Source organism: Uranotaenia lowii, chromosome 2 (genome assembly GCF_029784155.1).
Source record: "Uranotaenia lowii strain MFRU-FL chromosome 2, ASM2978415v1, whole genome shotgun sequence".
NCBI lineage: Eukaryota > Metazoa > Arthropoda > Insecta > Diptera > Culicidae > Uranotaenia > Uranotaenia lowii.
In genome coordinates this window covers 151,186,024-151,474,381 of record NC_073692.1, presented here as the reverse complement: position 1 = coordinate 151,474,381, position 288,358 = coordinate 151,186,024, and the positions used below count along the sequence as shown (strand labels likewise).

The 288,358-nt window shown below is 35.9% G+C and overlaps 2 protein-coding genes across 8 annotated transcripts; one reads left to right on the top strand and one right to left on the bottom strand.

The window, feature by feature from the left end:
* Positions 1–5,354: 5,354 nt before the first annotated feature.
* Positions 5,355–37,383, bottom strand: LOC129741965 (medium-chain acyl-CoA ligase ACSF2, mitochondrial-like). The gene is made up of 9 exons (XM_055733798.1): positions 37,122–37,383; positions 16,445–16,661; positions 16,252–16,380; positions 15,748–15,977; positions 15,328–15,690; positions 14,488–15,268; positions 6,832–7,058; positions 6,412–6,774; positions 5,355–6,159 (listed from the first exon to the last, which is right to left on the bottom strand). Exons 1-9 carry the CDS (start codon positions 37,166–37,168, stop codon positions 5,355–5,357), a joined length of 3,162 nt encoding a protein of 1,053 aa, XP_055589773.1. The 5' UTR covers positions 37,169–37,383.
* Positions 37,384–82,225: 44,842 nt separating this feature from the next.
* On the top strand, positions 82,226–287,982 carry LOC129748982 (serine/threonine-protein phosphatase 6 regulatory ankyrin repeat subunit B). 7 transcript variants are annotated; one of them, XM_055743795.1, is made up of 18 exons: positions 82,226–82,327; positions 82,407–83,970; positions 124,029–124,130; positions 141,267–141,368; positions 181,450–181,566; positions 204,326–204,418; positions 219,512–219,725; positions 227,097–227,392; positions 227,489–227,791; positions 227,943–229,370; positions 237,483–238,019; positions 238,168–238,374; positions 246,691–247,384; positions 256,375–256,494; positions 264,941–265,152; positions 273,189–273,317; positions 277,887–277,971; positions 287,134–287,982. In XM_055743795.1, exons 2-18 carry the CDS (start codon positions 83,491–83,493, stop codon positions 287,394–287,396), a joined length of 5,382 nt encoding a protein of 1,793 aa, XP_055599770.1. In that variant the 5' UTR covers positions 82,226–82,327; positions 82,407–83,490; the 3' UTR covers positions 287,397–287,982. The 7 variants fall into 7 exon arrangements, with proteins under 7 accessions (XP_055599770.1, XP_055599769.1, XP_055599771.1 ...); XM_055743794.1 differs by having other exon boundaries at positions 82,227–82,327; positions 277,887–278,019; XM_055743796.1 differs by lacking the exons at positions 256,375–256,494; positions 264,941–265,152 and adding an exon at positions 265,519–265,748 and having other exon boundaries at positions 82,228–82,327; positions 277,887–278,019.
* Positions 287,983–288,358: the final 376 nt, after the last annotated feature.

The window sequence follows — 288,358 nt, the reverse complement described above, 5'->3', positions numbered from 1 at the left end:
CGGCGATGAACCTTCCCCCACCGTCTTGGTCCCCTGCATATGCTCCGTTCAGGTGTTCATCACACTGCTGCTTCCACCTGTGTATTATGGAACATTTTTTATTTAATTTTGCATACTTGAAGATTTCCTAACCTTCTTACTAGACAGACTACTCATTTAAAATCGGTAACAAAACATTTCATCTCTAAAAACACTCCTAGTAATTTGAAAGACTCAAGAAAATGTACTACTGGACATCAAAGTTGACGTCTGAAACCCATATACTTATTGAGGGGTGCAGAATAAGTTGATTTTGGAGAGCAGAGTAAATTTTCATCCAGTTTTAAACATTTCAAAACACTTTTTCCGATTTATTGACGGGGCATCCTTTTCCACGTCTATATAGGTGAACTTCGAATGAAAAATTATTGTCTTAGTTAAATATAATTTTTTGTTTTCAACCATAATTATCGGGACAAAACAGAGGGAATGTTTTATTCACCGAAAAGAAGTACTAAAACCAGGCATCAGCGGGGTAAGATGGCCCATGCCATTATTTCTTAATAATACCCCAAGCAACCAGAATTCTCTTTAAACTGGTTCAAAGAAGCTTAATCAGCTCCCGTCTGAGTTCCTAGAGAAATCTAATCAGCCCAAAATTTGAGTTTTTATTTATACTTTAAAGTTCGTTTTAGTGGTTGAAGAGAATTCCATGCAGCTTCCAAGGGAATGTCCAAGAATCTTCTAAGCACCGAAAATATTATCCAGATGCGACATATTATTCTCAACAATTTAAATCATTTTTTTTAAATAATCAAAAAATCAAATGAAATGCCTAACAAATCAATTTTCCAAAAGCTTTTTCCAGATCTACGAAATTGCAGAAATTTGAAAACCAAGATATTCTAGAAATCAGAATGTTTAGCAATCCTCTACAAAGCTATTAGGAAAATTAAAAATTTTAATATTCAAATCTTTGAACGCTCTTTTCTGATTTCGGGGCTAACACGAAATTACTGCGACACAACAACCAGGGCATAATTTTTTTATCATTGGGTAAAAATCAACCAAATTTTGCATACTTTCTCAATGATACGTATTGTTTACATGCTGCCGAACTCGAAGTCGTATTTTTCGATTCAATGAAAATGGAGGTGAACCAAAGCGAGTCGAGTGAACAAATTTGTTCCAAACACCTGAATATTCCAGACCTGCCGCACCGGCATCAAACAGGGGAAAACGATGTCAAAAAGTGATCAAAGTTGTTAACGCCAAAACGCAGCGTTTTAGACCCATAGTGTCTTCGGGACATTTTATCTACATTTCAAGCACTTCAAAATGAGCTTCTGATAAAAATGATTAAATCAACTAGCAGTGAGATAGAAAAATTATTTTTTGTAATTTCCATTTTAAAGCAACTATGTCTTTGTCAAGTTTTTAGATTGTAAAAAATTTAGCAATTTTGATGCAGACGTCAACATTGTAGAAGCTAACCCAAAAAAGTTAGAAGGGTTAAAAATAAAAAAAAAATTTATTCAAGATTTTCAGCTTTTTAACGATTCCTTTTCAGGTCGAGCATATTCAAGCAAAATATGTTTGAAAGAGTTTTGAGTCACTCAAAATCGAACAGTTTTGTGTAACATACTTAATAAAAAATTTTCAGAATGATACGAGTTATATTGGAAAAACTAAGAAAAAATAGCGGTTTTCGAACACCTGTTTCATTTTAGTTCGGATGAGTTCGGTTCATTTTTTGGTTGCACAAGATTCAGACAGGTTTCGCCGTTATAAAAACATGGAATTTACAACGTTAAGTTGTTTATTTTATAGCTTTAGAAATTATTAAAGTTAGCTATTTTCAAGGAATCTAGAGGACATGATGTTGATGTTGAGCGATATTGATGAGGGCTTATTAATTGAAGTCAATGCTTTGCACAGGCAGCTCTCATCACCCTGATGCCAATACCTACTTTCCACCATTCCCCATACTGATTATGCTCAGATTACTTGGCGTCCTCAAAATGGTGTGGGCATCGCTCGGAAGATTTAGATGTAAGTCAGAGTTCAGAATTCCTACAAGGGATTTCAAAGCAGCGTGGGTAATATGGAATTCGGTAGACCAGTTTCGAATTTTATCAACTAGTCTTGTCCTGCCATCCAAAAAAATAAGATTGTAATTTAAGCATATAGGTGAATAACAACAGTATCTTACAGTTTTCGGAGGCTTCCTGATCCCTATCGGAAATTTCCTGTGAAATTTTATTTTCATTGACCGGTACGATATTGGATACAGCATCGGCCTGGATTTCGGGTAGACATGTTTCGCCGCCGCGCTCAATGTGAACACTCTGGGAAGAACTTTTATTACCAGCAGATACCTTAGTATTTTGTATCGCTGAACTGTAGGTACCTCTCTTCCGACATTTTAATTTTTTTCTATTAAAAAAAGAATCTCTCATTTTAGCTATCTTGTTTGATAGAAAAACGTACTTTCTGCTAAGATCTAATACCTGGTTGTTATGATAATATAAATCGTATTTCATGTTAAAAAAACCTAGTTCATACCCAAGCAACCAAAAGTCGCGCTTTTACTTAAAGCTGGAACGCCGAAGTTCACATTTGGCAGAAAAAATGTTTTACGGGAGCTTCAGGTGACTCTTGTCACCTTAAAAATTACTCAGAAACTTCCATCGCCCGTTGAAAGGTTAAATTATCCATAACGGAACTTCTAAGCGCTTTTAATGCAACTTCTTTCAAGAAGGTTGATAACGTTCACTTTAAACTTTCTAACGCACCGTTAAGATACTTCTAGGTGTTTTAAAGAACCTTTATGGGAATTCTAAGCGACATGTCAAAAATATCTGTCAATTTATTGATATGGTATTTGTTTTGTTAATATCAGCACTGATATTTACAAATGGAATTCAAGATTTTTTCGATTTTTTAACATTGGTTAAGATATTCGAATAAAGTTTAGATGATGAGAATTTTTTATTTTATTTTTTAAATGTACTGAAAGTCCTTTAAACGAAAGAAGGTACAATCTATTGACCAACCCACCCAACCAGCCCGATAGTCGTGCAAACCAAGCGAGCCTCGAGTTACGAGTAAAGGCTGGACTTTGAGTCGTCAGAGGAGAGGTCAGAGGAGTTTTGAATCATAACAAGAGGCAGGGTATATATGCTGGAGTTTTGACTTGAAATTGAGTTAGCCGATGAGCGCTCAACCTTCCCATGCCGTTTGCAAAATTTAAAACAAATTGTTTTTCGCAAGTTTTGACTAGTAAATTGATTTCGTTCCCCTGTTTACAAATCTCGACCGATATTTATGATTTTAGATTCATTGTTTAGTTAATTTATTCAAAATTTTGAATGTATAAAATTTAAATCTATTTGACTTAGCAGATGACCTATAGAATGCATTGAACAGAAAATCTCTGAAAAAAGACATAATTTAAAAATTTATCTGCAAACTATTTTGGCGTATTAAAATTATTTTATAAGTTTAAAAATTGTGAAAAATACATCTTCTCAATTATATATTAAAATTTTGGGAACTTTGGCCGCACTTTTTTGAAGAGGTGTGTCTCATTCTAAATTGAACCGTTTTTCAAAATTCAAATTTGAGTTTAATTTTGGTAATATGATCATCATTTTCACTGAATACTGTAAGCGTTGCTAGTCAGTCGAAGGAGGCCGCGGTGATCTTGCTGTAGTTTTAAATTAAATAAATGTTGCAGTGTTGTTTGTGGGGGTTAAGGGATTCTCCTTGGTGAAGCAGTTCACCAAGCCACGCTAACCAGACGAACGACCGGGCGAAAGATGGTCGTTCAACAACCCACCACCAGAGCGCAGTGCAGAGATGTGAGCCGTAGTCTTCAAGCGAAGAGGCGAAGCGAGCGATAGGGCGAAGCGAAAATGAGCGCGGGACGGGGGCAATGAACGGCAATGAGATCAAAACTGGGAAAAAAGAAAGCGACCATTGACTCTGCTTTCAGTTCGCGAACTAACCAAACCGATCCCAAAAATATTCTGAAGGATCATAAATATTTGATTAAATTTTAACTGTGGTGATTTGTTCAACAAGATTCCTAAAGGAACAGGAATCATCACCAGCAGAAGGAAAAGCCAATCTCGAGTCGCTTTTGATTGGAACTCCAGGTAACCCCACGCCATTTTGCCCCTGCCCAAAAATACCCTTTTAATCTGATCCTGAACTTCACCAGGACCCCGCTGTTTCGGATTGATTTTTAATCAACCGAGCCCTGAGAGCGCCACAGCGCTCTACCACCTCAACCGACCGCCGTCGGTGTTACTCAATTCCGTACCTGGTTCAGCACCCAAGGTGGGGCCAGGTACGACGTCGCCACGCGCTCCGTTAATCGTCGAAGGACCTCGTGCGCCACCGATAACATCGACCGACCGCCGCCGGTGCTACTTACCATCGTACCTGATTCAGCACCTAAGGTGGGGTCAGGTACTCAGCATCCACGCCGCTTGCTTGCCGTCCAAGGACCATCAGTGCCCGGTTCAGCACCCAAGGTGGGACCGGGTACAACAACACGACCCGCTAGAGCCAGCCAGCTTCCAAGCCGACCTCACCGAACCCGAGCTCGACGTCAAGGAAGGAATCAGTACACGGAATAAGGTTAGCTAGCTAAGTTAAGAAAGTGGTGGGTGATCAAAACTGCAAAATATTAAACGGTACCGAATTTTATCCGAGGAGTTTTCTTTAGCTCTCCCGAATTTCCCTGCAACTTAGTTAGTGTAAACTTTCCGACCCTGGGATTAAAAGGGGTTCACCGCAAATCTACCGATTGGCTAATAGCCAGTCTTACAATACACATAATATCTCAAATAATACTGTTATTCGTAATACGGGAATGAAAACAAGAAAAAATCGTAGTTTTAAACCCGGCTGTTATGATGCGCACATTTTTCATATTGTTATCGTGATTTCTTAAAACTGTTCATCAAACATGCCCACTTTTTATATACCCAATGATAGATATTAATCTCTACAATCGATTGATATGCTTTTTATGTGGTTAATACTTATAAGGATAACAAAAAGTGTATTCCAAAAAGCGAAATTTTCTATGAGTTTATCAATAACAAAAGATTCTTTTTAGGTACCAAAGTTGTTCACTAGTATAAGCGCTCTACCCCACGGTGTGTTTTCTAGCTATAAATACCATCAACATCAATCTTTAATATTATTTCTATTGAGTAAGACGTTAATGATGATTCATGAATCGTCGTAAACGTTCGATTCTGTTTAAAAATAAATATTACATATCTACAGTGAATAGTTGACAAGCTCCTATATCATTTGAAGGAATGGTTCACAATTAAACATTCAGATAACATCTCAATTCACGATTGTTTTGATTCTTTATTAAACATTTCGAGCAGTTTAAACTTTTGAATTTTCCCGGAAGTAGTTTTCGGATACTCTTTTATCACCCTGATGTACTTCGGTACCTTGAAATGTGCCAAATTTCCTTTGCAATATTCACTTATCTCAGCTCGTTCGATCAAAGCCGAAGGGTCCTTCATCCGGATGTAGGCACAAATTTCCTCGCCCATCCGCTCGTCCGGCACTCCGATGCAGTGCGTTTCCAAAATGGCGGGGTGGGTGTTGAGGAAATTTTCTATTTCTTTCGGGAAAACATTTTCCCCTCCTCGAATAATAACTTCCTTGATACGACCCACGATTCTTCCGTACCCATCTGGATTAAAAATAAATTGATCTCCGGTCCGAAGCCACTTGTCCACGTCGATGGTTTCCTTCGATTTCAGATCGTCCGCCCAGTATCGGAGCATGGTTCCGTAACCACGTACCCAAAGTTCACCAGGAGTACCGAAGGGGACGATGTTTCCATCTTTGTCAACGACCTTCGCTTCGTAATGATCGGTCATGTGGCCTACGGTGTTGAGTATGTTGTCCCGAGAGTCCCCAGGCAGGGATTGGAACAGAACGGCCGAGGCTTCGGTCATTCCGAATACCGTTTTCACTTTGCGGACTCCTAGCACCTCCAGGATATCTTTGAAGAGCTGAGGTGAACAGGTTGCGCCCCCGGTTACGGCCTGATCTATTTTAGGCAGCTCGAAGTTGGTTTCCCGAACCTTGTTGATAAAATCTACGTACATGGTGGGAGTTCCGTAGATGGTGGAACATCTGTGAAATTCGAAAAAATTGTATAAGATCAACTGAATAGTTAAAACAGAACGAGCTTGCGTGTTAGTTTAAACAAGCAATTGCATATCTTCGTGAGTGTTGTCAGAATGGTGCATTCGTGCGGGAAAGCTTGATAACAATGTATTATTTTCTGTAACCCACCTTAAAATTTCAAACGTTTAGAATTATCAAGAAACCAATTTTTCCTGAACACAAAGAAGATGACTTGGAATAATTTGAGCTAGTCCATACTTCTCTCTGACGATGGTTTTCAATCCCTCCAAGGGACTGTATCGGCCACTCGGTACTACCAGGGTCGTTCCGTGAGTTAGGGCGGCCATCAAACCAATGACCATTGCGTAGGCATGAAACAGAGGCACCTGGAGGCAAACACGATGATCCTTCTGGTCGAACTCGTTCCTCTTGGCAACGTGAATACCGTTATTCACAAAACCATAGTGGGAAACTAAGGCGGCCTTAGGATTTCCGGTGGTTCCCGATGTGAACTGAAGATTTACTCCCGTGTCGGGAGAAATTAAGCTCTGCAGAGAGTCAATACGGGATACGTCTTGTTCGGATGGCAGTTTGAGGAGATTGGAGAATGAAATGGTTCCCCTAAAATGAAAACATAAATTTATAAATTGAAAACTAGGATTTAAGATAAAAACCTACGGCAGTTGAGAACCGGATTCATTTTCCATGATCACCATCTTGAGGGATGGAAATTTCTGAGAGTTGAGCGTCTCGCCGACAGTGGTTTTCATTTCCGGAATTATCTGGCTCAGCATGTCGTAGTAGTTTTGGGCGTGGTTCCGTTCCGCTGCGATGAGAGCTTTAACGCCAACTTTTGCTAAGGAGTATTCCACTTCCGGTACTTGGAATGCCGGGTTAATACCGACCTGGAAAATTTTAGATATTAACTTGATTTAACAAATAACTTCTCACAAGAAAGTTTGTGCAAAGAACGGACATTTGAAATTGATCTGAAAATTGACAAGAAATATGAAGCATAGCTATCTTAGCCAATTTGTTCAAAATCCAAAGATGCCAAAATGTGTCAAATTACATCAACTCCCCAATCCACCATAGTAATTTGTTTCTGATACAATTTTGACGGTTCCTTATTTGAAAAGTACGGTTTTTTCAACACTTTTTTTCATTGTTTTTGGTCATCATCTTAAAAAATTTCTAAAAAAATATCCTCGTGTGCACAACGAATAACTTCTAGCTGCAGCTTTCTTAGAACCTATGTGAAAAGTTTTTAGAGCATTTTGTAGCTGGTCTACGATCTACGTCTTTTTTACAAAGCATGTTTTTGATTTTGTTCTTAGACTTTGAATAACGTAAAACATTTCTTTTTGTACCTGAATATTTCTGAAAATAATATTTGAGTTACATTACAGGTTTCTAAAACTCAAAATTTTGAGCAAATCGCTCGGAAAACAATAGAAATATATCTGTTTTGGTTAGGAATGTCAAATTAACACCCCAGAAGCTCTAACGGGTAGTAATTTTTGAGACAGATGAGAGTTAACAGGTTCGTTGCCATAGGACCCATATTCGGGTGACGGATGTATTTCCTGGGTGGCACCGTCACATCAAAAATGGGTGACGCACTCTGACTCTAACTCAAGCCAGACGCTCAGTTTCATCATGCGTTTTAAATCTTGGAGTTCTCTCTCCCTCTACTTTCACGCTTCGAGAAATGAGCGTGGCGACGAACGTGTCAAAACAGAATCATTTTCCATATTTGTGAGATCTAAAATAGAACAGCATTACTAGTTGTAACAAGTCCTAATTTATGCGAATTTTCAAACTACATTTTTAGGCTCCACATTTCTTTCTCTTTCTGCGGTTTTGAATCTATTGAGTTTATTCATACTGGAATGTAGCCCAACTGATCTGATTGCTAGCTATATAGATATTAAGGAGGTCAGTTGTGCTAGTGATTGCTAAGCTTCGTTGGTTTGGTTTGCTCATACTCATGCTTTTCCTGGCGAGAGAGCAAGGATTGCCATAAAAGCCAATAGATAACGGATAAATAAAATAATGGAGGATTTGTGTTTTACGCAGAGTGGCCACAAAACCGGAAAAAGCTGGAAAACCGTGAAAATACCAGGAATTCAAAATTGCACCGGGAAAACCGGAAAAACGTGAAATCAGAATAAAACCCGGAAAAATGAACAAAAGGAAACCAAAATTCAGTGTTGGTCCCAAGTCTTCAGTATGCTTTAAAAAAAACTCAATTTTCAAAGGAACCCAGATTTTAAAACTGTATCGAAGAATGATTTAAGAAATAAAAAAAGTCAATTAAAATTTGTTTAATTGTCGCATCTCATTATAATTATAAAAAAAAACTATTAATCACTTTAAAACAAGTGAATGAAAGCTACATTTTAAATTCGGAAAAAATTTACAGAAAATCAATTTTTGTGACGTGAATTCACTCACCCAGCTGGATTCTAACCGATTTCTAAAAAAATCTAAAGTCGACTCATCATTTTCAAAGAAGATTTTATTTTTTATTGATATACAATGTTGAAGTTTCTTCATAAAATTTAAAATTTTCCTTTTTAGTGACGTGAATTCACTCGTTTGCGATTGTTGTCGTTCGTTTTTTCAAAACAGTACCATGGGATATAAAAAAAATCTTTTTTCTACACAATGAAGCAGAATTTGTTGGCTTCAAAACGTTTAAAAAATTAAAAAAAAAAAACTAACCATATTTTAATTTAATTATTTTTTAAAAGTTGTCCACGTTTACACGTTATCCAACAAGAAATTGATTTTCAAATTAATATGAAAAATGTAGATTTTTTTTCCTTTTTCGTTGCTTTATTTGAATTATCAAAATTATTGGAAGATTGAGATTTTTTTTATACGAGAAGGGATAAAAATCACTTATGAGCGGTACAAGTGCGTGGAATGTGTCTAAAGGTTTAGAATAAGGTTGCCAGATTTTTTTCAGCCTGTATCTTGGTTATTTTATATAAAAACCTGGTAAAATCTGGGCATTTGATTTCTTATTGTCGACCAAAATCCGGACAAATTTGGCCAAGACCCAGAAAATTCTAAACAAAAAAACTTGTAAAATATTTTTTTATCAAAATCTGTACAAACATTTAGGCTTCCAAAGAACCTTTCATGATTATTTTTAGAGAACTTGTTAGAAAAAAATGTTTTGGACGCATAAATTGACAAATTTTACAACATAGTTTGATTTATGAGTTTGAATTGAGAAAGAAAATAAGAATAAAGCCGGGAAAAATCACTGATTGAAGAAACTGATCACAAATTTCTGAAATTATATATGGATTCTGAATTCAGTGTAAAGAGTTAAGAAACAGTATTGCTAAATTCGAGATTCATCCGATTGTGTATCGCAACTTTATTTCGCTATGAAATTAAACAGAAATTTTATTCTATTTTTTGTTGGTCTACGAATTTTGATTTTACTACCATAAATTTAATAACTATTATTTTGAGTACCTTTTCCATATCTTTTTTCTATTAAACATTCATTTCAAAATTAAAATTCCTTAGCTAAAACATCACACTGAGTGAATATGAATTTCAACCAATGTATCATAAAACTGAGTCGATTTGGGGTCATTTTTTATTTTCTCAAACTCAGGGGTCTCAAAAGTTTCGTTTTGATTCAAAACTCATTCATGATTTTAAGCAGAATTTTGTAGAAACGTTCACATGAACAATTTAGAACTAGGTTTCTATGGGAAAATTGAATTTTGTTCTAAAAGTGTTTAGAATCCTCTAGAAATATTGCCAACACTCGAAGCTATTACCTTACAAGAAGTCAAAGTAATTTTGATCATAATTATCTGAGGTGATCGTTAAAATAGTTTTTAAAGAAACGATTCATCAATCATTGTTTTTGCATTATAACTCCAAAGTTCTCATGGCAGGACTTGAAAATCAAGATCCCAATTTAGAATTGTCATTGCGAAAATTTGAAGTTAAAAAAAATTGGTCAACGATTTAAACAGTCTAGAATTTACAGTTTTGGTAACTATTAAACAGCATATCAAAATTTGAGATGAAAAATAAGAACGTTATAAGTCAAAACACTTCCATAATTTTATGCAGAATATTTAAGTTTACAACTTATAGGTCTGTGTGCAAAATAGAATATTTTGTGTAGCGGATTAAAAATAATAATTACGAAATAATAACATCTCTGTCAAAGGTTCAAAATTTTAAAGAAAAAACAGAAGACAAATTCTTTGAGTGTAAAAAATCCAACCGTACCTCTCTAACAAAGAAAAGAAAGCCGCATTGAGAGACATCATGAATGTGTGTGAGAGAAAGCGAAAATCGAGCGGCTGTAAACTAAGAAGAGCATTCTCTGCAATGATCTAACACGTTCGTCGCCACGGCACCCATATTCGGGTGACGGGTGTATTTCCTGGGGGGCCCCGTCACATCAAAAAGCGTGTGACGCTCTCTTACTTAAGTTCACCGCTCAGCTTCGCCACACGTTTCAAATATGGGAGTTCTCCCTCTTTGCTTTCTCTCTCTGAAAATTTCTTTGGGCCCGGCTAGTAGAACTACCAAAATGAGCGTGGCGACGAACGTGCTAAATCGTATATGGCATCCCAGTAAGCGCGTCCTTTTAAAAATCGACAGTGCATGCAAAAAATTGAGAGTTGAGTCACCGAACTTAGAATAAAACGGTTAATTTCGGCGACACTCCAAAGAACGCTATTATTCTCATTCGGTTTGTCCTGCCGAGATACCTAGAGGCAACGAAGACGAATGCGTACATGCGAAATCAGTTTGAATCGTACACTCGTATGGTGCAGTCGTAGCAGTCGACTTCTCAAGCAGGCAAACACGCGTCTCGAAGGGAAACATACAAACACGATTCGGATTGTTTTCGTGTGTTTTTCTGGAGGGCGTGCCTTAGATATTTCGTGGCACTCACTCAAGGCACGCGTATGGTGTGTTCCTCTCTGCCGATTAGATGATGCAAAATCGTTAGAGAGATCGTTACGATTCCTCTGTCAATTTGAGTTACCTCTCTGCCGATTCATGTTTACTGGGAATATTCTCATTCGGTTTGTCCTGCCGAGATACCTAGAGGCAACGAATACGAATGCGTACATGCGAAATCAGTTTGAATCGTACACTCGGACCCGGACTGTGTGCTCGCGCTTTATCCCCGTCTTTTTTATATGCGTGCTTTCAATCGTAGCAGTCGACTTCTCAGGCAGGCAAACACGCGTCTCGAGAGGAAACATACGATTCGGATTGTGTTCGTGTGTTTCTCTGGAAGGCGTGTCTTAGATTATTTTGTGGCGCTCGTGGTGTGCTTCTCTCTGTCGATAAGATGATGCAAAATCGTAAGAGAGATCGATACGATCCCTCTGTCGATTTGAGAGACCTCTCTGTCGATTCACGTTTACTGGGATAGAGAGCGTACAAAAAAAAACGAATGAGCATCCCGTTAACGATTGTTGAGACGAACGGTCGCAGCCGCGGTCTTGCATTCGAGAATCCAGAATATGGCTGAAAAACGACACGACATTTTGTTCTGAAAAATCAACATAATTTTAGTTTCTTATGGTTTTTGTGCCAGTTTCAGTTGATTGATTGGTTTGCAATGCCATGCCATACCGCTACTCAATTGCTTACAACTTTTAAGCCTAATAACATACAAAGTTACAGTCTTTGACTAAATTGTTCAGCGGAAAATAACCATTAAAGAATTTATAAATTGGTACAAAACCGTGAGCAGGCTTGGTTCTACAGAAAAAAAAATTGGGGTTGATAATTCTAAATTGAGATCTTGATTTTCAAGTCATGCCATGGGAACTTGGGAATTATGATGCAAAAACAATGATTGATGAATCGTTTCTTTAAAAACTATTTTAACAATCACTTCAAGTGTTGGCAATATTTCTAGAGGATTCTAAACACTTCTAAACAAAGGATTTGTGATCTTTCAAAAATAACCATCCATTAGTTATGGGGTATTTTCATTTTAACGTTTCATAAGACGGGTTATTTTCAAGATCTTGATGGTTACTGGTATTTTCATCATAAAAGGTAAGTATAAATAATCAAACCATGCCTTAAAACAAGTGTTCATTACTACTATAATTTTACTACAATTTTACTATGATTTTGAAAAAATAAAGGGTGATACGGTCTAAATTTGGTCAATATCGACTTTATGTATTTCTTTCAATTTTGCATTTAAAAAACCTTAACACCCCTCATTTAGAAGGTGTGTGTATAGAATATTGCTCCTATTTTGATTTGGGAATTTACTCTTCAGTTATCAAAATGCCGTCCAATGAAGAAGAGCACTCGCACGCGAAGCTGGCAAAATCGCTAAAAGTTGCCAAATCAACCGTTACAAATGTAATTAAAGTGTTTGGGGAACGTTTGTCGACAGCCAGGAAATCTGGATCGGGAGGAAATCGAAAACCGGAAGCCGCTGAGACGAGAAAGAGAGTTGTCGGAAGTTTCATGCGAAACCCTAACCTCTCTCTCCGAGATGCCGCAAGTAAGCTCGTCTCAACCGTGCATCGAGCCAAAAAACGAGCCGGACTATCGATTTACAAGAAGGTAGTGACTCCAAATCGCGATGATAAACAAAATACTACGTTCAAAGCGTGATCCCGGAGGCTGTACACGACGATGCTGACGAAGTTTGACTGCATGGTAATGGACGACGAAACCTACGTCAAAGCCGACTACAAGCAGCTTCCAGGACAGAAGTTTTAGACCGGAGTAGCAGATATTTTCAACCACAGGAAACTGTCAAAGTTCGCGAAGAATTATCTGGTTTGGTAAGCCATCTGTACCTGTTGCTTGAAAAGCAGCATTTTCATAGCTTCCGGGACTGTCAACCAAGAAATTTACGTGAAGGATTGTTTGAATAAACGTCTGCTGCCTTTCCTGAAGAAACACGGTTGTTCCGTACTGTTTTGGCCGGATTTGGCATCTTTCCATTACGGTAAAAAGGCCATGGAGTGGTACGCCGCCAACAACGTGCAGGTGGTTCCCAAGGACAAGAACCCTCCCAACACGCCAGAGCTCCGCCCAATTGAGAAATACTGGGCTATTGTCAAGCGAAACCTAAAGAAGATAAAAAAACTGCTAAGGACGAGCAGCAGTTCGAGGCAAACTGGCTTTCTGCGGCGAAGAAGGTGGACAAGGTGGCTGTACAAAATCTGATGGCAGGGGTTAAGCGTAAGGCCCGGCAATTCGGATTTGGAAAAGCGGAAGTCTAACTGAATATTTTTCCTGAATTTTATACTAATTAAACTTGAAAAAGAAATTTAATTTGATTTTTTATATAAACGATTTCACCGATTCAAACGCGTTTTTCCTTGACCAAATTTTGACCGTATCACCCTTTAAATATGATGCATTTATGAACAATCCTCTGAGAATATTGAATTGATTGAACGCACTTCAGAATGATTTTGAATTCCCAGAGACATGAATTCTGTGAACTGTAATGTAATGACCCACTTCGTATTTGAAACTTATCAAGAAACGATCAAATATAACATTTGGTTCATTTGAATACTTTCGGTTCTTGAAATGGCCATTATGAGGACTGAAGATTTTTTTTTATTTATTTGTGACACTTGTGACACAACTGATAAATAGAAAACATTATTTAACACACCGTTTTTAAATTTTTGGTAAACATAATTTTAAAACATCCATCAACAATTTTTTCTATCATTTTGAGAAAAGGTGATAAAATCCTTGAATAGAATCAAGTTCGTCTTAATGTTCAATTATATGAATGTGATGAAACAAACAGTTTTATGCCAAACAGTGATAAACAATAATGTGTTATTTTTGCATTTCCCCTGAATAGCCGGGATTTCGAAATGAATACCTAGATTTTCCCGGCTCGTATACATGCCGGAGAAATTCTGAAATGCTTAGTTCACAAGACTGATTTGATACTTTTAACCAATACACAAAAATTGAAAAACCTGTTTTGATAAGGATAAAGTAGGGATTCTTACAGATTCTTTATTCTGATTTTTGGGCTATACAGCTTTGACTAAATCGGCAATGAAAGAGGGTACGATTTCTTCCAAATATTTTAGGATTGCATAAAGTTCAATTTATACCTATTTTATTTGTACATAATAGTTGAAAACATGTTACAACTTACTCCGTTTGATGGTACCGTTTGAAAAGCTTTTGTTTTTAGACAGTGAACATAAAAAAAAAATTAAAAATAAAGGATCATCGTATATTTGTAATCTCCACACACAATATTTAACTTTAAGAAGTCACCTAAACTAAAATATTAACATTGCGTCATTCAGTCTTAAACCGCTGCAGCAGTTTAAATTTTTGTACTTTTCCGGACGTCGTCTTTGGGAATTCCTGAACGATTCGTAGGTACTTTGGAACTTTGAAGTGGGAAATTTTTCCCACACTGAACTCTTTCATTTCCGATCGTTCAAATGTCTCAGTTGGATCCTTCAGTCGAACGAAGGCACAAATTTCCTCTCCCATGCGCTCATCGGGAACTCCAATGCAATGGGTTTCTAAGACTTTAGGATGCGTATTGAGGAAGTCTTCTATCTCTTTGGGATAAATATTCTCTCCTCCCCGGATAACCATCTCCTTGATGCGGCCAACAATTTTTCCGTAGCCATCGTCTCTCAGTTGGAATTGATCCCCAGTTTTGAGCCATTTATCGGCACCGATCGTTTCTGTGGTTTTTTGTTCATCATCCCAGTACCCCAACATGGTTCCATATCCTCGAACCCAAAGCTCACCGGAAGTTCCCATGGGGACTACAGACCCTTCTTGGTTGACAACTTTGACTTCGTAGTGATCCATCACGTGACCTACAGTCTGAAGTACGTTCTCCTTCGATTCATTGAACAGTGATTGGAACATCACACAAGTGGTCTCTGTCAAGCCGTAGATGGTCTTTACTTGTCGTACTCCTAGAGTTTGCTGAATGTCTACGAAAAGTTGAGGAGAGCAAACGGCACCTCCAGTTACTGCGAGATCAATTGGCGGCAGTTTGACTCCACTATTTTTCACTTTGTGTACCAAGTCAACGTACATGGTTGGGGTTCCGTATATAACCGAACATCTGAAACGCATTGATTAAAGCTTATCAAATTTGTGTTCAAAACAGTGGTTCGATCTTACTTTTCCTTAACGATTGCCTCCACAGATTCCTCGGCCTTGAAGCCTGGTCCCGGAAGTACCAGCGTCGTTCCGTAGCTCAAAGCTCCCATAATTCCGGCTACCAATCCGAAGACGTGAAAAAATGGCGTCTGTACGCACACCCGATGCTGCTTAAGGTTGAGCTCGTTCCGAAATCCAACAGCAATGGCGTTATTAACAAAACCATAGTGCGATACCAAAGCACCCTTCGGTTGACCCGTTGTTCCGGATGTGAATTGAATATTAACCCCACTGTCTGGAGATATTTGACTCTGGAGGGAGTCGATGCGAGTCAGATCAGCTTCCGAGTGTGCCTTCAGCAAATCATCGAATTTTATTGTTCCTCTAACGAAATGATAATTCTTCAAGTGTATACTAAAATCGATTTGACCAATTTCTTACGGAGGTGGTGAACTACTAGGTTCACTAGCGATGATAACCGACAAGAGATCGGGAACATTGGAACTCTTAAGTTCTCCTGGACGACAATCGGCTAATTCGGGGGCACATTTTGTTAGCATCTCGTAGAACCTTTGCGTTTTGTACTGTTCGTAGGCAATGATCGCCTTGACGCCAACCTTTTTCAATGCGTAATCAATTTCCGGTACCTGATAGGCTGGATTAATTGCCACCTGTATACACGAAAGATATAGTTAGATTCTTGGTAGATTCAAGGTTAGTGGAATACGTACATGCGGAGGATTATCAAATATTTACACAAAAACACATCACATTTAACACGTAAAACATCAAACGCGTTTTTTTGGTATATGAAGTACTACTATGTGTGCCTAGAATTTATTTATGGGTAAAGAAAAATTTAAATGTTCTATATTGTACCATTAGTTTATCCAATTGTGAAGCCCATGCAACAAAAGTATGATAAAGCAGTTTTCTTGAACTTACCGAAATCATCCCGGCACGAGCTGCCGCTAACGTTGACAGATAGAAAAGCATTCCATTAGGGGCCCAAATACCGACACGATCACCTTTCTCAAGCCCTAGCTGATAAAATGATGCAGCTATTCGATCCACCTGAAAGTACGAACGGTTTATGATCAAATCATTTCAACGTTGAACTTCTAATTCTCCAATTTACCTTTTCCAGAACTTGCGAATAGGTGAGCCGGCGGTTTTCGTGGCACGATACGATGGCTTCATTGTTGGGATACTTTTCGACCGCCAGCTTCAGGTGCTGACCGACGTTTCGATAAACCAGCGGTTCTTTTCCAATGTGATGAATGTAGCTTTGGCCCCGTTCCGAGGCGAGTATTGAAGAGCTTCCGGAAGCGGTCCGGGCTGATAGGTGGATAAATCTGAAATATAAAGTCAATATATATGTATGTTTACCTCAACTGATAGGTAATAAGATAAAAACAAAAAAAAATGGACGGATGACTAGTTTTTCTAGCATTCAACTCCACAAATCCAGAACTATTTTGTAACGACAAAAGAAGAAATTGATATTTGTTCCGGCCTCAACAGAGCATAAACTTTTTACCATTATTGGGTAAAAATCAATCAAATTTTGCACAATTTCTCATTGATGTGTATTGATTACATGCTGTCAAACTCGAAGTCGTGTTTTTAGATTCAACGAAAATGGAAGTGAACCAATGCGAGTCGAGAGAACAAATTCTTTCCAAACACCTAGAATTTCCTAACCTGTCGCACCGGCAGTTAGGAAAAATGTTGAACATTCACCATTCAACAGTCTCCAGAGTGTTGAAACGGTTCCAGGAGCAGTTGACGTTGGACCACGGCAAAGGAGCTGGAAGAAAATCGGAACCGGAGAACAAAAAGACGGAGAGAAAGGTGAAGCGGATGATTAAAGCAAATCCCAACGTCAAAAGCCGTGATTTGGCTAAAAAGATCGGTATTTCACAGAGCTACGTTCAGAATTAGAAGAAAAGAGCTGGAATACATACATTTAAGGTACAGAACTTCCCAAACCGCGATGAGCGGCAACAATCGACGGATTAAACTCGGGCACGGAAGCACTTTTTTTTTCTTTTTGATAGGAGTTTAACCCGTTAAGGTCATTCTTCCTCGCCTCACGGAAGCACTAAGAGAAGCGGCAAGACCAAGTTCGATGTGGATGATAAATCTAAGAAGAAGAAAATGTCGAAGTTCGTCTCAAAATACACCTAGGTCTTTTTTACACTGATATACGTACCGCGTAAAAAAAAACCGTGTAAAAAAAACCGTGCTAATTGCGGAAAACCGTGTAAAAAAAGACCTTTAAATTTATGCAGCTTTGAAACTTGAAACATGAGACATGAGACATTGAGACATGGGACATTAGACATTAGTCATTGAGACATGATACATGAGACATGAGACATGAGACATGAGACATTAGACATTAGACATTAGACATTAGACATTAGACATTAGACATAAGACATGAGACATGAGACATGAGACATGAGACATGAGACATGAGACCTGAGAAATTAGACATGAGACTTGAGACTTCAGACCTGAGACATGAGACATTAGACATTAGACATTAGACATTAGACATTAGACATTAGACATTAGACATTAGACATAAGACATTAGACATTAGACATGAGACATGTGAGATGAGACATAAGACCTGAGACATTAGACATGAGACTTGAGACATGAGACATTAGACATTAGACATGAGACATGAGACATTAAACATCAGCCATTAGGCATTAGACATGAGACATGCGATATGCGACATGAGACATGAGAAATGAGACTTGAGACAAGAGACATGAGACATTAGACATCAGACATTAGACATGAGACATGAGACATGAGACATGAGACATTAGACCTGAGACATTAGACATGAGACTTGAGACCTGAGACATGAGACATTAGACATTAGACATTAGACATTAGACATTAGACATTAGACATTACACATTAGACATTAGACATTAGACATTAGACATTAGACTCTAGACATTAGACATTAGACATTAGACACTAGACATTAGACATTAGACATTAGACATTAGACATTAGACATTAGACATTAGACATTAGACACTAGACATTAGACATTAGACATTAGACATTAGACATTAGACATTAGACATTAGACATTACACATTAGACATTAGACATTAGACATTAGACATTAGACTCTAGACATTAGACATTAGACATTAGACACTAGACATTAGACATTAGACATTAGACATTAGACATTAGACATTAGACATTAGACATTAGACATTAGACATTAGACATTAGACACTAGACATTAGACATTAGACATTAGACATTAGACATTAGACATTAGACATTAGACATTAGACATTAGACATTAGACATTAGACATTAGACATTAGACATTAGACATTCGACATTAGACATTAGACATTAGACATTCGACATTAGACATTAGACATAAGACATTAGACATTAGACATTAGACATTAGACATTAGACATTAGACATTAGACATTAGACATTAGACATTAGACATTAGACATTAGACATTTGACATTAGACATTTGACATTAGACATTAGACATTAGACATTAGACACTAGACATTAGACATTAGACATTAGACATTAGACATTAGGCATTAGACATTAGACATAAGACATTAGACATTAGACATTAGACATTAGACATTAGACATTAGACATTAGACATTAGACATTAGACATTAGACATTAGACACTAGACATTAGACATTAGACATTAGACATTCGACATTAGACATTAGACATTAGACATTAGACATTAGACATTAGACATTAGACATTAGACATTAGACACTAGACATTAGACATTAGACATTAGACATTAGACATTAGACATTAGACATTAGACATTAGACATTAGACATTTGACATTAGACATTTGACATTAGACATTAGACATTAGACATTAGACACTAGACATTAGACATTAGACATTAGACATTAGACATTAGGCATTAGACATTAGACATTAGACATTAGACATTAGACATTAGACATTAGACATTAGACATTAGACATTAGACATTAGACATTAGACATTAGACATTAGACACTAGACATTAGACATTAGACATTAGACATTAGACATTAGACATTAGACATTAGACATTAGACATTAGACATTAGACATTAGACATTAGACATTAGACATTAGACATTAGACATTAGACATTAGACATTAGACATTAGACATTAGACATTAGACATTAGACATTAGACATTAGACATTAGACATTAGACATTAGACACTAGACATTAGACATTAGACATTAGACATTAGACATTAGACATTAGACATTAGACATTAGACATTAGACATTAGACATTAGACATTAGACATTAGACATTAGACATTAGACATTAGACATTAGACATTAGACATTAGACATTAGACATTAGACATAAGACATTAGACATTAGACATTAGACATGAGACATGTGAGATGAGACATAAGACCTGAGACATTAGACATGAGACTTGAGACATGAGACATTAGACATTAGACATGAGACATGAGACATCTCAGGTCTCATGTCTCAGGTCTCATGTATCATGTCTAATGTCTTAGGTCTCATGTCTAATGTCTAATGTCTAATGTCTCATGTATCACGTCTCAGGTCTAATTTCTCATGTCTCAAGTCTCATGTCTAATGTCTCATGTCTAATGTCTAATGTCACATGTCTCATGACTCATGTCTCATGTCTCATGTCTCATGTCTCATGTCTCATGTCTCATGTCTCATGTCTCATGTCTCATGTCTCATGTCTCAGGTCTCATGTCTCAAGTCTCAGGTCATATGTCTCATGTCTCATGTCTCAGGTCTCATGTCTCAGGTCTCAGGTCTCAGGTCTCAGGTCTCAGGTCTCAAGTCTCAGGTCTCAGGTCTCAGGTTTACTGTCTCATGTCTCAGGTCTAATGTCTCATGTCTCATGCCTAATGTCTTGGGTCTCATGTCTCATGTTTAATGTCTCAGGTCTCATGTCTCAGGTCTAATGTCTCATGTCTCATGTCTCATGTCTCAAGTCTCAGGTCTAATGTCTCATGTCTCAGGTCTCATGTCTCAGGTCTCATGTCTCAGGTCTCATGTCTCAGGTCTCATGTCTCAGGTCTCATGTCTCAGGTCTCATGTCTCAGGTCTCATGTCTCATGTCTCATGTCTAATGTCTCAGATCTCATGTCTCAGGTCTCATGTCTCATGTCTCATGTCTCATGTCTCAGGTCTCATGTCTCAGGTCTTATGTCTCATGTCTCGTGTCTCATGTCTCAGGTCACATGTCTCAGGTCTCAGGTCTCAGGTCTCAGGTCTCAGGTCTCATGTCTCATGTCTAATGTCTCAGGTCTAATGTCTCATGTCTCTTGTCTAATGTCTCAGGTCTCAGGTCTCATGTCTCATGTCTCATGTCTAATGTCTCTGGTCTAATGTCTCATGTCTCAGGTCTCAGGTCTCAGGTCTCAGGTCTCAGGTCTCAGGTCTCAGGTCTCAGGTCTCAAGTCTCATGTCTCAGGTCTAAAGTCTCATGTCTCATGTCTAATGTCTCAGATCTAATGTCTCATGTCTCATGTCTCATGTCTCAGGTCTTAGGTCTCGTGTCTCGTGTCTCGTGTCTCGTGTCTGAGATCTCAGGTCTCATATTTCAGGTCTCAAGTCTCAGGTCTAATGTCTCTGGTCTCAGGTCTCAGGTCTCAGGTCTCAGGTCTCAGGTCTCAGGTCTCAGGTCTCAAGTCCCAAGTCTCATGTCTCAGGTCTCAGGGGTCTCATGTTCCACTTTCTTAGTCTCAGAGCTAAGATTTTCCCAACTTCAAAAAGATTCTAAGTGTTTTCCTTTGAAAAGGACTTAGAATATTTGCTCTCAAAAACCGTGTTAATTCGCGAAAACCGTGTAAAAAAAACCGTGTTAATTCCCGAAAACCGTGTAAAAAAAGCCGTGTAAAAAAAAACCGTGTAAAAAAAACCGCGTAAAAAAAAACCTAGGTGTATCTCGTTTGGCAGGCCATCTGCTCTTGCGGACTGCCTTTCGTGACAAAGGGCACAGTAAATAGCGAGATCTACAAATCTGAGTGCCTTGAGAAGCGCCTTTTGCTGCAGCAGCACGACGAAGCTTCGCTTTTTTCCAGATTTGGCATCATGCCACTATAATAAAAGTGTCCTGGAGTGGTTTGAGGCCAATTCTGTCCATTTTGTTCCACATGACCCGACATGACCCGCAAACCTGTCTGGAGCTACGCCCGGTGGAGCAGTACTGGGCAATAATGAAGTGGGAACTTCGAAAGAGCAAGAGGATAGTCAAAGACGAGAAGGACATGTTGAGAAAATGAAAAAAAAAAAACTGAGAAACTGGTACCGGATGACACTGCAAAGATCAAGCGAAAATGCGTTCAATTTTACACTCAAGGCTCCATCGATCAACATTTCTTTTGATATTTGAAGTAAATGTATGTATGAAGCTACCCCAAAATTTTGGTTTGATTCTTAAATTTATAAGAAAACTGGCATAACATTTTCGGTGTCGCAATAATTTCGTGTTCGCCTTTTGAAGAATATAATCACTGTTTAGAAACGGAACTTAACAAGCTGAACGTTATTGCCTAACGAGAGACTTTTTTAACTTTCACTTTTGTGATTGATTATGTTCAAGAATTGTTGAAAAGGGGTCAATAACAATTTTAGTTTAAGAAAAAAATTTCATTTTAAAGTAAGGATTTATCCAATAATTCGAGAGTTCTGTCAAAGGTTGCCTAAAAAAATCTGTGTTGGACGAAGAAAAAATTTGACTTTCTGTGATATTACCCAAAAAATCTGTGACGGTTTTCTGTGATACTTTTTCCCTTAATTTCATTCAAAAGACATGTAAAATTGAGTTTTTCATTGAGTTTTCCTCAATAAACAATCAAATTTATGATATTTTTCCAATTAAAAATTAATAATCCAATATTTATATTAATGAAAATTTGCTCAAAATTCTGTGAAACTCTGTGATTTTAGCAACCTTGGTTCGGTCTGATCCAGATGTCCAGATTTGGTGGAAACTGCCCTGATCTTGCCCGGACATTGTAGAATATTAATCAAAAAATAATAAAATCGAGTTCCGATAAATTATGATTGTCTAAAACTGAGTTATTGTAATCTTAATAAACGTCCAACAAATTTTGCAAGCATTATATATTTTTGAACACTGCTGATGTGTTTCGATGAAAAATTGAAGTTTTTTGTGTCATTTTTCTCTTAATGGCTATTCCCAGCATAGGAGATTGGGGGGTATCATGGGCCACTTTTTTTCTTTGCTTCATAACTTCTCTTTTATAAAAGATAAAAAGAAAAAAAAATAAATGGAAAGGATTTCTACATTTTTGAGGTATCATTAGGAAATTTGTTTTTTTAATAAATTAATGTCCCCGAGTTCTGACTGTTTCAGAAAAAGTATTTTTTTTCTTTAGATTTGAAAAATGGTCAGGAATCGTGAGCCACCTAATCCAAATTGACTAGATAACGTACAAAGTTTATGAGTTGACTCAAAACTGAAATTTCATATTTCATTTAGATATTTTAAAGAAATTTCAGATGAGAAAATAAAAAAGAGAGTTGTGTATGATCGAATAGTTTCAAAAAGCTGTCTCGCGAACGTTTCGGCAAAATTCCTTATATAGGATTTATGTTTGTCTCTATCGCCTAGGAAAAAATGGACAAATATTTTTCATAACTCTTCATTTGGCATAAGAAAATTTTACAGATGGGAATAACGTATCATAAGTTCTGAATATGTTTAAAAACATATAGGTGGCCTAAGATACTCCACAAAATGTGGCCCACGATTCCCCACAAGCTATGATTTGCAAATTTGTTTCGTTAAAAATTCCTTTTCCACGTAAAAGAACATGATAAAAGCATATTTTTGTTATGAACTGTAGGTTTCCCATCGATGCAATTTGCGGGTGCTTATTTAATTATTTAAGTAATTTGTTTAAGCATGATAAATAAAAGAAGCGTATATAAGTCAAAAATATATAGAAAAATATGCTTACGTAAAGCGATGACGATGACAGTTGGATTGAGATTTTTATTTGAACGCAAATCTGAGATATTCAGAGTGGTCCACGTTACTCCACTTTCCACAACATTTCTACACTCAGGCAAATTCTTATTATAATTTTCATAAGATACGTCTTATGAACCGCTTTTTAGAATGCAAAATTGTTCTCCATAAGAGTCTTATGAAATTCTTTTAATTTTCATACGAAATTCTTATGAGAAATAGAAAAAACAGCATTGTGAAAAATATTGAACACATTCATTCCGTTAGTCATCTGTTTCATCGTTGTTAAACAAAAGCACTTGAAAATTACCAGTTGTAAAGTTACTGCTTTTTTTCAACAATTCATGCGATTTTGATCTTCTAAATAAATGGTAAGTTTTAATTGCAGTTTATTTATTGTAGACGTTCAATATACTTGTGAACTCAAAAACATTTTTCGTTTACTTTTCAGTATGTTGACAAAACGGGAAAAAGCACCAAATTGAAGTACTGGATGCGGCGAAAAAAACCTCAAATTTCAAAGATTTTTCTTATGGCGCCAGTTCATAGGAGAATCTTATGGCATACATAATAATATTTTTCTGAGTGTATGATTTTTGAGACCCTTCCCTCTTGAAAGTAGGGAAGTAGAAATGAGGAAAGGGGGCTCTCTTACAATTTTTTTACATAAATCGAAAATAAGCAATTATTTTATTTTTATTTATTTACATAGTATTCCGTCTTACGACATAACTTGACGAACATAATTCCTAAAATTCACTCGGTCCATGGCAACCGTTCTCCAATTTCTCGGGCACCCCACGTTCATCAGATCACGCTCCACTTGGTCTAACCACCTCGCTCGTTGCGCCCCCGCTCGTCTTGTTCCTACCGGATTCGTGGCGAACACCTGTTTTGCAGGACAGTCATCCGGCATTCTCGCAACAAGTCCCGCCCAGCGTATCCGGCCAGCCTTCACCACCTTCTGGATACTGGGTTCGCCGTAGAGTCGCGCGAGCTCGTGATGCATCATCGAAAATAAGCAAATGGAACCAAATTTGGGATGGGATGGTATTAGGGTACACGAAATGTATTCATATTTGGCATCCCTTCCTCTATCCAGTTGGCTGATTAGAAGAGAGAAGGGAGGCTTTCACACAATTGTTTGTATAGTTGAAGAACACATCGAGCAAATGGAACCAAATTTTGTTTGGGAGTGTATAAAGGGTTATACGGTCAAAATTTGGTCAAGGGAATACGCGTGTAAATCGGTGAAATCGTTTATTAAAATCAAATTAAATTTATTTTTCAAGTTTAATTAGTAAAAAATTTAGGAAAAATATTCAGTTAGGCTTCCACTTTTCCAAATCCGAATTGCCGGGCCTTACGCTTAACCCCTGCCATCAGATTTTGTACAGCCACCTTGTCCACCTTCTTCGCCGCAGAAAGCCAGTTTGCCTTGAACTGCTGCTCGTCCTTAGCAGTGTTTTGATCTTCTTTAGGTTCCGCTTGACAATAGCCCAGTATTTCTCAAATGGGCGGAGCTCTGGCGTAATGGGAGGGTTCTTGTCCTTGGGAACCACCTTCACGTTGTTGGCGGCGTACCACTCCGTGCCCTTTTTACCGTAATGGCAAGATGCCAAATCCGGCCAAAACAGTACGGAAAAACCGTGTTTCTTCAGGAAAGGCAGCAGACGTTTATTCAAACACTCTTTCTCGTAAATTTCTCGGTTGACAGTCCTGGAAGCTATGAAAATGCTGCTTTTTAAGCCACAGGTACAGATGGCTTGCCAAATCAGATATTTCTTCACGAACTTTGACAGTTTCATGTGCTTGAAAATATCTGCTACCTTAGCCCTTCCTTGTGCCGTATAAATAAAACTCCTGTCCCGGAAGATGCTTGTAGTCGGCTTTGACGTAGGTTTCGTCGTCCTTTACCACGCAGTCAAACTTCGTCAGCATCGTCGTGTACAGCCTCTGGAATCGCGCTTTGGCCGTAGTATTTTGTTTATCATGGCGATTAGGAGTCACGACCCCTTTGCCGGCCTCTTACAAAGAATTTAATACCTTAAATCCACTGCTCGTCCCTCAAACTCTCGTATACCAATTTTCATCTGAATCCCATGTATAATAACGACAATATCGCGTCTTTTAAAATTCTCATGTGCAATAATGTGCAATGTGCAATAACGTCAATATCGCGAAAACATTATTTGTCTTGTATGGACGACCCCCTTCAGAAGGGGTTATCCGAAAATCTGAAAACATTTTTCATCCTTCCTGGTCCTAATGAGCATCCATGCCAAATTTCAGACCTCTAGCTCTTAAGACGGCTGAGTCTATAGAGGAAAAACAAACAAACAAACATACAGAAATTGCTTTTTATATATATAGATTTTAAACCCCTCTGTTTTTTCATCGAGGATATGAGAAGAAAGGAGGGAGGCTCCTATATAATTTTTGCACAACTAGAGAACTTATATAAGAAATGGAACCAAATATCTTTTGAAAAGGATAAGGCTCGAGACATGGTTATATTATTAATTAAGACACCACTCTTCTTCTATTGAGTAAGTAGGAAGGTGATAAATACTTATAAAAACACAGTAAAAAATTCAGATCTTGAAAAACAAAATTGAATGATAAAGTTTTTCACTTAATGAGATGAAAATATCTTTGTTTTGCTTTTCAAAACTCAAGCTTCAGTTCCCATTTAAAAATACTTTCTTGGATTTGATAATGCCTACAAAAAACGAAATTTTAATAATTTTTCTTAATTTAATTTATTTTTAAAAGTTGCAAAGCACACCGGGTCAGCTAGTTTTTTTTATAAAAAACCATCAATTTTTTCGAATTTTGTCTTGATTTATCATAAAATTATCTTTATTTCCTTCTTAGAAAGTATTTCGATCAAACGAATGGTTTTAGAGATACACGTATTCTTTCACTGTCTCATTTCTAGTTCATTCCATTTCGACAAAGCACTTTTTATTGTAGCAAAAAGGAAAAATTTTCCGTTGGTTTGATAAACGTGCCGTTTCTAAACCTTTTCCATTTCGAATGGCCAGAAAAATTTTGTTTTCTGAACTGAATCAAAGCAATCGAAAGATTCCTTTTAATTCAACCACGGTAAATGATAAGTTCATATACCAGTATTCAGGGATGCCATTCTCTACCGAGAAAAACGGAGAACGGAGAATAAAACACCCCCGTGCGATAACCGCAATTCACCCGGGTGAGATTTTTTGTTCCTCTCCACAGATTATTCGCACCTCGGTTTCGAAAGCCACACACACCTAATTCCAATAGCTACGGCGTGCGACAATTTGTCACTGTAGAGCACCCCGGTGACAACACACGACCGACTGGTTTAAGCCACGAAAAAGCAAAGACAAAAACAAACACGATGGTGTGCATAATAATAGCATCAACAAACGAAGAATGTTTCGGGCGAGTGGTTCAGCTTCGAATGTATTGGTAAACGCAACAAGCCAAGCTAGCTGCCGTCGCTGTCGCTCTCCGTGGTGAAAACATTTTTTCACTATAGTGTGTGTTCGCTCTGTCGTGTTGATTAACAGATTCTCTACAGAGGTTTGGCTAAAAATCTCTGCGGTGCGTTTCTGTGAATCTCTACCGAGAATCGAAAACCGAGCACGTCGGTGATTCTCGTTAGAGAAATTGCAAGCCTGCCAGTATTTCGATAGCAACTTACTACCTTCTTCAGTGAACGTTTTCGATTGATGAATGTGTATCGTTTCCCTCCCTTATATTGTCCGGGTTAGGTAAGCTACTACTACTAGGTAGCAAAAACCTCCGAATGCTCGGCAATTGTGCCGTTGTCTGTTTTTTGGGTCTACCTACCCTATTCTGGGTGTTTTCTGGTAGTGCTAAATTGTTTTCTACCCGTTTTTGGGCATTGTCAGGTAAATTATTGTATTTCTTTTTACCTAAGAATTTGAACAACCAAGTGTGCCCTGGTCCGGTGTCTCCGTTTAAGAGATGAACTGATTTTTCATTGAAGATTTCAATGCTTTCAGCAACATCCAATTTAAGCGAATTACTATTCAAAGACCGGATCAGCGAGATATTTCCTCGATCAATAGAGTGACCAGATTCACACATGTGTAAAGCTACTGCAGATCTAGGATTCTGTGAAGGAAGAATTTTCTTCTTTGAGTCAGATCTAGCTATAGCCATGTGTTCCTCGAATCTATCAATCAACTTCCTTTTGGTTTGTCCAATGTACACCTTATCACAGTCGGAACAACTTATTTTGTACACACCAGATCTATGAAGGAGCTCCACTGGATCTTTTGTCGATCCTAAGATGGATTTCAGTTGATTATTAGAGCTAGTGAACACTAGTTCAATATCGAACTTTGTCAACTTCTGTCGCAATTCGACTGCGTTGACACTGTTGAACTCCATGGACCTTCGTTGAAACTCCTTCTGAATAGGATTTAAAGTAGTGAAAGATTTCCGTTGAAGCAATCTTTCTTTCTTCCTTATAATGGCTTGAATGGATCTACTTTGGTATCCATTTTTATTAGCCGTTTGGAAAATATATTGAAGTTCCTTTTCTCTTCCTTCAGTTGATAGGGGAATGGAGTTCATCCGATGGATCATGTGGTGGAACGCCGCCATCTTATGCTGGAACGAGTGGTTCGAGGTGCTCGGTATTACCCTCATGGTGTTTGTCGGCTTTCTGTAGATTTCGAATTGGAATAGGCCATCATCTCTCCTTACCAGAACATCCAGAAAAGGTAATTTCCTGTCTTCTTCTATTTCGCAAGTGAACTTAATATTCTTATGCAAACCGTTTATGGATGTTAGAAGTTCTTCTAGAAAATCTTTGTTTACTACACAAAAAATGTCATCGACGTATCTCCACCATTTTTCGGGTAATAAATCTTGATCTTCTAGAGTCTCCTCCAAATGAGCCATAAACAGTTCACACAAGAATGGAGACAGAGGATTTCCCATTGGTGCCCCCTTTGTTTGTCTATAGAACAAATCTCTAAATTTAAAGAAGGTTTGTCCCATACACAAGTCCACCAATTTCTTGTAGTTTCTAACTTTGAGTTTCCAAGTGCTCCCATTGTGTTGTTGAAGCAACCAATCTTCTAACAGATTAGAAGCTTCTTTAACGGGAACACTTGGAAACAAAGCTGAAACATCAAAGGAAACCATGACCTCGTCCTCTTCTATGCCTCCCGACGCCTGCAGTCTGTTCACGAACTCTAAGGTGTTGGTCACCGATCTCGTTTTAAAGGGTTTTGCCATCCTTTGTAACTCGTTCAGTAACCACTTCGCCACTTTTTCAGTGGGCGCGTTCACTCCCAAAATGATCTCCCTCATCTCATTCCCTGGTTTGTGAATCTTCGGTAGACCTTTGATTCTAGGGACGATTGGGGCAGACACTTTCAGGGCGCCCGGCGCAAACCCTAAGATCGGTCCACAGTCCTTCAGCGTTTTTTCCACCTCCTTAACCATCTCCGGTGTCTGCCCCAATCGTCCCTAGAATCAAAGGTCTACCGAAGATTCACAAACCAGGGAATGAGATGAGGGAGATCATTTCGGGAGTGAACGCGCCCACTGAAAAAGTGGCGAAGTGGTTACTGAACGAGTTTAAAAGGATGCCAAAACCCTTTAAAACGAGATCGGTGACCAACACCTTAGAGTTCGTGAACAGACTGCAGGCGTCGGGAGGCATAGAAGAGGACGAGGTCATGGTTTCCTTTGATGTTTCAGCTTTGTTTCCAAGTGTTCCCGTTAAAGAAGCTTCTAATCTGTTAGAAGATTGGTTGCTTCAACAACACAATGGGAGCACTTGGAAACTCAAAGTTAGAAACTACAAGAAATTGGTGGACTTGTGTATGGGACAAACCTTCTTTAAATTTAGAGATTTGTTCTATAGACAAACAAAGGGGGCACCAATGGGAAATCCTCTGTCTCCATTCTTGTGTGAACTGTTTATGGCTCATTTGGAGGAGACTCTAGAAGATCAAGATTTATTACCCGAAAAATGGTGGAGATACGTCGATGACATTTTTTGTGTAGTAAACAAAGATTTTCTAGAAGAACTTCTAACATCCATAAACGGTTTGCATAAGAATATTAAGTTCACTTGCGAAATAGAAGAAGACAGGAAATTACCTTTTCTGGATGTTCTGGTAAGGAGAGATGATGGCCTATTCCAATTCGAAATCTACAGAAAGCCGACAAACACCATGAGGGTAATACCGAGCACCTCGAACCACTCGTTCCAGCATAAGATGGCGGCGTTCCACCACATGATCCATCGGATGAACTCCATTCCCCTATCAATTGAAGGAAGAGAAAAGGAACTTCAATATATTTTCCAAACGGCTAATAAAAATGGATACCAAAGTAGATCCATTCAAGCCATTATAAGGAAGAAAGAAAGATTGCTTCAACGGAAATCTTTCACTACTTTAAATCCTATTCAGAAGGAGTTTCAACGAAGGTCCATGGAGTTCAACAGTGTCAACGCAGTCGAATTGCGACAGAAGTTGACAAAGTTCGATATTGAACTAGTGTTCACTAGCTCTAATAATCAACTGAAATCCATCTTAGGATCGACAAAAGATCCAGTGGAGCTCCTTCATAGATCTGGTGTGTACAAAATAAGTTGTTCCGACTGTGATAAGGTGTACATTGGACAAACCAAAAGGAAGTTGATTGATAGATTCGAGGAACACATGGCTATAGCTAGATCTGACTCAAAGAAGAAAATTCTTCCTTCACAGAATCCTAGATCTGCAGTAGCTTTACACATGTGTGAATCTGGTCACTCTATTGATCGAGGAAATATCTCGCTGATCCGGTCTTTGAATAGTAATTCGCTTAAATTGGATGTTGCTGAAAGCATTGAAATCTTCAATGAAAAATCAGTTCATCTCTTAAACGGAGACACCGGACCAGGGCACACTTGGTTGTTCAAATTCTTAGGTAAAAAGAAATACAATAATTTACCTGACAATGCCCAAAAACGGGTAGAAACAATTTAGCACTACCAGAAAACACCCAGAATAGGGTAGGTAGACCCAAAAAACAGACAACGGCACAATTGCCGAGCATTCGAAGGTTTTTGCTACCTAGTAGTAGTAGCTTACCTAACCCGGACAATATAAGGGAGGGAAACGATACACATTCATCAATCGAAAACGTTCACTGAAGAAGGTAGTAAGTTGCTATCGAAATACTGGTATATGAACTTATCATTTACCGTGGTTGAATTAAAAGGAATCTTTCGATTGCTTTGATTCAGTTGAATCATTCAACCAAGTAGGCTCATACCACAACAGAGTGTTTTCTGAAACTAACTTTCAAACAAGTCCTGAGAAAACGGTTATTGAGAGTTGCAGAGAGATACCGATGTATCTCCACTAGACTGGCCCATAACAAAAAAATCTTTATATTCCACGTGGCACCCCCTAGGTTGGTGCATTTAGGTGAAAAAATGACTTTCTGAAAGTTTCAGGTCATTTGGAAGAAGCACGAGCTGGCCCAAAGGAATTGAAATTTGTATGGAAATTTTCGGCAAAATTTATGAAAAATCGACATACTTTCACTCTTTGTGCTCTAAAATATGTTTCCAGTATGCTAGAAAGCTGAGAATTTCAGGAATTGTAGTTCAAACAATAACAAACAAGTTGTAGAAAACTGTGATGCGATACGAGGTGACTGTGATGAGTTATACGCAGTTGAATGTGTGATTTTTTTTTTGCATTTCATCGATATATCGTGAACGGTGTATAGGTGGATTTTAGTACTAACTTGATCGCTTTGTCACACAATGAGAATTACAGATAGAAAGTTTGAGTCTTCGGCAAAGTTGTAGCTTATTTTATAACAAATATCTTTGCAAAAAGTTGAAAAAAAGGTTTGAAAAACTTTAAACTGCTGCATTGTGCGACGACGCGATCAAGCTAGTGCGATTATTAGCCCATACACCGTTCACAATATATCAATGAAATGCGAAAAAAAATCCCACATTTAATTGTGGATAACTCATCACAGTCAAATCGTATCGCGTCACAATCTTGTACAAACGTGTTTGTCATTGTTTGAACTACAATTCCTGAAATTCTGAGCTTTCTAGCATACTGGAAACATATTTTAGAGCACAAAGAGTGAAAGTATGTCGATTTTTCATATATTTTGCCGAAAATCTCCATACAAATTTTAAGTCCTTTGCGCCAGCTCGTGCTTCTTCCAAATGACCTGAAACTTTCAGAAAGTCATTTTTTCACCTAAATGCACCAATCTAAGGTTGAAAAAAATGTTGTAAAAATCATCCCATATAAAGTTGGGCCAGTCTAATCTCCACCTTAAAGGCAAAATAAGTAAAAAGTACTCACAACAGCCTAAAACCGGTGTAGGTATGTATGTTCGCCTACGGTGGAATTTCATAAAAGCCTTAACCGTCTATTTTTTTTTTTAAATATGTCTTTATTTGTATCAAATCATGATTACACTAATATTACAGTATTGCATTAAACTAGGTGTTCAGCTCAATAATGAACTGTTCATAGTCCTATAAGTAACTAGATTATAAAAATTTACTTATAAGATTTAAATTTGCTGAGCGCAATCAAGTTTTTAATGTAGGAGAACATCCTGTAATAGCAAAAATATTTTATACTTAAAACTAAACACTATCTTAAAATTAAACTAAACATAAAGAGAACGAATTCCTGCGATGGAAGACTGCATCGATTTGCCTCTGAAGTTGGAGATGATTTTGTTGGCCATCTCTTCGATAGATTCAATGCCTGCAATCCGATGAAGATCTTCGGTGCTGTGCCAAGGTGGAAGCCGCAAAATCATTTTCAGAACTTTGTTCTGAATCCTCTGGATGACTTTCTTCCTCGTCGCGCAGCAGCTAGACCAAATCGGAACTGCATACATGATCGCTGGTCGGAAAACTTGTTTGTAGATGAGCATCTTATTTCGCAGACACAACCGGGATTTCCTGTTGATGAGAGAATAAAGAGATTTAGTGTATTTATTACATTTAGATTGAATATCTTCAATGTGATTTTTAAAAGTAAGATTCCGATCAAGTGTAAGTCCCAAGTACTTCACGTGATCAGACCATTCTAATGAAACCCCATTAAAAGTTATGGAATGATTTTCATTAGGTTTTAAAAAATTTGCTCTTGGCTTATGGGGAAATAAAATAAGTTGAGTTTTGGAAGCGTTAGGAGAAATTTTCCACATTTTCAAGTAATTCAAAAAGGAATTTAAATTTTGTTGCAATCTACTGCGTACCACCCGTAAATTTCGACCTTTTGCTGAAAGCAAAGTATCATCAGCAAATAATCTTCTACCTTTTCCTTCTGGTACATCAGGAAGATCAGAAGTAAAAATATTGTATAAAATTGGCCCAAGTATACTGCCTTGAGGGACACCAGCTCTAATGGGTGTCCTTTCAGAGCATGAATTTTGATAGCTTACTTGTAAGGTTCGGCTAGTCAAATAATTTTGAATAATTTTGGTGAGATATACAGGAAAATCAAATCGAGCTAATTTAGCTACTAAACCTTTGTGCCAAACACTGTCAAAAGCTTTTTCAATATCAAGAAGAGCAACACCAGTTGAATAACCTTCAGATTTGCTAGCGTTAATCATATTAGTTACACTCAAAAGTTGATGTGTAGTAGAATGTCCATGACGAAAACCAAATTGTTCATCAGGGAAAATAGAATTCTGATTAATGTGAATCATCATTATATTCAAAATAACTCTCTCAAATAGTTTACTTAAAGATGGAAGCAAACTAATTGGTCGATAACTTGAAGGCTCTGAAGCACTTTTTCCAGGTTTCAAAATTGGAGTTACTTTGACATTTTTCCATTTATTGGGAAAATAGGCCAAGTGAAAACATTTGTTGAAAATTTTAACTAAAAAATTTAAAGTGTCTCACAAGAACTTTCAAACACATTTTGCTTAGAAAAAATATCATCAAATTCTAGGGAAATTTGAGCATCAATTGGACTTACAACGTTTAAATTAAAATCATGAGCAGACTCAAATTGTTGGGCTAATTTTTGAGCCTTTTCTGAATTAGTTAAAAGAAGTTTATCCCCATCTTTCAAAGTAGGAATTGGCTTCTGGGGCTTTTTCAAAATTTGAGTTAATTTCCAAAATGGCTTTGAGTAGGGTTTTATGTCCTCTACTGCTTTAGCAAAATTTTCATTACGAATGAAATTTAAACGACGTTTGATCTCTTTTTGAAGGTCGCAATAAATTAATTTCAAATAAGGATCTCTAGTACGTTGATATTGGCGTCGACGAATGTTTTTCAGTCGTATCAAAAACTGAAGATCATCATCAATTAAAGGTTGATTGAATTTATGTTTAACTTTAGGTATTGAAGCGGCTTTAGCATTGACTATTGCGGTTGTCAAATTTTCTACAGCCAAATCAATATCTTCTATTGAATTCAGTGGAACGTTTACATCCAAATTACGTTCAATAAAATTCATATATCGCTCCCAGTTAGCCTTTTGAAAGTTAAAAGTTGATTTTAAAGGGTTTTCAATGGGACTTTGGGATAAAGAAAATGTTACTGGAAGGTGTTCTGAATCGAGGTCCGCATGAGTAACTAATTGACTACAATGCTCGCCTAAATCCGTTAGAACCAAATTAATTGTGGAGGGATTTCTAATTGAAGAAAAACAAGTATGCCCATTAGGATATTCAACAGTATAATAACCTGCAGAGCAGTCATTAAACAAAATATTCCCATTTGAATTTGATGAAATATTATTCCAAGATCGGTGTTTTGCATTAAAGTCACCAATAATAAAAAATTTAGATTTATTTCTGGTGAGTTTTTGTAAATCTCCCTTCAAAAAATTTTTCTGTTCACCGCTACATTGAAAAGGCAAATATGCGGCAACAATTATAATTTTCCCCATAGAAGTTTCTAATTCAATTCCAATTGTTTCTAAGACTTTTGTATTGAAAAAAGGAAGAAGTCTAAATTTGAGACGACTATTGATGACAATAGCTACACCCCCACCTTGTCGATCAAGTCGATCATTTCGTAAAATTTTAAAGAAAGCATTGCTTTTCATGTTATTGTCTGGCTTTAAAAAAGTTTCAGTGATGGCAGCAATATGTATGTTTTGAGTTTTCAAAAATAAAAAGAACTCGTCTTGGTTAGCCAGCAAAGATCTAGCGTTCCAATTCATAATATTTAAACATCTATTTGGATCCATGAGGGAATCGTAAAGTCATAATAATTTTGTTAGCATAATTAAAAGAAGTTTGGAAAGCTTCAAACATTGAATTTGCTTTCAACATAAGTTGCATCATTTCCATTAGATTTTGATGCAAAAATTTTAATTTTTCCTCAGTAATCTCACCCAAATCAACAAAATTGTTAGAATCAGAAGAGGAAGGAGAAGAAAAAGTATTTGAATTTCGGGGATTTTCCCAAGCCTTCGCATGAACGTTGAGACTTGGTTTTTTCCCATTTTTATTAGTTAAACCTGAAGAGGGCAACCCATTTTCAACCACCTCTGAGAACGATAAACAACGAGTCTGGGGCGCAGAATCAGCCCAGGTAACATTAAAATCACTTCGGGTATTACCCAGCCGTGATTCCAATGTAGACCGAGGCTGAATGCGAACAGGCAGGTTGTTTGCCGGCCCGATGTGTGAAGACGAAAAAGAGGAAGGAGGAGAAGAAACTTTTCTGGAAACTTTTCTGGAAACTTTGGGATTTTTCCTAGAAGCAATAATTTTTGCCCTGATGGGACAGTCTAGCGAATTCGAGGAATGATTACCTGCGCAATTTGCACACTTAAAAAATTCTGTTTTTGGCTTATCACCACCAAAAAGGCATTTAGATTTTTCATGATCGAATGAGCCGCAAAACATGCATCTGGCATTCATTCTACAATTTTTAGTGCCATGACAAAAAGCTTGACAACGACGACATTGCGTAATATTTTGAAGAAAATTGGTAGAAGATTTACGAAAAGGTTCGAATTTGACTCGACAATGAAACATAAGACGAGCCTTTTCAAGAATTTGCAAATTATTAACCTGATCCTTTTTAAAATGGATCAAATAAAGTTCAGGAGCAAAACTAACACTACTGATATTATTCGTGTTGGTTCTTTTCCTCATTTGAACTACTTGAATTGGAGAAAAACCTAACAAAGAATTTAATTCAGCTGTGATCTCATCCGGTGTCTGATCGCCAGTGAGACCACGAAGTACAACTTTAAATGGACGATCACTTCTAGTGTCGTACGTAAAAAAATGGTGTTTTTTATTATTCAAATAATTTAAAACCTTTTGAAAATCATTAAAAGATTCCGCCAATATACGAGCAGTTCCCCTTCGACCGATCTGAAAAGAAATCTTCACATCCTTGACGGAAGTGACGATTTCTTTTCGAAAGGCATTGAAGTCAGGAATCGTGACCGTTATTGGTGGAATCTTTTCGTTTTTAAGAGTATAAGAAGAAGAAGAAGGTTTCTTAGTACTCTTATCAGAATTAAATATGAATATTTCCTCATCACCGATGTTATGAAGGACATCGAATGAATTGGAAATTTCAACTTTTTTGGCAGATGGCCCTGGATTAGGTTCAGCAATCCGTTTTCTTCCGGCCCTTGAGCCGGCCGAAGACTTCCCCATGCTGGAAAGAAAAGAGAAAATATGAATAAAAGAAAATAAAAATAATTTTAGCACTGAAAAGTGCTGATTGAAATACAGGTAAGGAAAAAATAAATAATGTAAAATGTTCCTGCAGGTACACAGCAACGATACGATGCTCCGGCGTACGTGTTGACGGTTCAACGGTACAGATGGAAGTGACTTAACCGTCTATGTTTGCATTAATCTAAGGACTTAGCACGCTCTGTTTGCTATTATTCCAAGCATCAGTATAGGTAAGTCTTCTTCATATTTTCTCTTGATTTGTCAATTCTTATGTAGGAATTTTAAATTTTCACAACAATATTTGAGATTGATTGGTATCCTCTCTCTTCATCAGTGCAGCGCGACCTTGATACCTGAGGTCAGAAATCACCAAGAAGTTTGGGTGAATAAACATCGGTTTTCGAATTACTATAATCAGCAAATAGCAGCCATCAAATATTCGTCGAAACTTGAAGATACTTTGACCAATCAAAATGCTTAATGGAAATGTGTCAAAAACACTTTTTTTAAAAGTTTTTTACCTACCGAAGTTTTATATAGAAAAATTCCATAATTTGTATCACTTCACAACACACATTTAGTGAAGTTGATGAATGTGTACAAATTCGATCGATTTCATATGTAATTGACTATCCTCTAACCACATTCTACAACATTTGGTTTTAGGTCAACTAGATCAATTATCTCGGATCCGTAGACGCTTAAATAACCTTATTATTTCACTCAACAAATACTCTGGCTTTAGCACTCAATTGGGAATTAAATGACATTAATTGACGGTAGCAATTATAAAGTATACACTCCGAAAAAAAAACCCTCTGGTATCAATGTCATGTCGGCTGCGTCTTATCAGGAACCATATGGGATAGCTGATACCTGTTCCACTAAACGTTCCACTTTTTAATTACAGACATTTGCCGGTCATGGTTAACAGATTATACAAACAACTCGTTAGAGTTAGTGAACACCTTCTTTTGAATATTCATTCATGTTTGAGTTGTTTTTCATTGAAACTGTCCTTTGCGGTGTACTATTCGATTTGATTCGTGAGTCCGGTGATCCATTTCTCGCTCTTACCTGCGACCGATGGGCAGAATCCGCTGTTTTAGTAAAATTCTCGACATAATTCCGGCCGGCTGATATACCTTCGTTTCCTGAGTGGTGTAAATAAATTATCTTTATTGCTCGCGGCGTCGTTACGGCACAGGACGTCTTGTGGCAATGACAGTGGGATCACTAGCGTCTCGCAACTGAACGACGACGACGACGATGGCGCGTGCAAGTTGCAACGGAAAGTGCAAGAGCGAAACCACCAAACGAGTCCGATTTGATTGACCGACGAACGATAACTGAAATCAAAGCTAGACGCGCTTAGTCTAGACTGGCTTGAGTAGACTGAGCAGTTGAGCTTAATATCTCATCGCCAGGACTTGTGAGCGGTTTGAGGAACCTTCTCTGCGATTACAGCTTTTTTGCACAGTGGGCGAGTGCATTTGGCCCCAAAATTCATAATGAGAATGGTATACAGAAAATTCTGAATACATAATCGAATTTGTGATGAATAATTTTGCTAAAAAAATTAGAACCTTAAAGTCAGAATTAATCAAGTATTCGCTCCTGATGAGGAATAATGTGACAATGAACGTCTGAACGTAAGAATTCTACAGAAAAAAGCTTGCTCGAAACTACTTAATTTTGTTTTTGAGTATCATATAAGAAATAAAAAAGTGATACTGGAAATATTTTGCCTTAAAACTAAAAAAAAATGCTACAAAGACTGAAGACCCACTATGTTCTATCAACTAGTTTTAGGGTGAGCCATGCTGATGATTTCAAAGCGAAGTTCTTAAAATTAGTTACAGATCGTATACGTAACATGAACCTTGATGCATGAATGTCAATGTGAGATCAATGCCATCTCGGTCGAATAATTTGATTGATCACCTATATAAATGCATTTTAATTAAAAAGATAGATTATCGATGGTGGGAAATTCGTTTTCGTTAGGTATGAGTTTTTCAAATAAGAATTTTCTCACCGACCGGCAGGCAACCAGAAGTTTGTTGTGATGCCTTTTTTTTATATCTCTTATCTCGCTATTTTTTTATTACAGTTTGCTCATACTCATCTCTCCCGAATAGACGCTTATCAGTAAATGGGCCGGCACTCAAGAGACTTTATTTCGATTATTTTGGTTAAGCCTCAAACGCGTTCCGATAGCAACATGCCATTAACATATCGCCACTCGGACGGAGAATTACCGGGTGTAAAGATTAGAAACAGGGGAAGAGAGTTTCAGAAATTTTAAAGTTGATAACGAAATTCAATTCACAAATTACCTTTGAAGGTATATCGAATAGATAGACTAAGGTTGCCAGATTGCCCGGTTTTATCTGGGTTTGCCCGGATATTTAATACTTAATTTAAGAAGAGTAGGGCCCCAGTTATAATCAGGGGCCGTCCACATACCACGTGGACAACTTAGGAGGGGAGGGGGGTATGGAAATGTCCACGCTTGTCCACGGAGAGGGGGGTAGGGGTTTGAGTCATGTCCACGTGGACATACTTACTTCCAAAATATTTTCTAAAGGTGAATAAATATTAAGATGTTTGAATCAAAATCTTTAAATTTCAATGCTTTCCAGTTTAAGTTTGAACAATTAGTAGCTACAAGTGGTAAATATGATAATTTGAGAAATTTAAAATTTTTAAAATCCTGTTATATCAGGGAATTATTATTCAGTTTTTTCAAAATCAACCATTTCTATAACCAATAGGCAAAAAGTAGTGTTTTTTAACTGTCTAATTAGGCTGGAACAAATATCAATTTCTTTTTTTGTCACCCCCCCCCCCCCCCCCCCCCCCTTCGAAATTTCCAAAATCCCAAAGGGGGAAGTAAATGAAGTTTGAAGTATTCCAAGAAAATTTCAAATAAAAATTCAAATATCCGAAAGATTACAAGACCAAGAACCTAATTTTGGAAGATTCGAGTGACAAAAGAAGGATTAGAAATTTGTTCCGGCCATTATAGGTATTTAAAAAAAACTATTTCAAATCTGTCCACGTGGACTTCCGGGGAGGGGGGTAGGGGTTTGCCAAATGTCCACGCTTGTCCACGGAGGGGGAGGAGGGGGTCAAAAATCTCATATTTCTGTCCACGTGGTATCTGAACGGCCCCTCATTTCAAAATTAAAAAAAACGAAATCCATAGAAAGCGCGTTAGGCCAATGGACTCAGTCCCAGAATTTCTAGCTTGAAGCGGTTGGCATCTCTAGCACGTTAAGCCAGCTTGCCTTGTTGGGCAAGGTTTAAAACTTTCAAAGTTCCAATTCGTGTCCGTGTTTTCATTGAAAAGTATTGTAAAATTGCAGGCTTTGCTTGCTGGAGCTTTCAATAATTTCATGATATTTTTTTGCGAAAATTATATAAATCAACGGTTAACCAGCTTTCAAATGGGCAGTCTAAAACATCAAAATTAAAACATATTTAATTTGATTTTTTTTATGACATCGAATATCATTTCTGGGGTACAAGTTAGTTTTGATTTTGTTCACATGAAATGTATTGCAAGAACCAAGAAATATTTTCAAAATCCAGAGTGTACAACATTGGGGCAGGAGGAGATTGAGCGAACCAATTCCTGCATGATCCGACATTTTCTCTGGTTATGTATGGATCGTAATTTTTTTTCCGTAACATGATGTTAAAATTGCCCAACAAACGTTTCTTAACGAAAATCGATACGAACAATGTTTTGTTCTGACATGAAACCTTATTTGCCATAGAAGGATTCTTAAGGTTTTGTTCAACAATCAGTTCAAAAACCACGCGAAACAAAACAAAAAAATTAAAACTTTCGTAAGATGCATATTTTACAGCAGAAAAAATTGCAAAAAGCCTTATTTCATCAGTATGTATTCCAATTAACATGAGGTGTTCAGTATTATTTTTAGGAAAAAATTGAAAAACAGCTGAAATATTAAGCTGTAAGCAGCAGTAGGGACAAAAAAAGTTTCAAGATTACTTTAATCATTCTACTTCAATTTCTATAAATATATGAAAAGAAGCCAAAACTAGAAAATCTGAACTTGAACTTGAAATGTAACAACTAGAGGACCCCTCGTGAAATAATATCTGAATGGTTTATCTCTTACATAAGTAAAAAGGGCTCCTTTGGGCAAACAGGGATGGAGTTCTCCCGCATTTTGCGGGCTGAGAATATCAAAATCTTGGTAATGATTTTCAAAATTATCAACTCAAAATCTGTTCCAAGGCAGCAGGTCTCAAAGTCAATGTCGGAAAGACCAAGTCGATGGAGATCAACACAGGAAATCCCTCCAGTTTCATGGTAGCTGGGCAACAAGTTGAGAAAGTGGAGTGCTTCCAGTATCTTGGTAGCCAGATAACGCCTGATGGTGGTACCAGAAAAGACATCGAAACACGGATCAGAAAGGCCCGATTTGCATTTGCGAGTCTCCGAAACATCTGGCGGTCACGCCAGATCTCTCTACGAACAAAAATCCGAATCTTCAACTCAAACGTCAAATCCGTATTGCTGTACGGGTGCGAAACTTGGTGCACATATGCGGTAACGACGCGAAAACTGCAAGTATTTGTAAACCGCTGCCTGCGGAATATCATCCGCGCTTGGTGGCCTGGCAACTGGATCTCGAATGAGGAACTACATCGCCGGTGTCATCAAAGGGCGCTAGAAATAGAGATTCGGGAACGTAAGTGGAGATGGATTGGGCACACGCTGTGAAAAGATGAAAACGAGATTTGCAGAGAGGCGCTAGATTGGAATCCAGAAGGTCATCGAAGAAGAGGCAGACCCAGAAATTCGTGGCGGCGAAGCCTAGCCGCTGAAATTCGAACTGTCGACGAGAATCTTGACTGGGACCAGGTGAAGACGCTGGCTCCGGATCGTCAACAGTGGAGGTCTTTTACCACGGCCCTATGCACCGGAGGATCGGCGCGGGATCATTAAGTAAGTAAAATCTGGACAAAAAATAATGTGAACCGAATTCTAAAAAAAATTAAAAAGAATATGGGGCAAAACATCTTAAATTTTCATTTTTTTTTAATCGAAACATGTCAGTTAGGATATTCTGTACAGAACAGGAAAAATAATGGAAAACATTTCCTCATTTTCATTACATACAAACGTCTTGCACAATAATAATGTTTATTATTACGTTAACTTTCAATGTAATCGTAACTGCACTTAAATAGCAGCTAATTTTGCCAAAACTGGCTCGCAGGGCTAAGAGAGAACAGAGAAGCTTTATGATAAACATTTCAGAATTTTACCTGTGCAGTATTCGGGTTAATACCGGGTATAATTATAACTTTTCATTTTTCAATCATTATTATTGAAATTTTCATTGGTTTATAAACCCTTTTCCCTTACTATTATTGAAAAACAAATTCGTTAAAAAATGTAGTTGCTTAAACTGGAGCCATCGACAGTTTGAGTTTCTTCATTGAATTTTTATCCCAATTTCTGTCTGAGACTTGTAATTCGTATTGAAACATTTTCAACTGATTTCACCAAAATTTTATCATCTACTGAAGTAAATATCCTGAATTCAGCATTTCATTTTCCAAATGATTACTCTCAAATTATCTTAAAAATGATCTCATAATTGAGTTGCCAATATCATTGAGTGATTCTCTTTACATGAATATTCCTATGTTTTCAATCCTATCTTTATCCAGATTCAATACATTGAGATTATCAAGTCTTATGTTGTTTCTTCAGTTTCTTAATTCCGATAAACCATGAAACTGAACATTAGAGTTTCATGGTTTATCGGAATTAAGAAAACTCAGGATCTTCGTTAAAGGTACTAAAATCATTTGTGTTACTTATCTGACTTTTTTGAAGGTACTTAACTCATTTGTATTACTTATCTGACTTTTTTGAATGATAACTGATTCTATGTTTTAAAATTTAATCTTTATTCTTATTTTTTTTTTATCAATTGATCATTTTTGCACTGATACCCTTTGGCTCTGAGGGCATCGAATGAAACTTGAGACACATTTACAATAACAATTTGATAACAATTTTTTATCTGATGAGAATCATATTCATTAACATCTCATGAAAACTTTTTTCAAAAATTTAAAATAGAAATTCACATTTGGTGCGATTTCGGCTTTGGCTCTGATTGTAACTTTGAATTTCATTTTTTCAAATTAAGTTCATATTTTGATTCTCAAAACTTGATTTGAAATCATTATTTAGATTTGAGACACTGAATGGATGTTCTGAATATAACCTGATTTTATGTTTTTCATTCTTAAACTCTTGTATATGTGTTTCTATGGAATTTGAGTTTGATTATTTTGTTATTTTTTGAATTGTGTCGTCTATGTTTCAAAACTTCATGGAAAGTATTCATTATTCAAAGTATTCAGAATCATTAAAAATATATATCCGTTTATTTTTCTAAAACAGAACATTTTAGTTGGTGATAAGGTTGTTAAAAAAATGAGAATGTAATTTTGCATTTTGCATCTCTAATCAGAGCTTTCATTTTTGAGAAATTTCTAAACTCTTCTGCAATGTGTACACGTGATCAATTAACATTTTTTTTTTTAAAATACCGGAAACTGATGATAGCAGACGACATGGCTGTTTGAAGACAGCATACTGAACTCATCTCCATTTTTTTTCACACGTTTAAATGTTTTGCATTTAAAAACTAAACGAATCATAGGGCCCCCCGAAAAAAATGGTCCCGGCCTCTCGATGGTTTAATCCGGCCCTGAGTAAATTGTAAAATTTTAAACACGCCTATGTTTGGATGTGAATCTTCACAATCAAAGTGAAACCTAAGCCGTAGGGGAGGAGCGGGCTATATGCGCCTATTAAGCAGAACACTGATTTAATCAAATATCACATCAAATATGTGTAGGGGAGGAGCGGGCTATATGCGCCCATTAAGCAGAGCACTCATTTAATCAAATACCATATCGAATATGTGTACAAAAACTATATACACGTGTGCAGGCATCTGTTTTTATACATTGGAGAAATTTTTATGTTAAAATTTTCTTCTGTATCCAAGAAAACGATTTTATCATAAATGTTGTCTAAAATGCCGTACCACAAACCGTGCGGACTAAATGCGCCTATTTATGTTTTGAACACAATTTCTGTTTTTGGGCAATATTTCGGTATTATTTCATTGAAATTGCAAGAAAGTAATAATTTCCGTACGACAAACCTGAAGTTTCATAAAAATCTTTGTATATTATTATTTTATGGAATAAAACAACAGTTAGGGTTGCCATACTATGGAGGCAGTTCATCCATGAGAAAAACTTTATCAAATCTGTTTTTAGATCCCCAATTCTCTCTTGAAATGTAATTCAGAGCTTAGATTTGAAGGTTCAATGATAAAAATCATATAATTATTCATTTTAACCTGTTATTATAGGATGGAGGCATTTTACAAACATGATGGGGGCATACAAAAACACTCTATTATTCCACTATATAATCATTATTAAACGTCCACAAAAGCTGAAATATATTTTATTTCTTAAGTTCATTTGAGTAAGAAACAAAAACCATCCTTGTTTTTGTTTTAAGCTTCTTTACGTATGATTTTTAAAAGTCGAAATATTACATCGAAATGTATCAAAACCTTGTATGATTTTTTAAATTTTTTTGAGTTTGTAAATTCATAAAATTCTTTCTTGCCTTATGTTCTAATCGTATCACCCTCAGAATGCATTGGTCAGATAAGCTGTCAAGTCAGCCATTTCATCAAACAGCCGTAGGGTCATTTAACCCGATAGGCCCATTTAGGAAACCTTTCCCCTACAAAAACTACATACACGTGTGCAAGCATCTGTTTTCTATACATTGGAGAAATTTTTATGTTAAAGTTTTCAATGATGATTTTATTATAAATGTTGTCTAAAATGCCGAACCTCAAATCGTGCGGGCTAAATGAACCTATTTATGTTTTGAGCAAAATTTCTAATGTTTGGGCAATATTTCCGTATAACTTCATTGAAACTGCTAGAAAGTAATAATTTTCGTACGACAAAGCTGGAGTTTTATAAAAATCTATGTATATTATAATTTTATGGAATAAAACAAAAGTTAGGGTTGCCATACTATGGAGGCATTTCATCCATGAGAAAACATTATCAAATCTGTTTTTAGATCTTCAATTCTCTCTTAAGATGTCATTCAGAGCTTAGATTTGAAGGTTCAGTGATAAAAATCATTTATTTATTCTATTTAACCTGTTATTTTAGGATGGAGGCATTTTACAAACATGATGGGGGCATACAAAAACACTCTATTATTCCGCTATATAGGGGAGATGAGGGCATAACGAGCACCCGAGGCATAATGAGAACTACGCTTTCCTACGAAAGTGCGTATTTTCTTAAATAAATTTTCATGAGGTTTTGTTTCGTACTTCCTATAGTATTAATTTTTCACAAAAAAAGGAATCTCCTTATCATCTTTACAGAGATATTAAAAAAAAACTAGCTTGGTTCTCAAGTTACGAAAATATTATATATTTTGAGCACCAGGAAATAAGCTTTTATGATCTTAAAATAACCTTGATCTATAATGTACGCACTGCAACATGATGTACACATTGTTTCTCAATTTTTACCATCATAAAATTTTTGATTTTTCACTTTTATCAATTTTAAAACACGTTTTTACTTAAATTTATTGACTAGGGGCATATAGAGCACCATATTATCGAGGCATAATGAGCATTTTCTGCCATAGAATCTAGCAGCAAATTAAAATTGATTTATAGCGCCACACCTTGACAAGTTTTCATCCGACAATTTAGCCTATTGGTAAGGTGTCGGAAAGGTAATCAAAAGACTAGAATGAGATTTCTGTTCAAGGTGATTTTTTTCCATTCACAATTCATGATCGATTTTTTTTATTGTTACATTATACGGCTACCCGCATGGAGCAATATCATACAATAACGATACCCATTATCTTCTTCCCAAGACTCCCAAAAGATTCCCTGTATAGTTTTTGGATTATAAATGCACGATTAGACTAATCGTTTTTTCATCAAATGGAATCGTTTAGACACAAATAACGATACAGGGAACGGGTTGTTTAGTAAATAAACGATTCATTTTTTTGCTTTTTTCTAGAGAGATTTTTTAGAAAATGTAGCAAAACGATAGATGTAATCGTTATTATATCATCCATTTTTACTTTTGAAAACGATACAATGTATCTTTTAAAGATCTTTTTACGATTTGTAGAGCAAAAGAAATCGATTCGTGTTAAAATTCATTAAATATTATTTTATTTCTTGAAGAATGACATTCGATTTTACTGTGACCTAGGCCATAATTTGACGCAGGTTCAAATTCTGCGCATTTTGCTATTTTAACACATTTTTTTTCTATTTAATTTACAAGAAGTACATCAATCAAACAATCAGATTGTTTTACACTGCATTATTTAAATTTTAAGGTAAATTTCTAAATGGTTCACTTTTATTATTATAATAGTATATTGATTTAGATCTCCTAAAACTCTTACGTCTGACAAATCTTGGAATTGATCCCTAAGTAGTGAAGTATAATGAAATAAATATACTTGGCAAAATGAAACTTTCAAATTAAAATGTCTTAATAAATAAAGATATGATTACAAAATTTTCTTAAAATGTGCAAAATTGGGATTGTTAACGGTATCTCTTTTATCACGTTTGGATACAATCCTACAAAAAAAAATACCATAACCGTGATATTCAAGATGGGTTCGTAACCGCCATCCTGTTTTAAGAAATGTTCGATCATAGATTCATTTGGAAGGCCATCAAAATAGCTGCCGTTTGGCTTCTGGAATTACTCGCTGTGTCGACAACTGCAGACCTGACTGGACCAGAATGCGAATTCTGCTTTTTTACCATGTTCGAGTTTTTCGGAACACATCTGCAAAAAAAAAACTTTATGAAATAAACGAATAGTATTCATATTGTGTTTGGAAGCTTACCCTAAAAGCTTTCAACATAGCTACATAACCACATATTTTTTCCGTTGAGTGCTTTTTGGTGCGCCATCAGGCGATGTTAACCGACATCCAACAGTAAAATTTCCGAAACGGTACCGGAATATGCAGCTACATCTGCTACATGATCGGTAACGCTGAACAGCGTAATCCTCAAGCCAGTCGGGATTCAATCGACTAAGAATGCGACCAAACGGCGTCAACCACTCGGGATTCAATCGACTAAGAATGCGACTGAACGGCGTCAACCAGACATTTCATTTCCTTCGGCAACACCTTTGCTTCAATGATGGCATCCAACGGTTGCTTAATTGTTCGGTATTGTGTTGAGGTGGAGACCACAAGTTAACCGAAGCCTGCTGCTTAACGTTCATAGTTTGAGGTTTGCAGTGCACCTTATCACCCGAATGAAACAAACTTATTGAATCAGACCCATTCGACTGTGTTGATAATCATTGTTCGGTTAAATTCCAATTTCCTGCAAACTTTGTATAGTTTTTTCTCAAGCTGTGGCGATACACGAACTTTGAACGTTTTGAGGTGGTTGCTCTTGATTCCTATGTGCAAATCAGAAAATTATTATTGTATTCTGATAAAAAAAAACTGAGGCAACTTGTACTTGGACTTAGCCGTTTTAAGCCTAGTCCACAGTAGGCAGCCTTAACTGAGAATTTTGTTATGAGACGAACTTGGTTGTCTGTTGGTGTTGTTGGAAACCTGAGACAGTCTCTCGAATAAAATGGAGGACGCTGAGACCGTCTCGAGACAAATCGTCTCCTAGTATGGACTATCCTTTAAGACAACCACAAATTTTAAAAAATATATTTAAAAAAAACAGGGACATACCTTGCCGATTTCATGGAACCATTTTTTTGTTTTTCGCATCCGGGTCGAAAACTGTAAGGTGGTGATGGTCTCATCCTCCTGAAAGCGGGCTGTGATGCATGAAACGCTTCCAGCGATTGTCTGCTGTTGCCGCTGGTGGTGGTGATACAATCAGTGACGGATTTTGTCGCAATCGTGGCTGAGGAACTGGACGATTGATATGATTTTCCGCCACACACTGCTGTTAATATTGGTGATGCAGTGGTGGTTGCTGTGGCTACGCCGGCTGACACTGCCCTTATGGCTCGGGAAGAAATATTCCGGAATTCTGCAGCCTATAATATAATGTCTCTTCTGGAAAATTTCCCTTCCGGATCACCACGATTCTACCAATTAGCAGCTGCCTTCAGTTGCTAAATTTTGTCTTAAGAGGCACTGTTTAAAATACAAAAAAATGTGAGGGAATTGAAGAGAAGGTGAAATAAAATTGGATACTTAGGGCTGTCCCAACGGTAGATGTAAAACACGGTTTTCGACCACGCTAAAACATTTCGGCTGGCACCGGTGGCGTAAATTGCTGTTTTAGCACAGTTATCGATTTCGAAATTCCCAACAGTTATACGCCTTTGTTCCAAATTCATGCAAATTTGGAACAGGATTTCAAAATATACGACAGACCGATTTAGTTCACGGTGAGAAAATTTTAGCCAACAATGATTTCTTTCACACATGTTTGGGTAACATTGGGTGTGATAATAATTTCTTTTTGAGATATTATTTGAATGTTTTTTTTTCGCTTCAACCACCCTATACGTAACATAAATTGAGAATAGATGTTAATAAAAACCATATCAAGTATAAATAATAGATGTCACATTATTCTCGATTTTATAAATAAATAAGAAGCTTTTCATTAGGGGTCGACGAATTAGTTAATCCAGCCAGCGTTCTAAAATTTGAAAAAAATAAACGAAAAGAAAATTTTTATACTTTTTCGATGAGGTATAATAAATGTTTATTGTTTGTTCTATAATTTTTGTATTATTTGAGATATTGAGAGATTTTTACTGCCCCTACTCGCATAACAGTCCTATATGAATTTTCGTCAATTTTTATCTAACCTGACAGTTCGTCATTTTGAACATAGGGCTTCAATTTAAAACAATAAAAAAAGAGATTTTGTTCTAGAAATTTCGAAAAAAAATATCAACTTGTGACTGTCCCATGCGAAATATACCCGCATAACAGTCCCATATGTGAAATACCACGAATTAGTTTTCGAAGCCAGGTCAGTTAGAAGGAAGGAATGTATTCCTAAGCGAAAAACTATCAGATGTAATCAAAAATCGTAAAAAGATTCAACTTACAATGCGGAATTCACGATATTTTTCCAAAAGTATGTTTCTTTTAATGAAAATTGTATTGAAAGGTTCAAAAATGATCAAATTTAAGTCTTAGGAAGAAGCTTGGTAAAAAAAAAAATTCTGTATGGGACTGTTATGCGAGTAGATTTAAAAAAGGTTTGAAATATGCTCGCATAACAGTCCCATAACGAAAAAATGGTGCTCCCGACCGTACCAATGACCCAATTTTGAAAATTTCAGGTGTTACGATTTATAATGACAACCTAGAACACATTCCATCTAATGTTTTTCGTTTATGCTGAAAGTTATGGTTACAATTTCAAAATATATTCCAAAACAGAAAAAGCTGATTTTCTCGCTTGCTTGTTTTTGCATATGAGACTGTTATGAAAGTAGGGGCAGTTTAGTTTCGTATGGATTGCTCAGAGTTTTCTTCAATATCACCATATTTTTCTGTATCCATACATAAATTTGCAAATAGTGAAACAAGTTTTTGTCAAACAACAATGTCGACAAATCAAAGGAAAATTTGACTTTGGGATAAACATTTCTCGTTTCCTTATTAATGCCAGCAATAACTTGAAAAAAAAATGGCTATTTCATTTCATTTTAACAAAATTGTATTTCATTGATTCAAAGAAATTTGATTGGATAAATTGAAGAATTGTTTCAATTGACCTTTTTTTCCTCGTTGTGTAGTCTTTTTTGCTTTTAAATTAATGAAATCCTGGTAGAATAGTTGAAATCATTGTTCTGTCAAAAAGAATATTCGTAGAATTAATTTTAAGACAATTAACCGTGAAACTCAAAACTTATGCAATTTTTCTAATAAAATGGGGTTTTCCTTTTCAATTATTGAGTGTCTGCAATGAAAGTGTTTCCGTTTTAAATTTGCTCCTACACCGTAGGGAGTGGGTGTTTTAGCCGATTCTAAAATTTCAAATTTTGCTAAAACTGGTATACTTAAACCCAATATTTACGCCTGAACCGTTGCAGGTGCTCTTACAGCAGGGAAACCGAGCGTCGGAATTCTCTATACAGTGCTCGTTGGATTCCGGTCATTACAGCCACGGGAGCCACCATCATATCCACTCAGTCCCTTTGTGACCACCGCTGTGTCATATCCGCGCCTGGTGTGCTTCCACCGTGGGAGAAAAAAAATTATACTATTGCTGCTGGGGATGATGTGAAAAATAAAAATAAAATAAAATTATTGATTTACAAAACAGTTTTCAACTTACCTTCATCGATTGCGCTGTTGTCGACCAGTGCGCTGAGATCCGGTGAAATCCGTGTTGTCTGCGGCATTTTTTTTCCCGAAGAACATACCTTGATTGATTGTGATACGGAGACAAAAAACAATACAAATTGTCGCTAAACAAAATAATTTCTTTTACTCACCTTCGCTTAAATTGTTGTTGGCCTCGGTGTGATCATTTTTCAGTTCTGTTGAGGACAATTATAGGTTTTCTTCCAAAATTAAGGAGGTTTTCCGAAAGCGTACCGGTCCACATGCCTCGTGTTTTTTTTCTTGACTTGATGACAGCAGCAGCGAAGACACACCACACTCAGATGCGCGAAAAATTATTATTCCTATAGATTATTAAACGTATCTTTCGGACATCGTTTTTAATCATCCCCAGCAAAGAAGCCATAAGCAAAGTCGCAAAATTAACCGTGATTATTCATGTAATCAGAACCAAATAATTCAGACGATTAAGTGTACGGTATTTGATTATGCGGGTAGTAGCATCATCCTCCGAACAAAGCACTTAATGTATGAGCGTGCGTGAATTGTTTGTATTCTACAAACAGACCTAGATTATTTTGTTATTGCTTTGTTTGATGAATCTACGACTCACCTGACTTCATCGAATTGAATTCGCTGCTAGATTCCCCGGCAAAAACGCACATCTTGCTCTGATTAATGGTGCTCATACTGCCTCAGGGGGGGTTCTCATTATGCCTCCACAGTGGCTGGTTTACAGCTTTTGGCAAAATTTTTTAAAATGCATTTTTTAACATTTTTATCTAGTTTTTCACGTTTCAGTCCGTTAGGGAATAGGCTTTTCAAGTGTCTGAACACGAAACAATAATGTAACCTCCATATTATAGCTATTTTCTATGGTTAAATAACTGTTTTCCTTAAGGTGGCCATTATGCCCCCATGTCCCCTAATCATTATTAAACGTCCACAAAAGCTGAAAGATGTCGAATTTCTTAAGTTTATTTGAGTAAGAAACAAAAACCATCCAAGTTTTTGTTTTAAACTTCTTTACATATAATTTTTAAAAGTCGAAATATTACATCAAAATGTATCAAAACCTTGTATGAATTTTTAATTTTTTTTGAGTATGTAAATTCATAAAATTCTTTCTTGCCTTATGTTCTAAGCGTATCACCCTCAAAATGCATTGGTCAGATAAGCTGTCTAGTCAGCCATTTCATCAAACAGCCGTAGGGTCATTTAACCCGATAGGCCCATTTAGGAAACCTTTCCCCTAATATTTATTATTTAACAGCACTGTAGGACTGTGTTCATAATTTAACACGTTCGTCGCCACGCTCATTTTGGTAGTTTTGCTAGTCGGGCCCAAAGAAATTTTCAGAGAGAGAAAGCAAAGAGGGAGAACTCCCATATTTGAAACGTGTGGCGAAGCTGAGCGGTAAACTCCAGTAAGAGAGCGTCACCTGCTTTTTGATGTGACGGGGTCCCCCAGGAAAAACACCCGTCTGCCAAATATGGGTGACGTGGCGACGAACGTGTTAAAAAGGGAAATCAATAATATTCAATAAAAAGAAAAATACCGATGCTACTATACACTTGAGAAAAGTGGTTTGATAAATCCCAGGAATCTGATTCAGCATTTACCTTTCCATTTATTTTCTACTAGCTGAAAAACATTTCAATCTAAGGTTGCCAGGTTGCCCGGATTTATCCGAACATTTGAATTAAAATTAGAGGTAAGTCCGGTCTGGCCCGGTTTCCCGGATTTTCTTGCAAAAGCCCGGATTTTGCCCGGATTTATTCACATCATTTTTAAAACGTTACATAAACTGAGATATTATAATTATTATATTTTTTTATTTTTACGTTCAAAAAGAAGTTTTAAATGGCAAGTTTTAGAAATAATCATGACTCGTGTTTGAAAGCTTGATATACAATTTAAAATCTGCTGATGTGGCTTGTTGAAAAAAATATTGCAATTATATTTTTCGTTATTTTATCAGAATAATTTCGCGGTTTTGACCAAGTTTGCCCGGATATTGCCAGGATGTCGGTTTGAACATTTTGAAATCAAATGCTGGCCAGGTTTTTTGATAAAATTGGCTTGATTTGTCCGGTCCCGATACGGCAATTCAGGCAACCTTATTTTACTATTTTTTAGGAAGCATGAATTGAATTACCATTTTTTTTTATCAAATGATAACATTTTTATTATCTTTTTCATGGGTTATCTAGTGAAAATCCCATGTATTAAGCTTGTATACAAATGTTAACGACTTCTTTTCAAGATCTCCCCGTAGAATGGAATACCCATTTAAGTTTTATTTTGTACTTAGAAATTTCTAAATAGATTTCCGCTGAAACCTCTGCATGTTTTCAATGTGCTTTTTAAGTTTTCTTATAATTAGATGGTAGAATTGAACACATCGATGATCAATAATAACTTTAAATTTAAAAAATTTACAAATGAAATTGAATTGTACAAAACTAAAAACTTCAGATTAAATTACTAAAAATCTCGTGCGTTGGATTTGGTTTTAATTTTTTGCATAAAATGAACGTTTAATTGTCTAGTTCCTATTGTAAATTAAATTCCTACACGGCAATCAAATTGTTGAGATCGAAGCCTTGAACTAACAACCCTCAGTTTTATTAATGGTTTCCCTATGAGGAGTTCCGAAAATATGAAAATGAATGGTTCCTAAAAGCTAGAACATAAGTTTTCAGTCCAAATAGTTATTCAACTGAAGAAGTCAGTTCATAATAAACATGAATTAATGTATCCAAACTTTACACACTGCATATTCTAAAGGGTGATACGGTCAAAATTTGGTCAAGGGAAAACGCGTGAAAATCGGTGAAATCGTGTGTTTAAAAAATCAAATTAAATTTATTTTTAAAGTTTAATTAGTATGAAATTCAGGAAAAATATTCAGTTAGGCTACCGCTTTTCCAAATCCGAATTGCCGGGCCTTACGCTTAACCCCTGCCATCAGAAAAGCCAGTTTGCCTTGAACTGCTGCTCGTCCTTAGCAGTTTTTTTGGTCTTCTTTAGGTTCCGCTTGACAATAGCCCAGTATTTCTCAATTGGGCGGCGCTCTGGCGTGTTGGGAGGGTTCTTGTCCTTGGGAACCACGTGCACGTTGTTGGCGGCGTACCACTCCATGGCCTTTTTACCGTAATGGCAAGATGCCAAATCCGGCTAAAACAGTAGGGGAGAGTGGGGATACTTGATCTCCTTTTCTTATTTTCATCATATCTTTTTGGAAAAATTTAGCAACTCGCCGTCTTTAACATTTTCTGACAGCTTGCAACTTCAAGTTTCTATGCTCCAAAAATTAGAACGATACTTGAACCCGTTGATGAACTAGAAGCATTTTCGTGGGAGTAAAAAAATTGCGATTTTTCTGAAGTTAGGGGAGACTTGATCCCCTATTGAAGGAGACTTGATCTTTTATTCAGAAAGCCCTAATTCTTGTATAAAAATAAAAAAAACCCCAAGATAGAATGTTAATTGACTATTTTGGTCATGTTTGTTCTCATTTCACAATTTATAGCAGACATAAGAAGAAAATTCTATTACTTTGTCTCAACGTCAATAACATTGCATACTTGAAGGCGCTATTTTTTATAATTAAGAGAAAACTTCAGACAATTGTTTGATAAATATTAGTTTTTGGATAAATATTAATAATTTCGTAATCAGCAATTATAACGATCAATTCAGAAGAAGAATATGCCGTTTGGAAGGGGGATCAATTGTACCCAACTCTAGGGGATCAATTGTAGGGGAACTGGGGGTATAATGCCCATTGTGGGCAAAACGCTCCACTGCGATATCTTGCTAGTTATCCACTTATTTCAAAATTTCTTTACGTTATTCCCTTCTTATTAACAGTATAAACCTTTTGTACAAAAAATTAGCATCAAATGTATGATAAATCTCTGCAAAAAACCAAAATATTTTTCAAGCCATATTCCTTGCAAATTTTTCCTTAACTATCGTAAGAAATTACGGCATCTATCGGCGAAAAAAAATTACCTGACATATGTTACAATAATGAAAATTGGTCTTTAAAATCATCACAAAACGAAAAATTTCCTTATTCAATTATTTTTTCTGTTATTTTGAACGATTTTCAATAAACATGTCTAGGTGGGGCAAAACGCGCCATGTCCGTTTATCTTTAAGAATGTTTCATATTTGTATAAATTTATATGCAGTATCATCACAACAATTTTAACGATATTTCCATGTTGTATTGAAAAACATAACTTGAATATAATCGAATATATTTAAAATTCCTAAATTTAATATAGATTTAATAAACAATTCACAAGAATTTCAGTATATCTGGCAGCACTGCGCGTAGCAATATATTTTTCCATCTGTGAAGTAGAATAGAAGTGTTTTTACCTGGCAAACACTTTCGGAAGCATTTGAATCAATAAACACTTATTAAACGTTAAACGGCGCGATTGGGTACACACATATGCGCATTATGCCCCTACTGAAATTGAAATCCTATTTTCAACCTACTCTTCAAACTTCATTAAATTTGAGGCCTTTTTTGACCTTCCAGTTATTCTAACTATCATATTTCGACAAAAAACATTCCAAACTTCCAAACACAATCGAAAAGTAAAGTTAATCTTTTCAAATGTACTCTGAAACAAGGCTTTCTTCTTAACGTGGGCATTATGCCCCCTCTTCCCCTACCCATAATCAACATTTTAGAAAACTTTTTCTGAAAAAAGTTGAGAGTTTTCCATTGCTTTGAAAATATGGCATTATGAAGTTCATTTTACGCTCGAACGATTGATACATTGGAACAAATATTTTTTTTATAATTTTCCCATGTAAGGAACATTTTAAAGTGATGAAAAAAGATCTTCAAGTTACATTTTGTGAAATTTTTCAAACAAAGTTCAATTACTCAAACAATAATTTTGTTAAAATTTTTTAAACTACAAGCATTGTTATTTTGCTCATTTTGGCACATTTTTCTAGAACATTTGATCTTTGTAAGACATTCCAGTTTCGAGATAAAGCTAAGGAATCAAATATCCCCAGGGATCAAGTATCCTCATTCTCCCCTACGGAACAACCGTGTTTCTTCAGAAAAGGCAGCAGACGTTTATTCAAACACTCTTTCACGTAAATTTCTTGGTTGACAGTCCCGGAAGCTATGAAAATGCTGCTTTTCAAGCCACAGGTACAGCTGGCTTGCCAAACCAGATATTTCTTTGCGAACTTTGACAGTTTCATGTGCTTGAAAATATCTGCTACCTTTCCCCTTCCTTTTGCCGTATAAAACTCCTGTCCCGGAAGCTGCTTGTAGTCGGCTTTGACATAGGTTTCGTTGTCCATTACCACGCAGTCAAACTTCGTCAGCGTCGTTGTGTACAGCCTCCGGGATCGCGCTTTGGCCGTCGTATTTTGTTTATCATCGCGATTTGGAATCACTACCTTCTTGTAAGTCGATAGTCCGGCTCGTTTTTTGGCTCGATGCACGGTTGAAGACGATACACCCAGATTATTTGCGGCATCTCGGAGAGAGAGGTTAGGGTTTTGCTTGAAACTACCGGCAACTCTCTTTGTCGTCTCAGCGGCTTCCGGTTTTCGATTTCCCCCCGATCCGGACTTCCTGGCTGTCGACAAACATTCCCCAAACACTTTAATTACATTTGTAACGGTTGATTTGGCAACTTTTAGCGATTTTGTCAGCTTTGCGTGCGAGTAGCTCGGATTTTCGCGATGCGCGAGCAAAATTTTGATACGCTGCTCTTCTTCCTTGGATGGCATTTTGACAACTGAAGAGTGAATTCCAAAATCAAAATAGGAGCAACATTCTACACACACACACACCTTCAAAATGAGGGGTGTTCATGTTTTTTACATGCAAAATTGAAAGAAATACATCAAGTTGATATTGACCAAATTTTGACCGTATCACCCATTAGTACAGGCATGTCAAACTCGTTTAAGTGTGCGGGCCGCATTAAAAATCTTTCATTTCCAAAAATATTTCCTCTCGTAGCAAAAAAAAAAACTTTTTAATATTTTGTGGCAGGAAAGACAGCGTACTTCTGTGTAGTAGGGAATTTTGTGATAATTTAAGACGGGGCTACGCGGGCCGCATTGACCAAGGCCTGGTCTTTCAGAGTTACCAAATTAATTTACTTTTTTTTTTAATTTTTACTTTTTTCATAGAGTCCTCCATACAACTTTGAAGGTCAGTAAGGTCGCATTAGAGTTATACGAATGAGCTATAACTTAGCCAGTATTGTTTTATCATTGATTTAATCAAGATTTTCATTGGAAGGGATTATTCCGCCAACATGGAACTTTAGAAGCATCCGCGTTATTGTTACCATCAATCAAACATTCTGAAGAAGTAGGCAAAATTCAAACTCTCTTTTCGTTTGTAAAAATTTCTTAAGAATTTATCATATAGGAGGTTGTAGGACCAATTTCATGAATTTTCCGTTAATGTACAAATTATGTTTTTCCTTAAGAAAAAAGGCATATATCTAATTGTCGCTTTCTATTTAAAATAAAGTTTGAGGATTACAGCCCATCCCAACTTAGAAACTTCCGGCACCAATGAACCATAACCGTTGATATACTAAGCTCACTGATATTTTCAGACAATAAAACCAATTTTAATATCTTCAAGCTTACCCAATCATCTAAATACGTTCAGGACACTATTCCTGTTTAGAAATTTTCTTTTTGTTTTGAAACTAGGCCACCCGTCAAGTTGGTATCAATAGATGTTTTGATAAACGAGCCTTTCTTTCTACTTTTTCAATCGGGGAACATTTTCCGGTTGAAGCTATCCCATCAACCCTGTCAATGGGATTTCCACCCTTAACATGATTAGGTCCGATTTAAAAGAGAACCCGTGTAATGAGCAATATTGGGAAATCGGAAACCCTTGACAATGATTGTTTGATCGTTTGCCATGGCAAAAGATAGTCCATTATACATATTACTGCACTATTCGACTCTGCAGTTATTAACCCTCATGCAAAGGAAAAAGAAAGAAAAAAACCAGTATCAAACCAAAAACTTTATCAATCACGATTGTCATCCTCACAACAAACTTGAAAGCAAATTGACTGTCTCATACCCCAGAACCAAACCTCAATAAGTCAACCGCCATGCCGCCCCATTCCCAAAACAACCGCCAAAACATTGCTGAAGGATGTCTTGTGGCTTACTTTCGCTATCATCGGTCATGTCTATAAAGTTTTACCTTTATGACTATTTCGCTAGTTGGTCCCGGGTTCCCCTCATTTTGTTCCCTTCTTTTCAGTATTTTTACTCCCAAAGCTATCCAAATCTAAGTGAGTGGGTGGCATATTTTTCGGTGAGGGGGTCTTTGATAAGGATTTCTTGATACAAATTCTCTCACACTCTGGAGGCCACTGGTAGTCGATTGGAGGTGGTTTACATGTCGCTGTTATTGGGAGTAATTTAAATACTTTGCATGTTCTAGCGTGTTGAATGGGAAGTTGTTCGGGGAAATTAATAGATTAGTTGATACAAGTTCGGATGTCGTTGTTTAAGTGCAAATTCCAAGGGATATATTCCGTGTATTGGCATTTAGAGGACTTGAATTGTTTTGGTCATAGATCCAAATTTGTGTATCTACGTAATAATAAAAGTAGAATTCATAAGGCCGGAAAATATTTCAAATTCTTCTTTTGTCACTCGGAGTTGGAACATCGCAAGGGGGGGGGGGGGGGGGGGGATTATAATAAATAATGCAAAACAAACTGATAAATTGGAATAAATTGCAAGAAATCTTGTATGCAACAAAATAACATGTTAAATCGTTGCACAAAATCCTTAAATCAAGTTATTTTTTATCGAAAAATTCAATCAAATCACGAATAAAAGTTATAATTAAAGGGTGATACGGTCAAAATTTGGTCAAGGGAAAACGCGTGTAAATCGGTGAAATGGTTTATATAAAAAAATAAATCAAATTTAAAAAAATAAATCTGTTTGCCTTGAACTGCTGCTCGTCCTTAGCAGTTTTTTTGGTCTTCTTTAGGTTCCGCTTGACAATTGCCCAGTATTTCTCAATTGGGCGGAGCTCTGGCGTGTTGGGAGGGTCCTTAGGAACCACCTGCACGTTGTTGACGGCGTCCATGGTCTTTTTACCGTAATGGCAAGATGCCAAATCCGGCCAAAACAGTACGAACAACCGTGTTTCTTCAGGAAAGGCAGCAGACGATTATTCAAACACTCTTTCACGTAAATTTCTTGATTGACATTCCCGGAAACTATGAAAATGCTGCTTTTCAAGGCACAGGTACAGATGGCTTGCCAAACCAAATATTTTTTCATGTGCTTGAAAATATCTGCTACCTTTGCCCTTCCTTTTGCCGTATAAAACTCCTGTCCCGGAATCTGCATGTAGTCGGCTTTGACGTAGGTTTCGTCGTCCATTACCACGCAGTCAAACTTCGTCAGCATCGTCGTGTACAGCCTCCGGGATCGCGCTTTGGCCGTCGTGTTTTGTTTATCATCGCGATTTGGAGTCACTACCTTCTTGTAAGTCGAACAACAAAAAACAAAAAAAGAAATTGATATTCGTTCCGATCTAATAGAAAGAAAAGAAAATATCAGTACGGATTACAAAGTGACAGATAAATAAAAAATCAATACTAAAAACATCTTGAATGCTCTTCATCACGAAAAAAATAACAATAAGAATAAAATTTTAAATTTAAAAATTCGTTTAATAGCTTCTATTTTTTACGATAATGTTTTCTTAAATGTATGTTATGGGCATTGATCCCTTGAGTCCAAAAAGATGTAAGGGAGAATGAGGATACTTGATTCCTGGGGACTTTTGATTCCTGGGCTATGTCTCGAAACAGGAATCTCTTACAAACATCAACAACAAAATTAAATAATATCTGCCAGTTTGTCAGCCGCTTTTAGCCAATCATCTGAAATAAAAATAAAAATTATTAGTTTCTCTAACGAAATACTTAACCGCTTCAAAAAATTTTCTTTTGGTTTAAATGGTTCATCGCTGGAATATGAAAAGAAATAAAACTCGGTGACCGTTGCAGAAACGAAAAACAAACTAACCCTTAAACGAACACACACATATAGGATCTTAGTGAAACTTCATGTTTCTTTGAAGAGATCTAAATTCTACTTAACACTAAAACGCACATCTTTCAAGGATTCAATGGCTAGCATCCAGAGGTGCAAAGAGATCCCTTCATGTAGCATGCAGCGCACGACTTTAAGCCGATTCTTACAGCCCGACGTCAGCCACAAAAGAATCATCCTGCAAAGTTGCAAACTGATTCTTTCTCCCTTACATACAGAACGTCGAACATGTCTGCAAGTAAAAGTCAACCGCGCGATAAAATCCTTTGACTGCACGTTCCGAAAATTTCAAACGATTCTCCGAAGTTAAGATCACTTGCAAACTTGCAAGCCCGAAGATAAAATCCCTTGAGTCGAACAGAAAGAATCATTTCCGAAGATAGCTACAGTCTGCAAGTTGCTTACTTGCAGCGCCGTGATGCGATGTATACGTTTGCAAGTTTGCAAGTTGCAGAACGCTAGAATCCTCCTTGGGCAGATCAATATGGGGCCGTTCAAATATTACGTAACGCAATTTTTGAGCATTTTCAACCCCCCCTCCCCCCTACGTAACACATTCGTCTCAAAATTTCTAAGCAAAATCCACAAAGCGTAACAACTGCTATACCCCCTCCCCCCCCTAAAAGCGTTACGTAATATTTGAATGGTCCCTATGTATGTTCCCCCAACGACGATGTTTGTTTGCAAATTTGCTTGTTACCAAATCCAAACGTTCGTCGGCTCGTTCTTGTGTGGTTTGGTTCGTTCCACCAATCTGAGCCGAGCACGCGGAGGAAGAAAGTGATACCAAAATGTCAACCATCCTTTCAGTCATCGTTCGGCAAGGAACGCGTGCGGACTCTACCTGCATGACGCTCTGAAGGATATGTTGGTGCTTCGTGCTCGGTTCGTTTCTTACTTATAAGGTTTCGAAAGTGAGTGGTGCCCAAACTAGGGTGATTCCATTGATGATTAATCTTAAGCAACTTGCAGACTGTAGCTATCTTCGGAAATGATTCTTTCTGTTCGGCTCAAGAGATTTTATCTTCGGGCTTGCAAGTTTGCAAGTGATCTTAACTTCGGAGAATCGTTTGAAATTTTCGGAACGTGCAGTCATCGCGCGGTTGACTTTTACTTGCAGACACGTTCGACGTTCTGTACGTAAGGGAGAAAGAATCAGTTTGCAACTTTGCTAGATGATTCTTTCGTGGCTGACGTCGGGCTCTAAGAACCGGCACTGCATGTAGCGTAAAGGGATCTCTTTGCACCCCTGCTAGCATATAACTAATGCTAACACCACCAGCCCACAGAAAAAGTACTATGTATGCCGTGACCGAGAATCGATCTCATGACCTCTGGCTTAGAAGACTTAAACGCTATCCTCTAGGCCACGGTCGGCGGCAAATAGCTGGTTTTTCTGCAACGCAGATCAACTGCTGGGAAAATCAGCAAGACGGAGAATATTTGCTGGTTTTCAGCAAAAATTTAATTGCTGGTGTTTTCCAGCATTTTATTTTGCTGGAAATCGAGGCAAAAATTTACTGTGTACGAAAACAAACAGACTCCAATTTGACTACTCAATTGCTGATTTTCCAGCAAACTAGATCAATTGCTGGAAAGTCTAGCAATTTGCTGATTTTTCAGCAAATATGACAAGAACACAACCGAATGCTGAAAAATCCAGCAATCAGAAAACCGATTACTGATTGCCAGCAAAAATTTGGATTACTGAACGTTTCCAGCAATTTTTTTTTTGCTGGAAATCGAGGCAAAAATTTACTGTGTAGAGTCCAAAAGGATATATTTTTATTCTGAATGGATCGTAATCATTGGTTATCATGAAATTATCATGAAACAGACATGATGAAAATAAGAAAAGGGAATCAAGCATCCCATCCTCACCTACATATATTCTAAAATGTATATACATACATCTGCAATATAGCAATATTGTTTATTACAGCCTTTCGACTTTCTTACAGAAAGGCATAACGAACGGTCAGTTGGGGATATCATTAATTAAGGGTCCAAGACCCCACTTTATAATGTACCAATCGACTCAGCTCGACGAGATACGAAGATGTCCGTGGACTTGTATGTTTCATTGAAACGTTCTTACCACATTAACTCTTATTCTAGGTTTTACGATTTTGATGAATTTAGTACAAAAAAATTGTTTTTTTTTTCCTGTAGATCATATCTTAAAACCAAAAAAAGTAGCAAAATTGTTTAAAATTGTTCTTTTTCCATAGTGTCGACTCCAAAAAAGGTAGTCATTTGCTCAGCGCAGCAGTAGCTAGCAATCGCTAAATTAATTACGGGGGCGATCGAAAATTTTACAAAAAGTTCATCAATCAGCCGAGAATCGATCCCACGATATCTATCATGAGAGTTTAGGAGGCTAACCCATTTACCTCTACGGCGTCTTCCCTGGAACGACCCGATCCAACTACCACCGTATGAGGAAAGGTGTGCACTGATATGCCTAACCTCACTCGAAAAGCGTCGCATCGAGCTGCAGCAAGGTTTTATATTCGACACATTGACCAACCGTATTGACTGTGCTTACATTCTACAACGTGTTAATATTTATGTACCAACGAGAACACTTAGACAACGTCAGTTTCCTTCAATACCTCACCACCGTACTGCTTATGGTCAAAACCATCCTATTGACAAGTGTTGTGAACTTTTTAATTTGTATCATTTGTTTAATTTTAATATGTGCAAACGTCGTTTTAAATTAGGTTTAAGCAGAATTTAGTAGTTTTTAAGTTATCAGTCTGTACGGTAATTTAAACCAAAGACGAAATAAATAAATAACTAGTGAGCGTCGAGAAATGTGGCTCTCAAACTTAAACAGTTTGAAATATGTATTTTGATAGTACATGAACTCCTTGAATATCAGTTCGCTTATCCTCCAAAAAACGTACTGGCCATCTTTTTTTGCCTTTCTAACAGAAAGGTTTGGTTATCGGTCGATTTGAGAGATCATTAATTATGGGTCTTAGACATACCTTTATAGGTACCTATCGACTCAGCTCGACGAGTTCTGTTGATGTCCGTGGATTTGTATGTGCCATTTTAAAAATGTCTAGAACGTTTTTGCGAAACTGGGCTGCACAATTAAAATGATTTTAGTCTCAAAAGAATGCATTTTTTTTTCTACACAACCCTTTCAAAAACGGGAAAAAAACAAAATAGTTGAAACCGTTTTCTTTACCAAATACATATCATACTTATTATGGCATAAAAAAAAGTTGCTAGTGGCGCCTCGAAGCAGCAGCACCAGCAATCATTTATAAATTGAAGATAATCAAAATAAAAAAATAATATTTTTATTAACTCGAGAATTGAACCAAAACCCTTCAGATCCCAAGTTGCAAGCGCTATCCAATAAACCATCGGCACGCTTGATTGAAAGCGGCTCAAACTCAAATAGGTAAAAGGCATTACTAAGACGCACCGTGGTCTGGGCAGTTTCTCAGTCTGCTGGGGCAAATACGGCAACAGTGTTTATATCTTACACTTCTTGCTTTTCAATGCAGCAAATGGCGGATGGGCGTTTCCTTCAGAGTCCGCCATGCCTATAGACATTATAATTTCATTTATGAAATTATAGTGTCTAAAGCCATGCCGGGTGTCAACAAAATGCAGAGCCGTACAGGAAACTGCGTTGGGGAGGGAATTTATATGAAGATCTTATGACCCTCGTTTTTTTTACTCGTGTTGAAGAATGAATTTATGTTTTTTTTTTCATTTCTACATACTCATACATAATTTAGATTCAATTTCAGATGCAGAATTCAGATTCAGTTTTCAAATTCAGGATACAGGTTTAGGAATCAGAATTCAGGATTCAAAATTCAGAATTCAAAATTCAGATTCAGAACTCATATTCAGATTCAGAATTTAGATTCAGAATTCAGATTCAGAATTCAGATTAAGAATTCAGATTCAGAATTCAGATTCAGAATTCAGATTCAGAATTTAGATTCAGAATTCAGATTCAGAATTCAGATTAAGAATTCAGATTCAGAATTCAGATTCAGAATTCAGATTCAGAATTCAGATTCAGAATTCAGATTCAGAATTCAGATTCAGAATTCAGATTCAGAATTCAGATTCAGAATTCAGATTCAGAATTCAGATTCAGAATTCAGATTCAGAATTCAGATTCAGAATTCAGATTCAGAATTCAGATTCAGAATTCAGATTCAGAATTCAGATTCAGAATTCAGATTCAGAATTCAGATTCAGAATTCAGATTCAGAATTCAGATTCAGAATTCAGATTCAGAATTCAGATTCAGAATTCAGATTCAGAATTCAGATTCAGAATTCAGATTCAGAATTCAGATTCAGAATTCAGATTCAGAATTCAGATTCAGAATTCAGATTCAGAATTCAGATTCAGAATTCAGATTCAGAATTCAGATTCAGAATTCAGATTCAGAATTCAGATTCAGAATTCAGATTCAGAATTCAGATTCAGAATTCAGATTCAGAATTCAGATTCAGAATTCAGATTCAGAATTCAGATTCAGAATTCAGATTCAGAATTCAGATTCAGATTCAGAATTCAGATTCAGAATTCAGATTCAGAATTCAGATTCAGAATTCAGATTCAGAATTCAGATTCAGAATTCAGATTCAGAATTCAGATTCAGAATTCAGATTCAGAATTCAGATTCAGAATTCAGATTCAGAATTCAGATTCAGAATTCAGAATCAGAATTCAGATTCAGAATTCAGATTCAGAATTCAGATTCAGAATTCAGATTCAGAATTCAGATTCAGAATTTTTGTAAATTTATTTTCGGCATATCGGTGAAAAATTTAGATTCATGGAGAAAGAATATCAGAATTAAAAATTGATGAAGCTGGATGTTGCGAGGTAAAGTATGGTGTACGTTAATAAATTTTCCTTGCAAAAATGTTCTTTCGCTCTTTTCATCATCCGTAAAATTTCTCCTCACTTTATCAATTTTCAATTCTGGAATTGTTTCTCCAAGAATACCAATTTGCACAGTTTTTGATAAATTTGCGATGACTTAAAGATCATTACGCATGAAAACACGATTTTGTTTTGTGAAAACTTTTTTTCACAATTTTTCTGAAATTAAGTTTGCTGCATACTTTTAGGGGTAAAACCATACTATTAAAAGTTGTAAAATCCGAAATCATAAAAAAAAATTTGGATGAAAGAAATTTCAATGTTGAAAACCGTGTGATGCAAAACAATCAAAATGAGATTTACAAGATTAAGAATTCAGATTCAGAATTCAGATTCAGAATTCAGATTCAGAATTCAGATTCAGAATTCAGATTCAGAATTCAGATTCAGAATTCAGATTCAGAATTCAGATTCAGAATTCAGATTCAGAATTCAGATTCAGAATTCAGATTCAGAATTCAGATTCAGAATTCAGATTCAGAATTCAGATTCAGAATTCAGATTCAGAATTCAGATTCCGAATTCAGATTCAGAATTCAGATTCAGAATTCAGATTCAGAATTCAGATCCAGAATTCAGATTCAGAATTCATATTCAGAATTCAGATTCAGAATTCAGATTCAGAATTCAGATTCAGAATTCCGATTCAGAATTCAGATTCAGAATTCAGATTCAGAATTCAGATTCAGAATTCAGATTCAGAATTCAGATTCAGAATTCAGATTCAGAATTCAGATTCAGAATTCAGATTCAGAATTCAGATTCAGAATTTAGATTCAGAATTCAGATTCAGAATTCAGATTCAGAATTCAGATTCAGAATTCAGATTCAGAATTCAGATTCAGAATTCAGATTCAGAATTCAGATTCAGAATTAAGATTCAGAATTCAGATTCAGAATTCAGAATTCAGATTCAGAATTCAGATTCAGAATTCAGATTCAGAACTCAGATTCAGAATTCAGATTCAGAATTCAGATTCAGAATTCAGATTCAGAATTCAGATTCAGAATTCAGATTCAGAATACAGATTTAGAATTCAAATTCAGAGTTCAGATTCAGAATTCAGATTGAGAATTCAGATTTAGAATTCTGATTAAGAATTTGGATTAAAGATCAACCTGGAATTTGAAATTGGAACTTATATTCAAATATTAGACTAAGTGTTGTAACTCAAAATTCAAACTTTAGAATCAGAATAAGATTTCAGATTTAGTTTACAGAATGAGATTAATCATTTAATAGTCATATTACTTTCCCCTCCTTTTGTGGGAATTTTTCCTCTATGCATGGTTGAGCTCTAAAAAAGGTATCATGCTAGGGCACGCGTCACGGCTATCCATCAATATTGTAGTTGGTTTTACTTATTCAGTAAAAAAAAAGCATAAAAAAACAGTAAGATTCGAACCGTGACCAGCAACGTGAAAGTTCTGGTTGCTACCACGGCACCATTTCAGCGTGTTATAAATCTTGGAAATTCTACTGTTTAAATACCATTCTTTCCATACATAAAATGAGCTCCTTACATACCAGTTCGCTTTTCCCCAAAAAAACGTATCAGGCATCATTTTTTTATATTGAGATTGGAATTTTTCGTGTTTGAATATCTGAAATCATACTTATATGATTCAGAGGGAAGGAATCTATCATGTATATTCTATATTATTTTATATATTTCCAAATATAATTTAAACTCTGTTAGAAAGGCTCCAATCCACTGTTAAGTGTATTAAATCGGGTTTTTTATATTGAGTTTAGTAATGTTTGCTTTCGATTTTCTTATATCATATTCTTTTTTGTAGATTAATCATATATAATTGAGAAATAAGGTATCCATCATTGTGTCATATGTTTCCAAAGATAATTTACACTCTGTGAGAAAGCCTCCAATCCACTGTTATGTGCATTAAATCGGGTTTTTTTTTAATTCCATGTTTTTATCTTGAAACCAGCATAGTGGTTTACAAAATCATTTTTTTTATTAGTTGCATTGACTTCAATTACCATATATTATTAATTGTTATGTTATCAATCGATACAATCAAATCTCGTTTTGATGTTTAATATTTTGAACTTTAAACAAAGCCTTTTTGATACTAAACATTACAAAATTAAAGTCAATGTTCACAAATTTCATGATAATATTCTTCTTTGAACACAAGTCGCACGAGGTTTGACGCTTTCAGTATTGGAAAGTTAAAAAATTTCAATTCTTATCAGGCTTTCGTAAATTAGAGGTTTGAAGTCATTTATTTTGGCGCCCCATTAGTGGAAAGAGTAATTGCATTAATCTATCGATTTAAATAAAAATGGATTTCTGTCTGTCTGTCTGTCTATACCCTCTAGACTCGAAAACTACTGAACCGATTTGCGTGAAACTTGGCAGATGGGGCTAATTAAACCAAATTTTTCATGGGAGGATATTTGGGTACGAGAAATGTTTCTATGAATGTTTGGTACCCCTCCCTCCTTCCAGTGAGGAGATAGGAAGGGGAGAGGGGGGTTACCTTATAATTTTTCACATGACTCGCTTGATTACCGCTAATGGAACCAAAATTGGTATGGGAGAGTATTGGAATACAAGAAATGTTCCTATGATTATTTCAGACCCCTCCCTTCTTCCAGTGGGGAACAAGAAAGAGAGGAGAGGGGCTTTCATACCTTTTTTGTTGCGTAACTTGAGAACAATTTGATCAAATGGAACCAAATTTGGCTTGGAAGGGTATTTGGGTACGAGAAATGTCTCTATGAATATTTTTTACTCCTTCTTTCTTCCATTGGAGAGATAGAAAAGGGGAGGGGGGGGGGGAGCTCCTGTACAACTTTCAGCATAACTGGAGATCTAATGAAGCTAATGGCACCAAATTCGACATGGGAAAGTTTGAATACGATAAATGTTTCTATGATATTTTTTATGATATTTGGGAACCATCTGTCCTTCCAGTGGGAAACTTCAAGAGGGGAGGGTGCTCCCATATAATTTTTTACATTACTCAGACACTTATCCAGCCACTTGAACCAAATTTGGAATGTTAGAGTATTTGAATACGAGGAATGTTTCTATGAATATTTATTACTACCGCTCTTTCCAGTGCGTGGGGTGAAAGGAAAGAGAGGGGAAGGGAGGCTGCTTTAAAATTTTTCGTATGACTCGAGAACTAACGAACACAAACACATACAGGATCTCAATGAAACATGATGTTTCCTCGAAGAGATTCCTTTTTCTTAACTCTAATCGTACCTCTTTGGAGGATATGATGGCTAGCATCTTACAAATGCTAAAACGTGCTAAAACCACCAACCCACCGAAAAGTGTACTATGTATGCCGTGACCGGGATTCGATCTCATACCCCTGGCTTAGAAGACTTGAAGGCTATCCTCTACGCCACGGGCGGCACTTTTGGATACGACAAATGGTTCTCTTTCAATTGGGGATAAAGTTAGAGACGAGGCCAGCATAAACCAAGAACTTATCTAACAAATAGAGCTTAATGTTACATGAGAAATTATTTGGGTACGAAAAATGGTTCTATTGACATAAATCGAGTTCTTATCAGTTAATCAATAGAGACCATATTACGTAAAAGAGGTTGTAGTTTGATACCGTTCCTTTAATCTCGAAAATTTATCAGACAAACGGAGTGAAATGGAAATGAAAAAATATATAGATATCAAAATATACCTATAGTAGTTCGAGAGCCCTTTCCGCATTGAAAGGGGAAAAGGGTGATGATTCCATACCAGTTAAACATACATTTTGGCCTAAAAAAATAATCAATGAAGCTTATAAAACAGAGCAAAAATTCAAGATCTTGGAAAGTTAATTTAAAGTTAAAATCATAATTTTAGTTTAATTCGAAACTCCAGTTATAGCTCTTATTTTAAAGCTGTTGATATTGCATTATGTTGAAATTTGATTCAAAATGATGCCTACAAAATAAACGATACCAAAATAATTTCCATAAATTTAATTTATTTTCAGAGTTTCAGTATCGGCTAGTTATGAATTGTCCGTCTGTCTGTCTGTTTCCTATAGACTTGGAAACTGACTTACAGGAAGGGGAGCTCCCATAACAAATAAATAAAAATATCGAACAATGTTATTTTGATTTATCGGCCTAGCGGTGAAAAGTGATGTCCTTTTTAGTAGGGACATCTAAAGATTATGAAATTTTTATATAGATGGATAGAAGGTTAGAAGAAATGAAAGATGGTGAAAATGAGCGGGTAGAATTTGTCTAGAAGCATTACCATCACATACCAAATTTTTGTTCCTCACGAGCCTACTACTATGAAGTGGTAGATACAGATAGAGTTGCATCTACCACCACACATTAGTAGGCTTAGCGTGGTCCGTGTGGTGGTAGATGCAACTCTATCTGTATCTACCACTTCATAGTAGTAGGCTCGTGAGGAACAAAAATTTGGTATGTGATGGTAATGCTTCTAGACAAATTCTACCCGCTCATTTTCACCATCTTTCATTTCTTCTAACCTTCTATCCATCTATATAAAAATTTCATAATCTTTAGATGTCCCTACTAAAAAGGACATCACTTTTCACCGCTAGGCCGATAAATCAAAGTAACAAATAAAAATTACGGTGGTTAATCTCTTCATAAAAATATCGAACAATTTTCATAACAACTGGACCGCTCAACGTGGAACTTGGTGTGTAGCCGTTTTCCAGATTTGGGATGGTTTTCAAAATACTTTCAAAGTCCTCCGAATCCAAAAAGAGGAGGGGGGGGGTATCCTATACAAAATTAACAAAAAAATTACACAATTAGAACAATTTTCGTTATCTACTGAACCGATAAACATGAAATTTGATGTGTAGCCATTTTCGAGCCCGGGAATGGTTTCTTTAATACATTAAAACCCATTCAAATCCAAAGAAGGGAGCTCTCATCCAAAATTAACAATAATTTGACACTATTCGAAAAATTATCGGAAACTACTGAACCGATCAACGTGAAATTTGGAACCCTTCCGATTCCTAAAAAGAGGGGCTCCCATACTAAATTACAAGAAATTTTACACAATTCGTAAAAATTTCGGAAACTTCTGAACCGATCAACGTAAAATGTTGTGTGTAGCCGTTTTTGAGTTCGAGAATGGTTTTTATAATAGTTTACAAACCCCTTTAAATCCGAAAAGGAGGGGAGGGGGCTCTCATACAAAACTAATAAAAATAAATTGACAAAATTTTAACAATCCTCTAGGATTATTGTTAAAAATTGATAAACGTTAGCGTTTTGTCTTAATGAGACGATCTATTGTATTGAAAATCAAGTTTTAACCAAATTGAATGATATATTGTATCGATATACGCTTCCCATTTTAATAAAAAAGACCCTCATATTTCAATAAATGTAACATACACATTACTAACAAAAACAATGTCTTAGTGTTATTGTATTGTAGATCGCACACACTTAATCTTTTCTCCTGTGATCGGGACAATTTCGTTCTGTATTTTCAACAGCTGAAATTACAGGACGATTTCAGGACAGAAAAACCGCTCAGGAAAACAACTGTCAAACTCACCTGTAGGATCAAAACGGTTTTCTCCTGTAATTTGCAGGAGTTTTGAAATATTCCTGTGGGCTCGATATGTGTTCCTCCTGTGGTTTGTAGTGAATTTTGCTTTCGTTTCCCCCTGGTTCTAAAATCTTTTAATTTTCCCACAAAAACAAAAAAACACAATGATTGTTTTAACTATTTAAATTTATTTTTCACATCATACTTTTTTTTTATTTGCACTACATATTTGGTTAGGTGGTATTATCACTGCACACATAAGACTGTCAATCTGAAAAACAAAAAGAAAAGATTTTTAATTTTCACTAAAACGCCGCATAGCAGCGAAACTTACCTATGCGCCTTGAGATCCATGCAGGTGTTCTAATCCTTGTGATCCGGTCCATGCCAACAAACGAGGTAACAAATCGCGCACCCGGATATACCAACTAGTCAACGAAATCATCTCTATACTCATCAACAGCAACGAACGGATACCGCAAGTAAAAATGGCAAACTGAACTCTTTCGCGGGTTTTTATTTTGTGCACTGGTGAGAAAGAAAAAGAAATTCGGGTTGTTTCTAACAGGATAGAAAGAGATGGGAAATTTGTCACGACATGTGTCTACAGCGATTCAGGAGAACACTGTTCTGAATTCACGGGTTTGGTTAGAGTTCCTGTACTCTCGTATCAAGTTTGTCTCGGATTTCAGGAGAGATGAGACGTCCCGCGATTCGGATGAGTTCTCATTCGAAATTCGTTCAAATTGAGCAGTGTTCCTGTGATACGGAGAATCATGGTCCCGAGCGGGATAAATGCAATCTTAGTGTGCACATTAAACTAAACTTTCAGCACAAATAGTAGGAAAAAAGTGGGGAAAAATTCTTTCATGGGATGACCAAAACAAATCTGCAGTCGTGATGATGTTCAGATGTGATGTTCAGCAAATTTCGTTTGACGTCAATATTATTGAACATCACACCGAACTTCCTTGGTATAAGTAAGATTCTTCTACAACATGGATTAAAACTCTCATTCAAAAGTGGAAATACTTACTGGATTCCATTTCAAGCCCTTCTCCGCAAATCTTGATCTCATCTTTTTGCAGCGTGTGCCCAATACATCTCCACTTAAGTTCCCGGATCTCGACTCCTAGCGCCCTTTGATGACACAATTCTTCATTTGAGATCCAGTTGCCAGGCCTCCAATCGCGGATGATACTCCGCAGGCAGCGATTCACAAATACTTGCAGTTTTCCCGCGGTCACCGCACATGTGCTCCAAAATTTCACACCCGTACAACAATACGGACTCGAGCATTGAGTTGAAGATTCAGATTTTCGTTCGTAGAGACAACGGAACTCTTTCAGTTGTATATAAGTATTTACAAGCGAAATTTGAAGAAATACTTTTATAAATATCCTTTGGGGTTTACGTAATAATTTTTTTTAAACCTGTATCTTTTCATACTCTAGGTGAGCTGTCAATTTTTTTCGGCTTTCAAAGCAACTATTCATAGGTAGTAATTTTTCCCACAAGCTTAAAGAAACTGACCCCAAAAAAGTTCCTACGGTTGTCTTCACCGTCATTATTTCTGCGTATCTAGCGATGTTGTATGGAAATGTGGGAAAGCAACAGGGTGCTCTACTAGGAGGTGTCAATAACTTGAAGTATTGTCTTTTGAAGTTAATAAAATAATTTCAACAAACATTCTTGCCTGTGGAAAATGTCATGGTTTATTATAAAAACTACAAAAATTTGCTACGAACTTATGGTGTAGTCCTAACAATCAATACACACTCGTCGGAATAGAGAGAGTTCACGACCTGGTTTTCAAAGTTGCTGCATAATCTCCGTCCGGCTTTTGTCTCGCAATTCGACGACCCGGCAGGAAACGAACTTTTGCGTATACTTTTCACGCATTGCCGTCGTTTGTTACAGATATGACGAAAGGATAAGTGGAAGAAGAAAAGCATCGCGTGTATCCTCTACCTCAGGGTAGACGACTTAGGACTTGTGCCGCTTGTAATCGGTCTAGCTAGATAGTGGAGGTGGGTAGCTCAACGCATCGCCCAGAGCAATCACTCGGTGTGTCTATAAATATTTCGATTAAACAAAATTCGCATCTAGCAACAGTAAAACTTCTTCATATATCTATGTTTACAACAATGACAGGAGTACAGGGGGATGACAACAGTTGGATGTTCTCCGTTTTCCAGACTTTCGTCAGAAAGTGGTGTGGCGAGCGGGTGAGCAAAACTTTTAGCTCCCCGTTGAAATCCTTAAAGCCATCATTCAAATCAGTCAATCCGTCTGCCTCTTTGGCGAATGGGTTGTGTGTGAGTTGCTTTCTCCTCCGTTCGCTTCGTTGTCTGCGCGTAAATCATGTTCAATTTTTAGACTGAATGAATGCAACATTTTTGGAGCGATACCTACAAACAGCTCTACCGGCGTATAAATAACGCGTGCAATTGCAGGCTGTCCTACATTTGGAAGGAAATGCCTAGTGTGGGGTCTTAGGAAAAGGGAAAAATCCGAAGAAGACGGGTTCATTGAAAAGTTCACGGTATTCAAATTTTGTAGCTTCGTTCCTAGAAAGAAGGGAAGCATATTTGTTGTTCCTTGTTGCACAAGCTTGCATGTTGAAAAGTATAGTAGAAGTGCTATTTTATAGAAGTTTTATGATGCACATATGTACAAAAACGGCCGGAGAGAACCGTGAAGCCTCCACGGAAAGGAAGGATCGATTATGCAAATTAGTGAGAATACTCCTCTGTTAGTAGACTGCGAGCCTAGCTACATAGGTGTGTCCCAGTTTGGCCGAGGAAAATAGTTTTTTCTTCTCTCCTTACCCACATATGAAGAAATAAACCGGGGCTTTCGTAACGATTTGTTGCAACTGGTGTTACTTTTGTGGGTACCACAAACGTTCAATTACTGTTCCCCAATATGGGTTTCCGGTAGTATTTAAGTAACTGGAGGAATGTCAAAAATTGGATGGCTCGACAGGTAAGGGTGTTGAATGCATTTTTAGGTTTGGACTGGAGTAACAGCGTTCTTTATTATTGAATCGAAAGAGAAGTCATGAATATAGGTTTTACATAATAAGGCCGGTCTCAACGGTGCGTGTATGAAAACATGGTTTTCGACCACGCTGAAACAGTCCATCTGGCACACCGGTGGCGTAAATTGCTGTTTTAGCACAGTTATCGATTTCAAAATTCCCAACCGTTATAACCCTTTGTTCCAAATTCCTGCAAATTTGAAACAGTGGGTGGTATGAAAAAAACCTAGTAATTGCTTTTGCTAAACTAAATCGAGCAGTCGAGCAGTCGCTTAAAGCAATTGCTTCGGTTGTTATGAATAACGTTTTTTTGACAGCTGTTTTCTCAGTCAGGAGCTTTTACTTTTAGAACAAGCTAGTTTGGTATGAATAAAGCTCAAATCTGAAGCAATTGCTCGACAAATCTCCTAGCAATTGCTTTATTTTCTAAGCATGCTCGGTAGCAGACTTTTTCAATAAAAAATTCTTTAATAACGTCATGAATTTATCAAATTAGCAATATTTCACTTCAAAACAATTCAAAAAGGCATTTTCAACATGGATTATGAAAATTCGAAGTGATAACTCAACTTTTTTCATATTCCTGTCGTTGTATAAAATCATTCGTCTAAGATAAAATTAAAAAAATCAATTAGTAAATATTTCAAATTAAAAAAATCTGGTTATAGTGGAAGAAGTCCCAATTGGCCCAAAGTAAGAAATAAATTGTAATAATTTAAAATATTATACAGATCTATCATTTTTATACAATTTTGTTATAATCCTAAGATTTAAAAAAATCTAAATTAAAATGCGCGCCTATTGCTATTTTTTTATACATCGGATTATCCCGATCCGAATACATGTGGAAGAGCTTATGATAAATATTAAAGTTAGGAAATTTTTCGTTTGACAATATTTGAATATGTTTTCATTTTGTTTTAAACATCAACATACGAGCACGCATTTACCAAAAAAAAAATTCCGGTCGTTCTTACACCCACCAACCGCTTCGTCGAGTTCAAGGCTACTTTAGCCGAATTTTTTAATTTTCTGATAGTCTTCTTTCATTTTACTTTAGAAAACTTCAGATTCTGCTGGTCGGATAGCTCTATTTTTCGAAGCAAAAGCTATGTTCTAAGACTTTAGTACACATCCGCTAAGAAAATGTTTATTCATACCAAACTTAGCAAATGCTTTGGACTTTTGCTTTGATTGATTTCGAGCTAAGTAAAAGCTATCGAAGCAATTGCTGAACCTTATTCATACCACTAAGTATGTTAAAAAATACAACGGATCGATTTTGACGTTTGGGGTTTACGGGGAGATAATTTTAGCCAACGATGATTATTTTCACACATGTTTGGGTAACATTGGGTGTGATAGTGATTTTTTTGAGATAAATAAATAATATTCAAATGTTTTTTTCCGCTTCAACCAGCCTATACATAACATAACTTGAGTCAACTATAAATAATGAATGTCACACTATTCTTGACTAAGTATTAATAACGAATTATTGAGCCTTGCCAGAAAATAACAGAAGCATCCTAATGAAATAAGCGCAAAACAACAATAAACTTTACAAAACAAATTTGATAAAAAAAACAAGTGAAAGAGCCATATCAAAAGTTAATCACAATTTAATGTACACGAAGCATATAATAAACATAACGGAATTTCACGGTTTTTATTTTGCAACATGGACTACACTGACATGACTCATAGAAAAAAAGGACTTTTTTCGATTTCGTTTAAATTATAAGAAAATCGTGGGTGGCATTTGATTTAAATTTTATTAATTTTAAAAAGCGTTTTCGTTTATTTTTCACTAGCACGTGGGAATATTTTTACCTCATAAATAAACAAAACCGTCACCCGTGACGACGCAGATAATGTAAATGCATCGTCCCGGGTGACGATTTTGTTTGTTTCTGTAGTTTACTACTGCCTTCGTGCCAGAAGAAAATAAACGAAAACGCTTAAAGTCATGTACTCATAATTGATCGATTATATTCGTATTTTCGTCAATTTCGAAAAATAAACGAAAAGAAAACTTAAATAACTTTTTTTAAGAAGTCAAAATTACTTGAAGTCTTGGGGAAAGTTGATCATTGAGTTAAAACTTTTAGTTTCAAAATATTGATAACTAGCTGACCCGGTGTACTTTGCAATAGATAAAAATGCTGCAACTTCAGCTTCAGCTTCAGCTTTAAACTTCAATACTCCAAAGATTAATTCAAATATTCGTGAATGATTTTTTTATGTTACATAACCCTTTTCTTAGGTATGTTTTTAAAATCATTGTAGAAATTCTACAGTTAGAACTCTGCCTTTGTTTGCTTCAACAGCACTTAAGCTATGCAAAAATGTACGTTTCACGTGTATGGAATTCTCCTCCTCTTCCCCGTGAAATATGAAGCAGGTTTCAAATTAACATAGAAGTATTTTTTGTAAATACATAGCATCATATGCATAATTTCGGATAATTTTCTTGATTAGTTTTCAAGTTCTGCGAATAAATATGTTAAAAAGTCTCCCTATTTCTCTCATCTCCCCTGTGAAAGAAGGGATAGATTTCTGGTATGAATATAAGAGAAAGTGTATGAGAGCCTTTTTTCACCTTTCTGTCTCCCCTCTGTATTATCATAGAAATGTTTCTCGTTCCCTATCCTCCCATGAAAAACTTACTTTACTTTGTTGATAAAGTATAGTTATCTTAACAAAAAGGATTGGAGTCTCTCTCCTCCTTTCTCATCTACCCACTATAAGGAATGAGGGTTCTCAAACAATAACCCTCTCCTGCCAAATTTATTTCAAATAAGTAATCCAAATCATAATACAAATATTTCTCCTACTCAAATACCCTCTCATGCAAATTTTGGTTCCATTTGCTAGATCAGCTCTCGAGTTATGTAAAAAAATTGTATGAGAGCCCGCCTCTCCCTTTCCATTTTTCCTATGGAAGAATGAAAAGGGGGAGGGGTGTTAACTAATATGCATTGGATCATTTCTCATTTTTTTAATGAATATCACTCAGATATGTTTCGATAAGTATAATTCTTAATGCTCGAAGTATATGGTAGCCACTCTCATAAAAAATGGGAGGAATCTGTCGCAGCCAGAGCGTGGCGTAGAGGAGAGCCTTCAAGTCTTCTAATCCCGGTCACGGCATACACTGTACACTTTCTGTGTGTTGATGGTTTTAGCATTTGTATGATGCTAGCCATTATATCCTCGAAAGGTGTACACTTCGAGGAAATTCAAGTTTTATTGAGATCCTGTATGTGTTCGTGTTCGTTAAAAAAACAATTTCAAAATAAAATATTTATTACAATCAAACAATACATTATCTGATCAAATGAAAAAGAAGTCGAAGGACTCAGCAAACATTCAAGAAGGTATATCGAAGGAACAGCAGAATCATAGAAACAATTATTACAAATAAAGACATATTTAAAAAAAAAATACAAACAGTTGTACCAGATGAGAAGATTGTATAAAACTTACCAAAATAGCATATAGCTACAAAAGGGGAGGCGTTATATCCACAATGACAAAATTACAATGATTCGATTTACCCTCAAAATGCAAAATAAACGATTTTAAGTAATTTGAGATTTGAGAACTCCAGTTCTCCAAGTTCGCTGTCCGGTATCTTACCACGATGCCAACTCATCAGTTTATATGATTCACGCTATAAATCTATACGTGTAGGCTTACCAGCATAAAATTTCGGGAAGTAGGACATTTTGCTCAACATATTTTGAAAAAGTAGGACGTTTTTAAATCTGAGTTAGGACGAAAAGTAGGACGCTTAATTTTGTGATTTTTATTAAAAAAAAAGTTTTTACACAAATTTTTAATGAGACAAATGATATCATATAAAATTAAAATGAAAAACGCCTTTTCCACATTTTTAATATAATTCTGTTTTTAAATTCAATATTTTATCAATAAAAATTCAATTTTTTTTTTATTCTTTTTCTCGTCTATTTTTTTAGAAATATATGCTTTAAAATCAGCTTCATATTTTGAAGTATACATGATAACGTTATGATAAATATATTTTTTTTAACAATGAAGTTTGACATCAGTCTATACAAACAGCGGATGTTTGAAAATTTAGCTGAAAGGGTTGGCTTCTTATTGTGATTTTTTTCTCGCGCTAGAGTTTGCACACAAAAATTTCGTCAATCTCCAATTTCGCTCTACGATTTCGCTGTTTTCTCTCACCGTCAAATGAGTATGCCTCTTGAACTCAAGAACTACCTAATCCGAGTAGTCGTGCTTTTCTAAATTGTAAACAAACGTTAGAAAAAATCGTCTAAGTTCTTCGCAATTTTAAGGTAATTTTTTAAATATTTTATTGTGAAGCTTTGCTTTAATAATACCATATGGCTTTCTAGTTCAAACAAAAGGTAATCGTACTATCTCTGGGACAGCGACGTATGTATCTCAAGAGTTTTCTGGATCGAAACAAGGCTGTGATTTTGCAAGGGACGAAGTCAAATAGAAAGCCAGAGAGACGTGTTGAAGAGATTGGGCAGAACAACAGGCACGACCCCAATCTCAACCACTTCTAAACCATGTTAATGATTCCTTATAGCTTATCGCAGATTATAGCAACAATAAATTCAAACAGAAAGAAGAATCATTTATTTATTTTCAAAATCAAAATATTAATATCTTTCAGAAATTCCTTACAAACTGTTTATGGCAACAGGTTAAAGAATAGCTTTGAAATGGGCATGGTTTTTTTTTTTCCAAAAATTAATATATTGTGTTGACTTTCAGACGTTTAACTAGGGTTTTGTAACGGACTTAGTTTGTTGCTTGTACCGGTTGTTGACTACTTCACCAGTTGTATGTAATGGTTGATCCGGACTTTTAGATTGGAGGTATTTGACAGTCTAGTGTGGATCACTGAAATTTTGCTAAGGAAACGTCGTCCCATTGCAAACTTGTCAACTGATATAAGTAAACAAATAACTCAAGAGCGTACAAAACAAGGTGTGAAAAAGATTTATGCAAATTTTTGACTGATCGAAAAATTTGCAGGCGAATCTAGTTATTCGAGAAAATTACAATATTTGAACTAAATATTAAATCTGCTGTTGAGTTAAGCTGAAAATGCATATTGCCAATTTTTTTCTCATAAGTAATACAAAGGACATACCTGAGTTTTCGCTGTTAGAACAATTCAAGGTTCGTTTTAGAAGAATCTCACCCTAAAAATAAAAACACCATTGTTCGAGCGTTGAAATTGAAAACGTATTTTTTAATTACCTGATGACAGAGGATTCAAAACAAGAGTTCTCAACAATAGTTGATCCTATTTGTCAATCGTTTTTCAAACTTCACTTTACTGCAAAGCGTTGAATTACCCAGAAAAGCAATCGTACCAAAACATAAACAAAACAAGGGTTTGATGACACGGTAAAAGAAACATACCTTACTTTGGATGAAATATTAAAGTTTTGCATTGAAATGGAAAAGCGCCAGAGTAAGGATTTCGTGAAAAATGGATCGAAATAATAAAAAAATAATAAAAAGTAGGACATTTTGGGTCTAAAGTAGAACGGTAAAAAAGTGTAAAAAACTTAAAAAAAACACAAACAAATTGGTTTTTGTTGATTACATGTGTGTTACATTTATATAATATGAGAGCTTTCTTTAATTGAAATGGGAAGAGTCTTCCAATATAACATATAACCAACCCCCTGGCAACTTGACAGTTAAGTCGAGTTTGCTGTGCCGTCTTCAAAATTGTAGATGTCGCACTAGTCGCGTTTGTTTACATGCATCCTGGGTCGTCCTTAGCAGCGGCAACGTTCATTTTCCATTGAAACCACTTTATTTTGTTTCGGCATTCTTGGATGCAATTCAACTGACGAAATACCATTTTCAAAGGGCACATAATCAAAAGTGATGCAAAAAAGAAAAATGAATAACTTTATGACTAAATTTTAAAATAGTTGTCAATGAAATTAGTAATTTTATTTCAATCTATTTGTGTTCCATTCTCGGTTCCAACTTAATAAAATTTCTGTTTATAGCAAAAATTACAAAATGGCCATCTTTCATCCGAATCCGTTCTGTTTTTATGACAAGGCGTCACCAGCTAGAGTTATGAGTTTCTTTCGTTAAACATAACGCGGTTTGAAATAGTTCCGCTATTTCCTTAAGTTTATTACGGTAAAATTTTATCCAGCTGAATGTTATGAAATATTACTGAGAATGAAAGCGGAAACGTGTTGAGGTGATGGCTTTGCATTTGCACAAGTGACGTACAGTTAAAATTTCGGCAAGTTCGTAGCATCAAATGTGAAGATTGCAGAAATGAACTTTTCAATAGTTTTATTGGCAGATAAGAAGTTAATACCAATGTGTTAAAGGTGTGCAGAATAACACATTGGCGGTTGGAGGTAAAAATTGTAGTACAAAATCATCAAAGTATAAACTTAGCATACTATTCTGATATCATAATGAATCGAACTCTGACACGGGTTTCAAATAATGCACGGGATGGTTTTAGAGGATTAGCCGAACACATTTTGGATCAAGATGCTTAGTTAACCATCGAAACTTGTTGTTGAAATTATGTGTTGATTTTTATTTGAAGTTTCGGATGGAGTCCTTCGCTAAGCAAAATAATGATTCTAAAGAATCTATTCGAAAAAAAAAACTAACAAAGTTAATTTTGTTTAGAAATGAATAAAATGTTGTTTTTAAAATTTACTATGCAATAAACCAATTACAAAGATTTTTGATTTAAAATTTGCTTGTGTATTTTATAAATAAAAGCCATCTGAAACGCTGACTTTTTTGACCATATTATCATGTTTTTCTTTAAACATCAACTCCTTTTCCGCTTAATAGGTGATTTCTAATCATTGTTTTTAAACCTTTTTTTTCAATAAAAAATATATTTTTGAAACCTTAGTTTGTCGAACATTTCATTATCCACCCTTTCGATATGTTTGTTGAATGAAAATGAGATTTTGACAGAACCAGAGAACCAGGAAAACTGGCACACGCGATTAGTATGGGAAACGTCAAGTTGCCAGGGGGTTGCATATAACTTATCTTTCAATTTCAGCAAAACTTGTTTTTTTTGCCATATCAATAAATCATCTCATGAAAACAAAACGCTTATGTTTACAATTTTTAATTATTATTTTTTCTTTAATTGTTCGAATTTATCATATTTCAATGCATTTTGTATAGGAGCTCTCTGAATAAAAACGATAAGATAATACTTTAAATAATGTCATGACACCAAAAACAACATTTTGTGCAAAATTTGATCACAATCGTTCGAAAATCGTTCTAGTTCTGTAACATTTTACAATGAATTTGTAAAGGACTCCGCTCCCCCTTTTTCCAACAAAGGAATGTTTCAATACAATATCTCTTCTAAATGTATCAAAACCTTCCAACCAACATAATGTGTCTTTTATTTGTGTTTAAATTTGTTTGTGCAGAAAATTTGATGAAAATCACTTTTAAATTAATCAAATTGTGTCATGTTTTATATTATTTTTATACGGGAGCCCCCCTCCCTGAAGTCGGATTGGTTTGTAAGTTTCACGATTATTGGTTCAGTAGTTTCCGAGTCTAAAGGGAATAGACAGACAGACAAACATTAATTTTTCTATATACATACCCAAGTAACAATTTTAGCTTTATTATGGTCAGCAAAATTTCGTTTGGAATATAGCATTAATCTTTATAAAAAGCTAAAGCGCATTCTATAACATCACCTGGACTCTGATAAAGCCAAAATTAGGCTATTTGGCCCTACCGTAGAAACGTCATCATGACATATTATTGTTGGTCATCAATGTTGGTCACCAAAGCTTTTTAAAAACTATTATTAAACATATTAGACATTTTTGTATTTTTTCGATTCTGTGAGTTCTCGGAGTTTTATTTTTTATTTTTTCCAGCAACCATAATGGTTGATGAATGATGATTGCATTATTCAGATATGATCTGGTAAAATTAATAGCTAAAAAATTAATGTTTTAACCATATAATGAACATCTTTTCTACTGCCAGTCCAGATTTAAGGTAAAATGTGAATGAAATAGTATCTTAAAATAAATGCGCCTCGTCAAATCTGATGATCAATCATGATGAAATTTATGAAAAAAAGGCCTGAAAAAATATTTTCCAATGCTTGCAAATTTAAAATTGTGCTAAAACCTAAAACCAATATTAACACCTATACCACCGCAGGTGCTCTAGCCTCCAGAACTTACTTTGAATTTCATTCGTTTCTACAACATCTCTTTGACAATTTCAACTTGACCACCTCTAAAAATATACATTTACAGCTATCGGAATAGTTTTATGTCATCAAGCATTAAACAGTTCTCACTTAATTTAAGTTAAAATTGCTAGTAAAGTGGCAAATATATACCATACATTGTTGTAAGCCGTTCAATATCTTCTAATTAGAATGTTAATGTTAATTGTCAATTTATTGATACATGTTGAAAAACATATTGAATTTCAAAAAAAATTTTAAACCAAAATTTAATAGTGCTTCTTATATATCACTAAACATTTTAACAAAGTTCGACCATATTTACAGCTTTCCTACCGTAAAGTCAAATGGAAAGAAACAAATAAACTCATCCCCTATGGCACAGAAACTGCACGTGAATTAGCCGGAACCAGGAATAGTTTTCCCCGGCTTAACCCAACATCTGCCGGTATGCCTACAAAGATGTTGCACAACCCAGAGAAGGCGCCTAAAAGTATGTTCAAACATACAAGTTGTACCCACTGAAATGATGTTCGTGCTACAAAACTTTCCATGTCCGCGCTACATAGCGTCACACATTCCTCCTTCGCACGTTTACGAATAGGTATGTTGCGCTGCACCGTAAAAGTTCCGTTGATATGCTATGGTGGGTGGGTGGTTTTGTTTGTTTATTTGGCAAGGAAGAAAGTCAAAAAGCCAGCCTCGCTTTGTAATACCGCCATCCACCCTCGCCGTTGAATACATTTACATAAAACAACAAATTGCTGAGCTCGGTGTTGCTATCATTTTCGGAAGCCGGCGCTTCAGACGCGTGTTTACGAAAGAACAACTGAAAGAGCTGCTGCTGCTGCTGCGGGAGAGAGCTTTTTGGGTGATAGCATTTTTGGAAGGTAGAACTTTTGGGAGAGCTTTTGTTTGTTGTCGTTCTACGGTTGTTACTTCTTGTGGTTTTGGGAAACCATGCGGTTTTCTCACAGGATTTCGAAGTCACGCGGCTCTAACTGTCCCTACTAATACGTAAGGGGTAAGTGGGAGCTCAGCAGGTGGGGTTTTCAGACTTCTCCCTGGGCAACGACGACGACGACGCGAGGTGGCTCTTTTCTTATTTCCATCAGCTGTATCGCGTGTATGAGGACGCTAAATGACGGTTGGAGTTCTGCTAGCTGCTGCTACTTGCTAGGTCCCTTGGCTAGGTGGTCGTTCCGATGTGCGAATTTGCTTTTGAAGGTTTGGGTCGGTTGTGTTGGTAGGTTTCCGGTTGTTTATGGCCTGGCCTGGAAAACGGATTTGTGTATCAAGGTATTGGGCGCCAGGGAACACGGTGTAATATGTCTCGCGTTTGAACGTGGAAACGCAACGGTCGAGGTTTTCTTCGAGCTGACGACGGGTGCCATCGTTGAGGTTTCGCTCCCGACGTTTTAGACAACTTTGAGACTTTGTGGCAGATGGTTTGAAGTTAGTTTCGGTGCCTTGACTTAGCGGATCCGATAGAAGAATAAGAGTGCTGTGGGACTTAGTTGGATTTCTTGAAATAAGGAATACTTTGGCTGATAAAGGACATCTTTGTGGCCCTTCCACCCTCAAGGAAATCTCCCACCCTTTCATCACTGCCTTTGAAGTCTTCCGAGGTATTAGGATAAAATCTACGAATGCGGTTCAAAGGAAACTGTAGTGAATAACGTACACAGCAAAAAAAAATGTAACGATGGACGATGTAATTTCTGGGGATTACGGATTTCTGTTGCAATAATACATCTAAATGATGTACACAACTCGAATACGTCGTGAAGTGTAATATCACAACCTTCTATGTGATATCGCATCAAGTAGTCAATGTTTTCCTTTGTTGACGTTCAAATTTGATTTCATTTCAAAAATTAAGAAACGGATTACGGACCTCAGCTGTATTTGTTTGGCTTGTAAGTACTACCAAAATTAATCAAAAATATAAGCAAACCCACAGCTTGAAAAATAATTTCATAATTTTTCATTTTTTAGGGAATTTGGCCCATATGGATCAGCGGTACGAAACATATTCTTTGTCTCCAAACAGCCGGGTACATCAAGACAATGTAAAATTAGGTACCTTTTGCGACTCAAGTTATGTGCAGGTATTTGATGTAATATCACACTACTTTTTTTGCTGTGTACAATAAAGATGCCGAAACTACCACGAATATGTTCCATTGACTACGAGTTAGTTGGGTGGAAAATACGAAAACTGATGGGCGGCATATGAAAGGAAAAAAGGAAATCACCGCACATTATACCACCTGGCTACGAGCTGGACGATTGAGGTGGTCGTAGTCTTGGTCTCCTCGACTTGGTCAGTTTCTTAGTCGTGGTCGTGGTCTAGAAAGGAGTTCAAGTAGAGCGAAAGTGTGTTAATTAGATGTTCTGGCCTGCCATGAAAATTCTCCACTGGCTATTTCGGTTTCGATTGTGCTAGAGTAAGGTCGTGGTTTCCTCGCGCTGTTCCGAGATATTCCAGATGCAACCGTCCCGTTTGATATCATCAGTAGTTTAGCGAATAAAAAATTGATTTTTCAAGTTTTGCACACACGAGTAAAGTGAAACAACATCACAGCTTAGCTGAAACAATCTGCACTCCTAAATCACTTTCGCAACCAAGATTATCACCAGCCCCAGATAGTTAGTGAATCGAAATTACTAAACTTTCAAGGATACCACATCGACTTTTCCCCTGGACGGAATCGATTTTCCCGTGGAAGTAAAAAAAAGCTTAATCCCAGCCCAGTGCTTCCCACAGAGAGAAGAAAAAAGTGAAATTACAATTCGCTCGAGTAGTGGAAATTTGCAGTGCGCGAAGTGGAAAAAATCGAACAAGTGCGAAGTGGAGCACCGCACCAAATGGAAGCCGTGAAGATTAAAGATGTGGATAATGTCGACAGAAGTGCCCAGCAAGTGGTCCGTGACTCTTGGCTGTGAGTCGGGCTATGGTGAAATTCGTGTGGAGCAAAATGTGCGGAAAATTGTGAATTGGTAGAAGCAATTACTTGTCGTCGTTCATCACATACATTGGAGTACAGAAAGAGAGATCTACTAGTGTATTGCCGCGATCATGGATAAGTCGAAGAAGCCTCCGGGAACGACCGGAGGAGCAGGAGCTGCCGGTGGGGCGGCTCCAGGAGCTGGTGGCAAAGGGCCGATGGCTTCAAAACCCGGGCCCGGTGGCAAAGGACCTCCCAAAAAGCCCAGTGATAGTGACGCACCGGGAGCCAGCGCCAAAGCAGAGGGAGATTCCGCCGGAGGAGGGCCAGCATCCGGTGGTGGTGGTGCCTCCTCCAAGGAAGAAGCTTCAGCTGCCAACAACGGTGGCGATAAGAAGGCCCAACCGGATAAGGCAGAATCTGAGCAACCATCGCAGCCGAAGCCTGGCAGTGCCGGGGCAACGGTCCGCGACGGTGCCCAGAAGGTACTTAATCTGGCTCTGAAGAGCGAGTGGGCTCCCGTTGAAGCTGTGCTGAAAGGCTTGGAGAAGGCGGTAGCCGCCGGTGGAGACGATGCTAACTTGACCCCGCTCGCCGGGGTGCTGGATCAGGTGAGTTCCGGCAAGATTCAATTCTGTGTAGTTAGGAGCATCTGATTAAATGATGAATATTTGAGTTAGTTAAACCAGAGAGGTTTAAACTGTGGAAAATTCCATTGAAAATCACTCCAAATCTAAAAATCATTCATGTAGAAACAAACCAGCCAAAGGCTGAAAATCTCTTTAAAATGTAATAAATAAAAATAATTCAAAACTATGAATATTTAAATATACACAAAACTTATCAGCGGCTGCATCGCAGACTAGTAAACGTGTTTTGTTTTAAACTTAAACGATTGCCCTTTCACGACACTTGACGATCTAGAGCAGGGGTTTTCAGATCATTTGCTCGGCGGAGCACTTTTCAAAACCAAAAATTTTGGCGGAGCACCTACGTTTTTGAAAAAATGAAAAACACGAGTTTTGAAAACTTGATAGAATTTACGTTTAAATCAGATTTGCCTTGCCATCGTAGTCAATAAAATCGGTGATGAATGGCTACTCTTTGAATAGCCTTGTTTTCATTAACAAAATATTTGTCATCAAAAATTAATGATTTCAATATAACAAATACGCTTTCTTCGATTTTTCAAGCTGTAACAAGTTTGATTGAATTTGTGTCAGTTGTAGCCTGACGTCTGGATCCGCGTTTAGTCGGGATTGGTATTCCGTCTTCGTTGCGATATATGTGGAAAATCCAGACTCACATAGATAAGTTGTGGAAAACGGCAGAAGAATTAGTTTTGATTTATCGGACAAAATTTGGATACGAATCTTTCCTGAACCTTTGTATCCGATGTCATATCTATCAAGCATTCATATTCTTGCGATGTTAATGATTTTGGTTTCTTTAAAATAAAAATAGACTGTTCCACGCATACAAATTGACATAAAAATAGGCTGTTCGATTTTTTAAATTTTTTATGATATTTTTCGGGGATTTTTGCTGGAATCTGTTCAACACATCTTGCGGCAAGACATGTTAATTGTAAGTAAAGTTTACACCAAGGAGTACAAAAATAAATTTATCAACGAAAAGTTTGGTGATTGTCATAATACTTGAAAATTTTCGAATGATTACTTCAAGGTTATTCTTGAATGCTGAATGCTTCTTAAATTCGGAAAGCTTTCCAGGCTGCGCTTTTTGAACGATTCTGCCCAAAATTTGATTCTTCTCTTGAAAGCCATGATTTTGTCGTTTTAATCGAAGATTGTAATTCCTTTACCTTGCATTGAAAGTCTGAAGTCATTCTTAATTCAAACAGGCGAGACAACGTTTTTCTACGAGATAACCAGCAATTCGGTATGAAGTAGTAGCGTGGAATGTTGGCTAACCATTTCTTCGCACAACGCCTTGAATAATCCTGAATTTTTCGGTCGAGCCTTAATAAAAATGATTATTTTTATGCTTTCGTCCAAGACTTCCTTCAAAGACGATGATAGTTTCTTCATAGCGAGTGCATGTCAATAAAGGATGTAATGACTACTACCGCAACTTTTGGTCTTTTCTTTGATCTTGGCAACAACTTTAGCAGTATTTCCAACTATAGCATTCGCACCGTCCATACATACATCAATGAAATTTCTTCATAGAATATTGTTGTTAGTAACATAATCATCAATTATTTAGCTTGAAAATTTCAGCCCCCGACTTGGAAGTTGGCAACGGTTTGCAAAGGAACAAATCTTCTTCGATACATTCAGACCTTGATAGCGAACAAATATTATCAGAATTGCTAGTCCCGCTACTTCTGTTGATTCGTCAAGCTACATGTCGAATTTTGAATTTCTCAATCGCTTTCATCATCTTCAGCCATGTCATAAATTCGCCGAGAAACCGTGTTGTCAGACATGGGAATCGAATTTACCAATTCCACTGTTTTATTACCAACGATATGATACGGACGACTTCTTGAATACAAGATTTGATTAAGTTTTCAGCAATAGTATGCACTTCTCCAGCTTTTCCAATCGGTAGCTCGCCAAGTACGGTGCAAGAACAGCCTTTTCATTGAGTGTTTTGCACACTCAATCCTGCAATTCAACGTTGTTCGATCAAAGCAGTGCATTTTTACAATCCACCATTCTTTGCCAACATCTTTGCAGGGATTCAGCCGCCAGTAAAAACAAAGTAAACAAAATTTATTCGTTCGTACTATATGCCCTGTGAATTTTTTTCTCATGTTTCGATAAAAATGAAACGATAAAAATATCAGAGTTTTTCAAAGTTCGTTTATGATCTTCGTTGCGTACGTCGCGGAGCACTTTCAAAAGCTTCGCGGAGCACCAAGTGCTGACTGTGGAAGACAGTCAGGTCACATTAGTCAAACGATTTAAAAACGTTTAAAAATAATTCACCGAATCACATTCACATCATAATATAAAATATATTTTCACAGTAACTTCAACTATGCGTAATAGGAAGTGGCTTCCGTAAAAAAAAATGAATGCACTCCCATACATGATCAATGTGAAAATGTGAAACACAACACTAATTAAAAAAGCTTTCTTGCATTTTTTTTTATCAAAAATAATATAATGACTTCATGAGGTGAATTCTCTAACTTTCAAAGCGGTGCACACAGGAGTATTTCATCCGAAAAAAATACTTATGCCAGTGTTCATAGGATTCTTGAATAGTACCATGTACCGGTCATTTTTTGACATCTGATTTGTTTATAAGCCGTGGCAGTTGTCGAAACTTAAGTGTTTTAATGAGATAGAATTTTGCTTCAAATCGTCCAATAGACACGCTAAATTGAATCTATGATTAAAACTTGAATAAATGACTAACAAAAATTTTAAATGGGGAACTTCAATAAAGAAATGTACAATAACTTTAACTATAAGTGATAAAAAATCAATGATTATAGAAACAGTATTCGGTGCTTTGAAAATCTATATATTTTACTAGCTGGCCCGGTGTGCTTTGCTACACCTTCCAAAAATATTCAAATCAAATTGATCTCTAGATTTATTTTTCAAGATCTGGAACTTTTTCTCCGTTTTTAAAAGCTTCGTAGAGTTTAAAATGATATCAAAATGCACGTTTCTATGATTTGGATTTCCAGCCCTTTTCCTCTTCCGATGCAAGAATTGCTCACGAACTACTATAAAATCCTTTTTAGTATCTAAATGACGTAACATTTGCCTTCATTTGTCTGATAAATTCTCAAATTATGCCAAATATAATATGAATAAAAAATTCATCTTTCCTACTACACCCAAAAATAAGAAAGGGTTTCAAATTATTCGCACGCAAACAACCTCCCTTCCTTTTGCTCGATAAATTCTCGATTTATGCTAATAAACTTGTAAGAAAGCCCTTGATAAGTGTTGAAGCTATACAACGCAATTTATATGGAACACCCTTTGTCCATCCCTTCTTCATACTGCAATGCTGACAGGTTTGTAACAATCATAGAAACATATCTTGTACCCAAATACCTTCCCATGTTAAAATCATGTTAATATTTTTTTCGCAATATACTAAACTTGTGGGTAATACCTACACATTACAACTCGAAGTGATTCCGAACAGCATTTGTCATGGTATCAAATCTGGAGACTTTTTATACTGCAAATTACTATATTTTTATTTGTTCAAGCGAATTTAATTCATATAGATAAGCTGTAATGTAACCAATGTAACCCAATTAATGGAGGAAAATAGTGGTTTTTAAAGAGAAAAAAATATGTTTAATTTTTGTTATTCGACTGAATCACAGCAATTTTCTCTCTTTTGTGCTGAGGGTCCTTTTAAAGATTTTTCAAGATTTAAACTAACTGACCTTATCTGTTCATTAACAATCGATTGAAAAGTAGATTTTCAAAAATTGAAGTTCCCAAAAGAATAGTTCATGCTTCGACGGTGGTATGAATATTTTCAAAAAAAAAATCATGTAAACATCACACAAAACCTTAAAATGATTTTTGCGCCGAGAAGGGCAACAGTTATCAATGTTTTATTCGCTTCTATTTTTTAATTTCAGTCTTAATTTTCATTTGTTGCATAACTTAGTCAATTCTCAACAAACCCTTCTTCAAAGTAAAATATGTAAAAATGTAAACAAAACGATATTTCTAAGTTAACATTTGTCCCGTTTTTTGAACACTATTTTAAACACAATTTTGTTCTGAGCTTAATTATAGATGCGTAATACAGTGTAAAGGCTTTGAAATAAATTTAATCCGCGTTCCTGTTTGTTTTATCCTATTTCACTAATATATCTGCAGTTTTTCTGCAGTATAAGTTGATTTTTGGTACTCCTCTTTTATTGAATGCTGTTTTAAGCAAAAGACCTTCATTTACAAAGACATTTCATAATTTTGAATATCCACTTCAGATTCAACACACGGGATACTCCTTTCTGACCTTTCTCACATAATGCTGAATCATTTTGGAGAAGAAATTCTTTAAAAGAAGATGTTTCATGGCTAAAAGCCGCGATTGAACTTTTTCCACCGTGTAAAATGACAGGAGTAAATATTATTTTCAACACTTTCAGGTTATATTAAAAATTTATCAACAAAATACTTCTTCCTCGGAAATGTCAGTCTGAAAAAAAAATCAACCAAAAGTCTTTTCTATGTAGCCAAAAAATGTTAAACAAAAATCTCTTTTCATGTTAAGTACTATGCTGCCCCAAATTTGTATGGAAAATTTGAAACCTGTGAAATGTTATACGCTGCAGGCTAGAATTGATCCTAGGCCAAGTACAAGATCTCATGCCAAATTTGGTCCCGATCGGATCACCGGAAAGGGTCGCTCAACGAGTCTGAAGTTTGTATGGGAATTAGAACCATTTTGTTCAGGAGAAACATGAAAACTCAGTTTTTCATCAATTACTTTGGTTCCCTTCGGCCGATTTCTTTAGAAAACGGTTTTTCTTAAAGCCTCAGTTATGGAAAATATTTCAATCGAAGACTGCATTTCGATTCAGTTTTACAAACAGAAATCTTCCATCTCAAGTCTAAGTTGTTCAAGTAGGCCTACTGTTGGGAATCCTACACATTGAATCCTGATAGTAATAGTTACGCTCAAATGAGCATAAAAACTTCTTTTTTGGCTCACTTCTATTGACATTTACACTATAAAGATAATAATTGGCCACTTTGAGTTGTATATTGTTCAAAAGGTGGTACTTTTCTGATTGTTATATGATTTTAATCGCCGTAATTTTTATGACTATAATTTTAATGGCATGTGCGGCGGAATGAAAACTAGAGAGAATTTATTTTATAGTCAATTTTTGAACCGTATTTTCTTGTTGTATTTTGACACTTGGCCAAAAAAGTAAGAACGCGGAATAGATAAAATGTGAAACGCGAAAAATCGACAATTAGCAACTATTCGCAGCGAATCTGAAAAAATGGCAACGTCGCTAGAACTGTTCTCGCATAAGGAAAGCTCAGTAGGCCCATGGGTTGTTACGTTTTTGCTCGTTTGAAGTGTGCGTAAAAACACGCTCTCAAACCACTGGGCTCGCTATACATGGGAATTCTCTTTCTGAGTTTCTCATGTATAGTTAGCTAGTGCAGAGCAAAGGCGGGAGCAATTCATGGGAGCTTTTCATCAACATGCCCCCTAGCCTAAAATTTCAACACCTATCAAGCTTTCTCCTATTGGCGCACTAATGCCTGTCTATCTACCTTTATTTCAAACTAGCTTATTTTACCCGGCCTTGCTCGGGTTCACAAAAAATATAAATCAAAATGAGTCGTTTGATTTTTCGAAATGTTGGAAGCTTTATATTCATCATTTTAGGAAATTTGGGTCATGTTTGGCCACGTATGTTTTGTAAGTCTTTTGAAAGATTTTATTAAGATTATTCACTGTGTTTATCGATTTAATATTTTTTTTTGAAGAAGCATATAGTTTTGAGGATTATCAATATTTTCATTTCAAAATAATTTTCTTTCCCTTTCCCTATCACGAAAAACTTTTTTTGTAACCCACCTTTTTTCTAAGTAGCTCGAATAGATTTGGCCTTTAATTTTTTAAATGCAAATGATAAAATAATTTTCTATCTTTCCCATCCGCCATTCGATGAAAATCTCTTTTGGAGATTATCCCACTTTTCAAGATGGATGATTTACTTGTACAATGGTATATTTAAGTTTTATTCACTCAAAAATTTCCCGAAAACACTTCCGAACCTTGTTGAACTATGTTTAAGACTCATTTTGCATGTTTTTAATTGTATGTGTGCTTTTTTCGCATTTTAATTGAACACTGTTTTATGATTAGTTTTTCTTAAATGTAGAAGGTTTTACTAAAAGTTTCTTGAAGTTATCAAAAATAAATGATCTCTAAACCGAAATTACCATTCAAATGTTATGGAAATGTTCTTATTTGAGTTCTATTTAAGTTTTATTTATCCTCGGACACAATCATTCTATTAATTATTTTGAAGAGTGATCAATGTTAAAATTCTTTGATATCATTAGTTTGAACTCGCATTACCAAACGATTTTTTTTCCAAATTGGATGGTAGAATTGAACACATTGGCCAAAAATAAATCAAAAGTTAAAATTGGTCAATGAAATAAATAAAGTTTCTACTCCCCCGTTTAAATTTCCCGGCGGCTATCAAAGCATTGAAATTGCAGCCTTCAACGTATAACACTGAATCTTATTAATTTTTCTTTCTTTATAAGGAATCCTAAAAATATGAAAATGGTTGGTTTTTAAAAGCTGGGATCTATGAAAACGCTGTTCATTAGTTTTTCAGCCTCCAGTCCAAATAGTTATTCACTGTTCACTTTTCAGTTCACTGTGTATCCTTGTAGACTCTCAAAGCCCTTCGGGCGGCGGTAGGGAACACTTGAAAACCACTGAAATTCTAGTCAATATATTCCTAAAAGGGTAATTTTATTTTTCAATCCTTAATTAAGGCTCATTATTGCAATCAAATACCTCGTACCAGTACCACGTGCTTAGAACAGTAGAAGGAAAAAAAACCCGCCAAAAACTTCGCTATGAATTTTTAAATCGCTAGCAGGCTTTGATTTGCTATCCAGTACACGTGAACTCTGGATGGTCGTTTCTAATGCCCAGCCCATGGAGATGGTGAAAACAACCCCGCCAAAGGAAACGAAAATCGGCTGGCAAAATGGGTGCCATGACTTTTGATTCGCGGGAATAAAAACGAAAGTTGTATGGGAGGGTCCCTTTTCTTAGGTGGGAGAGGCTCAAAACTATTACTAAAACCTTACCCTGGTCCAACTACATCTCTGTACCAAATTACAGGCTGATCGGTTAAGCGGTGTGGATTTGTATAAGGTGCATACAAACAAACAAACATATATAGTCCAACTCATCTTTATATATTAGATTTCTATAAAATAAATTCTCTCTAGTTTTCATTCCGCCGCACATGCCATTAAAATTATAGTCATAGTCATGTAAAATATGTAACCGAACTCATCCAGTTGAAAATGACTATTTTTGTTAAGTATTTTCAAAATATATCATTTAAACTTCAAAATTTGTAAATAGTATATTCAGCAAAAGTGTACAACTTTGCTGTCTTCGAAACTCTCTAGAACATATTTTACATGAAAAATCACTCGCAAAAAAATTATGTTGAAAAAAACTAAAAATTGGTGATATTTTTCTGAAAACTATCATAACTTTGAAACGAGTATTGATAACGTAGTAACTTCTTTGACAAATTGGCTAGAACTGGTACAAGATTAAAACTTTTCTCAGACACTACCCAAGCAACCAAAAGTCGCGTTTTTACTTAAAGATGGAACTCCGAAGTTCACATTTGGCTGAAAAAATGTTTTACGGAAACTTCAGGTGACTCTTGTCGCGTAAAAGTTACTCAGAAACTTCCATCACCCTTTGAAAGGTTAAACTATCGAACACGGAACTTCTTAGCGCTTTTAATGGAACTTCTTCCAAGAAGGTCGATAACGTTCGCGTAACATTCTAAAACGCACCATTAAGATATTTGAAGGTGTTTTAAAGAACCTATATGGGAATTCTAAGCAACATGTCAAAAATCTCTGTCAATTTCTTGTATTTGTTATTTGTTTTGTTTATATCTGTACTGATATTTAATTCAAGATTTTTTCGAATTTTTCTTATAAATGTTAAGATATTCGAATAAATTTTTGAGGATGCGAATTTTTGTTATTGTTCATTTTGTGTACCGAAAGTCCTTTAAACGAAATAAGGTACAATCTATTGACCAACCCATTCAATCATCTCAAATGACATTAAGTTTAAATACAAATTATTACAGTGGCAATGAACAATTGCTGGATTGGTCGAGAGGCTGGTGAGTTTCATTGCAACCAAGAGAGCAGCGGTTCAATTCTCTAGGCATAAGCAGCTTTTGCAATCAAAACAATATAATAAAAACCAATGAGATAGACCATGATAGACCGGCAACCTAGCAATTTGACATCTGGTTGTAATGCAGAGCAATCTGTCAATCGGATTTTTTTTTCGGCGCGTAGAAGTTTCTTGACATTCTCTTAGAAGCTGAATAGCGTTCTCTACAGCCACCCAAACGAACTTGAAAGTAGCTTTAAGAACTTAAATTTTGGGCTGATTAGCATTCTCTTCAGACACAAACGAGAGCTGATTAAGTTTCTATGGAAACTTTTAAAGGGAATTCTGGTTGCTTGGATACAGCTCTAAAATGGATATTAAGAAAGTTATTTTTTTCTAACTGACTGATAGGTGAATTAATCAATTTGTCAAAAAAAGAATTTTTTAGCCCTTGTAATGTTGGTCATTTGTCTCGAAGACACTATAGGTCTAAAACGCATAGTTTTGGCAAAAAATAGGTTTGATCGTCTTTTTCATATATTACCCCTGTGTGCGGCGGCTAGCTTCTCTAGCAAGTTGAGCCAGCTTGCCCTGTTGGCGAGGATTAAAACGTTCCAAGTTCCAAGTTCCAATTTGTGTCCATGTTTTCATGCTAAAAGGCGTCGCCAAAGTTCCAGGTCGATTGGAATAGGCTGTGGTCGTCGATGACGGTTGAGTTTTTTTTTGGCAGAAAAATTTTGAAGACTCTCAAACCATCCATTAAAAAGTTCAATTTGTGCCGTAAATTTTTTAAGACTGCGGTGTCGGAAATGGGATAAGCGAGGAATGGAAATCAAAACAAAACAAAAATCGACGGTAAAACGGGAAAATTGGATATTCGAAAAGTATTCGCATTTCTGCAAATATTCGAAATGTGTATCATTATAAATCCTGATCAAAAGATAAGCATCAGACTTTAATATGTAAAAACCATCTGGAACAATCCCTCACACAATAGACAATCAGAGAAGTCAATCGTAGGTCCAATTAATGCTTTTAACAATTGTGGTTTTTTTATGATTCAGATTTTTTCCTAGTTGATGGCTTCCCGATCAGGAGAGCATATCATAATAATAACTCATACGTATCTCACCAAGATATTTACATCTGATTCAGTTATTATTCAGTATTTTAAATTTTCGATTTTAAGTTTCTCCAATATGAATTATATCTAATTCTGATTGACAGACTTGAATGAAGTTGAGCTCATTTTCAATAAAAAAGATTTTTTTCGGATTGTACTAAAATAAAATGATTATATCATATTTTGATATACGTGCAACTTTTTCTGAAACACGGACATCGAAGTCAACGGCCCAAACCGTGCATCAATGAGTTTCGCTGAACGGATCCATAAAATTGAATCCAATTTTTGGGAAACCAAAAATGGAGCATGGTTTAAGCATTTAATGTGGTTTATTGACATTCCACTAAAAAATTTTCTCGAAGCACTCATATCTTGATAAATTATAATTTTGATAGGTTTTGTTCTGTCCAATATAAAACTATGCTATCTGAATGAGATATAATCTTGAAAGGAGCATATTTAAAATTGATATAATTTAGCTATGATCGCAAAGATTTTTTGATATAATTTGAGATATTTTAACATCCTACGAGTACTGAATTATAACTCATTTGGATAGGAAAAAATTAGTATCAAAATATCTCATCTTGATATAAGGTACACCGGGGCAAGTGCAAACGGTTTTCACAATAGTTCAACTTTCACATGTCCTAGAAAAATACGTAAATCTTCAAAAATTATCAATTATCTTTCGTTGCATCATAAAAATGGTTCTCAACATATTCCCGTTGAAAGTGAAAAATTAAAAAATGTTGGTAAAAAGTAACGGCACTTTTGTGAAAAAATTTCTAAATTTGCACTTGCCCCGTTTATGGGGGCAAGTGCAAACGCAATGCTTTTCCCAAACTTATTCAAAGATGCGTCAGTGTATCGTTACTAAAACGAATTTAATACATGTTCCGGTATGTTTTATCAACTTTTTTTTTGATGTATTTGCTGTTTTTCTGCAATATTAATTACTTTTTGGAACCTCAGTTTTGATGACTGTTGTTTGAAGCAAAAGACCTCATTTGCCAAGGCATTACGGAATTTTCAATATCCGCTGCAGATACAACACTTTGGATACCCTTTCTGACCACTCTAATATAATGCTGAACCATTTTTGAGATGATTTTTTTTTAAATGTCTGATGTTACATGGCTTAAAGGTGTGTTTACACTTACCCCGGTAGTGTCGTTTGCACTTGCCCCGCAGTGTGGGTTGACAGGAGTGAATATTATTTTCACAATTTTCAGGGTATACTGAAAATTTATCATAAATTTTCTGCTTTCGCTTGAATATCAGTCCCAAACACTCACCTTTCAACGAAAAATCGGATTTGAATGCCCTTTTTTGTAGCCAAAAAAAGCAAAACAAAAACACACTTTTCATGTCTAGTACGTACTTGAATTCGTGTGTAATCAAACAGTGCCGTGTTTTTAGTGAATAATTGAAAGAAAGTTTAGTTTATCTATGTCAGATTGTTGGTTTGGACAACAACAACAACTTCTAGAAGAAGACATATTTTTTAATTTTTTTGTAACAGAGGAAAGTTGATCGTTTGCACTTGCCCCGGTGTACCTTAATTTAGTTTTTCCCTTCTGATCGGGCTTGAGCGTATTATTGTTCATAAACATAACTTTTTATAAATAACACACAAATATTTTAATGGAAAATTTTCAATACACATTGTCATAGTATTATTTTCACTAAGAATTAGGTGAATTTGTGAGTGCTCACATAAAAAAATGTAGGCTAAATATAAAGTTAATTTTTTTTTGCATTTATGCAATAATGGTCCAATGATGCAAGTTGTTGTATTCGTGTATCTTACTTTCATATCTCTTATTCTTCTACACGTATATAAAAAACATAGTTTAGTGAACGTAATTTAAAATTAGTTTAAGTATGTTCATTGACACGTGCGGCGAGATGAAACGCTAGGTAGAAGAATTTGAAATGTCATGAAGAATAGACAAATAGGCAAGCATCAGATGAGCTTCGTAGGATAAAGTTTGGACAGGTGTTGAAACTGTAAGTCTAGGGCATTTTTTATTGGAAAGCATGAAAGTGTGGTGGTACGCCTTTGCCGCACAACAGACTACTCTGTATAGGAAGCGTGATTGACTTTTGATCAACAACTTTTGGTGCTACGTTTTTGCCTGATTGTGTATGCACAGTACAGGAGACTTGATTCTTTATTCAGGAAGCCTTAATCCTTGAAAAAAATCAACCAAAACCCAAAGATAAAATGTCAATTGACTATTTTGGTTATGATTGTTCTCATTTCAAAATTTATAACTGACAGGAGAAGAAAATTCTATGACTTGGTATCAACGCTAATTACATTGCATACTTAAAGGCGCTATTTTCTATAATTAAGAGAAAACTCCCCCTGAGCCCTTTTCTTCAGACAATTGTTGGATAAATATTATTTATTGGATAAATATTAGTAATCTCGTAATCAGCAATGATCACGATCAATCCGGAAGAAGAATATACCGTTTTTAACTCTTGGGATCAATTGAACCCAAAATCCCCATTTTAGAAAACTTTTTCTGAAAAAAGTTGAGAGTTTTCCATTGCTTTGAAAATATGGTATTATGAAGTTCACATTACGCTCAAACGATTGATTTATTGGAACAAATATTTTGATTATAATTTTTCCATGTAAGGAACATTTTAAAGTGATGAAAAAAGATCTTGATGTCACATTTCGTGAAATTTTTCAAACAAAGTTCAATTACTCAAACAACTATTTTGTTAAAAATTTTTGAGCATCAAGCATAGTTGTTTTGCTCCAATTTGCACATTTTTCTAGAATACTTGATCTTTGTAGGACACTCCAGTTTCGAGATATAGCTAAGGAATCAAGTATCCCCAGGGATCAAGTATCCCCAGGGATCAAGTATCTTCACTCTCCCCTATAGAAGACAATATTTGTCAAGTTTTATTTTTCGTTTTCAAATTTTTCTTTTTATTAAAACCTAGTTTCAATTAATTAAGTCTAAACAAGAAGTAGTTCTGTTAAAAAGAAAGTCTATCATATTAAAACTGTAACAACATAAAGAGACATTTTCGAAAATCTCTTGAATAATTGGAAACAGACTTTTTAAAAAGCATTTAGAAAAACAAAGAATAGAATTGATAATCTCAATAACACAGTAAGACAAAAAGAACAGGATGTATAATATTAAATCGTACTAGTCAAAAGTGGCTCCTGATCATATCCTACCCTCCATTTCCAAACTAAAATTGTTTTTCTAGGATGCAGAGGTGATTTCGGTCCTACAGCATGAGTTATGAATCCTTCAATCCTTTCTATTTTCCTTCTATCCATTGACTACTAGGACGTGGCCGGCGCCGTTATTGATGTTTAAAGAGAGAGCATCAGTTTTGTTCATTGAGAATGTGCTGTCAATCCCAGACACTATTCATTTGACCTCTGGACAAAATTGATGGCCTCGGTCAATCACGGAGTAGCAACCATTGGCGATGTGGAACTTGTTACGCTTAGCCACGCCAGCGATCATGGAATTCGAAATGTTTATACACTATAACAGTGTTTTAATTACTGTGAGAAAATTTTGAAGCGTTGAATTGAATATTGCTTTACAACTATTTATGATTCATTTCGAGTTCAATGATTTAAGGTGAATGTGAGTAGTCAATCAAGCTAAGCTAAGCTAAGCTAAAAGGCGTCGCCAAAGTTCCAGGTAGGTCATTTATTCCGGATTCCGTTACAATTTAATAAATTGGGAGCAGTAGGTCCATATCCCTCGATAATCCACGAGTGCATCAAATGCTATTTGATAAACTCGTCCTTTGGTCGTGCGTTTAACAAATTTTAAAATAAAATCCCCTAAATATAATTTGTTTCCCATTTCGGGATTTTCGGAAAAATCTAAAGAAGGAGGAGTTGGCAAAAAATACTATATATTTAAATTATTAATAAGATAAATACCGTGATTCAATATGAGATTCTATTTCTTTGATTCAAGGTTTTTTCTACAATAGACGGACCAAGTTCAGTCATCATTCCACTGGAAGTCCTCATTTTCAGAATAGGTGTGCAAGCTGTACGCGTAGCCCAAGCTCTTGAAGCCGAGAGCTTTGAACAGCTGCTGTGACTGCACATTTTCAACGCTTACCATACTCAAACAGTCGTGCCCCATTAGTGCTATTTTTTTCGCTATCAAGCTTACCACCAGAGAACCGAACCCTCGACGACGGTACTTCTCCTCGACATAGAGGCTACCTAGAGTTCCCATTTGAGAGCTGCAATTTGTAAAAAAAGGATTTGAGTATTTTACAAAAGATTTTAATTTTGAACTCTTCACCGAAAACACCAAGCCACTAGTTCGTTGTCAGAGTTGAATAATCCCACATTGGGATTCCAGGAAGCCAAACGTTGAAGGTAGAAGACAGACCCACTGGTCTTATAAGTCCATTCTTTGCAGGCTTTCACAGATTCTTCAGTAGTAACTGATCTTTGGCAAAATCCAACCGGTAAATCTGTTTTAAGTAGCATTGATTGCTCTTTGGGGAGATAGAATAAGTCGGTCTGAACGTCGTACATGGTCTTGAGATTTTTCTTTTTGATAGTGTTGACCACAGCAGGTCGATGACGCTCCAAAAAAGCTGTAACTTTCCATCCTCGACTCCAGTCTAGTAAATCAAGTGCTCTTTCCAAAACACTTCTCTCTTGATCGGCGAGGGTGAACAGGAATAGTTGATATCTGTCCTGTAAGTGTTTATTTTTAAGAATGATTCTTTCAGATTGATATCATAATACTAACCACAAACAGATAGGTTCCATCAACACGCCAACTGTCATTGAGGCTGAAGGCTGTCAAATTTTTAATGTTTGAATCTTTCTGATGCCACCGGATAAAATTATCCACAGTATAAAAAGCTGGCGCATTCTTAGGCCAATCATCCAGGAACTTATCACGAAGATCGGGCCATTCGTTGGGTCCAATGATAGTTAGCGAGTCTGCGTTCTCAAGCGCCATCCTCTAAATCAGCAAGAATACCTCTACGCATCCAACGAAGATGAGCTCTCTTATCAGACTGGCTTAATAAACGAGACTAACTGCTTCCTAGGTGAAGTTAAACATGAAAGCACCGAATAATCAGATTATTTTGGTTTGTTGCTTTTAAACCGGTCTTATGACATCTGTACCCATTTTTGTCGTATGTAGGTCAGTAAGACGGTGTTGAGTCAAAAACAAATTATGAAGTGTTTTAGTTTGATGAAGTTGTTTAAAACGAAAATAAAAACACGCACGCATTAGCGAAAAATTCCAGCATAATATTTATCATATTGTTGTCAAGCATTGCACCGCCAATGTAGTAACATCACTAGAACCGGTAACCGGTGCCTTTCTTGTACATATAATTTGATTGCCCAAATCGTGCGTTCACATTTTCAAAATCCAAAGCAAAGCCGAATTTAGGCGTTAGAATAGTCTCAGAAAATGCAGATTGATAAAAATTTAAAAATACAGCCACAAACCTTCGAATAATCGTCAAAATTCTGTGTTTTTCTATATATGACCCATTCCAAGCGCCCCTCAACTGCAGAACCGATTTTTGTTTTTCATTATTCAAAAGTAATTAGCACAGCATTAGAAACGTTATTTCTTGAGCTTCATTTTTCATCAAAAGATATCGAGTTTCCATTTTTTGAGATTTGAATATGTTGTCGTTGAAATTTAAAAAATAAGTTTGAAAATAAACTGATTTTAACAATTATTTTTGACTTCAAACATTACTTGGTCAAAAATTTAGCTAAAAATATAGCAAAGTATAGCTTAATATAGCTAAAAAATTTATATAAAAAAATTATTGCAAAATGATTGTAAAAAAACATTCCGATTAGAGTTATCATAAAACAGTTATTAAGCTTCAAAAATGAGAATATTAGCGTCGATTAAAGATCATTCATGTGTTTTGTAATTGACCCTTCAGAAGCTTATTTTTGAAACTCAATATCTTTTTTTTTTAAATAACCCTTATCGAAGTGGGACCTTGGGATAGACTATTTATTAAAATGAAGGTTTGTAAATGACTATAATGAAAACAAATCAGCCGATAAGGACTTTAGAAATTGGTGCAAAACTGGGTTTTCATGTTCCTTCCAAACTAAATTTCTCATAATTCTATACAAATTTCAGGTTCCTTGCGCCTTCCCTGGTCGGATCCCCCAAATTTAGCATTGGATTTTGTGCTAGGCCTAGGATCTATCTTAGCTTGCAACTCAATAGATTTTCATAAGTCGGCTGATTTAGGCATTTATTGTCCATTAATTAATTTTTAATAGATCGAAGGTTTTAGAAATTATCATTTATTTTTTCTTTCCTTTGCAATATTTAAATAAAAAAATATCAAAAAGATTCAGGAACAAATTTCAAAGTTTTTACGATTTAATTTTAACATGATTGCACAAATAAATTTCAAATAAAATTTATGTGCGCAGTGTTGCAAACCTTATCTGCTTATATGGGCTTTTCAGATTCAATGCCCATAATTTTTTGGGAATAAATGAATCGATTACATCACCAAATCACATTATTTGTTGATTTTTTAAGCATTTTTTAGTAAATTAAGGTTGAAATTTAAAATTATACTTTGATTTATTTCATGTAACTGACCGTAAAATTTCTTAATGTCAAAACGTTTTGCAAAACCGTGTTTTAAAAAATGGCGCGTTATGACGTCACGAAACAAAAGAAACTCTAGAATAAAAATAAATCAACAGTTGAAAAAAAAAAAACAAAAACAGCGATTTGTTGGTTGTAATGGAACGATACTTTTCTGAAATTATAAAATTTGATCGAATAAAAGAGCAGAAAAATGCGGTTGGTTTTGTAAAAAAAAATGAAAAGTGGAAAAAGAGGCGTGTTGTCACGTCACGATTCCTTTTGCATATATTTTGATAACTATTTGTTCAATAAAAATACTTTTGATTTAAAATTTTAAAGTGTTGAAAACGCAGATTTCAGTGGTGGAATCGAATTATCTTTATTCATGTTTCGTCTGTGAGATCAGTAGAATACAACTATATTAATTAGCGATAGCTAATTGTCACTTTCCACTTCTTATATTCCCTAACCGGGAAAGTACTCATTTCGCAATGAGTACTTTGATATTCTTACCCAGAATATCTGGCAACAGTGTTGTGTTACCACGAACCCAATTTGAGTAGTCTCGCCTAACCGTGTGATGATGTAAACATTTGTACCGCGTTTATCACCATCACCTATTACAGCAATCATTGATCTATTGTTCTCGATTGTGAATTGGAAATCGTAAGTATTAACACCTCCCCTCAATTCGCAGATTGAGAATCCCAATAAACATTTTGGCTGCTTAAGAACGGCAATTCGCTGAACAAAAGCTGAGCTAAAGCGTAATTGCTGCTTCAGCTTAATGGTTGAATAAAGACAAACTATAACCATGTTTCAGCGTTTAAAAAAGTCTCAGTGCAGCCAATGAAAGGAGTTGAAGAGTTGCTTCCATAACACAATTTCAGCCTTTGATCAACCATTCGCTACCATTGGAACTTGACAGACTGTGAACTGTGGTAAAATTGCCCTGCATGATGGCGGCTTGATTGGAATGGGAGGGGAATTTTTGTTTTCTTTATGCAATGAGATTTTTTTTTATGATTTCTCATTCAGCTTAATTTTGAAAGAAAGAATAAATTTCCTCACAAGTTTTATTTTTGGTGCCCAAAACTGAAAAAACCCGATTTAATACACTTATCAGTGGATTGGAGGCTTTCTTACAGAGTGTCAATTATCTTTGGAAATAAATGACACAATAATGGATTCCTTATTTCTGAATTATATATTATTAATCTATAAAAAAGATTATGATTAAAGAAAATCGATAGCAAAAATAACTAAACTCAATATAAAAAAAAGGTGCCTAGTACGTTTTTTGGAGGATAAACGAACTTATATTCAACGAGTTCATTTATAATCCAAATAATTCAAACTGTTAAAGTTTGAGAGCCACATATCTCGATGCTCACTAGTGGTCAAGGGGTTAACCTCCTAAACTCTCATGCTAGATGGCGTGGGATCGATTCTCTGCTGTTTTATGAAATTTTTGTCAAATTTTTGATCGCCTTTGTAATTAATTTAGCGATTGCTGGCTACTGCTGCTGAGCAAATGGCTACCTTTTTTGGAGCCAACGTAAGCATGATATGTTCTATGGAATAGAAAAATTTTAAACAATTTTGTTTTTTTTTGGTTTTGAAATAAGTCCTACAGGAAAAAAAATGCAATTTTTTGATACTAAATTCATCAAAATCGTGAAACCTAGAATAGGAGTTAATGTGTTAAGAACGTTTTTATGGAACATACAAATAAACGGACATCATCGTAACTCGTCGAGCTGGGTCGATTGGTACCTATAAAGTGGGGTCTTGGACCCTTAATTAATGATATCCCCAACTGACCGTTCGCTATGCCTTTCTGTAAGAAAGCCAAAAAGATCATTTCTCTCACACTTATTTTAAAAAAAATATTCGGTTGAGAGGCATGTTGGTCGCTTAAGATCGACAAATTTTCATCACGCCGCAGACTTCATGATTGGTTCTGCGTACTGCGGCATGCGACCAACAAGCCGGAGGTAAAAGTCGGGGCAGTTGAAACGAAAAAAAAAAACAACACAGAGGGGAAAAAGTGGGTGCGAAACATCTGACAGACAGATATTTGACTTTTTTTTTTTTTTTGATGATCCGTCAATTGACGTTTAATGACGTTTGCTGAATAACTTCTCCAGATCAAGATGATTAAAGGCTGAAGACACGTGAATTAGTGAATTTTTGAGACCTTCTTTCAGCCAGATTGCTGGTTAAAAATTGAACCACGATATTTTTTCAGCGTTCATTCAGCAAAAAGTGTTTGTTGGGATACTGAACAGCTTCGCGTGCCTCGCCCTTGGTAACGCCTTCGTGAACGCATCAGCTGGCTGATCCTTAGTAGAGATGTGTCTCAAAGATAGCTGACCACTTCTTATGATGTCTCTGATGAAAGCATACTTTATATCCAGATGCTTCATCCGCTGATGAGTCCGCGCCTCTTCCAGATACTGGATGCAAGGAATGTTGTCCTCCATTAACTTGAAAGGAGTATAACCACACCTAATTCACAAAGGAAGTGTGTTAATCACAAACCTTCCTTGATCGCATGGCACAGAACTCCTGGCTCAGCTTCCGTCGACGACAGACTGACCGTCTGCTGACGTTTCGTTGACCACGAAACTAGATTCTCGAAGATCATGTAAGTATAACCCGATACAGAGTTTCGATCATCGGAGTCGTTGGCAAAATCTGCATCAGCATATCCGATGAGTGGTTCCAATTTCGCGTTATTGCGAAATACCAAGGCCGTATCGGTCGGTATTGCTGAATACGCTTCAGGCCTTGCCAGTGCCTATCCGCCGGGCTGGCCTGGTATTCGCTCAGTGCGCTGACCGCAGCACAGATATCTGGTCTCGAAGATGTCGCAGATATTGTAGGCAACCGATTAATTCTTAGAACGGTTGTTCGGTGATAACCTCACCATCGTTCAGCTTCGTCCAGCGAACGTTTGTGTCAAGCGGTGTGCTTACGGGTTTACAATCAGCCATACCCAATCGTTGCAAAACCTTCTCGACGTATCCTGATTGCGAAATCTTGACTTCCAGGGGATCCTTCATCTGGAATAGCCTTCCAAGCTCGGTCTTGATCCAGATAACCTCTGAAACGTCTTTTCCGGCAATCAGGATGTCATCCACGTACAGGATGAGGGTGAGTCCTCGCTTACAGGGTCGGTAAGCGCAGCAGTCACTCTTCAACGGATAGAAACCAAACTTTCGACGACGAGACGACGAGATACGTCGTCGAATCTCCGGTTCCAAGCACGACCCGCTTGCTTCAAGCCGTACAGGCTTTTCTGTAATCGAACGACCTTCGATTTGCCGACGTGCATGAAGATAACCTCTTCTTAATTTCCATTCAGAAATGCAGTTTTAACGTTCATTTGATGAACGACCATGTCGTATTCGTTCGCCAACGCCAAGACGGTCCGAACGCTCTCCATCTTGGCTACCGGTGCATAGGTTTCCCAGTAGTTCAATCCTGGTCTTTGGGAACATCCTTTCGCGACCAACCGAGCCTTGTAGCGTCCATCGTCCTTCACGGTGAACACCCACTTGGACAGGATTGGTTTCCTGTGACCCGGGGGCAAGCTAACCGCTTCCCAAGTCTTGTTCTCCTTCAGGGCTATCATCTCCTCGTCGATGGCGACCTTCCAGGAATCCCAGTCGTCTCGGCGCTTAAGCTCCGTGATGTTCTGAGGTAGCTCCTCATCAACAACAGCAGCTACGTTAGCCACGTAGCGCTGTGTAGTCCCTCTTGTTCGCTCACTTCGTCTCAGGGCCGGTTCATGGGTGACGGAATCTTGGTCATCATCGTCATCGTCCGGGAATTCAGCGCTGCTCTCGTAGTCGCTCTCGCCGTGATTGTTAACAATCACACTGTTAACCACAGTGTAATCGGGATCAGCAGGCACATCGACTAACGGCTCAGATGTGTTTTCTATTGTTGGCTGACCGCTCGAATGTGTTTTCGGGTGCTTGCACATCGACTGGCTGCTCGGATGTGGGCTGTCGTTCTGGCTCATACACATCGGCTAACCGCTCAAATGTGATGGCCTCTGGTGTGTTTTCGATAGGCTTCTCAATGCCCTCCTCTGGCGCAGCACCGCCACGCACTGGCTCCAGAACACTGGTTTCATCAAAAACCACGTTGCGGTGGATCTCGATGAATCGGCTCGAACCATTCCAAAGCCGATATCCATTATTCGCATAACCCACGAATACCAGATGTTTGGATTTCGAATCAAGCTTCTGCCGCTTTTCTTTGGAAATCTGTGCGTACGCTGGGCAAGCGAAAATGCGCAGGTTACTCAGCTTCCGACCGCACCACATCTCGAAAGGAGTCTTGTTGACCACAAGACCTCTTGTTAGTGATCTGTTTGTGAGGTACGCAGCGCACAAAACAGCTTCGCCCCACATCGTCTTCGACAATCCGCTACCATGGATCATCGCTCTGGCCGCTCCGTCAGTGTACGATTCGCTCTCTCGCTGACGCCGTTCTGCAGCGGAGTATACGGGACCGTGAATATCATCTGAACTCCTTTCTCAGAACAATGTCTTTGAAACTCGTTACTAACGTATTCACGCCCGTTGTCGCATCGCAGCTTGCACAACTTCTGACCGAAGTGTGCAGTTGCCATAGCCTCGTACTGCTTGAAAAGCTCGAACACCTCGCTCTTGTGTTTGAGCAGTCATCCGTCAAACGTCGACACCTCCATATACCCACACACGTCCGAGTGCACAAGCTCCAATGGTCTACTCGACCTAGGCAGCTCGACATTGTGGAAACTATTGGCTGCTTGTCTACCTGCCATTCAGCTTTCGCAGACAGCTTGATTCTCCACCTTGGCTGGAATATGGCAGGCAATACCCTCCACCATATTGTTACGCACCATTCGCTGCAACGCTCCAACTCCAAGATGTCCGAGTCGCATATGCCATTGTTTAACTGCGGGCTGACTTCCAAGCAAGGCTTTCCGCCTGATTTTAGGGCTCCAAAACAATTCCAAGCAGTATAAATCGTTCAGGAGTTTTCCTTGAGAAAAAACCTCCCCTGAATACTCAAATTGGACTTGCTTTCCGAGAAAAGTAACCCTTTTACTGTTCTCGGTGCACTTTCTGACCGAAAGAAGGTTTTCGTCGAGCTCTGGAGTCACAAATACATTGTACAGTATAATTGGAACTTTCCAATTACATTGCTCAGATGCATTGTTCCAGTTCGCTTGGCAGTTGTTTTGCAAACATTGTGTTTGAGACACACGCCAGTTTTAGCTGAGTTGATGACATATGGCTCTTCCAGAGTCTTGACATCAACCAGCAGGCTCTGATCACGCACCATGTGTTGAGTGGCACCAGAGTCGATGACAAATCGAACCTTACGTTGATTCTGATGGCTGATAACCTCAGGTTGCGTGCGGTCCCTCTGGGCTGCGTCGTCTCAACGCTGGCGGGTTCTTCTGGCTGCTGGCTGGTCCACTAGTACCCCTCTCTAACTAACTCGAAAATTTTCAACCCAGACGTATCTGGGCCCATAACCTGTTGAAAACGCCAGTTTTAAAGGTGGAATATCTTTATTCATGTTTCGTCTGTGAGGTCAGTAGAATACAACTACATTAAATAGCGATAGCTAATTGTCACTTTCCACTTCTTGTAATCCCTAATCGGGAAAGTACTTATTTCGCAATGAGTACTTTGATATTCTTACCCAGAATATATGGCAACACTGTTGTGTTACCACGAACCTAATTTGAGTAGTCTCGCCTAACCGTGTGATGATGTAAAAATTGTACCGTGTTTATCATCATCACCTGTCATCAGCAATCATTGATCTATTGTTCTCGATTGCGAATTGTAAATAGCAAGAGGAACCAAAACAAACAATGTTTTGGTTCTGCTGCAATCGGCAGCAATGTGGATCCGCCGAAACCGTAAGTATCAGCAAAAAGAATTAAATTCTTAGGAGTATAATTTTTTTCAATGTGCAGTATGAACTGTAAAATCTACAAACAATATACCAGAAAATTGTTTTGCAAACATTGTAACGTCACGCTGGAATGGGTCATAAAACGTTAAGTTTTGCAAAAGTCAGTTGAGAAACAAGAGAGTTTTAGTGGAAAAAGTGTAAGAATAAAGTTGCCAGATTACCCGGTTCTATCCGGGTTTGCCCGGATATTTGATACAAAATTTGACAAAAGTCCGGTCCGGCCCATTTTCCCAGATTTTTTTAAAAAAACCCTGGAATTTCCTCGGATTTATTCGTTTATTTTTTGCGTTAACAAAAAAAATCTAACTTTTTAAGCAGATTTAATAGAAATAATCAGGAAAAGGGTTTTTGAAAGCTTCAAATACCCTTGAAAAACTCTTGATTAGTTATGACAAAAAAAAAAAAACAAACTTTTTTTCATGTTTTTTTCTGGTTTTGTGTGGAGTGATTCCTAGGTTTTGACCGAATTGGACCAGATATTGCCCGGGTTTTTGTCGACAATTTTGAAATGAAATACCTGGATTTTGCCAGGTTTTAAAATAAAATAGCCCGGATTTGTCCAGCCCAGGTACGTGCTGAGAAAATTTTGGAACCTCTATGTTGGGAGCCATTTCACCACTCGCGGTATAAATAGTTAGACCACATACGTTTTTCGAAATCTACAAACTTAAAAAAAATGATAATAATAAAAAAAATAACGTTCATTTTAAAAATAAAAATAGTCTTGAGTAAAATTTAAAAAAAAAGGAGTAACAGTCACTTATAGGTCAAACAAATGTAATTTGACCCCCTCCGGTACGTAAATATTGAAGTTAATGTTACGTTTTATTCAGAGTTTTTTTTAAAAAAAAAGCTTTTTCATTCAATTCACCAACTCTCTAAGTTTCTGTTTTTGGCCAATAGCTTCAACCTAGATCAGGAAATACAGTATACTGCATTGAGCAGTGTGGAATGGCAAAAAGGAAATCTAGCACAAATGTCAAAGAAAAAAGGTCCCAACCTGACCTGAGGCCAATGACCGACCGTTGGCTAGCTGCATTGCAAATCACTTTGCTAAACGCGACAAACATAGAATAGAAGGAAGCGGAAAATATGCTGAATTAATTCGTTTTAAAGAAATCTGCATTAGTGCAAGGCTAGTGGCAATATTTATTCGACTGTGTTATGCTACCTCTGGCTCTGGATGTCTTGCGAATGTGGAAAACATTGCTTCCTTCTGAAATCAACAAAAAATGTGCAAAACATTCTTGCATAACTATGCAATCCTGGTTGCTTTAAGCATGGTATAGAACAAAATTATGCAAGCGGTCAAACATAGTGCAAATTGTCCTTTTCTTGCTCGGGTCCGGTTGAAATATTACACGTCAAAAATTGATTCATTGTTACCGGTTTTTCAGTGACTAAGAAAACATAGTTCAGTGCTAAGGACACACAATTTTCCGTTTATACCGCAAGTCTAGACCAATCAAAGAAAACAAGCCTCAGAGAAGATTTATGCTCTCCGAATGAGTAGTTTTTCCTACCTTTCTTAGTGGCATAAATTTGAATTTCCTATTTCTGTTCCGAGTGAACTTTGACAAGTGACCACTTTATCAATACACGCATTAGCGGAAACCTTCGAGCAGCGCCATGTTCCATAACACTTTTTGACATTTGAATGGTGCAGCTCCAGGGCCAAGTTGTCCGATTCATAGCACTGAACATCGACCGATTCAAATGCTGTAAAATTTTATAATTGATGCTCACACAATGCGGTGTTCCTAGGAACGGTTAAAAGACTTGCAGACCTAATTTTGTGAAGATTAACGGACTTCTTGACCATTTTGGTTCTTCGCTTCATGAGGCGGTGCACTTCCAGCGTATGTAATTAGTGACCTACTAAACTTCGTGACTGGGTTCCATTTTTAGCACAATACACTAAAAATTTGCATATTTTGCTTCCTCGTGCATCACGTAATCCTTTGTTATGGCAAGTGACTAAGAAATTTAAAGAGCCATCGAATTCGAAGAAAGTTTATATAAATGAAAAAAAAAAAAACGAAACCCCAAAATTTTCGTTTTTGTCAATAAATTTTATCGAGAATCTGTGAGTTCATAATGATAAAATAATAAGTTTTTCTTACCTTCTTGCTGACCGTTAATTTAACTGAAAACACTTATTATTCTAGTCTAGTCTAGTCTTATTTTTCTAGTCTGCGTTTATTGATTGACATGCATAAACATGGAATTTTCATATGATACTTAAAAACAATCGCTCGCTTCATAAATGAAAAATTGAGTCTGTGTCACGAATTTACACAAAAAAAAAACACTGACGTACAGTTTTTTCATCGGGACGAAATGGGTTATTGTGCTATGGTTAATTTGTTTTTTTTTTTAAATAGTAAATGTTCATTGTTTTTGTGTTTAGCTGAATGATTATTTCTTTAAATCTAAATCAACCGCCGTATTCGTCCTTTTCGAATGTACCGCTGAGTGATGGTTGGGATCAAAACAATCACACTTTTGTTTCTACCAAGATGTGTAAAGACACGCGCGAACTTATTTGAGTACCGTAAACTTGGGTAACATTGATCACTTTATGAATTCATTTTCGAATATTTTGGAACGGGTTGCTTTTTTGTAACACTAAACATTTCTTAAAATACTTACTGAGGTAAGGAGTATAAAACATGATTATTGATAGCAGATTATTCAAACGACATTAGTGTTTATAACTAAATGGTTGTTACAAAACCAGGTTTCATGTTTCGGGGTAACATTGATCACTATGGTTTTTACGTATCTCAACATCTTTAAAATTTTTGTTTTGATGCCAAATAGCACAGAAGGTTAAAAACATCGATAAAAGTAATTTTTTTTACTAAATTAAATTTTTCAACGTTTTCTTTCAAAAACAAATATACTCAAAAGATGGACGATGTTGCTGCATACATTTAGGAGCAAAAATTATAAACATTCCTCAATATTTTTTGGCCTCAAAAACAAATGCAATTCTACCTTCATGCAATTTCCCAGGTCCTCCCACTGTTCCTATGTTCTTTTTTTTGAATTGAAACTTAACCATTTGATAGGGTTTTTAGCCATTTAGTAAATGTCCGTTTTTCTTTTAAATATCCAAAAATTATCATACAATATCTTTAAAAATTACTTTAAAACTTTACCTATACCAAGGAAAAAGTTTAACATTCATAAAACAACCCATTTGCTTCTAAATGCTATCATTTTATCAGGATAGATGTTTGTTGTGAGTCATCGAAAAAACAGATATTCTAAAACTTTAAAACTACATTTTATTTTTTTTTTTTATTCTTCAAATATGTATTTATTAAGGCCGTTTACTTTTACAGTATTTTTGTGCCGAGGGTTTCCACTTAATATTAAATGAGGAGTACAAGGAAAGGGTAAGGGGATTGGGGAAGGGTAGGAAGAACAAAATCACTTTTTGATGTCGATTCGTGATCGACTGCGAGTTGCTCGAGCTCCTCCTGGAGGGATAGAATTGGGTTCAGTGTTAAGCTCAACATCAAGTGCACCTTCACGAGTTGAAGGTACATGAGTTGAGGGCTGAGGCAAGGCGGGGTTTCGTTTCCTGGGGGGCGATTCGAGCTCCAAATTTTGAGTTGCCTTTGGAGCTTCGGCTGATGGTCGTTGATGTGATGCGGTGTTTTCTATCCTCGTGCGTTTCTGTTGACTGATCTGCTGTTGGTTTTCTTCTCGTTGTTGCTGCTGTTGGTTCGATTGTTGCGGTGGTAGATTTTCGGTTCGGGGTGTTGTTTTATCATTCGGCTGGACAACGTTCTGTTTAGCTACTTGCGCGTAGCTCGTGCTGCTGCTGTTGGTTTGGATCATTCGTCGGGCTGTGGCAATAGGTACATTTTGGTCGGTGCTTATTTTTATCGCTGCCGTTTCAGCTACCCACAAAGGGCAACATCTGTCGATAGGACCATGATTTCCTTTGCAATTGTGGCAATAGCTTGAAGAAGTACAGTTTTCTTCTTCGTTCTCGTGGATCTTGGAGCATTTTTTACAAGTACGTGTCTTTTGTTGGCATTTATTTTTTGGATGACCATATTTTAAGCATTGACGACAGAGCAGGGGTTGTGAGTAGTATGGACGGGTACGAACTCTTAGTAAACCGAAGTTAATAAACTCTGGAATAATTGTGCTGTTTATTGTTAGTATCAGTGTAGGTGTGTCTACGATCCCTGAAGCTGTTTTTTTGGTGATACGTCTAACGTCTATGATTTTTTGTGGTGCTAATTCGGTTTGTAATTCCTCATTTTTCATACCATCCACTTCTCTACAAGTTACTACAAATTTTCTTTGGTTTAAATGAGGATGACGCCCAATAAAAATCGGGGTACCACTCATATGGGTTAATTTAGCAAGCAGCCTTATTTGGTCCTTATTCCTTACTTTCAACACGTACCAGTTATTCTTGCGCTCAACAAAACCTCCTTCAATAGTCCCAACATGATCCGCGATAAATCGAGATATCACAAAGGGATTTTTGGGCAGCTCGTGTCCTTCCGCAGCTTTCAGGATAAGATAGTACAGTCGACCGTGTAGGTTCTGGCGGTCTAACCATTCCGGAACAGTCCTACCGGGATAATCCCCGGGCGATGGGCTCATCGCGAGCAAATCGGTAGTCTAACACCACTTAGAAAAAAACTTATCATTTGCCTTTAGTCTCAATATCGAGAGAAAGAAAAAACCGTCCGATACCGACGAAGGCGGAAAGCAAACTCAGGACTACATTTTAATTAATATAAAAAAAATGCTACAACTAAAAACCAAATTTAGGCTATTTGAATCTCAATTCAGTAGGGACACAGGAATAGGAATCTCAATTCATAGACTTTCAAACATAGAAACAGTTTTCAGATATTTGAACTTCAGACTTAGTTGATGATGATTATCTGCAAAAATTTCATGCTGATCAAAGTTACCCCGGTGATCAAAGACCCCCCAGTTTACGGTACTTTTTTCAGGTCTATTTTTTTTTTATCAATTAGACGAAATGCATACGTTTGTTTTGATTAAAATCTTGTTATGGATGGATCTTTTGAAAACCTTTGAAAAATCGAATTTTGCCGTATTATGTGTTAAAAATGTTTTTTTTTTATTACTTTGAGAAGATCGTTCGATAATGCGAGAAATATGAACATATCCAGGCAGATCAGAATTTTTTTTTTAACGATACCAGGATATTTTTTTTTATTTTGCTCATAATGTATAATCCTGTAGGTTTTGTTGATGAATTCGATGCATCTGCTCGTAATATCTGTTGTGCTGATTTTGAGTTAATGAACCGAGCGCTATCTGAAATTGACTGGACGATTCTCCAAAGATGTACTGATGTAGATATGGCTGTGAGTACATTCTGCTCCATTATGACTGAAGTTTTCGATAATTCTGTACCGCTGGTTCGGCCTCCGCTCCGACCTCCTTGAACAAATATTCGACTAAAACGGTTAAAACTGCTTTGATTAAAATGGTTACGACAGTTTAGTAGCTACCGCTGTCCGTTTATCAAAATGAAACTAAATGATGCCACCAGAAGATATCGGATCAACAATCGTTTTTGCTACCGTCGTTATTTGGATCTCACGCAATCTAAGCTTCGCCGCAATCCAAAAATGTTCTGGAAGTTTGTTAACAATAAAAGAAAGGAGTCTGGTCTACCAGCGATGCTTCATTTGAAAGACAGAACTGCCAAATCTTCTGCTGAGAAATGTAACCTCTTTGCCAGTCATTTTTCCAGTGTTTTTCCGATGCATTCGTTAAGTACAGATCAAATCAATGCAGCCGTCACTCTTTTACCCAGAGATGTGTTAGACCTCGACATCTTTGCGATTACTGAAGAAATGGTTCTTGATGCTATCAACAATTTGAAGTTTTCTACCTCAGCCGGAAAAGACGGAATACCTTCGTGCGTTTTGAAAAGATGTAGCGCCATACTAGTAAAACCTCTAACTCACATATTTAATCAGTCCTTCGATCAACAAAAATTTCCTGACATCTGGAAAAGATCATTCATGAGCCCTGTGTTTAAAAAAGGTGACAAACAGGATGTGAGTAATTATCGAGGTGTCAAGTCGCTTGCTGCCTGCTCGAAGGTTTTATAGAGGATCGTCAATGATGTAATGTTTACAGCGTGCCGGAATTGGATTTCTGAAAATCAGCATGGATTTTTTCCCAAACGATCAGTAACCTCAAACTTGACAGTTTTTACCTCATTATGTTTATCCAATATCGATGGCGGAAAGCAAATTGATGCTAAATATACGGATATTACAGCCGCGTTTGATTCAGTGAATCACGAAATATTGCTCAGAAAATTACGTCGTTTAGGATTTTCGGAAAGACTGCGTATATGGATCAGGAGCAACCTAACAAACCGTCGTTTAGCTGTCAGAATTGGCTGCACTGAATCAACAGAATTCAATCCGAGTGCAGGGGTACCACAAGGTAGTAATTTGGGACCATTATTGTTCACGCTGTTCTGCAATGATATAAACACGCTTCTTGCTGGATCTGGAGTAATCATGTATGCGGATGATCTGAAAATATTTCTGATCATAAACAGTCTTGCTGATTGCTACAAATTACAACAATACCTTGATACAGTAGTGAACTGATGTGCTGTCAACTCTCTGGTTTTGAGTGTTGCTAAGTGTTGTATCATAACATTTGGACGCAGGAAACAACCTTTCTTGTACGATTATAAGATTGTTGGCGAACAATTACATCGTGTAGACCGAATAAAGGATCTTGATGTTATTTTAGACAGTCATATGCCTTTTAAGCAGCACTACTCTGCTTCTATTGAAAAAGCTAACCGGATGCTGGGATTTATAATTCGTTTGAGCAATGAATTTACTGATCCTGCCAGCCTGCGAGCTCTATACTGCTGTTTGGATCGTTCAACATTAGAATCTGCAAGCCTTGTTTGGTGGCCATTTGAAGCTGTATGGATTGCACGTTTTGAAGCAATTCAAAGAAGATTTGTGCGATATGCTCTTCGGGAGTTGCCTCGGGAGAATCCTCTCAACCTGCCACCGTATGCTCAGCGTTGTGCTTTACTGGGTCTTCACACACTCTCGGATCGTCATGCCATCGACCAATCACTGTTCGTGGCGAAGGTTTTACGAAATGAAATCGACTGTTCATGGTTGCTATCTCGCTGTAATATCTATACTCCAGAAAGAGCTCTTCGAAATCGAGACTGGCTTTCATTAGAATCAAGAAGTACGCGGTATGGTAGTAACGACCCTTTACGGTCTGCAAAAATTAGCTTCCTACGATTTTAAACGCTTTTCGACTTCAATGTATGTACCACAACCTTTAAACGTCGTATTGAAGCTTATCTAAGAAACGAATTGAGAAATAATAGTTGAAAAATCATCGCTCGAGCAATTTATTTATGTAACCTTAAATTAAGTTTTATCATTAAGACAACTATGTCAGATGATTTAAAAGCAACAATAAGCAATAAACAATAAACAATAAACAATAAATAAATAAATTGGTTTTCGTATGGTATAAATCTGGAATGCTTTCTATATACGACGAACTCAATCTGTAATTCTAGGTTGGTATTTTTTTGAAAGTAAAATCATTAGCATCCAGTAATCTTAAAACTTGGTTTCGTTAAAAAAAAATTATGACGATGTGGTGAAATCAGAATCAAAATATACCGTCAACTGGGGCATTATGCTACACTTTTCAACTTAAATGGCTTCTTAAAACTTAATATTCACAGATAATCATGCCGCTTGTACATAAACAGTTTTAAGGACTGATTTGATTGGACATCAAATTGACATAGTCAGAAAAATATTGTTTTCACCAGTTATTTTTTAATTTACAAACCGTACGATTTTCACCGTACTAAGAAAAGTTGCAATAAACTTTTTTTTAATGAAAGATCAAATTAAAACGTTTTAAAATTTATACTTTTTGATATATTTGCGATGTCATAACGCATAAAGCACCAATTGCAGTAATTTTAGCGCGTGTTTCCAGCGGCGAGAGGAGAAACTCGGATGTTGATACAACATCTACCAGTTGGAAAATCCAGAGGTGAAAAGGGCATACGTTGAACAGCTAGAATCCCGAGCCTCGAAACTGCCGAAAACGGAACAGTCGAAGAACAGTGGTGTAGAATCAAGAATGCCTTCATCACGATGAACCACGGTACTCTCGATAAAGTCTGTGGAAGAAAAAGTGAATGGATGTCGGATGAAGCCTGGAGGATGATCGATGATCGGAGAAAGGCGAAAGTCGGAATTGAGCAGGCATGTACCGGGTCAGCCAAAGCAGCCGCCCGCTTACGATATGCGGAGCTGGAAAAGGCAGTTAAACGAGCTTGTAGACGAGACATGAGCGCATGGACAAACTCCCTAGCCGAAGAAGGAGAAAGAGCCGCCGCCAATGGAGATATACGATTACTTTATTACATTTCTCGCCGCCTTAGTGGTGTAAGGACTAATGCAAGAATGCCGCTGAAAGACCGAGCAGGTTAGTTATTGATCGATCGAACAGATCAGCTCAAACGATGGACTGAGCACTTCGAACAACTCTTCCGAGTCACGAATAGCGATGACCAACAGAGCCTGAAGAGCTTGAAGCGCCAACAGTAAGTCGCATAAATGGCGTCAACTCGGAAGCGCCAACGCTGGCTGCAATAGAAGCGGCAATCAAAAACATGAAATCCAACAAAGCACCTAGTATCGATTGCATCCCTGCTGCAATGGTGAATGCCGACCCTGCCTTGTCAGCATAAATGTTGCACCGTCTTTTTGCTGACATCTGGGATACTGCAGTGTATCCCCGTAAAGGTCCCGAAGAAAGAAGACCTTACAGAGTGCGGTAACTGGCGACATAACATAACGTTGATCTGTACAACCCTCGAAGTACTCTGCAAAGTGATCCTGAACAGGATTCAGGAGAAAATCGACGCTACAATCCGACGGCATCAAGTTGGATTCCGATCCGGACGATCATGCGTGGACCACATCAAAACGCTACGAAGCATAGTAAAACAAATCAACGAATTCCAGGACTCTCTTCTTCTGGTGTTCGTTCGACCGACTTAACCATGAAAACATCTGGGCGGCTCTAAGGCGTAGAGGAGTACCAGATAAACTAGTCCATCTCATCGAAGCACAATACGAGGCATTTTCGTGCAAGGTCTTGTACGATGGTGTCTTGTCTGAACCAATCCCGGTAACTGCTGGAGTGAGACAAGGATGTATTTTATCATCACTAATTTTTCTAATAGTAATGGATGAGATTCTGACTGGATCGATTGACTGTGCACCGAACCGAGGATTGCCGTGGAATCCTTCAACAATGGATCAACTGAACGACCTTGACCTGGCAGACGATATTGTTTTGCTCGCCCAAACACAATCGGACATGCAGAGCAAACTCGACGACCTCACCGCAAGTTCCAATGCAGCAGGTCTCAAAGTCAATGTCGGAAAGACCAAGTCGATGGAGATCATCACAGGAAATCCCTCCAGTTTCATGGTAGTTGGTCACAGGTCAACAAGTTGAGAAAGTGGAGTGCTTCCATTATCTTGGTAGCCAGATAACGCCTGATGGTGGTACCAGGAAAGACATCGAAACTTGGATCAGAAAAGTCCGTTTTGCATTTGCGAGTCTCCGAAACATCTGGCGGTCCTGCCAGATCTCTCTACGAACGAAAATTCGAATCTTCAACTCAAACATCAAATTCGTATAACTGTACGGGTGCGAAACTTGGTGCACATATGCAGTGACGTCGCGAAAACTGCAAGTATTTGTAAACCGCTGCCTACGGAATATCATCCGCGCTTGGTGGCCTGGCAACTGGTTCTCGATTAAGGAACTACATCGCCGGTGTCATCAAAATGCGCTAGAAATCGAGATTCGGGAACGTAAGTGGAGATGGATTGGGCACACGCTGTGAAAAGATGAAAACGAGATTTGCAGAGAGGCGCTAGATTGGAATCCAGAAGGTCATCCAAGAAGAGGCAGACCCAGAAACTCGTGGCGGCTAAGCCTAGCCGCTGAAATCCGAACTGTCGACGAGAATCTTGACTGGGACGAAGTGAAGACGACGGCTCCGGATCGTCAACAGTGGAGGTCTTTTACCACGGCCCTATGCGCCGCAGAATCGATGCGGGACTATTAAGTTAGTTAGTAAGTGTGAGCTTGAGCTTGAGCTTAGATAAACCGTACATTTCAGTAGTTGCTTCTCCGTGATTGACAAGAACCATCAAAATTGTACATAGATCCAAATAAATGGGGCTTGGGATTAGCTTACCATTTTCTGTGTACACGTTTCGAAGGTTCCTTATCTTATATGGTCAATAACGGCGCCGGCCACGTCCTTACGGTTCATCGGGGAAAGGGAAGGATTGTTAGTTCGACTTCCGTTGCTACTAGAGACCGAATACACCTCTAAATCTCCACGGTCGTCACAGGAAGGGTGGTTTGTCAGTGGGGAAGGTAAATTAGATCTGGATTCCCTTTGGGAAGGGATGTGATCAAAGCAAAGTTAAATATTTAATGTTCGTCGCGTCGCACACTATCGAGTTCATCGCGTTTTTATTTAGAGCAAATACGTCCTAACGTGGCATTGTCATACACATACAATGTACTTAGCACCGGTGCAACTCACCGAATTTTACCGCGCGTTTATGACGAGGAGAGCAAAACGTCCTAACGCGGCATTGCCATACACTTACAATGCACAATTTTATCGCGCGCTTAATATGAGCAGAGCAAAACGTCCTAACGTGACATTGTCATACACGTATAATGCACTTGGCGCCGGTGCAACTCACCGAAGTTTTTCACGCGTTTAAAACGAGAAGAGCAAGAACGACCTAACGAGCAAAAACGTTCTAACGCATTATGCAAACGGGGAGAGAAAGAGGAAAAGAAAGGAAAGAAAAAACGCATCCGATCGCGCCTCGCTTGCCTGATGTACACTTTTCGCAAGCAACTGAACGGAGGAGGAAATCACCATTGTTGCTCTCTTGCTCCAGCAGCATTAATACACTTTATTTATTAACACCGACGACCGAACGAACCTAATCACGTCAATTTTCACCACGCTAACACACACACACACGCGCGCACAGAATTATGTTAACTTGATTCAGGATAAACGATTTTTGAATTTTGTTTGCGTTTTATGACAAATGTGTTTCAATCTCTTTATCTTGAAAAACAAATAGTTTTATCATTTTTATCACATATCTAACACATTTTAAAAAATCATTCCCTAGATAGCGCTAGCACAAAAACAAAATTACTCACTAGATGTCGGTAGCACAAAGTACGCGAACCTTTTTAAAACTCTACTAGTGACATCTGTATGTCACTAGTGGAATGTTTTAGAACCACCATGCACTGACGCGTCATCACACAACCATTGCAAAATCGAAAAATAAGAATTCTTAAATTACCTGTTATCTGCGACAATTTTACCTATACCTCCATAACCGTCAGTAGCACAAACACTTCAGCAACGCTCCAAATGAAATTATTTATCAAAAGCACATATTTAACACCTGAAAATCGGCTTTATAAAAACTGATACTAAAAAAACACTTTCAGCTTGAGCCAGGGGTGCCAGTTCTCCCTATTAAGTTAGTTAGTAAGTGTGGATCACAAAGTAAATCTTTAATTCCACAGATTCCACAGAACTACAAGGGGAAGATAGAATTTGACACAGGAATTAATTTGTTCCTGTTGGCTTAACCAAAAAAAGTACCCTGCGAAAACTCCACCCGACAGCTTTAAACCGAAGCTTTTTTCTGCCTTTCGGTGGATATTCATAACAAGGCAAGGGTATCAGAGATGTACCGAATAGTAGTATTCGGCGAACGGTCAAATAACTAATATTGATCTATATTACTTTTAATCAGTCTCTACAGCTGGAAAAAATCGTTTATAAGCCCAGTGCACAAAAAAGATGACAAACAAGATGTTGTTAACTATCGAGGCGTCACATTGCTAGCTGCCTGCTCGAAGATATTTGAGAGGATAGTCAACGATGTCATGTTTTCGGCCTGCCGGAACTGGATTTCTGAGAACCACCATGGATTTTTTTCCTAAACTCTCGGTAACTTCAAACCTGATGGTTTTAACATCCTTATGCATATCAAACATGGATGGTGGCAAGCAAATTGACGCGATTTATACCATTATTTCAGCGGCATTTGAATCTGTAAACCATGACATTTTACTGAAAAAATTGGTTAGATTGGGATTTTCCGAACGATTATGTGTGTGGATCAGAAGCTACCTAACGGATCGGCGATTGGCTGTAAACATAGGTTCTGCTGAATCCTCGGACTTTATTTCAAAGTCTGGGGTACCTCAAGGCAGCAATTTGGGTCCTTTATTTTTTGTTACGACATCAACTTGGTGCTGATTGGATGTGGAGTTCTCTTGTACGCAGAAGACCTGAAAATATTTTTTTTCATAAACAGTCAAGCTGATTGTCATGAATTGCAACGCTTCTTGGACGCAGTCGTCAGTTGGTACCGTAATAATTTACTTGTTTTGAACGTTGCGAAGTGCTGTATTATCACGTTTGGGCGTAGGAAAAATCTTTTCATGCATAATTACGATATACGGGGCGAGCAGTTGAGGAGGATCGTGTTGAGGAGATAAAGCATCTTGGCAATTTGTTGGACAGTCATATGACGTCATTACTTTGTGGTATTCGAAAAGGCAAACCGAATGCTGGGATTTATTATACGTTTGAGCAAAGAATTCACTGATCCAGTGTGCTTGCGAGCTCTGTATTGCTGCCTGGTGTGATCGATTTTGGAATCTGCGAACCTAGTATGGTGGCTTTTTGAAGCTTCATGGAAAGCGCGTTTGAAGCCATCTAACGTCGGTTCGTGCGTTACGCTCTTCGTGAGCTACCTTGGGAGAATCCTTTAAATTTACCACCATACGCTCATCGTTGTGCCCTGCTTGGACTTCATACGCTGTCGGATCGTCGTTCCATCGGTCAATCACTGTTTGTGGCTAAGATGCTTCGTAATTGACTGCTCCTGGCTACTTTCTCGCTGTGATATTTATGCTCCAGAAAGAACCTTGCGTAATAGAAACTGGCTCTCTCTGGAATCCAGAAGCACGAGCTATGGCAGCAACGACCCTCTTCGTTCTGCAAAAATATGCTTTTAACGTTATTATACACCCAAAAGCGTCGCTGCTACGTGAAATACTACATAATTTTTATCCAATTGATCTTCACTTTTTTCGACGAAAAAAATAAGTAAACGCTTCCCTAATAGGAATTTTTCTATGAACGTCACGTGCAACTTACGTGAAATTTCAGTGCGTTCTACGTGTTATGAGTATCGAAATGATTTTTGGATCCTGTCTACTATTTTTTTGTTTCGGCTTTTGAAAATAAAATGAAAACAAATTGAATTTCATCATAAATAAAATTTATTTCAAGATCATTCATCACACTGGCACTACACTAACTTCACGATTTGATAAAAACACAATTGTGGAACTTCTTTCCAGTGAGTTGGCTTGTGGAATCCTGTAAGAAATGGAAAATATTTAATAATCAAAAATAGAATCATCAAAATGATAAATAATTTACCTTGTTAGGATCAAACGTCCATCCGGGCCGATGTGGTGCTTAGGTTTCTTCTCATGGCCCTTCCTTGTATTTTCCACGGGTTTCTAGAAGTTTTCTCCGAAGATGGAAATTTCACAAAGAACAGCTTAAGGGGGGAGTAGGGTCTAACGGGTAAAAAAAAACACAATTTTCACGAATTTTTTTAGAGCTATCGTTCAAACAAATGTATTAAAATTTTTTGCATTATACAAAGCATTGTTAAAAGAACATTTAGTAATTTTTTCGTAGAAAAATATTGAAAAATGAGCCGGTGACGGAGCACTTTCGAGGATGCCTTTTAGAAAACAGGATTTGCGGTAGACACTGTATCTCAGCACAGAATCATCTGAAGTAAAAAAATCAGAGCAATATATTTTTAATAGATGTTTTTCTGAACCCCATCGATTTTATTTAACTTTAAATTTTTTTTATGAAATTTTTGTGGCTGTTTGAAGTAAAACTACGATTTTTTACGAAAAAAACTGCCATTTTTTATCTGTATAATCTCCCCAAAGTAAAAAAAAACATAAAAAGAAAATCGTTGGGGTCTGGTATTTTATATGTAGAAAATATGTTCCAAATTTGAAAAGAATCGGTGAAGTAGTTTTCAAATGACGATGTCCACTGACTTTAAAAATGTGCTTTCGATAAAAACGCGTTTGAAGTTTCTGCTCTAGAATTCTTGCAGTATTAGATAAGAGGAGAAAAAGGCCTATAGTTTCTACAGTTATGCTTCGATTGACTTGAAAATTTGACACAACATTCTTGAAATGTTTTACAATAAGAAAATAAAAAAAATAAAAAAATCGATTTTTTTAAAGTGTTAGACCCTACTCCCCCCTTATATTGAATTAAATTCCAACAGGAAGGCAATTCACACTTACCACCTTGCTCCCGAGGCTCGGATTTGTATTTGGGACCCGCAGGATGTCCTGTGTGGTGTACTGTTTGTCTCCCGACGCTGAATGCTCTTGAGCTGCCGCATCCAACCAAAATCAAGTTAGCTAACTGACGAAAATTCCCTTTTCCAATAGAAATTACTACCACAGGCTTGAATTTCAAAAAAAAAATTATTCAAACCTATCCATCTATAATTTACGTAAAATTCATGTGACGGTTATATGGAAGAACAGTAGTAACTACAAAGAACACATAGAATCGATGTGATGCCACAAAAGCTAAGTTTACGTGAAAAATCGCGTATAAATCATTTCTAAATTATTTTGGGTGTAATGTCTTCGACATCAATGTTTCCACTTCAACTTTTAAACGTCGTATTGAATCTTGTTTAAGTGATCAATTGAGAAATTAAGAAAAGTATCATGTAATGTACTAATAATATTAAGTAGATCATCAAGACACCTTTGTCTGATGATTTTAATTCAAATAGACAAATAAACAAACGGTAACATTATCGCTTCTAGTTCGTGTTTCCAGTAAAATTTGGAACAAAACATGTCGAAACAGGGTCTAAGCTGTTTAAAATGTCATATCTGATATCGAAGGTCGAATTTGAGCAAGATAACTTCAAAATAGTTGTTTAACAGAACGATGATCCTTAACCTTAAGCCTCATCAGCAAAAATATTTAAAGCTTAGTTCCTTTAGAAATGGGACACTTTCTTTCGGTAATAGCTCGTTCTCTTGTAATAGGACATTCAAAATTTTGACAGCATTTTGCTGCCTGTAAAAACTACTATAAGAGCTTTTTTGCCAAAATTTACGCGTTTTGAGATATTAACGATGTAAGAGAAAAAGAAAAAAACAATTTTGCACAGTTTCCTTGAAAATCCGTCATTATCAAGTCGATAGTTGACAAAACCGTTGATTATTCAAAGAATTACTGTGTGTGAGTGGTGGAAAAGTATGCAAACACTGTCAAAAGTTTCTACAAAGTTCAAATCAAGCATTAAAGTGAAGCACAAAATCAGCAACTACGGTTCCAAATTTTTATCCCAATAAGCTGAAAATGTTGCCTAGTAATGAGTCATTCAAACCTAACCACAAACAACAAATTTTTGCTAGTTGCAGAGCTCGTGGCAAGGTCCCAAGCATATCAAAGTATGTATTTTGTTGTTGTTTTTCTAAAAATTCAATGATTTGCCAAAATTCTGCTCTTTTGAAAAAAAAACCACAATTTCCAAGCGAAAACTTCAGTTTGAGCTTTTTTATAAGCCCTAAAAGAGTAATCTTCATATACCTTTTGCAACCTACGATCTATACTAATCGATTATTGTTTAAGTTTAACCTCATGATGGTATTAATTCGTTTTTGTCAGATTTTGCCAGCTGAAATTCCATTAAAACACTTTAAAATCCATTAAAAAATAATCAAATTTAGTTAATTTCGAAACAGCTTCAACCACTAAATTGCCCTCAGTTTCTTTCAAAAGAGAAGTATTGTTCCAAAAACTAGCAGAAATGGAAAGAGGAGGATGTAGCCAACTAAAAACAGATTAGACAAAGTATAAGTTTGAAGAACTGATTATTATCATGACTGAAAAAAGTGTGTCCCGGCCGATGGGAGGTACCAAGAAAAAAAAAATAGATTTTTTTCTAACAAAAAACGATGAATTTTTTTTTTTTTCAAATTTTTCCATGAATAATCTTAAGATTATCTTTATTTTCTTCATAGAAAGTATTAAGATCGAACGAATGGTTTTTGAGATACACGCATTCGTAACTGTCCGCATTCTAAAAGAACTAAGTTATATGTTCTTTTCCAATTCAATCTTAAAATCGTTTTTGGGACAAATACTAAAATTTAAAAAAAAATGGGTTTTTTTATACTTAATTTAACAAATCATGTGAATAAGCCTGAATAACCCTTATCACATTTGGCTTATTTCGTCTTTGGTTTTATTTATCGGCAATCCCAAATTGATACAAAAAAAATCTGGAATAAACGATAATCAAAGTATATCTTCAGTACGATTTTCGGTGAAAGGTACATGGTTATACCTAAGATGTTTGACTAAGACGTTTCAAATTATCATTCGACATATTAGACCTATTCGGACGAATACTTGGCTCATCTATTCAGTTAACTGAATATGCGTCTTAAAGGTTTTTTGGTGGTATTCGTCGTCGAATATTCGCTACATTTTTAGTGTTAAAGTTTGTTGTTGTTTATGTGTTAAAAATCCTTCAAATATTGTGTCCTCTTTCCAATTACTCACAAAAACACTTAAATCAAGTCGGATGACTTCATCCGCGATGAGAAATCATCTCAACAGTTTCGACCATGGGAAAACCCCTCGGTTCATGGCTTTTATCGCTTTGTTCATGCATGTTACCCATTTCCTGTGAATTTTCCGCAATTTCAGCAAATGACCAACCTCAAGTCACGTTGATAGTGTGTATTAGCTTTTTTTCTTCTAAGAATAACGTGACACCGCAACGGTATTATTTACCTAAAACATGTTGCTGATTGCTAAGTACAATTTACTTCCAAGGTAAATTGTTTTTGATTAAATCAACAGTTTTCAAGGTTATCCATTATCAATTAAAAGAATTACTTCGATTTACAGCAAAAGTTTAAGTTCAAGTTTAAGGCAGTATATAGATAAACAGGAAATATAAATGTTAATGGTTAAATATTTCAATTTCGAAATTACCTATTTTGATTTTTTTTTTGTATCAAATGTGTCTTAATAGAAGATGAGAGTTTTTCGTATTTCAATTCCTTCAAATTATTTTTTTTTGTTTTCTTTATCTACAGCCGAATGATTCGGCGAAGTTTGCATGACTTGAACATTGCAGTATACTGACTGTTTCCACGCTCTCACTACTGTACACTGTATTACACATAATTTTCCGCCATTAGCAAAATGCTGAGCATGAGAACAACAATCAGCGGAAGGTTCCATGCCATGCTGCCCAGATGTGGGCCATCAAGATACGGCCTCAACTGGACAGAATGGTATCAACATCTTAGAGGGACGGGGAGAAAACCGTCCTTTTGCTTTTGCTTCCTTGAATCAAAGACTTCCCACTTGCCGGACCACCGGCCAATTTACTCGTTAACCCTTAAATGGTTGAGTTATTTTCGGGAAAATCGTTTTTGGTTCTCATTACCTGACATGAGGAGAAAGTATAACATTACCTTCTTGAAGATAATTCACATCTAAATGGTCATGCGTGTTAATAAGGAATTTTTAACCTCTACTGGTCAAGGGTTGACAAACTTGAAAAAGCTGAAAGAAAAGAAACCCCTCACTGAGATTGCCGTTGAGTCACCGGCAGCGACAGGAAATGACTTGTAGCAGTTTTTAAACCTCGTTTAGAAGTACGAAGCTTTTGTCGAAGCCTGTTGACCTAATTTTGATCGAAATCTTGCATCATTATTCTTAATCATGTTCTGTTCTGTTTTTTCTCTCTCTGATTTGCAGGCCACCGGAAACACCCCGCTGATGTTGGCCGTTAAGGATAACCGGACACCAATCATAGATAGGCTTATAGATCTTGGATCGGACGTTGGAGCGAGAAATAACGTAAGTTGGCTGAAATAAGAACTAGGCTATTGTCTATGTTTTTCAGAATAAATACCAATTTCTGTTTATTTTTTATAAAGTGTCATTTGTTAATCGAGAAATACGGCATTGAGTTCTATAGTTTTGATATTCTGTTTTGATGTAGGTATAGAAATTTGATTTCGAATAATCAGTTGCAATATTTTTTCTTCGTTTCGCATTGTCTTTCTGTCGTTTTTGTAAAGCTTTTTCCATTGAATTTGTTTCTATCTATGTATCGGAAATCGTAAAATGGGGTGGTTCAGGACAATTTTTGGACTATTTCAGTAATGTTTCTGTCAAATGCTACTCTTTTAGCACCCGATTTGTTTAAGATAGTATAATTTGTTGGCCTGAGCCAAACTGAGTCAAAGCATTTCAAAATAACACTCCAACCGATTAAATTGGGAATTTAAAAAAACGAACGTTGCACATTAGAAACACTATTTTTTTTATGAATTTGGGCCATTAAGAGTTAATTTGATTATTTTTACTCGTATCAGCATAAATGTCAAATTTTTGTCTTGAATAATAATTTATTTTGAAGTCTATTTTAATTACATTTCAATGATTTGTGAGTTTGATAAAAACAAATTATAATTTGATGATTTAGATGATTAAGTTGTTTCTACTCAATTTTATTCAAATTTTTTGCAAAGGATTTGGCAATTAAGATCTTTTCCTTGTGACGATTTTGTGAATTTGTCATCGTTTTTTGTGATTGGGAATAAAATAGTGTTGAGGTTATATCAGAGTTTATTAGAAACATTTTCGCTCTTGTTTAATAACATTTTTGTTTTGGTTTAGTGTCATGTTGTAGTTATTTCTGATTTGTGAAATATTTTTTAAATAGTTTCGATTTAATATTGAATCATTATTTAATATTTCAAAGCTGTCGTATGCCTAATTATTTCAGTTTTGCTTTCACGCAGTTTAAGAGCTATTCTTCTCGTCAAATAAATTCTGTTAGTTTTATTTTTGATATTTTTGCCGATCGTCATTTTGAAAATCTGTCGTCATTTTTTGTCATTTATTGAGTTGATTTGAGTTTTTGTAGTTTTTTTGCTCATTTTGTCATTTTTGTTATTTTTGTAACTTTTTATATTTTTTTCATGTGTTTTTCAATTTTTTTCATTTTTGTAATATTTTCATGTTACATCATGTTTTATTTTCAGTAATTTTAAGTTATTTTCGCCACTCATTGGTCATTGCTCACTGTCATTGGACTGTCAGTCTTCTTTTGTCATTTTTTTTGCTTTTAATTTTAATTTTTTGTAAATTTTTGTAACTTTTTCACCATTTTTATCATTTTGTAATTTTTTTCATTACACATTTTATTTTTTTTTTATTCATTTTTAAATTTATTTTAAGTTTTGAACTTTTTTTCTGTAAATATTTGTTACCTTTTGTTATTTTTGAAAGTTCTTGTCATTTTTCGCCATTCTTTAAAATGTGTTCAGTTTTTTTAATTTTTTTTGTCAATTTTTTCTCTATTTTTATTTTTCTTCATTTTTTGTCATCTTTTGTCTTCCTTTATATTTTTTTTTTTTGTAATTTTTTGTTATTTCGTGTCACTCTTTAAAATGAGGTCAATAGTTATAATTTGTCAATTTTTGTTATCTTTTTTTTTATTTTTTTTTCATTTTTTGTTATATTTTGTCTTTTTTAATAAATTTTTGTAATTTTTTGTCATTTTTTTTTGTGATTTTTGTAATTTTTCATCATTTATCGTTATTTTCTTTGTGATTTTTGTCATTTTTCTAATTTGTTTGTCAATTTTTGTTAATTTTGTCATTTTTTGCCGTTTTAGTAATTTTAAGTAATTTTTTGTCATTTTTCGACATTTTTTGCGATTTATTTATCATTTTTTGCCATTTATTTATCATTTTTTTATCATTTTTTTGTGGTTTTTTCTGATTTTTAGTCATTTTTTTGTGATTTTTGTCATGTTTTGTAAGGTTTTATCATTTTTTGTAATTTTTTGTCATTTCTTGTAATTTTTTGTCAATTTTTGTCATATTTAAAAGTTTTTGTCATTTTTGTAACTTTTTTGTCATTTTCGTGATTTTTCTGTCAGCTTTTGAAGTTGTTTTTTAAATTTTGGTTGTAAATTTTGTTATTTCATGTTACTTTCGTGATTTTTTGTTATTTTATTTTATTTATTGTTTATATATTTTTTATTTTTTTTTGTAATTTGTAATTTATTTTGTGTAAATTGTTGATTTATTTTTTTGTCATTTTATGACATTTTTGTCTTTTATAATAATTTTCTGTCTGGTTTGGCATTTTTGGCATATTTTGACATTTTCTACCAGTTCATGTCATATATTGTCATTTTTTTTAACTTCGTCATATATTGTCATTTTTTTTTTAATTTTTGGTTACATTTCATTTTTTTATGTTAAATTTTGTGATTGTTTGTGAAATTTTGTCATTTTTTTTGTATTTTTTGTAATTTTCTGCTATTTTATTATTTTGCAATATTTTGTAAACTTTTGTAATTTTTTGTAATATTTTTAAATATTTTGAAATTTCATATAGTGGCTGATAATTTAAGTATTTTTTGTAGTTCTTTGTGATTTTTCGTAATTTTTTGAATTTTTTGTTATTTTCTGTATTTTTTTTGATTTTTTTTGTAATTTTTGTAATTTTTGTAAAGTTTTGTGTTTTTTGTTATATTTTCGTAATTTTTTGAATTTTTTTTTTTGTAATTTTTAACGATTTCTTAATTTGTTAATCATATTTATTTTATTTAATTTTTTTTTTGCCATAATTGGTCTTAATTGTTTATTTTGTCATTTTTTTTTTATTTTTGTTATTTTTTAGAATTTTTTTGTTATTTTTTGTCATTTTTAGTCATTTTTGCAACTATTTTTAATTATTTTCATATATATGTTTGATTTTGTCATTTTTGACATGTCTTGTCCTTTTAGTCATGTTTTGTCATTTTTTGTCTTTCTTGTAGTTTTTTGTCATTTTTATCTTTTTTTTGTCATTTTTTGTCATTTTTGTCATTTTTCGTCATTTTATGTCATTTTTTATAATTTTTTTATCATTTTTTATCATTTAATATCATTTTGTAACATTTGTTATCATTGTTTGGCATTTCTGTAATTTTTTGTTTTGTCAATTTTTTTTCGACTTTGGTTATATTTTGTCATTTTTTGGAGTTTTTTGTCATTATTTGACATTTTTTGTGATTTTTTGTGATCTTTTGTCATTTTTGTCTTTTTTTGTCATGTCATGTTTTTTTTTTGTCATTTTTCGTAATTTTTTTTTGTCATTTTTGTCATTTTATTTTATTTTTATGTCATTTTTAGTAATTTTTGTGTCTTTTTTTGTAATTTTTTTGTCATTTTCTGTCATTTTTTGTCCATTTTGGTCACTTTTTGTCAGTTTTGGCATTTTGTCTTTTTTCAATTTTTTGTCATTTTTGTCATTTTTGTCATTTTTGTCATTTTTGTCATTTTTGTCATTTTTGTCATTTTTGTCATTTTTGTCATTTTTGTCATTTTTGTCATTTTTGTCATTTTTGTCATTTTTGTCATTTTTGTCATTTTTGTCATTTTTGTCATTTTTGTCATTTTTGTCATTTTTGTCATTTTTGTCATTTTTGTCATTTTTGTCATTTTTGTCATTTTTGTCATTTTTGTCATTTTTGTCATTTTTGTCATTTTTGTCATTTTTGTCATTTTTGTCATTTCTGTCATTTTTGTCATTTTTGTCATTTTTGTCATTTTTGTCATTTTTGTCATTTTTGTCATTTTTGTCATTTTTGTCATTTTTGTCATTTTTGTCATTTTTGTCATTTTTGTCATTTTTGTCATTTTTGTCATTTTTGTCATTTTTGTCAATTTTCTCATTTTTGTCATTTTTGTCATTTTGTCATTTTTGTCATTTTTGTCATTTTTGTCATTTTTGTCATTTTTGTCATTTTTGTCATTTTTGTCATTTTTGTCATTTTTGTCATTTTTGTCATTTTTGTCATTTTTGTCATTTTTGTCATTTTTGTCATTTTTGTCATTTTTGTCATTTTTGTCATTTTTGTCATTTTTGTCATTTTTGTCATTTTTGTCATTTTTGTCATTTTTGTCATTTTTGTCATTTTTGTCATTTTTGTCATTTTTGTCATTTTTGTCATTTTTGTCATTTTTGTCATTTTTGTCATTTTTGTCATTTTTGTCATTTTTGTCATTTTTGTCATTTTTGTCATTTTTGTCATTTTTGTCATTTTTGTCATTTTTGTCATTTTTGTCATTTTTGTCATTTTTGTCATTTTTGTCATTTTTGTCATTTTTGTCATTTTTGTCATTTTTGTCATTTTTGTCATTTTTGTCATTTTTGTCATTTTTGTCATTTTTGTCATTTTTGTCATTTTTGTCATTTTTGTCATTTTTGTCATTTTTGTCATTTTTGTCATTTTTGTCATTTTTGTCATTTTTGTCATTTTTGTCATTTTTGTCATTTTTGTCATTTTTGTCATTTTTGTCATTTTTGTCATTTTTGTCATTTTTGTCATTTTTGTCATTTTTGTCATTTTTGTCATTTTTGTAATTTTTGTCATTTTTGTCATTTTTGTCATTTTTGTCATTTTTGTCATTTTTGTCATTTTTGTCATTTTTGTCATTTTTGTCATTTTTGTCATTTTTGTCATTTTTGTCATTTTTGTCATTTTTGTCATTTTTGTCATTTTTGTCATTTTTGTCATTTTTGTCATTTTTGTCATTTTTTGTCATTTTTGTCATTTTTGTCATTTTTGTCATTTTTGTCATTTTTGTCATTTTTGTCATTTTTGTCATTTTTGTCATTTTTGTCATTTTTGTCATTTTTGTCATTTTTGTCATTTTTGTCATTTTTGTCATTTTTGTCATTTTTGTCATTTTTGTCATTTTTGTCATTTTTGTCATTTTTGTCATTTTTGTCATTTTTGTCATTTTTGTCATTTTTGTCATTTTTGTCATTTTTGTCATTTTTGTCATTTTTGTCATTTTTGTCATTTTTGTCATTTTTGTCATTTTTGTCATTTTTGTCATTTTTGTCATTTTTGTCATTTTTGTCATTTTTGTCATTTTTGTCATTTTTGTCATTTTTGTCATTTTTGTCATTTTTGTCATTTTTGTCATTTTTGTCATTTTTGTCATTTTTGTCATTTTTGTCATTTTTGTCATTTTTGTCATTTTTGTCATTTTTGTCATTTTTGTCATTTTTGTCATTTTTGTCATTTTTGTCATTTTTGTCATTTTTGTCATTTTTGTCATTTTTGTCATTTTTGTCATTTTTGTCATTTTTGTCATTTTTGTCATTTTTGTCATTTTTGTCATTTTTGTCATTTTTGTCATTTTTGTCATTTTTGTCATTTTTGTCATTTTTGTCATTTTTGTCATTTTTGTCATTTTTGTCATTTTTGTCATTTTTGTCATTTTTGTCATTTTTGTCATTTTTGTCATTTTTGTCATTTTTGTCATTTTTGTCATTTTTGTCATTTTTGTCATTTTTGTCATTTTTGTCATTTTTGTCATTTTTGTCATTTTTGTCATTTTTGTCATTTTTGTCATTTTTGTCATTTTTGTCATTTTTGTCATTTTTGTCATTTTTGTCATTTTTGTCATTTTTGTCATTTTTGTCATTTTTGTCATTTTTGTCATTTTTGTCATTTTTGTCATTTTTGTCATTTTTGTCATTTTTGTCATTTTTGTCATTTTTGTCATTTTTGTCATTTTTGTCATTTTTGTCATTTCTGTCATTTTTGTCATTTTTGTCATTTTTGTCATTTTTGTCATTTTTGTCATTTTTGTCATTTTTGTCATTTTTGTCATTTTTGTCATTTTTGTCATTTTTGTCATTTTTGTCATTTTTGTCATTTTTGTCATTTTTGTCATTTTTGTCATTTTTGTCATTTTTGTCATTTTTGTCATTTTTGTCATTTTTGTCATTTTTGTCATTTTTGTCATTTTTGTCATTTTTGTCATTTTTGTCATTTTTGTCATTTTTGTCATTTTTGTCATTTTTGTCATTTTTGTCATTTTTGTCATTTTTGTCATTTTTGTCATTTTTGTCATTTTTGTCATTTTTGTCATTTTTGTCATTTTTGTCATTTTTGTCATTTTTGTCATTTTTGTCATTTTTGTCATTTTTGTCAATTTTGTCATTTTTGTCATTTTTGTCATTTTTGTCATTTTTGTCATTTTTGTCATTTTTGTCATTTTTGTCATTTTTGTCATTTTTGTCATTTTTGTCATTTTTGTCATTTTTGTCATTTTTGTCATTTTTGTCATTTTTGTCTTTTTTGTCATTTTTGTCATTTTTGTCATTTTTGTCATTTTTGTCATTTTCGTCATTTTTGTCATTTTTGTCATTTTTGTCATTTTTGTCATTTTTGTCATTTTTGTCATTTTTGTCATTTTTGTCATTTTTGTCATTTTTGTCATTTTTGTCATTTTTGTCATTTTTGTCATGTTTGTTACTTTTATTTAATTTTTGTTTTTCTGCCTGTTTTGTATTTTTTTTTTGTAATTTTTATTTGAAATTTTTTTGGTAATTTTTTGCATTTTTGAGTAATTTTTTTTTTCACGTTTCTTCTTTTTTTTTTTTGAATTTTTGGTGATTTTTGTATTTTTGTTTTGTAATTTCAAGTTTTTTTTGGTTTAGTAGTTTTTTTTGTCACTTTTTTCTCATTTTTGATGTTTCGGCAGGTTTATTGATTTTTGTTGTTTTTTTTCTGTTATGTTTGTTATGTTTTGTCATTTTGTAATATTTTAACGCTTTTGTCGTTTTTTGTAATATTTTTTAAATTTTGTATCATTGTTTGCCATTTTTGTCATTTTTGCCAATTTGATTATTTTTTCAGTATTTTCTTTTTGGTGGTTATGTTCTTAGTTTTTTTTGTTTGTTTAATTTCTGCTTGACATTTTCTTTGTTTTTTTTTTCTGCGGTAGTTATTTCTTAATGCTTATGAATTCTTGTTATAGCTGATGCTTTTTGTAATTTTCTTGAAAGTTTTCATTTGTTCCTTTTTTTAGGTTTTTGAATAGGTATTTGACTTATAATTTAAACGCCTTTGTGTTGCTTGTTGGGAAAAAAAATTCCAAATATTTGCTAACCTGACAATTTTATAAACAAGCTATGTGGCGAAAAAAGTTTTGATGAAATTGATTCAAAACTGATAATTTTTGCTCCTTTCGAACTCTTTTTCAACAAGGATACTCTCAAACATCTTTACGCGTCATGTACCTAAATTCCTGTATTTTATGTGTGATGAGATTCATATTAAACAATGAATTTAAATCAGTTAGCTAGATTTTTCTCATGAACACATCGATTTTATGATATTTCACACTGTTTAGAAGACATTTTCCAGTCAACTCTGAATAGTATTGGGCTAATAAAACAAACTTATATACAACCGTAGATAAAAAAAACCAACCTCTAAAAGCAACACAAAGCGTGTTCTTTATCACGCTTCGTCAAACTTGACCCGGCTTGAAAAATTGTATGATGGAATTGCGATAGTCTGAAGTGTTGGGCTGGAGAAATGAAAAAAGGAATAACTCTATCTTTTCACTGAGAGGCCATGACCCCGTTAGGTGCTTTTTTCTACTTCTTGAAACTTGAACTAGATTCCGACACGAGAGCAACCCAAAATCAAGTTTACCTCAATTATATGAGTTTTTTTCCCTTTTGCGGAGAACTCTCCATAACACCTATACAAACACTCGAACGCAAGTGTAGGTTACAATGTAAGAAACAAATATCAAAACACCTGCAAAGGCAAACTCATACCCGAGTTTTCCGACTGGTCACCACCACCCGGTGTAAGTTAATATCAACAACTCTTCGCACGAATCATAACCTCACACTTTCCCACCCAGACCCGTGCGTGGGTGGGAAAATCTTTCAGGGTTAATTTGTAGTTTTGTTTTGGCTCCCGAAATCTAACTCTGGGAGCCGAATTTTTCTTCTACTCCTTCTTCGTAGAAGCCGGAGTGGAAATTCCGATTACTGACCGGCTGACTGCTGATAACAGGTCGATTTTTCTACTCCTTCGCGCCATTCCATCCGTCATCAGATGGTCATTAGAGATGCTTATTGGCGTCAATGTCAAACGGCGAAGCAGGAGGAATGTTTGTATTTGTAAAAATCGCGTTTTATCGCCTTTAGCAAGCAAGCTAGCCAGGCAGTTGAGCACTTTATTTGGTGAAATATTGAGTCGGTGATTTCGTGTTTTTATACCGTGCCGAGACATTAGGTGGAATGATAAATGCCGAGGGGAATTAACATTTTGTGAACCGATTACGGCTGGCAAATTCTTTCTTGACCTTGGCTGAGATTTCGTGACTTCCCATCCTAGCTACCAAGGAATTGAAATGTTGGGAAATATTCATGATCAATTTTCTATGAGAATTTCTACTCTTTAACCTTGGACTTCAGGCTGAGACACTATACGACCTTCACTTAAAAATGTTGTTAATTTTTTTCTGTTTTGTGCACAAAAAAGATTTATCAAATCACAACATGAATCTCCATTTTTGTAGTGCTTTTGAAACTGGTTAGAAGTAGTTTAACAATTTAAAGGGTGATACGGTCAAAATTTGGTCAATATCAACTTGACGTATTTCTTTCAATTTTGCATTTCAAAATCCGGAACACCCCTCATTTTGATGAAGTGTGTGTGTAAAGAATGTTGCTCCTATTTTGATTTTGGAACTCATTCTTCAGTTGTCAAAATGCCGTCCAAGGAAGAAGAGCAGCGTATCAAAATTTTGCTCGCGCATCGCGAAAATCCGACTAACTCGCATGCAAAGCTGGCAAAATAGCTAAAAGTTGGCAAATCAACCGTTACAAATGTAATTAAAGTTTTTGGGGAACGTTTGTCGACAGCCAGGAAGTCTGGATCGGGGGGAATATCGAAAACCGGAAGCCGCTGAGACGACAAAGAGAGTTGCCGGTAGTTTCAAGTGAAAAACCCTAACCTCTCTCCCGAGATGCCACAAATAATCTGGATGTATCGTCTACAACCGTGCATCGAGCCAAAAAACGAGCCGGACTATCGACTTACTAGAAGATAGTGACTCCAAATCGCGATGATAAACAAAACACGACGGCCAAAGCGCGATCCCGAAGGCTGTACACGACGATGCTGACGAAGTTTGACTGCGTGGTAATGGACGACGAAACCTACGTCAAAGCCGACTACAAGCAGCTTACGGGACAGGAGTTTTATACGGCAAAAGAAAGGGGAAAGGTAGCAGATATTTTCAAGCATATGAAACTGTCAAAGTTCGCGAAGAAATAGCTGGTTTGGCAAGCCATCTGTACCTGTGGCTTGAAAAGCAGCATTTTCATAGCTTCCGGGACTGTCAACCAAGAAATTTACGTGACAGAGTGTTTGAATAAACGTCTGCTGCCTTTCCTGAAGAAACACGGTTGTTCTTACTGTTTAGGCCGGGTTTGACACCTTGCCATTACGGTAAAAAGGCCATGGAGTGGTACGCCGCCAACAACTTGCAGGTGGTTCCCAAGGACAAGAACCCTCCCAACACGCCAGAGCTCCGCCCATTTAAGAAATACTGGGCTATTGTCAAGCGGAACCTAAAGAAGACCAAAAAAACTGCTAAGGACGAGCAGCATTTCAAGGCAAACTGGCTTTCTGCGGCGAAGAAGGTGGACAAGGTTGCTGTACAAAATCTGATGGCAGGGGTTAAGCGTAAGGCCCGGCAATTCGGATTTGGAAAAGCGGAAGCCTAACTGAATATTTTTCCTGAATTTAATACTTATTAAACTTGAAAAAGAAATTTAATTTGATTTTTTAAATAAACGATTTCACCGATTTACACGCGATTTCCTTTGACCAAATTTTGACCGTACCACCCTTTATGCGAACACTTTGTCACTTCAAAATAAGTCTAGCTACTTCAAAATTGAGCTGAAAAGAAGTCATATTACAATACACGACTGAGCTAAAGACTGTGACCTTGTTATTACTGGACAAGCGGGTTCGGTCGGTCTCGGATCCGCAGGCCAGCTTCGTCTTGGACGTATTAATCATCAACCCAATCCTTCCTGCTTCGCGTTTCAGTTTGCGGTAGATCTCCTCCACCGCCGCAGATGATCTGCCGACTATATCAATGTCATCGGAAAAGCAGATAAGTTTACTGGATCTGTTGAAAATCGTGCCCCGCATTTCGCCCACCGCTCGTCGAATAACACCTTCTAGCGCCACGTTGAACATCATGCAGGATAGACCATCACCTTGTCGAAATCCGCACACAGCACTGGGTTCCATCCATCGTCGCCTTGATCAGTCTGATCAGCTCCCCGGAAAAGCCGTTCTCGTCCATGGTTTTCCATAGCTCGTTACGGTCGATCGTGTCGTATGCGACTTTGAAGTCGATGAATAGATGGTGCGTAGAGACTTGGTGTTCACGGCATTTTTGGAGGATTTGCTGTAATGTGAATATTTGATCCGTCATTGACCGTCCCTCCATGAAGCCGGCCTGATGACTTTCCACGAATCTGTTTGCTTGTGGCCTTAGGCAGCGGAGTAGGATTCGGGGCAACACAGTTCTCACAGTCCAGTTTGTGGCCCTTCTTGTAGATGGGGCATATTACCCCCTCTTTCTACTCCTCCGGTAGCTGTTCTATGTCTCAGATCCGGACTATCAACCGGTGTAGGCAATCGGCCAACTTGTCCGGGCCCATTTTGATGAGTTCAGCTGCGAAGCCATCCTTCCCAGCCAACTTGTTTCTATTCAGCTGGCGAATGGCTTCCTTAACTTCACTCATCGTTTGGAGTGGCTCCTCTACGTCGCACAGTGGGCCAGGAACCACTCTTTTGCGGTCAAAATTGACTGCAGGCCGAAGGTTTCTTTGTAGCTTATCGGTGTTTTCGACAAAGTTACTCGACTATATTTGCGATATCCATTGATGGATTTGAATTAGTTCTATGTTTCTCCGCAAGGTGGCGCCAAAATCTAACTTTTTACAGAAGCAAGATACAGGCTAGGTTTTTTCCACAAAGTTGTTATTTTATACCTTTCACATCAACTTTGTAGAACATCGTTAAGCTCTATGTTGTGTACTTACCTTGCAAAAATAATAATTTAAGAAAACCTTGCACAAAAATGGGTTTTTCACCTATTTTTGTTTTTAGCTATACAATATCTCAAGATATCTTATATCTCTTTCCATGTAAAAATGTCGATGGGTTTTCGTAGCATCCTTGCCAAAGGATTTAATAAAGTTGGTTAATTTCAATACCAATTAACATATTTCAAGACCTTTTGTCAAAGAAAACATCAGCTTTTCTCGTAGAACAGTCGAATTTTCATCGTTCAGTTTGTGGATGAGCCTATGGCTTGTTGAGTTGGTGCTTGAATAAATAATGCAGCACATTTTTTGCTTTTTTAATCCAAATCTTTAAAATATAAATTTTCAAAATTAATAAAGAAAAAACAGTTTAAAACTATTATTTTTTATAAATAAGACCAAGTGTGCTTGATCGCTTAATTATGCATCGAAATAAACTAAAGCAATAATAAAACGACAAAAATTTGACTATTCTACGAGAAATGCGGATGTTTTCTTTGAAAAAGGTCTTTGAATATGTGAATTTGTATTGAAAATTAACCAACTTTATTAAATCATTTAGTAAGGAAGCCACGAGAACCCACAGATATTTTTTACATGCATTTAAATCAAAATCAAAACTGTCACTTCTCGAAAAATGAGGCACACCAAACTGCTCGCAAGCAAGTAATTGCAATTTGAAAAATGTATAATTTTAACCAATTTTTCTGCGATTTTGACAGAAAAAATCTGCGAAACGAATAGTTTTCCACTAGAATATCTTATTTGAGTCCAAATCAGCGCCGATGTGGTCTAGCGGATAGGCTGGCGCGAGTCTGGTTTTGGTATGTCAGGCGTACTTGGTTCGATTTCCGGTATCGGCAAGAAAAACTTTTGGGTTTGATTCCCATAAGTGGCCGACAGGTAAGATGTGTTTCCTTATATAACTGACTATATAATAAGAGTGTTCAATCAGTTGCCAGCTGGTCAGGTATATACACGGATGCCGGAATACCTGTAAGTAAACTAGCCCACCTGATTGACTCGTTCTTCCAATATAAACCTACATTAACACAATACATTCACTCCATAACAGTTCATACGAAGCCATGGGGTCCGGGTATGGTGTACGTGTTGCATTGGAGATTTGTAATCAAGATATTAGAACCAAATTTGGCACGGGAAGGTATTTGGATACGAAAAATATTTCTATGATTATTTGAGACCCCTCCCTCTTTCCAGTGGGAAGTTATAAAGGAAGAAGGGGGCCCCTTTTAAATTTTTTACATAACTCAAAATCTATTTAAGCAAATGGAACCAAATTTGGCATGGATGGGTATTTGGGAACGTGACATTTTCTAATGATTGTTTGAGACTTCTTCCTTCTTCCAGCGGGGAGAAAGGAAAGAGGGAGGGGAGTTTCATACAATTTTTAACTGCGTAACTCAAGAACAACAACAGCAAATGGAACCAAATTTGGCATGGAACGATATTTCGGTACGAGAAATGGTTCTATGAATATTTGATATCCCTCACTCCTTCAAAGAGGTGGATAAAAAGGGAGAGGAGAGGTCTCCCTTACAATTTTTAGTTTAACTGGAGAGTTGATCGAGGAAATTGAACCATATTTGGCATGTGAGGGTATTTGGATACGAGAAATGTTTCTATTTTAAATTGAAATCCCACCTTTTTCCAGCGGAAAGATATAAAGGGGGAAAGAGGGGCTCCCATACAATTTCTTTGCCTAACTCGAGAATTAATCGAGCAAATGATTTGGTTTCAAATTTGGTTTGAAACCAAAAAGTATTTGAGTACGAAAAATACTTTCTCTATTCGAAACAATTCCTTTATTGCAGTAGGATGATAGAATTGGGAATATAGGAAGGGAAGAGGAGGCTTAAATTTAACTTTTATTGTACAAAACCCGAGAAATGGACAAAACTTAACATGGAAAATCATTTTGGTATGATTCTATGATTATCTGACACACCATCTCCTCCTTTCAGTGAGTAGGTACATAGAAGGAGGGAGGTGAGCCCAATAAAATTTTGTTCGCATAAGTTCTCAATTTATGCTAACAAAGCCAACAAATGGAAACAAATATGGCATAGAAAGGTACTTGATTACGAGATAGGTTTCTAAGATTGTTATAGACCCTTATGCTTTACAGTGTAGAGAGGGGAAGAAAGGAAGAGGCTCCATATACATTTTGTTGTAAAGCTTAAAAACTTATCAAAGAATGGAATTATATTTTATTTAAGAGCATTTTTAGGCACAAAAAAATGGGTATGATTATTAAAGACCACGACCTCCATTCAGCAAGGGGTGAAGAGAAGGACAGGGGAGGGGGCTGTCTTATCTGTTTTTTTTGCTTAAATCCAGAACATATCAAGCAAAAACAGCCATATTTTTTAAGTTAGATTGATTGCGTACAATTAATTTGAGACCCTCCCTACAGATTAAAATTAGCAGATCTGCAGAACAAATTTATAAAGAAAGATTAAGAATATTATTTTAAGTAATCTTTGTATTGCAAACCGGAACCAGCTGCAGGTCTCATTTTATAGCAATTGCTTATGAGTTATGTTTTAACTTGATTTAAAATAACGTCAATAAAACAATAAACATTTGATTAATTTTTGAAAATATTAGCTGATTTTGAAAGGTGTAGCAAAGCACACCGGTTCAGCTAGTGGTCTTTAAAACTCAAAAGGAATAATTTAAACAATGATTTATAAATGACAACACATCATGATGCACAGAACCAAAGAAATGTCGTAAATGAATCTGTTGTCAGGCTAAGCATTCCTGAATTTGTCGAGCATTCAAGTAAGGAATTTTTCAAAAAAAAAAAAAAAATTAAAAATCTTAGCAACTTTTCCAATATTTGGAAAAATCTATTCGATAAGAAAAGTTCAAAATAAGATATTTCAATTCAACGTTACAATACCACTTTCACAACAACCACGTTCAAGACGTTTATTTTTTAAATAATTCGTTTATTTGACACGGCTCAAACCTTTCAGTATTACTCCCGTTCAAGTCGTATTTGATTTTTATTTTGATGGAATTGTCTCAAAAAACTTCACAAAAATGATAAACTGTAAAATCTTTTTAAAAAATTTCGAGGAATGTGAATCAATCATGGCCGAATATAAATATATTACCTCAATATTCTGGCAGCTGAACCACACCAACTTTTATTTAAAATCCTACGTTGAAAACCTGGGCTAGTCTAGATAAGCCCATGCCATCTGAAATACTTTTCCTAGATTGATTGGCTTTATTCAGATTTTATCAGTGCTTCATAAGTAACTAAATGTATACATATTAGAGAAATTTTTTTAAGTGTTCAATTTAAAAAGTTAAATACCATAATATGTTAGTTAAGATTTCATCAAAGGGATTTAATGTTCATAAAAAAAGAGAAAGCTCAAACCACTCGCGGACTTAATTCGTTTCTGAATCGGTCCCCTTGATGAAGGTTTGGTGGTCATTCATAAACCAATGATTCTTTCTTGTTCATACACAAATATTCTGAAACAACCTGAGGTGTTTTTAATCATCACTTTGTTTAAATGAGTAAAAAGTTTAAAGTTTTAAAAATATAAAAAAAATTGCGGAAATTCTGGACTACCGGCTTTTTTAAATGAAAGCTTATTTTGTGCTTCCCTTCAAACCAAATTTCATCAATGTTTTCGAAAGCCTTATTGTTGAATGAGTAAAGCCCGGTGTTCCATCGTCGCATCGAAATTTACGCTCAGCTGACGTCATTCTGTCAGTGGCCTTATATTCAGAATAGCCAACGATTCTGTTAACCGTCAATTGAGCATTGTTGGTAAAGATCTATTGCACATTGCTGGTGGCCAAGAATCGGATAATCGAAACGGAAAACAATTGGTACGGCGGCCTAGTAATTGAAGCACCACAGTGAGTACTTCGCATGCATTTTACTCAATTTAATGAAAGTTCCATAGAGCAAACATATTTTTGTTGAACTCTAAGCAAGTTAGCAAGTAAATTCTTCAAAGGATGTTCTAGGGTGCACTCAACAGGAACGTTGGAATGTTGAAAAAAGGGGTAAGCCATGCCTTAGCGGCCAAGGTCGGGTACATTTACCCTATGAAACAAAGTTTGTTGCGAGATATGGCTCCCTTATGAATCGGAATGCAATCCAAATGTCGATGTGGTGGCATCTCACTTGCACTTTAGCGATCCTATCGCGATTGATCAATGAGTTCATATGCTCCGTTGTTGTATGAGTGAGGCCCGTTTTTTTTTCAGTAGGCCAATTTTAGGAATACCGAAACAACCAGAATAGCAACCTGGGGGCATAATTGAGAGCATTTCAATCAATAGTTTGGAAAATTTCATTTGAAGTTGACCACAGTTCTAAAGCCGAAACTAATTTTACTGCACTCATGACAAGTAAGCAATCACATTTGTTGAAGAAAATTCAAAGATGCATATTACAGAAAGGTTAAAATCATGGACTACTTCAACCATGCCGTAGGGGCCAAGATTGGGATCATTTACCCTACACTTTTAGTTTATTTAGCAGACATTACCTCAAACGGCCATATCTGCATTTTGCCCAATAGCCACGCATGCATACCTACATGCAGCAACATCAAAATTGAAGACACCAACTGAACGATCACCCTGAGTTCCTTCATATTCTCTGATTTCCCTTAATTCTCTTCTGGATCGCTCATACTGCAACTCGATATAAATTGACATTTTGAAAGGTAGAAAAAAAAATTTCCTTCGTCTTAATATTTTACAAACAGCTATCCCACTGCCTTGAAATCCAGTCATTTAGTTATGTCCATCTGCAACGATAAATCTGAAAGTTCAACCTTCAAGTCGATATGGCTAAGTTTGGCAATCTTTCGTTCGTTTTGCTCGTGTGATAAAATCGCCTAAATGACCGACCATGTTTGCCATAGTTTACGATAACCTGTTGGCTTTTCGTGGCTAAAGGCTGAAAGTCAGTCAGTCAGCCAATCCCTTCTTAGCCAAATGAAGTTGGCAGGTCACGGTCAATCGGTCAGTAAAACATCTACCTACTAGTCCTAGAAGTGAAATTGGAAAGTTCTTGCGCTGCCTATGTAGTTCCGGAAAGCACTGAGAAAACCTGTAGAAGTACCTGAGAGTAGATGCATGTCCTTAATTTATTTTCTTCCACGGAACCGTCGTCTTCGTCGTCTTGATAGCTCTTGCACCACATCATGATTAGTGCCCGGAATAGCCTGACCTGGCTTGACTTGGTATGGTCCGGTAAAGGGCGGGGAAGGCAAATGCTTTTTGGAAAATTGCATGTTTGCTGGTGCTTAGCCACACCCTTTGGCTGTATGTAGGTATGGAGTTGCAAACTAATGGCGACCTGAAGGAGCTGATTGAGGTTAGGTCGAGAAACACGAAAGCCAACGATTTAATCCCATTTTCCAAAGTTTAAAATATTATTGATGGGAGCAAATTTTAAAGGTCCAACAGCCGAAAATAACACCGAACGATGCAGCAGCAGCAGACCTGGACCTGGAAATGAAAGTAATAAATTCATTTAAACTCGATTGAAAATTTGCGAAACATTTGCATTCCCATACAGTTGCTGAATCACTACCGTTGATGTGAAACTACTTAGGGATTGTGGGGCTCTGTTTACAACATGCAAACATGATTTGCATAAAATAACAATCAACATTTCTTGGGACTAGCAGAAGATTGAAAGCGAGGAGTCATGGCTGATGATAGTTTTTATGCCATAATTTCAAGACACGGGTTCGAAGATTTATTACCTGCAAACGTTAATTTACGGAGAATTTAAAGCAAATAGTTGAAAATCTGAATATTTTTGTGCAAGCCGATAGAGGTCATCTATTTTTGTTTTAAGAAATTTTTTGAGAGGTCATCATGATGAACTTTTTATAGTATAATTAACTGACCCCGAAGGGGTCTTTTAAATTTCATCCATTTTGATTTGATTTTGTTCAATTATCAGATACACTTGTTTCAATTGATATTCTAACATTTTTTCTCTCTCTTTCATTCCAGGATAATTACAATGTGATACATATTGCTTCCATGTTCTCTAGAGAAGATGTAGTTAAATTACTTTTAAACAAGAAAGGCGTCGATCCGTACTCGACGGGTGGGGTAAGTATGGCGAATCCTTTTCATTTGATAGTCGCTAATTTTGATTGGCAAAAACCCGTGTTCCGATTCAGCACTCAGCTTGATTACATCCGATATGAGAAAAGGTTGCAGGAAGCGGAACCAATGAGAAGGCCATAGGGGCGCAGTAATTTTTATGCAGATTTAAAACACTGGAAGCGAATTTCACGTGGTAGCTTATAATGATGATGAGTAGTTATTTTCGGTTTATGGTTGGTTATCATTACTAATGAGATATCGAAACCGGAGTAGGCGTTAGCGTTAAAAATAGCTTAGCTTAGCTTAGCTTGATTGACTACTCACATCCACCTTAAATCATTGAACTTGAAATGCAACATTAAAAGTATTTAACTCAATAATTGCTTATAAGCTTCGTCAACCTTTAATTGTATTTTTATCGGCATTAAAACAAACGCATTTCAAATTCCATGATCTCTGGCATGGCTCAGTAGAACGAGTTCCACATCGCCAATGGTTGCTACTCCGTGATTGACCGAGGCCATCAATTTTGTCCAGAGGTCAAATGAATGGTATCTGGGATTGACAGCACATTCACAATGAACAAAACTGATGCTCTCTCTTTAAACATCAATAACGGCGCCGGCCACGTCCTAGTAGTCAATGGATAGAAGGAAAATAGAGAAAAGGGATTGAAAGTATAATAATTCATGCTTTAGGACCGAGGTCACCTCTGCATCCTAGCAAAACAATTTTTTGTGTGGATTGGGTAAAAAGGATATGATCAGGAAACACTTTTGACTAGTGTTATGCAATCCGGGTTGAAATCCTATTCTCCTAAGCTCCTGTGATTTCGTATTGAAACGATTCAATTTAGATGGCATTTTTTAATAACTACATATTTAAAATTTGATTAGCTATCTAAAGGTTACCAATATAAATTGTCGCATAATAAACTCCCTGCCATAAATCAAATTTAGTTTAACTAAAACCCGGAGGATATTTTTATAAATTTAAGTGGATCATCAAATTTCAGAAGATTTGAGATTCGAAACTACAACTGTATGATCTTATTCTTTACGATACTCTATCTAGTAAATGGTTGAAGGTACTTTCTCAAAATTAAAAGAAAACATTTACTGAAGCTAAATTCAATCGGCCTATTCAATAATTATTTACTGGAGCTGAGTTAAAGCCACATTGGAATTCGACAAAATGTAATGCCATCCAATGCCATACTATGATGAATTACGCCATGTTTGTTTTAACGAATTGTATAAAAGCTCAAAATTTTTTTCCTTTTAAAATCAAAAAATCCGAATTTCGCCAGGTTTTTTCGCCTTGCTAATCAGATAACTATTGAAAATTAACTTAATGTGTACTTTGTATTCTGAATCACACTCATTATTATTTTTTCATTTTCCGTCGGTAGCATTTTTTTAGTAAATAAACCCTTACGCCGCATATCTTTTCGTTCGCGTCACAACTCAACCCTAAAAAGGACACACACACGCACACACACACACACACACACACACACACACACACACACACACACCGTTTTTTCGATTGCTATTTTATTTTTATAGAAAATAGGTATATATTTATTAACATAAAAAACACAAAAATATATCTGCAATAAAAACGGTAGCTTTCTTGATGTAATCAGTTTTGTTTCTCATACTTCAATACTAATCTTCATTATCTTTTTCCTTTTTTAACTTTTCGTAAAGTCTGTCGTCGCTTCAGTCATCCGATATCTTCGAATATCGCCTACCTCTCCTTAAGACAAAGAGAGTATGCCGAATATTTTCAAAACTAGTCGATCTATTTCAAGACTCAGTCTTATATCGAAAATGTATCTATATTAAACATGTGTGTATTGAGATTATAGGTATCAAAATCATAAGAAACTACATATATAGATAATTCTTGCATGATGCTTTAAAGGGTCTTCTAGTCTTCGCGTGATTAACTGTCTATAGTGGGAAAAAACCCCTTAGAATCTTCTATTAACATTTTCCAATTGGAAATCTTTCCAATTTGAAAGCAATGCCCCAACATTGAAAATGAATCTTTCTTTTCCATTCCCTTTCCATTTCAAATAGAAATCGTCGATTGAAAATAAATGAAAAGTTATACTTATCTTTCTTATCTTCCATTCTCCTTATCCTTTCTCATGGGGAAATATTTTACAATCCAATAATAATGGTAGCATAACGATGACAGTAGAGGCCTTCGGCAGTCAAAGGTATTACAGCACACCCTGGTGCTGAATTTCAAGTAAGCTTTTCGGAAAGGCTTTTTTTCCGTTTCATCGACCAATCGATTAACACTCGATGAAATTTTAAATTACTCTCACTTGCACTTACACAGCTTTCTGAATTCCATAACCACACCAACTTTTATTATGCCTCCTCCCCCACGCTAATATGCTCATTTTGACAATTCACCAACATAACCAACACACACTTAGCAGGTATAACTGGTAAACACACGGCTTGCTCCTAGCACTGTAACATTTGGCTATATTTTCATAGCAAAGCTTGCCTCTCGGTCGACCAACAATATGGCGAAATGCTCTCGAAGAAACAGCTAGAAGGAAAAAAAAACACCAAAAAACACCTCCGACACGCGCGATTTAAAAAATTTTCAGCCAAATCTTGTCTCCCGCTCCTTATAACGAAACAGAAACAATTCCGGCGGAACTGGGCCCAAAAAAACACGACTTTTTTAAAAGAAATATGCGACCGAAAATCAAAACGCCTTCCACTTGGCCGTGTTGCCAACCTTCATCAGTAGGCGTTAGCGTTAAAAATAAACGTATAAACTAAAGAGCCTATAGTACCTACTATAGTCTCTTTAGTATAAACATAGCTATATTTTTTGTGAAGAAATAGTATCATCCAAACTAAGTTTTTTAAAACCGTGGATTTCAAATGATGTAAATGCAAACCGGCACAGCGAGACCATTCAGCAAGTGGCTAAATCTTGAACCGGACAGGACTGGGACCGGAATAGAAATCGCGTCACCCGAACCGAATCCAGGGAAACTTTCACATTTCCATTTGCTGAAATGGTTCTAAAGCAGGGGTGAGCAACCTTTTGAAGCAACGGGCCACTTTGAATTTTAAATTCTTTCTGCGGGCCGCATTAAAATAAAATTGAAGTAAAATTAGTTTGCAGAGCTTATCGCAATTTTTATAACAGCAAATTTTTGACAAAAACAAAACTGAAGAAGGATGAATAAAACGAATTCATGTATATGCATAAACAGTTTTTTTCATAAGGTGATTTAACCAGCCGAAATTGAATAGGTTCATCACTTAACCTTGATCATTTTTCAATCATTTAAATTTTTAATTGATTTGGAGTGTTTAGCAAATATTCCTTTTTACAAAAAGGAAACATCATTTGCTCCTTTTATGAACTAAAAACGAAAATTTTTAAAAGTCTTCTGTGGTTCGTAGAAAGATTTGAACCGTTTTCTAAGAAAACCCCGTTTTCGTTCGAACCGATGTAATAGAATTTTCCGTCATCACTTCCATTTAAAAATTTTCTTGGAGCTTAACTACAGCAATTATTTCTGTGCCCATTTTTGAAAAAAAAAATTACAATTTATTTAAATTCTTTCGTGAAGTTCCGTATAAAATCATTGCATTAGCAAGGTTCTTGAAAAATCCATAATTTCACAGATTTTTAACCAGATATGTCAATGTTACAGTTCAGATTTTTGACTCTAGCAAATTTTCAAACGTTTCATGAATTTTCAGATTTTAATTTAGATACAACAGGGATAGGCTTTCTTAGGATGAATCATGTAAATTTTATGAATTTGGTAATGTAGATTGCCAATTTTGAGGTAAAATGACTCTATTTAATAAATTTTTGGCAAATTGCCAATGAAATTTCTAGACAATAAGACAACATAAGACAACAAAATTCACATTTTTCCGAGCTGCAAGGAATCAAGTTATGAAAGATCGGTTTTACCCAAAATTGATCGAATTAAAAATTTCCACGCATATTTATCACCGAAACTAGAAGTTGTAGACAAAATCTGTGATATGTTTTGAATTCAGGACGTCAAAATCTAACAAAATCCGTTATGGGAACACAGGCACCAAAAATGCTGTTTCCCCGTGTAATCGTTACAAACTTTTTGGGTTGAATTATTCTGAGTACAGATATTGTTTTTGTCGAGATATTAGAATTTTTCTGAGTCATGTCGGTGAGAAATTTATAATCGTTCACCCAGTCTTTATTATAAAACTTTCCTTATTTCCGTCATCTACCAAGATCAAAAATATTTCACCTCATCATACAGTTCAATTTGAGAGAAGCTTCGCGGGCCGCACAAACACGTCTCGAGGGGCGCGGGTTGCTCATCCCTGTTCTAAAGTATAAATTGAAACAATTTATTAATAAAAATCTGAATTTATTCAAGGATAAAAGGATTTCCGAGAAAAGGGTAAATGTTTAAACTTTACAGGATTTCTTTTAGAAATCAAAAAATGTAATTTTTCAAAAAATGCATATAAAATTAAAAAAGTTATCACGTATCTAAATTGAGTGTTTTTAATTTTTCTGATTAAAATAGTAAAATAGTCTTAAAGTATTTGGAAATGGTAGATTTTCGCAATTTTTTAATACCGTAAACTGGGGAAACTTTGATCAACACGATTTTTTTGCAGATAATCATGATTAACTTAGTAAAAAGTTAAAATGTCTTAAAGCTGTTTACAACGTTTGAAAGCCTATAAATTGAGTTACAAAAGAGCTTAATATGGTTTTTAATAGAATATTTTTGATATTACTTAAAATGTTATTTTAAAATCTTAAAATGTCTGGTTTTTCGAAGGCTCACAAACAAACATTTCTCCTGATGGAATTTAAGCATCTAGGAGCAAATGACTTATTTTATGTGAAAGTTCATCTTTTTTCTTTGTTAAGGTTTGGATCAAGTATTATTTTCAAGATTATTTGGTGATAATTTTTGGATATTGAAAAAAAAAAACGGTGATTTTCCATGAGAAAGCCCGTATAGTAAAAATGACTAAAACCCTATGAAATGGTTTGATTTGAAGAAAAAAAGAACATGAGAATAGTGCGAGGACCTGAGTAATTGCATGAAGGCAAAATTTCATTTGTTTTTGAGACCAAAAATAGTTGAGAAATGATTATTATTTTTACCCCTAGAGGTATGCAGCAACATTGTCCATATTTTGATTATAAACGTTTTTGAAACAAAAACTTCGAAAAATTAGTTTAGTCCTAATAAAGATTACTGATTATAATGTTTATGCCTTCTGACTTCTGTGCTAAAAAAAATCAAAAGTTTTGAAGATGTTGAGGTACGTAAAAACCATAGTGATCAAAGTAACCCCGAAACTCGAAATCTGGTTTTGTAACAAACATTTAGTTATAACCACCAATGTCGTTTGAGATTACTGCAATCAATGATCATGTTTTATACTCCTCACCTCAGTAAATGTTTTAAAACTTTAAGGTATTACGAAAAAGCAACCCCTTCCAAAATATTCAAAAATGAATGAAAAAAGTGAACAAAGTTCCCCCAGTTTACGGTAATGTAATAGTAGAATAATTTTATTCTTTGTTTGTATGGCTAGAGAGCAAAAAACGTTTTATTTTCCAACACGATTGTATTAAATGATAATAAACAACACTTAAAGAATAAGATATGCATAATTCATAGATTTCTTCAGTAAGAATCGTAACGCAATCGAATAAAAATGTTATGAGTAACGTTTCAATATCAAGGGTTGTCACTGATTTAAAAAAGAAATCCTTAATCCACTTTTTGAGAGTGAATATATCACATGTTATGTACAGAGCCAACCATTTTAGGAGTTTTTTTTTGTGGAATCGCGATATAAATATAAGGCAAAAGTTGAATTGAACTGATGAGTTTCCAAAAATGCACTTATTCATTTATCACAACCTACATAAACAATAAAAAAATCAGAAGGTCAGAAAAGGAAAATTAATCCATCCATTAATAAAACTTTAATATTTTTTAAACCTCTATTATTATTCTACGAAGTTTTATCATTACTCTGAACGGTCGTTTTTAAAAATTCAAACAAATGAAAAATAATAATGAAAATTATTTCGAGGAATAATCATGAGGAAAACAAGTTTGTGTGAATAAAATTTAAACACACTTTTTACTCTTTTTTTAAACTTCTTATTACTGCCTCAAAGATAGAAATAGGAGTTTCCTTTCCAGTGTCATTTCAATCGAACAAAAGATGTGTTGAATTAGTTTGTTCATATATTTTTGGAACAAATATGGAACGAAAATGACAGCACAGACTAACAGATACGACACATAGAAGAAAATCAGTTTAAACTTTCGCAAACTGATGCCTTTCATAAAATATAAAAAATACCTCACTCCCAAAAAATGGAAGATGCGCTATGCGCGCCATCATGTGAGCAAAGTTCGTAGAAACATTATCGAAAATGACCAAAGTTGCCTATATGACCCAATAGAAAACATAATATATCACAGTAACCATAACTTTGAAAAAGAATGTAGAAACGATGCAAGACGAATCAAAACAAATGATATTTGCGAAAAATGAATTTATATTGCGACTATGTGGAGACTATGTGCAGTTCTCGACTGTCTCAATGTAAAACACGCTTGAACACATTTTTTGCTTTTTACAACATATTTGCAAAAATAGGCAAGATAGTTATAACTTTTTCCATCTATCTATGATCCAACCAGCGATATTTTTTTTCATTTTTGTAAGGAAAAATTTTTGAAGCTGGTCAATTAAAAAAATCAACTGTCGCAGTTAAAAAACTATAATATGGCTTTACTCTAATCAGGATTAAGTCGCCGATACCCTTTGTACATCCTGCGCAAGATTGGTTGCCAAGGGAGGACATCAATATGTTAAGCCAAGCAAAGCTTCAGATCTTGAACATGGATCACAAATGCAACGAACAGAGTAAACAAAAAGCAAAAAATAAATCAAAAATTTCCACAAAGCGCAAGAAGTTGAAAAATGGTTTAGTTTTTTTTAACACAATAATTTGTAATGGTCACATCTGATGTGTTATTTCCTATTTATTTTATTTTCAAAATATTTTAAACTGTTGGTAAACTAATGTTCATAACAATTAAAAACTCCCTCTTCAAGTTTCTTGAGGCCTTATAAAAAAAAATGAACACTTTTTTTTATGGAAAACTGTTCAAATGTCCTACTTTTTTCCGAAATCATAGCAATTTAAACAATATGTTTAATTTATTGTGGAACAATCAGTTTTTCCCCCTCGCATCTGTTATAGATGCATTTAAAAAAATTTATTAACTTTTAATATTCCTGATTTTGATCTTCGATTGATTGTAAGTAAACAGTTTGGTTTCCTTTTCGAATGCTTGGTAGAAAATCTTGAAAATTAACTCTCTGGAGTAACGATTATGAATGTGAAAAATTAAATTCCAATTTCTTCAGATTTACATGAGATAGTTCTGGTTAAGCTGCCTAACACATCCAGTGGGTGATTATGAGAACGCAAATGGAAAACAACTTTCATTGCCTGCTTCAATTACTCTCTGGAGCCACGTTTTTCGCTCTTAATGGTTTCAAGCAATTTTTTTCGCATTAATTATCACAGAGCTTAACCATTGAAAGTTGACAATCACGTTAGTAGTCAAACGACACGAGCGCCAAAACTAAGCCCAACCTCACAACTGGAATGCAAAAAGAACTTCATCTCCTCTTGATGTGTGTAAGGCGATTGAAGTTAAGCCATTGTTGGTAGTTTTACTGCGTTCGAAGTCAGGTATCTGAATGGGGGTAGGCTTTATAGCGGCACGTTATCCAGAATATTGTTATTAAAAAAATGAGAATCTTAAGTGTGAATTTTCAAAAAATCCATTAATTTCAGGTAAATTTTTTATGATTATCACATTAAAATATAATTTTTGTATGAATTTATGAAAAAACAACAATTTCTTAGCTTCCAAATGAACCCTCCAGATCTGCCATACGATGTTATATGAGAAAGATATGGTTGAGATAAATTGGCATGTTTTTGAAAGAATGATCCCAAACTTTTGGCCAATACATCACACTAAGGGGTGATCCCAAACTTTTGGACGATAACTTAAATGTGTTTTTTACCAATAAAAAGTACATTTTTAAATTTTTGCACAAAATTTTTAGATTGGGTTTGGAGAAGTAAAAAATAAGGATTCTAATGCAACTCAAATTTAGAAATTTGGTCCACCCTATCCCGAGATAATCGGCTTTAAATTTTTAGTGCGATTTTTTGAAAATGTTCTTACTTTAGGTTAAGTTTAAGGTACATAAGTAAAACACTATTTCTGGGCAAAATACCTCCGAAATAACAATTGCTTATAATCTTTCAAATGAGATCAGAATAATTGCAATATGTCCTTAGACGGCTGAGATATAAACGATCAAAATTCGCATGTTTTTAGCGGGTGATCCCAAACTTTTGGCCGGCAGTGTACATGTCTTTGCTGGAGTGTAAGCATGCTGCGAGCTACCAATGTTGATTATAATATCTTCGCTACCATGATTGAAATTTTTCTTTTCAAATTTGTAATGCACAGCTATCTGGTAGCGATATTGTCTAGCTCTGAAGTGTCCTTTCTTTTTGTCTGTGGTGACAGTGTTACTTGTATCCAGGGACGGGATTTTGGTAATGAAGCAAAAATTGCGACTAGTGACCAATTCTTCTCCTTACAAGTCGTTATTTTAAGATTTTTCTACATGAAAGTATGCTATGAAATGATTGTTTTTGTATTGAAAAAGTTTTCTATATGCCATTGATCATTGAGATCTCGAACATTTCGGTCATGACATGATGGTTTAAATGGGTCATTAAAAAATCACTAGCACAATGTTTGCCAAGCTTATTTTCAATCCACAATATTATCAAACACGTTAGCTAGCAATAGTTAAAAATTGATGAAAACAAAGATAAAGTCTGGACACAATGTTTTAGCTTCTATTTGGTTTCCATCTTTCATTCAATGTCCATACTTCTCATTCGTGAATTTTATTTCCATCAAGTGAATACCCGAGGCATTCACATTCACGTTATTGGAATATTTCTGTCATGACATGATCCATGACTGATCATTTTTCTGTTGGATAGTGATCCAAAATAAAATTTCGCCATCCTTATTAATGAATGAATATTTTCAAGCGGTTCAAAACGGTTAAGTTGGCGCCTTTTTATGTTTACTTCAGTCTCTTTAGAAGCAACATCCAGAAGAGTTCATGTGTACTGGAGCAAATCAGAGCCTTCTAATCATTGAAAAGTTTTAGATGAAATAATGAGACTACATTTCGCATGAATAACTACTTCTAGTTTGTGGATAGTTATTAAAGAATAGAAAAATAACAGCTTTTCCATTTCATTATAAAATGGGTGTTTTCGGTTTCAAGATAATGTGTGTTTTTTGATAATTTTTGAAAACTTTCAAGTTGTAAAAAAAAACAATCATAAAACAGTGTAAAACTTAAAAGCGAATAAATACACACATAAAATTGAGGCCCTCGGAGCCAAAGGGTATACCCCTGTTTTAAAGCATATTTCGAGAAAACAAGCTTTTAAATTGGCGTATTTGGTCATTTTCCATTTATTTTTGGATTTATGTATTTGTAGTTTATCGAATGTAAAAGCATGCAAATATAATTCTAAAATCTTAAAAAAAAATTATCAAATACAGTTTTAAATCGTTTTGCATCATTAACTCAAAATCGACCATTTTGTCACTTCTTCTTCTTCGGCTCTTAGAGCCTCAATTGATAACCTCCATAGTGAGTCTATAATAACGTTTTAGCGCAAATCTTTATAGAAATTGCTAAGTATATAAAAAATAAAAACAAAACAAAAAAATGTTACCATTTGAAGATTGAAAATCTATGGTTGAGCTAAATCGATTCAAGCTTCCTAAAAAATGGTATGCTTTTCGTGATAGGATGAAAAACTATTAGTTTTGCAATAATATGAAATCGTTAAACACAATAAGTGATCCCAATCAAAACTTAACAAAGACTTACCAATCTTACAAAGCTTACATGGACAATGATGGGGGCCAAATTTCTCAAAATGATAAATACAAAGCTTCCAAAATTTCGAAAAATCAAACGCCTCATTTTTATTTATGTTTTATATGAACCCGAACAAGGCCGGAAAAAATAAGCTAGTACATCATATTGCAGAACAAAAACTCATGGTTTAAAGACGACTGCGAGATCAAGTTTTAGTTTTATAAGAGGCTTGGAAACCCTTATATAACAATCGCTGTTTTTGGGAACATAACATTACATTATATTACATTACAAAACATTACATTTTAAAGCAATACATAACATTACATTTCATTACATTACATTACTATACATTACATTACATTACATTTTATTACATTACATTATTTTACATTACATTACATTATATTACATTGCATTACATTATATTACATTACAATAAATGACATGACATTACATTAAATTATATTATATTACATTAATTTAAATTATATTACATTCAATTACATTACATTACATAACATTACATTACATTACATTACATAACATTACATTACATTACATTACATTACATTACATTACATTACATTACATTACATTACATTACATTACATTACATTACATTACATTACATTACATTACATTACATTACATTACATTACATTACATTACATTACATTACATTACATTACATTACGTTACATTACATTACATTACATTACATTACATTACAATTCATCACATTTTTTTTAGCGGCCCACACTAGTTTACAGCATTTTTGAACTTAGTAAACTGAAGGTCATTGCTTATGTGAAATCGGGCGCTGAATCCGAAAATGAATTTCAAAAAAATCTCAGTAGAACCGTTTTTAAGTTATGCTCCAAATATGAAATTTCGGAAAAATTAAAAAAGTTCTTGTTCGTTATTCGTTGCTTATGTTTTTTTAGTAGTCACAGGCTCGCAAGGCCCGCAGCTAACCCCACTATCTCGCAGGAGGACCGTCGTGATGTTGCTGTTTTGGGTCCCGAACACCACCAGGACGTTGTTGCACTCCGCACGCCGCCCCTAACATGGAGAACAGACGCGTACGAAGCCCCCTAACTCATTCTGCATGCGACCAAAGCATCCACCGGGGTTGGGTACCCGATCTCCGCTAAGGTTGCTCGCACCCCAGCTAGTACCACGGGGAGGTAGAGAATCGGAGTTGCAGACAAGAGGTGATATGACCACTACCCGAGGATTGGGTGTATGGGGTCTCGAGTTGCACATTGTCTACTTCACTAGCCAAAAAAGTTCTTGTACTTAGATTAAAATATCTCGGACGACACAATAGTAATTTGATATTCCTCTTCTGCATATTGAAGGTGAATAAATTTTCTATCGATCATCTGAACACTGTTTTTGCGGTTGACCAACAGTATTGTTGATATTAGTGACTTAATGAGAAAAAAATTTATAAAAAAACGCATTTTTTTAGAGAAAATTTTGTTTCAACGAAAGTTTTAGACTCGATGGTAGCATTTAAAAAATCTGATTTTCTTTTGCGCTTCAATGCCAATTTAAAATAAAGATTTCAAGTAGTTATTAATCAAAATCGGTTGAAAATTGAAGAAGTTATTACTACTTTACCAAAACAGTATTTTTTGTAGTTTTTCATAATTTAACAAACCGCAGTACACTTATAATAGTATAGGAAGAATGAAACATGATAAATCTCACTCGCTCCAAGTCAAAATTATTTATAAGCTTACCAGAAGGTCACATGCCAAGTTTCAGGAAGATCTGACCATGAGGAGGGGTTGCTTGAGTCTCAAACGAGAATAAAATTTTGAGGTATTTTGCCCGGAAGGAACGAAAAATAGTGGTTTTTCATCAATAACTTCTCTAATCACTAGCTGATTGTTTTATATGGTTAATTTTCTTAAAGCCCAAGTTGAGACAAATATTTCACCCGAAGACTGTAACTCAATTGGGTTTGAAACAGGAAAGTTATTGTGGTTCCAAGATTGTATTTTGGTCGAAAATTCTCGTGTAAAACGCAATGCGTAAAAAGTACTCATTGAGTATTGGACAAAATTTGCGGCCTTTGAATTGCAATAACTTTTTTACTTCAAGTCCAATCGTGTTGCAGTCTTCGGGTGAAATATTTATCTCAACTTAAGATTTAAGAAAATCAACCATCAAAAACAATCGGCTTGTGATGAAAAAAGTTATATGTTGTATGTATGTTGGTAATCCACCATGGGTGCACGGATTCACCGCAGTTTCTGCCAAAGTATGGGTTCACATACATTCATTAGATTATTAGGTTCGACAAATCTCCAATGCAGCGCGCCACCATACCCGGACCCCATGGCTTCGTATGAACGGTTATGTGGTGAATGTATTGCGTGTGTTGATGTAGGTATATTTTGGAAGAACGAATCAATCAGGTGGGCTAGTTTATTTACAGGTATTCCGGCATCCGTGTATATACCTGGCCAGCTGGCAACTGATTGAACATTCCAATTATATAGTCAGTTATATAATGAAACACATCTTACCTGTAAGCCCGCTTATGGGATTCGAACCCAAAAGTTTTTCTTGCCGATACCGGGAATCGAACCCAGTACGCCTGGCGTACCAATACCAGACTCGCGCCAGCCTATCCACTAGACCATATTGGCGCTTGGCTTGTGATGAAAAAAGTTATTGATGAAAAACCAGTATTTTTCATTCTTCCCGGGCAAAATACCTTAAAATTTTATTCACGTTTAAGACTCAAGCAACCCCTCCCTATGGTCAGATCTTCCTGAAATTTGCTTGTGACCTTTTGGTAAACTAGTAAATAATTTTGACTTGGAGTGAGTGAGATTGATCATGTTTCATTCTTCCTATACTATGATAAGTGTACTGCGGTTCGTTAAATGATTAAAAACTACAAAAAATACTGTTATGGTAAAGTAGCCATAACTTCTTCAATTTTCAACCGATTTTGATAAATAACTACTTGAAATCTTTATTTTAAATTGACATTGAAGCGCAAAAGAAAATCAGATTTTTTAAATGCTACCATCGAGTCTAAAACTTTCGCTGAAACAAAATATTCTCTAAAAGAAATGCGTTTTTTATAACTTTTTCTATGATAAAGTCACTAATATCAACAATACTGTTGATCATACGCAAAAACAGTGCAGTGTATGCAGAAGAGGTATTTCCAATTACTGTTATGCCGTCCGAGATATTTTCATCTAAGTACAAGAACTTTTTTAATTTTTCCAAAATTGCATTTTTGGAGCATAACTCAAAAACGGTTCTACTGAGTTTTTTTTTTAAATTTCATTTTCGGATTCAGCGCCCGATTTTACATTAAAAATATTGATCAGTCAATCAAGTTCACGATTTTTTTTAAATTTTGTAAACTAGTGCCCACCATACTCCCCCTTACCAAAAAGCTCATTTGAGCCCCCTGGTAATGGACGCTAACTGTTCTCAGCATGGCTGGTAGCAAACAAGAAAATAACATTAAAAACTAAAACGCGGACAAACTTTAATCATGCTGAGAACGTAAAAAAAATTATTTACTACGAGGAAGTATGAAAAAATAAAAGAGAACTTTACTCAATGAATCTCAGTGGAAGAATATGCCTTTGAAGAGATCCATTTTAATTATAAACAAATTAATTATAAATTTATAAGAATTGAGAAGAAAAACTAAAACTAAATTATTAGGACTAAATTTACTGCTTTAGAATATTATCAAAATAAAAACATTACATTAAAATACAAAACATCGAATCGAAGTACAGACCTCGTTGGTTTTTGGCAATTTTTTCAACATCCGATTTTGGCACATGTACCAAAATTGAACGGTTTTTTGGAACGAAATTACCATATAGTTTTTGAAATAACAATCCTAATATAATTTAGGCAAACATCATGAATAGGTTTTTACGTTCTTGAATGTTGATAAAATATAACAACAATAACAAAAAATTCAAAAAAAATTATAATGCACTCGAAAATGACGAATAACATAAAAATTTGAAAAAACTCAAAAACAAATATATACAAACAAAAACATAAATGGGACAAATAATATCTAAAAAAAAAAAGATGTTAAATGATAAAAATCATAAATACGATAAAAATAACATTTTAAACAACACAAAAAAAGTTCTAAATGTGTATAAAACATAGTGAAAAACAACAAAAAATTACTAAAAATAAACAAAGTGTTGCCAAAAACGATATGAGCCTGTACATTACTCTTGATATATTTTGCTGTCCAAAATAAACAAATTTGTTCACCGCAAAATTAAAAAAAAGTTTTCAATATTATAAAAAGGCTTTTCTACTGAAGAGTATATGTGAAAAGTTGATAAATCAAGTAATTTAATCTTTTTTACAGTTAGGAACGTTTTTTTTTGCCGACAAACAAAAAAAAAACTGAAAAATTGATTTTATTTTTCAATTAGTGAATTAGAAAAAATCATTAATGCATTAATGCATTGTCCAAACTGATGTTTTAAAGTGATTTGGCACGTGAACTGAAGAAAACCCATGATTGGTTTTTTTTAAGTATTTATATTAGACAATTTCCAATTTTAAATTCAACGTGATTTAAGGGAGTGGCAGAGCAAGCTTCAGTTTTGCTTACTAAACATAAACAAAGTTAATATTTTAAAACTTCTTTTAAATTCTCAACTTGGAGGAACTTAGTTGAATTATGATATTGAGAATATTTTCATCTTAAAATTGTTGAAAAGATAAGAATCCATCACTCCAGTATAGATTTTTTTTTCGATATTTTCATTTCTTGTAGATAACGATACGTTGTATAATTGTTTGGAGTAAAGAATTAAAAAAACGGTGCATTTAAAAAAAAAAATTTTTGCTTAATATGTTTTGAAAGTTTTTTTTCATATCAGCTGAATAAAAGGTCTGATAAAACATAAAACGAACTCCGATAATTAAAGATTATAGTACAATAAAAAATTGAATTTCGCGGACTTGAGAATTAGACTTTTTCCAGCTTTTTAGGGATTGGAACCACTAATCCCCACTGACACCTCTGATTTCATCGTGCTAATGCCGGCTTGCCCGTGATGATAGAATTGGAACACTTTGTGCTGTTTCCTGATGATGCCACGGTAGAAAGGTGGCTACTAACAACCGTGGATACCTACTGTGCTGCAGAAATCTTGCAGAAATGTAGGATCTGGATACCTTTACTGAGTTCTTTTTTTTCGATTCGGAGGCCCATTCATTGGTAGGGCGGCGCAAGATGGTGCAAAAATATGATTTCCATTTGATGGGTTTGATGTTTTTCTATATGCACGTCTGGGGGCTTAGAAACATAAATATAGGAACACGTATCATCGCATGGTGAGAGTTAGTTCTGTTGCTTTGGATTTGTTATGGTTGGGGTGCAGAGAATGGGGACACTGCTTGGAGGGAAAGTTGGATTTGTATGCGATTTTTGCTACCATGTCGCGGAATAATGTTATTTATATTTCTTTCGCCGGCAATGCTCAGGCTCGACTGGGTCTGGTGTCTCTTGCATTGATGGAGAATGCTGAAATTGAATTTAGTTGGAGTTTGGCTTTTACCAATTGAAGACGTATTGACGAAAATCGATTCGATAGAGTATTGGCACTGATTTATCAGACCGGAATCGTGGAATGCAACAAACAATCACAAGGATGCAGCCATAGGGGTGTTACAGAAGTGGGTTATATAATATGTGTTGATTCAGGGCAATGGGAAGTATCAACAGATACCCTAAGGGCATGTAAACAACAAGTGAATATTAGGGAAAGTGATAACTTTTTTGGGTCGCGTGCATGATTACTTCCTGGTTACAGTAGTAAATAAACGTTACAACAGCAGCGTAGCCTATCGTCAGTTTTGAGAAGCTTTAGTAGTTTCTACCGCTTTTCCAAAAGATGGCAGTGATGAAGGAAAACTGTTTGCCGTGTTACTATACGCATTCCATCGGAGAAGAATAGTGTTTTCGTGCAAAGTGTTGTTTGAGGAGTACGGGCACACATACATCCCTGAGTCAACAACCTACCCCCCGAATAGTGAACGTACGAGAAAAGGAAAATATCCCATACATTCCGGTGCACCTCGCGATTCGTTGGTTGAATGGTCTTCTCAATTGGGCCACCCACCCATGTTGGATCACCTTGGATGGTTGCTGGCGCAGGTGTTTTTGCACATCCGAGTTTCCCATTGCCGTTGCTGTTCGGGTGAGGAGAGCTGTTGGCACTGTTTGTGTTATCAACGCCAATCGCCAGAAAAGGCACGTTCCCTTGCCAGTAGTGGATTTGTGGGTGGGGATGCACTTCTGCTGGAATTCTGCTGCTACTGTCGTCGGTTGCTAACAACCAAGAAACTAGGGGGCATGTCGCTCACCAAGCAATGGAAGATCAAGGTGATGTTATGTGAAGTTCGCTTAGGATGATGAATCCTTTCGAAAAGAAAGATCGTGTTGGGGTGTAATCATTGATTGGCTGTTCTATGAATTGTGTTGAAGTATCTTCAATTATCGATCAGTCATGCAACACATAGATTTAAATAAAAACTTTATGCATCCTATTTTAAGTAGATACTTCTTTTAAAATCATCATATCTTATTTAAAAAAAACTTACCGTTGATGATTTCTCTTTTGGTTAAGGTTCGCGTTAAAAAAATCTTATTCAGTTTTACTGTTTTGTTGATATTTATTTCAAACAGTTTTTTTCTCAAGTCTTCCGATACCATTTTTTTTTAACATTTCAATCAATTCAATTTTACGTATGGAAAATCGTGGCTCGCTTTTGTTGTATCCATGTTTGAAAGATGGATTTAAAATGTGGTACAAACACCTTGTACTAAATTAAAAACACTTGTTTTTAATTAGTTTTTTGACTGCTCTCAAAACAAATACCATTTACATACAGCAAACTTCCGGTTTTTTTCTGCTGCCATTGTTAACGAGCACGAATCTATCTGTTCGTGCTAAATAGCATAAATACAGCTTTTCTGACACGAATTTAATGACGTTGAGATGTAGCGCTGAAAAGGAGAATTCACATTATGACAAAAGATAGTTGTGATGATTTTATGTTTTGCATAAAAATATTAAATTAAAATGTTGATAGGTTTTAAAGGATTTTATAACCTTCAGACCGCTTTTTAGATGAAATTTTAATAAATTTATCCTTTGTGGGTAACTTTATCTTTTCATGTTTTTCAAACCTTTGAAGTCATCCACAAATTTTTTTAGTAGTTAATTTGTCAATTAACAGGCGGTAGGCCTGAAGACAGTTTTTAAAAGAAATTACAGGGCGCATTCTTGAAAGCAAATTTGACAAACGTCCTTTCTCAGTATCTCGTATGCAGTTTTATTTACAAGGGAACTTCAAAACATTAAGAACTTGACTTATTAGGATGTGTCAAAAGTCTTTCGGGAGACACTAAGCCATGTTTGATCATTTTTTTTATACAGTTGCGTTCAAAAAAGAATGAAATCGCGTGAAGCTGCGCACCCACTTCCAACTTTGACAAGCTGCCATTTCTCTCACGGTTGATATTTTTTCATGAAAATTTCACACAATCTAGTTCAACTATTTTAAATTTTGGTTTTGTGAAAGAAAATACCAAGAATACATAGATTTTTTCCATATAAACATCAGTCCAAAAAAGAATGAAACCTTTTCCTGGCGATAATGAACCTCATTTTCTACACGGCACCATTTTTGATCACGTTCATCGATTTTGACGAAACTTGGCTTGGTATTAGATCAAACATTTTTGCATCTTTGGACCAAATTTCAAGATTTTTCAATGAAAACTGTCAAAGATACAACAAATTCAGTGAAGCAACTCCAAATTTCTCTTTTTTACGGGAATAGCTGTATCTTTGTTTTCCGTCATTGTGAAAACTTCAAATTTTGTGGAGTGTTAGTTGAATAGTTGAATTAAAACGTATGAAATTTTCATGAAAAAATATCAACCGAGAGAGAAATGGCAGCTTGTCAAAGTTGGAAGTGGATGAGCAGCTTCACGCGATTTCATTCTTTTTTGAACGCAACTGTAGGTCTGAGCATGGCTTAGGAACGGGGGGTGTTGAGGGTTAAACCCCCCTAATGAGGGTCCAGAAAAACAAGCGAGGTATTCTACTCTAACTCAAAATTCTAAATTCTTAATCAAATTTTGATTATTGAGTTAGGTTATTCCTTTGTAACATTCTTAGACAATGCCAAACCTCGAAAACTAATAAATGACTTTTTCAACGGGGAATGTATCATGTAAGTGATCGAATACTTATAAGTTTGATAGTTAGTTTAATTCAAAATATCAAATTCTTCATCAAGCATTTTGAAAATATAATTCAGCTAAAAACTACAAATTAAATGTAAAATTCAAGTTAGTTTTGTCATTTGTTAAGGAAAAAGCAAATTTTATTTTTGTTAAAATCATCTACAGGGTTTTAATTTTGGAATTGATTTTCGATGAAAACTATTTTCTGTTATCATCCTGTAAACAAATTGCAGGGAATTCCATATTTTTGTGTACTGTTTGACATTGCAGTTGCAGTTATTTTCAAAAGCCAAACTTCAAACTAAAATCTAAAGCTTGGAATGAGTTTACAAGAATCAGACTTGTACCACAAATTTTAATGTATTGCTTTAACTTTTGAAAATTTAAATTATTTTTAACGGCTTCTTTAAAAAAAATTCCAAAGCCAATTCAAAGATTTCTTTTTTTTACTAAAAAGTTCCTTAAACTTATATCCAGCTTATCATTTAAAAAATTTAAGGATGTATTTTTAAAAGATTCTCTGTTTATGTAAACAACTTTAATTTGAATAATCAAATAGTATAAAACATTCTTTTTAATTTTTATTATGCATTAAGCCAAAATATCGTAGTAATAAAATGGTCACCATGGCCAAGGGTCTGAGTAAATAACTCTTCTACGCTTTACTACTCAACTCTATTCAACTGTACTCTGCTATTTACTGCCCTGAAGTTGCAAAGAGCATAGAGTAGAGTAGTACAGAGCCCTGCCCAATGCTTTTCTACGCTCTCTTGCTCTATCCTAGTAGCATTCCTGGACTCTACTCTAATCTACTCAACTCCCCTTTATTTAACTTTACTCTTATCTTTTCTGCTCTATCCTTCTCTACTCCACTCTACTCAACTTTACTCTTCTCTACTCAAATCTTCTCTATTCGACTCTACTCTATTCTTTTCTTCTCTACTGCACTCCACTCTACTTCACTCATCTCTACTATAATCGATCTACTATTCTGAATAATCTCTACTTTACTCTTCTCTACTCTACTCTACTCTATCTTCTCTACTCTACTATACTCTACTCTACTCTACTCTACTCTACTCTACTCTACTATACTCTACTCTACTCTACTCTTCTCTACTGTAATCTATTTTATTTTACTTTCAAAAATTTCACTATATTGCTCTACTGTACACCCTTTACTTGTCTTCTCCACTTAGTTTCTTATTTATTTTACTCCACTAGGTTGTTCTGAACTATTCTTTAAACTACTCTATTTTTCTATATGCCACTTCACTATTCTATACTCGACTCTACTCTACACTACTCTACTCTTCTCTACTCTTCTCTTCTCATCTCTTTTTTTCTATACTATGCTATTCTCTATTCGACTCTACTCTTCTCCACTCTGTTTTGATCTACTCTGCTCTATTCTACTCTACTATACTCTTCTCTACCCTACTCTACTTTACTATACTCTAATCTTTTCTACTCTAACTGACTCTATTTGTGTTACGCATCTGCACTACTTTACACTCTACACTGCACTTTACCTTACTGCTGTGTTAAAAACAGCTCTACTAGTTTCTTATTTATTTTCCTACATTGGACTCTTCTGTACTTAGATTTAAACTACTCTAATCTTTTTTTATGCTTCTTAACTAGACTCTTCTCGACTCTTCTCTACTCTACTTTACTCTACTTCACTCTACTCTTTATCATTTTATCTATCCAAGAAGTTTAAAGGGATTCCATGCTTGGTTTGATTCTGTACAACAATACAGCAGTAGGCATAAAATGGGGAAATAGTTCTCAATCGTTATTTGTTGTTCAACTTTGTAATGTCCCGCATTTAGGCGGGGATTCCTATAATCGTAATAAAACCGCATCGAATCGTTATTTTTACTTTTATTTTCGCTTGATGATCGTTGCTCGTTGTTTGGGATTTCTACTTCTTGGATTTTTCATGCATCATTATTAATTTGTAGCTTTAAAAACATAAGTAAGCCTTTTTAAAAATTTTGTTATTTCTGTCATTTTTGTAATTTTTGTACTTTTTGTAATTTTTGTAATTTTTGAAATTTTTGAAATTTTTGTAATTTTTGTAAATTTTGTAAACTTTGTAATTTTTGTAATTTTTGTAATTTTTGTAATTTTTGTAATTTTGTTATTTTGTAATTTTTGTAATTTTTGTAATTTTTGTAATTTTTGTAATTTTTATATTTTTTGTAATTTTTGTAATTTTTGTAATTTTTGTAATTTTTGTAATTTTTGTAATTTTTGTAATTTTTGTAATTTTTGTATTTTTTGTAATTTTTGTAATTTTTGTAATTTTTGTAATTTTTGTAATTTTTGTAATTTTTGTAATTTTTGTAATTTTTGTAATTTTTGTAATTTTTGTAATTTTTGTAATTTTTGTAAGTTTTGTAATTTTTGTAATTTTTGTCATTTTTGTAATTTTTGTAATTTTTGTAATTTTTGTAATTTTTGTAATTTTTGTAATTTTTGTAATTTTTGTAATTTTTGTAATTTTTGTAATTTGTTGTAATTTTTCCCATTTTTATAATTTTTGTAATTTTTGTAATTTTTGTAATTTTTGTAATTTTTGTAATTTTTGTCATTTTTGTAATTTTTGTAATTTTTGTAATTTTTGTAATTTTTGTAATTTTTGTAATTTTTGTATTTTTGTAATTTTTGTAATTTTTGTAATTTTTGTAATTTTTGTAATTTTTGTAATTTTTGTCATTTTTGACATTTTTTTTCATTTTTGTCATTTTCATCATTTTTGTCATTTTTGTCATTTTTGTAATTTTTGTAATTTTGTCATTTTTGTCATTTTTGCCATTTTTGTCATTTTTGTCATTTTTGTCATTTTTGTCATTTTTGTCATTTTTGTCATTTTTGTCATTTTTGTCATTTTTGTCATTTTTGTCATTTTTGTCATTTTTGTCATTTTTGTCATTTTTGTCATTTTTGTCATTTTTGGCATTTTTGGAATTTTTGGCATTTTTGTCATTTTTGGAATTTTTGTCATTTTTGTCATTTTTGTCATTTTTGTCATTTTTGTCATTTTTGTCATTTTTTCGAGATAAACGAGATAGAAGTAGTCATCGACTGAAGAAAGACGTGTTTTCCAAGCTCTTAATTTTCTTTTATTTCAAAAGTGAAATTTTAATACAAAGATATCAAGAGTTATCATATCCGAGCCGGTATAAACGACCCTTTATGGAAGAAGTAATGTGTGTCGGAAGGTTCTCCAGAGTCATCAGGTACGGCCAACCGCTCCGAGGGTGCAGTCAATCAAAGGGCAGCAGAATTTAGTCTTGCGGTACATCCGTTTGTTACTCAACAGCAGAAATCTCAAAGCTAAGTATTCGATTTAATTTTAACTTCTTCGTCTAAAAAAGGCACAAATAACTTGCAACAATGTCTTTTGTCATCTCAATTTCAAGTTCTTGACTAACGAACAGTTACATATTTTTGGTTTTAGCACTTCTTGATAACAGCGTTTGTGATGAAATGAGAATCGTGCCCCCGCTGCAGACAAATATGAAGCTTTTTCTAAGTTTAGTGCCCTAAATAGTGCAATTATAAACTCCCTAAAATTGAAACCGAGTACATAATTGGTCTTGCAGCCAAACTTTCAGAATATGTCACTTCAATCTTAAAAAATCGTTGCTTTCGAGTCGGTAACACCAAGTTTCTTTTTGTTGTCAATTGTATTGATATTTATATTGAAAAATAAATAAACTGAATAGATTTACAGAACAGAAATTTAATATGAAAGACAAGTGTAGAGCATGATTCTTAGAGTTAGAATTTGTACTTCGAAATACTGAAGCATTTTTAGGGTTCTGAAAGTAAAAATATTTATTTTATTATTTGCTTGAATATATGAAATAATTTGAATTTTTGACTGCCAAGTTAGGAATTCGATTTCCGTAATTATTTAATATATATTACAACCTATATGAGGATTTTTTCGTTCATTTACACTATTTTCTTTTAAGGCTGTTTTACGTTCAGTGCAGAATTTGCTCAAACCTTCACATAAGTCAAAAGTGTCTCCTAATCAAATCCTTTATACCATTCCTCAAACAAAATTCTTTGCTAAGGTGCAGAGGTGACCTCGGCCCTAAAGCGCGATATTGATCTTTCATCCTTTTCTACCTTAGGGGGCATCCATAAATTACGTAACGCTCCTAGGGGGGGGGGAGGGGGTTAGCTCTAACGTTACGAATTGTGACATAGGGGAGGGGGAGAGGTATGCTCATCGTTACGTAACGATTTTTTTCCATAACTATTTCAATCTAATCAAAGCTTTTTTATGTCATGCAATTTTAGCAGAATGATATGCAAACCAAAATCAGTTTAAAATTTGTAAACTTCAACATGATTGAAACTGGCTAGTTATCTTTCCTCTTTAAAGATTCTGAAATAAACTTCTTGAAATGTGTATTGAATATCCGTGAAATAACCGTTGGAAAACCAAATAATAGGTACATTTATCCCCTAGAACTCAATTCAACCTTCAGACGAAAATTTTACTATTTTTTAATTTGTTCAAAAAATGCAATTTTGATTCTTGCGACGAAAATTGCTAAGTGGAATATATTTCGCATAACAAGTCAGGCTCCATGAACAAATTAATGTTAACAAGGTAGATCATCAGTTTAAAAGCAAAGAGCAACTCATAATAAGACAATCAATTTATTTTATGAGAGAGTTGAGTACTTAGAAGCGATTTGGATAGATCGATATTCATTCCGTTTCGAAAAACGTTGAAAAATTTATGTTAAAATATTTTTCGAAAATCAGTATCAGTAACCATGAGAAGATGACTAGGGGGGGGGGGGGGGGGGGGGTAATTATCAACGTTACATAATTTTCATAGGGGGGTACGTCGAAGCGTTACAATTTGTGACATACGGGGGGGAGGGGGTCAAAAAAGTGCATTTTTTGCGTTACGTAATTTATGGATGCCGCCTTATCCAATCTATCTATTGACTACTAAGAAGTGGCCGGCGCCGTTATTGATGTTAGATGAGAGAGCATCAGGTTTGAGCGTTGTGAATGTGCTGCCAATCCCAGTCTACATTCATTTGGCCTTCGAACAAAACTAATGACCTCGGTCAATCACGGAGTTGCAACCATTGGCGATGTTTAACTAGTTCTACTGAGCCACACCGCGATCATGGAACTCGAAATGTGTTGCTCGTTACTGAATTTTATTCAAGAACCAATGTAAAAACATCTTTAATTTCACAGTTAAAAAATGTATGAAGCATTTCGGATTCAATGATTCAAGGTGGATGTGAGTAGTCAATCAAGCTAAGCTAAGGTTGCCAGAATTTTTTCCACTCCCATCCGGGCCTAGTAATTCCGGGCATTTTTTCAAAAAAACTTGGCAAAATCCGGGCATGGATTTTTCAAATCCAAAAACCGGGCAATAACCGGGCAAAATTTAGGTGTTATTATATATAAAAACAAAGAAAAAATGCAAAAAAATTAAATTAATATATTATTAATGTAATTGCAGACTTCCAAAAACTTTTTCGAACACTTAAATATTTGAAGGTATAAAAAAGTAAATCAGCGAGATTATTTGAAAGAACCGTTGAAAATGTCCATACCGTTAATTGATTTTGCTGAAACTTACTCAAAAACTTTGATTTTGAGTTTCTTTGTGAAAATTGTAAAAAAATCCGGGCAAATCCGGATAAAACCGGGCAATCTGGCAAGCTTAAGGAGGGGGGGGGTAGGGTCTAACACTTTAAAAAATCGATTTTTTTATTTTTTTATTTTCTTATTGTATAACATTTCAAGAACGTTGTGTCAAATTTTCAAGTCAATTGAAGCAAAACTGTAGAAGTTATAGGCCTTTATCTCCTCCTATCTAATACTGCAAGAAAGCAAGAGCAGAAACTTCAAACGCGTTTTTCTCGAAAGCACATTTTTAAAGTCCGTGGACATCGTCATTTGAAAACTACTTATCCGATTCTTTTCAAATTTGGAACATATTTTCTACGTATAAAATACCAGACCCCAACGTTTTTCTTTTTTGTTTTTTTTTTACTTTGGGGAGATTTTACAGGTGAAAAATGGCGGATTTTTTCGTGAAAAATCGTAGTTTTTACTTCAAACAGCCACAAAAATTTCATAAAAAACTTTTTAAGTTAAATAAAAACGTTGGGGTCCAGAAAAACATCTATTAAAAATATTTTGCTTTGATTTTTTGACTTCAGATGATTCTGTGCTGAGATACAGTGTCCACCGCAAATTCTGTTTTCTAAAAGGCTTCCTCGAAAGTGCTCCGTCACCGGCTCATTTTTCAATATTTGTCTACGAAAAAAATACTAAATGTTCTTTTAACAATGCTTTGTAAAATGCAAAAAATTTGAATACATTTGTTTGAACGATAGCTCTAGAAAAAATCGTGAAAATGGTGTTTTTTTTATACCCGTTAGACCCTACCCCCCCCCTAAAGCTAAGCTAAGCTAAGCTAATAACATTCGTCGAGAAAAACATCAATCCACCAAATTGTCCTGATCTCCGACCGATTGAACGAAACTGAGCGACTGTTAAGAGGATCTTTAGAACATTTTTTCAAAGCATGGAAGAATTCGAGAAAAATTGGAAGGCAGTATCCAGGAAATGCACAAAAGCTACTGTGCAGAACCTGATGGAAGGCATTTCATCAAAATTGCGATCATTCTTTAGAACATTTTTTTTAAATTATGACACAGTTTCTAATCGTACTGATCTTCAATAAACCGCATAAGAAAAATTAAAATTTCACAGAAAGATGTTACTAAAGCGTTTTCGGTACAGTCCTCATGTCAATAAGGCATCCTCAAACTCGAATGGTGTTATGCTTATTCAACCTACTAGTCACATATTCGTCTGAATGATTTTAGTCATACGACCCACGGGTTTAACGTGGTCCCTCGCCATTTCCGCTAAAATTAGGAACACCAATTTCGCCAGGCCACTTTACACATGTGATTTCTCATCTTTATGCTGTGGGAAACGGTGAAAGTGATACATGTGATTTCGGTATGTAGTACATACATGTATGTAGTTGTTAAACCAAGGGTAAGCGTCTTCGACGGAGGACTTGCTTACCCTGGAATTGGGCTCCGGTTCCTTAGATTGCCTTATAATTGGTGCAGTAACTGTAACGTCCCAGAAGTGTCTATCCCTTTCGGGCTGGTTCTGATAGAGAAATGGCACTCAAAGTCGGTCGCTGGGATGGGGTTGCGTTTCGATGCTTGTTCGAAGCAGTTTTTAAGGGAATCGTTTTATGGCCTATTCGAAATGGTCGGATCATCAATCGGTACGGAATCAGGGAAAGGCCTTGGAACCGTAAGCCCAGTATAACCAGTTGAAGTGTATGCGACGTCGATGTTGCTTCGAAGATTAAACGTTGAAGTTGAACGTCGCCTAAGGGTAGCTGGATGGCGAAAATCTCCGGCATCAGTTGTTTGTTTCGGGAATCCAGGAGCTGACACGAACGTTCTGCTTGTGGGGACCTCTAAAGTTTTATTTACACCGGTAATTTGCGCTCCTGGAAGCCACCAGTTTCCGCACACCCGGCATGGAGCTGTTTGCCAAACTTTTCGATTTAAATGAACCAGAAACCTGGGTAAGCTAGGAGAAAGCTCGTACATTGGAGTTCAGTCTTGAGCGAATCGTGTTAATGAACGTGTTCAAATTTTTGCGTCAGATGATGTAAGGTGCATTTTTTCCAGTTTGTTCAAGTAGTTGGTCTCTCTGATATCCTACTTCGCGATACATTTTTGGGAATTTGGAGTGCTCTCAAAAATCAATGTTTGCAGTTTTATTCTGTTCATGCGTGATTGTTTTCCAAGTCGTGCTGCACCGTTGAAACTCCAGTAAGTCAATAACTGTCTGTCGGGTTGGGCAAGGGAGAAAAATATATGTATTTATGTACCTCTATAGAATATCTTAAATGGCAACCATAAACAGGTCGAATGTTGCTCCAGTTGCTTCCAGTGTAAATCGATTGCTACTCGAGCTTTACGGCGGCATCATCGCTGCAAATAATATATCAATTCGATAGGCCTCATTTGCGGGTTGCTAGGGTGGTCCTGGAAAGGTTCCTGCAGTTTCAATTGATTTCCTGCAGACATAAACCGAGGCTCCAGCAGGATGGCTGACAGTCAATCGTCGTCCTCCCATAATTCCCAGCGTGCCATAAATACATTTCCAAACAAACGGATCGGGGGAATGTAGAGTACCCATCCAAGTCTTCCCTACGCCACCCTTCTTCTTTCTCCTGCTTCAACCGATTCACCAATCGATGTCCCAATTTGGGCGCGAAACGCAAAATAGAACGAAATAATAGAAAAATACCCGGCTTAAAAGCCCCAAATTCGAAACCGGAAGGAGTACTCAAGCAATTTCTCTGTTTGTTGGTTCCAAAACAAAAGGAGAAGGGGAAGTTCGGGCGTCAAACCATGCAAGCGCCAAAATCGCGGAAGTTCCCTCATACGGATAGTTGAACTTTGGCAATGGATGGATCTTAATCGCAGTTGCTGGTGTCGTGTGCACTGTGGAATCGGCAGAATTTCAAAACAAAGCACCGAGCCCCAAATCACGGGCCAGAAGAACGATCGGAACCGGAACCAGCAGTTGTTGTTACTCGCAGGGTTCAATTGAAGCCGAACTATTGAGTGTTAGTGTAGTTGTTGGTGTTGTTTATGTTATTGTTGTTTCAGTTGTGAGTGCGCGACTCGCAAATCTGCCTGTGCAGTGTGTAGCCATGGATAAGCTCAAAGGAAAAGGCGGCATGAAGGATGCAATCCAGAAAGTGATGGATAATGTAAATATCAACTTCGATGTGTTTAGGAACTGCTTGGAGATTTCTTTTTTCCGTTTTTTTCCTGCAGAGGATTGTCACCAATGCTTGGTGGAGTATAACACTTGAGAGTACAATGTATTTGTTGGTTGACAGTGTTGATAATACGTTCTTCTAAAATTACATAGTTTAAGTAATTTGAGATTTCCTATCAAACACCCAAACAAAAATAATATCATGACATCTGTACCACAGAAGTTATTACTTACCTAGTTACCCTATTAAGAATTATCAAAGTTCATTTTTAATAATCAAATTAAAATGTTAAAGCTCAACTAATGCCAAGAATTTTTAATTTTACTTTCTATAGTTAATGTCAAGAATTGTGGAACAATCTTTTAATCTAAAATATGATCGTATATTGTGACCTATTTCTTTGAACTGTTTGTGAAAAAAATTCAATAGAGAAATCGTATTGAAGGGAAAATGAGCGAAAATTTAGCATGCCGCTTTTCTTGGCATGCCAAAATGCATTTGGTATGAAAAGAAATTTGCATTTGCCTTTCAAAATATAGGCTTAAATTTATACAAAATTCGGACTTTAAAAAAATGTCAACATTCTGCATATCATTTACATACAATTGAATCATAATGACTGTGTAAAAATTGTTTTTCATGTTACAGTAATGCAATTAAAATTATTGTCTGTGGGATAATGCCATAACGAACTGACATTGCTAGTGCATCTAGCATCTTTGGGATTGATTTTTAACATCTACTTTCTTCTAGGAAAATCACTAAAAGTACCAACAGTTGCAGGATAACATGGCAAAAAATTTAAAATTCTTACCTTTGCCAAACAACGGACACGTTCTTTCAAGTTTAAAAAAAATCAACTCTTTCAATGACTGATCTTGACCTGCAATTTCACCACCTGAATGTACCAGTGATGGCATTTTAGTATAGTATTTTTAGTATGTATTTTTCTTAAACATACAATTTGATGCTTCTGTATGCTTCAAATTCAAGGCTTAATCAGGCTTTAAATTTTATAGAAATCTAGTATATTTTCTCAATTTTTTGAATTTTTTCATATTTTTTCAGGCATCATTGAATCAGATTTCAACAAAATTCGTCTTAATTATGCCAAAAAGTATGTTTTCTGGTATGAACTACCATCTCCCTGCTACAATGCTAGAAGGGTTCACGAACTACTAAACGAATATAAACAAACAACGAAACAATCTTAATAACGCAACCTTCCGCTCCATTTGGCTGAAAATTTTAAGAGTTACCGTAAATTGGGGGAACTTTGATCACTTTGTTCATACATTTTTTAAATATTTTGTAAGGGGTTGCTTTTTCGTAATACCTAAAAACTTTAAAACACTTACTGAGGTGACAGGTATTAAACATGATCATTAGGGGAGATGAGGGCATAATGGCCACCTTAAGGAAAACGCTTATTTAACCATAGAGAACAGCTGTAATATGTGAATTACATCATTGTTTCGTGTTCAGACACTCAAATAGTCTATGGCTTAATTGGATGAAACTTGAAAAAGTAGATAAAAACGTTCAAAAATGCATTTTAAAATTTTTTGCCGAATGCTGAAAACCAGTCACTGTAGAGGCATAATGAGAAACCCCCCGAGGCAGTATAAGCACCATTAATGAAGGCATAATGAGCGTTTTCTGCCGGGGAATCTAGCAGCGAATTCGACTCGATGAAGTCAACTGAGCAATAGAGCTACAGCTTGACTTGTATCGTCTAACGATTTGGCCTATTGGTTAGATGTCGGAGAGGTAATCAGTAGGCTCGAGTTCGACTCCTGGTCGAGGTGATTTTTTTTTCATTTATCATTCATGATCATGATTGCACTAAACGGTGAGGCGTAGATTCATCAAACAAAGCAATAACAAAATAATCTAGGTCTGTTTGTATAATTCAAAAAATGAACACATGCTTATACATTATGTTTCTGGTGTTTTGTTTGACGGATGATGCTTTGATGCTATTAGCCGTATAATGTAACAATAAAAAAACCAATCATGAATGGTATGTGCAAAAAATGCGCATTATGCCTTCATTGATAGTGCTCTGTTCGCCTCTAGTGAACAAATTAAAGTAAAAAAGCGTTTTAAAATTGATTAAAGTGAAAAATCAAAAATTTTATGATGTCGAAAATTGAGAAACAATGTGTAGATCATGTTGCAGTGCGTACATTTCAGTTCCAGATGATTTAAAGGTCATAAAAGCTTATTTGGTGGTGCTCAAAAATAATAATAATTTTGTCACTTGAGAACCTAGCTGCCACAGCAAAAAAAAAAAATGTAACGCTTACCGATGTAATTTATGAGGATGTAGGTCAACTAACGTATTTTTCACGATTTTCGTAAAAATATTACATCCAAACAATGTACACGATATGAATACGTCGTGCTGTGTAATATCACAACCGGCTATGAAGTTGTTTGTAGCAATTGACATTTGAAGAAAATTTCGCATCAAGAAGTTTGAAAAAGAATGCGGAGCTCCGGAGAATCTGTTTGGCAAGTAAGTTCTATCAAAATCAATTAAAAAGCTAAGCAAACTTATTGCTGCTTGTTTATTTCTCTTATTTTGCCTTTTCAGGTTATTTTAAAGAAGGATATTAGCGATACGGAAATGGTTTGGAGGTTCCTTACGCGTTTTATCTATACATTTTCGGTATGCAAAATGGACCGGCTGTATTATCCAAGTGGAAAATCGTAAGAAGAGGAACCTGTATCAAATTTCAAATTATGAGGCATCGATACAAATAGTTCAATGGCCGGTATCTGTTTCGGAAATAAATCTATTTCAACGCATCGGCAGAATAGCAAGAGGATTTGCGTCCGGATTACTCAAAAAGTGAAGTTATTGTGATGCGGTTATCGTATAGATGATGACTCTTATGGTTAGACTAAGGCTCTTATAGCCGGCTGAAGTGAAGTCAAATGTGGTGAACGGACTATCCTAAGAAAATTGTTTAAACATGGATTTCATCAGAAATAAATCTGTAATCTTCACTATCAATAAAGTCTTTATTTTCATTCCGGGCTACATTATTAATTCAAGCTTCGCTTAGAATAAAATGTGAATTGTGAGAGAATAGAATAGATAGAAAGTTCTCATGCAAACATTAAAAATAATGACTCTAAACAACATCAGAAGCTTTATATACATAAAGCACACATTCAATGCTTGAGTTTGTCGACTGCGATACATTTATTTCGTGTAATTTATTTCATCTTTTGACGGTACATCAAAATGATGTAATATTAGGTAGCATTTGCGACTCAAGTTATGTGCACGTTTTAGATGTAATATCGCAACACTTTTTTTGCTGTGATGGTTAGGGGAAAAGTTCATATAACGCCCCATGTGGCTAATACGCGCCACTCTTGTTTTGAAGAATCTGAAAAATTTTAAGCCTGCAAAATATTACCAATTTGTTTTAAATGCTGTGATTGGTCATGGCAAGTATGAATTTTTCCTTTGAATGCCCCTGTGTCGTGATAATTTCACAATTTAGGTTTTTCTTCATTTCAATCTAAATGTTAAAACACTTTTAATAAGGTGTCACCAAGCAGAGAAAAACGAATAAGACAATATTTTCTGACACATCGATAGAGGAGAATCTAAACTATGATTTTATGCTAAAAAATCATACTGAACTCGCAAAGGTATGCTTTTTATGGGTATGTTCTATTACGGCCCATGCGCTCGTTATAACGCGCCAATCGTAGTAGGCTGAAAATAGCATTAATTTTTCAAAAAGGCCAATTTTCATTGAAAATGAACAGAAAGTCTAAAACCATATTTTGAGCGTTGATTCAGCCCAAAAAATCTATTTTTAATTTTTTGTTAAAATTCTATTAGTCCATTTTGATTTTCTTTTCAGTCAAAGTGTCTGTAAGTATTGGTGTGTTTTCGGTCTTCGGCTGCTCTCGGGTGTGTTCGGCTGCTAGGAGCGTATTGAATACACAGCGGCGCGTATTCGCAACACAGTTTTGTTCTGTGGCTTTGAATATGGATTTTAAAAATCAAGTTTTTGAAGCAACTACAGAAATTTGAGTAATAAAAAATCATAGGCATTTGTAGAAAACACTTTTCTTCAGAGATTACACCCATTTTTACCACAATTTGTACGTGGAATACATAGAAAATCAGCGATTCGCTTAGGTGGCGCATAATAGGGCATGTTCCCCTATTATTTAATACACAAGGACGCGAGATGAATTGAGCGAGTTTACGACAGGAGTATGATAGTACAGGGTGACAAAAAAGTCCGGTCACACAGGAAAATCTCAATATTTCAATTAATAAGAAGAAAGTCTGAATCTGGCTTTCATAGCTTTATTGAGTAACTCAAAAAGATACTTCACAGACGATATCTCGGAATTATACCACCTCTCTTTGATCGAACCAGCTTCAGACGTCTCAAAAAGTCGTCGCAAGCGGCGCGCACGTGGTCCATCGGCATCTCGTACCAGATTTTTGTGATAACTCGCTTGAATTGCTCCAAATTTGTTGTTTTATAGTCGTTCAGCTTCGACATCATGTATCCCCACACTAAATAATCCAGTAGATTCAGATCCGGAGACGACAGAGGCCATTTATTCTTCGAAATGAAATAGGTCACACTCACACCACGCCTGAATAACCTTTGCGGTGTGGGATGGGCGCCATCTTGCTGAAAACAGTAGTAACCGTCTTCAAGCAATAGTTCAGCTTGAGGAGGAACATTTTTCTTCAAAACCGTGTCTCGTAGAATCTTTTTCAGCCTTGGAGTTCTCACAGACCTTGGTCGTCGAGATCGTGCCTTGTCCTTGGTGCTTCCGGTCTCTAGGTACCGATTAATGGTCCGGTACACGAATTTCCGGTTGATTCCGAGCGGTTTTAGGTGTTTGAATTTGTGTCCGGGTTTGTACCCTCTCACATATTCAACTATAACAGCTGCTCTTAACTCTGCCATGGCTTACAACTCAATGTAAATAAACTGCACAGAAACGAAACTCTGCCACTTTGGGCAGCAAAGTTAGCCCTTTCATTTGACATATAGATGGCACTAGAGCGATGCAACGTGTAGTCTACAGGCGACCCCAAAAAAGTGTGACCGGACTTTTTTGTCACCCTGTATATAGATTGGTATTACCGAGTGATGTGTCACACACACTAGATGCAATCATTCTATATCATATATGTAACGTCTCTATGCTCATTTTGCGTGCCGGCATTCGGTCGGTTAAATTGACAGTGTTTCGGCCCTCGTGCTAAGGGTGATTTCTGAGAACCATTATCAAAATTGCATAACTTCTGGGAATCTGGGGGCTCACCCTCCAAATGGTAGATTAGGATGTGCAGAACAAACTTTTGTATGGGGCCGACAAAAAAAAAACATGTTTAGAGGTTCCGTAAGCGCGATCTTTGAAAAAAGTCCACTTTCAAAAGATTTGATTTCAAATAAATTCTGGATCCGAAAATTTTCATAAAATTTATATATTTTATATTTTTTTAATATTGTTTGAGTTAAATACTACACGTTAAAATTGAAAAATGAACCAAATTTGTATCAAAATGTAAAACAAGCAGGCTATTTCCAAGAAAACAAATTTTTTTGGTCCAAAAATTTTGGATTCAACTGAGCAAAATGTTTACCAAGCGTAAAATACTTGTGATACCAAAGCCATCAAAAGATGCGGATTTTTGTGCACTTAAACTTTGCTGAACAAAACACGTTGTTTGTATCATCGTGTGAAGAGCTATTCACGGTTTAAGCCTTAACAAAAACCACAATTTAGAATATTTTTTATTCAATTTATCAAATTTGTCTTAATAAAAACCTACTTTAAAATCCAAATACTTGCAAAACAAGACTTGGATGGTTTAAGGGAGTCATCAGAAGGCCATATGTCAAATTTGAGCGGAATCGGACAACAGGAAGGGGTTGCACTGAATCTCAAGTTTGAAAGAGATTCTGAGACATAGCGCTCTAAAGAAGCATAAAAAACTGGTTTCTCATCATACATTTTTTTCTTTACCAATCGATTGCTTGATTATGTAAATTTTATTAAAAATTCAATTAGGACTAACATTTCACCTGAAGACTGCAACTCGATTGGACTTAAAACAAAAAAGTTATGGCTGTTCAAAGATTGTATTTTTGTGGCAAATTGTCGTTTAACACACAATGAGTACATTTTACTCATTGCATTTTACTGGACAATTTGCCACAAAAATACAATCTTTGAACAGCCATAACTTTTTTGTTTTAAGTCCAATCGAGTTGCAGTCTTCAGGTGAAATGTTAGTCTTAATTGAAATTTTAATAAAATTTACATAATCAAGCAATCGATTGGTAAAGAAAAAAAATGTATGATGAGAAACCAGTTTTTTATGCGTCTTTAGAATAAGCTTGCCAGATTGCCCGGTTTTATCCGGGTTTGCCCGGATATTTGATGCAATATTTCGAGGAAGTCCGGTCCGCCCCGGTTGCCCGGATATCGTGAAAAAAGTCCGGATATTGCCCGGATTTTTTCATAATTTTCACAAAGAAATAAAAAAAAATCAAAGTTTTTGAGTAAGTTTTAGCAAAATCGATTATCGGTATGGAAATTTTCAACGGTTGTTTCAAATAATTTCGCTGATTTAGTTTTATAAACCTTTAAATATTAAAGTGTTCCAAAAAGTTGTAGGAAGTCTGCAATTACATTAATAAAATATTAATTTCGATTTATTTTGCATTTTTTCTTTGCTTTTATATATAATAACACCTAAATTTTGCCCGGTTTTTGCCCGGTTTTTGGATTTAAAAAATTGAAATTCATGCCCGGATTTTGCCAGGTTTTTTTGAAAAAATGCCCGGAATTGCTAGGCCCGGATGGTAGTAAAAAAAATTCTGGCAACCTTACTTTAGAACACTATGTCTCAGAATCTCTTTCACACTCGAGATTCAGTGCAACCCCTTCCTGTTGTCCGATTCCGCTCAAATTTGACATATGGCCTTCTGATGACTCCCTTAAACCATCCAAGTCTTGTTTTGCAAGTATTTGGATTTTAAAGTAGGTTTTTATTAAGACAAATTTGATAAATTGAAAAAAAAATATTTTAAATTGTGGCTTTTGTTAAGGATTAAACCGTGAATAGCTCTTCACACGATGATACAAACAACATGTTTTGTTCAGCAAAGTTTAAGTGCACAAAAATCCGCATCTTTTGATGGCTTTGGTATCACAAATATTTTACGCTTGGTACACATTTTGCTCAGTTGAATCCAAAATTTTTGGACCAAAAAAATTTGTTTTCTTGGAAATAGCCTGCTTGTTTTACATGTTGATACAAATTTGGTTCATTTTTCATTTTTTACGTGTAGTATTTAACTCAAACAATATTAAAAAATATAAAATATATAAATTTTATGAAAATTTTCGGATCCAGAATTTATTTAAAATCAAATCTTTTGAAAGTGGACTTTTTTCAAAGATCGCGCTTGCGGAACCTCTAAACATGATTTTTTTTAGTCGGCCCCATACAAAAGTTTGTTCTGCACATCCTAATCTACCATTTGGAGGGTGAGCCCCCAGATTCCCAGAAGTTATGCAATCTTGGGACACCCTAATGTACATATATCTATATATATAAAAATGAATGTTTGTCTGTCTGTCTGTTCCCTATAGACTCGGAAACTACTGAACCGATCACCGTCAAAACTGGCATCTGAGGGTTTTTAAGGCCGGGGATGGTTTCTGTAATAGTCAAAACTCCATCCGACTTAAGGAAGGAGAGGCTTCCATACAAAATTTGTGATTTTTCGAAACAAATTAAAGTCATGACATCCATTTTATTGAGATTTTTTCTTCCTTTGGGCGGTTTGTTTTTCGTCTCTATGGTCGAGGCGTCGCCAGCCAACGACGCAAAAGGAAAGTAACCCAGACATAGCATACTGATCAGTAGGAATATTTTGGCGCGTATTTCTCAACCTGGGGTTTGTTTTTCGTCTCCATGGGCGATCAAACGTCGTCGCAAAAGGATAGTAACCAAAGCACACTGTTCATTGATTGCTGGAAAATTTATCAATAAGGCGCCTGTTTCTCAAACACGTGGGGCGATATGCAACCTAGATGTGTTTTTTTTTCTTGCTTATTTGATTTGTACACAGCACGTGGTAATAAATGACGCCTAGATGTGACACGGATTTGTATTTTATCAATCGAATCAAAACCAATTGAAAGATTTGCAAAAATACTTCCATATTTAGTTCGTGTTAATGTAGGTAGCATTCGACTTTTCATTCAAGGAACATTAGAACATGTTCAAACGTTCAACTTTTTTTGTTAAAAAAAATTAAAAATTATGTTTTCTTCTAGAAATTGTTACTTCGGCCCAAATACACAACTGAAACGAATTTAGAAATGAAAATGGGAGCTTTTTATTTTAAAAAACTCTGAAAAAACCATCGTACTTTTTGCTTACATACCAATTCAAGTACGTACTTAACATGAAAAGTGTTTTTGTGTTACATGGCTGCATAAAAGAGACTTTTGATCCGCTTCGTTTTTGAAAAGCGAGACTTTAGAACTGATATTCAACTGGACGCAAAATTTTTAAGAGAAATTTTTAGTTTACCCTTAAAGTGTTAAATACAATATTCCCTTCTGTCAACTTACACGGTGGGGCGAGGGCAAACGTCGAACTTTTAAGAAATTCATCTTCAAAATGATTCAATATGTTGGAAAGACCAGAAGGGGTATTCCGAATGTTGAAACTGCAGCGGATATTGAAAATTCTTAGATGTCTTTGTAAACGAAGGTCATTCCCTTTGAACAGCATTCGTTAAAAGTAGAGTAACAAACATAAATTTATATTGCAGGAATACTGCAGATATATCAGTGAAACTTGATAGAACAAAAAACAGGAATTCGTATTAAATCCATTTTAAAGCCATTACTCTGACGCATCTGTAAATAAGCTTTGCATTGACATTTGTCCCAATATACGGTACAAATGTAAACTTAGAAATTGTTTTTTCCTACATTTTTGAATATTTGACTTTCAAAGAGAAAATAAAAGAAAACGCTGAGAACATATTTAGTGATGCAACTGATATTTTTTAAATATTTATATGTTTACCGTAGTAATTTTATTTAAAAAAAAAAAAGAAATTTGCACTGTATTTAATACATAACTAATTTAATATATTTTTCATTACCATGATAAGTGCTGTTTGGGTATCGAGCCGGTTAAATTTGCCTACCTTCTTCAAGAAGTGGGGGACAAAATTGAAAAAGATGGGAGAGCTCCCATGTAAATTTAAAATAAAGAGCTTTTCAAAGAAGGGACCATATTTAAAAAGGTTTTTTTGGGTACAGAGTACAAATTTCAGATCTTGAAAAACGAGTTTAGAGATCAGATTTCAGTAAATAATATAAACAATCTTTGAATTGCTATTCAGAACTGCAGCTGCAGCTCTAATTTCAAAGTTGTTGGTTCTGAAGTACGCTGAGGTTTGATTTAAAAAATGCTGCAAATTTTTACAAATTACATTTATTTCCGGAAGGTGTAGCAAAGCACAACGGGTCAGCTAGTCTTCAATAAAATATCAGTTGTAGCTCGTTGCACTACTAAATTGTTTGATGAAACAAATTATCTTTTATTGATATATCTGCAAATTCATGTTTAGTATGTATTCCTTTTTTACAGAATGTTGTTAAGACCTTAATCTTGACTATCCTTGTCGTCGTTGCTATCGCTATTGTTGGAATTGCTCTCGTCTTGCTCCAAATGCTGACAGGCACCAGAATCAATGACGAATCAAATCTCGACTTACAAAGACATTTAAGAATTTTAAAAATATCCTTTTTAGATTCAACACTCAGGATACCCCTTTCTGACGTTTCTAACAAAAATTTTAACGAAGTTGAACGTTTGAACTTGCTCTAGTGTATATCAAATTAATATTGGGAAATGAAAACCCTCACTTTTTGTCATAAAAATGCGGCTGATTCCTTTCCCTTATGCTTAAAATTATCGAAAAGAGCTCTGTACTCAGCTTCTAACACGCCAGTCATATCTAAACTATTTGAAAAAAAAATGCTCTAGCCCATTTCATACGTCTTTTCATTTAACGGTTTTTTTTGTTCTAAAAATTTAAATGGCACTTGGTACATCTGCAGAAGACTGGGTAAATTTCGGGTCATTTTTGAATTTCTCAAACCCTGGGGTCTGAAAAGCTTCGTGCCGGTTTAAAACTCATCCATGATTTTTTGCAGAATTATTAAGTAACGCTTACACGAGTTATATTGAAATTTTAGGTTTCTATGGGAAAATTTAATATTTTCTACTGAAAAAAAAAACACTTTATTTTTGGTTTTTCTGTGGAACCGAGCCTGTTACTAGTTTTTGTGCCAATTTTCCAAAGGAAATTTTCCGCTGAACAACTTGGTTGAATACCATAACTTCGTATCTTAAATAGAAGGCAAAAAAGTTACTAGCTATTTAACAGGGATATGTCTTTTGGCATTGAAAAACAAATAATTCAATTGAAATCACTGATGGGTGCATAGCGAAGTATTGCATGCAATTTGTTGTTTTTCAATGCCAAGAAACATGCCCCCATTCAACTGGCAATAAATTTTTTGTTACAATTTTTAACAAAATTGTTCAGTGAAAAATAAACATATACATGATAAACAGACTTGGTTGAAAAATGCGGGCCCAAATGTTCCATTTTTTGATCAGTATGCTTTGGTTACAAACATCTAGCGACGTTTTCTCGCGACACGTCGCCCATGGAGACGAAAATCAAACCTCCCAAGGGAAACAAATTTTCAAAAAATGGATGCCATGACTTTTCAATTCCAGATTTTGGCAAAAAAAATGTATGAATTTAAATATTTCGGACAATTGATACATTGTTACAATTGTTCTTTAAATTTGATAAACCTATTTTCATGCCTACAGAATATTCTAAAAATAATTTATTGAGAATCGGTTTAACCAGTTGAGAGCCAGACGAACTCCCTAACACGTCAATTTTGTATAAAAGAATGAGTTTAACAGCTCCTTATTTCTAATCAACTTTAGTTTTGAAATTCCTCGTAAAAGTTGGCGGTTTGCAACTCAAAATGACACACAGATGGCACTGTGATCAAAATGATGATGTTATGAGTTCAAATGTCAAAACTCGAGGTATTTTTTCCAAAACACGAGACAAATTTCAAAATGTTTGGTGCAAAATGGACCATTTTTTAACATCGGATCGAAAATATGACAAGAAAATTAGAATGTTGCTGTCGAAAATGTTTCTTTTATCTGTTCAATGCTTAATTTTCGTTAAATTTTAGTTTCCAGAAGTTTAAAGTGTTGTGGCAAACTTTTATCAGTTGGAAGATCTTTCCGGAATGAGTGCAAGGGAATGGTGCGTGCGCTAGCTCCTCTAAATTTAAACAGCAGCTGACGAAATCGAGGAAAAAAACTAAAAAATCAAACTAAATTAGACACTTTGAAAAATAGAGTAAAATTAGTAAATTCAGATTAGTTGCATGTTAGAGCCAATGAAACTTTTAGAATCAACTTATTCTGGGCGTTAGTACTTTGAGTGGTATACAAAACATGGAATCAGTGTTCCGAAAATCACTCATTTTCAATGAATGTTCCTGATTGCACTTCGCAACTGAACGTACAGCGATCGTTTTTTGTTATTGATTGCTACTGGACTTATCCGATCATCCATCGTTCTATTCATCGCTAAAATACAGATCACCTCGCACGATGTTTGCAGTCAAAACAGTGCAGCACTATCATCAAATTGGAATCTCACTATTGAGCGATGCATACGGCGAATCATGTTGGGCTAGGATCAGGAGTGAATGGTTCAGACAGTGAGCGAGTGATACATGTAACCGATCATTAGCAAATGTTGTTTGATTTTAAACATAGCCAATTAATAAATTTATTTGATTTTACAGCTTTTTTACTACAGTAAGAATAAAATCAAACTGTAGTTGTGTTTGTGATGAAAAAACTATTTGTTGCTATTAAGAGTTTTATGATATAATTTGAGATTATAATTTTATTACTAACATGGAAGAATATATGAACTTCCTTCAAATTAACTTTTTTAAATTCATTTGGTTCCTTAGAAAAACGGAAAACTAAATGAAAAAATCACACAAAATCTAAAAATCTTGAGCACATTTTGATTTGTGTTCGTATCAATTTAATCTGATCCATCTGTTTATTTGAGAGATCTACCGACCGCTTTTATAGAGATTTGGGTGATCATTTTGACGCCATTCTTGAGTCTTGAAATTTCGATCGAATATTACCATAATTTTAACGTGAATGATGATGGAAGAGCAAAAAAGTTTTGAAAGATCCTTTTTTAAACTTTTCTCAGCAACGAACTTAGATATACATTCATCAACACGATCGACTCGAGCGCTCGAAAGGATTAATCTTCCTAAGGAAATAGTACAATTCTACAATGACCTTTCAACTGTTTGAACCTGTTGTTGATTTTTCAGAAAGCCATTATTACTGCTGTCGAGGAAGAACAGCAACAGCAAGTCGAAAAGGAGGAAGCCTTCTTCAAATTCTTCGATAAACTAGTGTTGGAAGATGAATCGTTTGTCGGTTCTCTTCTTCCGGACGGCTTCCAAGCACCATCAGGGGTAAGTTTGAGGGCAGGATGGGCTGCCCCGGAAGAGAATTGCTAGACTGGAAGAAGTTTCATTCGAAGGTTGAGTTTTTTCACACGCCGCATTTGAAGTTGGCGAAATGATTATAAGCTGAGTGCTGACGGTTCTAAGAAGTTTAATGAAAGCCTAATTAGTAGCTTCATTCATAAACCGGTACCATTGATTAATCTATTTTATTTTTTGCTCTTTGTCTTCCATTTTCCTCTCCTATGGTCCTGCATTTAGTCACGGCAACAAACGGCTGTTCATTTGGTAGCTAGTAGACAAACCGGCACTGCAACTGCAATTTTACGGGCACTTTTAACTGCGGCTGGTAAGGATATCCGAACAAAGACTGACGGTGTAAGTATCTAGATTTTTATATAACTCAGCTCTCTGGAGCCACTTTTCTAGTGAATATAGAAAAAATAGTAAAAAATGATCTGCCCCTACTCCAAAGCAAATCCTACAACAAAACGATTCTAATACAAACACAAAGCAACAAGAACAAAAAACACAGAAAACCAACAATTCCGGTAATCGATTTTTGCTGTAGGACGATTGCAATTGAGTTTCCGTTCTTCTATTCAAAGCGACGACCCTAACGACGCCTAGCACTTGAACCAGTGAACCTCGTCCCTGGAGCCACCCTGGGAATTGGCCCCAGAAGTTGCCACCTTGCCGCCTACCCTCTCTCGTTCTTTCGAAAGCGTTGGCATTCCGTTCTGGGAAAACAGTGGTAGGAAGAAGGAAAAAATGCGCGCGAAAATAAATTACACTTCTGCACATGCAAATAGCGAGCGCCCCGGGAAACCAGGAACAGGAAATGTGAGTTCGGAATTCCAATCGGCCAAACTGGCCCACATTGTAGTATAGTAGCTGAACTAAATAGGAGAGGGTGAGCTGGTCTCCCGGAACAGTAGCGTGCGAATGTTTTGAATCGGGCAGCGCCAATTAACTTGTTACCTTCAGGTGTCTGGCGAGTTGGCACTCTCAGCAGGAGTTATTTGCTGAACTAATCAGACTTACACTTTGTATTCTTGCAAGTGAAAATTCCTCTAAAAGTATTCCTGATAATTGCTTTCCTTGTAAAATCGAATCAAAAAACTAGCTGCCGATTAAAGTTATTGCAAAATAATTTTAATCGATATTGGAATTTTTCAGATTTTTTTTGTTTCATGTTGATCATGTTTCATGAATCATGTTGATTTTTCTGTAAAAATTATAAACTTTTTTTCCTCAAAACTTGGAACTTAGCAATTACACATTAAAACGTTACGATTAATTTTTGTAAAAACCTTAGATGAGCTTTGAACCAAAACTCAGGCTCTGAGAACTTCAAAAATGAACCCAATTCGACTCAGTCAAACAGCCTCATAGATTCAGTTCAGGTTTTATTGGTTGTTCCTACTTTAAGGCGGTAGTCATGTACCTACTTGTAGCTTATCAAAATTACAGGACAACAGCATTTAAGCGCCTTGGTTCCAAAACTTGAATTTGAAATCCTAGCTTTTGTCAGATTTTGTCTTTGATCTTTAGTTTCGCTGTTTGGACGTTTGGAAGTTTTAAAATCTTTTTGTTAGTTTTTTTAAACTTTCAAACCTATCCTAAAAGGAACAAATCTGAACCACATATTCATTATCTTTCATTTAATCAATGGTAAGTTTCAATATTCAATAGATGCAGCGTTTTAATTTAAAAAAAATCAATTATTTGCGTCTTTCCTGCAAGTTTGATGCATTTAACGTCTAAGACAAATTTTAACATCAACTAAAGGCGATCATTTTGAATGAAATTATTTAAGGGTGGTTACCAAAGTTAAAGATATGAAAATTATTTCTTACTTTGGTAAGACAGAAGTCTTCATTGTTCTACAATATTCTAGAACCATATAATTCATGAAGGTTTGTCGAAGACATCTATCAAACATCTATCTATTGAAATAAAAGTTTTATGGAAGCATGTTTTCGTAAGGTTAGGGTGGTCCTACGAAAGTTTTTTCAATATATCTTTTCATGGTGATATATTATTAAAATATTTGGTGGGCAAGATTTAAGACTATTATCTGTTGTATCTTTTGTGGAAAACGGATTCTCAATGTATGTTTTTGTTTTGAAGTTATTAGGAAATGTATTTTAAAAAAGGACTCTTTTTAAGCTACGATAACTCCAAATGTTAACGTTGAAAATTTTATTGTTGATTGCATTTAAAAATTCATGCTACAGTCTTCACAATATTAAAAAACTGGAAAAATGTTTTTGTTTAAAGCCTTTAATCGTTGTTTGAAGTTTAGTAAAAATCGCTAAAATCTCTACAAAAATAGAGAGAAATTGTATTTGTCTTGTTCAAGAACTCAGAAACTACTAAACCGATTGATGTGAAACGAGTAAATCTCGCGCGCGTGGGAGAACAAATTTGCAAACATGGCGGACTTTTTATCATATCCGATTTATATCGACTTTAAGTAATCATTTTTACGATCGTTTACTTATTCGGTAGCAATCGCGATTCTCATTAACATTGTTAACGATTTGAGTTATCGTAACACTGTGGAGAAAAACATGTACAATCCGCTAAGAAACTCAATATCTTCCCTCCTACATGAGCCGGATAACTTATTGGACATAGTTTCAATCGCCGCAAGAGCATACGCATCGTTAAATGGAGTTATGGCTGTTTACACTCAATTTCCCAACGTTTTTAATATAGTTCAGATAAAGCATGTTTTTTTTCCAAAGAATCGAATGAGATCCACCTCACGCATCGTAAAATGAAGTGTGGCCGTTTTTACACTTTATTCAGAAAAAAGCATGTTCCGACCAAGGATGCCGAAAAAGAATCTGTGTATTTGTGAAAAATAATTCTGACTTTCTGTGATTTTACCCAAAAATTCTGTGATGGATTTCAGTGATGCTATTCCTTAGAATTTCATAGGAAATTCATGGTAAATTGAGTCTTTTTCACATTTAAGTTGGGCCAAATACATTACCATTACTAATCTTATCATAATTTTCAAATTCAAAATAAGAAATCTTAATTTGATACTGTCCAAAAAAAATATTTTTTTTTGGAAATTCATTCAAAATTAAGAAATTCTGTTAAATCTGTGAAAATTTCAAAAATCTGTGTTCTGTGACACAGATTCTGTGATAAAAATTTGCTCAAAATTCTGTGAAATTACAGAATTTTCTGTGATTTCGGCAACCTTGGCACGGACGTGAAAATTATGAATCAAATGAGACCTATCTTGAGTAATTTTTTTCAAGAAGCAAAATGTAGGCTGTTTGAGCCACCGCACGTATCGAAAAATACAGTTATGACTGTTTGACCCTCAATTTCCCAAAATTTAAAAAAAAAAGTTCAGAAAAAACTCGTTCGGACTGTAAGATTGTGGAGCAAATGAGACATATCTTGTGTGTGTTTTTGCCGAGGAATCGAATGAAGGCTTTTTGAGTCACCGCACGCATCGGAAAATGCAGTTATGGCTGTTTAACCTCAATTTCTCGACACTTTAAAATACTTCAAGAAAAGCACGTTTGGACTCGAAAATTCTGAACAAAATGAGACTTATCTTGTGAAATTTTATTCGAGGATTAGCCTTCACGAACGCATTGAAAAATGGAGTTATGGCTGTTTCCCCTCCCCAACATGTTCGGTATTTTGAACTAAATGAGACTATCTCATGTGATTTTTTTTGAAAAAATCGTACTGAGCATATCTAATCCACCTTACGCATCGTAAAATGGAGCTATGGCTGGTTTTACCCTCAATTCCTCTACATTTTTAAAAAAGTTCATAAAAAGCATCTTCGGACTTGAAAATTTTGAACCCAATGAGACTTATCTTGTGTGGTTTTCTTCTTCCGAAGAATGGAATGAAGGCTATTTGAGCCAACACAAGCATCGAAAAATGGATTTATGGCTGCTTTTACTTCAAAACTCCCCTACATTTTTCAAATAAATATTTATGCCATAACTCCATTTTACGAAGCGTGCGGTGTCTCAAATAGCCTTCATTCGATTTCTCGAAAGATAAACATACCAGGTACACAGCATTTGTTCCATTGTTCCATTATCTTGTGCGAATATGCTTTTTTTCTGAATTAATTGATAAATGTTGGGAAATTGAGAGTAAAACAGCCATAACTCCAGTTTTCGATGCATGCGGTGGCTGAATTAGTCTGCGTTCGATTCTTAGGAAAGACACCTAAAAGATAAGTTTCATTTTCCAGTCTAAACAAGCTTTTTCTTAATTATCTAATTGAAATATGTTGGGAATTTGAGGTGGAAATAGTCATGACTTCAGTTTTCGATGCATGCGATGGCTTAAATAGCCTTTGTTCGATTCCTCGAAAAAAAACCTATTTGGTCCAATGGTCCTATTTGGTTCAGATTTTGAAGTCCGAACATATTTTTTTCTCAATCAATTGGAAAATATAGGAGAATTGAGGGTAAAACGTTCATCACTCTATTCTCTAATGCGTGCGGTGGCTCAAACAGCCTTCATTTGATTCCTCGGAACAAATCACACAAGATAGGTCTATTTTTGTTCATTTTTGTCCCATTCAGTATTTTTCTGGATTGTTCACAAAAAATGGGAGAATTAAGGGTTAAAAAGGCCGTTCGAAAGCTTGTGCGGCATCTGAAATTATGTCAACTGATTTTCCAGGAATGTTCACTAAAGGAAAGTATATTTTGATAGATTTGGTTCATGTCGGAGAGAATATTTTAAATTTCTTCGCAGTTTGTACACTTTTTCCCCAATGTGCGTTGGCCTAGAAATATGAACGCTATCCTCAACGCTTCGATCGGAGCTTAGTGAATATCAAATGAGTTTGAGACTTGAAAATATTCAAACAATATTTTTTTGTATGTTATATTTAGTGAGGGACGTATTGTTTTCACCCTCTAAAAAAGTGGTTTTCACAGTTTAGATGGCATTGAATAGATCACTTTGTTTAAAAAATCTGATCACTAATTTTTCCTTCTTCCGATCGTTTTCCAGTATTTCTGCTAGGTTAGTAAATCTCCTCTCAAGTTTTCGTATTTTCGGCATTCAAGTATGATGTGTTTGACCGTCAATTCGATGACACATGTTTCGCATATCGGTGTCTTCGCGCTCTCTATCAGATGTTAATGAGTTTAACAATATGAATTCAATGTCAATTCATAAAATCTGTTTTTTTTACACAAATAAGCGACACAATTTATGTGACAAAAACATGCACCTCATTTTGTGATAAACACTTTTTTCAATGTTTTCGATATTTTTGTCTCTAGGATGTCGATTTTTTTTTTAAGTTTTTGTAGAATTTTAAGAATGCTAACTTGGAGTTTTTGCAAATAACACTATTAAATTTTAAAATTTTCTTCTAGATTTCTGATTCACTATGTAAATAATGAGATATGATCTCACTGCTCTCTTGAGCTCTTGCAACGCCTTCAAAAATTAAGCCGAGCTCATTGCGTTCCCTTGGAGGTTTCATCACCCTCCAAAGGGCGATAAGAACCACTTTGAAAATCAATGTTCTTTAGTTTCGACTTTCACAAATGTGAAAAAAATAAGATGAATTTTTGCCTATTGTTAAAAGTTAATCTTTGTTTCTCAAGAAAAATTTTGAAGTAATTTTTGATTTTCTCAAACCCTGGGATCTAAAAAGTTGAAAAATCAACATCATTTTTGTTAAATTAAATTGACATCACTGCTGGGTGTCTAGCGAGGTATTGCATGACTTCTTTTCATGCTTTGCTTTGTGGGGCACTAGCAGTGAAGTCAATTTAATTTATTGTTTATATTGATTGGTATTGACCAAAAGGAATATCCCTGTTGAACAGCTTATAAATGTTTTGCCTGATAAAATTCAAAGTTAAGATCTTCGACAAAGCTGTTCAGCGAAAAATTTCCTTTAGAAAATTTATAAATTGGCACAAAACCAACAGAACAACCAACAACTCGGCTCAACAGAAGAGTTTTGAGTTTTCAGTACAAAATATTCAGTTTTCACAAACAAACTGAAAACTTCTAATTTACTTATTTAAATGTTATTTACTTAAAAATTCGGTAAAAAATTATGGAAGAGTTTTGAACCAAAACAAAGCGGGGTTAGAGAAATTCAAAAATGACTCCAAATCGGCTCAGTTTATTGTGTTGGGCCATTTCCCATACATTTTTCGATAATTTATACATTTATTTCGAATGTAAAAGTAATTGAATAAAATAATAGAAATCTTAAATAATCACTAAAAACCTAGAAGTTATAACTTTTCGAAATTTTAAGTTCTTATCGAATTTCCACAATCCGAATTCATATTTTGAATATGCTCCAGATTAAAAGTCCAGATTTTGTCTTCATCTGAAGAACTTAGATCAATATATAACTTGACATATCTAATTCTAGAGTTTTGGAGTTCTCCTGCAGAATTTTTATTATATTGAAATATGATAGTTTCTTATAAAACTTATTGCCCTTATACTAAAGTTACCTGATTGCCCGGAAATTTAACACAAATTTGGGATCAGTCCGGCCTGGCCCGGTTGCCCAGATTTATTCGAAAAATACCCGGATTTTCAGAATTCATTCACTTAATTGGCAAATGAAAAAAAAAAAACTAAATGCGTTGTAAATTTTTTAAAATTATGCATCTAAAACGAAATTTTTTTAGCTATTTTTATTAAAATATTTATGAAAATCTATTTAAAAATCTAAAACTTTAAAAAGTTTAAATGGAATTTTTTTTCAACTTTTTGTTCTTGATTTTGTTGAGTGATTTCTGGGTTTGGATGAAATTTGTCCGGAAACTGCCAAGCTTTTCGGTCGTCAGTTTTGAAAACATATATCCGGACTCTGCCAGGTTTTTATATAAAATAGTTCGGATTTGTCCGGCCCGAATACGTGCTGAAAAAATTTTGGCAACCTTAACTTATACCTATTAGCATTCTTGAAAACTAAAAAAATGAAAAAGTTTTTATGTTTCATAAATTTGTAAAAAGTTGAATATCTATTGATTTTAAATGCTTGTTACTTTTCGGTCTCCGGTGCCTATCTAAAAACAAAAAAATTTAATGCCAAGCTTCTTTTAAATACAGTTTATGATTGGTTAAAACAAAACGGTTGATAACGATTTCTAAAAACATCAGGTAATCATATTGCATTGCTCTTAAAATTTTTCCTTTAATTTTTTTTACAACTTAATATATTTCAAACTATTCACACCTTAGGCGGCATTCATAAATTACGTGACGCAAAAATGCACTTTTTTGACCCCCTCCCCCCCCGTATGTCACAAATCGTAACGGCTCGACGTACCCCCCTATGAAAATTACGTAACGCTGATATTAACCCCCCCCCCCATCTTCTCATGTTTTTAAAAACTGGTTTTCGAAGGTAAAAAAAAATTTACATAAAATTTTTCAACGTTCAAACCGTTTTTAATATCTATCCAAATCGCTTCTTAGTACTTATTTATGATAACTCTCTAAAAAAATAAATTGATTGTCTCTGTGCTTGTTAATTGATGATCTGCCTTGTTAACTTTAATTTGTTCAAGAACCATAACTTGTTATGCAAAATATAACCCACTTAATATTCGTCGTGATGATTAAAATAGTTTTCTTTAAATCTATTGAAAAAAAAATAGTAAAATTTCCGTTTTAAGGTTGAATTGAGTTCTTGAGAGTGAATGTACATAATATTCAATACACAAAGGAAAGGTTACAAACCGGTTTCAATCATGTTGAAGCTTACAAATTTTGGTTTGCTTATCATTCTGCAAAAATTGTATGACATCATAATAGCTGTGATTAAATTGAAATTTTTAGGAAAAAATCGTTACGTAACGATGAGCATACCTCCCCCCCTCCCCTATGTCACAATTCGTAACGCTCGAGCTTACTCCCTCCTCCCCCTAGGAGCGTTACGTAATTTATGGATGCCCCCTTATGGGCTTTCCAGATTTTGAAGATTGTTTTGGTAGTTGGAAGTACCTGTTTTATGTATTTCCGAAAGACAACAATTTCCTCTATTTCCATCTACGAATAAGTGACACTAGTCCAGGATCAGGGGACTAAAGCACCTAGTCCCACGTTTCAATGAGGTAGCAAAATCAGATGGGGTATAAACAATTGACGGGTATTATTACACGTGCCCCAGTTTTTCCGGTACGAGTACATGTATCAAGCTACTCCAATGGATTTCTGTAGCTTTTTCCAAATGTACCTACCATTCACAATCCCGGTAATAAAAACTATTTGAAGGTTACAGCGAAAACACTAATTTAGCTCGAGTAGTACGATGATGAATTGGAAACATGATCCATTTTTATGAACTAGCATGTCAACAAACAGTTTCAGATAACACGGAATGTCTCTGGATGTTATTGCTTAGACTTTCTGTTCAAAATTAAAGTTCCCTGTCTTTCGTCCTGTTGAAGTCTTCGAGTGTCATCCCGAGAAATTTCGACCGTCAGGAGAAAGTTATGTCATGTTTACTGCAATAGGCGATATAAACGTTGCCGAATTTGGGTGATGGTTTTGTATAAGTGCAAAAGTGATGCAGCTAAAATTTTCCCCCACTTTTGACAGATCTTACGGATTTTGTTGAGGAAAGAACAAACAACGTTTCGATTCCATCTTTCACTGCTGGTCAGATACTTTTATTTACAAGCCTGACTTAATAAAGATAAATCCCAAAGAAATATTCAAGAACTTCAGATCGATTTCTGTTTCAGTTGCATTGAAGCTAAACCTATATAAAAATTATATTTCTTTCGATTTTTCTTAGAATTCAGTTCAGAAAAGAATTTTCATTGTTGCCCTTTAAAAACACTACAAAGCGCTTACGTCATGTTCACAAAACTTTGATGAACCCACGGCAAAAGTGCATGTTTTAAAGAGGAATTTAACTACCTGTGGTGTTATTTCATCGGCTGGAAATAGTTCATGTCCGCTGGCTTATTTTTTTCCTCAACAGCAACAGGTTTGTGGAATTCCTTCCCGTTTAATCCACCGAAGAGTGGCTCCAGAGAGCGCTAAGACATTGTTTTTCCTCACGAAGAAAGCGAAAAGTAATTACCGGGTTCAACTTCTGGGGCTGGTGAAACACTATCTTGATCGACCTTTCGGGAAGTTTTGTCCTAAATTAGGTTTTAGAATTTGATTTAGCTGCTGCTGGTTCTGATTCCGACACGCGGGAAAGTTCTCCGGTTGACCCGGGTCAGTTCCGAGTTGTCCGTCAATATGTTAATACCCCCACGTTTGCGAATTCGCTCCAGATCATACATCCGGGTACACAGAGATGGCTTATTGGAGCCAGACGAGGTGAGGATCTCGGTTTTAACTTTGTCCTCGAGAGACAGTCGAACTTTCTGTCGACGAAAGTTTTTAAGGTGCTGTTGTTGAGTGTTAAGTGTTGTCATTGATGTTTAGTGTTTGATTTATCACAAATGAATCTCGATATTTGTTGTGTGTTTGATAAAAAAAAGATGTGTTGAAGACAAACTTTTTGAAACAGAAATACCATAGTTAAATCATTTCAGGGATGTTGATTTTAAGGAAGAAAGTTATTTGAAAAGAAGTATTTTCACGTCAGATTAATTCCAGTTCAGTTCAAAACTCTTTCAAATATTTTTAGGAGACAATTATCCTTCCAGAGTTTTTTCTTCATTTACATTCATAAGTGGGAAAATTTTACGATTTAAGGATTCAAGAGAAAGTGCGTGACAGTCGTGTTGCTGAAATTTCTCATCATAACCTTCTGCTTTCGGATTCCCTCGTTAAAACCCTCAGTCTGGTAGAGTAACCTGGTTCACCGATTTTTTATTACCCACTGTATAGTGGGTTCACGAATGTAGTGCTTCCATCTCCAGCCATGTTGTTATTGTTATTGGTTGTTGCTATCAAGGATATTCACTTTGGGCCCCGGAAAACACTCGGAATATTCTTCTACGCTTTCGATGATATGAATTTCCGCCATTCGGGTGAGTTGTTTGATTATTGTGCGGTGTGTCTGTGCCAGCGCGCGGGAATGTTTGATGGAATTCACCCGAGGGGAACAGCATTGGCAAAGGTATGAATGAAGGGTCGATATAGCTGATTTTTGCAGACATGAGGTGCTGCCTATCATCGCGAGACTCGTGACTTTGAGTAAAAATTCAATACGCCAATCACTGTGGGTTCTAGTTTGAAATAATGGTCAATTTTATTTTTCTACTCACTATTTATTTTCGAATAATTTTCTTAAAATATAAAATTAGTTTTATTTAATGAGGAATTTGAATATTTTTTTTCCATCAAAGTTAGAAACAGGTGGCAGATGAAAAGTAATTACGAATTAAGTTCTCATTGCATTGTTTTAAAACGTTTTAAAACTATTTCTACATTATAATCTATAATTTTATTTCACCAACAAGCAAGAAATAACTATGATTTTATCAATTTATTTCACAAAGCAAAGAAACTCTTAATAAAAAGTTAATTTAATTGTAAACTTGAATCCCGGAAAATATTCAAAATATCGTTTTACAAAGATTGTATGTTCTAGATACTTAATTGTTAATTGTATTCTTTAGAACTTCATATCATATCATGATTCTGGCAGATTACTAGAAATTTGTATGAAGTAAATCACACAAGTCAACACGAATATCCAGTAGACTTATTTGTCTTCAATCTCAATTGATTTAAAACTTAGAAATTTGTTATCGAGTTTTGTCTTTTGCGTTGATTTTTTACGCAGGAGGCTTTCAAATTAAAAATATTATTCACATTTTTGTCATTTTAACTGTAAAATCATGAAAACATATTTCTACTTTAGTTACGATATGTGTCTGTGTTCTGAATAAGCTGTTAAGAATTTTCAACCTCCTTTTGTCACTCGGAAATAATACATCTCAATACTCCAGAGGAATCAGAAAATTAAAAAAAAAAATAAATCATTAAAAGTTGTTTGAAAGCTTTTTTTTAAGCTTTACAAAAGCTTGTATTCAACTTAATTACACAATGTCTAAGTTGCACGAAGTAAAAAATAAAAAAAAATGATTAAGAATTGGTCATCTTTATAATATGATTTTCAGCTATTGATAAAATTCTCAAACTTGAATAACTTACCTCTTCAAAAAATGGAGGGGTAGGGGTGGCAAAAGAAAAATTGGATATTTGTTCCAGCCTTACTGAGATGTACACAAGAGTGCCCCAAATGACTCGACATTTGAAAAAGTTATGCGCTGCAGGCATAAATTGATCCTAGGCCTAGTACAAGATCTCATGCCAAATTTAGGCCGGATCGAATTACGAGAAGTCATGAATAGCTCTGCCCCCCTTCGGTCGATTTGTTTTGAAAATGGTTTTTCTTAAAGCCTGAACTATGACAGATATTTCTTCCAAATGGGTTTTTTTTTGTGACAGCTCCGCAAAAATTACCTGTCCATTTATTTTAGTTGGGAAGTGAAATTTTTAAATAAAAAAAATCACTAAATCGAATCATGTGAACGTGGACAGAAAAATTCGAAAACGTGTTTTCAAGAAGATATCCGTTATAATTCACCATGGCGTTACTACATTTTATTTCCGGTAAACGAAGTGCCACCAAATCGGCCAACAAAAAAGCCTCAAGACGGGACAGAACTCGATGAATTTGAGCTTGAAATAAATTCGTTTTTCCTGCCTTGGTGAGCCTGTTCTAATCTATTCAATAGTTAGTTTATTAGATAATCTAAATCTTAAGTCAGCATATTTATTTTTTGTTCAACATTCTTCAATCGATTTTCTCCTTATAATATTGACTAAGTATCACGAACTCTACTGTTTGTGAATTTTGTTCATATAAACTTAATCATTTGTACGTTCTATCTAAATCTTTTGTAAATTCATACTGTAAAACGTTGTGAAAGTACCTATCATGAAATGCGGTTCGTACGGAAATTGGTTTAATTTTATACACCTATTAGCATACAGATTTCACGAGACCATAAAAACTGCGCTTGGACCGCTCAAAAGTGATTTTTATCCGTTTGCGTATTAAAAAATCTCAAACTTGTCTATTATTTTGATAATTCAAACCACACAACCTCGACGGAAAAAATTGAAAAAAAATTAAACGTATTTTATATGATTTGTAAAATCAATTTTTTTTGGTGGTGACAAATTTTCCAAAATAGTTTCATAAAATATATGGATTAATTTGTTCTGGAAAAAAATTTAATACGTTTTGAAGCCAAAAAACACTGCTTCATTTTGTCCAAAACGGAATTTTTTTACATCCAATGTTGTTGTTTTCAAAGCGAAGAAAAACTGTCGCAAATGAGTGAATTCTCGTCACAAAAAAGGGAACATTTTAATTTTTCTAGAAATCTTTGACATTTTCTGACATAAAAAAGTGAGAAGTAGTTTGAAAATGATTAGACAATTCTGAAACACTAAGTTTTAAAGAAATCGGTTGGTATTTAGCTGAGTTACGAAAGCGTGAATGAGTGAATTTACGTCACAAAATTTGATTTTTTGTAAAATTTTTTAGGGAAATATTTTCTGAAAGCTGTTTTTACCCATTAAAAAAATTAATCTTTTTTTGGTTAATCGTTAAATGATTATGAGAAACAGTAGTAATTTTAACGTATTTTTTTTTGTTTATATTATCGTCGTTTCACCATTTTATGACATTCGCGACTTTATATCAACTTTGCAGTTGGCGGACGGTTATTGAAAAACTTATCCGGTACAACTGTGTTCGATGTTTATTCTCAGGCTTGAACTCACGGACATCGGCTAAGGAAGCAACTCACTTGCCAACTGTTCTATATCACAAGCCCAATTTCAACGTATGATCCCTCAATATGCTGCTTGTCAAGAAGTGCCAATCAAAATAAGGAAACACGTCACAACTTCAAATAAGCATAACTTCGTTCGTTGTTGTTCAATCTTAAAGTTACACTCATCAAATTGTGGGTAATTGTTTTCTATAAAATTCATTCGAAGACACCGATATTCTTTTTCCACAGAGAGAACAGGAAATCAAAGTTGTATGTAATGAAGGCAAAAATAATCAATTTTAGCGTGAATTCACGTCACAAAAGTAATCTATCACAGCAAAAACAACTTAAATTTTGTAATGACCAAATTATATTCATTTTGAAGGATATTGCGACCGTTTGCTGCATTTTTTCATTTTCTAGAAAATTGGTTGACTTCTAGAGTGATAACTCTTCAGAAAAGTCCGGAAAAGCGATTTCACGTCACAGTGGAAGGTGTCTGAAGCTTCCTTTCTGGTCAAAATAAACGTGTGAATTTTTGTACATATTGGAATAAGTGAGTTTGAAAAATAAAACACATTATTTGGAACATTCTGGAATATATGCTGGATGTAATTTACCGAGGACCGCAAAACGGTAAGAGTAATTTTTTTCGTTTTTTTTTTCATGAAAAGAATCTAGATACACTGCTACCTGTCCGATTACCAGAAGCAAATCAATCTATGTTCAAAAATATTGTTTCAGCTGAAAAGATATTGATTTAAGAGTCTTAAGGTGTTCGGATGAATTTATCTACGTGATATCTGTAACCTGCAAACACATTTTTAAGCCTACCAAAAGTTTAGAGTCGCCAGGCGGAATGGTTTTGCAAGCAATCAACTTTTCTCAAATAGGTTCAGTTGTCTCTCTTGTCGTATTTTTCCAATTTAAAAGAATAAAAACACACACAAAATTGTATAATAATGTTAAAAATTTGATAAAAAACACACTACTTTCGATTTTCGACAAAGGACTTTGAAATTTTTATAATATAAAATTTTGACATTTTTAGATGAAATATGCTTGAAATGATTATAAGATAAGATTTCGATTAAATCAGCTATTTAAATTGAAACAATTATTTATTTATAAATCCTTTGGCAGCGTAAAATGCCAATTAATGCATTAAAAATAGGATTGGTATGGAATTTAGAAAATAAGTTATGAATATTTTCGTGCAGCGTCAAACTTAAAAATTTTTACCCATATTTCAGGAGATCTTTACTTCTGTTAAATATCAGGGTAAATCAGTCGTTAAAGTGCCGATTGGAAAAATTTTGACAAATTTATCGACTTGCAAAAAAAGTGATTTATAAGCTTTCATGTTAAAACATGTTCTCAGCATTTTCAAAGTAAAAACTTCTCGTGATTTTCGAGAGATTCGATTCTATGATTCTAAATCTTCAATATCAAGAGCTATAATGCTGCAAAAAGTATGTAAGATACACCGAGGCAAGTGCAAAAATTCAACTTTTCTCTGTTACAGAAAAATTGAAAAATATTTTTGTGGTTTTTGTTGTTGTTTAGGCCCAAACAAACAATCTGGCATAGATAAACTAAACTTTTTTTTTAACTTTAGCATTCTGTAGCAGCTTTCAGTTACGAAATAGGTATTACTTTTGAATCAAATGATCCCAATCAAGAAGTACACTGCCGGCCAAAAGTTTGGGATCACCCACTAAAAAACATGCAAATTTTGATCGTTCATATCTCAGCCGTGTTAGGACATATTGCAAATCTTCTGATCTCATTTGAAAGATAATGAGCAATAGCTATTTTGGAGGTATTTTACCCAGAAATAATGTTTTAGTTTTGCACCTTAAACTTAACCTGAAGTTAGAACATTTTCAAAAAATCGCACTCAATATTCAAAGCCGATCATCTCGCGATAGGGTGAACCAAATTTCAAAATTTGAGTTGAATTAGAATCCGTATTCTATACTTTTCAAAGCACAATCAAAAAATTTTGTGCAAAAATTTAAAAATGTACTTTTAATTAATAAAATAGGCACTTAAGTTATCGTCCAAAAGTTTGAGATCTTCCCTAGTATGGTGTAGTTTGGGATCATTCTTTTAAAAACATGCAAATTTATCTCATTCATATCTTTCTCATCTAACATCGTATTGCAGATCTGAAGGGTGCATTTGAAAGCTTAGGAATTGTGTTGTTTTTTCATAAATTCATTCAAAAATTGTATTTTAAAGTGATAACCATAATAAATTTACCTGGAATTAATTGTTTTTTAGAAAATTAACATTTATGTTTCTGGATTTTTTATGGTAATGGATTTAAAATACAATTTTTGAATGAATTTATGAAAAAAAACAAACATTCCTAAGCTTTCAAATGCCTTCAGATATGCAATACGATGTTAGATGAGAAAGATATGAATGAGATAAATTTGCATGTTTTTAAAAGAATGATCCCAAACTACACCATACTAGGGAAGATCTCAAACTTTTGGACGATAACTTAAGTGCCTATTTTATTTATTAAAAGTACATTCTTAAATTTTTGCACAAAATTTTTTGACTGTGTTTTGAGAAGTATAGAATACTGATTCTAATCCAACTCAAATTTTGAAATTAGGTTCACCCTTTCGCGAGATGATCGGCTTTGAATATTGAGTACGATTTTTTGAAAATGTTCTAACTTTAGGTTAAGTTTAAGGTGCAAAACTAAAACATTATTTCTGGGTAAAAAACTTCCAAAATAGCTATTGCTCATTATCTTTCAAATGAGATAAGAAGATTTGCAATATGTCTTAAGACGGCTGAGATATGAACGATCAAAATTTGCATGTTTTTTAGCGGGTGATCCCAAACTTTTGGCCGGCAGTGTATATCCTTATAATCCTTAATTTGTTCATTTTAATTAGCGCTCATGAGAAACAATTTATCTTTGGCATTCGTATGGATTTTGTGATTAACGGATCTGTTAACTTAAAACTTCAAAAATGTTCGAAAATTATCATGACTTAATATTCGAAGAATATGATGGAAATGTGAAATTTATTTCATTTTGTTTCCATCACTGGGTCTTTAAAAAATTCCCACAATCTTAATTTGTTTTCAATTATATCGTTTTAATCCACGCTCCTTGGTGGCATTTTTCTTTAAAAAAACGAAGTATTTCAACAATAATGAAACACATTACAAGACAGCATATTATTGCATTGCTATTGTTGTTGATGATATCAGTTTAATTTTCTGAAAAAAATGGTGCTCAAAACATCAATCAAAAGTTTCATCACATCTTAATATGGCATGAGCTAAATTTTGTCGGAAAACAACATTCTCGGGCTCACCAAACTTTTCCTGATTGATGAAGAACAAATGTACAAATTCTCTCTATTTTTAAAGAGATTTTGACGATTTTAAGTAAATTCCATACAACACTTAAACCTTTAGACTATTTAAGATTATTGAAGTTCTAAAAGAATCATTTTTCAACACATATTGCTTCATAACTTCAAAACAAAAACAAATATTGGAAATCCGTTTTAATAAAAAATGTACCTTTTAAGTATGGGAGAGTGGGGCAACATGGCTCACTTATTTTCGTTATTTCATATATTCTTTATTATAAAAGACTAGCTGATCCCGTTCGAACTTCGTTTCGCCAAAAATGTTGAAATTTGATCAGATCAGCTGTTATTGTTTTCATCCAATCTAGATATTCCTTATACTGACGAAAAATACCTTCGCATTGAGATTATCCTCATTGATAAGGTAAGAACCAAACTTCATAAACGACATAACAGTTTCATTTAGCATCCTGGTCTTCAATAAGCACGATAACCTAATTTTCACGACAATTTAAAAAAATGGCAGATGGTTCAAAAGAATTTTACCTTTTCGTTGTACAATAATCCAAAATTCAACACTCAAAATCATATTTATTTAATTACTACATGCCTGTGCATAAGTTTTCAAACCGATTCTTTGTCGACTCTTTACACAAAATTTAATAACTAAAAACGATTGCTCGCCTATTTAAATCCCTGTGGGTGAATTTTAAAAAACAAACAGAGAAAAGTAAATATGGACGACCCCTTTCGCGGACCTGTGACACTAAATTTCATACCCGAAATAAATTGCTTGTCTCTCATAAACCCTATGTGCAAAGTTTCATTTCAACCTGATGCATAATAACGACAATATCGCAAAAACAATGAACAATCGATATGGACGACCCTTTTCCAACCTTAATCTCAAATTTAATGTATGAAACCAATTTCTCGCCCCTTGAAACTCGCACGCACCAAATTTTATTTCTATCTGATACATAATAACGACAATATCGCCAAAACAGATAAAAGTTAATATGGGCGACCACTTTGGCCGACCCCTGATCTAAAATTTGAAATCTGACTTCAATTTCCCATCCCCTAAAACCTCAATGTACAAATTTTTATCTCAATCCCTTGTTCAATAAGGCCAATATCGCAAAAACACTGAACTGTTAATATGGACGCCCCCTTTTGCTGAGCCTTATAAAAACTTTGACACCTGAAATCGATTGTTCATTCCTGAAAACTTTTATGTGCCAATTTCCATCTCATTATGATGTATAATAACGCCAAAATAACTAAAACAGTGTTTATATAGTATGCACGACCCCTTAAGCCGGCACATTACACAAAATTTGATACCAGAAATCGGTAGCCCGTCTTTCAAAACGCCCGTGTACCAATTTTCAACTCAATCCTCTGCATAATTCCGTTAATAAGGCATAAACAGTATGTGTGTTGTATGAACGACCCCTTTGGACGACGCCTGATCCTGAATTTGATGCCTGGAATCGATTGCTCGTCTCTCCAAACACTCATGCGCTAATTTTCATCAAAATCCGACGAAAATTAACGACAATATCGCGAAAACAATATTTGTCTTGTATGGACGACCCCCTTCAGAAGGGGTTATCCGAAAATCTGAAAACATTTTTCATCATTCCTGGTCATAATGAGCATTCACGCCAAATTTCAGCTCTCTAGCTCTTAAGACTGCTGAGCCTATAGAGGACAAACAAACAAACAAACAAACCCACAGAAATTGCTTTTGATATATATAGATAAAATGAAAATAAAAAATGGCATGGTTATCTACATTTCCAAGCTATCATAAGGATTTTTTTTAAATTTGATTAAGTTATTTTCCCAAAATTCTGACTGTTTTGAAAAAAGCAATTTTTTTGGATTTTGAAAAATCGTGAGGAATCGTGGGGTACTAAATCCAAATTGACCAAATAACATGCCAAGTTTATAATTTGACCCAAAAATCGTGATTTCATGATTCATTTCATTATTTTAAAGCAATTTCAGATGACGAAATAAAAAATAGAGCTATGTATGATCGAATAGATTCCAAAACCTGGCTCGCGAACGTTTTGGCAAAGTTTCTTATACAGGATGGACAAAATATTTTTCATGATTCTTCATTTGGCATAAGAAAATTTTACAGATAGGAAAAACGAATTTTAAGTTCTGAATGTGTATAAAAACATAAAAATATAGGTGATTCAAGATGTGTGGCCCACGATTCCCCACAAGCTATGATTTGCAAATTGGTTGCGTTTGTGTGACTTATTGATGTTTCATCAAAAATTCCTTTTCCACGTGAAAGATCATGACAAAACTAAGATCATAAGCGTATGAGCATATTTTTGTTATGTACTTGAGGTTCTCCATCGATGCAATTAGCGAGTGTTTTTTAATTATGAAAGTAAATTTTTCTAACTTATTTTAGCTTAATAAATAAAAGAAGCTTATGATGCGTATTTAAGTCAACAACATATAGAAATATGTATATGCTCACGCAAAGCAACGACTATGCCAGTTGGTTTGAGATTTTTATCTCAACACACATCTGAGATATTAAAAGAAGCCACGTTTCCCCATGGCCCCGGATACCCCAATCTCTCCTATCTAAAATGTTGCTCAATAAATGATTTTGATAGGATATTACCATGAAAGGATATCAAGAAAAATACTGATTTTAATAGGACTAGCCTAACCTCATAAAAACATGTTGTCATTAAACTTTCAGTTCAAGAGATAGATGTTTGGAGTCTTCGACAAAGTTTCATGAATTGTTATTTTCTACAAATCTGCAATATTATAGAATAATGTAGACCTCTATCTCATCACAGTTAGAAAAAAAACTTCGGATCTCAGAAATATTATTACCGCCTTTAGTTGTTGAAAAAGTTTGTCCAAGTCATCAAATGCTTAAAACTTAAGGGGAAGACGCTAATAATTATTTCCCACTATATTTTCTGGATCACGGATTCAGATTTTTTTGTTTTAAAATTGTTATAATATTTTTTCATGAAAAACTTAGCTTTTTCTCTAATGAGAAATAATTGAAGCTTAAGAATAAACAAATCCAATAATTAAAGACAAACTTAATTTTCGGCTTATTTGAATTTTCTGGACGATTTAAAATAAAAAAAAATCATCTTTCATAAAAACTTACATACAAAATTGAAACGCATCGCGCTTATTCAGGAATCAACCAAATCATCTCAAATTTTACACTTATGTTTGGTGACCCAGAAGGCGTCTACTGTACTTCTAACCGATATAGCGCATGTTGTACTAAGTAATTCATTGGATGCGTCAATTGACAGATGAAGCGATGAAGGTTAGAGCTTATACGCACACAGAAAGCCTCAAGATTTGACAAAAACAACTAAGAACAGGCTGCTGAACATTTTCGCATTATTTTATTGGTTAAACTGTAGCTTGTAAAGCATCGTTTTTAAATCTAACTTTAAATTTGTTTTCCGCTCTCCAATCATAATTTTAGGGGAAATCTAAGGAGGGTGGTCGACAATTTATTTTATTTTCATAATATTCCGTCAATAATTTTCTAAAATTCACTCAGTCCATGGCAACCGTTCTCCAATTTGTCAAACATCCCACACTCGCCAGATCACGCTCCACTTGGTCTAACCACCTCGCTCGTTGCACCACTGCCCAAGCAACCAAAAGTCACATAATTACTTGAATGAAGGCATTGAAAGTTACATATTGGCTGACAAAGAGAATCAACTGCCCAATTCCTTTTAGTGAACTTTATGTACTCATTAATGAACTTGAAAGTTGCAAAAGTTATTAATATGTACGTTGTATGTGACTTGTTTTGCCGAATTCCCATAAGTGAACTATATGTACTCATTAACGAACTTGAAAGCTGCAAAAGTGATCTATACGTACGTTATACGGGACTTAAGTCACATAAAGGGCACAAAAGTGCTCAAACGGGATTTGATAAGTTACAAAAAGTGCATTGATGTGCTTTCAAAATCAAATCACCTCTTCGAGTTTTAGTTTCAGTTAGAACATCATCTAGGCGTAGTCTCGTGGTAGCGTGTTCGATTCTCACCACGAAGGTCGGGGTTCGATCCCCAAGCCGGGCAAGTTTTTTTTAATAAGTAATTTTGTACTTGAGTGACCATTCCGATGCGATATATGTAGGAAATGTAGGAAATAAGCAATTGAGCAATTTGTCGAGTTTGAAATCCGGCGCGTGGCATCATAGCGGCACCGGTACAGAACACTGTAAATAATCAAGAGAAAGTGATATGAACCGAAGCCAACGGTTCAGTTGAGATAGAGAGAGATTTTTTTGCTCATTTTGTGAATTTTCGGAAGCTGAATTAAGAGGCCGCTGGAAGCTGAATAGATGATCATTAAGATTTGTTTTGGAACTTGAAAGTATCAATAAGAACTTAAATTTTGAGCTGCATAGAACGTACTTCATATCAATGATGGGGCTGAGTAAGCGTGTTTGTACCTGTTTTATGGGACTTTTGGTTGCTTGGGTGCTCTTTTAGTTCCTTCCGAATTCGTAGCGAACACCTGTTTTGCAGGACAGTCGTCCAGCATTCTCGCAACATGTCCTGCTTAGCGTATCCGGCTAGCCTTCACCACCTTCTGCATACTGGGTTAGCCGTAGAGTCGCACGAGCTCGTGGTTCATCTTTTGCCTCCACACTCCGTTCTCCTGCACGCCGCCAAAGATACTTCTTAACACTCGTCGCTCGAATAATCCGAGTGTGGGCAGGTCCAATATCCACGTCTCGTGTCTGTAGAGGACAATCGATCTAATTAGCGTTGTGTACAGGTTTCACTTTGTGCAGGGATAAGTCTACTCGACCGCAGTAGCTTGTGTAGTCCATAGTATGCAGGACTTCCAATGATAATTCGCCACCGGATCTCATGGCTGCGGTCACCAATGAGCCAAGATATACAAAATCTTTGACTATCTCCAGCTCGTCACCCTCGATCTTGACATGGTTTTTACTGGACAAGCGGGTTCGGTCGGTCTCGAATCTGCAGGCCAGCGTGTACTTCGTCTTTGGTCGTATTATTTAATCATCAACCCAATCCTTCCTGCTTCGCGTTTCAGTTTGCGATAGAGCTCCTCCACCGCCGCAGATGATCTGCCGACTATATCACTGTCATCGGCAAAAGAGATGAGTTAATTGGATCTGTTGAAAATCGTGTCCCGCATTTCACCCACCACTCGTCGAATAACACCTTCTAGCGCCTTGTTGAACATCATGCAGGATAGACCAACGCCTTGTCGAAGTCCCCTGCGCAATTTGAATGAACTCGACAATTCACCCGAGATCCGCACTGCGTTTCAGCCTTCTTATGCTCCCAATGCAAATCGAGAGCAGTTTCAAACAATCATAAAACCTTTTCCCATATCCAAATATCCTCCCATGCCAATTTGTTTTCATTTGCTTAAAATGTTATCAAATTTTGCAATAAAAATTTTATTGAAGCCCCCTGCCAGCTTTCAATCATCCCACTTAAAGAAGGGAGGGGTCTCAAATAATCATTTAAACATTGCTCGCATCCAAATACCCTCAAATGCCTAATCTGGTTCCATTTGTTTGACTAATTTTCGAGTGATGTGAAAAATTGTAAGAAAATGCCCTCCCCCCTTCCTATTATCCCTCTGGAAAAAAGGTGGGGTACCAAACATTCATAGAACTATTTCTCGTTGCCAAATGTTGTACCATTTGCTTGAACCATTCAAGACCAACCATTCAACCATTCACATAGTTTTTTTTTGCTTTTGAGACCCCCTCTCCCGTTACAAGATTCAAGAAAAGATTTGCCCAAGTATTGCTGGAAAAGTAAAACCAAATTTATTTTACAAATTTTGGAGTTTGTTTTTTTTAGACAAACCAGGCAACGAAATATTTCCACACGTGCTACAATGATGGAATTCCTGGAAATGATACGCAAAGGACGCTTTACCGTTGCATGTTGGAATATGGCTTCACCGAGTATACACAAGTAATGAGCAATTTACCTCTAGCAATTGCATCCCATCGCCTACACTGGGCAAATTGTTTCCATAATTCTGCCCAGATTTGATAGCAAAACTACACTTTGTTGTGTTTTGATGTTAGAGCCAACCAGAATGGACACGAAGAAAGAAGGGCGGTTGAGGTTCAAGGCGAGGAAACACGCTTCAACCTCCGCTACGAAGACCTGTTTGTTTGGTTGGTTGGGGAGAGCTCAATATGATACGGATTCGGTTATTCATGTTTTTTCCTCCCTGGGCGAGTTCCAATATCGTTTTGGCTTTTCTCGTCTGTTGTTTGTTGTTATAGTTTACCCTGGCGCCTGTCCCTGTCCTCGGTTCGCACCCGATAAGGTTTTTTTCGGGGATTCTATGGATGGATGGATTTTCGGGAGCCTCAAGTTTTGCACTATTGGGTATCGTTACGGTGTGTATAGGTATGGAATGGAATCGGAGAGGAATGGAATATCATTCGGAATAGCTATTTTTCGCTGAATTGGAACGGAGCGGAATTGCGCTCATCGGTAGTTTCAATATGACATTTGGTACGTTCAGACCATGTCTAATCCAGTCAAACGGTTTCAAAATGTAGAATCGAAATATGCGAAATTTAACCCAGCAAAGGCGGCAGTTTTCGCGAAAGCCGCGGCGGCTGCTGCTGCAAGTTCCGCGGCCGGATCCCGGGAGGGTTCGATATCGGATGGATCGACGATGGATATGTACGGTGTGGCCACCGGGGCACAGGCGGCAGAGGTAAAATCTGGGGCGAAATCGAAATCTCCCAAATCCCAAAAGTCGTCCCCGAGTGCGTTCGTTAAACGAAGGGACAGTGCTAAAGTTGGCGGTAAAAGTCCTGTTCCGTCGAAGCGGCAGCAGCGGGGTGGTATCGTGGCCATCCCTAGCAACCGGATCGAGGTTCACAGTCTCACCACCAATTTTGTCGCCTTGAATAGAAGAAAAACCCTGAAAAGGCAGATTGCTACCTGGTCATTTATAGTAAGGAATAATTTTTTACAGAAAGGGAAAATACCGCTACTGCTTGCTGTCGAGGCTGGAAACCAGTCTATGTGCAGGGAGCTTTTGTCATCACAAACGGCAGATCAACTTAAGGTAAGTCCTAGTGTCTCGGGGATCCCTAAATTATAAACTTTCTCATTAGTTAACTAAATTCCTTCAAACTTCATGGCAAAGCAAAGGTGTTACATAATCATGTGCAAGTACAATCGCACAATCAGTGTTACCATGTGCAAAAAATCATAAAGCTACTTCCCAAAATTTATTAACATCGTCGAGCTCCCCCGGAAACCGTTCATACATTCAACTACTACACATATGGGTCGTCTAACTGTCTTTACACCACCCCCTGCCTCATATCGGTGGTGAAAAAAATAATAACAATAAAGAAGCAAAAAACACAACGGAATCAATCGACCTCCACCTCTAAACATCAGACAAAGTGCCATAGTGTTCGTAACGACAGGAAATCGAAGAAAACGTGCATCTGCACTGGTGTGCGTGACAAACTAATCGTCATTCAGTGTGCAATTCGCGTAACTGTGCTCCCGAAACTATGCAAAACAGAAACCCCACCCTCTCGGTGCCATCCTCAAACCACCCAGTGAGTGATACCCAACGCTAAATCATCCAACCGGGGTAGAAATACTTCCGGAATAGTCATCTTAGCTATAAGTGTTTTCCCCCCGCCCCAATTGTAAGTATAAAATCGTCTGAAACTAAGAAGAAAAAAGAATGCACAAAAGTGTTGACAAGAGACGGGAAGAGTTTCGCGACACTCGTTTCCGCCTACCTCGAACACCTCTTCAGCCATAAGCCCTAAAATTACTTTCCATGGTGTTGTTACTGATGGTTATTTCGTATTCCTACTTCTTCCGGTCTTGACAACAATATCAACAATACAAAAAAAAAAAATGCAAACATTTTAATGGTGTCAGCCAGCAGAATTGGTAGTGTGCATTTTTCTTAGGTGCATTGTGAAGTAATGGAATTCCGAACCAAAAGTGGGGTGTTTGGGTTGACTCGGATGGTGTGTTTGGTTATTTTTGACAAATTAGAACACAACTTATCCAACAGGGTGGATACAGGTACAGTGTCAGGAATATTTGAATATAATTTAGCATCGCAGAAGCTATTAGAAACCATTCCCATATCTGTGCTTGGGCTATTTATGCCGTTGATTGAATATTTCCAATGCTGGAAATTTCATGTTTCAATTAAAAAAAAATAAAGTAAGGAGATATGTAAAATCCTCAGTGACAGTGCTGTCAAACCTTGAAGTGTTCTTGTGCTCTCACTAGGTATTATTTTTTTTCCGGTTAAAATGCACTGTTATAATTCACGATCCAATTGAAGTTTTAACTTCGTTTGAAAAACAAATGTTCAAATGCACCACGAAAAATGAAAACCATATTAAAGTTCTTGGAAAACAGGGCAAATAACGACAGAACGGTTTAAGGCCTGTACTCGAAAAAATACTTAGTGACAATCTGTTAAGTGGTTTTTGAGGAGGATGGGTCGATCGGTAAAAAGTTTTTTTTAGCAGAACCACAGATGAACAGATATACATAGACTAGTTAACTTTTCGACTTTATTCGAAGATCAAAGCCGGACTTTTATAGGTTGTTCTTCATGCATTTTCAAGTATTTTTACCAAATTTGAAATCTTTTGAACTTATCTCTGTTCTGCGCAATGAGTTTTTGTGAAAAAAAATTTTTCATGAAAATCTTCTTATGAAAGTGCTAGCAAGCCCCTGTGAATGAAAAACGATGATTCAATGATGCATGGTTGAGGTTGCCAAAATTCGGGCATTCGATTTCAAAGTGACGACCATAAATCCAGGAAAATTTTGCAACTTAGAAATCCGTCAACAGAAATCATGAAGAAAAATGGAAAAACAATATTTTGTTCATCAAGATTTATTGATAGATTTTGAACCGTATTTTAGGCTTCCAAAAAACCTTTCATGATTGAAAAAATTCGTTTTTAAGGTGTTTATTGTTTTTTTTTTGTTTTTTTGTCAAATAAAAAGAATAAATTCGGGCAAAATCCGAGCATTTTTCAATGAAATCCGGCAACCGGGCCGGGCCGGACTGTTCTTAAATTAAGTATTAAATATTTTTATGGATCTGCTTTAGATAATCGTTCAAAACAAACCTAACCAAATTGAATTTTTTTTTGGATTTACTGCGGATTTTAAACTTTCAGCTTGTAAGTAAAATTGCTTTTATGATTTATGATTATGACTTTTTTAATTTTTTTTTTCAGTTTTTTGAACGATTATCTTAAACAGATCCATAAAAACGTTAATTATATCAACCACCATGCGTCATAAAATTTTCGTTTTATACAGTGGCTTGCTAGAACTCTCATCATAAAATTTTCATAAAAATGAACTTTTTTTTCATAAAAACTCATTGCGCAGAACAGAGATTAGTTCAATCGATCCCAAATATGGCATAAGTTCTTGAAAATGCATGAAAAACAGTCCATCGGAGTCCAGCTTTGATCTGCGAAAATAGCCGAGAAGTGAACTAGTCAAATGTACAAGCTAAACCTTGAAAGGTGTGTAAAATCGCAACGACCATTTCTAATCAATTTCACGCTTTCTGGTTGAGACACTACTTTATTGTTATAATTTTTTTCATTGTACTGAGATACTTGAAGAGTTTCGAAACATGTTCATGATTAAGAAAGTGATACCTTAACTTATTTGAAGTACTAAATGCTGTACAGCAGGCCCGTGCGAAAGACCCGTCCATGGGGGGAGGGGGGGGGGGGGGGTGTTTGAAATTCAAATTTAGCTAAAAATAATAACAAAACCAAATTACACAAATAAGTAGAAAATTGATTTCTAACATCATTTTCTTACTGATTATTTTCATACGAACTAAAAAAATAATAAATTTTAGTGATAAAATGAATCAATCTTTTGGAAACAAATCAGAATGAAAGTTTTAAATAATTGATGTTTTTGGTCAATCATCGAAAAAAATTTCAAAGTGATGTCCCTTACTCTGAACTAGAAATTTTCAACTCAAGCGTTGATGTATTTTGAATATGAAAAAAAAAATGATCGCGATTTGAAATGTGAATTTTTGGCTAGGAAAAAAATTAAAGGTTTATGTTTTGAAAATTCACAAAAATTCATAATTGGAAAACATAGACAAAATAGCTTGACTTTAAAATTCGGTAAATTAATTTTATAATTGGAAAAAACTGTACTATGAAATTCGATCAACTCATTTGAAAATTGAAACAAAATATTAAGATGATACAGATAAGTTTATAAAGGATTTTTTTTTTTTCAAATAATTACGTTTTACCATTTTTAAACTTATTCAATAAATTTTATTGATAACTCAAGGAAGAAGCATTTTGCTGCTTATATTTTAATGATTAATTTGGTAGATTTTAGCGCCATGAACTCGAATCTTTTGTTAAATTTGAACTATCAAATCATGTTTAAAAATGTGTCAGTTTTTAGTGAAATCAATCATTGATAACTGATTAACTATTAAACCTACATTCGAGGAAAAACTGGTATTGATTTCTTTTATAATACTTCATTTAATTAGGGATTAAATTTTGACGATGATGATGATGATTCATGATTTAAAAAAGTAAAATTCGACAGTTTTTGAAAATTTGGAAAGATATCATTACAATTTTTTTGACATTGCTACATAAAGGTTGAAAAAAATTGGCTCAAACTTCTTTAAAACTTCGTTCAATGAGAAAAGTAAACAAAAAAAAAACTACTTTAACTTTTTTCGCAGAACTCTAAATTACTTAAAGTCTTGAAGAAAATTGTTTAATCATTTAAAACTTTTATTTCGAAATGTTTTTTTGTTGTTTTCATGTTTTGTTAAAAAAAAAGTCCAGAACTTCCTTTAAAGATTTTAACCAATTTTGAAAAGTTATGTCAATAACAGCTGATCACTGATAGAAAGATTGCATATTTAGATTCAGGGCACTCAAGTTAGACAATATTACTTTTTTTTAAATTCATTTACCTTGAAAAAATGTAGATTTTGTGGCCTTGTGTTATTAATCAAAACCTTTTCAAATCTGATGTTGAGCAAGAACAAGAAATACAAAACGTTATTAAGCCTGAAATTGGTATAAAATTAGTATTCGATAAATAATTTTAAAATTAAAATGGTTCGTTTCAAACTTCGTTCTTGTTAAGTTACAATTCTTAATGAAAACCCATTCTAAAGACGAAGTTTAGGGTTTTTGTATGTCAAGTTAAGAGTTTCAATACAAAATGTTAATTGAATTGCAAATCAAAATTTACAATGAAAAATTAGTTTCGAATCGTGAACGTCATGAAGTGTCGTAGAAAGAAATGTCCCAAGCCAAGGGTGTTTTAAGACTGAATTCCGCCGGAGGCCAGCAAAATTTTTGACTTGTTTGTTAACACTTATTTAAGATCAAGTTATTTTCCCATACTACGATGAAAATTTTACTTGGAAAAAATCTTTATGGGAAGGGGGGGGGGGGGGTTAAACCCCTAAAACCCCTCCGTTCGCACGGCCTTGCTGTACAGTAACAAAACAAATATCACACATGAATGGTGCATATAAAAAGTGTAAAAAGTGTAAAAACTGATTCAAGGCAGTTTGAAATTAAAACAATAAATTATTTGTTCGTTTATGGATGCTTACGCCCTGTGCAAAAATTGTTATTTTTTGAAGAGCTATCAAAAATCGGTAACATCTATTGCACCGTTGAAAAATTACAATTCAAGCAATAGATGGCGCCGTTTTTCGTCAGTTTTGAACGGCTTCTTTAAGAGAGAGCAATGTCAAATTTTACACAAGTTTCTGCAGATTTTTGTTCCTGCTTGTTTATCTGTTCATTTGTGGCAAATGACTGTTAGAAAGGGTTATCACTTCGAAAAGGTCACTAGAATGTTATCCAGCAGCAAATTGTTTGACCTGGGTTCGCTAGGCCGAATGGACAGAGGTCTGGAAAGATAATAGGCCGTATGAATTTAAGATAAAAAACGCAATGGTGCAATAAAATATCTGGCCAAAAGCTGTAAGGTCGATTGGGTGCTAGTTCTAATGACCATTTAGACAAAGACAAGACTTGTGGTATTTTGATATTAATCGTCTTTGCGCTCCCAACATACATACAATGTATGAGATCCAAACGCAACCAAAGATGTTGAAACATCGCTAGCAAAACTGACCCTCCAGAGTCTAGGCAGCTATCAGGTGAACTGTGCGGGGGCCTGGAATATAACCCCTAAAAGGTTAAATACCGGGACTCCATATTGGCGATCCATGCCAGTGTGTTTTTTGCATTTCCCCTCAGTGAGGAGGGAGGAATGGGGCCAGTGCTTCAGGGAAACCCAGCACTGGTCATACAAAGCCGTATGGGCAAGAGGGATTCGACCGCCCGTTAGGGCATTAGCGGTGTACGACTGCTCATTAGGGCAAAGAGGGATCCGACCGCCGAAATGGGCAATTGTGTTTTGTATTTGAGAGTAATATAGATTTAAAACAAACCGCCAGCCCATTAGGGCATCATAGGGATTTCGATCGCCTAATAAGGCGAATATGTTATAAATTTGAGATTATAATATGCTTGGTAGAATGTGGTATCTTGATATTAATCGTCTTTGCGCTCCCAACATACAGACAATGTATGAGAGCCAAACTCAACCAAAGATGTTGAAACATCGCTAGCAAAGCTGACCCTCCCAGAGTCTAGACAGCTATCAGGTGCACTGTGCGGGGGCCTTTTGGGATGAATAAACCCTAGAGGCTTAAAATCCCAAATAAAACAACAAAACAAACTGTTCGGGGGCCTGGAATATAACCCATAAAAGGTACCGGGACTCCACAATACTGACGTGTGCAAAATTGTGTGGCGATCTGTCAATAAGTTTTAGAGATATCATCTAATGAATGAATTTATTGACCAAAATTTTTGTGCAGGACCGTGAAAAATCTAGTAGGGGAGATGAGGGCATAACGAGCACCCGAGGCATAATGAGAAGTCCATTTTTCTACATAAGTACGTATTTTCTTAAACAAATTTTCATGAGGACTTGTTTCGTACTACCTTTAGTATTAATTTTTCACCAAAAAGAAATATCTTTTTCATATTTACAGAAATATTAAATAATAACCAGCTAGGTTCTCAAGTGACGAAAATATTATAATTTTTGAGCACCACCAAATAAGCTTTTATGACCTTTAAATCATCTTGATCTGAAATGTACGCACTGCAACATGATTTACACATTGTTTCTAAATATTCAGCATCATAAAATTTTTGATTTTTCACTTTAATCAATTGTAAAACGCGTTTTTACTTTAATTTGTTCACTAGAGGCGAACAGAGCACTTTCAATGAAGGCATATTGAGCATTTTCTGCCGGAGAATCTAGCAGCGAATTCAACTCGATTAAGTCAACTGAATAATAGAGCTACAGCTTAACTTGTATCGTCTGACGATTTGGCCTATTGGTTAGATGTCGGAGAGGTAATCAGTAGACTCGAGTTCGATTCTTGTTCGAGGGGATTTTTTTTTTGCACATACCATTCATGATTGATTTTTTTTATTGTTACATTATACGGCTAATAGCATCAAAACATCATCCGTCAAACAAAACACCAGAAACATAATGTATGAACATGTGTTAATTCTTTGAATTCTACAAACAGACCTAGATTATTTTGTTTTTGCTTTGTTTGATGAATCTACGCCTCACCGTTTAGTGCAATCATGATCATAAATGATAAATGAAGAAAAAAAAAATCACCTCCACCAGGAATCGAACTCGTGCCTACTGATTTTCTCTCCGACATCTAACCAATAGGCCAAATCGTCAGACGATACAAGTTGAGCTGTAGCTCTATTACTCAATTGACTTCATCGAGTCGAATTCGCTGCTAGATTCCCCGGCAGAAAATGCTCATTATGCCTTCATTAATGGTGCTCATACTGCCTCGGGGGGTTTCTCATTATGCCTCTACAGTGACTGGTTTTCAGCTTTCGGCAAAATTTTTTAAAATGCATCTTTAAACGTTTTTATCTACTTTTTCAAGTTTCATCCAATTAGACAATAGACTATTTGAATGTTGCCTCCAGCCAGCGCTTTCTGGCAAGTATGATACCACTAAGAGTTTTTCCTCGCGTGATGGAATTTACCTTTCCAGTGATCATCGATCCCGCGCTACGTTCGAATCGTCCGAACCCTTCAACATTTTCTATCAGAACGTCGGTGGTGTTAATAGTTGTTTGATTGACTACTTGTTGGCGACTTCATGTTCTTGCTACGACGTCATTGCCTTCACCGAAACCTGGCTCAACGACCGGACCCTCTCTAGTCAGATTATCGGCCCAGATTACGCAGTGTTCCGTTGCGACCGTAGTCCTCGTAACAGCAAAAAGTCTACTGGTGGTGGAGTGTTACTCGCCGTGAAATCTACGTTTCCAACTAAGCCAATTGAAGACGATTCCTGGGCCAACTTAGAACTTGTTTGGATTCGCATTGATTTCGGAGATCGGAAACTTTATTTGTGCGTAGTGTACGTGCCCCCTGACCGTTCTGGAGACTTGGCTTTAGCTGAATCTTTTTCGCTCTGCCTCTCTAAAATAAGTTCGATTTGCTCTCCGGCAGACGACATACTCATCATCGGCGACTTCAATCTACCCGGTTTGAAATGGTGCTCCTCCCCAAGCGGCTTTTTATTTCCGGATCCTGCTCGTTCTTCATTCTCAGCATCCTCTAATATCTTCCTTGACTCCTTGAGCACCGCGACTCTACGACAGATCAACAAAATTGAAAATGAAAACGGCCGTATGCTTGATCTCTGCTTCGTGAACGAAGGGATCAAGAATCCGACGATCGAATCTGCTCCTGCTCCTCTGGTTAAAACTGTCCCGCATCATCCGGCCTTAGTGATTTCACTGGATATCACTAAAATACTTGGCTCAGAAGAGAAAACTGCGTCTTTCTATCACGATTTTAAGAACGTTGACTTCGAAGCCATATCCCTCGTCCTGCAATCCATTGATTGGGAGGCTGAGCTCGATTTTTCTAATCCCAATGCAGCTGCCGAGACGTTTGCGAACATCCTGAACTATATCATCGATCGCCATGTGCCGAAACGTAGCACGGCTACCATTCTACGGACCCCCTGGGTTACTGGAAGTCTTCGTAGACTTAAGACGGCTAAGCAGCGCGCACTACGCAACTACAACAAACACAAGTCCCTCTACACTAAGGACAAATATCGCAAATTGAATTCTGCCTATAAGAAAGCCATTAAGCGTAGCTACCAGAATTATATTAATCGGTTACAACAGAATTTCAAGAGCAGTCCGAAATCTTTTTGGCAGCACGTGAAAAATCAGCGGAGAGAATCAGGGCTTCCGTCTCAAATGTTCCTGAACAGCGACACAGGGAACTCTGATCCCGAAATTTGTGATCTATTTGCCGAGAAGTTCTCCAGCATTTTTACAACTGGATCCATTTCTCGTGAGCAACTGGCAAGAGCTGTGAGAAATATATTGCCTACACCTTCTTCGTTTAACGGTATCACAATCGACGATGCATCCATATCGAAAGCGACAGTTAAGCTGAAAAACTCTACATCTTTGGGCCCGGATGGTATACCTGCTACTTTTTTGAAGCGTTTTATGCCACTTTTGCTGTTTCCTATTCGGCATATTTTCCAATCATCGCTGGATGTTGGAATCTTTCCCTCACTATGGAAGGAAGCCTACATGTTTCCTGTTCACAAGAAGGGTGACAAGAGAGACGTTAACAACTACCGCGGAATTTCAGCTCTATGCGCGATGGCCAAATTGTTTGAATTGGTTATCCTGGATCCTATTAATTCGTTCTTCAAGCACCAACTTTCCAATGATCAACACGGGTTCATGCCTAAACGATCCACGACTACCAACTTACTCACCTTCACATCTTTTGTGCAAGACAGCTTTGCTATGAAAACCCAAACTGATGCCATATATACTGACCTTTCTGCTGCATTCGACAAGGTGAATCACGATATCGCTATCGCAAAGCTGGAACGTCTGGGTTTCTGTGGATCCCTTTTGCACTGGTTCCATAGTTACTTAACAGGTCGAAAGTTATCCGTTCGTATTGGTGACTCCTTTTCAAATCATTTTCTTGCCTGCTCCGGCGTGCCTCAAGGAAGTCATTTAGGACCACTAATTTTCGTGATATATTTTAATGACGTACTCTCGCTCCTTGACTGCAAAAAACTTGCATATGCCGACGACCTGAAACTCTTTCACACCATAAACGGCCAAGAGGACATCAATTTCCTGCATCAGCAGTTCATTGTGTTTGCTCAATGGTGTGACCTGAACTGCCTGCCCCTGAATCGCAGTAAATGCTCGGTCGTATCATTTTCTCGTAAGCGACACCCTCTTTATGCGGAGTACGCTCTCGGAGACGGAATCATTTCTCGGGTGGACCACATCAACGATCTGGGCGTTATTCTCGATCAACGGCTGGAGTTTAAGACTCACACAAACTACATCGTCGACAAAGCATCCAGAAACCTCGGATTCTTATTTCGCATGGCCAAAGACTTCAAAGACGTTTACTGCCTGAAGAGTCTTTACTGCTGTATAGTTCGTTCCATCCTCGAGTATGCTTCAGCTGTTTGGAGCCCTTTCTACCAGAATGGGGCTGAACGAATCGAGGCCATCCAGCGTCGCTTCATGCGGTATGCCCTACGTCATCTGAACTGGCAAGACCCGTTCCGTTTACCAAGTTACGAGAATCGCTGCCGCCTCATAAACATAGATACGCTTCAAGCTCGCAGAAACGCTACGCGCGCTCTAGTTGTTGCTGATCTCTTAACGTCCAGAGTCGACTGTCCCGTTTTGCTGGAGGCCATTCCTCTCAGCGTGCGTCCCCGAGGATTGAGAAACCAGCTTTTGCAGCTCTATGTACCTATTCGTCTCAACAACTACGGAGCGAACAGCGCATTTATCGGCATATTGAAAACGTTCAATCGCTTTTCTGAGCATTTCGACTTCGATGTTTCGAGGAACGTGTTCCGGACAAAAATTTTAACTGTTTCAAGAACTGTATAGACCTGTGTTAATTTTTTATCTTGTATTGTTATTATCTACTATTAAGTTATCATTAGGATCTACATATGATCCGTTGATTTTATTCTAATAAACAATAAACAATGTCGGAACACGAAACAATGATGTAATTCACATATTACAGCTGTTCTCTATGGTTAAATAAGCATTTTCCTTAAGGCGCCCATTATGCCCTCATCTCCCCTAAAGTTCCATTGACAGACTCCAAAACATCTGCAAATTGTGATCAAAATTCATGTAGTCGAAATTCATAAATCGTTCTAGAAGTCCCAGAGGATAAAGAAATGAGCTAAAATTTGAATAAAATGAAATCTGATTAATTACATGAAGGTATTTGTGGGAAGTGAGGGGTTTAACAAAGCGTTATCCTAACCTTTCCATTAGCAGAGTGGTAAAGCAGGTCAATTTTTATGTCTGATAGGGGCAAATTAAACAAAAAATAGACCAAATATCGTGTCTTAATGATAAAAAATGCCTGTCTACCGATAAAAAAAAAAAACAAAATACGGTGGTTAAATCGTGCGCGAAATAGTAACCCCCTCAGCGCTTTGAAATTTTGAAAAATTTCTTGAATCAAATAGATACGAATTTTCTAGCAGCCACTTTGGATCTCCCGTCAGAAATTTTTCATAGAAAAGCCTCGCCTGCATGTTCCGGAGAAGAACGAGAGGAAAAATTTCAAAAAAATTATACCTTGTTCTAAACATGGCTGACGATCTGTGGAAGATGCCAATCGATAAGTGGTAAATAACGATTTGCATAGTAAAATATACCAAAAAAACTACAAAGGCGACCGTTTTCCTTACATGGCACTTTCAAAGGATTCTTAAAGTTAATACTTTGTTATTTTAAGAGGAGAAATCACCGTGAATTTGTTTTATGAAATGAATTTGCGGCTTTATCGGTGAGGGTTAAAGAGTTGAAATGAAAGACGGATAGAAGAACAGAAGAAAATTCTAAGGTGGTGAAAAGAGCGAAGAGCATTTGAAATAGAAGCTTGACCACGGCACATGTGCACACTCACATGGCGGTCGAACCATCCATAATTAACTGTATCGAAAAATGTAGTGCCTTCTCTATTGGGTACTACTTCTTCAATACAGTTAATTGATGCGGGACAAAGAATTTAGCATGTGGTCAAGCTTCTATTTCAAATGCTCTTCGCTCTTTTCACCACCTTAGAATTTTCTTCTGTTCTTCTATCCGTCTTTCATTTCAACTCTTTAACCCGATAAAGCCGCAAATTCATTTCTTAATACTTTGTTATAGTTGGATCTTGGTTCCTGCCATTCAGCGAGAACTGTGATGAAGTGATTAAAAGTTAATAACTTTGTTTTCTTGCAGAAGGTGGATAATCTTATCATAGCTTCGATAAAATAGGAAAATTCTAGCTATTTTGGAGGTAAAACTCCAAGAATTGAAGAACGTCAACAAAACAATGCCTTTATTTAGAAAACGGTAGTTCAAAGTGTGCAATATAGATGGCGAATATGTAGCCCAAACATTTTTTTTTTTCAATAAACTTATTAGTTAAACGCAATTTCAAAAACTATTTGTTAAGTAGGAGACTCCGCAGAAAAAAAACTTATAAGATACCTACCCCTGAAGCATTATTTAATCAACATTACATCAAATCTGAACAAGCAAGGTAACAAAATTAGAACAGTTATTAAATACAGTAGAACCCCGCTTATCCGAGCTTCCACGTTATCCGAGCCACCGTTTAAATTCATTCAAAATCCATTTAAAGTTTTGTTTTATCACTGTGATATATTTTTATGCTATTTAATGGACGTTTTCAACGAGCTTTGAGTCTAAACTAAGGTTGCCAGATTGCCCGGTTTTCTCCGGGTTTGCCCAAATATTTAATGCTAAATTTAAGAACAGACCGGCCCATCCCGGTTTCCCGGATTTCATTGAAAAATGCCCGGATTTTGCCCGGATTTATTCAATATATTTCGCAAATAAAACAAAAAAAAACAACAAACAACTCGAAAATGTCATTTTTCGAACAAGTTTCATAAAAATAATCGTGAAAGGTTTTTTGGAAGATTTGAATACGATTCAAAATCTATCGATAAGTTTTGATGAAGAAATTTTTTTTTCATTTTTTTTCTTGATTTTTGTTGAGGATTTTCTAAGTTTTGTGGAAATTTGCCCGGATTGCCAGATTGCCAGATTTTTATATAAAAGTTGCCCGGTTTGTCCGGCCCGGATACGCGCTGAAAAAAATCTGGCAACCTTATTCTAAACATGGCAAAAAACTTGGTTTTTCAATGTTTTTTTTTTTGTAATCCTCGGTTTAACTTATCCGTGGTGGTCCTTCCCCCGACTACCTCGGATAAGCGGGGTTCTACTGTAACTTATGAAACTAGTTGCAAAAAGTGGAAATCTTCTGGGCGTAAATTTATCCAACGAGGCTGGCTGAGTTGGATAATTCAATCAAGTGCTGAAAAAATCGAGTTTTGCAACGAGTAGCACACAAAATTTTATTAAAATTCAGAAAATTCCCTTTGCTTTTTAAGCAACAAGTTGCAAAAATAAATTTTTTTTAGCATGAGTCGTTCATATCTAATGAATAATAAAAAAGATAACAAAGACTAGTGAAGAAAAAATATAATTTTGCTTTGAGTCGCATATAATTTTTTAATAAAACTTCAATCTATCCTTTAGAAACAATTTTTTAATCTGAAGAGAAAAAAAAAGTTTTTTTAGACTCAGATCCAAGGGATTGCAGTGGAGAGAGAATTCTTTGCATTTGGAATGGTAATGATCAACATTCCACAACTGCTCAACAAATCTAACAAATTGCAACAAATAGCACATTTTCACTCTCTCTGAGCACCGGTTTCTCTCATTTTAACTTAAACCTTCTAACTATCTCTAACAAATTGCCACAAATCACCACAAATTCAATCATTCGCTGCATAATATGTTTGATCATTGACAATGATTCTCCGTTGATCTCAGTCCCCTGCTTAGAACAGTGTCGAAAAGTAGCTATTTTTCGATACTGTTTGAAAAACAGTATCAAAAAGGACTAATTTTTGACACTGTTTTAACGATAAGAAAAGTAGGCCTTTATCCAACCAAAATCTGTAATGGGTTTGTGTGATTTTATTTCCTTGAAATTCATAGGAAATTAATGAGAAATTGGGTCTTTTCCACATTTTAGTTTGTCAAAATCAATTACCATTACCAATCTTATCATACTTTTCTAATTCAAAGTAAGAAATCTAAATTTGATACCATCCAAAAAAAATTATAATTTCGGATATCAATTCAAAATTCAAAAATTCTGTAAAATCTGTGAAAATTTCAAAATTCTGTGTTCTGTGACATAGATTGTTGTTGAAAATTTGCTAAGAATTCTGTGAAATTACAGATTTTTATGTGTTTCGGCAACCTTGATTGTATATTTTCAAGAAGAAAACAGGGTTGAAAAAAAGTTCACTATTCAGCACTGAATAGCATAAAACAAACATTTTATAACGAAGGTGCAAAATATTTTTTTGGACAATGCTGTTTCACTTTTCTAACGACTTTTGGTACAATAAACTTCGAGCAAACACGACTCAATAGATTTTTATTTCTTAATTCACTTCAAGCAATGACATGATCCACTTTTTTATACCTACAATAAGTACAGTTTATCTTAAAAAAAAACATATTTTCCAAAAAAAAACTAGAAAACCAACTCAATACAAACGAGTTTTCAGAGTTCAGTCCCCTCCAGTTTTTTTTTGCTTTCTTTTGGTTTACGTTTCAATACCGATTTTGCCAAAACAACAACAACATCGAAAAGACTAACTATAAATCTATAATTAACATTGCTCGGTTGTGCGCCCATTGTAAAATAGGGGAAAATAGAATTCCTTCTTCGGCTTGCCATTCTTGGCTCTTTGCTGACGGCACAAAAACGCGGGCAACAAGCTTTCCAATTGTTGATAAAAACAAAGAATAATGGGCGATGGGTTGCAGTTTTTCTTAACAGCCGGGTTAAATGCATGGTTCAACCGGATTAACAGAACAGTGTAGCTTCGTACCTTTTTGAGAAACATGACTGAATATGTTTTCAATTGAAAAGTACGTCAAGTTTATGGAATAAATTTCGTCATTTTCATTCGCAAATAGAGAACAGTTACTAGAAACAAATATATTTTGATTTTCCAAGATATCACCCCATAACGGTACCAGAAAGGAGCAAGTGATTCTTCGGAAGGAAGGGCGAACGGATGGAAACTGTCAGCATTGTACACATGTGTGGGGTATCAAGGAAAGCCGTCTTCCGATGTTGACACAACTATGGGCAGAGCTTGGAATAACCTCTGTTGTAAGACCAACCGTGAAAAGCAGGGTCCATGGGGTAAATCACATTTTTCCGAAGAATGAACATAGTTTATTTTGTTTCGAAATTCCCATTTCAGGTATAGAAGATTTAAGTTTCCTTTTAAATTTATCGTTATTTCTAGTAGATCTACAATAATTGTTTCAGAAATATTTTGGTTCATTGCAATGTTCTGAATCTTGTCACTACCAACAATGTGTTACTTTATACCATCTTACCCAACATGCCCTCAACAGGAGACTTTCGCTTTTTTACTTCCGGAATTTCGCGAACCAAACGGAGTGCCTCCTATTTATGGCGCTTCTCACCGGCTCTCAGTAGAAGATAAATGGCAGGGATGACTTTCGGAAGCGGCAAAAAAATGGCCATCCGCTGCCCACCAGACTGGGACTGCTGGGAAATGTACCGACTTGCCTGAGGGAAAATTGCATTCGACGAGCACAGTTACGTGAAAACTTCGAATCGGTTAAGTTGCATTAAACGGGTGCGTTCGAGATGCGTTTTCCATTAATGTTCGAGTGTTTGGTGGAGTGATTTTTTTTCCTGCACAGCACAGCTCATTGGGATTAACGAATTGGTGCTCATCATCATCATGCGGCGACGATGGGGAATCATCCTCGATGTGGTTGATTTTTTGACTTGGCATTTTGTTAATTTCCCTTGATACTAACGTACTTTTTTCTTCCCTTACTCAATTCACTAAAATCCCGGGGGTTCCATCCAGGCAACGACGACCAATGGCGACACCGCGCTGCATTTGGCCGCCCGACGGAAGGACGTAGAGATGGCCCGGATCCTGGTGGATTACGGGGCCAGTGTAGACTTTCAGAACGGCGAAGGCCAAACGGCCCTGCATATAGCGGCGGCCGAAGGCGACGAAGCGATGGTCAAGTACTTTTATACCGTACGTGCTTCTGCATCTATCATCGATAATCAGGGTAAGTTACGCAATTATCTAATGAGTTTAAAGTGCTACGCTTGCAAAAAAAAGTTATACTCAACGCGAAAAAATAAGTAATCTGTGCTTAAGCAGCCGAATAGTTCAATTTGAACGCAAACATTTTGAGTAGATTCCTACTTACATGTATTTAAAAATGTAAATGTAATTTTTTATTAAAGGGATTGTCCAGCAAACATGGCCTCGTATCAGAAATGATAACTTAAGTCATTTACAATTGTGTTGTTAATCGCCAATCCAACTGCAGAGTGCAAAGTTCGTATAAAATGTCGTCTGAAGTCAGTTTAAATCGGATATAAAAGTCCGCCATGTTTGCAAATTTTGAAATGATTTTTCTCCCTTACGAACACCAAGTGAGAAAATCATCGTCATGTTCTCTCTAACCAGCAGTGCATCCGGATGGCTGAAAATTAGATGGGAATTGAGTTAGATAATTTTGACCAATGACTGAACTGAAAAATTTGACGTGGTCAGCGATAAGAAGGCTGAGAGCAAAATCTTGCGCTCTCTTGCATTCTTTCAATAGGTCAGTGATGCCAACCTTTCGAATTTTTTCTGGATCTTCCAGACTTGCTGGCCTTCCGCCAGATGTTTTTTAAGGACTTCCAGGCTTTTAACATTTCTTCCAAGCAATTCCACACTTTTGGGTAAGGCCAAGAATTTTTTAACAAAACAAAGTAAATTCAAAATGTGTTAGTTAAGTAATGGTACGAAATGATGAGAATTTGGAATTTAAAAGGGCAGAACGTGGTTAGAGAGTAAAATTTTGAGAGAATGCATATATATGAAGCAGGGCATTAAGCATAGCACATTGAGGCCCATGCAATTGATAGTGACAAAAGTATCTGTATATTGAACGATTTTTCGAGTAAAGTAGTTAGCACTATAGTATCAGCCTAATTAAAATCTGTTGACCAACAAAAGCGGTCGCCACCTACGAAAAATGCTATTCATGCTTCAAGACATTTGTTCAAAATTTTCCAAACCTATTTGAAATACAGTTAGCAACTCTACGATGATACAAATAAGGAGTCGGATAACGCAGAATGGGTGTAGTTTCCGTCGCTTTAGAAAGAAATGAAATTTATTTATGTAGGTATAATGCCTCTACTTTGGTAGGTAAATGCTGTTTTTTCAACTTACATACGATCATTCTAAAATATACATGGAAAGGACCCTTAACCCCGGAAAAGAATATTAAAGTGAATTTAATTAGAACTCTCACTTAGTTCTTGAGAGCTTTGAAAATATTACAAAGTCGATGAATTGACTAAGGCCTAATAAAACCTTACTGCTGCATCCATTTCAATGATCAACCGTCAACCGGGGGAACATGCAACAATTTTCAACTTCAATGGCTTCGAAAAAACTTACATTCACAGTTAATCCTATCCTACCCCTTATGCATCAAAAGTTTTAAGGATGACGAGAAATCAAATTAGTGGTTAAAACAATTATTGGTTCCTTTAGTAATTTTTAATTTTCTGAAATCATGCGATTTTCACCCTCTTAGAAAATGGAGTATCTCGCAACAAACATGGTTTTCAATGAAAAATCTTATGAACACGTATGAAAATTTATAGTTTTTAATATATTTGCTATGCCCTCAAGACCATTACGCATGAAAACACCAATTTCAGTAATTTTTGGGTCTGTAAAAACTAATTTCCACATTTTTCCTGAAAATAAGCATGCTGCATACATTTAGGGGTTAAATAATATTACAAAAAAAAAATCTACAAGCTGAAATCATTACAATGAATGTTTGGATGAATGAAATTTCAATGTTTACAAACGCATGATGCAAAACATTCATATTCCAGTACATGGAAACGAGATTTACAAGGTGTTTCTTTGATAAGCATTTTGTTGCATTTTACCCTAGACACCTAGATGAATTATAAAAATATTTATTAAAAAATATTGAATAATTGTTCAAAAATATTTTTACACCAAAATATAATAAAATATGGTATAACATGATAAAAATAGTAAAAAGTTTGTAGGAAAATATAATCAAGCCAATCCGTCATACTGGGCAAAGTTTTAACGGCATCGATAAATGTTTAAATTTGTAAATTTATTGCTCGATTTTTCAAATTTTATATAATAATACAAATACTTTTAAAAACTGATTATTGATGGAGATGTATCAAAAACAAACATTTTTCACATTAACCTAGGGTTGCCATCCGTCCCGCAAAAGCGGGACATGTCCCGCTGTCCCGCTTTTTCCTCAAAATGTCCCGCTTTTTTTCTGGAATTTTTCTACCAAGTTCACTGACTTACACTGAAAAAAATCAAACTTTAGTCTTAATTTGGATTCATTGGTTCAACACAGAAAATCTTTCAAATACGTCTTTTCCTCAAAATAAGCAGCATTTTTCATTGTTTATATAAGACAATTATGAATTTAGAGTTCTTTAGAGTTCTAAAGTTCTTAGAATTACAATAAGATTCTTATTCAGTTAAGCGTTCTTAAAGCACATTCAACCAATGTAGGTATGAAAAATTCTGCTACAGATTTCCAAATTTTCTCACTTGATGATAGACTTTTTTTTCTGAATTCTAAACGTTAATAGCTTAAATTCATTTCAGAGTTCAGGTTCCCTATTATCAATATCTAAATTGTTCTTCAGTTTTCATGTCTTGCACTATGTATCTGGATTAGGATTCTTGATTTTCAGTTTGCATCATCATTAGAAAATAGAATAGAATTTTTTTTTAATTTTTGTAACTCATATGCATTACAATAATTTTTTTCCGAATATAAAAAAAAAACACAAATTTAAAGCTATGATCATCTGGAATCCAGGCAATTACAATCACTTGTTTTTTAAAACTATTCGTTTGATCGAATAACGTCAGTGTTCTAGTTGCATTCAGATCATTCTGCTTATACTTCTGATCAATTTGATCCAAAAATATTTTAGAAAAAGCAACAGCTGATGAGCTTTCAAGTCGACAAAGAAGATTTCCAAGATGATTGTGCAAAAATATTTTTACCATATCCTTTTTCATTGTAAATTTCTCAAATACACGTAATTCAGATATCTTAAAAATAGGCTAGGTAGTTCTTGTCATTACCAACAAAACGCTGCGAAAATTTTGTTTATCCAAACTCTAGGAATGTAGTTATAGCCGGAATTAAGTGCCCGGACTCTAAATGATCATAGCTTTAGAAATCATCCTGAGTTATTGTTCCATATTCAAATCCGAAGTTCTTAAATTCAATTCTTTTGCAGAATCCAAAACTTCTAAATAGCTATCCAGAATTGAAAATTTAGAATAACTCAACTCAACTCAACATTATTCGAAATAAATTTTTTTATTCAGATTAAAAATATAAAAATGAAATAATGAATACAGATTGAAGCCCAAGCCATCAAATATGAAATACTAGATTGATGATTGAGGGCTCTGAAACAAGTTTCAATTCTTGGCTCGTATCTAAATATTGATCTGAAATCCGAATTCCAAATTCGTTTTTTTACATTTTAGAAATCGTATTGAAACTGATCCAAAATTCAATTTCATAATTAGAAAACTTGATAATGTTTACTTATTTATGAGCTCAATCTGAATTTCGAATATTAATTCTGATCTTTGAACTTGATCAGACCACGTTCAGAATTCAGATACAGAATAAACATTAAAAACTCAGATTAAAAATTGCAAGAGATCGCATACGTATGATTATGATTGTTATTTCAAAATTTCAAATTTGTTATCGAAGTCAATAAGTTTTTATTAACAAAACAACATCCACAGGATTTTATCTACGGAAATCATTTGCGGATAAAGGAACATGTATCTAATATCCCGTAAAAAATCTATTAGTATAATTATTGCAGTTTTATCAAGAGCCAAATTTTAAACTTAAACTTAAATTTGAGATTGCAAGTAGATGAAGATTATTTTATTTGGACTGTGTCCCGCTTTTTTTCATGAAATGTCCCGCTTTTTTCTGAAAGTATCTGGCAAGCCTACATTAACCCATAGTCACCCTGCACGTCGGTATATGGAGAAAACATTGTTCATTTTGATACTTTTAGAGAATACATAGTAAACGAAAATTACCGTGTTCGGTAATTTTTTTTTACCGAAATCCTAACATGTGTAAATCGTTAAACTGTTCGGTAATTTTTTTGGTAAAAAATAAACGAACATCGGAATATAAAGAATCGATTTACCGATGTTCGTTTATTTTCTACCGAAAAAATTACCGAACAGTTTGACGATTTACACATGTAAGGATTTCGGTAAAAAATAACCGAACTCGGTAATTTTCGTTTACTGTGTAGAATTTTAACATCTTCAATTTTATGTTTTTTAATGCCTATTTTTTATCCAAGGCGGTTAATTCTAAGGATGGTCATTCTGCCGAAACTTGTTAGGCAAAAGGTCATTCGATCAATACACGTTAGGCTTTATACTCCACAAGTCTTAACCCTAATCAAAACCATTCACATTAATCTACAAACACTATGCCACAATAGCTTTATCGGCATGAATCTCATTGAGAGACTTACGCATTGTGCAGTTCATTCTCTTATGTCATATATACACCTGTAGCTGGTTTACGGACCTTTTTTTGTCAGTGCCTTGTAACTGTTGGACGTTGCGTTTGACGCACTACAAGGATCCAAGACGGTAGGGGAGAATGAGGATACTTGATCCCTGGGGATACTTGATTCCTTAGCTATATCTCGAAACTGGAATGTCTTACAAAGATCAAATGTTCTAGAAAAATGTGCCAAAATGAGCAAAATAACAATGCTTGTAGTTTAAAAAATTTTAACAAAATAATTGTTTGAGTAATTGAACTTTGTTTGAAAAATTTCACAAATGTAACTTGAAGATCTTTTTTCATCACTTTAAAATGTTCCTTGCATGGGAAAATTATGAAAAAAATATTTGTTCCAATGTATCAATCGTTCGAGCGTAAAATGAACTTCACAATGCCATATTTTCAAAGCAATGGAAAACTCTCAACTTTTTTCAGAAAAAGTTTTCTAAAATGTTGATTATGGGTACAATTGATCCCCTATAGTTGGGTACAATTGATCCCCCCTTCCAAACGGCATATTCTTCTTCTGAATTGATCGTTATGATTGTTGATTACGAAATTACTAATATTTATCCAAAAACTAATATTTATCAAACAGTTGTCTGAAGAAAAGAGCAAAAATAATTATTTTTCTCTTAATTATAAAAATAGCGCCTTTAAGTATACAATGTTAGTAGCGTTGAGACAAAGTTATAAAATTTTCTTCTTATGTCTGCTATAAATTGTGAAATAAGAACAAACATGACCAAAATTGTCAATTAACATTCTATCTTAGGGTTTGGTTTGATTTTTATACAAGGATTACGGCTTCCTGAATAAAAGATCAAGTCTCCTTCAATAGGGGATCAAGTCTCCCCTAACTTCAGAAAAATCGCAATTTTTTTACTCCCACGAAAATGCTTCTAGTTCATCAACGGGTTCAAGTATCGATCTAATTTTTGGACCATAGAAACTTGAAGTTACAAGCTGTCAGAAAATGTCAAAGACGGCGAGTTGCTATTCTTTTCCAGAAAGATATGGTGAAAATAAGAAAAGGGGATCAAGTATCCCCACTCTCTTCTATAGTTTGATCTGCTGTTAGCTTTCAGTCAATCATCGGCAGTAGAAGAAGCAGCTTGGACCAAGTTCTTCGGGCTTTCAGTTATCATTGTATTTTTCAGCTTGAGGTTCTTGTCGTACACGGGAAGTTTTTCGATCATCTTTTCTCTCTTTCTCTCTTTTTCTCTAAATTCTGTGAAATTATATAATTTTATATGATTTAGGCAACCTTAACTGTGAGTTTTCTACCTGAAGTTCACCTTCTCTTGGTTCTATCGGTTTATTACCATGCTCAAGCTGAGCATGAAAATCCTTGGTTTGACAGTCTATATACTTGATTTTGAGGATAAGTTAAACAAATAATGATATATCAAATTCCACTGATAACGCTCGAAAGATCTTTCCATTTTCCTCGATGGTTTAAAGGCGTTTGATACAATGCATTTTTATTTCATAGTATTCCTTCTCACGACATAACTTGACGAACATAATTCCTAAAATTGATAAAAAACATGTCTCATATAAACTATGTTAAAAATCTGTTCAGAATTTTGGAGTTCTGGTCAGCAGCTATTAAATTAATTTATTTCAAGAATACGATTAACAGGCAGTTACCTTCGGGTAAGTTCTGGAGTTTCTTGAAGATTCGTGTGAAGGCTTACATTGTTCACCATGTATATGAACGATGAACCAACTGTTAAACACTTCAATTGTATACCTTTATTTCGAAGCATTTAAAGTACGGGCAATCAACAACCGGGGCTCTTTCAATTCATGTATGTAAACCGAATGCTGTTCTGTAAACACGAAAAGTTCGACTAGGATGTGTTGGCAAAATTTGAATAATACACAAAGAAGGTTTATTTTTATGTTTCGATGATAGTTGTTTAATCATCTTTATGGCATTAGCGACTTTTATCAACGTTGCAGTTGGCGAAAGGGTTATCGAAAAAACTTATCCAGCACAACTGTGTTCGATGTTTACTCTTGGGTTAAAACACGCGGACATCGGCTCAGGAGGCAACTGACTAGCAAACTGAGCTATATCACTAGCCCTCATTTGGATGATTACCGAAAACATTACAAGTTCTCGTTACAACCATTGAATCCAAACATATGGTTTGAATTTGAGTTTATATTCGGTTTAATAATGTTATGAAAGACTAAGCGTTACTTAACAAAATTTTAAGGCACTTTTAACCTCCCTATTATCAACATAACAGAGGAGAGCAAATTGTAATACTCCTCCTCCCTCAAGGCGCGTTTCGTAATATAAAACGGTCCCTCAATAGAACTTGAATATAAATAAGACCTAGGTGAATGCCACAGGAGACGTTTATAAGCTTTCTATATAAACAGGGAATTCACTCTGTTACGTTATCTCAAAACCTGTTAGTTTTCTAGAGTTTAGCTTAAAACAGGAAACATTTCAAATATATTCCTTAAACACGTCTCGGTGATCGAGTGATTAGTGTGGTAAGACGGGAATCGCTAGTCCACTGATGGCATGAGTTCGATTCTCATCTCGGTAAATAAATGTGCTAAATAAATGTTAATCTTATGTTGTCCACGCCATTTATTCAGTCTTTAAAGGCTGAATCGGCTAAGACGGTGAATTTTTTTTATTCATTTCTTTCATATTTTCATTTGCTTGTTCGAAGCTTCAAGCTCAGCATTCCAAATGCACACGGTAGTAAACAGATGAAAATGTTTTAACAAACAATTGTTCTCATCCCTTTCCAGATCGAACCCCGATGCATCTTGCAGCGGAGAACGGCCACGCGACGATAATCGAAATCCTGGTGGACAAGTTCCGGGCCAGTATCTACGAACGCACGAAGGACGGCAGTACGCTAATGCACATCGCTTCGTTGAACGGTCACGCAGAATGTGCAAACACGCTGTTCCGGAAGGGTGTCTACCTTCACATGCCGAACAAGGGCGGGGCCCGGAGCATCCACACGGCGGCCAAGTACGGGCACGTGGGCATCATCAGCACCCTACTGAACAAGGGCGAGAAGGTGGACGTGCCGACCAATGTGAGTGACCAATCAATGGGGGATGATTTTTTGTTGTGATTTTTACATTTAAGGGTAATCGCAAGGGGATGAAATTAATAACCGTTACTCATTCAGGATCACTACACTGCCCTCCACATAGCGGTCCGGTCCGCGAAACCGGCCGTGGTGGAGACGTTGTTGGGGTTTGGTGCCGAGGTGCACGTGCGAGGTGGAAAGCTGAAGGAAACACCGCTGCACATAGCGGCCCGAGTCAAGGACGGCGATCGGTGTGCGCTGATGTTGCTGAAATCGGGTGCCAGTGCCAACAAAACGACGGACGACGGTCAAACGCCGGTCCACGTAGCTGCCAAATATGGGAACGTCACCACCCTGGATCTTCTGCTGGAGGACAACGGTGACGCACTGGTCAAGTCCAACGTAAGCCTGTAGAGTTGAATGTGTATATGTGTGTGTTTGTTTTGTGGTTGTCGTTTTTCACGATTTTTCAGACTCAGTAGATTGGTTGGTCAAGTGAAAAGGGTATTTCTAGTGAAATTACAGTTTGAGTTTTTTTTTATCGATCTGACAGGTTGGAGAGACACCTCTACATCTTGGAGCGAGGAATTGTCATCCGGAGATCGTAAGGCATCTGATAGATTTCGTGCTTGCAAAGCATGGGAAAGAGGTGTTAAAAAACTACATGAACTTTACGAACGACGATGGAGCGACCGCACTGCACTACGTTTGTCAGGTGACGAAAGATGAGCTGAAAACTGGCACGGGCGATCGAGAAATCATCAAGATGTTGCTGGAGAACGGTGGAGACGTTTCGTTGGCTACGAAATCCACCCAAGAAACGTGTTTTCACGCTGTGGCTATCGCAGGCAATAACGATGTTTTGTCGGAGATGATCAACCATTTGTCAACGACGGAGATTCAGAAAGCGATGAACAGGCAATCTTCGATAGGTTGGACACCTTTGCTGATCGCATGTAATCGGGGTCATATGGAGCTGGTGAATACGCTGCTAGCGAACCACGCTAGGGTCGATGTGTTCGATAACGAAGGCCGATCGGCGCTGCATTTAGCGGCGGAACACGGCTACCTACAAGTCTGTGATGCACTCATTACCAATAAGGCGTTTATTAATTCTAAGTCACGAGTCGGTAGGACGGCGTTGCATTTGGCCGCCATGAACGGGTACACGGAACTGGTCAAATTTTTGATCCGAGATCACAACGCGGTGGTGGATATTCTAACGCTGCGGAAACAAACTCCCCTGCATCTGGCCGCAGCCAGCGGGCAGATGAACGTATGTAAGCTACTGCTGGAACTTGGTGCCAATATCGACGCGACCGATGACGTTGGTCAGAAGCCAATCCACGTGGCTGCGCAGAACAATTACTCCGAAGTTGCCAAATTATTTCTTCAACAACATCCCAATCTTGTGATGGCCACCAGTAAGGATGGCAATACTTGCGCCCACATAGCGGCAATGCAGGGATCGGTGCGGGTCATAGAGGAACTGATGAAATTCGATCGGAACGGTGTGATATCGACGAGAAACAAGCTGACCGATTCGACCCCGCTACAGCTGGCGGCCGAAGGGGGCCACGCCGATGTCGTCAAGGTCCTTGTTCGAGCCGGAGCATCCTGTACCGACGAAAACAAGTCAGGTTTCACTGCTGTCCACATGGCGGCAAAAAACGGCCACGGCCAGGTGCTCGAGGTTATGCGGAGCACTAATTCGCTAAGGGTGTCCAGTAAAAAATTGGGTTTAACTCCGCTGCACGTAGCGGCCTATTACGGTCAGGCTGATACCGTGCGGGAACTGCTCATCAACGTACCGGCAACGGTTAAATCTGATTCTCCATCTGGCACATCATTAGTACCTGAATTAGGGAACGAGTCCGGGCTGACTCCGCTGCACTTGGCTGCGTACTCCGGTAACGAGAACGTTGTCCGACTGCTGCTCAACTCCGCCGGTGTTCAAGTCGATGCTGCGACTACGGAAAATGTAAGCTCCCGTTGATCGTGTTAACCTGTGTTTGATGGTATTTAGCGGCACCTTTTCGGTTCCACCTTTTAGCTGTGTGATCGTCTGTTTGATTTGATTTTTCGTCGTAGTAGGTGTTATGTTTCATGTCCTGTACAAGGAACTCACTTTGTTACACATTTCTGAAGCCTTTAGACCACAGCACAGTAGTCCTGAAATGAAAATAAGTTGGGAAAAAACCATAAAGCTTTCTCAATCAGTTTTTTTCCTCTGATGTCTGAGGTGAAATTTTCAAACATTACAAACGCAAATCTTGGATAATTTTAAAATATTTTAGAGATAAGAAAATTATATTTTTTAAGATTGACGTCGTTTGATTTCATAGGTCGTTGGGTCTTACTTGTGTACCTACCGAATTGTATTAATCATGTGAAAATAGTTTGGCCCACGACCAAGGTTGCCAATGTGCCTGATTTTTCAGAATTTGCATGATTTTTCGAGGGGTAAAAGTCGATTCACGCACTGCCTGACCTCACTGTTTTGGACACTTCGCGATTCCTGTTTTGATTCATTATTTTCCAATTCTACACGCTGAGGAAGCAAAGCAAACATTTGAGTCTTGTTCAATTTTTTCTCGCACATTTTAAGTAATTATTCTCAGCTCAATTTTTGGATAGAAAAAACTTTGAAATGGAAATAAGTTGTTAAAAAATTATACGTTTTTAGTATCAAATAATGAATAATCAATCATTTTGTTTGTTAATCCAGCTGAAACAGAAACATTGGAATAAATGGATTTAGAATATCGGACGTTATTTTTGTTCCCCGGAATTATCATCGTAAAAATTTAGAATAGTTCAGCCTTGTCTCTCAGTACGTTCACTGGAAATTTTCCTATAATGGATTCTCTGAATAGTGTCGTCGTACAAATATGTTCATTTGATTCGGCTTCTAATCAAAATATCACGAGAAACTTCCGGACATTCGATTCGGCACATAAGATTTTTTTTAAAAGCTTTCACATTTCATATTCGATAAGAATTTTTTGATTCAAGCAGAAGCCCCAGAGCATTCAATGCAAAGTGTGTTGATTCAGAAGAAATATGTTGAAAAAAGGTTTTAGAAACATGTTGTAACATTTCAATAAACAAACCTTCTTTTCGATTTTTTTTACATTTTAAAGTTTCATTACATTCCCGGAGAGATTTCCGCCATTTTTTTGATTTTTTGTTATTTTAAAACTGAGTTTTGAGGTAAATTTCTTGCTACACGAAAAATTACGCCACACCCCATTTCTCGTTCGTAAAATTTTGTAAACAGGACGTGCAAACGTCACCACAAAAGGGAATTACGTCATCGTGAATCGACCCATTTATCCTGATAATCTGTTATGCCTTCGTTTAAGCCTGATATTTGGAAATATGCCTGACTTTGCCTGATATTCTAATTTTCACGGAAAATTGTATGTATGAATGAACAGAATAATGTACATTTCAACCTTAATCCTTCTTAGAGAGTAAATATGACACTTTCGGAATTTTGAAGGCTTAAAATTTTTCAGACGCACCAAATATTTTTACAAAAACTCTCCTGGGACCCTCAATGAGATCATGAAACGCTTCCTGAAAGCCCTGACAAAAATGTCCCTTAAGGGATTTAGAGTGTTAATTTCTCAATCGTACAAATTGAACAATTTAACAATTTGTTTAAAATTTAGAGTTTTGTGAACCTTGTAAAGTAACTCAAAAATGATACTCGGACAATATTCAGTTACTATCACTGATTTCACAAAAAATGCCGCTTAGTGCATAAGAAATCTTATGTTAAAAGCTTCAGGTTTAACATATGGATGTTTGTTTAAAAGATTATGGTCACAAAAACACAATTTTTGCAATAAAATCAGCTGTACCAATTGAAATTACAAGTTTCTTATGCACTACTCTACACTGTGAGAATAAATATTAACTTAATTTGTAACCTTTATTTCAAATTTTAATTTCATATCTGATCAAGTTTTAAAACTGAAATGAATTCCAAATCTAAGTGTTTTGCAAAATATGAACCCTAATTTTAAATTTGGAGTTCGAACCTCATTTCTGACTCTTAACAGATGAGAAATTTAAGGACGACTAAAGTTGTTTGTTTTCCAATCATCTATTACTATGCCCAGCAAACAATTTTGCAGCTATATTCTTATGCTGTTTTGATATACGTTCCATATACATTATAGAATGATCGTATGAAAGTTGGAAAACCCGAATTTATATACCAAAGTGGAGGCAATATACTTGCATAAATTTGATGTCTTTCTAAAGCGACGAAAACTACATAAATTGGGCGTTATACGACACCATAATCGTACCTATCCGAAAAATGCAAGAGAGCGCAAGATTTTGCTCTCATAGCCTTCAAAACGTTGCCAGCGACAAAATTTTAAGTTCTCTCATTGGTCAGTATTATTCAATTCCTATCAGATTTTTAGCTATCTGGATGCCCTCTGGTTGCAGAGAAAACATGTTGATGATTTTCTCACTTGATGTTGGCGCGGGAGCAAAATCATTTCAAAATTTACATACATGACGGACTTTCTGTCATATCCAATTTAAACTGACTTCAGACGACATTTTAAACGATCTTTTCGCTATTCAGTTGGAATTGCGATTCACAATACCATTGTAAACGACTTAAGTTATCATTTTTGATACGATTTTATGTTTGCTGGGTGGATTCAATGTTCATCTATTTTTTTCATCAAAACCGTGGAAAACTCTGAATTATATGGAAAATTTTTACCATCAAACGCAATCAGCAATGATTTTCCATAAGCCTTCATAGTCTTTAGATAAGTTCTTAGGACTAGTGTGCTTGAAAATATAGAGCATTTTTCTATTGTTCTCACTTCTATTTTTTTTGTAAATTTGGTTGATGTATACCTTTTTTTTTTAAAGGACCTTTTTCTAGGTTCAGGTTCAATTATCCTTTTCATCCTTTATACAAATTCGGAAAACAGTTGAATTAGTTTTCTTACATTATTATCTTTTTTTTATATCATCTATTTCGGAGCCATGATTAGAACGTTATTCATAGGAAATAGTAAATTTTAATTTATTGTAAATTTCAGTGTTCGAAAATTAAATCGTTTATTGATTCACAGTTAGCGATCGATATAATTAAAAAGACATACACCGTCTTAGCCGATTAGGCTTTACAGACTGAATAAATGACGTGGACAACTTAATTAACATTTAACACCCAGTACCGAGATGGGAATCGAACCCATGCCATCAGTGGAGTAGCAATTAACGTCTTACCACGCTAACCACTCGACCACCGAGACGTACAGATTAGATACGCTTAATACTGAGAAAAAGTTATCGCTTTAAGCTTAGAGTGCTAATTGCTAATTGCCAGCTGTTTATCAACATTAAAGCCGGAACAAATATTAAACTCTTCTTTTGTCACGCCCTTCCCCCTTCGATTTTTCTAACTCACCAAATGGAAATAAAAAACGTTTCAATTGTTTGCATTGAAAATTCAATTTATTGACCGAATTTGCAAACAATTATGAGAGCAAAACAAAACTGTCAAAGAAATCACCTCTCTGTGTTCTACAAATAAAAAAAATCGAATTTTCTTACAATTACAAGAGCAATAAGAACATAGTGTGAAAGTTGGATACTTTATCTCTTTTTTGAGGTTTTTTTTTTTAAATTAATTCGATATATCGGTTTTATGCAAAGAACATAGTATGCAATTTTGTAACAAATAATCATTTGAGTAATTCATTCCATTTTGTTTCTTTTGCATTTTTTTACAGTTTTCTATAAGGAAGGGATGAATCATCCTAAAGGATGAAAATCCTGGAAAAAAATAAGTTTTCTATAAACTGTTTTCTCCTTTTTCAAACATGCAGGAGCGTTGCCAAAAGTGAACATTTATACAATTTTATTTATAACAACTTTACAAGGTCAATTCATGGTGATTCTATGGTGATTTTATTTTATTTTTAAATTAACTGATCTGATAAATCTATTAAACTGTATTGTGAAAAATAAACATCTCAACCACTTTAAAACATAAAGCGGATTAAGAGATGTTAGAAATAGTTTTTTTATTGTCTCTTATTGTAGTTTTCTTCTGGGAATGTTGTAAAAAAAGAGAAAAAATACACTAAATACATCTTTCCTCTGCTCCAATGAATCCAATTAAGCAATCAGAATGATTCCCAATGTCACCTTAACTCGATTAATGACAGAAAGTTTATTCTATCACTAATAATTCGAGGGATTGATCAAATTTCTTGGGAGTAAGCAGTCCTTTATTAGCTGAACCAAAAAATAGCGTAGTTTTAAAGTTCGTTGGATCAATAAAAACTTAACTTAATCGCTAACAACAAGTTAGCTGACTAACTAACGATTAGCGAATTAGCGCTTTTGTGTCTAACACTGGTAAATTTTACCAATGGAATAACAGCTTAGTAGATCATCGAGTTGAACCGAAAGATACCGAAAAAGGGGTCTGAATCTCATGATATATTATATCATCACAGTCGATTACTATTTTGTAAAAAAGACATAAAAAGTCATCAGTTCGGCTTTTTTTTTTGAAGCCTGATTTATCCTGATTATTATAGTCATGGTTTCCTGAATTTTGTAAAAATAAAAATGTTGGCAACCCTGCCCATGATGCATTTGACATTGTTTTATTACTGGTCTCTCCCGCTTTGATAGTGAGTCTAAAGTGAGAGAGGGAGAGAGAGAGAAAGAGAGAGAGAGAGAGAGAGAGAGAGAGAGAGAGAGAGAGAGAGAGAGAGAGAAAGTGTCCATTGGCATGAAAATCTTTTTATTTTGTGATAACTTACAAGTTAACCAAACAATTAACATTTTTGTGATCATTGATTCTGATCATTGAAACTGAAAGAGGTTTTTCGATGGATATAGCGCTTTGTTGTGTTAAATTTTATAAAAACCAATTGAAAATTTTTGGAGTTGTGTCGTATTTCACACACAAAATAAACTTATACAAATAAAGTCATGTCAAAACTCCCGAGTGTACCAGTTTTGATGAAAATAACTTGAAAATTGTTTTTATTTATTACATTCAAAACTCAGAATGTTCGAGATTCCCAGCTCATATCTTCTCTTCAAAGTAGTATCTCTCAACTTTTTTAAGTGAGAAATTGCATGAGAGCCAGTTGTGAATAGTTTCAGTTGAAATTTTTTGCTTTGATTTTGTATAAGACTTCTCTAATCGCGTTTTGGAAGCCGGTGAGTCTTTCAATTTTATGAATAATACTTTCATCTAAAAAAATTTGTGCCTTAAATATTTTATGAAAACTACTTTAACATGTTCGTCGCCACGCTCATTTTGGTAGTTTTACTACCCAGGTCCAAAGAAATTCTACGAGTAAGAAGAGAACGTCACCCGTTTTTGTTGTGACGGTGCCTGCCAGGAAATATACCCGTCACCCGAATATGAGTTCCATGGCGACGACCGTATTAAACTTGTTCAAATTTTGTCTTATTTCATATTGAAGTTTTAAGTAAACCATAACGCTGAAAAAAAAATATTGTGGTTCAATTTTTAATCAGCAATCTGGCTGAAAGAAGGCCTCATAAATTCACTAATTCACGTGTCTTCAGCCTCTTATCATCTGGAGAAGTTATTCAGCAAACGTCATTAAACGTCAATTGACGGATCAACTCAAAACCCACTTTTTCTCCCCTGTGTTGTTTTTTTTCGTATCAATTATCCCGAACTTTAAATCTGCAACTTGTTGGTAGCATGCCGCAGTACGCAGAACCAATCATGAAGTCTGCGGCGGGATAATAATTTGTCGATCTTAACACGTTCGTCGCCACGGCACCCATATTCGGGTGACGGGTGTATTTCCTGGGGGGCCCCGTCACATCAAAAAGGGTGTGACGCTCTCTTATTTGAGTTTACCGCTCAGCTTCACCACACGTTTCAAATATGGGAGTTCTCCCTCTTTGCTTTCTCTTTCTGAAAATTTATTTGGGCCTGGCAAGTAAAACTACACTCAACGAAAACGACACATTGGGGCTATGTGTCAGCCTATATAGATTTTTGCAATTTGTCTCCCAATTAAAACATATGTGCCACACATATGTTTTAGGAAATATTTCAGTCCTACGCGAAACATGAACATTATGAAATTTCACACATAGATGTTATATGTGTGAAATATTCTTTTGAAAATCGCCTAAAAGTAGGCAGCAAATTTTTAATTCTAGATTTATTTCTTAACTACTTTGCGGCGTTTAGAGATGCAGTCACTTGTGATATTTTTGTTTGCATGTGGTTGACATTCGTGTTGAATAAATTTATTTGAACAAAAAATATTTGAAAAGTAACAAAACTTTTCACCATAATTCACGTCTTACTGCTTCTGTCCTTTATCGTTGGCCCATCGTCCGAACTGCCTGTTTCAATCTTCTTTCCGAATGCGAGCCAGAAGATTGATATTTTTGGACTGAAAGCAAATACGCATACATTTTTTTACATGTATCAGTAAAATAATATTCTGGACTTACCTGCGTTTTGCTATCGTTAAAGAGCCGATCGCTCTTCAAGCCAATGGTGCAATCATGATGTGTAGCACAGTTGCATTGATGGAAAAGGATTGAACTTTGCTTTAAAAAATTACCTGCTTCTACACAGCAGCACTTCGTTTTTTCCCAATCCCAGCCATTTTGAATGTGTGAAATTTTTCAAAGATGACAACTATAAGGGCTATGTGTCAACTAATGATCTTCTTTTTTTTCCAGTACAAGCTAAAACCAAAACATAAATTTTATTATTATCATATGGTTGAAGAAATCGAAGCACGTATGTGTGAAGAAACATATGCTCTAAGTGTGGATTATTTGCAGTGTACCAAAATGAGCGTGGCGACGAACGTGTTAAGCGACCAAAATGCCTCTCAACCGAAGATTTTTTTTTTGAATATGTGTGAGAGAAATGATGTTTTTTACAGTTTTGGGCACTGAAAATAATTTTTTTTGAGAAAATCTTTTCTCCATTTAAAAATGTCATTGAATAAGAAAAACAAAAATTCCCCTCTCATTTCAATCACGCCGCCATCATGCAGGGCAGTTTTACCACAGTTCACAGTCTGTCAAATTCCAATGGTAGCGAATGGTTGAACAAAGGCTGAAAAAGTGTTATGGAAGCAACTCTTCAACTCCCCCAATTTGCTGCACTGAGACTTCTTTAAACCCTGAAACATGGTTACAGTTTGTCTTTATTCAACCAGTAAGCTGAAGCAGCATTTACACTTTATCTCAGCTTTTGTTCAGCAAATTGCCGTTCTTAAGCAGCCAGAATATTTATTGGGGTTGTTCTCTCACTTGAAGCCCGTGCGAGAGAACATGCTGAGCGAAATCGTTTTCAGAATCTGCAAACAAGGCTGACTTTTTATCATATTAGATTTAAACCGACTTCAAGTAACCATTTTCTACGATCTTTTTCTTTTTTGATAGGAACTGCGATGCGCAGTAACGTTGTTTACGACTTGAGCTACCATTTTTAATGTAATTTTATGTTTGCTGGGCTGATGCCACCAAAGATTTTACAAATTTTTTTTTTCATCACTCACAAACAAATGATCGACATTTAGACAACTCCAATCAGTATTATTTATGAAAATCTATAAAGAAGTTCAATGCAATTGCTTTGAAACCGGACTGTTATCAACTCTGAAGGGTGGTTTGAACGGATTTATATCTAAAACTTTAAGTATCACCCAAAAATTGATCCTTCCTAAGATGACACCTAAAAATATTTCAAAAGTTTGTCTATGACATCGTGAAATTGAACTCAAGGGGAAATGCTTTTGATTGTTTCCAACTTAATTTTATTTCAGGACCACTTTGCACAGTAGAATTTGTGTTGATTGGAAAACCACTTTCAAAAATTCACAAATTGTTCAAAAATCTATCGAACTATACACTCAAGTTTAAACTTGAATACTATTGAGCCGTAGGCTTTCAACGTCCAAAGTCGTTCATTTCAGACTTTTAGGCGTTAATCCATTTAAGAACTCTTTTGCTAATCTTTCTCAATTGTACCCTCTCTGCGCGACAATTTCCTTTGAACACAATAAACCCGAAGGGTTACAATTCATTGCATTTAGCGTGCTTCGGTGGGCACGTGCCGATCGTTGGGCTGCTGCTAAGCAGATCGGCCGAACTACTGCACAGTGTGGATCGGCACGGGAAAACCGGTCTGCACATCGCAGCTATGCACGGCCACTATCAGATGGTGGAAGTCCTGCTCGGGCAGGGTTCGGAAATCAATGCTGCCGACAAGAACGGCTGGACTCCACTCCACTGCACTGCCAAGGCGGGGTTTCTGGACGTCGTGAAGCTGCTGGTGGAAGCCGGTGGTTCGCCGAAATCGGAAACCAACTATGGATGCGCCCCGATCTGGTTCGCCGCTTCCGAGGGGCACAACGATGTGCTCAAGTATCTGATGCACAAGGAGCACGACACGTACGCCCTCATGGACGACAAACGGTTTGTGTACAATCTGATGATCGTTTCGAAGAACCACAACAACAAACCGATCGAAGAGTTTGTGCTGGTTTCGCCGGCCCCCGTCGATACGGCTGCCAAGTTGTCCAACATTTTTATAGTCCTCTCTACCAAGGTAAGTTGTTGCATGTTAATTTCCCTGTTATTTGTGATCCGCGCAGTTTTGCTTCCGCCAATATTGAAAACAAAAACCAAACTACCACAATCCACCCACAAAAAAAAAACAAACCACCCACGTTCTTTTGGCCCGATCCGTCACATAGGAAAAGGAACGAGCGAAAGATCTGATTGCTGCGGGAAAGCAGTGCGAAACGATGGCTACCGAGCTCCTGGCGCTGGCCGCTGGCGCTGACTCGGCAGGTCGTATTCTAACTGCCACAGATCGGCGTAACATGGAGTTCCTGGACGTGCTGATTGAGAACGAGCAGAAGGAGGTGATCGCGCATACTGTGGTGCAAAGATATCTGCAGGTAAAAAATAGGTAATCTTTATAACTGCTTGGAAACCTGAACAAAAATGCATGCATCATCTCAATCCAATCCCCTCTTTCCTTCCCATTTACTCAATATCAGAACTGAAACAGAATTGTCGTTGAGTACTTTATCTTATTTTGAAGGACATGTTAGTTCATCTCCATGTAAAATTATTTAAAAAAAAAACTGATCGTCCGAATAGTATAAAATTTCGACGTTAAGAAAATTGTATATTTAAGACTACATTGATTCACAAAATTAAAAACAACCATTGTAAGTTTAAACATTATATTAAATTCTTTAACCATTAAGGCCGGTCTCAACGGTGTATGCAAAACATGGATTTCGACTACGCTAAAACAGTGCGTCTAGCACCGGTGGCGTAAATTGCTGTTTTAGCACAGTTATCGATTTCAAAATATTCAACGAGAGGCTTTTAAGTTAATGAAATCCTGGCAAGATAATTATAACTACGGTTCTTTCAAAAAAAAGAAATTTAAGATGTTAGATTGTGTTAAACTCAAACTTTTGTAATTTTTCTAAAAAAATGGGTTTTATCTTCTTTTTTTTGTTTCGATTATAGTCGTTTTACCATCTATATGGCATTCGCGACTTTAATAGGGTTTTATCTTCTCAATTGTTGAGCGCGTGCAATAAAAGTGTTTCCTTTTTAAATTCGCTCTAACACTGGTGAGGAGCGCGTGTTTTTGTCGATTCCAAATTGTGCTAAAACTGGTATACCTAAAACCAATATTTACGCTAGTACCATTGCAGGTGCTCTAAGGGCATTCATATTTTATAATTTATGTTAAACAATGACATTTCGATTATTGTATCGAACAATTTTTTTTTAAGTTTTGAAGCTAACGTGTTGTTCTTTACCGGTACATTGAGTCATGATTTCACGATTCTTCTGAATCTCAATTCAGAGATTAACTCAGACACGTGTGTCACTCACATGAGTTCAAGCGTAACATTTCAAAATGGCTAAACTGCCAATTGTAAAAAATCGAGTTAAACTCGAAACTTCCTGTTGATGCATTTTCGTTGGAATTTGAAGTTACACCTATTCAAAATGGGGTTGATTTTTCTATTCGTGTAGGGCCAATAGGGGTATTTGAGATGACCGTGCGTGACAAAACGGCCTTATTAGTGTTTTCGTGTAGGACCAAAGGTCGTAACTTCAAAACGAAAACAAAAAACAGCCGATAAATTAGGCAAAACTTGCTAGCGTAACTGGAATCGAAAACCAAAAAGAGTGAAACTCGAAAATATCTAAAGTTTAGAGAAAAAAGTAAAAGTTTTTGATAACCAACGAATTATAAGTGAATATAATGCAAATTCCTTGAATTTCCTGAACAAAAAGAGGTCGTTTTTTAAAATAGGATTTGTTTAGATGTTCCGAAATTTCAATCGCGTTTTTCTCGTTTCGAGCCTACTGCTAGTTTTGCCCTTATGAAATGTTACGCTAGAATTGATCAATGACTGAATTTGTGTTGCCTAGTGTTGTCAAAATAACAAACGTTGCCTCAGACATATTTTTTTATCTTCATTGTTGCCGAATACAACGATCATTTTATTTTATTTTTTATTAAATTTGATTTATTTACGGCATTTCCTTCATTTCATCTCTACATTCTTTCTCACCTCTAATCTCAATTAAATCTTTTTACGCATCGAAATTTGTTTTTTTCTCAAAAACAAAATTTTATTTACCAAATATTCATAGTTTTTATTCCATATTCCACATCTTTCTTCTCCATTCTAATTTTTTCTTATCTCTGCATATCTCTCATCCCATCTTTAAATCTCTTTTCAACTCTATTCTCAATGTTTTTTTTTTATTGACAGACTATTGTATTTCTCAAATGCAAAATTTTATTTTCAAAATATCTCTCATCACAATTCTACATCCCATTCTCAGCAAAACCTTTTCAAATCTTTAAATTTTATTTATTTTTTGCATATTCTTCATCCAATCCGAATCTTAAACATTTTTAGCAACAGGACTTTCCTTAAAAATCCAAATCAAAATAAAAAATCAGAAGGCAGCAGCCTTGAAAATCTGCGCTCCCTAAGCCATTTGTGTCATTTCCCACCGGAAGGCCAAATCAAAACAAACAATCAGCAGCAGCAAACCTAAAAATCTGTACTTCCTTAGCCAATTCAGTGTTTTTTTTTTCACCAGAATGCCAAATCAAAGCAAACAATCAGCAAAAGCAGCCTCAAAAATCAGCACTTTCTAAGTCATTTCCGTCTTTTTCCACCTGAAGGTCAAATCAATGTAAACAATCAGCTGAAGCTGCCTGAAAATCTGTGCTTCCAAATGCAATCCGTATTTTTCCTCTGGATGACCAAACCAAAACAAGCAAACAGCAGCAACAATCTTAAAAATTTGCGCTTCTAAAGCCATTTCTTCTTTTTCCACCGGAAGGCTAAATCATAACAAACAATCAGCAGGCTTGAAAAACTGCGAGAGCTGCCATTAAAATCTGAGCTTCCAAAGCCAAATTCTCACTTTTTTCAGTAAACGGATCAGAAACAATTTTGTTTGTAGCATGAAATTTCAATGAAAATGTTATTTAAAAAAAATTCAAATATTTCACGAAAAACATTTTTTAATAAATAAAATTGTAATACATGACAAAATGACATATTAAAAGTATTTTTTCAAACACATATCATTGTGAATCTATCGTCATTTTATGCGCTCTCTACCTTTATTCTACCAATCACGTCACTGCACTGTCGTGATTTAAAGATTATTATAAATCTCAATTCAGAGATTCACTCAGGCACGCCTGTCATTCTGCCTAGTATTGCCAAAATAACAAACTTTGCCATCATAGACATTGATTTATTATTTATATTTATTATTGATTTATTAGGATTATTTCATATATTTTTTCAATTAAATTTTATTTATTTTCTGCATATCCTTCATCTCATCTTGGCTTTTATTTTTAAGTAGTTTCAACTGATTTTTGTCAAGATTTATCAAAATCATTTTTAAACGTGTCAAACCTAAATCGTTATAAACATAAATAAAAATTTTGCAGATGGAATTAAGTGATAACAATTAAAAAAAACCAATCCAAATATGTAACACACGAAAATTTGATGTCTTTCCTAAAGTTGTCGTATTTTATTTCCAATGAATGTACTTTTGAGCTACCCAAATTAGCAGCCTATTGAAAATCGTATGCGCTGCAGGCTAGAACTTGAGTCGATCAACGAGCCTGAAATTGGTTTGGAATTTTGAGACATTTTGTTCGGGAATAATATGAAAACTTAGGTTTTCATAAAAAGTTTCGTCCTTTACTGATTGAATTCTTTTGAAAGTTGTTTTACTTGAATATAAATTTCTTGAATAATGACAAACATTTCAGCCAAAGTCCTCACTTCGATTAGAATTATAATATAAAAAAATCATCATAGTTTCAAAAATAGCCTATCATTTTTGCCCACTGTTAATGAGGTTCGAAAGGATAAGACAAATTGTGTTTATACTGTTATCTTTAAATATGTATAGTCCTAATTGTCGTTAGTAGAATTCGTAACATAATGCAGAGCGATTCACTAACATTTTTTTTGTTTTGGGAACATTATCCTCAAAAACGACCGTGTTCGTCGATCGACACTGGAATTTTCAGAAGTAGATTTTCCCGTTCTCATCAAACTATAGAATTAATTTTCATATAAAGTTAATGCACATTCTATGCATCACCGAAACACTTATAATGCTAAAATCTTGCTATTTGACCCTATCTTAGAAACGTCAGTCGATAAAATCATTATACTGTAAAACTTTGGTCACCAAAGCTTTTATAAGACATGTAAGCAATTTTAGTTTTTTTTTCGATTCCGTAAGCTCTTCGAGTTTTTTTTCTATTATTTCCAGCAATCATGATGGCTATTTTTTAACCAAAAAAATGCGCATCTTTTCTTCTGCCAGACAGGATTATGGGTAAAATGTGTTTGAAACAATATCTTAAAATAAATGTGCCTCGTCAAATCTCTAGATGTATGAAATTTCTATTAAAATTTTTAATAAAAAAAATAAAATTTCAAATAATTCGCAAAAAACATTTTTCAATAAAAAAATTAGTAATACATGACAAAATGACATAATAAAAGTATTATTTCAACCACATAACATTGTGAATCTTCTATCGTCATTTTGTGCTTTTCGATTTTGCAACCAACAACGCGTTAGTCATGCCAATGCCTGATAGCTTTATTATGGTCATAAAATGGCTTATTAGCTTTATAGCGGTTTTATTAGAGCCACAAAAATAGCTAAATTATGACGTTTTTATTGGCGTTTTGCAGCAATACTATGTGACATTCAGCACCAACTGGTTTTCACATTCGGAACTAACAAAAGTGGGATGATGTGTATACAAATTGATTCTAAAATATAAATTTCTTTAAGACTGTTGAATTTGAGACAACAATTATGACTGAATCATGTAGGAAAACCACTCAATAACTAATTTCAGTGCTTGTGGCATATGCAAATACATATTTCTTGGTTTTCCTAACAAAATTCGATTTTCGAAGTACATGAAGAAATTTTTGATAGAGATTAATTCTGGTGCATGTGTTAGATACACGTGATTCTGCCGGACTTATTCTTAAGAGATGAATTAATAATTTTAAAGAGAATGTTTAAAATTTCCTTGTTGAACTTTTCATTTTCAATGCACTCGAGAGAATTTTCCTCAAAAATTATATTTCAGTTTTCAACTCTGAGAAAACTGATTTTTAATAACTACTATTTTGAACTTGTTGTCTCAAATTTTCAAATATTTTAATTGCACCTGACAACGATTTTATTTACGACATCGAGCATATTGTTTGGTCGTGCATGGTCCATCTTGTCGCTAGAACGAATTTTTTAGACTCCCTTAGGGCCCGAAGAAAACCACCCTATGTTCCAGTGAGAGTTGTGCTGGCTCTGATAGACTTGGAATACATGTTCGAAATATATCTTTTCCTAAAAGCTATTGATCTTCGTGACACATTTAAACATTAAACATTCATCAACACATTTAAAATTTTACATTTACACAATTTTTATTTCAGAAAACTTTGCGGCACGCTATTTCAAGGAAAGGCAGAGAATAGCGCTAAGTGCCTGGATTTTCAATTTGTCTTGCCAGCATCTACAATATATTCTCGGTTGCTTGCCTCTTTGCTATGCTGTTGTGTTTTGGGCAAATGATTGATTCTTTTAAAACTTGTCTGAAACGACATTCACCAAAAGGAATCGAAATCGTTATTAATTTCAATGACTTCCTTTCGCCAATTGCCTTCACACACGAACACGAACAAACATTCTCCCTCTCAGCAGTACTAGTCGATTTGACGTAAAACATTTATTCCGGGAACAATTCCTCAAAATTTAGCACGTATCTAAAATATTTCATATGTTTATTTCAAATAAACTTATTAATAGAGAAGATTATTACTTTACCAGCGGTTTCTTGACAACGTTTAGATAATCCGTTATACAACGCTATGATTCTGAAAGCATGGAAATATTCTGCCATTGGGTTGTTTTTCCTGGCCGCTTGAAGTTAGCATAATTTTTTTTTCCAGAAAACAAGGAATAATTAAAAATTAAACAGCGATTCGCTAAAATAATATATCAAAAGGAATTAAGTTCATATTTCCTTACCATCCCAAGCAACCAAAAGTCCCGTGCTTACTTAAAGATGGAGCTCCGAAGTTCACATTTGGTTGAAAAAATGTTTTACGGGAGTTTCAGGTGACTCATGTCACGTAAAAGTTTCTCAGGAACTTCCATCGCCTTTTGAAAGGTTAAATTATCGTTAACGGAACTTCTAAGCGCTTATAATGCAATTTCTAGAAGGTTGTTAACGTTCGCTTAACACTTTCTAACGCACCGTTAAGATACTTTTAGGTGTTTCAAAGAACCTATATGGGAATTCTAAGCGACATGTCAAAAATGTCTGTCAATTTCTTGTCATGGTATTTGTTAAGGGGGGGGGGTAGGGTCTAACACTTTCAAAAAATCGTTTTTTTTTTATTTTTTTATTTTCTTATAGTAAAACATTTCAAGAATGTTGTGTCAAATTTTCAAGTCAATTGAAGCAAAACTGTAGAAGTTATAGGCCTTTATCTCCTCCTATCTAATACTGCAAGAAAGCAAGAGCAAAAACTTCAAACGCGTTTTTCTCGAAAGCACATTTTCAAAGTCCGTGGACATCGTCATTTGAAAACTACTTATCCGATTCTTTTCAAATTTGGAATATATTTTCTACATATAAAATACCAGACCCCAACGTTTTTCTTGTTTAGTTTTAAACATTGTTAATCACTGAAAACCGCATCAAACGACCATATGGGTATTGGGTAAAAAGCTTAACTAGTTGAAGACGCTATCTGAAACCGCCTTGAAATATAATATGGCGGCTTCCACTGAACTTTAAAATGTTGTAAATGACTAAAAAGCGCAAGAAACCCTAAAAAGGACTAAACCCGAAGAAGTCAAATTTAACAATCTGACGCTACCTTGAAATCCAAGATGGCGACTTCCACTGATTCTGACAAAAATTGCCAAATTTATATTTTATTTTTTTTATGAAAAAACGACACTTCTGTTTCAAGTTCCCAAACTTATTGAATACTGTTCCTCATGACCTCTTTTTCAAAATTTTCATTCAACACGTCATTCACTTGCACCACTTTTATCTTCCCTCAAAACCCAATCTGGATAGTTACAGAGCTCAATCCAGAACTTGGACGCATGTTGTTCAATCTTGAAGACTGAACAAAACGGTTATGCAATTGAAAAAAAAACTGAATAGCATGAAATATTCCTGAACCCGCCAATATATTAAGCAAAATAATATTTATATCGACGCTTACACTACGAAGATGCTGAAATGATAAATGATCTGTTGTTGAAGTTACAGTACGATTATTAATTAGCACAAGAATCACTCACCGACGAAACCTTTGTGCTAATCGTTGATCGACCATTAAAATATAAACTTAAAATAAAAAATAATCTTCGACAAAACAACCCAGTACGTGAATCGCAGTATTGTCCGGCAATATTCGTTCACGGACTCATCTTCGTGTATATTTTAACCAACCGTTACTGTACATATCTTTATGAATGCTGCCTGATAAAAGTTTAATATTGAATTTTACTATCATACTTATCACACAAAACTATCATACCTTACACTAAACACTAGCACAAACCAACAGAAAACACCAGAACATAAGACAAAACATGTCCCTCGGGATTAAAAACAGGTAAATTATTGGTCAATTTAATTTTTGTTTATTTATTTTTCTTGAAATTCAAATCCTCGATCTCTAGCTAGGAATTACTTTCAGAACTGAGCAACCACATCTCTAAATTGAACTTCAAAATCATCGACAGTAACTGGAGTCAACGAAAGTGCAAATCAAAATTACGTTTTTGATTGGAGTAGCGAGATGCAGTCGATGTTGTCGGTGTGCTTAATTCTGATACAAAAAAAAAAGATTACAAGTCGAGGCGTTTCAAAAATTTTCATGCAAAAAAGCCAGCACCTTACATGAAAATCTTTGAAACGTTAATAATGAAATCTAAATTTACAGATTAAAATTAGTTCACAAATAATACAAAAATGATTCGAAGTGTTGATTGTATGGATCTCCATTTAATCTTTTAACTGAGGTTGTACACAATTATCGGATTAAACGCGATTGTCTTGAAAAGATTCACAAGCAAATGCAAAAGTCAGAAAAGCAGAGGCAGACAATTCCGAATAATATTATCTATGTTGAATCAAAACTATGGAGTGAATTCTTTGTTCTACCAGCATCATTCACGTACATTGCATTAAGGTACAGAAATAATGTTCCTTTCAAACTTTTTAAGGGCTGAAATTACATAGTTTTAGCAATTAGACCTACCATTGAATATTTATTTTTATCAACTTTTTGATCAACTTAATCGGTCTTAATCGTCTATTAAGTAGTGAAAATTTATCAATTTTAAAGTTCCAACTATCAGGAATATTTCAATTGCCTTCAGGTAAGCGACATGACATGAAATAAATTTCCCGTTTCTCAAGAGACCACCTTAACACAGTTTCTTAACATACATATATACATTTTCTAACGTCCTCTTTTCTTCGACAAGCTCTGTAACACCCTCGTACCACTCATTCTAATCCTGCTTGATGGACTCTTCTCCCGGGTCCAAATCTCCTTTGAGACATCAGTTTCATGTTTTCGATCCGCCACAAAAAAAAACCTACAAAAAACCCACTCCCCACTCCACAGGAACTCTGGCGAGGGACCCTCAACTGGACGGCGTGGCGAATAATGTTGCTATTCGTGGGGTTTATCGTGTGCCCCCCGGTTTGGATCATCTTCACCCTGCCGCTGGGGCACAACTTCTACAAGGTTCCCATCATCAAGTTCATGTCCTACCTAACCTCACACATCTACCTTATGATCCATCTGATGATCGTCGGTATCACTCCAATCTATCCGGTTGTCCGGGCCAGTTTGCTCCCCTATTGGTACGAGTGGGGTTTGCTGGTCTGGCTCAGCGGATTGCTCCTGTTCGAGCTGACTAACCCGAGTGACAAATCCGGTCTCGGAAGTATCAAAGTGTTGGTGCTACTTTTCGGAATCATCGGCGTCGGAGTTCACGTGTCCGGGATGCTTTACGTGCACAAAACCTACTGGCCAACGCTACTTTACTGCCGGAATCAGCTGTTTGCACTGTCTTTTCTGTTGGCTTGTGTGCAAATTCTGGACTTCCTTTCGTTCCATCATCTGTTCGGTCCGTGGGCCATCATCATCGGAGATCTGCTCAAGGATTTGGCTCGGTTTCTTGCCGTGCTGGCGATCTTCGTGTTCGGCTTCTCAATGCACATCGTGGCACTCAATCAGTCCTTTCACAATCTGAGCCCGGATGAGGTGCGAAGACTGCCGATCTCGACCCGAAACAAGGAAGCGTTCAGCGATGGTAAGTTTTGGCTGCTATGCTGCTGAGTAAGTTACAATAGACTAACTGTTGAACGAACGAAAATGGTAACCGATGTTGGTTTCGTAACTTATCCGTGCGCGTTTTATAAGAAGATTGATTAATATTTGGTTTTGAATTACTGCACAGTTTTTACAGTACAGGTAGTATTTATTAGGCTAACTACTCGTAAGTAATGGTTAACAAAAATTAGTACGTAAGATAACAATGGTTTGTTGCACTTTTTCTTGTTGTTTTTGTATTAATCATCATACATTCAGAGGAGCTGGATACAAAATTTGTGAATAGAATTTAAAAATATATATTAAAATTTGAACTTTCTTTGTACTCTCTTCAGGTTTTTTTATGGTTTAATTCATTGCGCTTTTTTTTTAATTTTATTTACCATTCTTACACAAGGACACCTTATTATATTTATTATAAATCATAGACTTTGCTAAATATGAGAGTATGCTTTAAAAATCCTTGTAAGAAATCAGTTTTTAAAAATTCAACAAATTCCAGGATTTTACCTCCAACCGGCTGTTGGCAACATAATCGCTCCAGACTTTAGAAAACATACCTAAATATTCATGAAACTTCGGTTTGCTGTATATAGGTGGATATTATGTCAGTAGCTAACCTCTGTTAATTGCCTCTAGAGATGAAGGTTCTAACGGCATGTTCGAAAATTGATTTATCTATTAAAGTGATTTTTTAATCGTTAATTAACAAACGTATGCAAAAGCATTGGAAAGTGATTTTACATCTACAAAAAAATTCAATCGACTGATGCATCACCCCAAAAAATCAATTTACGAACAAGCCGTAAATGGTAGTCGTAATATTTTTCTAAGTGGCTCCGCAGTTTTCAAACACCTTATTCGATATAACGTGTAAATTTCGAACTAACGGTGATGTGCAAAAATCACACTCCATTTTGACTGCTCCATATATTTCTCGATAATGTGTGAGAGAATTTGGCAAAATAAGTGAAACATCTTCGATTTATTTGAGACACCTAACCATGTTTGTGGCTACGTGTAAAATGTTTGAAACGATTTATCAGTTTCGATAAGTGGCCAATATTTTAAGCAAACGAGCCTTATTTTAAAACTCAAAAGCACCAAAAAATGATTTTCTTCAAATAAAAATCCTAACAAAAAATTGTTAATGTTCAGAAAGTATGTCACATTTTTAAAAAACGATCTTATTTTACACAGTTTTATTCTCAATGGTTTTTTTAACGATTTTCTAAGATATCCAGAACTGGTCCTAGACATTGATGATATTTCCAAACTGCTTAGTGGTTCTCTTAACTAGCTTCTCGACATAACCTAAACAGAAATTGTCAGTTGGTATGCGAAAGTTCTGAAACAACCGGAGCAAAAAAAAATATGCATTATAAATCTTTTAGCTTCCGATTTCACTAAAATCACCTTTGAAAGGTCTACCACTTTGGAAATGACCGATTTACAACAAAACTGACCACTCTACTCGAAATGAACAATAGTGATTCCCGATTGTATTGAAATAATTTTAAGGATTTCTTTTTTGTAGGTACACAACAATCGTGAAAAATGTTGAAAATATATATCATATCGTTAAAATTTAGGATAATTTTTATAGTTTAGTAATTATAGTTCAGCCCTTTCATTCGGTACGTTTACCGAGCAGAGAATTTCCCTTTATTGGATTCATCTGTCCCTGAGTAGTGTTGTTGTAAAAATATTTGCATTTGTTTACAGCTTCCGGTCAAAATAGGGAAAAATGCTCTGTTATGCCCCATTTATGCGAATCATCACTTTTTGACCCGTTTCAATGAAAATTGGCCGTTTTGAAAGTAATTCTATTTCGGTTTTTGTTCCGGGTGGCGCGTTATAACGAGCCCAAGAGCTGTGATAAAACGTAAAGTTACATGCTCTATTATGCCTCACTTAAGCAAACCACTGATTTGCTATATATTTCACATACATTTTGTATTAAAAAACAAGCGTACTCGTTGAAGAAAAGTGTTTTCTACAAACGCTTATGATTTTTTATTACTTAAATTCATTAAGTTGCTTTAAAAACTTGATTTTTCAAAACCATATTCAAAACTACAGAACAAAACTGTGTTGCAAATACGCGCCGCTGTGTATTAAATACGCGCTTAGAAGCCTAACGCACCCGAAAGCAGCCGAAGGCTTAAAACACACTAATACTTACAGACACTTTGACTAGAACGAAAATCAAAATGAACTAAACAAAATAAAAAAAAAATTAAAGTAGATTTTTTTGGGCTCAATATACTCTCAATACTGGTTTTTAACTTTTTGTTCACTTTCAATGAAAATTAGCCGTTTTGAAAAATTAAAGCTATTTTCAGCCTACTGCGATTGGCGTGTTATAACGAGAGCATAATTCGTGATAGAACTAACCCATAAAAAGCATTCCTAAGACCAAGCCCACCGGGCGTTGCTATTTCGGTCGGTATTTTAGGTGTTTGATCGGTTGCGTTTTTATATACTTACTGATTTTCGCACCCACCGTTGCCATCCAGGTTGGTATTTGTGTTTGTTTATTTTCTGATAGCGACGACCGGCTGCGTTGCTACCGGGTTGCTACATAAACGCATCTTGTAACAACTTACTGCTCGAATGCAATTTCTCGAATCAAGTAAGCAACTGTTGGTGCGATGATGGGTTGTTAGACATGTTGCTGAATGTACTCAATTCGAGGTTTAGCAACCATTGGTGGGCCTGGTCTAAACGAGTTCAGATGATTTTTAAGCATAAAATCATAGTTTAGATTCCCCTCTATCGATATGTAAGATAATATTATCTTATTCGTTTTCTCTGCTTGCTTGGTGACACCTTATTGAAAGTGTTTTAAAATTTAGATCGATAGGAAGAAAAATCTGAATTGTGAAATTATCAAGACACAAGGGAATTTTGAGGAAAAATTCATACTTGCCACGATCTATCACAGCATTTGAAACAAATTGGTAATATTTTGCAGACTTAAAATGTTACAGGTTCTTCAAAACAAGAGTAGCGCGTATTAGCCACATGGGGCGTTATATGAACTTTCCCCCTATCCATAAGAAGCATATTTCAGCGAGTTTTATGTGACTTTTCAACATCAAATCATAATTTAGATTATTCTCTATCGATGTAGCATATAATATTTTCTTATTCATTTTTCTTATTGAAAGTGTCTAAATATACATCGAGATGAAGAAAAAACTAAATTGTGAAATTGTCACGATTCCGGAACATTTGAAGATAAAAAACATACTTGCCATGGCAATTCAGAGCATTAAAAACTAATTGGTAATATATTAGGGGAAAAGTTCATATAACGCCCCATGTGGCTAATACGTGCCACCCTTGTTTTGAAGAATCTGAAAAATTTTAAGCCTGCAAAATATTACCAATTTGTTTTAAATGCTGTGATTGATCATGGCAAGTATGAATTTTTCCTTAAAATGTCCCTGTTTCGTGATAATTTCACAATTTAGGTTTTTCTTCATTTTGATCTAAATTTTAAAACACTTTCAATAAGGTGTCACCAAGCAGAGAAAAACGAATAAGACAATATTTTCTGACACATCGATAGAGGAGAATCTAAACTATGATTTAATGCTAAAAAATCATACTGAAGTCGCTAAGGTATGCTTTTTATGGGTATGTTTAAGCTTGCCAGATTGCCCGGTTTTATCCGGGTTTGCCCGGATATTTGATGCAAAATTTCGATAAAGTCCGGTCCGGCCCGGTTGCCCGGATATCGTGAAAAAAGTCCGGATATTGCCCGGATATTTTCACAATTTTCACAAAGAAACAACAAAAAAATCAAAGTTTTTGAGTAAGTTTCAGCAAAATCGATTAACGGTATGGAAATTTTCAACGGTTATTTCAAATAATTTCGCTGATTTACTTTAAATATTTAGGTGTTCAAAAAAGTTTTTGGAATTCTGCAATTATATTAATAAAATATTAATTTCAATTTTTTTGCATTTTTTCTTTGCTTTTATGTATAATTACACCTAAATTTTGCCCGGTTTTTGCCCGGTTTTTGGATTTGAAAAATTGAAATCCATGCCCGGATTTTGCCAGGTTTTTTTGAAAAAATGCCCGGAATTGCTAGGCCCGGATGGGAGTGGAAAAAATTCTGGCAACCTTAGGTATGTTCTATCACGGCCCATGCGCTCGTTATAACGCGCCAATCGTAGTAGGCTGAAAATAGCATTAATTGTTCAAAAGGGCCTTTTTTAATTAAAAACCCAAGCAACCAAAAGTCTCGTTAAAAAGGTCGAACACAGCTTAACCAGCATAATCAATGTGCTGAAGTTCGTTTTATTCAGCTCAAAATTTAAGTTCTTATTGAAACTTTGAAGTTCCATTACAGATTTGAACGGCCTTCTATTCAGCCCACAAGTAAACGTTTAATCAGCAAAAAAATCTTCTCTCTTCTCTTACTTTGGTCACCACCATGTGATGCTGCTGCTGGTTTCTCGGCATCCATCTTTAGTCCTCCCATCACCTCCCTCAATTGATTTTACTTTATTGGTTTGTTTTTAACTTTGTTCGATACATGCCAGCACGCACGCCAGTGCTGCTACACAATTATTTGATTCGCTTATTCAAGCAATCAAACAACCTAATGGAAAAAATTAGTCCTGTTACCAGATTTGAACCCGATCCTCCGAGATGATAGCCAAACACGCTGCCACGACGCCACGCCTAGATGTTGCCTTGCCGGCAGCTAAAATTCGAAGTGGTTATAAGCTCCCTAGAATACCCGCAAGGGCGGCCAGCAGCAAACACGCATGTTGATTATTAATAAGTAATTAATGTCACAAAAAAGGCTATTTGAGGAACTTCTTGGAACTTAAAGTTCACAGAAGGCTATTTGATACCAAATTTGTAACTTTTATACAGTGTGGATGCGATTGACATGTCACAAAAAAGGCTATTTGAGAAACTTCTTGGAATTTGAAGTTCACAGAAGGCTATTTGAGACCTAATTTGTAACCTTTATAATGTGTGGGTGCGATTGACATGTCACAAATAAGGCTATTTGAGGAACTTCTTGGAACTTGAAGTCCACAGAAGGCTATTTGAGATCTAATTTGTAATTTTTATACCGTGTGGATGCGAATGACATGTCACAAAAAAGCTATTTGAGGAACATTTTGGAACTTCAAGTCCATAGAAGGCTATTTGAGGAACCTTTTATAACTTTCATGCTCACATTCGAGGAAATTCGGTACCAATTCCCTTTGGAACTTTTGTTCAGCGAAATTCGAACTATGGAGGCACGAGTTTAAGTAGATATGAGACTTTTGGTTGCTTGGGAATGAACATAAAGTCTAAAACCATATTTCGAGCGTTAATTCACCCCAAAAAATCTACTTTTTATTTTTTTTTTATTATGATTAGTCCATTTTGATTTTCTTTTCAGTCAAAGTGTCTGTAAGTATTGGTGTGTTTTCGGTCTTCGGCTGCTTTCGGGTGTGTTCGGATGCTAGGCGCGTATTGAATACACAGCGGCGCGTATTTGCAACACAGTTTTGTTCTGTGGCTTTGAATAAGGTTTTTAAAAATCAAGTTTTTGAAGCAACTATAGCAATTTAAGCAATAAAAAATCATAAGCGTTTGTAGAAAACAATTTTCTTCAACGATTGCACCCATTTTTAACACAATTTGTACGTGGAATACATAGAAAATAAGCGATTCGCTTAGGTGGCGCATAATAGGGCATGTTCCCCTACAGGCTTAAACTGTTACAGTTTCTTGAAAACACGACTGGCGCATATAAGCCACATGGGGCGTTAAATGAACCCCTAAACAAGAAGATTCCGGACATTCGATTCGGCACATTCGAGTTCTTTGAAAGCTTCCACATTTGAAGGGGAACATGCTCTATTATGCGCCACTTAAGCGAATCGCTGATTTGCTATGTATTCCATGTAAACTTTGTGTTAAAAACAAGTGTACTTGTTGAAGAAAAGTGTTTTCTACAAATGCTTATGATTTTTTACGGCTCTAATTCATTTGGTTGCTTTCTTACGGCTTACTTATACTAATGCACTGTGCAAAAGCCCTATATTCAATACGCGCCTAGCAACCGAACACGCCACAAAGCAGCCGAAAACCGAAAAAACATCAAAAACCAAAATGGACTAATGAGCATTTTAAAAAAATGAAAAGTAGATTTTTGGGCTAAAAAATGGTTTTTAAATTTTTGTTCACTTTCATTAAAAATTGTCCCTTTTGAAAAATTATTCATTTTTCAGCATATTACGATTGACGCGTTATAACAAGCGCATGGGCCGTGATAAAACAAACCCACAAAAAGCATATCTTAGTAAGTTCAGTATGATTTTTTAGCATAAATTCATAGTTTAGATTCTCCTCTATCGATGTGTCAGGAGATATTCTCTTTTTAATTTTTCTCTGTAGGGTGACACCTTATTGAAAGTGTTTTAAAATTTACATTGAAATGATGAAAAACTTAAATTGTGAAATTTTTACGGCACAAGGGTATTTTAAGGGAAAATTCGCGGGATATACGCGCGGCGCGTATTAGCAACATGGAGCGCTATATGACCTTTCCCATCCGATGGGAATTTTCTGTTTCAAGCAGAAGCGCTGCCCCAAATCATTCAATACAAAGAGGATATGTTGAAAAAAGGGTTTAAAAACATGTTAAAATATTTCAATAAACAAACCTTCTTTTAGATATAATTATGAATTTTTAACTTTTTGTACATTCCCGAAGAGATTAACGTAAAGAAACTGAAAAATGCGCTATACACAAAAGGGAATTAAGTCATTGTGAATCTTTCTATTCTACTGTTTGGCAATCATCAATTGCGAAATGCTCAAAGTATGCGGTGAACCAGAACAAACAATGTTTTGGTTACGCGCGGCGTTGCAGAATTTGTCTGCTGACGGATCGTTCCAATCCTTAAAACGTTTGGCTCGAGAGGATCCGGAACCGAACCGGTGAGTTTCAACAAAAAGAATCCAATGTTTTTGTAAGTTTGAATTCAATTTTTGTCTCAGATTTTTCATTAATGATTCCATTTTTTATTATAAAAGAAGGTATAAAACATTTAAGTTATACTTAAATGGGAAAGTTTTCAAAAAATATGATATCTCATTTTTTGAAGCGAGGATGTAAGATGTTGTTGAAATGTTATTTTGAAATCATATTTTCTGACAATTAAGGTTTATCAACATCTGAAATACTACTCCAGTAAGTAAAAATTACTACATTTATAACCGCATTTCGAACCAGTACAAGATTTTTAAAATGTTTAGGTTTTGGTACAATTGTAAATGCATTATCAGCAGGCTCTGACAATTTCACTTTCAATCGTCAATTGTCAGTCGAAAATGAGCACAAAACGCTTCATTCGACGAAGTTTCACTTTCAATTTCTCTTCACATCAGCCTCTCTTCACATTCGGTAATTGCTTACTTGAGTTCGCTCTCACCTCGGTTTCATTCGTTCGAAGACGGCAAACGTCGATTTCATTTCGAAACCAAATTCGAGCACATCCCTTTCAATGAAAGGTTTCATTGCTTATACACAAATACCTACATAACGAAATCTGGCAGATGCCGGCTGGAAAACAACAATACTCTCCAACAATTCGTTTGATGTCGAAACTGGAGATGCTGATTGCGGGCGGCTCAAATCACCATTAGCTTCGTTCAATCGTTGGTAAAAATCGGTTTCAACTGGTTTCTGTCAACTTGTAGGTGTTCAAGAAGCCAACTTTTGGTCGAAACTAGTCAGGTCATTGTTCAATGGAGCAAATTGGAACTAGTCGAAACCGATGCAGCTGGGCATCAGGATTCGTTTCGACCTGGTAGAAATCGGTCGAAGTCAATTGGAAAGAGACAGGTGATCAACTGTCAATCCATTTATACTTGTTTCGACCCGTTTCGACTAGACTTCATTAAACAGACCTATTGATATTCTCTTCTGCTGACTTTTGATTCTCTCTCTGAAGGGAAGCTGCTTGACGTTAGTTGAAGTGAGGCGAATAAAAGGAAATTTCAATTTCATTCTTTCCTTTCGACGATTCCGAGCCCTGATTATCAGTGTCTTTCATAGCACAATGAAAAGTCGTGGGCGCATTTTTTAACCCAAACGGCAGTTTCAAAGTCTCATATTTCTGGTAATTGACTCTAAGTTATTATTTCAATCTTAGTGTCTTTCTTCTGATTCTAGGACAAATGCTGGGGATCTACAATCATCGGTTCAGTTTAGGAATGATATTGTTGAAAGAATGATGCATGGTACATCCTGAGATAGTGCAGACATAACAATTTCAACAATTAGCTACAAAATCAATTTATGTGGAAGCGTTTGCCCTATCTGGATTAAAGCGCGGTCTAAATTCTGAACCGTGTCAAAGTCCGTTTTTTTTCATACTTTTGCTCGATACCCAAGCTTTGATTAATATTGTTTCGGTTTTTTTAAAATAATTTTTTATTTTAATTTTTTTAATATTGTTTTTTGTTTTCTTTTATATGTTTTTTCGTAGAAACCAGAAGACGGGAAATTTTTTTTCCAACTGTCTTAGCTTCCTGGGAAATGCTTATTCAAATCTCATTCTTTCAGATAATTTCCGAAGTTTCAAGTATTCTATAACTTTTGAATTTAAACACAAGGTATCAACTTTACTCTCAGTCAGAGAAATTTCAGGTTTAGAATAAAAAATTCGTTTGTCGTTATTTAAATTTACTTCATATGTATGTTCCAAATTCTTATCGTTTTTCTCATCAATATTTGCAAACAAAATTACATAAAAAATTAATAAAAAGTATCCAGCTCCACTCATCGATTACTAATTTCTCTAGATAAGGCCAAATAAGTTGTGTGAATAGTTTTACTTTCATTACATCATATTTCTCCCCGCTAACCATAACCTACATATTGTCCTCTTTAAACTGTACTTAACAACCTATACTTTCCCACCCCTCCTACCCTAGAGGATGATTTTTTCTCATCAGAAGAAGACCAGGAATACTTTAGCGATGAGGTCGAACGCATAAAGCGAGCTGCCGCCGGGCAGCCCATCACCGATTACAGGCGTAAACACAAAACCGACAGTAAGTTCCGAACTAAATTTGATGGCTCAGCAGTGTTCGAAGGCTCAAAATTACTCAACTCCTAAATAGTCATGATTCGGAAACGTGAACTAGTTCAAATACCTTAGTATTTGAAGCCATAAAAATTATTATCTACCTCAAACATAAACAAAGCGAATGCGGAATGTTTGCTGTCAAAGCACGGGCCTCAACGGCTCTGGAATGAAAACGCTCACCACATGTTTAGACATTTGTTTGTCCTGAGTCCTGAGGAATCAAGTTCCCATGATTGGGAAATGTCGGTGTTTTAGAAAGCACTGCTTCAAAATAGTTTTTCCATGGTATATTTCTTTAGATTTACTTAAACTCAATCCTTCTTAGTCCAGTTACGTTTTCTAAAGCTTGAGAATGACGATCGAAGTTCAATAGAATCTTTGCCAACATAGTTGAACGTTTTTGTTTTTATTTTTGTCAAGATGCAGTGTTCAAAATTGTAAATCATACCTGTACGATAACATCATTGATAGTCGAAATTATGGCCTAGCGAATGATCTGTGTCTTTTTCTGAGAGATATGCTTGTTTAAGTAGTTGGTTTTTTTCTTTTATTTTTTTTTACAATAATTTAATTATGTTTCTCACCGTGTCATAATTTATGAATGCACACAAACTAAAGTTTACATAAAGATAGATATTAACAATACAGTTGAATGTAATTCACCGGGTGCATGGGAACTGTTGCATACTGGCTGCGGAATGATGCACCGGGAATGTGGAAGGCTTAGATCCAACGGATGCGGAACAACGAAACACATGCAACTGGTAATCGGCGTGAACGGAGGCTGCGGCATGCATGCATGGTAGTTCAAGATTATGATTTTTGTTTACATTTTGAGTTGCATTTTCTTCGGTTCTAGAGTTTGTATGTTTATTATAAACCTCCTGCACAGCCATTAAGTGTCGATCCATGTGATATTTACATTTCTCATGAGCACCCATTGGTAAATGATTGTTAACTGGAATGATAGGAATGGAATTGAACAAAAACAATATTAATCAGATATTTATTTAAACATGTTTAAGGATGATGCACAAGAGTATTTTTTGGTGTTTAATTTCCCTCAAAATGTTTCAAAACATTGTAAATTTATATCCATGTGAAATATGATAAAAAATAACTTGAGTAGCCAGCAAACAAATGATGAATACATAAGATGATTTCTCGGGGATATTCCTGGTTCCGGTAATAACACCAACTTTTAAATTTCAGCAGTATGGATAAAACCCCTTGTCAAGACACTTTTGTAGTACCACTATGGAAGTTTCCGCCATTTTTCACCACTGAATTTGAAATTCCGCCCGGACATAATATCTTATCCATCGAAAGTTTCTTAGCCATAGGCCAACATTTCTCATTGGTAACTGGCTCAATGTTGTAAATTCCTCCGTCCTACGGCTTACTATGACGGCCATTAGTTTCCGGACACTTTTTGCTTTCAAGATTCTACTGGCTTGACTCCCTGGTTTGTCGTCTACGCTATGACACTGAAGGCTATCTGTTTCTATAAGTTGTTCAGCAAGATGGTAAGCTTTTAAACGAATGACATTTCAAGGTACGGGGAACAATTGATTCCCTTTTTGCTACTCTATGTTCATGGATCTAATAGGATGAAGCATCGCATACCCAATTGGCTAAGTGGATTTGGGATTGTTTTAGAATTTCTCAAAACCCTGGCTTCTAGAAGCTTTGTTTGGCTTAAAACTCGTCCATATATTTTTTCAGAATTTTTAAGTAACGTTTCCATGAGCAAATTTTAACAATTAGGTTTATAAGGGAAAATTGCTAGGCTCGGATCCACAAAATGAAGAAAGAAGAGGTTTTCCCACACATTCAAAAAAGTACAAAATTTACTATGGTAAATGTTATTTACCAGAAAACTTCTGCAAAACTCATTGATGAGTGAACCAAAACGAAGCATATGAGACCAAACGGCTTGGAAGTTCAAGACATTCTTCTCAAATCTTTTAGTCTTTTACCCACGTATAACCCTACCCTGTAGAGTAAGGATGCCAGATTGCCCGGTTTTATCCGGGTTTGCCCAGATATTTAACACAAAGTTTGACAAAAGTCCGGCCCGGTCCGGTTGCCCGCATTTCAGTTAAAAATGCCCTGATTTTGCCCGGATTTATTCACTTTATTTGCCAAAACAGACAAAAAACTAATTTTGTTGTAATTTTTGCGTCTAAAACTAAATTTTTTGAACAAGTTTAATAAAATGAGAAGTTTTTTCGAAAGCGTATAATACAATTTAAAAAGTGGTGATGAAAAAAACTTTGTCATGTTTTTTTTCCTTGATTTGTGTTGAGTTATTCCTGGATTTGGACCAAACATTGCTCGGATTTTTGGTCGACATTTTGGAATCAAATGCCCAGATTTTGCCAGGTTTTTAGATGAAAGTAGCCCGGATTGTCCGGCCCGGGTACGTGCTGAAAAAATTGTGGCAACCTTACTGTAGAGCCAATGTTTTTAACCATTCATACTATACATAACCACAATAAAATCTTATATTGAAAGTCTTTGACCTAACACGTTCAACGCTACTGCAGGCCACTGCGATACTCATAAACGAGGCCAACTGCATCCTATTCTCATACTTCCCCTTTTGACGGCTTGAGGCCAGACCCCTCTTCTTTTGTGTTTCTGACCTCTTTTTGCTATGTCACGAGGTCCGATCAGTTACCCACCGTGTGTCGATCGTATATCGATTATCCTGAGCTAACTCCTTTCATGGCTTGGAGAAAGTTCCGTCATTTCCCTGCAGCTTTTCCTGTAGCAAACAGCACTGAACGGATACATACTCTTTTATGGTCTTTCCTAGTGTCATGCAAGTTCCCAGTTCTTTGGAAAGCTATCATCTAGGCGACAAGCCAAGAGAAGGCCCTCTGTCACATCTCCTGTACCAGTCAGTTGTTGAGTGTTGCCTAGAATGCTCCAAATTTGTATGAGATATTTCAAGCTTGTGAAATGTTATGCGCTGCAGGCTTAAATTGATCCTAGGCCTAGTACAAAGTCTCTTGACAAATTTGGGCAAGATCGGATCACGGAAAAGGGTCGCTCAACCAACCTAAAGTTTGTATGGGATTTTGAGACATTTTTTTTGGGAGGAACATCATAATCCAGTTTTTCATGAATAACTTTGGTCTCTCTCAGTCGAGTTCTTTAGAAAGCAATATTTCTTAGAGCCTGAACTATGACAAATATTTCATCCGAAGACTGCATATGGTTTCGACTTATGATAAAAAAGTTATTAGATTTCAAAAATGGGGTAACTTTATTCAGGGTGACATTCATTGTCTCATTGAAAGTCAGCGAGACATTGTCTCTCATAAAAAGTGATGAATATCACCCTTAAAAAAGATAACTATTTTTTGAAGTGTGTCTTGTGTGTCTTAACTTGAATCTATATGTCTTCGGATGAAATACTTGTCATAGTTCAGGCTTTCAGAAAAACGTTTTCAAAAGAAATCGGCCGGAGGGGACCAAAGTTATTCATGAAAAACCGGATTTTGATGTTTCTCCCGAACAAAATGTCTCAAAATCCTATACAAACTTTAGGTTCGTTGAGCGACCCCTTCCCGTGATCCAATCTGGCCCAAATTTGGCATGATGCCTTGTACTAGGCCTAGGATCAATTTAACCTGCAATGCATAACTTTTTCAAATGTAGGGTCATTTTGGCACTCTACGGTTGCCGTAAGTAGGGTGTTTGCCACAGTTGATGGAAGGCTTATTTTTGCAATATTCATTTCAGAGAATGCTTTTCTAAGCCAAACGACTACTGATTTAAAGCCCAGACCGCTTATATCGAAAGGTGTTCCCTTGAACTACTCTGCTGTGATGAAGTCATCCAGTTTTTTGCACTCTAAAATATCTGCTGGTGACATGACTCAAAAAATTGCTTCTTCGCCTAGATTTCTTTTAACGAAGCTTTTGGAAGTCAGCGTTCATTTTAGATCTAAAAGCAACTCGCGTTTTAGGGTTCGTTTTGATTTGATGGTTTAGTGGTGATTTCAGAATAAATCCGTGTAAGGAGTGTTCATTTTATAAAACGGACACTTTGTTTTGACGATATCTTATTCATTTATTGACCAAATAACATAGAGTTTTCTATAAAACATTGCAAAACTAATCCAGAACAAAAAGAAAGTGAGAAATTTAACCAAAAGTTTTCAACGATAAAATTGATGCTCTTTTCCTCGAACTCCCCTCATAAGCCTCTTTACAGTTTCCGGCTTGACTTTTCGGCTGGCTTTTTTCCACATTTTCATGAACTTGTCGATGGACTGTGCTTCTCTTGTCCTTTTTCTCAAATTGTCCTTTTGCTCATATCAAACATATCTTGAAGGATTTCAGTAGTTTGGGAGTAGTTGAAGCGTAGTGTGTGGAAGCAAGGTCAGGCCAGAACAATGGTGGGCTTGTATGATGATAAAGAGGAACACGGCGTTTTTCGATGCATTCCTTACGATAATTTCCACCAATGATGGTACCTGTTGTGAAATATGACGAACTTCTTTCTCCGCAAGAGAAGATAGCTAGCAAAACAAGCACTTTTTGCCAAACTTTTCGATTTCAATGGATCGCTTATCATGAGGTACCTCCATACCAACAATTGAGTTGAAAAATTGCGGCCTAGGCTGTCTCCAGTTTGCAATATGTTTCATCGTTTATCAAAATGCAACCGTTAATTTGCATCTTAAAAATCGTATCAAGTCTCCGGCATCGTTGCTTCGCTCGTTCGTGCAGTTTCGCACTCCGTTAAGGATGTCTCTGCTTTCTGTAGGTCTTACTGTGGCTCTTTCGTTTTGTGTTTTGGACAGTCCCAATGGACATTTTTAGTTTCTTGACAATTCTTCGAACAGAGTTGTGTTCATGTGATAACGAAAGCTTAACACATTTCTTCTCGATTTGTGGGTTCACTGTGCCTCTTCTGGTTTCGGATCTTGGCAAATCTTCAAGAGTATGGTGCTCTCTAAACTTCCTGATGATTTGAAAAATCGCAGACTTCGATCGTTTCACATGGTTTGCAATATTTCTACATAATAGTCCATCTGAGCAGTACTTTTGAATTATAAAAACACGGGTTTTTTTTTATCAATTCGTCCCATTTTACGAAATTCAGTCGCTTTCTCACAAAAAAATATTAGTCAGCGCTTAGTCAATTAACTTTTATACACGATGAAACCAGTTTCATCAAATTTGGGTTAAACGTCAACTTTTTATCGTAACATCTAGGTGTCCGTTTTATAAAATAACTTCGAGACTTTGACTTCTTCGATGGTACCATTGATGCAACCAATTTTACCACCTCCAGGAACTTCTCCGCAGCATCGGATTTACGTCCATTCCACGATGGTATTCTGCAGAGCTGCTTCACAGAATGACACATGTTCCTTCAATGTTAGGGTCTCCTCAAGGTTATTATCCCTGTCATACGCCCTCCAACTTCCTCAACAGCTGGTGTACCTTGTGACAGTTCAGTGGTTGAAATTCAGTTGGATGCCCGTAGTGCATCAATAAATGCGCATCTGATGTATTACTTGTAGGTTATTTTCATCCGGCGCTTCTACTACGATCGTCTCTCTATTGTCTTTGACAATTCTACTCTGTTCCTAGGACCTTCATAAGACCTTGAAGCTTTAGTAGCTTTGTGGTTCCCATTCCCACTGGCACCACTTCTTTACTTGTTTCTTCGTTTCCTCATCTAAATGTAACGCTAAAAACATTATCCCACGGGACAACCAAATGATGAGCGCATTTTATCTCCTCGCATACCTTCTCTAAGGTCCCCTTATTCATTCATATACCAATCGGTTTAACAAGTGTACCAGATTATCCCCCCTAGTAATAAATATCTATGTACATATAGGGGGAGTGACCCTACTTTGCGTCTAGCGCCTAAATTCGTCCTAAAATGCCAAAAATTGGAAAAAGTTTATTTCCTGATTCCCTTAATACCGCTTTTTGCCATAAAAAGCCATTCTAGTAAAATTTTCAACGGTTTTAAAAAATTACCTTCTTTTTAGTGGTTAAACAGACAGCTCAATTAGTGGGACGCATTTTTGAGAAATCAAAGTGAAAGGGGTGAAAACATGTTCTTTAACTGTTCAAGCCAAAGTTCAAAGAGAAAACGTTATCGCTGTAATGAATATGATCCAAACTATCTATGTTTCCTAAAATAAAAGAAAAACAAGGAAAAACCTGTAAGGGTCCAAAAATAGGGAACTTTCGTCCACTTACGATGCTTCAGTTTTAGATCTAACATAACCAAAACTCTGTTTAAACATAAACCAATCAATTAAGGTGCAAATTTTCAATTTTGATCATCCATATCAGTAAGATCCCAGAGTACGAAAACGTAGTCTGGCAAAAGAGGGACAGTTACATAAAAGATGGAAGAGATCTTGCACATCTGATTCACAATTACCACATACTGGAGATTCAGCACGCTGAATTCTGTGCATATGATAATTGAGTGTACAATGACCGGAGAGTGCTCTGATCAGGATGTTGCAATGAGATTTACTTAAAGTTAACAAGTATCTCGATATGATTGGAGATGATTTTTCTAAAGATAATTTTGTTTGGCGATACTCATAGAAGGTTTAATCCATTGACTTCAACAAGTTCTTCGACTGCTTTCCGGCATGCGATTACCAGTTTTGAACTAGTACTGGAAGCACTTAGTGACTTGAACAGAAATAAATGTTCTGAACATAGTTTTATTTTGGAGTGCAATTTGCACTTCATACATAATAGCATATAGGTCAGCCTGAAAGACTGTACAATATCTACCTAGAGGTTGAGCATGTTCTATGTTCAACTGGTGATAGTAAATTCCTGCACCTTCACGGCCGTTTTATAATGAATCGTCAGTATAGAATACAATATGAGAGGACATTTCGTCCTCTACGAAACCTGATAACCATTCTTGAAGAGAAAGAAAATTGATTTTAAAGCCCATGTAGGGAAAACTACTCGAGAGTGTCAAATCGTTTGGCGCTAAATTAATCACGTTTAATCGAACTAATTCAAGCCACACATTTTTAGGTGTCGATGATCTTTCGATATTTCCTGACACCCAGAGACCAATCGCCTGTAGACGAACAGCACATAAGAAAACTTTCTGTTTTAGGAACAGGTGTAGAGGTTTGATAAAAAAGAGCCTCTAGTGCTGCAGTTGAAGTTGTTGTGAACGATCCGGAGATCCCTAAAAGACACATTTTTAAAAAGTGATTTAGTTTTGTCCGAACTGTATTAAATTCTCCATTCTACCATCACACTAGACACCCATAGGCCAGAATTGGTCTTACTATTGTGGAATAAATCCAGTGAATATGTTTGTGTTTGAGTCCCCAGTTTTTCACGTTTGCTCGTCGGCATTTTCCGAAGGCCATGCATGCTTTGTTGATTCTGAATTCGATGTGATGTGATCAGTTTAATTTGAAGTTAAGAATGACATTCAAATATTTAACTTGATCAGATCCAGTAATTTTGGAACCATTAAGCAGCAGAAGGCGCACATCGCATGTGCTTCGATTTTTAGTGAACAAAACAAAATTTATTTTAAGATGATTAACTGAAAATTCGACATGAGAACACCATCGTTCAACAAAGCGCAGAGCTTATTGCACTATAATGTGCTTATGCACCAGCAAAAGATAATCATCTGCGAATCCATTGGTAGGTGTTTCACGGTCATTGAGTTTTCTCAACAAACCGTCTGCTACTAGGTTTCACTAAAGAGGTGATAGACACCTCCCTGTGGACAACCTCGTTTGCTTACTTTTCTAATTGAAGCCTGTCTTGAAGATGAATATTCCTGTTACCTAGCATTGCGCTAATCCGAGCCATTTTCAAATGTTCCTTCTATGTCAAGGAATGCTCCCAGACATGGTTGTCTCTGTGAAAAACTATTTTCAATACTGTATTACGTTGTGCAGAAGAGTTAATGACGATTTTCCTGTTTGATATTTTAATGTGCCGCATTAAGGGATGTTGGACAAAGCATTCCTGTCTGATATGATGATCAATTATACGTTCGAGTGCTTTTAATAGAAATGAACATAGACTAATATGTCGAAAGCCGCTTATAAACATATTTACAAAACAAAACTCTGTCCAAAATTCTCAAAAGAACGATTATTTATCATTCCAGTTGAACAGCTTCTTACGGTAGTTGATTTTTAGTTTGCTTAGAAAAAAAATGTGTAACAACCAGTTGTGTCCCGCCTCCATCACCACACACTCAAAACAACAGCGTGAAGACTACTAACTACATCGAATTGGAAAATCAGATTAGTATCCTAGCTGCTAGAAGCCCTAGTCCGCAGGGACCTTTGAAGCTAATCGAAACCATATCTTGCGTATCTTCCAACAATCATTCCCGTTCGCCGTTCTGATCGTCAACAGTTCCGATGACCCCGATCATTGCCTTCGAGCGGCTTTTCTTCGCCGTCTTCGGTCAGACCTCGCCGGACGACATCAACAGTCAGCGCTCGACTCGGCCCGAGTGGACCGAAAATCTGTTCAAAATTGTCTTTGGCATTTATATGTTAGTCTCCGTAGTTGTACTAATTAATCTTCTTATCGCGATGATGTCGGATACCTATCAACGCATCCAGGTTAGTTCTCAACCCTCATTGACCATAAATATTTGTTTTCTTTTCTTTCTCTTTCTTCGTATTTCAACGATGTACAACACTGTACGTGTTCAACTAATTGGAAACAATTGGACGAAAATCACCTTTTCGAAAATTAACCAACCCAAATTTTAAACGCACCGGTTTATCTGTCATCGACCATCGGACACGAACAAAACAAAAAAAAAAACACGCCCATCGGTCGACGCCTCTGCTCTATCTCTGCCCATGCGTCCATCACAAAAACCAAATTGACCACAATCCAATCAAAATAAAAAAAAACATGGCGACATCCACATGATAAAAAAAAACTCCCACCAATCTGCTGCTGCTGCTGGCCATCAACAGTGCGCATGAATCCGATTCTGTCCTTTGAGCTGCTCTTTTTCGCTGTATTTGGTCAAACCACCACCGATCAAACACAAATTGATAAAATGACACCGAATACAACACGAACGCAACCGTATTGGACCGAGTACTTGTTCAAAATTGTCTTTGGCATTTACATGTTGGTATCAGTTGTTGTACTTATCAATCTGCTCATTGCTATGATGTCTGATACGTACCAGAGAATTCAGGTATCATATCGCTCCGATTTCAACGAAACATATCCTAGTTTCCCCTCAATAAGTGATTGTTATACGTACAATTGGGCACCCACCTAAACACACACTCTGCATTGACTTATGTTAATTGATAGTTTTCCGAAAAGACACACTTCCCAAAATTTCCCGACCAAATCTTACACCTTAAACCTGTATATGTTTCTTGAAAAATCAACGTCAACGAAGTTTGTAGTTTATTCTGGTAAGGGCGCACACCCATCTTTCGGTCTTCCAATCCCAACAACTTTTTTTCCTTTTTTCATCTTGCTTGTTCGGAGGTGCCTTTGTAGATAAGTTTGATAACTGCTCAGGGATTAATTGTATGAAATAAATAATACGGTGACATCATAGATTTACTTTATAAAGGAGGGACACTGCTTTTCCTACGCACTATTCACGAAAATATAGAGAAGATCTTGAACAACCATTTCAAGTTTGTACGTACAAAATAAGCATTTTCCCGCTAATTGAGGGTAGTAGACATTCGAAAAACAACTTTTTTAATCTGTTTAATAGAATTAATTTCTCAGCTTTCTTCAAACCTAGCATATTTAATTAAACCGAAACTAAACGAGAATCGAAGAACAAAGCTTAAATGAACCGCAAAGATTAAACAATTTGAACGAAACATTGTTTGGAAATAGTAAAAAATGACGTAATTATCTTTATTATATTCCGATTTTACCTCGAAAAAACCACTCATATTCAAACGCTTAAATTTTTGACCGCGTTGATCGATTCTGATAAAATTTACCAGAAACTAGAAGAAACTTTTAAACTTTAACTCATCAAACTTTGGGATGAAATCGTAAAATTTGACAAAGTTACAGCTTATTTTCTGAGGAATCCAATTTTTCCCTTACTTCAACAAAAACGCTGTATCTGTCTTCCTAGAGTATGCAGAAAGTTAAAAAAAAAACAATGGATAAGGAGTTCATGAGTTTAGTAAACTCGAGTGTAAGTACATATCATGAAAAAAAAAACTGTGGAAGAAATGACAGTAGTTTAACGTAATGTTTTTCATTTTACTTGGGAAATAAATCAGTTGGAAGAAAACTGGCATTAATTGTCATAATTAAAATCTCGATAACATTCAAATGATAACATGACATTAAGCGAAACAAAAAAGGAGGATGAAGGAGTTTAATGAACAACTGAATCCAAATATGTAATTTGTCTAAATAATCCGCCTCAATTTAAAAAGATTGAAACAGATTGTTTAAATTCCAACTTTCTAGTTACAATTTTAAATAAGGCTGACAAAAAATCCAGTTTTTTTTTGTCAACAACACCCTTCCTCTCCCCTCTTCGAATTTTCCGAAATTCTCGAAGGGGGAATAAATTAAGTGAATGATAGATTCCAGCGTGACATCACATCGTTTGAAGATTTTTTGTTTTTTGAGAATTGTATATAAATTTTGCAGTTCATTGAGCACATTAAAAAAAATACAACTTCCAGTTCAGAACTAAAATCGCTACAACTTGGAATCAAAAGTATTTTCATTGAACAAATCGTTATCAAATTATGAGCAATAGAAGTCGTGACGTCACAAAGCGCCACTTTATCCACTTATGTGTTTTTTCCAAACTTCTACTTTCTACTTATTTTTAGAATATTTCAGAAAAGTATCACTTTGTTATAAGCTACAAATAGCTGGTTTTGATTTTTTCAAATTTTCCAATGTATTTTACATCGAATATGTTTCGTGACGTCACAACGCGCCATGTTTTTGAATCACGGTTTTGCAAACTGGTGTGACATCACGAAATTATATTTTCAGGTACAGATAAATCATACTATAATCTTAAAATTAACACTTAATCAACTAAAAAAGCTTAGAAACTCTACAAATAATGTGATTTTGTTATGAAATAGATCCATTCATTCCTAAAAAAATTGAGTGCATTGAATCCAAAAGGCCCCTTTCAAATAGATAAGGGTTGCGACACTACGAAAATCAACTTTATTCAAAATTATCCTGTGTAATGGAAAACTTATTCAAAAAAGTATTTAAATTTGTTTCTAAATCTTTTTAATATTAGTTTGTTTAACTGCTAAAGAAAGTAAGAGTAATTGATAATTTCAAAAGCCATTAGAGTGACCAAATCAGGCGAATTATGAAAATTTTACAAGTTGCAAGCTTTAATTGATCCAAGGCTGAGCACAAGCTAAATTTGGGGAGATTGGACCAGGGAAAGAGATTGCGCAATGACCTTGAAATGTTTATGGAATTATGAGAAATTTTGTTCGGAACGCACATAAAAACCAAGTTTTTCACCATTTCCTCAAGTTTCTTCCGGCCGATTTCTTCTCATTTGTTTTTCACGAAGCTATGATAAATATTTCATCTCTAAGCATCATTTTGAAAAAGGTTGTGACAGAAAAGATATTTTGTTGTAAAAATTAGCTTCTGAATTGTCGTTAATCGACGCTTAAAACCCCCTTTTTAGAGTTCAATAACTGTTTCATCATAACTCTATTCGATAGCATTGTTCAGGTGAAATATTGTCATAATTGGAGCTTTAAAGAACTCAAATTTAAAAAAATCGGTTGGTAAAGATCAAAACTATTTGTGAAAAACTGGTTTTCTATGTTCATCCCGATAAAAATCGACATAACTCCATGCAAATTTCAGGATTTTTGCACGCCATATTCTTCTAGTATGATCTAGCCCAAATTTTTCATGAAACCTTCCGCTAACACATATTTTAAATTATTGAGCTTAATTTTTTTTTTGTTTCGATTATAGTCGTTTTACCATTTTTATGGCATTCGCGACTTTATCAACGTTGCAGTTGGCGGATCGTTATTGAAAAACTATCCGGTACAACTGTGTTCGATGTTTACTCTTGGGCTCGAACTCGCGGACATCGGCTCAGGAGACAACAGACTTGCCAACTGATCTATATCACAAGCCCGATTTATATTGAGCTTAAGAATTCATTTTATAGTCACTTTTGTGGAATTTTCTGGATTTACTATTAAAATTTTTTGAGATGGAAATTCAATAAAGGCAACTTTTTTTTAAATAATATTATTTAAAAAATTATTTGTTTGATAAAAAATGTTAATCTATTAAATCAACCATGTTCTCAAATATTTTTGATCACATTGCATTTATTTCACAAATACCTACCTTTTTTGTTTGCTCAATGCCAACAATTAATAGATGCAATTAACGGGGTTTATTTTTAATTTAAAAATTAGAGTATGAGGAACATGATCTTTTTTCAAGACTTTTTGATTCAAATTACAGATATCTCCCTGCTTTATGACTTACAAAGATTCTTTTAAAAAATCAGTGAGAATTTCGTTTCAATGGTAGTTTGTTTATTCTCGAATCGAGTGTTTAACAAGCGCGATTAATTTGATGCTTTCATTAGAGAGGTTTGATTAATGATAAGAGAGGTTTAAAAAAATCACGTTTATGCGAAAAAGCTTTTTAGTTTAACATTTTTTGAACTCATTTCTCAAAGCACATTTTCATGTTACATTCATTTAAAAGAAATATTATAGAAATGTTTAAATAAAAAGTTTTGAACGTTTTCGAAAAAAAGCCAATTAATTTTCGTAACGGCACAACGCATTCGTTACCCGCGTGCAACTCACAACCTCCTGAAAGATTTTCATTTCATTCATGAAAATTGCATTGAATTTTACTCAAAATATTTGGAGAGACCTTCAATATTCGACTATTTGTGACATTGTAATGAATGATGAATTGAAAAACAGTAGAATTTTCATGACGCAAAATGCTCAAAAAAAGATTAAGGTATCTTTTTATCACCACCAATTCCAGAGCGTAAACAAGCATTGATAATTTTATATCTCTTGTTTTGATTATAAGAGGGCTTTTTGAACATCATTATGAAACAATTTTATTTTTACATAACTGTTTTTTTAGAAAGTTTTGTTTCAAATAAAAAATAACTGTTAAAATCAATTTATTTTCTAAGTAAAATTTTTAAACTTCAACGGTAACCTTCACATTTCTAAAAAAAAGTCACTGATTATCTTTGAATGGAAATGAAGCTCAAGAAGTAGCCTTTTTATGGTGTGCACGTTATTTTTGAATAATAAAAAAAAATCGGTTCTCCAGTTGATGGGTGCTTTTTTTTTTAAAACGAACACAAACACATACAGGGTCTCAATGAAACTTGATGTTTCCTTGAAGAGATTCCATTTTTTTTTTATCTCTAAGCGTTCATCTTTCGAGGATATGATGGCTAGCATCTTACAAATGCTAAAACCACCAACCCACCGAAAGTGTACTATGTATGCCGTGACCGGGATTCGATCTCATACCCCCTGGCTTAGAAGACTTGAAGGCTATCCTCTACTCCACGGGCTGCGGGCTGCTTGGGATAGGTTTATGGAATTTGATTTAAAAATTTGCTAAATTCTGTCAAAATCATACTGTAGAAGGTGGGAATTGTATCCCCTTTTGTATTCGAGTTTTTTTTTCAAATTTTCGATCAAAAGTTTTGTTTTAGATTTTGTGCCATTGAGATTGTATACAAGTTAATTGCATGGTGATCAGTTTGTTCCAATTTATAGAAAATTGTGATTAGTTTTTACTATCCCTCTTTTCGTGATGTTCCAGCTACGAGTGACAAAAGATAGATTTTAAATTTGTTCTGTTATTTAATAAAAATGAAAATTGGAGACAGTGTGAAAAAAAGATAAAACTTATAAAAGAAATAACTTCTAGAATCGTTTAAAACCTTGCTTATCGTAAAAACCAGTGAAAAAAATCATGCTGATTCCGAAATCAGTTATCAATTGCGAATATGGAACTGAGACTAGCTTTGAAACTTGAGACAACTATACATGAAACCCGAGGCCTGAGAGACCTGAAATCTAAAACATACGAATCATGAAATCTAAGACATGAGACCATGATAGAGTTGGTTCTTCAGATCTAAGATCTATGGCTTTAAACCTGAGATCTGGAATACGAGACCCGAAATACATGATATGGATCATGTTTGAAAAATTAAAAACCTGAGAACTTCGACATGAGACATTGAATTTTTTTTATTATCTGACACCGGGGATCTTTAGATCTTCCCCAAAATTGAAAATTTGATTCATTTTTACGATTTAGAAACACATGTAATGTTTTTGGGTTTCACAAATTTTTATTTTTGAATTCGATTCGGTGAGATAAAAATAAAAACCTTGTTTCGAAGCTACATTGCAATCTGAAGACCCCCCGCATAAACCCGTTAGAAAATGAAAAAAAAGGCCCACATGGATTATAAAACCTTAGAAACAAGAAATTGTTTATGAGACATGAGACATGAAACATGAATATCAGGTCTCAGGTAATATAATTCATAGTCTTAGAGCTAACCCCACCATATTCAAAAATTGGTTTTCCAGTGAAAAGTAATATTTTTACTCAGATACTGTGTTGAAAACCGTTTTAAAAACCGTTCAAAATGTATTATTAAAACTTCGGTGTATACCAATTTTGCCCCTCATTTCATGACTTTGTATATTTTCTTTAAAATAATTTAAAGCAGTAAAAAATTATGTGTACAACAGGAAAAATATGTAAACAAAAATTACAATTTCTACTTTTTCCATACATCAATTGATGAAAATTTGTTACTCCCAGGTTCCAGGATTGAGCAGAATTGCAGAATCAAGCGTTAACCTCAAATGGAGCTTTGATTTTTTGGTCGTTTAAGGAAATTCACAGACCCTTTTTCATTTTCGAAATGAAAAAAAAAACTTTTTTTCGGAAATTTCTGACAGACTGAAATTAACACTCTTATTTTTAAATTATTTCCCACTTAGCTCAATTTAAGCCAAATGATCAGTACATTTTACACATTGCTCTTTAGATGTCAATTTGCGGCCAAAATACAATCTTTGAACTGCAATATTTTTTTTTGTTTTAAGTCCAATCGTGTTGTAGACTTCGAGTAAAATATTTGTCCAATTCAAAGCTTTAAGAAAAATATTTAAAAAAAAAGCAATACATTAATAAAGAAAAAAGTTATAAATGAAAATCCAATATTTTAGCTTCTCTTGAGCTAAATACCTAAAAATCTCATTCACGCTTGAGACTCAAGAAACCCCTCCCCATGGTCAGATCTTACTGAAATTTGGCATTTGACCTTCTGGTGAGCAAATCATCAATTTTAGCTTGGAGCGAGTGGGATTTATCATGTTCAGTTCTCCTATATTAAGGTTAGTTTACTGCGTTTGTTAAATTATTCAAAAATTCAAATACCTATTACAATTTTAGTAAAATAACTATAACATTTTCAGTTTTCATCCGATTTGGATAAATAACTCCTTGAAACCTTTGTTTTAAATTAGCAAAGACGGTACATAGAAAATCAGATTTTTAAAAAGTTATCATCGATGAAAAAAATAGCTGTCGATGAAAAAAATTTCTTAAAAAATATACTACTGTTGTACAAACGAAAAAATGAAGTTCAGATGATCGATAGAAAATTTATAGACCTTTTATATACAAAAAAGTGATTTATGGTATACAGTCCGAGATATTTGAATGAAAATACAAGTACATTTTTATTTTTCCAAAATTTCATATTTGGAGCATAACTCAGAAACTGTTCTATTGAAATTGTTTTTAAATTTCATTTTCGGATTCAGCACCCGATTTCTCATTAAAAGTGATCTTCAGCTCACTTAGTTCAAAAAATGTTGTAAGCTAGTATTATTTATTTCTTGAGAAGAATAATGAGAAGGAAAAGTGAGAGTCTTCTTTGTTATTTGGCAACAATTCAAAAGTGTTCATTCCTTTTTTTAAAACTCAAAAAAAAAATCATTCAATACCGCATTCGAGTATTTCAGAGGCATCTTCGATCAACACTCATCACCACTTTCTGCAAAATCCACTCTCTTCCAACGCGTGTTCTCTTTCCAAACTGAATCCGGAGCGGGTTCAATGACGAGTTTGAATGGTCCAACCAGGGGATAAATTCCAACCAAAAGGGCTCAATAGAGCAATCATCATCACCGAGTAAAGGGGGTCTAGGGTCCAGGGTGAAAAAATGGGTGGGATGATAAGTTCCATTGAACCCTTAGGATCCTGTTCCGATTCGTCAGTGGCCTGGTGGGTGTGCGTTATGTGACCAAATAAATTGCTTCCCTTCTTACTGTACTCTTCAACTATATTTACTCCTACTTTCTTGAGTTGTAATATCCCACTTCTTATATTGTTGATGTTTTCCTACATTATTTTTCAATATTCCCTCTGTAAACCCTGTCACATTTCGCCCTTCAACTCAACCCACTCACTTGTGAAGCTTAGTTGCCTGAATGCTTTAGCAAATTGCGTTTCTTCTCTTTTCTTTTTCTCTTTCTTCTTTCTTGGGGGCAAAACTTTTGGTTTTTCGGGGAAATCGAAAATTTAACCAAACAAAAACTAGGCTCAATCGGACATCGAGTGGAAGTACGGTCTGTCGAAGCTGATCCGTAACATGCATCGAACATCGACGGCCCCATCGCCAATGAATCTGGTGACCACCTGGTTCGTGTGGATCGTCGAGAAGCTGCGGGTAAGTTTGGCGGAGTTTCGAAACCATACTAACTTTGCTCTTTTTCCCACAGGTTTCCAATGATATAGGAATTTATGTTGCTCTTATGATTTAAACATACATCATAATCGTCAATCGCTGAAGTTTTATTCGAATGCATTTAAATTTTAAGTTACAAATCATGTTAAGTTCATCAATTAACAAGTTTCTATAAAATATGTTAAAATCTACTCAAACATATTTAGGATCATATTAACTTAAATTGAATATGGAAGGATTTTATAAGTTGGTCGCATGATGATATCTGCAAAATGTTGCAAAAATGAAAAAATTAAAAGTTGCTTTGATTTGTTTGACACATCGGAATCAACAAACTGAAAACTAAATTTTAAGTCGAATCATTTCTTTGAAAGTGAAATAAAATTGAATTGAATTGAAATTCAAAAAAGATTGACAATACAAATTTTAAATTTTACATAAAAACATTTATTTATCAATATTTCATCAATGTATTTCTCGCAAAACGTTAGTACAAACGAATAGGGTTGAACAATTTCGCTTTTGAAGCACGTTTTGTATTCTGATACTGATCCTATTCCGGGACATGATGCTAATACTATTCCTAATATAGATCTTTAATCTTTTGCTAACTCCTACGCGAAGCAAGATATCGAATGATATCGAACCTGGTCATGATCTCGATTGTATTCTAATTTTGATTTTGATGCTGGATTTAGATTTTTCCAGTTACTGAACTCTGATTCCGATTTCTTTTCAGATTCAGGATCGTGATTCCAGATTTAGATCTCATTACATTATTTCGGACCTGGGTCCTGATCCTGAGATTGATTTTAAATCATGATCCCTTGGATCATGACCATGAACTCTTATCCCGAATCGTGAACTTGAACCCTGATTGTGAATCCTCATTCGGGGTTCAGATTCCAGATTCTCACCCTGATCTAGGATCTCGAACCCTGAAACTGGATCCTAATGTTATCCTGGATACTGAATCTTATCCCGAACTTTGATCGTGACCCGGAATCCCGTATTTTGATCCTGGGCCCTGATGCTTATATTGAATCCTGATCATGGATTCCGAATCATGATCCCGTATTCTCGTATTGGATTCTAGCCTCTGTTTCTGATATTAGATGCTTATCTTAGATTGTACTGATATAATCCTGACTCTATTTCACGGGTTTCAATTCCGTTTGATGATTCCGGATTCTGTCTCAGGATCAGTATCCTGGTATCTGATCATTACCATAAACACTGATCCTGGATTAAAATCCCGATTCTGGATCGTAATCTTAATCCTGATCCTAGAACCTGATCCCAGAGTCTGATCATTATAATTTTCCTGATCCTGATTTTGAATCATAATCTATATCTGAATAAGAATCAGGATTTTTAACAACTGTTGAAATGAACATATATGTATTAGAGTGGCAGCCTACATGGCTATGTCGAATTTAAAATACAGACCTTAAACATTTTTTGATTGACTCAAATAAACAGGCCTTTGACTAATTTCATTTAAATCGAACTGGATTAAAGAATGACTCGTAGTGCTCAAAGTTTCGATTTGTTTTCATCCTTCAAAATTACGTAATGAATGACCAAATGAAATAAAAAAAAATTAAAAAAAATATTATTCAGATGCCAAATGACTTAAAAAAGAAAAAAAAACGTCAAGATCTAGTGTGAGCTATTTTGAAAGACGAAAATTTGCCGAAAACCGACATTCTTTATCATTTTTCGAAACTTCCGTGGATTTATTCGAGATGATCAAGAATTGATAACTAAAATTTAAACCATCTCACTGAAATCCACATGTTTACTATTTGAGTGACTTGAGGGCATTCTGTACTAAATAGGATGGTTATATAATTTAACCCAAGATAGTCCTACAATATTATAAAAATAACTCAAAATGGAATGAAAATAATTGAAAACCCAGGTCTTAGATCTATAAAAACACCACTCAAAAGATGGAAATTACAAAAAAAAGGGAAAAAGATCAAATAAGAATATTATGTTAGGCCGAATGGTCATAAGGCCAGATGGTCATTAGGCCGAATGGTCATTAAGCCGAATGGTCATTAGGCCGAATGTTCGTAAGGCCAAATGGATGCTAGGCCGAAAGATCGTTAGGCCGAATGGTCGTAAGGCCGAATGGTCGTCGGGCCAGACGGTCGTAAGGGCGAATGGACGCTAGGTCGAAAGGTCGTTAAGCCGAATGGTCGTAAGGCCGAATGGATGCTAGATGGTCGTTTGGCCGAATAGCCACTAGGCCAAATGGTTGTTAGGCTGAATGGTCGTTGGGCCGAATTTATGTTAGGCCTATAAGACATATTATCGCTAGCTTGCATGTCAGGCCGATCAGTAGTTAGGCCGAACGGTCGTTAGGTCGAATAGTCATCAAGACGAATGAATGAATTCGACCTAATGACCATTCGGCCCTATGAACATTCGACCTAACAGTCATTCGGCCAAACGACCATTCGGCTTAACAGCCATTCGGCCAAACGACCTTTCGGCCTAGTATGCAGACAAGTGTAAAAGATTTCTTATTGACCTAGCAACCATTCATGACGATCATTCAGCCTTATGGCCATTCGGCTCAACGACCATTCGGCCTTACGACCTTTCGGCCTTGGGATCATTCGGCCTTCCGACCATTCGGCCTAATGACCATTCGACCAAACAACCATTCGGCCAAACAACCATTCGGCCTTATGATCATTCGGCATAGTGATCATTCGGCAGAACATCCTTTCGGCCTTGCGTCCTTTCGGCCTAACAGCATTCGGCTGGATAACCGTCGGCCGAATAACCCAGTCGGCCTAGTGGCCTGTTCGGCCAGATAGCCCATTCGGAATAACGTCCATCGGCTGAATGACCCTTGGCCGAATGGCTTTTGGTCTCATGACTTTCGGCCGAATGACGCAGCCTCGGCAAAAACATTTAATAAAACTATTGAAGGCTCTAGCAAGCACAGACTGCCGTTTTTAAATGCTTTTCAATGGGTTTGGGATTTTTATTTTGAAATTATTATAATTTTAACTTTATGATTTATTTAGCTTCCCCTTATTTTTCCAAAAAAAAAAATTAAGCTATAAAATAGCCAATACCAATAACTGAAGACAAACTTAATTTGAAGCTCCTCCGAAATTACTGGATGATGTAATCTGCAAAAAATTGCAATTGCATACAAATTTCTATACAAAATTGAGAAATCGCCTAAATCATCTCAAATTTTACACTGATGCTAGGAGGCCCTAAAGAGATAAATAATCATATGAGAGCAAAACCTCAATTTTGCAGCAGTCTAATCTACATATTTTGAGTATCGATCTCAAAATAATGGCAGTCTGATTTGTATAATTGGAAAGCAATATTGAATCCATATGTAATTGAATAGTGCTTTTATGTATTTGTGGTCATTTAAACCTAAAAAATTGCCCCCTTATCCATGAAGCCGAGATGAAATAAGCCAAGAATATCGATAAACCGATCTTATAAAGATCAATTGTTCGAGTTCGATCGTAATACCTTTTAGCTGAATTGATCTTGGGATAAATCTTTTTCTGAAGATCGCACAACCCTAGCAAATTTATCCCAGACAAAATACTAAATTAGATATCAACGATTGATTTATGCGAGTTTGATTGATCTTGATATAAGTTTTGCAGTATTTTCAACTATTACATTTGTCTATTCCTTGACTTTTCTTCTACATTTTCTTTAAGAAAAAAGAACAGTGAGAAATCCAAACAGGGGAATTCCTTCATTAGATTGCTGAATCTTGGCAACCACTGTATCAAATTCCACAAATTTGGTAATTTTTAGTTTCAAAATTCTGGTTTCGAGAAAATGATAAAGAAGAAGACACAGACATTACGATTTTAAAATTTAGGCTGCACAAAACAAGTGGATTCTAATTTATTTCATATTCTGTAAATTTGTTGATATTCTTGAAGTGAAACGCATAATGATTGTACTTTCGTAATATTTTTATGTTAAAGTGGTGTACATTATATTCTTAGGAAATTGGTCAACATTGGCCATCCATAGAGGTCAGAATAAAAAATAATATGAATCATCAACCTTTAAAATTTACTTTAAATTCATCACCAAGATCCTCTTACGTGCATCAACTATAAATCATTCACCCGGTGTATGGACCGCAGCATCTACTTCTCACCCGAAGCATCTTGGATCAATACCCGGATAGGTTTTCCTTTTTCCGGAAAAGCGTCCGAGAATTGTTCCAGTGCTTCAAAAAACAAAATATTTCAAACTTCCATCCTTATGATCATTGAACCAAATGTACCAATTCTAACCTATCATGATGTTTCCTTTCGTTCTACTTCTACTTCCATACACGATTTGCACGCTCAAACAAACAAAAAACAACTCCGGGGCACCCAAAAACCGCGCACTCCTGAATCGCATCTCCGTGAACCTGATTCCGTTCCGGATCCTGGACCTGGTCCCGGCCTACCAAAACCAACTAATCCACCATTTGAAAAAAAAATTCAACTGACCAATAACCAAAAACCAAACCAAACCAAATCCACACAGGCCAAACTGGTGAAGAAGAAGCGCCCCTCGCTGGTGCAGATGATGAACCTCCACCGGGGCCAGCAGAGTCCCCGCACGAAAGCCGGTGCCAAATGGTTGTCGAAAGTGAAGAAAGGTCAAGTGGCTCCCAAAGGTGTGCAGCACGGTAGACTTGTGTATGATGCTCGTCCACTTCCTTTCCAAAAAACATTCCCATTTCCTAACCTTAATCCTTCTTTTATCTTGAAGAAGATAATGAACCTCAACCATTGCTCCTTTAATTCATCAAAAGTTTTAACTTTTCATCTCTAATCCCTGAATTCCTAAACGCTCCCCTTCCACTCAATTGCACCACTCAGTAAAGGATTTTTGTGAGGTGGAGCTACTGCAGGCCTTTCTACCTTCGGCTAACCGGACTTTTTTTATACCTTTCTATGTTTGTTTCTTGTATTTTGATTTTTGGAGTGTAACGTAACTGTATTGCGAGGTTGCATTTGGTTGTGATTTTGATTTAAAACCTTTTTTTGTTTTGACCTTCGGTTATGTAATTTTGAATGATTTTGGTAATTGAAAGTAGGATAGTTTTTCCTAATTAAAACAGCTGATGAGATTGGCTTTCGCGGAAATTTGAAAACTTAAAGAAGTATGGAAACTGTTTATGATGGCTGCTGCTGCTTGAGAATGTATTTTGTAGAAGTGTAATCGCTGATGTAGGAATTCGTAGAACAGAGTATCACAACAATTATGTAGGATAAACGTAATCGTAATCGCCTGTCTTTGGTATTTTCTAGCAGCTGATCTTTGCGTATCTTTGAATGAGTATTGTTTTCAAGCAGGTTGACCAGCTAGCGACCAGCCAGTATCAGTTAAGCAGCTCTTTGGGTGAGTGATTGTGTGTCGAAAAAGTGACGGATGAACCGGGAACTGTGTATAATGAGGGGCGTCTTGATACTGATGCGTGTAAGATGTCATTGAGAGATAACGTCTTAGTTAGTTGTGAACGCAGTCTAACTTAAATCATCCAGAACTGGTGATGGATTGCATCTGTACATAAAAAACCTTCCCAGATGTTTCCAAGATGATACGTTCAATTGTAGAAGACACGATGAGTCTTCACGTTAGCTCAGTTAGCCATTCTGGATTCATGGGAACTATGGGACGTCTCATGATATACTCCACGTATACATCCTACCAAAACTCCATATGTGACCTCTGAGGCTTATTGACGAAGCAACGAAGAGTTATTTCGACTCAAGACCTGTACTCTCCTCTAGCAACTCAAAGCATATTCCCCCCCTAACAACAGGATAATCGACATGTCTCGTAATAACTCGAGATTTACGTACAACCCTCTCCTCTCAACGGCTCGATTACTGATCTAACTCTGACGACTCGAGATCGGACCTCTCCTCATGAAGATTGTACAGCAACCGCATGCAGACAAGCATGTTAGTGCCTTGGACATCTGGCATGTTTCCGCACATCGGGTATGTACCTGTGCTCGTAGCAGAAGACATCTTCCTCTAGCAAGAACGAGATGGGCATGACCCCCGCCACAAGATCAGCAGCTACCGAGGACACCGTTAGTTATGCGCTGATGCCTCGCAGGTTCATTAGCCACTGCACGCTGCAGAGCTTTTACAGATTACAATGCCTGCTCCGTAACGCAGAATGGACGAGATTACACTCGCTAGGACCCTCCTTTTGCTGCAGCGGATCGCCGAGTTACTCGACATGGCCCGCGAGAGGGCGGCTGTCGACGTGGGTCGTAATACTCAGCCGGTCATCACCCCAGGTACTTGATCGCATGCTCCAACTGCAATGGGCTGAATTCAGGTTGGTGATCAGCATCATTTTGGTCTTGTGGTGAACCAGACACAAGCTCTTGGAGCGCATCCAGCTTTCCACCTTCTCAATCGCTACTGTGGCAAGTATCTGGACCTCTCCTGTTGATGGGCCCGAAACCAGAAGCACCACGTCGTCGCCGAATCCTTCATGTTCCACTCTCGTGGGGAGACGCAGTCTCAGCAGTTCGTCGTTGACGATGTTCCAGTGATCAAATCCCTCACTGGTCATATACTGTAGTTGGCGATTAAGGAAGAAACACTCCACCATCCTACAGATGTATGCCGGAATCCTCATACGAATGTGCGACGACGCAATCGCTGCCCAACTGACGCTGTTGAAAGCGTTCTTCACGTCAAGGGTGACGACTGCGAAAAACCGGTCTCCTCTCATCTTCTTTAGTCTGGCTTCGTCTGCCCTTTCGATAACTATTCAACTAGGCATCCACCGTGCTGCGGCCTTTCCGAAAGCCAAACTGTTTTTGGGATAGGCCTTTCGCACCTTCGGTGTGGAGCTGCATCCTGCTCTGGACCACCTTTTCTAGCACCTTTCCAGCAGTATCCAGGAGATTTGGTGGCTTATCCGGTTTTGGCAAAAGCACAAATCGCTGCCGCTTCCACACGTCTGGGAAGACCCTCTCATCCACATATTGTTGCAGTGATGACTGAAACATTTCCGGATGTTCCATGAGCGCGGTCTGCACTGTTATTTACGTTAGGGATGCCATCCGGACCCGGAGCATTGTTCAACTGGAGGGACTTAGCAATGTCCCGCAGTTCCTACAGCGAACTTGCTCCTTTTAACGCATAGTCATGTAGGACCCTTGGTCAGGTGGCTTCCTCGTGCTGTGGGAACAGCTAGTTGACGATTTTTGACACGTTTCCTGTGTCACACTCCTGCTTCGCGTCTTGGCCATGACGATTCTGTAAGCGTTGCCCAGGGTTTGTTGTTGGCGTCCTCGCAGAGTTGCCTGAAATGTGACTTTTTGCTCACCTTGATTGCCCTACAGAGGGCAGATCTCACACTTGCGTAGGGCACTCTTCGCTCCGCTCTCGCTGACGGGGTCCTCGCTCTCTGCTTATATCTCCTAGCCCGTAGACAGCCAGTACGCAGGTTCGCGATTTCCGTCGTTCACCAGAAGGCGGGTTGTCTTGCCGCTTGAATTTTCTCGTCATCACAGCGTCACATATGCGTGCGTCAGATTTTCCGCGGACAGGTTTTCCAAGTTCCGCTCCTAAGTTAACACATCGACAAAGACGTTCCGGTCGAATTGTGTTGTCTTCCAGAGGCGAGCTGCTGTTGTCGTGCCTCTTCTACCTGCTCGCGTACTTGTGCCCACACGATAACGAATCGCAAAGTGATCGCTATCGGTTAACGCGTCACTTACCCTCCAGTTGCTTGTCCAGCCCGGTCTACTGAAGGTGACGTCAATGATGGACTTGCTCCCATTCCTGTGGTAGGTAGACGATACAAACATTCCCCAGGTCTAGGTTCAGCCTAGCCTAGTAGAAGTTGTCCCCTGGGGTTTGTAAGGAGACTCCCCATTCTACGGCCAACGCATTGAAGTCCCCGGGACTCCTTCCCGTGAGACCTTCAACGATTTTGTCCATCATGATGGGCGTAGCAGATGTAGACGAAGTTCATGTTGACTTTGGCTATCACTAAGCTTTCCTCTCTAGCAGACACCATTTCTTGTATGTGGTATTTTCTTGTAACCCGTATCGCTGCCAGTTTGGCTTTATCGGTTACCCAATTATTGCCATCCGAGTTCCTGCAATACGGGTCTGCCACTAACGCCACGTTCAACTTTTTCTCAATTGCCTCCTACCGCAACAGCTGGTGTGCTGGATGGTAGTGTTGAGGTTAAGCTGAACCTGTCCCCACGAAGGTGCAGCCGTCGCCTTTTGAAAGGCGGGGCTCCTAGGGTTGCCAGCCTTGTGTCCTCCACCGCATTTTGCATCTTTGGTGCAGCTAGCCACCTGATAGTTGACGACACCGCCAACACAGACCACTCCTATCGGTACCCTTGCAGGCAAACAATTTGTACCCGTACTCGAAACAACGGAAACACCTTTACGGTTGCTGCACCTTTATCTGCCCACACTTAAGTCTGCGTTTGCTGCCGCACCGGAATTTTCCTTAACGCCACCTGTGCTCCGGATTTGGACGGACCTTTCCGCACCCTTCCCGTACCAAAATCTGGCCCGTTTCGAGCTTACACAGATCCTTCAGAGCATCCTTGACCTCTTCATCCGTGGCTATCTCGTCAAGATTTTTAATCACTGGCTCGGCTGGTTGCCTAACCAGCAAGCGCCTTACTCCGCTCCTACCAAACGGATTGGGACAATCGTTCTTCTCTGCTTCCATCTCATACTTTCGTGTTTTTGTTTGTTTGTTCAATTCATGCTTCCCATGAGTAGCGATGTAAGTATACGGTCCACAGCAAGGACTGGGATACTGTGGGGTGTGTCTTGATGCTCCACAGGCTACCGTTAGAGACTGACGTAGCCTGTGTAATTCGATTAGTTTGGTTGTTGATGTTGTTCCCTCAACCTTTGTGGCCAGCTTGAAGATGTTCTCCTAAACACCAGCTATCAACCCGAGTCATTCAAATTCATTAACTTTAATGAATATGTGTGTCTCATCTTCTCCATGCATTGTGTTGCAACTGAAAGTCCGTTCTTAGCAGCAAACGAAAACTGTCTCTCGGAAAAGATGCTCCTCATGAGGGGAGGTTTGGAAGAATGTATATGTATCGTCCCCATGCGAGGCCTCGGAGCCTGTTTTTTGAATGCCTCTGAGGAGAAATGGGTGAAAGTTTCAATCAATGGAGGATATCTCCACTAAGCGGGATTCCCAAGACATCCACTGCGCAGGACCCCTTCGACCATGGGTCGGTCTTCATCAATTGTTTTATTTGGTAACCCTTGGTATTTGGCCTCGTGTCTTTCCTGCCCGCTTATCATAGACCCACGCCCATCTTTGTAGCTTCAATTGTGGAATCGGGCCCACTCTTCTGAGATGCTCCCCGGCGATGGATTCATTCTAAGTACACCATTCGTCGACTACTGCAGAATCAACTTCTATGCAGGGCGATCATAATCCAGGCAAACAAATTGCTGACCACGTTCTAAGTTTTGGCCCCCGTACAAATTCTATGGATCTCATTATCGGTTATTCATGCGGTCTGCGATGGGTTCACCCGGATCATGACAGCCTACAAGAGAAGCTGGGGACAACGGCAGTCTGCGAACGGTGTAGGATGACTCCGGGGAGTATCCGAGTAGTGCCGCTTCCTACGGGAAACTAAGGGGATAAGACAATACTTTTCTCGTAGTGGACCTCGTAGGAAGGGGGTAAACCACCGTCGGGTGATACCCACGGATAAAGAGGTTCTCGATTCCTGGCGAGCCTCTCAAGTCGGTGTCCAGGGCAAGCTGATTTAGATCTGGCACACGACGGGCAGAAAAATCCGAGGTCAAAAACTCCAGGGTTGCCAGCCAAAGGGATACAAGAAAACCGGATAATTTCCCTGAGAAAAAAGGAAACGGTCGAAGTAGATTGACCCCATGTTTTTTTGCGTAGAGGAAGCCACCGTGGGTACGCCGCGCCGCGTTTGTGCTTAGGATACTCCACCGGAGTATCTGAGAAGTGCGGTTCCCAACGATCGAAGCTGCGGGGATAAGAGTTTACCTTCTTTCTGGCCCCGAGTCTTCAGGAGGAGAGGTTTTTGTTGTCATCCCCGAGTTTTTACGAAAAATGGTCGAATCTCGTCGCAAGAGGAGGGACCAGGTCTTTAACGAACAGGTGGGGCGATACAAGCAATACGGTTCATTACGAGGATAGGTTAGATCTCGAGTCACTAAAGAAGAGATTAAACCTTGACTCGTGCAGAGAAGAGGTCAGATCTCGAGTCGTAAGAGGATAAATCAGGCCTCGAGTCGCGAAGAGAAGAGGTTTATGTCGGAATCTCGAGTTATTGCGGGGAGATGTTGGTTCTCGAGTCGTTAGAGGAGAGTTTAGACTTCGAGTCGTAATGATGAGTGGTATTGCTGAAAGTGGATTCGTCTATGAGTATTGCCTTGGAGCACAAAGATCGCGAATAGACCACCCACTACTGAAGGATTGTTTTATTTTTCTTTTTGATATTTTTTTGGTTACCCAGGTGGTAAATTCGAAGAAGGAATTTTACGAATTGGTACCAAGGCACGTCGAGTTACCGTGTCTCTAAAGGACTAATCTGGGAACTAGGTCTGCGGCAGTTGGAGTTTAGGTAAAAGGAGGTTTACACGGAGTATATCACGAGTCTTCCCATTGTACCCATGGACTCAGAGTTGTCAAAACTAGGGGAACGCGGTGACTCGCCGTGCCTTGGAATACAATCCGTTAACAAACCAACAAAAAATATCGGTTGTCGTTTGGGTCCTCTGGCGGCAAGTAAGATAGTACGTACCGCCTCATGCCTTTAACAATATCTTTTCTGATATCGCAGAGTGCCGAAGTGGTATATAATGAAGCTTCCGTGACCAGTCAGAAGTTACGTTTACTTTTGTTATCAAGTGTTATTTAAAAAATTAGCCTCGATCCGTGGAGTAGTGTTGTGGCTAGGGGTTAGGGGTTATCTTTGCCTTGACATGAACCTGGGGAGAACAAAGATAGCTTGTTCTGCCGATTGCTCCGCATCTACGCGTTCCGGGCAATATTACGTGCTGATTAGCTTAAATCGATGAAAGTATTGCCTCAAGCACCCATGACCAGAAGGGTAAAAGTTTACCTTTTCATACTTCCGGTTTACCGCTGAGTTTTACGCACTCCTCTAACAGCATTTGCTACGTAACACTCTTTATCCTCTGTCAGGGTGATGTTCATTGGAATCATGCCTGCGATATTAAGATGGTCCTGTATGCACAGCAAACTCTGTGTCGTAGTTCCGATACTGGAACGTTCGCAGAGAGACGTCTCTTGCTCCTCTTTGAGCCATGGCCAGTTCGGCATAACCCTGGCCATTGAGTCCATAACTTTTGACGCACTATCACAGCAGTATTTGACATGCGCATCAAAGTTTAAGCGATTGTCGACCATTACTGCGAGGATTTGCAACTGCTTTTCGAAGATAGGATGTGTCCTTCAATAGTGATCTCCATGTGCAGCACAACTTTTTTGTTGGTCACGAGTATTACTTTGGCTATTTAGACTACATAGAAGGCTTTTTAAGGTCCCTTTCAAATCTTTGATGGTCAAAAAAAGCTATTGAAGGTCAATTTTGGAGCTTTTATGTTCTGTATCGAGTTATTTTATAGCACTCGAGATAATTCGGTAGCAATTCTCTTTGGAACGTTTTTTCAGCGAAATTTGAACATTGGAGACTCGCTTTTAAGTAGATGTGGGACTTTTGGCTGCTAGGGCTTCGATGGCACCAGCATTGAAGTTTCACGACAGAAGTGATGCGTTGTCCATCCGGGAGATTCAAATGTGAAACCTGGGATTGCATCTACGACACCCCTGAAGACCCAAGCCCAAGTCCTTTGAATGAGCTCCGAAACGACTATAGGGTGATACGGTCAAAATTTGGTCAAGGGAAAACGCGTGTAAATCGGTGAAATCGTTTATTTAAAAAATCAAACTAAATTTCTTTTTCAGGTGTAATTAGTATAAAATTCAGGAAAAATATTCAGTTAGGCTTCCGCTTTTCCGAATCCGGAATGACCGGGCCTTACGCTTAACCCCTGCAATCAGATTTTGTACAGCCACCTTGTCCACCTTGTTCGCCGCAGAAAGCCAGTTTGCCTTGAACTGCTGCTCGTCCTTAGTAGTTTTTTTGATCTTCTTTAGGTTCCGCTTGACAGCCCAGTATTTCTCAATTGGGCGGAGCTCTGGCGTGTTGGGAGGGTTCTTATCCTTGGGAACCATCTGCACGTTGTTGGCGGCGTATCACTCCATGGCCTTTTTTCCGTAATGGCAAGATGCCGAATCCGACAGTACTGAACAACCGTGTTTCTTCAGGAAAGGCAGCAGACGTTTATTCAAACACTCTTTCACCTAAATTTCTTGGTTGACAGTACCGGAAGCTATGAAAATGCTGCTTTTCAAGCCACAGGTACAGATGGCTTGCCAAACTAGATATTTCTTCGCGAACTTTGACAGTTTCATGTGCTTGAAAGTATCTGCTACCTTTCCCCTTCCTTTTGCCTTATAAAACTCCTGTCCCGGAAGCTGCTTGTAGTCGGCTTTGACGTAGGTTTCGTCGTCCATTACCACGCAGTCAAACTTCTTCAGCATCGTCGTGTACAGCCTCCGGGATCGCGCTTTAGCGAGTCACTACCTTCTTGTAAGTCGATAGTCTGGCTCGTTTTTGGCTCGATGCACGGTTGTAGACGATTCACCCAGCTTATTTGCGGCATCTCGGAGAGAGAGGTTAGGGTTTCGCTTGAAACTACCGGCAACTCTTTTTGTCGTCTCAACGGCTTCCGGTATTCGATTTCCTCCCGATCCAGACTTCCTGGCTGTCGACAAACGTTCCCCAAACACTTTAATTACATTTGTAACGGTTTATTTGGCAACTTTTAGCGATTTTGCCAGCTTTGCGTGCGAGTAGCTCGGATTTTGGCGATGCGCGAGCAAAATTTTGATACACTGTTCTTCTTCCTTGGACGGCATTTTAACAACTGAAGAGTGAATTCCAAAATCAAAATAGAAGCAACATTCTTCACACACACACACACCTTTAAAATGAGGGGTGTTCAGCTTTTTTAAATGCAAAGTTGAAAGAAATACGTCAAGTTGATAATGACCAAATTTTGACCGTATTACTCTTGAATGACAGGCATGTTGATTTGTCCTAGTGTTTGTTATGATAATGATTTTGACATGGAGCCGAATCTTATTCAACTTATTCAAAGGTAAACCATATCCTAAATAAATGTTCTCTTATAACACGATATCGGTTACTTCCGTCACGGCATCGGCGCATATTCGCTCGGTAGGTTCGTAGCTATTGAAGTATCGGCTTTTGAGTTGTGTTTGGTAATATTTTTAAGTTTGATTATTACTTTCAATTCGTCCTCTCGAACGCTAATCGGCAAAGTTGAACGTGCCTTTCCACCCCAAACCATATCGGAACTTGCCCTCAAAAGCCAGCTCTGCATGTCGCTGTGCAGCTGAACCGGAAGCCACGTTCAAATTTGTGCGACCCTTTTCTCCGGGAACTGTGTCCAAAAATGATGCCACCAAAGCAGTAAACTATAATTGGTCAATTTTCGGAATTTGAAACGTTGGCAGTGCTTCTGGCCTAGAGTCACTGTCCCCGTTTCGAGTTGTTTAGCTTTGGTAGCATCACAGGTGGACTCTCTGGGGTACCAATGTTGAATATTTACTAACGGTTGTTCTCCTACTTTTTTTTACTTTCCGGAACTTAATCTAGCAGAGTCGACGGCTCTATCTGCTATGCACTTGTCTCCTCTCGGATCGCAAGTCAGTTTCTCCACTGTCAATACGAACCGAATCGAGAACGTTGCAGATTGGGTCGAGATATCTCGGAAGTATCGTGCTCTGGTCGGTCACGACGAGGGCGATTCCGGATCGATGAAGGACTCGGATGGCGGTGGAGATGCTCATTCGACGGCTCCGGGAGCAGCTGGCGGTGAAGCAGGCCAGATGGGCAACAACGTAAATGCAAATCCGGCTTAAGGTCACCTGGAGTTCTAGAGCTACCGGAATCAATCTTCCACAAAACGACGTAAACAAATGATAGGTTCACAATTCAAACACACAGAATCACATGCGCACTCCCTTCCGGTATAATCAAACATTACCAATCATTCCAACAAAACACACCAGAACACGATAAAGCTTCGGTAAATCGAATCTTCCGAACGGCAGTTTAGACTCGAATACACGCATTTACTACAATCCGAAAGAGTCTTCGTTTGAGTAATTTTGTACATAGCCTAGTGCAAAGCAGGCACTGAAAAGTGCCTGATTTTAGGGAAAATTTTCAACCCGGTCTAAAGAGATGTGGGGTTTTGGTGAAAAGGATTACCATTCTGTACAGAAAAGTAAGCAGTTCATTTTTGGAATTGTTTCGATAGACATAGGTTAGATTTTCGGCTTTGGCCAAAAGCTTCGAACTTCGCTGTATTTTTTTTTAAATCTGGCTTTGTGTAAATGAAACTTTGTAAAAATTGGATCTTGTTTCCCAGAAAAGAGTGAAAATATTGTAAAAAATTGTACATTTTGGAAGATGGAAAAAATATATATTTTACAAACTATTGAACCAGTGTCTTTTTATTCTGTTGATTGTGTTGAATAAGATTCTGAGCTTAAAATAGTAAAAGAAAATTTTTATATATTTATATTTATACTAGGTGACCCGGTGTGCTTTGCTACACCTTCTTAAAACAAATGAAATTTGTAAAAATTAAAGGAAATTTCATCTTCAAAATTCTTTTCAAGATCCGGAATCTTCCGGAATGTTTGTATCTTAATAACATCAAATGCCACATTTGATTCCATTTGCATGACAAATTTTTAATTTTTGCCGAATAATATATGAAAAATATTTGTCTCCTTTCATACTCTGGTCTGAAAAAAGGGTACCTTTTGCTCGATTTATACCAAAAAAGCTGTATTTGACAACCCACCCCCCAATC

Bases quoted from the DNA above. Each gene is read 5' to 3' on its own strand.
- LOC129748982 (XM_055743794.1), top strand. From the start codon at position 83,491: ATGGATAAGTCGAAGAAGCCTCCGGGAACGACCGGAGGAGCAGGAGCT. The intron at 229,371-237,482 runs GTAAGCTCCCGT...ATAAACCCGAAG, and splicing joins ATGCTGCGACTACGGAAAAT to GGTTACAATTCATTGCATTT. The intron at 273,318-277,886 runs GTAAGTTTGGCG...AAATCCACACAG, and splicing joins GGATCGTCGAGAAGCTGCGG to GCCAAACTGGTGAAGAAGAA.
- LOC129741965 (XM_055733798.1), bottom strand. From the start codon at position 37,168: ATGTCGAGAATTTTACTAAAACAGCGGATTCTGCCCATCGGTCGCAG. The intron at 16,662-37,121 runs GTAAGAGCGAGA...TTTATATTTCAG, and splicing joins ATTCTGCCCATCGGTCGCAG to ATTTATCCACCTATCAGCCC. The intron at 15,978-16,251 runs GTAAGTTCAAGA...TCGTGTATACAG, and splicing joins CTCGTGCCGGGATGATTTCG to GTGGCAATTAATCCAGCCTA.